This window comes from Chiloscyllium punctatum, chromosome 40 (assembly GCF_047496795.1).
Source record: "Chiloscyllium punctatum isolate Juve2018m chromosome 40, sChiPun1.3, whole genome shotgun sequence".
NCBI classification, from domain to species: domain Eukaryota; kingdom Metazoa; phylum Chordata; class Chondrichthyes; order Orectolobiformes; family Hemiscylliidae; genus Chiloscyllium; species Chiloscyllium punctatum.
This window is the reverse complement of record NC_092778.1, coordinates 22,520,744-22,809,101: the sequence shown is the minus strand read 5'-3', so window position 1 is coordinate 22,809,101 and position 288,358 is coordinate 22,520,744. Positions and strand designations below refer to the sequence as shown.

At 43.9% G+C, this 288,358-nt stretch overlaps 3 protein-coding genes and 1 long non-coding RNA gene across 8 annotated transcripts; 2 read left to right on the top strand and 2 right to left on the bottom strand.

The window, feature by feature from the left end:
* Positions 1–58,846: 58,846 nt before the first annotated feature.
* LOC140464430 (uncharacterized) lies at positions 58,847–213,418 on the bottom strand. The gene is made up of 3 exons (XR_011954925.1): positions 213,293–213,418; positions 62,351–62,434; positions 58,847–61,229 (listed from the first exon to the last, which is right to left on the bottom strand). It is a non-coding gene; the product is annotated as an uncharacterized lncRNA (long non-coding RNA).
* Positions 68,692–133,771, top strand: prr35 (proline rich 35). Of its 2 annotated transcripts, none has more exons than XM_072559472.1 (4): positions 68,692–68,874; positions 119,993–120,179; positions 123,247–125,012; positions 127,539–133,771. In XM_072559472.1, the coding sequence occupies exons 3-4, from the start codon at positions 123,385–123,387 to the stop codon at positions 128,422–128,424; spliced, it is 2,514 nt and encodes an 837-aa protein (XP_072415573.1). In that variant the 5' UTR covers positions 68,692–68,874; positions 119,993–120,179; positions 123,247–123,384; the 3' UTR covers positions 128,425–133,771. The 2 variants fall into 2 exon arrangements, with proteins under 2 accessions (XP_072415573.1, XP_072415574.1); XM_072559473.1 differs by lacking the exon at positions 68,692–68,874 and adding an exon at positions 101,316–101,426.
* Positions 186,594–187,679, bottom strand: LOC140464780 (uncharacterized). Its single transcript, XM_072560271.1, has one exon. It carries the CDS (start codon positions 187,677–187,679, stop codon positions 186,594–186,596), a length of 1,086 nt encoding a protein of 361 aa, XP_072416372.1.
* On the top strand, positions 210,726–272,641 carry pigq (phosphatidylinositol glycan anchor biosynthesis, class Q). 4 transcript variants are annotated; one of them, XM_072559477.1, is made up of 11 exons: positions 210,726–210,744; positions 218,509–219,228; positions 227,233–227,364; positions 229,798–229,918; positions 230,833–230,959; positions 231,494–231,647; positions 258,006–258,117; positions 263,845–263,925; positions 264,224–264,338; positions 265,944–266,005; positions 269,791–272,641. In XM_072559477.1, the coding sequence occupies exons 2-11, from the start codon at positions 218,540–218,542 to the stop codon at positions 269,941–269,943; spliced, it is 1,746 nt and encodes a 581-aa protein (XP_072415578.1). In that variant the 5' UTR covers positions 210,726–210,744; positions 218,509–218,539; the 3' UTR covers positions 269,944–272,641. The 4 variants fall into 4 exon arrangements, with proteins under 4 accessions (XP_072415578.1, XP_072415576.1, XP_072415575.1 ...); XM_072559475.1 differs by lacking the exon at positions 210,726–210,744 and adding an exon at positions 213,579–213,676; XM_072559474.1 differs by lacking the exon at positions 210,726–210,744 and adding an exon at positions 214,716–214,866.
* Positions 272,642–288,358: the final 15,717 nt, after the last annotated feature.

The window sequence follows — 288,358 nt, the reverse complement described above, 5'->3', positions numbered from 1 at the left end:
CACAGTCACTATCACACATTATAGAGTCATAGAGTCATACAGCACAGAAACAGACCCTTCGGTCCAACCAGTCCATGCTGACCATAATCTCAAACTAAACTAGTCCCACCTGCTGCACTTGGCCAATATCCCTCCATACATTTTTTTATTCATGAACTTATCTCAATATATTTTAAACATTGTAACTGATCCACATCCACCAGTTCCTCTGGAGGTTCATTCCATCCATGATCACCCTCTGTGTAAAAATATTGTGTCCTGTGGTCTTTTTAAAATCTTTCTACTCTCACCTTAAAAATGTGACCCCAGTTTTAAAATTCCCCCACCCTAGGGAAATGAAACCTGCCATTCACCTCGTTGAGACCCCTCACGATTTTATAAATTTCTATAAGGTCACCACTCAACCTCCTATGCTCCAGTGAAAAAAGTCCCAGCCTCTCTCCACTCCTGGCAATATCCTGGTAAATCTCTTCTGAACACCCTGCAGCTTAATAATATCCTTCCTATGACTGGGCGACCAGAACTGGGCACAGTACTCCAGAAGAGGCCTCACCAATGCCTTGTACAGTCTCAACATGACGTCACAACTCCTACACTCAAAGACCTGAGCAATGAAGGCGAGCGCGCTAAACACCTTCTTCACCACCCATTCTTACCACATTGCATGCAATTCTGGTCTCCTTCCTATCAGAAAGATGTTGTGAAACTTGAAAGGGTTCAGAAAAGATTTACAGGATGTTGCCAGGGTTGGAGGATTTGAGCTATTGGGAGAGGCTGAACAGGCTGGGGCTGTTTTCCCTGGAGCATCGGAGGCTGAGGGGTGACTTTTTAGAGGCTAACAAAATTATGAGGGGCATGGATAGGATAAATAGGCAAACTCTTTTTCCCAGCGTCGGGGAGTCCAGAACTAAAGGACATAGGTTTAGAGTGAGAGGGGAAAGATATAAAAGAGACCTAAGGGGTAACCTCTTCACACAGAGGGTGGTGCGTGTATGGAATGAGCGGCTAGAGGAAGTGGTGGAGGCTGGTACAATTACAATATTTAAGAGGCATCTGGATGGGTATTTGAATGGGAAGGATTTGGAGGGATATGGACCGTGTGCTGGCAGGTAGGACTAGATTGGGTTGGGATATCAGGTTGGCATGGACGGGTTGGACTGAAGGGTCTGTTTCCATGTTGTATATCTCTATGATTCTATGATGCATTGTTAGAATGAAAGGAGAAGAAAGATTGAAGAGCATTATCAATGAAGATACAATTGTCCCAACTTAAACCAGAACAAAGAAACAACAGCGCAGTAGATGCTTATCTTTTTGAGCCTTTGGAACTCTCTTCCTGAAAAGGTGAAGGGACCAGATTTTGTGAATATTTTAAAGGGAGAAGTAGGTAGATTATTTTTGTTTTAAAAGACAGTATTTAAAAATTTTTTGTTAACCTATTTTGTTAACCAGCTTGTTCGGGGATTTAATTACCCACCTATCTTGAAACCAGGGGCAGGGACTCTACCATTGTACCACAAGAGGGCCCCCATGCTAGGTCCTTGTTAAGCAAGCAGGTGAAAGGTCATCAGGTGTAAGCAGAAATGCAGGTTTGCGATTACAATCAGATAGTCCATAACCGTACTGAATGGCAAAAGTTTCAAAATCACCAGCACACTAGCTTCCAACTCCTGATATTATTAACTGAATTTAAACTCCAGCAGCTATCACTGTGGGATTCAAACACGTATCCTCAAACACTTATTCTAGTCTCAGGCTTACTAGCCTACTGCTATTATAACAATACCATTGTCTGTACTGCTTAGCAGCCTATCCTCTCTTGTCTTGGTACAACCCCCAGCTCTAATCAGGGATCAGGACTGCAGTACCATCTACAGAATAATCAGCCTCATTGAATTGCTGTACGAGCAGAGAAATACACCTGAATGGAAAGCTTGATCTTTTTAAAGAAGGAATCATCCTTATTTCAAAAGGCATCAGTGAGACATTTTGTTTGCTTGCAAATATATGTGTTGCACAGACTGAAATTGCATCAAAAGGTTAAAGTTTCATTCACTGGGGGCTGAGCAACTGCTGACTTGGCTTTGAAGCAAAAAGCTGAGGAAATGTGAGATTTGAACTAATGAGAAGAAAGTCTGGTAAAGCCCAATTATTTCATTTCCAAAGGAGAGTCATACAGAATCGAAATGGCAACTCTGTTTACTAGTGCACAGTACACTGGCTATGGCCAGCAGCTCAGAGTCAATCTCTGAACTGAGAAGATTCTAAATCCTTGGTTATATACTTTTTTACAGAGTCAGTCCCCTAAACTGAGGGGATTCTAAATCTCCTGGTTATATATTTTTTGTTATATATTTCCCCCCTCCCCCACACTACCACCTAGCAGCAGTAGTGCTTTCCCCAGCACCCATGTTGTGTGTGTGCAGGTGTGAGACACAGTGAAAGACACAAGGTGTACAAATCTTTATTCAATTTCTACCACCAGGAAGAGAGGAAACACCCAAGTGCTCAGTGACAAGCAGTGCCCTTCTCAGAGGGTATTGCCACGTGATCAAAACAGTGAAGGGAGGGCAGGGATAAAATCAAAATAGAGTTGGAGGGGGAAATAAAGCACTGCACTCCCTGTGGTGTCTACCTCTCCCTGAACAACTCCAGGGTGTTGGTGGACACCGTGTGCTCCCTCTCCAGGGACATCCAGGCTCTAACGTAACCTCGGAAGAGGGGCAGGCAGTCGGCCCTAACGATCCCCTCCACGGCCGGCTGCCTGGACCTATTTATGGCTAGTTTGGCCAGGCCCAAGGACAGACCCACGAGGAGTTCCCCAGACCCTACCCTCCCCCCTCCACACTGGGTGAATCCTTAGTTATATATTTTTTTCCTGGAATCAAACCCAGATCCCTGGTGTTGTGAGGCAACAGCACTAACCACTGAACCACCGTGCCACCCCATCTCCTGGCCATATTTTTTTTCTTCTTTTGTCCTTTCCTTTTGTTTTACCCCCACACTACCGCCTAACTGCAGTATATTGGTCAGCCAGGGTTTCCTGAATTGGCCAAGTACTCTCTGTTTTCATTAACTGATTTATCTTCCCTTCTTAATTGTCACTGTCTCCAGATAAATTTAGCCCATTGGTCCACTTCGTCTGATCATGGAAACGCTTTCATTTTAACATAGTTCAAGGATCACTAATGTTCACAGTGATGACCAATTAATTTGCGTGTGGCACAGTGGCTCAGTGGTTAGCACTGCTGTCTCACAGCGGCAGGGACCCACGTTCGATTCCTGCCTCAGGCAGCTAGCTGTCTGTGTGGAGTTCACACATTCTCCCCATGTCTGTGCGGGTGCGCTCTGGTTTCCTCCCACAATCCGAGATGTGCAGCTTAGGTGAATTGGCTGTGCTAAATTGCCTGTAGTTTTCAGGAATGTGTAGGTTAGGTGCATTAGTCAGGGGTAAATGTAGAGTATTAGGGTAGGGGAATGGGTTTGGGTGGAATACTCTTTGGAGGGTTGGTGTGGACGTGTTGGGCCAAATAGCCTGTTTCCACTCTGTAAGAATCCCATCATTTCTATGACAAGACAACAGTTTGGAAGGGAAAAAAAGACTATTATCATCAAAATTCAACCCTAGCATTCACTGCAAAGTGATGGTGAATGAGTTCACTCCTTCTTAATGTTATCGAACTCTCTGCAACCTCTTTGCTGAAGACAGCACAGAGGGAATCACATGTAACTCGCAATCAACTTACATTCCAAACTGCCTTACAAATTGAAAGCAACATTGCTGGAGATCTGAAACAAGTTCTGAAGAAGACTCAAACTGGACTTGGAATGTTAACTCTGTTTCTCTCCTACAGGGAATAGTGTATCCAACTTACTATTCAACACTATCCTTAGTTTAATGGTCTTGCAGAATACACTGAAGTTACAGATGCTACCAGACCTGCTGAGTTTGTCTAGCATTCTCTTTACTGAATTTGATTGTGTCTACTGGGCCTGTGTTATTTGATTTGATTTATTGCAGTCGCATGAAGCCAAGTACTGTACAATGAAAAGATCTGTTCTGTGTGCAGCACAGGCGGATCATAGCAAACAACGGCATACAAATCAAAAGGTGTTTAGGCAGAGCAAGACATACAAGGTTATGGCTGCACAGGAGGTGCACAAAAAAAGATCAACAGTATTTGAAGTTTGAAAAGTCCATTCAGCAGTCTAATAAGCAGCAGGATTGTTGCCTGTGCTCTCAGACACTGAACGGCAGTGCAGCTGGTATTCCATGGGGGTTTTACAGGTGATGGGGTTGGGAAGAGGTACAAGGTCTGTCAAAATCGCACTCAAGAACCAAACAACAAATGGCGGTTCTCTTGGCAATGGAGAAGTGGCATAAATGGACAAGCTCCTTTAAGGAAGGGAATTGCAGAGAAACAGCAGTGATAACACAATTGGAAGGATAATAATAGAGAATGGGAAAGAAGAAATCATTTGAACCCCTTCACAATGCATCAGAGTGTCTGCTATGAATATTAATGCTCAGATAGGATTCAAGGCATCTGTTTTTCTGTTTAAGCCAATGTCCATTCATGCTAACCCTATACAAAATTATTCAATTCACTTACACTGAGGGAGCAACAGCAATATGCAGATATAAAACCATTTCCAACTCCACATTGTATCGACTATAAAACCTTTGAAGTTTTGTTCAAAATTCAATGGATGTTCAACAATCTATTTTTTCTTCCATGGGAGCATATTTAAAAACAAACTATAGGGTACTGTGGGGCAAGCCATACAACATTTTGCAGCATTTATCAATATCTGGTGTTTGAAACTGGATGAATGGCTACACTTGGCTTCTTTTAGGTCTATTAACAGTTCGCAACTTGTAGCCTTGGGTTCTGCTACATCATTACCTGTTCAAATGTTCACAAAGCCCTGTGCCTAAGATCTGGCTGATTTACTGCAGACCTTAAAGCAGGCCGTCAAATCCAACTCCCAGTGTCAGGGACGCTCTTAACATACAAAGTGACAGCATAATTATACCCCCGGGGCTACAGACTTTTTCCACAAAACTGAATGCAGATGGATCAAAGCCACTACTTTATCTGATAGATGGATGCCGAGAGAACTACACAATTTTTGTAAAAATTTCAAAAGCCCTATTGAGCAAATGTTACAAGTACAGCATTTGACTTTTTCTAGGTTGAGATTCAATTTGAGGCACTGCTTAAGGTTAAAGGAGCAAAACTTGAGTCGTTTTTAGGGGTTTATTAATTATTAAACACTGTTTTTACATTTGGTCTCGCAATTGCAAAGCTTGTCTTTGTTTAGGTTTCCATGATGTAATGTTTTTCTTGTTTCTTATGTCTAAGCTCTAGACGGTATAAATTCCCTTTGACTTACCAAACTTCGAAGTCTGCTTAAATCCAGATCCATTTCACAGCTTCTTCTGTTACCTCCGTAATTGTTGACTTCTCCGATCATCTTCAGAAGACTTAGGAAGAGATGGAAGACCACACTACACATAATCAAGGTGCCTTCTCGCGATGACTTGCTGAGGATGCTGCTGACTACCTACATTTCTCAAGTGCAAGAGAATTTCACCAGGACATTTGCGGCTCTTGATTCTCACTTAATCTTTATCTTCACTAAGCCTGAAAGATGCAGCAACTTCAGATCTTCAAGCACTTCACTTTCACCTCCATGCCTTAAACCATTAAAGAATTGTAAAACCACTACAGTGTGGAAGCAGGCCGTTCAGCCCATTGAATTCATACTGACCCTCCGAAGGCCCTCCCATCCTATCCATGCATTTCCTGGGGGTAAGGCACTTAGCCTGCACACCATGAGCAATTTAGAACAGCCAACCCACCTGACGTGCACATCTTTGGGCTGTGGGAGGAAACCAGAGCACCTGGTGGACATCCACGTAGACACGGGGAGAATGTGCAAACTCCACACAGACAGTCGTCCGAGTCTGGAATCAAACCCAGGTCCCTGGTGCTGTGAAGCAGCAGTGCTGACCACTGAGCCACCATGTCACTGTCAGACCATCATATTGAACAAAGAACAAAGAAAATCACAGCACAGGAACAGGCCCTCCGGCCCTCCAAGCCTGTGCTGATTCAGATCCTCTACCTAAACGTGTTGCCTATTTTGTACGGGTCTGTATCCCTCTGCTCCCTGCCCATTCATGTATCTATCTAGATGTATCTTAAATGATCCTATCGTGCCCACCTCTACCACCTCCGCTGGCAACACATTCCAGCACCCATCACCCTCTGTGTAAATGACTCCCTTAAACTTTTCCTCTCTCACCTTGAACTCATGACCCCCAGTAATTGAGTCCCTCACTCTCGGAAAAAGCTTCTTGCCATCCATCCTGCCTATACCTCTCATAATTATGTAGACCTCACTCAGGTCCCCCCTCACATTCCATCTTTCTGATGAAAATAATCCTAAACCTACTCATCCTCTCTTCCTAGCTAGCACCCTCCATACCAGGCAACATCCTGGTGAACCTCCTCTGCACCAAAGCCTCCTCTCTCCAAAGCATCCACATCCTTTTTGTAATGTGGCAACCAGAACTGAATGCAGCATTGCACATGTGGCCAAACCAACATCTTATACAACTGTAACATGACATGCTAGCTCTTGTACTCAATGCCCTGTCCAATGAAGGAAAGCATACTGTATACTTTCTTGGCCATTCTATTGATTTGCATTGTTACCTTCAGAGTGCAATGGGCCTGAACTCTCTGTTACATCAATTTTCCCCAGGGCTTTTTCATTTACTGTATAGTTTGCTCTTGAATTGGATCTTCCAAAATGCATCACCTTGCTTTTGCCTGATTGAATTTCATCTGCCATTTCTCTGCCCAACTCTCCAACCCATCTATATTCTACTGCATTCTCTGACAGTTCCCTTCACTATCATCAATTTTAGTGTCTTCTGCAAACTTGCTAGTCAGACCACCTATACTTCCCTCCATATATTTTATGTATATTACAAACAACAGTGGTCCCAGCACGGATCCCTGTGGAAAACCACTGGTCACAGGTCTCCATTTTAAGAAACTCCCTTCCACTACTATTCTGTGTCTCCTGCTGCCCAGACAGTTCTTTATCCATCTAGCTGGTAAACCCTGGACCCAATGTGATTTCACTTTCTCCATCAGCCTAACATAGGGAACCTTAAAAAAATGTCTTACTGAAGTCCATGTATATGGCATCTACAGCCCTTCCCTCATCAATCGGCTTTGTCACTTCCTCAAAAAATTCTAATAAGTTGGTAAGACTGGATGTTCCCTGCACAAAACCAGATTGTCTATCACCGATAAGGCCATTTTCTTCCAAATGTAAATAGATCCTATTCCTCAGTATTTTCTTCAGCAGCTTCCCTATCACTGATGTCGGGTTCATCGGCCTATAATTACCTGCATTATCCTTGCTACCCTTCTTAAACAAGGGGACAATAATAGCAATTCTCCAGTTCTCCGGGACCTCACCCGTGTTCAAGAATGCTGCAAGGATGTCTATTAGGGCCCCTGTTATTTCCTCTCTCATTTCCCTTAGTAACCTGGGATGGATCCCATCTGGACCTGGGGACTTGATCACCTGAATGCCTTTTAGATTACCCAACACATCTTCCCTCCTTATGCAGACTTGACCAAGAGTAATCAAATATCTATCCATAACTTCAATATCCGTCATGTCCTGCTCTTTAGTGAATGCCGATACAAAGTACTCATTAAGAATCTCATCCATTTTCTCTGACTCCACACATAACTTTCCTCCTTTGTCCTTGAGTGGGTAAACCCTTTCCCTGGTTACCCTCTTGCTCCTTGTATATGAATTTGGGATTTTGCTTAACCCTGTTTGCTAAAGATATCTCATGACCCCTTTTAACCCCCTTAATTCCTCATTTCAGAATGATTAGATTACAGATTACTTATCAGGACCTCCAGCCCAACAAGTCCACAACAACCCACCGAAGCGCAACCCACCCAGACCCATTCTCCTACATTTACCCCTTCACCTAACACCACGGGCAATTTAGCATGGCCAATTCACCTAAGCTGCACATTTTTTTTGGACTGTGGGAGGAAACCGGAGCACCCGGAGGAAACCTACACAGACACAGGGAGAATGTGCAAACTCCACACAGACAGTTGCCTGAGGTGGGAATTGTACCCGGGTCTCTGGTGCTGTGAGGCAGCAGTGCTTACTACTGTGCCACCATGCTGCCCACTGCCACCATGCCGCCCACATTCCCAATATTCTTCCAAAGTTTCGTCTGTTTTCAGTCGCTTACACCTTATGTACGTTTCCTTTTTCCTCTTAGCTGGTGTCACGATTTCACCTGTCATCCATGATTCCCTAATCTTGCTATTTCTATCCCTCATTTTCACAGGAACAAATCTCTCCTGCACTCTAATCAATCTCTCTTTAAAAGCCTCCCACATATCAAATGTGGATTTACCTTCAAACAGCTGCTCCCAATACACATTCCCCAGCTCCTGCCGAATTTTGCTATAGTTGACCTTACTCCAATTTAGCACTCTTCCTTTAGGACCACTGTCATTTTTTTCCATGAGTATTCTAAAAAGCTCAGAATTGTGATCATTATTCCCAAAGTAACCCTGTATTAAAACTTCAACCACCTTACCAGGCTCATTCCCCAACACCAGGTCCAGTATGGCCCCTTCCCAAATTGGACTATTTACATACTACTCAAAAGATCCTCCTGTATGTTCCTTACAAATTCTGCTTCATCTAGACCTCTAACACTAAGTGAATCCCAGTCAATGCTGGGAAAATTAAAATCTCCCATCACCACCACGCTGTTGCTCCTACATTTTTCCATTGTTTGTTCACATATTTGTACCTCTATCTCACACTTGCTGTTGGGAGGCCTGTAGTACAATCCTAACACTGTTACTGCACCCTTCCTATTTCTGAGCTCTGCCCATACTGCCTCACTGCTCCGTCCTCCAGAGTGCCCTCCTTCAGCACAGCTGTGATATCCTCTCTGACCAGTAAGGCAACTCTTCCAACCCTTTTACCTCCCTTTCTATCCCGCCTAATGCATCTATAATCACGGATATTTAGTTGCCAGTCATGCCCTTCTCTCAACCAAACAATAACATCATATTCCCAGGTACTAGTCCAAGCCCTAAGTTCATCTGCCTTACCTACTAAACTTCTCGCAATAAAATAAATGCAACTCAGACCACTGGTCCCTTTGCTTTCATCACCTGCTCCCTGCCTAGTCTTCCCCTTAGGAGAAAGTGAGGACTGCAGATGCTGGAGATCAGAGCTGAAAAATGTGTTGTGCGAAAAGCGCAGCAGGTCAGGCAGCATCCAAGGAGCAGGAGAATCGACGTTTCTGGCATGAGCCCTTCTTCAGGAATGAGGAAGGTGTGCCAAGCAGGCTAAAATAAAAGGTAGGGAAGAGGGACTTGGGGGAGGGGCGTTAGGAATGCGATAGGTGGAAGGAGTTTAAGGTGAGGGTGATAGGCCAGAGAGGGGGTGGGGGCGGAGAGGTCGGGAAGAAGATTGCAGGTCAAAAAGGCGGTACTGAGTGCGAGGGTTGGGACTGAGATAAGTTGGGGGGAGGGGAAATGAGGAAGCTGGAGAAATCTGCATTCATCCCTTGTGGTTGGAGGGTCCCTAGGCGGAAGATGAGGCATTCTTCCTCTAGGCATCATGTTGCCATGGTCTGGCGATGGAGGAGGCCAAGGACCTGCACGCCCTTGGTGGAGTGGGAGGGGGAGTTGAAGTGTTGAGCCACGGGGTGGTTGGGTTGGTTGGTGCAGGTGTCCCAGAGGTGTTCTCTGAAACGTTCCGCAAGTAAGCGGCCTGTCTCCCCAAAGTAGACGAGGCCACATCAGGTGCAGCGGATGCAGTAAATGATGTGTGTGGAGGTGAATTTGTGATGGATATGGAAGGATCCCTTGGGGCCTTGGAGGGAAGTGAGGGGGGAGGTGTGGGCACAAGTTTTGCATTTCTTGCAGTTGCAGGGGAAGATGCCAGGAGTGGAGGTTGGGTTGGTGGGGGGTGTGGACCTGACGAGGGAGTCACAGAGGCCATGGTCTTATCATCATATCATCGTATCATCCTTCGTCATTTCCTCCACCTCCAAACAGACCCCACCACCAGGGATATATTTCCCTTCCCTCCTTTATCAGCGTTCCGGAAAGACCATTCCCTCCGCAACTCCCTTGTCAGGTCCACACCCCCCACCAACCCAACCTCCACTCCCGGCACCTTCCCCTGCAACACAAGAAATGCAAAACTTGCGCCCACACCTCCCCCCTTACTTCCCTCCAAGGCCCCAAGGAATCCTTCTATATCCGTCACAAATTCACCTCCACACACATCATTTTCTGCATCCACTGCACCCAATGTGGCCTCCTCTATATTGGGGAAACAGGCCGCTTACTTGCGGAACGTTTCAGAGAACACCTCTGGGACACCTGCACCAACTAACCTAACCGTCCTGTAGCTGAACACTTTAACTCTCCCTCCCACTCCGCCAAGGACATGCAGGTCCTTGGCCTCCTCCATCGCCAGACTATGGCAACATGACGCCTGGAGGAAGAGCGCCTCATCTTCCGCCTAGGAACCCTCCAACCACAAGGGATAAATGCAGATTTCTCCAGCTTCCTCATTTTCTCTCCCCCACCTTATCTCAGTCCCAACCCTCGGACTCAGCACCGCCTTCTTGACCTGCAATCTTCTTCCCGACCTCTCCGCCCTCACCCCCTCTCCGTCCTATCACCTTCACCTTAACTCCTTCCACCTATCGATTTCCCAACGCCCCTCCCCCAAGTCCCTCCTCCCTACCTTTTATTTTAGCCTGCTTGGCACACCTTCCTCATTCCTGAAGAAGGGCTCATGCCTGAAACGTCGATTCTCCTGCTCCTTGGATGCTGCCTGACCTGCTGCGCTTTTCCAGCAACACATTTTTCAGCTCTGATCTTCCCCTTAGTCACACTGACTTCATGATCTAGTTCGTTGCAGGCTTTAGTTACTGCCTCCTTCCTGTCCACTAACCTCCTCCTTTGGTTCCCATCCCCTGCCACATTAGTTTAAACTCTCCCCAACAGTATTAACAACCCCCCCCCCCCCCCCGTCCCATGACATTGGTTCGAGTCCAGCTCAGGTGTAGACCGTCCGATTTGTAATAGCCCTGCCTCCCCAGAACTAGTCCCAATGTCCCAAAACTCTGACCCCCTCCCTCCTGCACTATCTCTCAAGCCACGTATTCATCCTACCTATTCTTTTCGACTCTGACTAGAGGCACTGAATAGGCACTGGTCGCAATCCTGAGAGTACTACCTCTGAGGTCCTAGTTTTTAACCTGGCTCCTAACTCCCTAAATTCTGCTCATCCCATTTATTACCTTTATCATTGGCGCCTATATGCACCACAACAGCTGGATGTTCACCTTCCCCCTTCATAATGTTCTGCAACTGATCCGAGACATTCCTGACCCGTGCACCGGGAAGCAAAATACCATTCAGGAGTTTTGTTTTTGACCACAGAACTGCCTATCTACCCCCCTTGTAATTGAATCCCCTATGACTATAGCCCTTCCACTCTTTTTTACACCCTTCTGAACATCAGAGCCAGCCATGGTGTCCTGAACCTGGCTACTGCTGCCTTTCCTTGGTGAGCTGTCTCCCCCAACAGTACCCAAAACAGTACACCTGTTTTGGAGGGAGATGACCACAGGCAACGTCTACACTGCCTTCCTGCTCTTTCTCTGCCTTTTGTTTAACCCATTTCCTATATGAGGGAGAATGTGCAAACACCACAGAGACAGTTGCCCAAGGCTGGAATCAAACCCAAGTCCCTGGTGCTGTGAAGCAGCTATGATGCTCACTGAGCCACCGTGCCACCCAAACCTGAAAATGGGCTGAAACACAGAGGCTCTGGCAGGACCCGTGAGTGAGAAACAAAATCAGGTTGTTAAACTCACATCAGAACACATTAAATAACACTTGCAGTGAAGAAGGAACCACCGAAGTTACGAGAGTGGTGAGAGGGATTTGGTTAATGCTGTTGGCCAGACAGTACAGTGTAATACCAACAGAATGGGTTCAATTCCTACTCCAGCTGAGGTTAGTTCCCCTGAAGTCTGGTATCCCAAAGTTGATCCCGCACTGGTTATCTCTTTCCAGTGACAGAGCAGCCGTCTGGTCAGTAGGACTGTGACAACTTTACCCTTTTAGTGACAACAGGCAGCAGCTATGATTTGGCAATTATGGAAAGGATTCTGAACTGTCCATTACTTTCCTTCATGACGCCATTTTTATTGCACCTGAGAACACACTTTAGACAAATTGCCTCTAGTATTATTCTGATATTCACTCATATTTCAAAAATTTGCCATTCCTTCAGTGTCACTGGGTCGAAATCCTGGAACTTTCTCTCTGATAGCACTATGTACCTTCACCCCACAGACTGCAGTGGTTCAATAAGGCAGCTCACTACCAACTTCTCCCCAGACCTCATGAACAAATAAAAATGACCAGTCTTCACAAGCAGGTCATAAATAAAAACCCATTGAACTGTGGATGCTGTAGAAACAAAAACAGCTCAGCAGGTTTGGTAGCATCTGTGGAGAGAAATCAGAGTTAATGTTTCAGGTCATGTGACTCTTCCTCAGTTCATGACTATATTTCAAGGTTTAAAACATTTACAATATCAAACTATAAGCAACATCAACAAAATACTATTTCAATATGGTAGTCTATGGTCTAAATGACAGAAAGGCTTCCTTACTGAACTTTAAAAATGATCAAAAATCCTCTCCTTAGGGATACTTCATTCTCGCTCTCTCTCTTAGTCTTGTTCTCTCTCTTTCTTTGTCTGTGTCTCTCTTTATCTATCTATCTACCTTCCTTTGTTTCTTTCTAACTATCTATCTATCTATCTATCTATCTATCTATCTATCTATCTTCCTATCCATCTGTCTGTCTGTCTATCTATCTTTCTTCCTATCCATCTGTCTGTCTGTCTATCTATCTAATTGTCTATGTTTCTATCTATCTATGTTATAACTATTTACAAAACTTGATTTTCCTAATACTACTCTGTGAGACTTGAAGGCTTAACAAGGCTTCAAAGATGCCCTTGCCTTTGTCCACAGGGATAAACACATTACACTTCCTTCCAGCAAATCAGTCTGGGACACTGCCTTCAAGCTTGCTATCAGGCAGTCAGGATAACAAGCCCAAGTGACCCTTTCTTCTTAGCTATTACCCTACAGTAAAGAAACTGCCCCAAAACATGACAATCTTGCAATCTTCATGTTTGTAACTTCTGTCTCCAAAAGGGCAAAATTCAGCACTGAACTTATGACTTGTCAAAATAATATTCAGATGTAATGACAAATTCTACACATCTGAATGACTGACTTAGTAAACACAGTACATTTATCAATACCTTCAATTTTGGCACATCTCACTATTCCCATTCCACATCAATACTTCCATAGGTCACACACCACGACCAACAGTTAGGATTTAAAGTTCAACTTATATGAGTTTTTAATATTCTTCCCCTCTTACGAATAAGGATTTGTTTTATTGTCTTACATTATGTGTTACAGAATGTCATCCTTCTCCCTCTGTACAGTTTATACTACTTTTTGGTGTCCTTGATTTAAGAATGGCACCAAAGCTTCGGTCTTAGTAACTTTACCAGGAAGAACACAGTTGCTTGCTCACAATCCCAGTGTTCTTTGAATTGCATCATCTGTCACAATTCACTTTCTCATACAGTTTCAGTATGCCTTTTCCTTCTTCTTTAACCTCAGTTTTTTTTTAACACCGTCAGTGTGCTATTAATTTTAACACCAAATTTCCATTCTCTTCCGTGGCTGTAAGCCTTTTCTTGAATTGCCCGGATCTAAAACGCAATCTCAGCTAGTCAACAACTAAATCTCCTGTTTAAATACAGGATTGAAATTCTGCTTCACTGATTTAAGAATCTCATTATGATCAATCAGAAAATCAAAACGTACTTTTTGACCAGTTCACAAATTATTTTGAATTATATTCTCAATACCAACTTGATTGAAATATGCAAGATCCTTGGCGGTTCCTACAGAATAGTTGGTGGATTTTGGAGACAGATGTTACAAAGGAGGATGTTTCCTCTTTTGAGAGAATCTAAAATTACATGGCCATTGTTTTAAAAAATCAGGGTCTCCCACTCAAAACAGAGATAAAGAGATTTTGTTTTCTATCAGGTCCTTGGAATGCACTTCCCGAATAGTGGTGCAAGCTGAGTCCTTGAATATTTCTGAGGCTGAGGTAGATAGATTCTTGGCAAACAAGTGACTGAAAAGTTGCAGGGGTAGAAGGAATGTGGATTTAAGGTTGCAATCATCTGACTGAATTATGTCATAGACAGAAAAAGATCCCTCGGTCCAAATAGTCAACCATAATCCCAAACTAAACTCATCCCACCTGCCTGCACTTGGCCCATATCCCACCAAACCTTTCTTATTCATGAACTTATCCAAATGTCTTTTAAACTTTGTAACTGTACCTATATCCAGCACTTCCTCTGCCAGTTCATTCCACACACAAAACACACTCCGGGTAAAAAAGTTGCCCCTCACGTCCTTTTCTAAATCTTTCTCCTCTCACCTTAAAAATAACTCCCCCCTCCTAGTTTTGAACTCCGGGCTTAGGGAAAACACCATTGCCATTTACATTTTCCGTGCCCCTTGTGATTTTATAAATCTCAGTAAGGTCACACCTCAACCTCCTCCACTCTAGTGAAATAACTCCTGCCCTTTCCAGTCTATTTTTATATGTCAAACCCGCCATTGCCAGCAGCATATTGGGAAATCTTTTCTAAGCCTTCTCTCATTCAATATCCTTTCAACCAAAACTACACACTGTACTTCAGAAGTAGCCTTACCAGCGACCCATATAACTGCAACAAGACATCCCAACACCGAAGCTCAAAAGTCTGAGCAATGCCGGCAAGCATGCTGAACACCTTCCCTGTCTACCTGTGACGCAAATTTCAAAGAACTATGTACCTCTACATCTCTCTGTTCTACAACACCACCCAGGGCTCTACCATGAGTTGTATAAGCCCTGTCCATGTTGTATCACCAAAATGTAATATCTCGCATTTATTGAAGTTAAACTCTATGTGTTGCTCATCAGCGTGAACTGTCCCCCTCTCACCTTAAATGTATGCTCCCTGGTATTAGACATTTCAACTCTGGGAAAAAGATGTCAACCCTATCTATGCATCTCATAATTTTATAGACTTTGAGCAAGTCTCCTCTCAGCCTCTCCAATAGCTTATGCCCTCTAATCCAGGCAGTATCCTCGTAAACCTCTTCTGCACCCTCTCCAAAGCCCCCAAATCCTTCCTGTAATGTGGCCACCAGAATTGAAAACAGTACTCTAAGTCCAGCCCTGCCAGTCACCAAAGCTATTGTCAGGTAGGCTTCTGAACAAGTCACATGACCTCCCCATTCCTCCATTTTACAATACATGAATGACAGTTCCCAAACATAAACTTCTGTACAACCTTCAACGTGATAACAATTCAATCAATCAATATTAGCAAGCAAAGAAAGGAACAGATTAGCTTTCTAAAATCTTTCACAATGGCCAAAGTCATTTTTTTCACTTGTCCATCTAAAAATGAATTTAAGTTATATCTTGAGAAGTCCTGTTCTCAGGATGGACAGTTTTAATAAAGAGTTGACTTGGTTATCCAGAACCCAGGTTGAGAAGTGTGTTTAAAAACTGATGTGGGCCAGTGGTTGGAACCTGGAGGTTCAGGGAGGGCTGTAGAGTGAGAATATCTCAATCTGTCGGTCTTATTACCCACAGGCTGCTGAGTTGATGAGACACAGTACATCTCCCGTCCAAAGTTAAGGCTCATGCAAGGCAATGACAGAAAAAATTAGCCCCATGATCTGAAGTGAATAGTTTTCTTATACATCCCCTACAAAAACCCAACCTTTTCATCAGATGCATATCACACTGATTTTATTTTTCTTTTCATTCATTCCCAGACCATTACTTGGCCATTGACCATTACTCTGGATTAATTGGAGAAAGGGAGGACTGCAGATGCTGGAGAGTCAGAGTTGATAAAGTGTGGCACTGGAAAAGGCACAATAGGTCAGGCAGCATCTGAGGAGCAAGAGAGTCAACAGGATGCAAGTCCTCAATGCTGCCTGGCCTGATGTGCCTTTTCCAGCGCCACACTTCATCATCTCTGGATTAACTGACCAGTGGTAATACCACAAAGCCATTGCCTTCCCCTATTTCAACTGGAACTATCTGAGTTTGAGCACTGCTGACAAAGCTTCAGAAGCAAAGAATTGAATTATTGCGATGGTTTTGTCCATGAATTTCTGTCCACAGCATGAAAGGGGGCATATTCCCAGGCAACACACTCACAAATGTTCAAGACCAGGCCAACTCTCTGAGAGATCCCAGCAATGGTCTGAAAGTGGTCCAATCTTAAATCATTGGCCAAACATATTTTCTGATTTTGTTATGTATTCTCCCATTGCTTCGATGGATAAGTGATTAGTAAAGGCATAAAAAGGATTCGTTTAAAGTCTCAGTTGAGGTTGTTTCCATGTGTGGCATGCGACGAAGTCTTGACTTGCGTAACTGATTATAAGTACTACACAAGGTCAGTGCTTCAAGCATGGATTCATAGATTCAAAAATTCTGGGAGGTGTTGGCCTAGTGACATTATTGCTAGACTATTACTCAAGGAACGCTGCTAATGTTCTGGGTACCTGGGTTCAAGTGCTGCCATGGCAGATGGTGGTATTGGAATTCAATAAAGAATCTGGAATTAAGTGCCTAATGAAACCATTGTTGGTTTTTGGAAAAAATCCACCTGGTTCACTAATGACCTTTAGGGAAGGAAATCGATCACCCTTACACGGTCTGGCCTACATGGGATTCCAGACACACTGCTTTTTTTTTTATTCATTCAACAGATGAGGGCATTACTGGCCAAGCTAGCATTTATTGCACATCCCTAATTACCCAGAGGGCAATTAAAATTCAACCACTTTGCTGTGGGTTGGGGTCATATGTAGGCCATACCAGGTAAGGATAGGCAATAAATGCTGGGCTAGCCAGAGATGCCAACATCCCATGAGTAAATTTAAAAAGTACAGCGTAGAAAAGGCCCTTAAGCCTATCAAGTCTGCACTGACATAAATATCACTGAAAATACGCTAATCCAGATTTCCTGCACTTGTCCCATATCTTTGAAGTACTCCTCCAAATATTGTTTAAGAGTTGTAAGTATTCCAGCTTCCATTACCTTCCCAGGCAATTCATCCTGGATTCCCATCACCCACTGAGCGAAAAAAGTTCTTTCCCAAATCCTATCTGAATCTCCTGCCCCTTACCCTAAAACTGTGGATGGGTGTGTCGTCTTCATCCTGAAGGTCCTTAACTCAGTTCTCCTCAAGTATTACAACTGCTTGGTGACTGAGGCTTCTCCATGTCGGTTTTATCTTCCCCCATTACTTGGATTCAGCTTGCAAGCTCTGAGCTTAGCTGTCAGATTGTCTTTACATCAAGTTTTGGGATATGTTACGATTGGGGCTCTTGTGTTTGCCTGACCATCAGGGTATCCTGGAATTCTCCATGTGATCCAAACTACTGAGCCAGCCACACTGTGCTCTTGATGCCAGCAATGAAGCACTTTTCCAAAGTAACTTCATAAAACCTGAATTACACGATTGTGCTTTGCATCACATTTGAATTTCAAACAACAGGACTAAATTGCTGGTTACCTGGAGGGTTGTAAATTGATGATACACATTAGAAAAATAATTCTTCGCTAATGAACTGAGAAACTGCAATGTCACCTGCCATTACATTTTGTACATTTAGATTTTAATGCAGTAGAATTGAAATCTTCATTTGGCAAAGCTGCACATCTGCATAAAAAAGGAATGGTTTGCGATCACTTCCCAATTAGTTCTGGAAAGAATTAAGGTCACTCTAACTCCTGTCTTAATTTTTCACAGCAGTTGATGTTTTTTTAGAAGAATTCCAGTCTGAGTATTATTTGTTACTGTTAGTTATAGAGTCATACAGCACAGAAACAGATCCTTCGCTCCAACTTTCCATGCTGACCAGATAGCCTGATTTAATATAGTCCCATTTGTCAGCATTTGGCCCATATCCTTCTAAAAGCTTTCTATGCATATACCCATCCAGGTGCCTTTTGAATGTTATAATTGTACCAGCCTCCACCCACTTCCCTGGCAATTCATTCTATACAGACACCACCCTCTGTGTGAAAAAGTTGCCCCTTTGGTCCCTCTTAAATCTTTCCCCTCTCACCTTAAACTTATGCCCTCTCGTTTTGGTCTCCCCTATCCTGGGAAAAAGACATTGATTAATCACCCTATCCATGCCCCTCATGATTTTATAAACCTCTATAAGGTCACCCCTCAGCCTCTGACATTCCAGGGAAAACAGCCCTAGCCTATTCTGCCTCTCCCTATACCCTCCAACCCTGGCAACATCCTTTGTCAATACTCTTCATTTTTGTTATCACTATATATGAATTCCAGAGGTAGAAAACTAAGTGCAAAAGCATATTTACAAACCAGCAATGCATAGGGTCATACTCAACATTAAGGAAATACTGTCAGATGAAGCATCAAAAAGTTGGGCCAGCTTGTCTGAAGAACTTCTTGGTACCAATTCCTTTTGCCTGTGATTTTTCAGTCAGCTGCAACTAGTACACTGGAGTGCTTGAACACATTTTAAGTTGTGACATCACCAAAGTTAGGGAATCTACAGAAATACTAAAAACAAATGGCTGATGCCTCAATACCATTATTGTTCATTTAGATTTGAATGATCACAAGTGGTTGAGGCCCTCAAAAAAAATAAATTCTGTTCGGTTTTTATTTCTTTATTTTATGAGCAATGAGCTTTTGGTCTGTTGACTTTCAAGAGGCTTTATTAGTACGTTTTTCAGGGCCGGGCCAACTCTGTCATTATCAACTGCAGGCAACAACGCACCAGCAGCTGTAAAGGGCACTTCCAGCAAGATTGGGAGCAACACTGTGAGAATTATGACAGGAAACACAGGTCCCTGTTATTGTATAGAATCCCAACAGCATGGAAGCAGTCCACACTGACCCTCTGAAGGGCATCCCACCCAGATCCACCCCGTCTTCCACTCTGCCGAGGACATGTAGGTCCTGCGCCTCCTCCACCACCACTCTCTCACCACCTGACTCCTGGAGGAAGAACACCTCATCTTCCACCTTGGGGCCCTCCAACCCCAGGGCATCAATGTGGATTTCACCAGTTTCCTCATTTCCCCTCCCCCCACCTTACCCTAGTTCCAACCTTCCAGCTCAGCACCGCCCTCATGACCTGCCCTACCTGACAATCTTTCTTCCCACCGATCCGCTCCACACTCCCCTCCAACCTATCACCTTCACCCCCACCTCCATCCACCTATCACACTCTCAGCTACCTCTGCCCCAGCCCTTCCCTCGCCCATTTATCTCTCCACCCCCAAGGCTCCCTGCCACATTCCTGATGAAGAGCTTTTGCCTGAAACATCGATTTTCCTGCTCCTCAGATGCTGCCCGACCTGCTGTGTTTTTCCAGCAAACTCTAATCTTGACTCTAATCTCCAGCATCTGCAGTACCCACTTCTGCCTACATTTCCCATGGCTAATCAATCTTGCCTGCACATCCCTGGGCATTACGGGCAATTTAGCCTGACCAATCTACCTAACCTGCACATCTTTGGACTATGGGAGGAAACTGGAGCACCCAGGGACAATCTGCAAACTCGACACAGACAGTCACCCGAGGGTGGGATTGAACCCATTTACCTTGCGATGTGAGGCAGCAGTACCCCGCCCCCCCCATATAGTTATCGTCCACTCATTACTCATTGACATGAGTCCATAAGAGAATCTCTTGACCCTCTTTGTCTTGAGTTACCTGCTCAAATTCAGATTACATCAACAGTGTCATGCCCTTTACTGTGGCGAAGGTAAGGAGGCAGCTGCCAAAGCCACCCCAGCCAGAGCAGAGATCATACCTAATGCAATTGGCATCAATCTGGTGCCTACCAGCCACTCAACCAACTGAACCAACCAGTCCCCAAGAAATGCCAAGATGCTGTAGTAACATACACTTCTTCCAGTATGTTATAGTCAGGACTTATAGACACTGATGGCAGACACTCCAATTTACTTTCCATCGCGTGACTGACAAGAAATCTCTTTGCTGCCCTTACTGCCTGCTATTGATGTGGCAAATATTTACAAGTAGACTCTCAAGCTGCTGGGCAGGGCAATGACTACACCTTCCACGTTCACCAAGTGAGACTCAAAACCAGACCTTTTCACTCAGAGGCAGGACACAACCTTTTGCAACGCAAGTCCATCTACTCATCTGATCTATCATGACAAAAAAGGAATAAATGTTGAAAGGCTGCAGCCAAGACATGCCTTCAACCATCCCTGGAAATGCCGTGCACCAGCATGTAAGATATGTCAGACAGCCAGTGTCAAAAGGGATATGAGATCAGAGCACTACCACTCTGAACCTAAGGAAGGCCTATGTCCTACTTTAGTCTCTAAACTTTATTGCAAAAGAGAAACTAGAGGAAGACCTTGCGGAGTATCTTTCACACACCCGGGCTGTCCCACCACACACCCAGGCTGTCCCATTACACACCCGGGCTGCCCCCCACACACCCGGGCTGTCCCATCACACACCTGGGCTGTCCCATCACACACCCGGGCTGTCCCATCACACACCTGGGCTGTCCCATCACACACCCGGGCTGTCCCATCAAAAACCTGGGATTGTCCCCCCAACACACCCGGGCTGTACCCCACACAGCCGGGCTGTTCCATCATACACCCAGGCTGTCCCACCACACATCCAGCTGTCCCATCACATACCCGGGCTGTCCCCCCACACATCCAGCTGTCCCATCACATACCCGGGCTGTCCCCCCACACACCCAGGCTACCCATCACACACCCGGGCTGTCCCCTCATACACACAGGCTGTCCCATCACACGCCCAGACTGTCCCCATGCACACCCGGGCTGTCCATCACACACCCGTGCTGTCCCACCACACAACCGGGCTGTCCAGCCACACACCCGAGCTGTCCCCCACACGCGCACGCTGTACCCCGCACACTCGTGCTGTCCCCCCACACACCCGGCTGTCCCATCACACACCCAGGCTATCCGATCACAAACCCGGGCTGTCCCATCACACACCCGGGCTGTCCCACCACACACCCGGGCTGTCCCACCACACACCCGGGCTGTCCCACCACACACCCGGCTGTCCCATCACACACCCAGGCTATCCGATCACAAACCCGGGCTGTCCCATCACACACCCAGCTGTCATCCCACACACCCGGGCTGTCCCCTCACACACCCGGACTGTCCCCCTACATACTCGGGCTGTCCCAATAACACACCCGGGCTTTTCCACCCACACACCCGGGCTGTTCCACCACGTACCCGAGTTGCCCATCACATACCCGGGCTGTCCCCCCAACACACCCAGGCCATCCCATCACACACACCCACACACCCAGGCCATCCCAACACACACCCCACAAACCCAGGCTGTCCCATCACACACCCGGGCTGTCCCATCACGCACCCGGGCTGTCCCATTACACACCCGGGCTGCCCCCCACAAACCCAGGCTGTCCCATCACACACCCGGGCTGTCCCATCACGCACCCGGGCTGTCGCCCCACACACCCGGGCTGTCCCATCACACACCCAGGCTGTCCCATCACACACCCAGGATTGTCCCCCCACACACCTGGGCTGTAGCCCACACACCCGGGCTGCCCACCACACACCCGTGCTGTCCCCCCACACACCCGAGCAGTCCCCCAACGCACCCAGGCTGTCCCATCACACACCCGTGCTGTCCCCCCACACACCCGGGCAGTCCCCCAATGCACCCGGGCTGTCCCACCACACACCCGGGCTGTCTGGCCATATACCCGGGCTGTCCCACCACGCACCCGGGCTATCCAATCAGACACCCGGGCTGTCCCATCACACACCCGGGCTGTCCCCCCACACAACTGGGCTGCCCATCACATAGCCAGGCTGTTCCATTACACACCCAGGTTGTCCCATCACACACACGGGCTGTCCCCCACACACCCGGGCTGTCCCATCACACACCCGGGCTGTCCCATCACACACCCGGGCTGTCTCATCACACACCCGGGCTGTCCCATCACTCACCCGGACTGTCCCCCCACACACCCGGGCTGTCCCATCACACACCCAGGCTGTCCCATTACACACCCAGGATTGTCCCCCCACACACCCGGGCAGTCCCCCAACGCACCCAGTCTGTCCCATCACACACCCGTGCTGTCCCACCACACACCCGGGCTGTCCGGCCATATACCCGGGCTGTTCCACCACGCACCCGGGCTGTCCCACCACACACCCGGGCTGTCCGGCCATATACCCGGGCTGTTCTACCACGCACCCGGGCTGTCCCATCACACACCCGGGCTGTCCCATCACACACCCGGGCTGTCCCCCACACACACCCAGACCGTCCCATCACACACCCCCACACACCCAGGCTGTCTCATCACACACCCGGGCTGTCCCCCCACACAACTGGGTTGCCCATCACACAGCCGGGCTGTTCCATTACTCACCCAGGTTGTCCCTTCACACACCCGGGCTTTTCCACCCACACACCCGGGCTGTTCCACCACGTACCCGAGTTGCCCATCACATACCCGGGCTGTCCCCCCAACACACCCAGGCCATCCCAACACACACCCCACAAACCCAGGCTGTCCCATCACACACCCGGGCTGTCCCATCACGCACCCGGGCTGTCCCATTACACACCCGGGCTGCCCCCCACAAACCCAGGCTGTCCCATCACACACCCGGGCTGTCCCATCACGCACCCGGGCTGTCCCCCCACACAACTGGGTTGCCCATCACACAGCCGGGCTGTTCCATTACTCACCCAGGTTGTCCCTTCACACACCCGGGCTTTTCCACCCACACACCCGGGCTGTTCCACCACGTACCCGAGTTGCCCATCACATACCCGGGCTGTCCCCCCAACACACCCAGGCCATCCCAACACACACCCCACAAACCCAGGCTGTCCCATCACACACCCGGGCTGTCCCATCACGCACCCGGGCTGTCCCATTACACACCCGGGCTGCCCCCCACAAACCCAGGCTGTCCCATCACACACCCGGGCTGTCCCATCACGCACCCGGGCTGTCGCCCCACACACCCGGGCTGTCCCATCACACACCCAGGATTGTCCCCCCACACACCTGGGCTGAAGCCCACACACCCGGGCTGCCCACCACACACCCGTGCTGTCCCCCCACACACCCGAGCAGTCCCCCAACGCACCCAGGCTGTCCCATCACACACCCGTGCTGTCCCCCCACACACCCGGGCAGTCCCCCAATGCACCCGGGCTGTCCCACCACACACCCGGGCTGTCTGGCCATATACCCGGGCTGTCCCACCACGCACCCAGGCTATCCAATCAGACACCCGGGCTGTCCCATCACACACCCGGGCTGTCCCCCCACACAACTGGGCTGCCCATCACATAGCCAGGCTGTTCCATTACACACCCAGGTTGTCCCATCACACACACGGGCTGTCCCCCACACACCCGGGCTGTCCCAACACACACCCGGGCTGTCCCATCACACACCCGGGCTGTCTCATCACACACCCGGGCTGTCCCATCACTCACCCGGACTGTCCCCCCACACACACGGGCTGTCCCATCACACACCCAGGCTGTCCCATTACACACCCAGGATTGTCCCCCCACACACCCGGGCAGTCCCCCAACGCACCCAGTCTGTCCCATCACACACCCGTGCTGTCCCCCCACACACCCAGGCTGTCCCACCACACACCCGGGCTGTCCGGCCATATACCCGGGCTGTTCCACCACGCACCCGGGCTGTCCCACCACACACCCGGGCTGTCCGGCCATATACCCGGGCTGTTCCACCACGCACCCGGGCTGTCCCATCACACACCCGGGCAGTCCCCCACACACACCCAGACCGTCCCATCACACACCCCCACACACCCAGGCTGTCTCATCACACACCCGGGCTGTCCCCCCACACAACTGGGCTGCCTATCACACAGCCGGGCTGTTCCATTACTCACCCAGGTTGTCCCTTCACACACACGGGCTGTCCCCCACACACCCGGGCTGTCCCAACACACACCCGGGCTGTCTCATCATAGACCCGGGCTGTCCCATCACTCACCCTGACTGTCCCCCCACACACTCTTGTTGTCCCATCACACAGCCTGACTGTCCCCCCACACACCCTTGCTGACACATCACTCACGCGGGCTGTCGCATCACACAGCCGGGCTGTCCCACCACACACCCGGGCTGTCCGGCCATATACCCGGGCTGTCCCAACACAAACCCGGGATTGTCCCATCACACACCCGGGCTGTCGCCCCACACACCCCGGCTGTCCCATCACACACCCAGGCTGTCCCATCACACGCCCGGGCTGTCCCATCACACACCCCAGCTGTCCCATCACACACCCAGGCTGTCCCCCTCACACGCACGCTGTCCCCCGCACACCCGGGCAGTCCCACCACACACCCAGGAGTGTACCAATACACACCCGGGATTGTCCCCCCACATACCCGGGCTGTAGCCCACACACCCGGGCTGTCCCCTCACACCCGTGCTGTCCCATCACACACCCGGGCCGTCCCCCAACGCACCCAGACTGTCCCATTACACACCCGGGTTGTCCCTCCACACACCCAGGCTATCCCATCACACACCAGGACTGTCCCCCCACACACCCGGGCTGTCCCATTACACACCCCGGCTGTCCCATCACACTCCCGGGCTGTCCCACCACACACCCGGGATTGTCCCACCACTCACCCGGGCTGTCCTCCCACTCACCCAGGCTGTCCCATCACACACCTGGGCTGTCCCATCACACACCTGGGCTGTCCCATCACCCACCCGGGCTGTCCCATCACACACCCGGGATTGTCCCCCCACACACCCGGGCTGTAGCCCACACACCCGGGCTGTCCCCCAACACACCCGTACTGTTCCCCCACACACCCGGGCTGTCCCCCCCACACAACTGTGCTGCCCATCACACACACGGGCTGTCCCATCACACACCCGGGCTGTCTCATCACACACCCGGGCTGTCCCATCACTCACCCGGACTGTACCCCCACACTCCCGGGCTGTCCCATCACTCACCCGGACTGTACCCCCACACACCCAGGCTGTCCCATCACACACCCGTGCTGTCCCATCACACACCCGAGCCGTCCTCCAACGCACCCAGACTATCCCATTACACCCCCGAGTTGTCCCCCCACACACCCGGGCTGTCCCCTCACACACGCGGGCTGTCCCATCACACACCTGGGCTGTCCCCCCACACACGCGGGCTGTCCCATCACACACCTGGGCTGTCCCATCACACACCCGGGCTGTCCCCCCACACACCCGGGGCTGTCCCCCCACACACGCGGGCTGTCCCATCACACACCTGGGCTGTCCCAACACACACCCGGGCTGTCCCCCCACACACCCGTGCTGTCCCATCACACACCCGGGCCGTCCCCCAACGCACCCAGACTGTCCCATTACACACCCGGGTTGTCCCTCCACACACCCAGGCTATCCCATCACACACCAGGACTGTCCCCCCACACACCCGGGCTGTCCCATTACACACCCCGGCTGTCCCATCACACTCCCGGGCTGTCCCACCACACACCCGGGATTGTCCCACCACTCACCCGGGCTGTCCTCCCACTCACCCAGGCTGTCCCATCACACACCTGGGCTGTCCCACCACACACCTGGGCTGTCCCCTCACACACCCGGGCTGTCCCCCCACACTCCCAGGCTGTCCCCCCACACACCCGGGCTGTCCCCCCACACACCCGGGCTGTCTCATCACACACCCGGGCTGTCCCATCACACACCCAAGATTGTCCCAACACACAACCCGGGATTGTCCCATCACACACCTGGGCTGTAGCCCTCATACTCTGGCTGTCCCCCCACACACCTGGGCTGTCCCCCAACACACCCAGGCTGTCCCATCACACACCCAATTGTCCCATCACACACCCGGGCTTTCCGCCCACACACCCGGGCTGTCCCATCACACACCCAGGCTGTCCCATCACACACCCAGGCTGTCCCATCACACACCCGGACTGCCCCCCAACACATCCGGACTGTCGCCCCCACACACCCGTTCTGTCCCACCACACACCCGGCTGTCCCCCTCACACGCACGCTGTCCCCCGCACACCCGGGCTGTCCCTCCACACACCCGGGCTGTCCCCCCACACACCCGGGCTGTCCCCCCACACACCCAGGCTGTCCCATCACACAGCCGGGCTGTCTCATCACACACCCAAAATTGTCCCAACATACACCCGGGATTGTCCCCCCACACACCCGGGATGTCCCATCACACAACCGGGCTGTCCCATCACACACCCGGGCTGTCCCATCACACACCCGGGCTGTCCAATCACACACCCAAGATTGTACCAACACACACCCAGGATTGTCCCCTACACACCAGGGTTGTAGCCCACACACCCGGGCTGTCCCATCACACACCCGGGCTGTCCCCCCCACACATCCAGGCCGTCCCATCACACACCCCCACACACCCAGGCTGTCCCATCACACACCCAGGATGTCCCATCACACACCCGGGCTGTCCCATCACACACCCAGGTTGTCCCATCACGCACCCGGGCTGTCCCCCACACACCCGGGTGGGCCCATCACACACCTGGGCTGTCCCATCACACACCCGGGCTGTCCCGCCACACACCCGGGATTGTCCCAGCACGCATCCGGGCTGTCGCCCCACACACCCGGGCTGTCCCATCACACACCTGGGCTGTCCCATCACACACCCAGGACTGTCCCCCCACACACCCGGGCTGTCCCATCACACACCCTGGCGGTCGCACCACACACCCGGGCTGTCCGGCCATATACCCGGGCTGTTCCACCACGCACCCGGGCTATCCCATCAGACGCCCGGGCTGTCCCATCACACACCCGGGCTGTCCCCCCCACACACCCAGACCGTCCCATCACACAACCCAACATACACAGGCTGTCCCATCACACACCTGGGCTGTCCCCCCACACACCCGGGTTGTCCCATCACACATATGGGCTGTCCCCCCACCCACCTGGGCTGTCCCGCCACACACCCGGCTGTCCCCCCGCACACCCGGCTGTCCCCCCGCACACCCGGGCTGTCCCCCCACACACCCAGGCTGTCCCCCCACACGCCCGGGCTGTCCCATCACACACCCGGGCTGTCCCACAACACAATCGGTCTGTCCCATCACACACCCGTGCTGTCTCATCACACACCCGGGCTGTCCCATCACACACCCAAGATTGTCCCAACACACAACCCGGGATTGTCCCATCACATACCTGGGCTGTAGCCTTCACACTCTGGCTGTCCCCCCACACACCCGGGATGTCCCCCAACAAACCCGTGCTGTCCCATCACACACCTGGGCTGTCCCCCCACACACCTGGGCTGTCCCCCCACACACCTGGGCTGTCCTGCCACACACCCGGCTGTCCCCCTCACACGCACGCTGTCCCCCGCACACCCGGGCTGTCCCCCCACACACCCAGGCTGTCCCCCCACACGCCCGGGCTGTCCCATCACACACCCTGGCTGTCCCCCCACACACCCAGGCTGTCCCCCCACACGCCCGGGCTGTCCCATCACACACCCGGGCTGTCCCACAACACAATCGGGCTGTCTCATCACACACCCGGGCTGTCCCATCACACACCCAAGATTGTCCCAACACACAACCCGGGATTGTCACACCACACACCTGGCGGTCGCACCACACACCCGGGCAGTCCGGCCATATACCCGGGCTGTTCCACCACGCACCCGGGCTATCCCATCAGACACCCGGGCTGTCCCATCACACACCCGGGCTGTCCCCCACACAACTGGGCTGCCATTCACACAGCCGGGTTGTTCCATTACACACCCAGATTGTCACATAACACATACGGGCTGTCCCCCACACACCCAGGCTGTCCAATCACACACCCGGGCTGTCCCATCACTCACCCGGACTTTCCCCCCACACACCCGGGCTGTCCCATCACACACCCAGGCTGTCCCATCACACACCCAGGCTGTCCCATCACACAGCCTGACCGTCCCCCCACACACCCAGGCTGTCCCATCACACACCCAGGCTGTCCCATCACACACACGGGCTGTCCCATCACACACCCGGGCTGTCCCATCACACACGCGGGCTGTCGCATCACATAGCCGGGCTGTCACAACACACACCCGGGATTGTCCCATCACACACCCGGGCTGTCGCCCCACACACCCGGGCTGTCCCCCCACACACCCGGGCTTTCCCCCCACACAACCGGGCTGTCTGATCACACACCCGGACTGTCCCATCACACACCCGGGCTGTCCCATCTCACACCCAGGATTGCACCAATACACACCCGGGATTGCCCCCCACACACCCGGGCTGTAGCCCACACACCCGGGCTGTCCCCCTCACACCCGTGCTGTCCCATCACACACCCGGGCTGTCCCCCCGACACACCCAGGCCGTCCCATCACACACCCCCACACACCCAGGCTGTCCCATCACACCCCTTGGCTGTCCCCCCACACAACTGGGCTGCCCATCACACAGCCGGGCTGTTCCATCACACACCCAGGTTGTCCCATCACACACCCGGGCTGTCCCAGCACACACCCGGGCTGTCCCATCACACACCCAGGCTGTCCCATCACACACCCGGGCTGTCCCCCCACACACCCGGGCTGTCCCATCACACACCTGGGCTGTCCCATCACACACCCGGGCTGTCCCATCAAAAACCTGGGATTGTCCCCCCAACACACCCGGGCTGTACCCCACACAGCCGGGCTGTTCCATCATACACCCAGGCTGTCCCACCACACATCCAGCTGTCCCATCACATACCCGGGCTGTCCCCCCACACATCCAGCTGTCCCATCACATACCCGGGCTGTCCCCCCACACACCCAGGCTACCCATCACACACCCGGGCTGTCCCCTCATACACACAGGCTGTCCCATCACACGCCCAGACTGTCCCCATGCACACCCGGGCTGTCCATCACACACCCGTGCTGTCCCACCACACAACCGGGCTGTCCAGCCACACACCCGAGCTGTCCCCCACACGCGCACGCTGTACCCCGCACACTCGTGCTGTCCCCCCACACACCCGGCTGTCCCATCACACACCCAGGCTATCCGATCACAAACCCGGGCTGTCCCATCACACACCCGGGCTGTCCCACCACACACCCGGGCTGTCCCACCACACACCCGGGCTGTCCCACCACACACCCGGCTGTCCCATCACACACCCAGGCTATCCGATCACAAACCCGGGCTGTCCCATCACACACCCAGCTGTCATCCCACACACCCGGGCTGTCCCCTCACACACCCGGACTGTCCCCCTACATACTCGGGCTGTCCCAATAACACACCCGGGCTTTTCCACCCACACACCCGGGCTGTTCCACCACGTACCCGAGTTGCCCATCACATACCCGGGCTGTCCCCCCAACACACCCAGGCCATCCCATCACACACACCCACACACCCAGGCCATCCCAACACACACCCCACAAACCCAGGCTGTCCCATCACACACCCGGGCTGTCCCATCACGCACCCGGGCTGTCCCATTACACACCCGGGCTGCCCCCCACAAACCCAGGCTGTCCCATCACACACCCGGGCTGTCCCATCACGCACCCGGGCTGTCGCCCCACACACCCGGGCTGTCCCATCACACACCCAGGCTGTCCCATCACACACCCAGGATTGTCCCCCCACACACCTGGGCTGTAGCCCACACACCCGGGCTGCCCACCACACACCCGTGCTGTCCCCCCACACACCCGAGCAGTCCCCCAACGCACCCAGGCTGTCCCATCACACACCCGTGCTGTCCCCCCACACACCCGGGCAGTCCCCCAATGCACCCGGGCTGTCCCACCACACACCCGGGCTGTCTGGCCATATACCCGGGCTGTCCCACCACGCACCCGGGCTATCCAATCAGACACCCGGGCTGTCCCATCACACACCCGGGCTGTCCCCCCACACAACTGGGCTGCCCATCACATAGCCAGGCTGTTCCATTACACACCCAGGTTGTCCCATCACACACACGGGCTGTCCCCCACACACCCGGGCTGTCCCATCACACACCCGGGCTGTCCCATCACACACCCGGGCTGTCTCATCACACACCCGGGCTGTCCCATCACTCACCCGGACTGTCCCCCCACACACCCGGGCTGTCCCATCACACACCCAGGCTGTCCCATTACACACCCAGGATTGTCCCCCCACACACCCGGGCAGTCCCCCAACGCACCCAGTCTGTCCCATCACACACCCGTGCTGTCCCACCACACACCCGGGCTGTCCGGCCATATACCCGGGCTGTTCCACCACGCACCCGGGCTGTCCCACCACACACCCGGGCTGTCCGGCCATATACCCGGGCTGTTCTACCACGCACCCGGGCTGTCCCATCACACACCCGGGCTGTCCCATCACACACCCGGGCTGTCCCCCACACACACCCAGACCGTCCCATCACACACCCCCACACACCCAGGCTGTCTCATCACACACCCGGGCTGTCCCCCCACACAACTGGGTTGCCCATCACACAGCCGGGCTGTTCCATTACTCACCCAGGTTGTCCCTTCACACACCCGGGCTTTTCCACCCACACACCCGGGCTGTTCCACCACGTACCCGAGTTGCCCATCACATACCCGGGCTGTCCCCCCAACACACCCAGGCCATCCCAACACACACCCCACAAACCCAGGCTGTCCCATCACACACCCGGGCTGTCCCATCACGCACCCGGGCTGTCCCATTACACACCCGGGCTGCCCCCCACAAACCCAGGCTGTCCCATCACACACCCGGGCTGTCCCATCACGCACCCGGGCTGTCCCCCCACACAACTGGGTTGCCCATCACACAGCCGGGCTGTTCCATTACTCACCCAGGTTGTCCCTTCACACACCCGGGCTTTTCCACCCACACACCCGGGCTGTTCCACCACGTACCCGAGTTGCCCATCACATACCCGGGCTGTCCCCCCAACACACCCAGGCCATCCCAACACACACCCCACAAACCCAGGCTGTCCCATCACACACCCGGGCTGTCCCATCACGCACCCGGGCTGTCCCATTACACACCCGGGCTGCCCCCCACAAACCCAGGCTGTCCCATCACACACCCGGGCTGTCCCATCACGCACCCGGGCTGTCGCCCCACACACCCGGGCTGTCCCATCACACACCCAGGATTGTCCCCCCACACACCTGGGCTGAAGCCCACACACCCGGGCTGCCCACCACACACCCGTGCTGTCCCCCCACACACCCGAGCAGTCCCCCAACGCACCCAGGCTGTCCCATCACACACCCGTGCTGTCCCCCCACACACCCGGGCAGTCCCCCAATGCACCCGGGCTGTCCCACCACACACCCGGGCTGTCTGGCCATATACCCGGGCTGTCCCACCACGCACCCAGGCTATCCAATCAGACACCCGGGCTGTCCCATCACACACCCGGGCTGTCCCCCCACACAACTGGGCTGCCCATCACATAGCCAGGCTGTTCCATTACACACCCAGGTTGTCCCATCACACACACGGGCTGTCCCCCACACACCCGGGCTGTCCCAACACACACCCGGGCTGTCCCATCACACACCCGGGCTGTCTCATCACACACCCGGGCTGTCCCATCACTCACCCGGACTGTCCCCCCACACACACGGGCTGTCCCATCACACACCCAGGCTGTCCCATTACACACCCAGGATTGTCCCCCCACACACCCGGGCAGTCCCCCAACGCACCCAGTCTGTCCCATCACACACCCGTGCTGTCCCCCCACACACCCAGGCTGTCCCACCACACACCCGGGCTGTCCGGCCATATACCCGGGCTGTTCCACCACGCACCCGGGCTGTCCCACCACACACCCGGGCTGTCCGGCCATATACCCGGGCTGTTCCACCACGCACCCGGGCTGTCCCATCACACACCCGGGCAGTCCCCCACACACACCCAGACCGTCCCATCACACACCCCCACACACCCAGGCTGTCTCATCACACACCCGGGCTGTCCCCCCACACAACTGGGCTGCCTATCACACAGCCGGGCTGTTCCATTACTCACCCAGGTTGTCCCTTCACACACACGGGCTGTCCCCCACACACCCGGGCTGTCCCAACACACACCCGGGCTGTCTCATCATAGACCCGGGCTGTCCCATCACTCACCCTGACTGTCCCCCCACACACTCTTGTTGTCCCATCACACAGCCTGACTGTCCCCCCACACACCCTTGCTGACACATCACTCACGCGGGCTGTCGCATCACACAGCCGGGCTGTCCCACCACACACCCGGGCTGTCCGGCCATATACCCGGGCTGTCCCAACACAAACCCGGGATTGTCCCATCACACACCCGGGCTGTCGCCCCACACACCCCGGCTGTCCCATCACATACCCAGGCTGTCCCATCACACGCCCGGGCTGTCCCATCACACACCCCAGCTGTCCCATCACACACCCAGGCTGTCCCCCTCACACGCACGCTGTCCCCCGCACACCCGGGCAGTCCCACCACACACCCAGGAGTGTACCAATACACACCCGGGATTGTCCCCCCACATACCCGGGCTGTAGCCCACACACCCGGGCTGTCCCCTCACACCCGTGCTGTCCCATCACACACCCGGGCCGTCCCCCAACGCACCCAGACTGTCCCATTACACACCCGGGTTGTCCCTCCACACACCCAGGCTATCCCATCACACACCAGGACTGTCCCCCCACACACCCGGGCTGTCCCATTACACACCCCGGCTGTCCCATCACACTCCCGGGCTGTCCCACCACACACCCGGGATTGTCCCACCACTCACCCGGGCTGTCCTCCCACTCACCCAGGCTGTCCCATCACACACCTGGGCTGTCCCATCACACACCTGGGCTGTCCCATCACCCACCCGGGCTGTCCCATCACACACCCGGGATTGTCCCCCCACACACCCGGGCTGTAGCCCACACACCCGGGCTGTCCCCCAACACACCCGTACTGTTCCCCCACACACCCGGGCTGTCCCCCCCACACAACTGTGCTGCCCATCACACACACGGGCTGTCCCATCACACACCCGGGCTGTCTCATCACACACCCGGGCTGTCCCATCACTCACCCGGACTGTACCCCCACACTCCCGGGCTGTCCCATCACTCACCCGGACTGTACCCCCACACACCCAGGCTGTCCCATCACACACCCGTGCTGTCCCATCACACACCCGAGCCGTCCTCCAACGCACCCAGACTATCCCATTACACCCCCGAGTTGTCCCCCCCACACACCCGGGCTGTCCCCTCACACACGCGGGCTGTCCCATCACACACCTGGGCTGTCCCCCCACACACGCGGGCTGTCCCATCACACACCTGGGCTGTCCCATCACACACCCGGGCTGTCCCCCCACACACCCGGGGCTGTCCCCCCACACACGCGGGCTGTCCCATCACACACCTGGGCTGTCCCAACACACACCCGGGCTGTCCCCCCACACACCCGTGCTGTCCCATCACACACCCGGGCCGTCCCCCAACGCACCCAGACTGTCCCATTACACACCCGGGTTGTCCCTCCACACACCCAGGCTATCCCATCACACACCAGGACTGTCCCCCCACACACCCGGGCTGTCCCATTACACACCCCGGCTGTCCCATCACACTCCCGGGCTGTCCCACCACACACCCGGGATTGTCCCACCACTCACCCGGGCTGTCCTCCCACTCACCCAGGCTGTCCCATCACACACCTGGGCTGTCCCACCACACACCTGGGCTGTCCCCTCACACACCCGGGCTGTCCCCCCACACTCCCAGGCTGTCCCCCCACACACCCGGGCTGTCCCCCCACACACCCGGGCTGTCTCATCACACACCCGGGCTGTCCCATCACACACCCAAGATTGTCCCAACACACAACCCGGGATTGTCCCATCACACACCTGGGCTGTAGCCCTCATACTCTGGCTGTCCCCCCACACACCTGGGCTGTCCCCCAACACACCCAGGCTGTCCCATCACACACCCAATTGTCCCATCACACACCCGGGCTTTCCGCCCACACACCCGGGCTGTCCCATCACACACCCAGGCTGTCCCATCACACACCCAGGCTGTCCCATCACACACCCGGACTGCCCCCCAACACATCCGGACTGTCGCCCCCACACACCCGTTCTGTCCCACCACACACCCGGCTGTCCCCCTCACACGCACGCTGTCCCCCGCACACCCGGGCTGTCCCTCCACACACCCGGGCTGTCCCCCCACACACCCGGGCTGTCCCCCCACACACCCAGGCTGTCCCATCACACAGCCGGGCTGTCTCATCACACACCCAAAATTGTCCCAACATACACCCGGGATTGTCCCCCCACACACCCGGGATGTCCCATCACACAACCGGGCTGTCCCATCACACACCCGGGCTGTCCCATCACACACCCGGGCTGTCCAATCACACACCCAAGATTGTACCAACACACACCCAGGATTGTCCCCTACACACCAGGGTTGTAGCCCACACACCCGGGCTGTCCCATCACACACCCGGGCTGTCCCCCCCACACATCCAGGCCGTCCCATCACACACCCCCACACACCCAGGCTGTCCCATCACACACCCAGGATGTCCCATCACACACCCGGGCTGTCCCATCACACACCCAGGTTGTCCCATCACGCACCCGGGCTGTCCCCCACACACCCGGGTGGGCCCATCACACACCTGGGCTGTCCCATCACACACCCGGGCTGTCCCGCCACACACCCGGGATTGTCCCAGCACGCATCCGGGCTGTCGCCCCACACACCCGGGCTGTCCCATCACACACCTGGGCTGTCCCATCACACACCCAGGACTGTCCCCCCACACACCCGGGCTGTCCCATCACACACCCTGGCGGTCGCACCACACACCCGGGCTGTCCGGCCATATACCCGGGCTGTTCCACCACGCACCCGGGCTATCCCATCAGACGCCCGGGCTGTCCCATCACACACCCGGGCTGTCCCCCCCACACACCCAGACCGTCCCATCACACAACCCAACATACACAGGCTGTCCCATCACACACCTGGGCTGTCCCCCCACACACCCGGGTTGTCCCATCACACATATGGGCTGTCCCCCCACCCACCTGGGCTGTCCCGCCACACACCCGGCTGTCCCCCCGCACACCCGGCTGTCCCCCCGCACACCCGGGCTGTCCCCCCACACACCCAGGCTGTCCCCCCACACGCCCGGGCTGTCCCATCACACACCCGGGCTGTCCCACAACACAATCGGTCTGTCCCATCACACACCCGTGCTGTCTCATCACACACCCGGGCTGTCCCATCACACACCCAAGATTGTCCCAACACACAACCCGGGATTGTCCCATCACATACCTGGGCTGTAGCCTTCACACTCTGGCTGTCCCCCCACACACCCGGGATGTCCCCCAACAAACCCGTGCTGTCCCATCACACACCTGGGCTGTCCCCCCACACACCTGGGCTGTCCCCCCACACACCTGGGCTGTCCTGCCACACACCCGGCTGTCCCCCTCACACGCACGCTGTCCCCCGCACACCCGGGCTGTCCCCCCACACACCCAGGCTGTCCCCCCACACGCCCGGGCTGTCCCATCACACACCCTGGCTGTCCCCCCACACACCCAGGCTGTCCCCCCACACGCCCGGGCTGTCCCATCACACACCCGGGCTGTCCCACAACACAATCGGGCTGTCTCATCACACACCCGGGCTGTCCCATCACACACCCAAGATTGTCCCAACACACAACCCGGGATTGTCACACCACACACCTGGCGGTCGCACCACACACCCGGGCAGTCCGGCCATATACCCGGGCTGTTCCACCACGCACCCGGGCTATCCCATCAGACACCCGGGCTGTCCTATCACACACCCGGGCTGTCCCCCCCACACACCCAGACCGTCCCATCACACAACCCAACATACACAGGCTGTCCCATCACACACCTGGGCTGTCCCCCCACACACCCGGGTTGTCCCATCACACATATGGGCTGTCCCCCCACCCACCTGGGCTGTCCCGCCACACACCCGGCTGTCCCCCCGCACACCCGGCTGTCCCCCCGCACACCCGGGCTGTCCCCCCACACACCCAGGCTGTCCCCCCACACGCCCGGGCTGTCCCATCACACACCCGGGCTGTCCCACAACACAATCGGTCTGTCCCATCACACACCCGTGCTGTCTCATCACACACCCGGGCTGTCCCATCACACACCCAAGATTGTCCCAACACACAACCCGGGATTGTCCCATCACATACCTGGGCTGTAGCCTTCACACTCTGGCTGTCCCCCCACACACCCGGGATGTCCCCCAACAAACCCGTGCTGTCCCATCACACACCTGGGCTGTCCCCCCACACACCTGGGCTGTCCCCCCACACACCTGGGCTGTCCTGCCACACACCCGGCTGTCCCCCTCACACGCACGCTGTCCCCCGCACACCCGGGCTGTCCCCCCACACACCCAGGCTGTCCCCCCACACGCCCGGGCTGTCCCATCACACACCCTGGCTGTCCCCCCACACACCCAGGCTGTCCCCCCACACGCCCGGGCTGTCCCATCACACACCCGGGCTGTCCCACAACACAATCGGGCTGTCTCATCACACACCCGGGCTGTCCCATCACACACCCAAGATTGTCCCAACACACAACCCGGGATTGTCACACCACACACCTGGCGGTCGCACCACACACCCGGGCAGTCCGGCCATATACCCGGGCTGTTCCACCACGCACCCGGGCTATCCCATCAGACACCCGGGCTGTCCCATCACACACCCGGGCTGTCCCCCACACAACTGGGCTGCCATTCACACAGCCGGGTTGTTCCATTACACACCCAGATTGTCACATAACACATACGGGCTGTCCCCCACACACCCAGGCTGTCCAATCACACACCCGGGCTGTCCCATCACTCATCCGGACTTTCCCCCCACACACCCGGGCTGTCCCATCACACACCCAGGCTGTCCCATCACACACCCAGGCTGTCCCATCACACAGCCTGACCGTCCCCCCACACACCCAGGCTGTCCCATCACACACCCAGGCTGTCCCATCACACACACGGGCTGTCCCATCACACACCCGGGCTGTCCCATCACACACGCGGGCTGTCGCATCACATAGCCGGGCTGTCACAACACACACCCGGGATTGTCCCATCACACACCCGGGCTGTCGCCCCACACACCCGGGCTGTCCCCCCACACACCCGGGCTTTCCCCCCACACAACCGGGCTGTCTGATCACACACCCGGACTGTCCCATCACACACCCGGGCTGTCCCATCTCACACCCAGGATTGCACCAATACACACCCGGGATTGCCCCCCACACACCCGGGCTGTAGCCCACACACCCGGGCTGTCCCCCTCACACCCGTGCTGTCCCATCACACACCCGGGCTGTCCCCCCGACACACCCAGGCCGTCCCATCACACACCCCCACACACCCAGGCTGTCCCATCACACCCCTTGGCTGTCCCCCCACACAACTGGGCTGCCCATCACACAGCCGGGCTGTTCCATCACACACCCAGGTTGTCCCATCACACACCCGGGCTGTCCCAGCACACACCCGGGCTGTCCCATCACACACCCAGGCTGTCCCATCACACACCCGGGCTGTCCCCCCACACACCCGGGCTGTCCCATCACACACCCGGGCTGTCCCGCCACAGACCTGGGCTGTCCCCCTAACACACACGCTGTTCCTTGCACACCCGGGCAGTCCCACCACACTCCCGGGCTTTCCCCCCACACACCCGGGCTGTCCGATCACACACCCGGGCTGTCCCATCACACACCCGGGCTGTCCCATCACACACCTGGGCTGTCCCACCACACACCCAGGCTGCCCATCACACACCCGGGCTGTCCCCCCACACACCCAGGCTGCCCATCACACACCCGGGCTGTCCCCCCACACACCCAGGCTGCCCATCACACACCCGAGCTGTCCTCCCACATACGTGGGCTGTCCCATCACACAACCGGGCTGTCCCCACACACACACGGGATTGTCCCACCACAAACCCGGGCTGTCGCCCCACACACCTGTGCTGTCCCATCACACACCCCGGCTGTCCCATAACACACCCGGGCTGTCCCCCCACCCACCCAGGCTGTCCCATCACACACCTGGCCTGTCCCATCACACACCCTGGATTGTCCCAACACACACCCAGGATTGTCCCCCCACACACCCGTGCTGTTCCCCCACACACCCGGGCTGTCCCATCACACACTCAGGCTGTCCCCCAACGCTCCCGGGCTGTCCCATCACACACCCAGGCTGTCCCCCCACACACCCGGGCTGTCCCATCACCCACCCGGGCTGTCCCACCACGCAAACGGGCTGTCCCATCACACACCCGGGCTGTCCCATCACACACCCGGGCTGTCCCATCACACACCCAGGCTCCCACCACACAACTGGGCTGTCCCCTCACACACCTGGGATCGTCACACCACACACCTGGGATTGTCCCATCACACACCTGGGCTGTCCCATCACACACCCGGGCTGTCCCATCACACACCTGGGCTGTCCCACCACACACCCGGGATTGTCCCACCACACCCCCCGACTGTCCCCCCACACACCCAGGCTGTCCCATCACACACCTGGGATCGTCACACCACACACCTGGGATTGTCCCATCACACACCTGGGCTGTCCCATCACACACCCGGGCTGTCCCATCACACACCTGGGCTGTCCCACCACACACCCGGGATTGTCCCACCACACCCCCCGACTGTCCCCTCACACACCCAGGCTGTCCCATCACACACCTGGGCTGTCCCATCGCCCGGGCTGTTGCCTCACACATCCAGGCTGTCCCACCACACACCTGGGCTGTCCCACCACACATCCGGGCTGTCCCCCCACACACCTGGGCTGTCCCCCCCCATACCCCGGCTGTCCCCCGACACACCCGGGCTGTCCCATCACACACCCGGGCTGTCCCATCACACACCTGGGCTGTCCCACCACCCTCCCAGGCTGTCCCATCACACACCCGGGCTGTCCCATCACACACCCGGGGTCGTCACACCACACACCTAGGCTGTCCCCCCACGCTCCCAGGCAGTCCCATCACACACCCGGGCTGTCCCACCACACACCCGGGATTGTCCCACCACACACCCGGGATTGTCCCACCACACACCCGGGATTGTCCCACCACACACCGGGGCTGTCCCATCACACACCCGTGCTGTCCCACCACACACCCAGGCTTTCCCATCACACACCCAGGCTGTCCCATCACACACCCGGACTGCGCCCCCACACATCCGGACTGTCCCCCCACACACCTGGGCTGTCGCATCACACACCCGGGCTGTCCCAACACACACCTGGTCTGTCCCATCACACACCCAGTCTGTCCCACCACACACGTATGCTGTCCCACCACACACCCGGGCTGTCCCCCCACACACCCGGGCTGTCCCACCACATACCTGGGCTGTCCCACCACACATCTGGTCTGTCCCGCCATACACGTGGGCTGTCCCATCACACACCCGGGCTGTCCCATCACACACCCGGGCTGTCCCACCACACACCCAGGCTGTCCCCCCACACACCCGGCCTGTCCCACCACACAGCCAGACTGTCCCATCACACACCCGGGCTGTCCCACCACACACCTGGGCTGACCCACAACACACCCGGGCTGTCCCATCACACACCCGGGCTGTCCCATCACACAGCCGGGCTGTCCCATCACACACCCGGGCTGTCCCATCACACACCCAAGCTGTCCCACCACACACCTCAGCTGTTTTTTTCTAGTTTGGTTTAGTGGTAGCAGAGAAGCTTTTAGTAGCATGCACAGAAGCTACAGTGAAAAATAGGTTCCATGCTTCAGCAGATGATCCCTGCCTGACTTCTCTAAGAACCTGTGTTTGAATTTGTCTTTTGCCAAGGGTTTGCAGGTATTGGAACAATTCCTCAGTTAAGTTGCAGTATCGAGTTGGTTGAGTTTTCCAATTGTTAAGTTATTCTGAATTATGTTTTCTTTGGTTCTGTTTTGCTTAAAGCCGAGTGGTTTGACCAGCTGCATCACGCCTGGAATATCCACTTCACACCTGCCCTTAAAATAACAAAAAGTTAGGGTCTAGATTACTTCCTGGAAATATATTGAGGGGGTCTGGCCTGGTCCATAACAGATGTCATTCAGCCCATCGTGCCTGCACTGGTTCTATCCCCTAATGCCAATCTCTTGCCTTTTCCCCATACCTTGTACAACAGTTTTATCAAATGCCCCTCTTGAATGCCTCAACGGAAACTGCCTCCATTAAATTTCCAGTCAGTACATTCCAGACCCTAACTACATGCTGTGTGGAAATGCTTTTTTCTCCTATCTCCCTCGCTTCGTTTGCTCATCACTTTAAGGTACATTATTCAACCGAGTTACTTTGATTGAACAATCCCTTGGAATTTCTCAAGGAAATTCTGAAACGAAAGCAGAAGTGCTGGAGGATCTCAGCAGCTCTGGTGGCATCTGTATGGGGAAAGAAAAGGGTTAATGTTTTGAGCCCACTAACCCCTTGTCAGGTTTGAAAGTAACTGGGAAATGGTGGTAGTCATGCTGATGATGGGATGGGGTGGGGGGGTGGGGGGGGGGGGGGGCAAAGTTGAAAGTTAGGAGGACAAAGGTGGATGTTGAAATGGATGGCCTAAATGGAGACAAAACCCATAGACAGCTAACAAAGGGAGACAGACAGAGGGATTACTGATAGAAAGTCAGAAGAGAAGCAAATGCTAACCAGAAGTGTGAGTAGTGGAAAATGAAAGGTGTTTCTTGTGACTACTCGAAGCGGATTAGACAGCCATTCTTCCATTTCCAACCAATTGTGGAATCTTGCTGTGCCCAAACAACCCAGCATACCTGCCCACAAATGGTCAATAATTGACTCCAAAATGTCGTTCCTGTAATGTGATGTGGAATGTCTTGATGGGCTGATACCTTGTTAGACAGGAACACCCTGAGCACAACCAGAAAACCCAAGCTAGTGCAATCAAACGCATTTCACGTAATCATGCATTTTTGCAACGGTTTGAAAAATCCAGTTCCAGTGACATGAACATGGCAGCAGAGGCTGAAGAGATACAGCAGAAACTCTGTCTTGCAGCATTCTTTTGCGAGATGATGCATGGCCCAACAAGCAATAAAAATCTGTTTACCCAGCTGCCAAAGCAATTTCCTCACCAAGCACATTTGGAGCGGTTCTGCAGAAACAAAGATACAACTTCCTGAGTTATTGCACCATCCTCCGTCACATCAGCACAAGGATCCCATGAGATGCATTAACCCATCGCAATGTTTTTCTTACTTTGATCACAATCATTTGGCTGGCATTTCTTTCCTTGCCCATGCTGCTCTGTCGCTACCAATGACCAAAAGGATCAACAATCCCTCCTTCAGTCAGTACTGTTGCTTCGCCACAGAGAAAGTGCAGGAATTATAAACTCCATAGGGACCACAAAATTATTAATGGACAAAAATGAGAAATAGTGAACATTCACAGTAAGATTATTTTGTGAAGCATTAAGGCTGGCAGGGGGAATGGAGTCTGCTTCCCTGTAACATGCAGTGAGCAGGAGTAGGCCATTTAGTCCATCGATCCTGCCCCAACATTTAGTAAGTCTATGACTATTGATTGTGACATCAACTCTTTTCTTATCAGCCCATAAGACTCCTTTTCCAATCACGAATCACGTCAAAATCATCCTTAAAAATATTTAGTGACCCTTCTCCACTGCTCTCCGAGGAAGAGAATTCCAGAATAACATTCTTCTCATCTCCAGTAGTTTCAGCTTCAGCGTTTCCAAAAAGGAGGTGATTGATGCATCAGACAAACAGATGTTGTGCGTCAGAATTTTGATTCGTTTTATTATTGTCACATGTACTGAGGTACAGTGAAAAGTATTGTGTTGAGTGCTATCCAGGCAAATCATTCCATACACAAGTACGTCAGGGTAATAGAACAGAATGCAGAATGTAATATTATAGCTGCAGGGAAGGTGCAGAGAAAGATCAAGTCTAATATAAGACTATAGGGCCATAAAACCATAGGATCAGGAATTAGGCCATTTGGCCCATCTACTCTGCTCCACCATTCAATTGTGGCTGATATGTTTCTCAACCCCATTTCCCCGCTTTCTCCCTGTAACCTTTGATCACCTTGGCAATCAACAACTTATCTATCTCTGTCTTAAATACACTCAATACAGAGAAACCTCGATTATCCAAATATCAATTATCCAAATATCGGATTATCCGAAGGGGATCTCAAAGTCCCGATAGAACCATTACGTCAAAGAGCTGTTTCAACCCTGATTGCCTCTTTTGTTTACAGATACAATAATTAAAAATGAATTTGGCTCCCTGAAATGCTGCCAAGAACAGCCCTAGACAGACCAGGTATCATCTCTAAATGACTGGCCTCCTGCCCTCTCTCTCTCTCTCCTCACACACTTTTCCTGGAGTCTGACACAGGGATGTATCGTAAACCTCCCCCCCTTCCCCAGATAATCTTCCCAACATTGTCCCGTACAGGACAAAGGTGGAACCTGTCAAAAAGTTATTTGTGTAGCTGTATGTGTGCTATTTGAAGACTTACCCAACAAAGGCAGCAGCAGTCTTATTGTTGATATCCGGTCCAGCTGCCCCGGAGGTGGGGGGAGTGGGGTGGGGGTCGGATGGGGGGTGGGAATGGACGGGGATGTGGGGTTGGGGATGGGCTGGGGGGTGCAGGGCCTTGTGAGCAGTGTGCTGCTGCCAAGTCTCCTGAACGGGGAGCAGACTTCACAGAAAACTCTGAGCCCCAGAGGACATCACTTAACCGAATAATCAATTATCCGAATGAAATAGTGCCTGCCCATCTCATTCAGATAATCAAAGTTCCTCTGGATACTCAAATATATGGGAGGCCAATATGTCTGATAACAGCAGGGAAGAAGCTGTTCTTGAATCTGTTGGTTCATGTTCCTGACCAATGGAAGAGGGTGGAAGAATGTTACTGGGGTGGAAGGGATCTTTGATGATGTTGGCTGCTTTCCTGAGGCAGAGGGAAGTGTAGATTGAGTCAGTGGATAGCAGGCTGGTTTTTGTGATAGACTGGGCTGCATTCACAACTCTCTACAATTTCTTGCTGTCTTGGGCAGAGCTGTTGCCATACCAAGCTCTGATATATTCAGATAGGATGTTTTCTGCGGTGAATCTATAAACATCGGTAAGTGTCATTTGTAAACAAACTAAATTTCCTTAGCCTTCTGAGGAAGTAGAGATATTGCTGTCCTTTCTTGATTGTAACGGTGATGTGGATGGGCCAGAATGAATTGTTGGTGATACTTACTCCTCAGACCTTGAAGCTTTCGACCACCTCCACCTCAGCACTATTGCCACAGACAGGGTCATCTCCCCCACTCTGCCTCCTGAATTAATGAGCATCTCCTTCATTTTGCTGACATTGAGGGAGAGATTGTTGTCTTTACACCATGGCACTAAGCATTCAATCTCTTTCTGGTATTCTGTCTCATTGTTTGAGATCCGAACCACTGTGGTGGTGTCATCAGCAAATGTATAAATGGAGTTAGAGCTGAATTTGGCCACACAGCCGTGAGTGTATAAGGAGCATAGTAGAGAGCTGAATACACAGCCTTGCAAAACATCGGTGTTGAGGATTATTGTGGAGGAGGTGTTGTCATCTATCCTCACTGACTGCAGTCTATTGATCACAAAGTCGATGATCCAGTAGCTGAGGTGGGAGCAAAGTCTGAGGTCCCGGGACTTGGAGATGTGTTTGGTTGGCATTGTGATGTTGAAGGAGGAGCTAATGTCAATAAATAAGAGCCTGAAGTCGGTGTCCTTGTTATCCAGATGTTCTAGTGATGAGTGTAGGGCACGGAGATGGCGTTTGCCCCGGACCTATTTTGATGGTAGGTGGATTGGAGTGGATCAAGGCAATTTGGGAGGCTGGAGTTGATGTGTACAAATGTGGAAATACGAATCCAACAGACTCCATGCAAACTGCATGGGAAGTCCCCAACTCTGAGTTAGAGTCAGCGATTTTGATGATTCCTAGTCTTATGAATAACAACTTACCTGCAAGTAACATTCACGCAACACAAATGCTAGGTAATGGTTATCTACAATAAGAGACAATCTAACCGTCACCCTTTGAAAGTCAATGATGTTAGCATCACTGACTCCCTTACTCCCAACATCCTGAGGTTCCCGTTGACCAGAAGCTGAAATACAAGAGGCATGAGGCAACAAGCCATTCCTGATGAAGGGCTTTTGCCCAAAACATTGATTTTCCTGCTCTTCGGATATTGTCTGACCTGCTGTGCTCTTCCAGCACTACTCTAATCTTGACTCTAATCTCCAGCATCTGCAGTACCCACCTCAATCCTATGTGGCAACAAACACTGATCAGAGGCTAGGAATACTGCAGTGAGTAACTTACCTCCTGACTCCCTAAACCACATTCAAGGCACATATCAGGAGTGTGATGAAATGTCCCCATTTGCCTGGATGGTCCAGCTCCAACAACACTGAAGAAGCTTGACACCATCCAGGACAAAGATGCCCACTTGACTGACATCACATCCTCTCCCTCCACCAGCGACACTCACTGGGTACCACCTACAAGATGCACTGCAGAAAACCACCAAAGCTCCTGAGAAACCATGACCACTCCCATCTGGAAGTGGACAAGCGCAGTAGTTACATGGGAGCACCACTCCCTGCAGGTTTCCCTTCATGGATAATTGGGGATCACCATGTGCAAAGTCAGGACTCAGTCATGGGGTTGGTGGCCTGGGATCTCGAAAGGGAGATCGGAGATCTCACAGCCAAGTGAGCTCTTTACAGGCTGGAGCAGTATGAGCCGTTGAGACCTACGGCATTCACCAACAGAGTAGAGGTCCAATTCTTTCTTCAGAGGACTTCTGACCTTCTTACTACTAACCCCTTCTCACTGTGGATTAAGGTGCAACTGTTGTATACTTGTCAGTTTCCTGCAGGAAATATTTGATATGGTCATGTTGGATAATGAAGCACAATTGGTTAATCGATGCTTCAGCCAATTTGCACATTTGGTTTTGAACATTCCACAAACTCACCGGGGGACTCACAAGTGAACAGGGGATGCTGTACAAGGGGTCCGGGTAGTCCAATCACTTTTTTACGCAGCACGGTTAAATAACCGCCCATCCAATACAGTGTGAATTGCTGATGGGCAGAAAATGAGGACCCAGTTCCCCATTCTACCAAAGAGGTTGGCTCCATGTTCACACTTTGCAGTATATATGTAAAATGGAGAAGGCCTATTGGGTGCACCAGCACAGTATGATAAGCAATACCGTGTGAGATGGTTACACAAAGGGAAGTGGTTGTGAATAATTGGAAGGACACAGTCATTCAAAGAGCCGCAAACCTGCAGCAATTGCATATTATTTACACTCCTGAAGGAGTTGTGCATGAAAAACATAAGAGTATCAGTCATAGGACAAAAGTAGCCTATTGAGTCTGCTCCAACTACTCAGTGAGATGTGGCTAATCTGATAATCTCATCGCCATTTTCCTGTCTTTTCCCCTTAACCCTGAATTCCCTTCCTGATTAAAAATCTATCTATCTCAGTCTTGAATATACTTAAAGACCCAGCCTTGATATCCCCCAGTGATCAAGAATTCCACAGGTTCATGACCTTCTGATAGAAGAAATTCCTCTTCATCCCCGTTTTAAATGGATGACCCTTTAATCTAACATTTTGTCGTGTGAGCCTAGACTCTCCCAAAAGAGGAAGCAGCCTTTCTGCATCTTTGCCACAAGGATCTGAATTCATTGCTGACCATATACCTATGACAGAAATAACTGCAAACATCACACTGTCAAGAGAAGAGTCAACATCAAAATTATTCAACCAGGGGTTTTCTAATCTCCCAAATCTGAAGCGAACCCATTCAGGGAGAGTAGTGAATCCTCCAGAGCACATGAATTTATGAAGTCAGATACCTGTGGGGAGATGGGACCATGGTGAAGGTAAGTTATTGCCTGCCCCTACCTGCCCTTGCTGCCTTCTTGAGCTGCTGCAGTCCTCATGCTGATAGTAGACCCACAATGCCATTAGAGAGGGAATTCCAGGAATCTGGTCTAGCAACATCGGAGGAATAGCGATATATTTCCAAGTCAGGATGGTGAAGACTTTATAGAATCATCGAGTTATCAAGATGTATAGAAAGGAAACAAACACTTCAGGCCAACTGGTCCATGCCAACCAGATAACCTAAATTAATCCAGTCCCATTGCCAGCATTTGGCCCATATCCCTCTCAACCCTTCCTATTCATATACTCATCCAGCTGCCTTTTAAACGTTGTAATTGTACCAGCCTCCACCACTTCCTCTGGCAGCTAATTCCATACACACACCACCCTCTGCATGAACAAGTTGTCCCTTGGGTCCCTTTTAAACTTTTCCCTCTTACTCATTGCTATTTGTGGAGATCCACTTTGAGGGCTACATTATAAAATCCCCACAGTGTGGAAGATTTGACCCATTGAGGCCATACCAACTCCCTAAAGAGCATCCCACTCAGCCTTACTCCCCCTACCTTATCCCTGTAACTTTACACTTCCCATGGCCAGTCCTAACTATACTGCACACCCTTAAAGTAACCCACGTAGACACAGGTAGAACTGTAAACTCCACACAGCCGCGCAAGGGTGGAATCAAACCCAGGGCTGTGAGGCAGCAGTGTGAACTGCTGAGCGATCTTGCCATCCCATTGTTGGTACCTATTGATGAATACTGGGAGTTAGGGAGTTGGGAAAGAACCACTAAATAATAATAACAAAGTACTGCTGATGCTGGAGACCTGAAACAAACACAAAGAACATTTTTTTGATTAGATTAGATTACTTACAGTGTGGAAACAGGCCCTTCAGCCCAACAAATCCACACCGCCCCGCCGAAGCGTAACCCACCCATACCCCTACATCTACATCTACCACTACCTAACACTACGGGCAATTTAGCATGGCCAATTCACCTGACCTGCACATCTTTGGAAACCAGAGCACCCGGAGGAAACACACGTAGACACGGGGAGAATGTGCAAACTCCACACAGTCAGTCGCCTGAGGCGGGAATTGAACCCGGGTCTCTGGTGCTGTGAGACAGCAGTGCTAACCACAGTGCCACCGTGCCGCCCACAAACTGGAGCAACTCAGCAGATCTGGTAGCATCTGTGGAGAAAGAAACAATATTAACTTGGATAACTCTTCTTCAGACAACAAACAATGTTATGGTTTGTTTGTGACCAGACGAAACCCCCTCACAATATATCAAGGAGAGAGCCTAGACATAACTTTTATCTTATTTAACGGCAAGTGTAAGGTACTGTTCCAAATATTTGATTTTTAAAACTACTAGGCTTTAATCAAAGCATATTTTATTCTTACACCCAGTGAAAATACAAGCAACAAAAGCAGAATCGGTATAACTTTAACCCTACTGAAATACTTAGCAAAATAATATTTTATTTAACTATTACTCATCAACTGTTCTAAACAGCATCCCAAAAACACACACTTGGCAAAGGCAACTACAGCAAAATTGATTTCCTACACTTGAGATCTCCTCCAGTCCAGGGGAAGGAACACTGACAGAATGAATCTAGCAGCAGAGAGACAACTCAAGCTTTTTAAAGCAGCAACAGAGAGAGAGAGAGAGAGAGAGCTGTATCCAGCTGCTTCAACTCCAAAACCCCAAATTCAACAACTGAAAGCAAAAACTAAAACCCAGGGTCTGGGTGCGCATGCCTCGACTTACTTATGCTTCTTTTGTTTAATTAAAAAGAAACCCAGCTATTTACTCTGTTTTCCATAAAGCAGATACCTTAGCACTCGGTTTGCAACATTTTTCTTCAGGAGGAATGGGACAGAGCCAACTCCTCTTAAAGATATACATGGTTTGATGCTCAGCTCTGAAGCCCAAAGCTGACTCCTTCCTGTGCAGCCTAGAGGAAATGTTACATTGCACCAAGTGCTGATTTTTGAATGAAACATTAAACTGAGGCTTTTTCATGTGAGAAGAGAATTGGCCCCCAGTGCCTTGGCCAGTATTTGTTTTCCTTAATCCATAGCAAAATAAGTTACCTGGCCATTATTGCATTGCTATTTGCAAATTCACTGCCACGATTCCTACAAGACAACTTTGGCTACACTTGCAAAGTATTAAATTGGCTGTGAAGCTCTTTGAGATTTCTGATGTGTTGCATGTTGTGGTATCATCACTGGTGGTTTGTGGTTGGAGTAAAGTGCTGCTGCCCGTCTTCCTTTCTATTCTTTCAATAAACATTAAACAAGTTAGACATTCCCTGCTGGGACTCCGTGAGAAAAACAAAAAAAAGGCCGGCAGTCAACAGAACTATGATGGAAACCAGTCAACACCAAATTAAAATGTCACTGCAGGGACCACTGTTTCCTGAAAATACTTTTCCCTTTTACTTTTCTAAAACGAAGCATTAATTTGGGTTAAACAGTCCCCGTGACAACAACAAATATTAACAGTGAATAGAAACTTACAAAACCGGAACAGAAATCTATCAAAACAACAGTGACGATGCATTCCAACCCCTGTGGTGTCCATTGGTCTCCAAAGGCCTCTTTTGTTCCTGTGAATAGCCGAGTGTGGGCATATCCATGGGAGAGAAACAGATAGTTGTGCACTATGACTTGCTCTGTGGTGCATCGTCATGTTGATGCCTCTTTGGCCAAGTCCAGGAGCAGACCCATGAGAAGGGCCTCCAATTTTCCCAATTGCCTCCTGCCTCCTTCCAACCCCTCCACACGGGAGATCAGGAGTTTAGGATTTTTTTGTGTGAGGGTCTTGCTCAATAACAGGGGCAGAGGGTGAACTATTCGTGGATGTGAACAAGTAAAGCAATTTGTCTTAACAACACAACATTGTTCATTGTATAAAAGTCATAGCTACAATTCAGATTAGCTGGACATCATTACAAGATCTATCAGATACATGACATATCTGACTCCATTAAAGAGTTGGACTGTCCCTTCTCCATCTAAACACACGTAACATCATCAGAGTGGCTGGAACTTAGTGCAGCTTCGACATTAACTCTTTCAAACCATTATCTTACACAATATCTCTGCTCCAACCACTTTTTCCGCATAGTTAACATTTATACATTCAGGCATATAACTAAATTTACATTTGTCTCTACCCCATCTCTCCCCATGTCCCTGAATTCACAATTCAAACAGTCACAATTCTTTGAGATTTCATTCTCTTCAGAATTTAAAAAGTATTAAATCTTTTGGTTGAAAACGTTCAATGTTGATTCTGACTTTAATTGACATGTGAACGCTTTCTCCACAAATGTGTTCATTATCCCATGGAGGCATGTTCCTCCTGAACTTGGACATTAGTCCATTATCTAATTGAAGGATCTATGGTTCCACTTTTCAAGAAGGGTGGAAGAGATACACCAGGGAGTTACAGACTAATGTGTCTCACATCAGCAGTCGGGACATTGTTCCTGAAGCCGGACTTTTATAGCCTGTTTTGGCTGTAATGCCATTACATGGCCAACACTTTAAGCACTGTTTCTAGAGTGTGATTTCTGTATAATGTGGGGTTGCACAAGAACGCAACCATCACCTTATAGAAGAACTACCTGTACTGCTGAAAAAAAACATGTTTTGTGGACACATTTTATCTTGCAATCATCAAGACAATTCATGAGAAATGCCAAGACAGAGGAACCTCGATTATCTGAACAACACGGGAGGGGAGTATTTTATTCGGCTAATCAAATGTTCAGATAATCAAGTGATGGATAATACAGTTTAGCCAAGCATTGTGACCCTGCGATCTAGTTCAGATAAACTGAAATCCAGATAATAGAATGCCGGATAATCGAGAGTCCTCTGTATAATGAGAAATTAACATTCTTACTGAATGAGAGAAAAGTGCTGATGGGCTGGCAAGTAGACTTTAATTAGTAAATATCTGGAGGTGCTGGTGGTTGGACTGGTGTGTGCAAAGTTAAAAATCACACAACACCAGGTTATAGTCCAACAGGTTTATTTGGAAGCACTAGCGTTCAGAGCATTGTTCCTTCATCAGGTGGTTGTGGAGTATAAGTTTATGTGTGATTTTTAACTTTGACTGGTAAAGGCATTACCATGGAGAATGCATCAGTTAATGACGACTGACAGTTAACTGCCAAATTGTAAACAAGGCAGTTGACTTTGACTGATCAGGGCATTGCCTGAGAAATAAATCAGCAAATGGCTGTCACCTATTTTGTTAAGTTGAAATAGATACAGTGTGTGCACATGTTCTTTCTTGTCTGTAAAGAACAGGGTCATGTGCATGAAGACAGTTAAGTCACCATAGTATTGTTCCCTCATTAGAGAGAGAAAAATGACTGGGTATGATATAACCTGAGGGTCACAGCCCCTCAGGTGAGGAGCAAGGTTGAGAATGTGGTTCATCATGATGGCCTCAACTGGTAAAGGTATTAAACCTACACTGTTGGCATCGCTCTGTATTACAGACCAGTCATCCAGTCAACTGAGCTAACCAATTCTATTTGCTTCCAGTGTACATAGGCATCACACAGTGAGCACAAATGACAGTCCTAAATCAGTTGTCTGCATAATTTTTTGGTGCACTTGGGATAATCCAGCAAATGATGCCCAAACATGAAATTATCCCCAATGTGGGAAACCGCGTTGTGTGTTATTGCCTATTTTTCAGAAATGCTCAAGTCCTTTCAAAAAAATTGACGTATACAACATGGTGGATGGAAAAGGACTGTATAAATGTCTTTTGTTCAGGATGGTGTCCTCATCCTTCAAAATTGATTGCTGAAAACATATAGTTGATTTAAGGTACAACTGAAACCCCACATTCATGAAATATATATTAATAGAAGCAACCTGAAATGGGAAAGCTTAGAAGAGCTGCAGATTTTCAGTGGCATGTATACCTGCAGGTGAACCTTTGTCTCCCTATGGTGAACATTGCCCTCTCTGAGTGCTGTTATCCCTTACACTGCTAATAAACTTTAATGGCATCCCAGAATTCACTTGACATCAAAAGCCTTCCCACTCAAGGTTTGAACGGTAACCGTTTTGACATTTGACATTCTTGACGATCTTTCGATTAGCAGAAATTTTATTGCATTCTTTTTTTTAAAAAATCTCTTGGGCAGAAAGCCACAATTTTTTGTGGGTCCATTTGATCTTACATTCTGTGAACACCATTAATTATATATCACTAACTAGCCGCAGTCAACCCAGAAGAAAAGCTAAATTAGCTCAAGAGAATAAATAGAAGTAAGATTGAAAATGACGGACGTTCAATGATTTTGAAATATTTATTTGTGTGTTTAACTCATGTACTTAACCCTATGTTTGTCCGTCAAAGAAATGTGGGTTGAAAAGTGTGGCGCTGGAAAAGCACAGCAGGTCAGGCAGCACCTAAGGAGCAGGAGAATTGGCGTTTCGGGCATGAGTCCTTCATCAGGAATGTCTGTGAAAGAAATGTGGTGAGTGTCCACCACCCTAACTGGGCCAAATCTCACAATGTTTTTAGCTGAGTGCAAGTTATGTTGAGTTTCGGAAAGGTGAGGCCTAGAGTGATTTCTCTCACCAAACTCGCCCCATTAACTAACTCGCCCCCTGCAGCACGCCTCTAGCCCAATTCTATCCCCATTCTCCCATTTCATTGTATCCGTACTAACTCACCACTGCCAAGGTATCCCGCAATAGACTGATATCCGTGAAGCTGACACCATCTTTAAAAGCCAGTTGTCATCCCAGACAAGGACTGTCAGTCTGGATCTGCCCTGAACGGTTCCTAATTTGTGAATACGCATGACAATAAAGCTTAAACCTTTATCTGAATTTAATATTTGTCACACGACAGAGAAGGGGAAATTGACAGCCCACTTTATGGGCTGGGAGACAGAGGTCCTGGTGGATGGGATGGTGCAGAGACAGGGCACTCACCAACCCCTAAACAGAGAACGGTAGTCACAATTATAGATCGTGCCCAGTACAATGAAGGTATTGCCCAGCAGCACAGGAGCTATCTTCTCTCTGCTACCTCATGCTCACTCTCTCTCTGCTACTGCACCCACCTCTCATTCCCTGAAACATCGTCCCTCACGCGTTCTCACACTATCTCTGACCCCACTATCCCTGCCTGCCCTCTGCACTGCCCACTCACTCACTTGGGTCACCTTCCCCCCTGTACCAACAGTAACAGCCTTGCCGCCAACTTCCACCTCCTGTAGGGTTAGCCTCTCTCTCAATCCAGGAGAGAAAACAGCCCACAGTAGGGTAGAATTAAGATAGGGTGTGGGCTACCCAACATCCACCTCCTCACCTCATATGACAGAGGATCCTGACTCTGACTGAGGTGTCCAAGCCTCTGGACTGGTATCACAAGCTGCCCCTGACTCACCAGTGTGGACTTCCCCTGATCGAAGGTGTCATGGACCAAGCCAGACCCCCTCAAAATGTTTGAAGCAGGTAGTCCAGACTAATTTTCCTATTTTATTTGAGCAGGTGTAGAGTGGATATTCCAGGACACAGCTTGTCAAACTACTCAGTTTTAAACACTGCAGACGAACCACGAACAAAAGAAAGCAGAATTTAGAGTAACTTGACTTATTTGATAATCCAACTGACACAATATCGCAACTTAACAAAACTGTTCCAATCACCATAACATCCCATAAACACACTCCTTGGCAAAATGTAAATTCAAATGTAGGTTCTTACAGGCAGGAGAAATTTCAGACAGAAAGTTCAGGCATGACCTCTGTTGAAACATGGAAACCTTTTTCACTGTAGCTGCTTTGCTAAGCCCCCAGCAGGTTTTTATTTGTCTGCCTGCTGGGACTAAACCAAACTAGAAAAAAAACCTGAATTGGGAGAACTGGCAGCTCCCCTCCATTGTTCAAAGTCACCAAATTGGCACCTTTGCCTTTACAATCCCTTTTGGAAAAAAAAACAAGGACAACATACCTTTGTTAAAGGGGCAGCATCATCACAAAGGATACCCCCTTAACTGAGACCTGTTAACAACGATGACCAGGTTTCTGGCTAAATAGCAAGCAATATAACAGTGGGCGGCATGGTGGCACAGTGGTTAGCACTGCTGCCTCACAGCGCCAGAGACCCGGGTTCAATTCCCGCGTCAGGCGACTGACTGTGTGGAGTTTGCACGTTCTCCCCGTGTCTGTGTGGGTTTGCTCCAGTTTCCTCCCACAGTCCAAAGATGTGCAGGTCAGGTGAATTGGCCATGCTAAATTGCCCGTAGTGTTATGTAAGGGGAAAATGTAGAGGTATGGGTGGGTTGCGCTTCGGCGGGGCGGTGTGGACTTGTTGGGTCGAAGGGCCTGTTTCCACACTGTAATGTAATGTAAAAAAGCAGTGCTGTGAACCTGACAGAGGGGGCAAAGTATACAAAGTCTAGGCCATGCAAGGCAGGCAAGGATACTATGAGCATTGGGGTAGGCTCTGAGTGTGTGAGTGCTGTGACAGTGAGTAAGGATCCCAGAAATGCAGCTTGTCCAACCCATGAGCCGGAGGTGAGTCCCTGAGCACACAGTGTCCTAACTGCAGTGTTACAATGAAAGTTACCAGGGCAACATTGAAGGGCAGAAACATCCTGTAAATGGATCAGAAATGTGCTATGAGGGTTATTAGTGACTGGCACATGTCAGATACCAACATCTGTGGATGTGGGCTGTGTGAAGCCGGTGTCTATGGAGTGTAGCTTGAGATGTTGGTGCCCAGGGTCCAACATGGAGACCCTATAGAACAAGTGGCGAACTGTAGTCACCAAGTGAAGAAGTCTCAATGTCTTGTTTGACTGCAGCAGGATAGGAAGGTGCATGTAATGAGGTGGGACGTGTAGTTATAAAGATCAATAGCCAACAATAATCCCCTGAAAAAGCAACTAATCACTGCCCAGTAGTAATCTCACCTCAATACCCAGAGTATAGTTAAAAGATGCAGTTAGATGTTTCCAGTGTTGAGATTGGGCCTCACTGGATGTCGTGTACCATTCTTGGGATGGCTCATGTTCAAGCTATGATAAGGTTCGACCCAGTGATTGAATCTTGTATTTATCTTTGGCCAAGTGCAAATTGTATCAGATGTTTGGAGGGGTTTTGGCTTCAAGGCATAGTTAGACTTCACTACTATAGCTTACCAAACCTACCTCAGTAAATACCTCACCCATGGCGTTGCTCAAGTCCAATTCCCTCCCCGTCTTACCGTAAGACATCCCAAGAACAAGGAGCCACCCAGTGGACACTCGCTAGAATAGCAGCATCCCTGGTATCTGAACCATATGGAAAAGACCACTGTATACCCGAATGAGGACTGGCATTCCCAAGACAGACACAGGGTGGAGAAGGGCAAGATGGCACCACGATTCTCTGACAAGAGGCTGGTGGAGTGGGTGATGCAGAGGAGAGATGTCTTCTTCCCCCAGGGCTGTTGCATGAGGTAGCACCACCTGACCCTGGCACCCGGAAGGAGATGACCACTTGGGTGTTGATTATTCTCTATGGTCTGCCGGAAGGGCCAGCAGTGCCACAAGAAGGTCAATGTTCTTCCTGTGCCAAGCTAAGTACCTCCATCTTCTCTCTGCCACCTCACACTCTCCCTATCTCTGATACTCCACTCTACTCCTGCCAAAGCTCAGGCTCTGCCACTGTGTGCAATATCTCCCCTAATCTGCTCTCAATTCCCCCATTTCCCCCATGCCACCAACCCAGCGTGCCTTCTGTGCTGCCTACTCTTTGGGCAGCTCAGACCCAACGTGTGGGGATTGGTGGGAGTATTGAGGTCCTGGGGAGACGGGGATTGGAAGAGGGTGTGGAAGGGCAGTCAGACCCTGAGGCGATCAGATATGGAAGTCTGCCTGAGCAGTCAGACAAAAACTGGCTGCCCCTCCAACCCTTTTGTCGAGCTTTCCCTTAATTCCCATCGGCTTCAGTTCTGTCAGAGTTCCCTGATGCCATACTTGGCTCAATTCTGTTTTGATGTCAAGAGTAGTTAACATCACCTCAGTTGCAAAATGGAGAATTTCCGTCCAAGGGTTTACTAAGATTGGAAGCTGAGTGGCACAGGCCAAACTCAAACTGCACAGCTTATTGCTGATCAAATGACACACTAGCAACAGAAACAACACTCTACACAGCTTTCCTGCCAATTGACAGTTGACATAAGGGGCACTGCTGGGCACAGGGCATACCTCAAACAATTTTCCACATTGTCAGTTAGATACTAGTGTCGTAACTATTACCCGGAACAGCTTGGCTGGGGGTGCTGCTAGTTCTGGAGCGCAAGTCTTCAGTATTATTGCTGGATTGTCATCAGGGCCTATCACCTTTGCGGTGCCCAATGCCTTCAGTCATTTCCCAGGAGATATCAGAAAAATTCCCAGCGATGTCATTAGTTTGCGTTCTTAAAGTTCCTCATTTTCTTCATACATATTCCCAACTTTATAAAGTGAATCTGAGACAAGCATTGTAAAAGATACGTTAATTTCCTCAAGAATATAGCTTATAATGATGGTGTTGCCATGGAAAAGGAATTCAGAAACCTCATGGTGCACTCACCTAATTCCCAGAAATAAGATCAAAACTGACAATAAATTTTACACACACATCTTTCAGGGGTGAAACCTAAAAGTTATTTCAATATATATACAATGATTTGGAAAATAAGATACAAAGTTTCTGGCACCCAGCATTCAGAAAGATAACAGGGTACTGGATAGGGAACAAAATGAAGCGTTGAATTTGCAGCTGAGAGCGCTCAGTTTGCTAACACGGCATTGATTGGTGAGAAGTTTGCCCTGCAGTCTCGTGGAAGGCTGAGAGGTTCAGTAGGTGTTTCTTTTAGCTGTCAGCACAGGACAAGTGGACACTGATTGAAAGCGAAGCCTCAGGGAAGTTTGCAGATGAGAGGTATACTTCCCCCAACGGAGTGCTGGACGCATGGAGACCAATTCCAGCAATAGCTGAGATAAACATCTCGCTTGAAGGCGATAAGTAGACTGAGGTTTCTAGGGACACACATTCACTGAGAATGGCAGAGAATTACTGGGGCATTTGCTTTCAATTATTAATTGTACGGAGGCATGAAGTTGTTGTCAAGCCTGTCTTAGAAGCTGTACATCCAAGAGTTAATAGGGATGCTTTGGCATTTAAGGATGAGAATTTGATTGCACCATTGTACGAGGGGAATGAGGGCTCAATGTGTCACTTGCCTGCCAGTCTTAGTTTCTAAAATTTGTGCTGCCTCATGTACATAGACCCAGTGTGATCCACATTGCCGACTGGCATTAGCACAAGTTGGGGGGGAGGTTGAAAGGCTGTGATATGCAGCATTTATCTCAGCCTCCAGATCTTAAAGGCAGTCTGCCCCTCATAAAGACATGGAGAAATTAAAGCTGCCATAAAGATGTGGCTGAAGATGAACACCAGAAAGGGCTCCCCAGGTCAGTGATGCAGGAGTCTGGGCAAGGTCTCCATAGCAGGGGATCTGGAGAGATCAATGAAGGGAGTTAAGAAGCAAATGTCCAGAGTCTGGCCCTGAGGACTTGACAGCAAAGCAAGAAGGTATTTAATGACATGACGTGGACAGCGAAGGTCAGCTCCACGTGACAGCTCCTGCTCACCATTCCACCAGCCACTGATGCTCTATCCACCTTCCCCACTCCCAGTCTCAATCACTGTGTTTTCCCCGCTCCCCCCCCCCCCCCCCCCCCCCCCAGCCAGCAGCACTCACTGGCATTCAGGATTCACACCAGACATTCAGTTACACTTCTTCACCCTTCACCCGCCATCTAATGATGCCAGCCTCTCGCCCACCTCTCGCTGCCCTCCCTCCACATGATCCTAGCTATTCTGCTGTGGCATCCTTATAACTCAAGCAAAGTTGCACACACTCTGCCGTCTCCAGGGCAATGTGCTCCATAACTACAGAGACATGCAGAGAGATGCCCAGCACCTATTCCATCTGATGGAGGCAATACAACTCCATAGTGTGGTGAAATCTGCAAAGAAACCCAGCAACACTGGGACCATCCAAAATGATGGCATATTGTTGCCTTGAGCTGCTTGCTATTATCATCTTCACCCTTCACCTTGATGTCCAGAACAAAAGAGAATTTGCAGACGGTGTGGCCACGGGGCCTCATGTTTTTCATCCTGTTCCTCTCTCTCAAACCAACCTCATTCTGTTATTTCCTGCTTCCAGGTATCCAAGATGGCGCACCTGCTCAGTTACAGCAAACCCAGGAGGCAGGGAGGCACAGAGAGCCCCATGCTAATGGTAAAGAATCACCGAGGCCTACTCGGACATTCTCAGCCACAGTGTGAACAAGAAGCAAGAGGAGGCCCTTCAAGTCTGTTCTACCATGTACTGAGATCGATGACGAGGGATCAACTCCACAGTCTCACCTAGCCCCACGTATGCAATATTCTGCAGGTCAATGGATTTCGGTAATGAATTAGTCACGGTTGATGATCATTGTCAGTGCCCTCAGCTTTTACATGACAACTTTTTCAATTGAATTATCTGCTGAGGTTTGAACCCTGATGAGATTTGAACCCTTGCTTCCAAAGCTGTTTCCAAGGCCTCAAGGATTATAGTTCCCCAACTTTCCCAGAATGCTCACTACATCCAGCCCCAGGACTTGGGTTGAGGATGGTGCTGCATAGAATCTCAAAGAGTGATCGTGAGAGTGGAGAATACTCATTGTTTAATACCAGCTCTGGGACTGTCCCCTGAATTTGTCACCTCAGATACCCTAATATGGGATATTAACTCCAGATATATAGATGATTGGATATCGGGCATTTGAATGGCTATAAAGAAAGGATTGTGTGTATATTATGATTCCAGTTGATGTTATTCATGAACAGCTATAGGGGAGGTGGTATTGTCATTGGACTGCCAATCCAGATACCCAGGTAATGTTATGGGGACCTGGTTTGAATCCCACCACAGCAGATGGTGGAATTTGAATCCAATAAATATCTGGAATTAAGTCTCTACTGATGACCATGAATCCATTGTTGATTGTCAGGAAAAACCTATCTGGTTCACTAATGTCCTTTAGGGAAGGAAACTTCCATCCTTGTCTGGCCTATACATCACTTGGGTCCCAAAGCAATGTGGTTAACTTAACTGTGTTCTGGGCAATAAATGTTGGTCTTGCCAGCAATGACCACATCCCATGAACAAACTTTAAGAAGTCAGATCCCAGACTGAAGTTGAGCTTGATAGATCATATTTTGTTTATAATTTGGTTTTAATGAGATGTTCTATCATTAAAAATACAAACTCGTAATGTTGCAGATTCAGTATTAACAATAAAATATAAGTTTATTACTCAAAGAAATTATAATAAAATAAAATGTACTAACTTATTTACAAATAACATTTGTTCAAAGATTTCAAATCACATGGTAAAAACTCAACCACATTAATCCTAACAACATCCCAGTACATTACTCAAATACCAGAGAGAATTCCCTTCTCTGTACAACATAGGATTTGACTTAGGTGTGTCTTCAATTCTTGGTTGTTAGAACCTTAAAGGTTCTTCCTTAATCCATGAAATAACTGAGCTTACACCTGTTCAACTTCACATAATCCTTACTGGGTTTTAGCCAAGCTCTTCTGGTCTAGAATTTCTAAATTCCTTACTGTATTGTAACCCCTTTCTTAACAGTTCTAAACTATCTCCCTTTCTGAAGAGCTACTGTTGCACACATCCAATTTCAGCCAAATGTTCTGTAAAAACTATCCAAACTGAAACTAAAATGGCATTCCGGGCCATTGGTGTTAGTGCTAGCCCAAATAAAAACTAGAGCATAGAACATTATAGTGCACTATAGGCCCTTCGGCCCTTGATGTTACGCCGACCTGTGAAACCAAACTGAAGCCTATCTATCCTACACTATTCCATTTTCATCCATTTGTTTATCCAATGACCATTTAAATGCCCTTAAAGTTGGCGAGTTTATTATTCAAGAATCTTCTAGCTAATACTCTACGTTGATTAATTTTTTCATTTTTAAACTCTTCCAATGAAAACAAAAACACGTTATTCTCAGGATGTCATCCTGTAATACTGTGTTTCAAAAAGAAACCATATGGCTACAGAGATACTGAAAAGTTAATCATTAAACCACTTCAGATACACAGAAGCATGCATACCACCAGTTCAAAATTCAAAACTGTAAAATAATGTACAGGTAGTTCTCTATAATGCAATGGTTGCATTCTTGTGCAACCCCATATTATAGGAAGATCACGCTTTAGAAACAGTGCTTAAAATATTGGCGATGTGATCATGTTACAGCCAAGACACATTCTAAAAGTGTGTGCTTTAGAAACAGTGTCCCCAGTTCAGCAATTGCATTATAGTAATTCACATTAACAAAACATGCATTATAACAGAACAACCTGTACATTAAAATACAGAAAAATCATGCACCTTTCATCACATGTGCACCTGTTCATTACTGCTCAAGTTTGTACATGTGTCCTGCTATAGGAACTCGGGTGGAGATATCACTGAGGAAGCGGACAAGACAACGCTGATGGGCATGCACATTGAGATGCAGGATACATTTGTAGCTGTGCTGCACAACATTCTGTCACCCTCAGGGACAATGGAAGAGTTCAGCTCCAACATGGATAGCTTGGAGCCTATTCTGCCCACTATGGGAGTGGTGACCAACGTCATGGGAGCACCATTGAGTAAATCCAACACTATCTACAATAGGTGCATTGTGTCACGAGGAAAGATTTGACAGGCTTGTATCCACTGGAGTTTAGAAGTATAAGAGATGACTTGATTGAAACATATAAGCTCCTGAGAGGGCTTGACAAGTTGGATGTGAAAGATGTTTCCTCTCATTGGAAAGTCTAGATGTAAGGGCCACCATTTAAAATTTACTGTTATTTAACTTAGACAGGGATGAGGCGAAGTTTTTGTTTCTCAGAGAATCACATGGTTCTTCAAAAATGTTCTTCAAAAGGCAATGGAGGCAATGTCTTTGAACAGTTTTACAGCAGGGGTGGATCAGATCTTGGTAAGTGAGGGTGTGAAAGGTTATTTGGGGTGGTCAGGAATGCGGAAGTTACAATCAGGTAAGCCTTGATCTTGTTAAATGGCAGAGCTCCTTGACGTGTTGGTTGCTGTGCTGAAGGGTATTCTGGGAAATGTTGTCAATGCTTCAGTGCCTCCCAGGAGTGGTGAAAAATTGATGGCAATTGACACTCTTGCTCCGTTGCATGGCTCCAGGTCAGGTTGAAGGAGATGAGTTTAGTGACCACTTTCCTGTTGAAGCTGTACCATCACAAGCCCTTGTTGTGAGTGTGTACTGTGAGAAATAGTCTCCATAAACCCTTCAGCATGTTCTGTGGTGATCTTACCTCCTGCTTCCTCCTTGTAAAGTTTCCCTTACCGTCATATCCTAGTCAACTGGGATGGAATAACCAATAAAACTGAAGAGGCACACTGGTACAACTCTCAAAAGGAGTCACAGTACAGTCAGTATGTTCATTTCCAAGTACTACAGTTCATTCCTTTATAGTTTCTTTCCTCTGGATGTTGCGAACAAAGAGGCATTACAACCATAGGCCACGTAGCTGCCTTAGTTCATCCTTTATCCTCCATCGCTATAAGCAGCCTCAGGTTCAGTAAACTCCCCTCCAGCAGTCTTACTGATCTGAATTTAACACCCAGAAGACAATTAAAGCACAAGTTTAAAGTTTAAAACATAAATGCAACAGTTCAAAATGTCTCTGTGTGGGGGGGGGCAATGGGAATCGGTCAGTGCAGAGTGTTTTACAGAATGAGACAACATGGAGGTTAACTGTTGGGGTTAAGGCCAACTGGTCCTTCTTTAAGTAAAAGCTGACTAAGATGTGGAACAAACTCTAGGAATGGAATCATTTGGTTAAAAATTCTGGAAACTATTCAACACAGGATCAAAATTTGGAGTTGTACTGAATGGACAAACTAGAATGGATTAAAATCGTAGATTTAAGCATCTTGTGTTCAACTAATCCACTTGCAGAATATCCTTCTGCGTTTGTTGTTATGATCTGCTGCTGTGACAAGTCAACACATCCAATCTTTACCGTATTAAAAATCACATAACACCATGTTATAGTCCAACAGGTTTATTTGGAACTACAAGCTTTCGGAGCGCTGCTCCTTCATCAGGTACCTAGTCGGGCAGGATCATAGGACACAGAATTTATAGTAAAAGATCAAAGTGTCATATAATTGATGCAAAGTATTGAACAAATCACTTAGAATGGGGTTGCAGGTTTTGAGTGATTAATATGTAAATCAAGTCACAGTCCCAAAATAATTTAAGGATTTATTTTAAAAAAGGTGACATCTCAGCTCAGCTAATGCATTAAATGTGTGAGGTTAGAGTCTGTCTATATCCCAATCTTGAGTCAGACTGGTTCTGTTTCCAAAGTAGGAGCAGCACTCCAAATGCTTGCTCTTCCAAATAAACCTGTTGGACGATAACCTGGTTCATGTGTAATTTTTAACTGTGTCCATCTCAGTCCAACACTGGCACCTCCACATCAAATCTGCACACTGGATGTGATTGAATTTCAGCAACTTTAGGTGGTTCTTTATGTTATTGGACTAGACAATGTTCTTGAAGTGTTATAACCTTGAAGCTTGTTATTATAACAATATACAATTTATATGAACATGAGGGAGGAATGTTGTCGAAATATATTTATGACTTTGCTACACACAGTAACTAGCTCCAGGATTTATGTTTCCAAGTCAGGCCGGTGAATGGTTGGGAGGACAACTTACATGTGGTGGTGTTCCCATGTACCTGCTGCCCTTGTCCTTTTAGATGGTGGAAGTCACCAGTTTGGGAGGAGCCTTGGTGAAATTCTAGAATAAGAATTAGTTTTATTACCACATGCTCTCACAGGAGTACAGTGAAAAGTTTACAAGTCACTACATATGGTGCCATCTTAGGTACAACGTTACCTAAGTACAGAAATCCAATTCTAATTGTATTCAAAGAGGATAGACTCCATAAAAATAAAACAGCAGTCTTGTCTAGGCACCTCAGTTCTATATTAATTATTCAAAAATCTTTAGAAAATTAACAGAAACAACGTGTAACTATTTCCAGAGGCACCATTGTGACTCCTATTTGCGCCCCAAGAACACTGGAGGTAGCATCATTTTTACATAAACAGTAGCAGTAACTCATTTAAAGTGAACATGATAAGACATTCAATGTTGGTCTCTCTGCTATCGGAAAGATGTTGTGAAACTTGAAAGGGTTCAGAAAAGATTTACAAGGATGTTGCCAGGATTGGAGGGTTTGAGCTATAGGGAAAGGCTGAGTAGATTGGGGCTATATTCCCTGGAGTGTCAGAGGGTGACCTTAAAGAGGTTTATAAAATCATGAGGGGCACGGATAGGGTAAATAGACAAAGTCTTTTCCCTGGAATGGGGGAAACCAGATCTAGAGGACATAGGTTTAAGGTGAGAGGGGAAAGATTTAAAATGGACCTAAGGGGCAATTTTTTCATACAGAGGGTAGTGCATATATAGAATGAGGAGTCAGAGGAAGTGATGGAGGCTGGCACAATTACAACATTTAAAAGGCATCTGGATGGGTATACGAATAGGATGGGTTTAAAGGGATATGGGCCAAGTGTTGGCAAATGGGACTGGATTAATTTAGGATATCTGGTCAGCATGGATGAGTTGGACCGAAGGGTCTGATTCCATGCTGTACATCTCTATGACTGCATGACATCCCCAACTCCACTCCATCCACCCCTCCCCTCCATTCCAGGATTCAGTGAGCTAAGAAGTCAGAGAAAAGATTTGACTCCACAGCACAGTTAGGAGGGAAAAATTGACCGCAGCATTGAATCCAGATTAAACATTATTTAAACATTACTATCCTTTTTCTGACTGGAAAATTGTTTTACACCAAGGTACCATGGAGAGGAAAAGTCCTGCTGTGTTTTTATTTACATCAATAAGACAGTCTGGAATACCTGAATTGCTGAACACAGTACTTAGACTGGCTGGTAGATGAATAATTCAGAATAGCCTCTAACGTAATCAAAATGGAACAGGACGGGGGCTGTTTACTGAACGGCCAATGAAAAGGATTATGTGGGAGTTTCTCCACGTTCTTCTCTACACTTCAATGAACTTAGTGTTTAATTTTTGTTCAATAAAATCCATACTGCTGCAACTGGACTCCACAATTATCAACCTCATGTTGAGATCTATAGTTATATTGCATGGAGATTTCAGAAAGAGTTCTGTGCCTGGTGACTTCTCAAAGGTCAAATCTTTCTCCAAAATTTGGGAGGGCAGGTGGTGGAGAGGGGAGGGATTGCTTCCTGCAATGCGAATGAATGCATTTGGCTCAAATATAAATCTTGAATTATTTAAATTTGGGACTTCACAAAATCTACGTATTGATGATTTACAGCTAAATAAGGAAGACCACATCAAACTCATTTAAGCAAATATAATTTAACGAAATATTTCCAGTGAAAATAAAAGATAATTAACCAAATTGTGCTTGAAAATAAATCCCGTGTCAATAAGCATGCACAATTATTATTGTAAGAATGAGTTCAGGGCTTTAAGTCTGTTGTGAATATCAAGAACTTGCTGCTCAATTTGCTCTGCTCCATTGTTTGCTCATACAAGTGGCATCTCATCCTACCCATCCTGCCAGTTCACAAAACACTCTAGATTTACACATAAACTAACCGTTAAACTCACTTCAATAAGTTAAGCTTGGTAAGTAACAGCATAAATGTCTTATGAACTATGTGACTGTTGTTAATGCAGCACCAATCAATTAGTCTGTCCCAGAAACTAAACAACTTAAACTGCGATCATCTGGTAGTACAGAATTGCTGCGAAAAGACAGTATGTCAAAGATTTTGGTCTTGCCCTATGAGCACAATTCATAATGTATAAGAAGGGGTGCTGATTAGTGTGGATGCTGCAATGCGCAATCCACCACTTAAATGAGAGCAGACACACCATAATTTTTTTTCACAGCATTTCAGCTGGTAAACTGTTTAAAGGTCACAGAAACCACTTTTGACAATTATAAAGATAAGGTAAGTGGGTAAGGCAAGTGGGACAGAGAGTAGAGTGGAAGGTAAGTGGATCAGGCATCAGGGTGGCAACTGTGTAAGGGAATAGAATGGCAGGTGGGTGACGGGATAGGGTGCCTGGTAGGTGAGGGAGAACAGATGACAGTGGGTTACCAGATAGGGTACGATGGTGGGGTTGGGGATTTCAGCCAAGTGTCTATGATGGGGAGGCATCTGTCTACCTGGTAGGAAGGAGTGATCTTTGCTGAAGGAGGCGGAGGATGTCAAATTTGGTGTCTGGTTTGGGGAGGATGTCATTGAGAATGAGGAGGTAGTCAGTGTGAGTGATTATTCTTGAAAGTGAACACTGTGTTAATATCACAGTTACTATTGGTGGGGGGTGGGGGGGTGCAGTCAGTTTTAAGTTCTCCTGGAGTTTGAGTAGGATTTAATTTTTCTAACATTACCTGGCTAAATAATCAAATAAGTGAGAGGGAACAACTTCCACTCAGAATCAGGAACATTTGCAAACACCAAGTCATACCTCAGTGGAAATCTAAACTAATAAACTAATCTAAACTAATAAACTAATCTAAACTAATAAACTAATCTAAACTAATAAACTCATCTAAACTGGGTGGCACAGTGGATAGCACTGCTGCCTCACAGTGCCAGGGACCCAGATTCAATCCCAGCCTTGGGCGTCTGTGTGGAGTTTACACATTCTCCCTGTGTCGGCGTGGGTTTCCTCCGGGTGCTCTGGTTTCCTCCCACAATCCAATGATGTGTAGGTTAGGTGAATTGCCCATACTGTTAGATGCATTAGTCAGGGGTAAATTTAGAGTAGGGGAATGGGTTATTCTTCCGAGGATCAGTATGGACTTGCTGGGCCAAATGGCCTGTTTCCATACTGTAGTTAATTTAATCTAATCGGCCCTCCAAGCCTGAGCTGATCTAATTCCTAAACATCTGTATCTCTCTGCTCCCCAGCTACTCATGCATCTGTCCAGATGCACCTTGAATGAATCTACTAGCCCTGTCTCTACTACCTCTGCTGGCGAGGTGTTCCAGACACCCACCACCCTCTGTTGTAAAGTACTTGCCACGTGTATCCCCCTTAAACTTTTCACCTCTCACCTTGAAGCGTGACCACTCTTCATTGAATCCCTCACTCTGGGTAAAAGCTTATCTCTATCTACCTTGCCTATACCCTTCATGATTTTGTAGACCTAAATCAGGTTCCCCCCTCAATCTCCTTTTTTTCTAATGAAAACAATCCTAACTTACTCAATCCTAATAAACACACCTTTCAGAGTACCCCCATTCCCTGACTGTCTAGGGAGCAGATGATCTGAGTGGTCAGCATGTTTTAAATGTTTACTGATCTCGTCAGTAATGATTCCGAAGAGGCCATGCTTTTTACACAATGTGACATGGGTGGAGCTAAAATCAAATTGAGCTTGGAGTGCACCACAAAGCAGGGGAACCAGTCACTGGGTGTCAAAAAACTAAACCAGATAAAGATGAAGGGTGAATAACAGAGAATCTGATTGTAAATCCACCCTGCAAATCCAAAAAGGATGGCCAATATGAGTCCACCAGCATTGTGGTGACGCTATGTAACTTGGGAAAAAAAAACAAAAGGAGCAGGAAAGGAAAGGAGGGGATATCTCAGAGCAGATTAGCAGGTGCATATTCTGCCCCATGTGCTTTTTAAACAGGTTGCCCAATTTAAATTACCTTCCAACGTTATATTTCACCCCATACCTTCTAACCTGATACATTTTGCAATATCTCCATGTGTTTGTGTGCTCACTTGTCCACCTTTCCCTGTTACATGATATGGGGGGGGGGGGGGGGGGTAATGGTCAGATGGGGACACCAAGGGGAGGAATTGGAAGTGGGGTTTGGAATGGGATGATTTAGCCAGTGCCAATCCTCGCAACCTTCCAAAGAAGAGCCTTTCCCTCATCCATGAACAATACTTGGTAAATCAAAGACAGCAGTAGACCCATCACTAAAAATGATATCAGTGCCTCTTCTGCTGTACACATGCAATCATCTGCTTTTGCTCAGCTTTTAATGAGCTAACAAAGAGCAGCAGTTTTTAAATATCAAGCTAATGAAGGACATGTTCATTGTGAGTGTATGCTCTGAACTGTACCTGGAGCTTGTGAACCCTTTTAAACCAGCCTATACTATTTGCAAAGTGTAATGCATTATTTGGAAAGAAGGAGAATTAGATGCAGAATTGTTAGCACTTACATCATACTCTTTTGCCTGTATGACTTTCTTTGGTTCGGTTTTCGAAAGAGTAAAGCCCAGATACCTTGTTAAATGACAGCTGGTGCGACTGACAAGGAACATTTGATTTCCCTGCGTTTAATGCTTAAGGGTCCTTTTAATTCTGTTCAAGGCAGGCAGATGTGAATTTAATTTGAATATTAAAAAAACAAACTTTATTGGTGAAAACGTAAATTGCACATTCGGGTCATTCGTTGCAATGAAAGCACGATGAACTTAAATAAATAACGTATTTTCCATCTTACTTTTCCCTTGTAATTCTCTCACAGTTTCGCCTGCTGACAAATTTGGTACAGATGGTTGGAATGGTGGAGGAGGCTGTCAGGCTGATTTATAGTCATGTACATGACAAGGGGTCTGATTGTATCTGAAAGCCTTCATGAAGACCACATGGACCCTGACATTTTGTGATGAGCCCTCAAGAAGCCTTGCAGTGGACTGAGGAAAGGCTGAGCACCCTGAGCTGCCTGCAGGCCCTAGAGTGGAAACACTCAATGCTTACAAGGCCAGGCTAGATACAACGCCTGTGGACCTTAAGCACAACTGCACTCACATCTCACTGCACTGAACTTAAAGTTGGAGGCTCAACCTTCTTCCCTGGTATTCAGGTTTACCTAAACGTGACAAGCTTGCTGGAAACCTACAAGTTATCGGTGAGTCTTTCAGTGACGGTTAAATAGACAAAAATATTGATAATGCATAAGGAATTTATAATTGTAATCAGCTCAAACCTTTCAGCATGCGAGCAATGATAACATTAATTTTCAAATTGTACTTCATTGAGTCAATGCGATAAGTCACCAATAATAGTGAGAAAAACCTTTTTGCTCAGCTGTCTTTTCATAATGAATAAAAAGCAGAGATTCCTAATGATGACCTTGTAACCACATGAATAAAACACCTCAAATTACAATCCCGATACATTTTTTAAACCAGTTTGAACACAGCTTATTCAACATAGGAATTCTATAAAACAGCACACCAATAACCACACCAATAAGATTGCATCCTTTTGAGTTACTCAGGACTTGTTGTTCAAGTGAATCTTGTCTGATATATAAATAAATGTCTGCTGCCTCCACATTAGTCTGTATAAAATAAACTATGTGCTATCCTGTACTTGTCAAAAGAATATTCCATCATACATTTTCCAAATGTTCAATAAAACCTAGCACCATTTTTTCCGATATTCTGCAAGAATATCTTGCATTCCCAAAGCCTGTGATGTGTGTTGGTAAGGCTGTATAAATAAATAAATCTTGCTTTTGTTTGATGGCTCACGCATTGAAAACTTTAATGTACAAAACAACCGAATCTGTGATGGACTGTGCACACGCTGAATTTAACTGAGCAATCCTGTTTTCAAGACCTGATTTTCTACCGGGTGTGATAACTCTCCCTCATTTCAGTACTTCCTCCCAAAATAAACAAAAAGACTCAAATAGAAGGTGAGGTGGAACGGTGCCCCCCAAATCAGCCTGCATTCGTTTTGTTTCCTGAGGACTATGCATTTTCTGCCAATTGAGAGAGAGTCCACTGTCTTTAGCTCCGTTACATTGTGAAAACGAAAGAAGTTCGCATTCCCATACAAGTTTGACGTTGGCTTTCCAAACAAAATGAGGAAAGTGTGACCATGCCGTGTGCTAATAACTACATCAAACGAGTGAATGCTGTATTTGTAAAGGTTTTGTGGCTGAAAGAGAAATAGCTTCCAGGCACAAAGCACATGACTATACCATTTAGGGAAAAGGGGAAGCTCAGCTCGATCACAGCAGCCCCGGGGCCCAACTCCCAGACAATAAATACCTTACACCAAATTTAATTGTTTTCATTTTCGGATGGGGAGATCGAAGTGAAAATCCACTGAGCACATCGCACGATAGAACATAAATTGCGGAGCAAGGGAGAGAGAGAGAAAGAGAAAACAGCATTTCTGAGGTGAGTCGCTTGTTTGTTTTCCTGTGATTTAATCTTTTTTCTTTAAAAAAAAGAGCTAATTTGTGTGTGATAACCTGTAGTGTGTTAACGACGAGTAGCATTTCAATATCCAAAGCGTTTCCAAGAGGTTGACACACCTGCACTGTTTAAAAATGAACAGATGGGTTAGATCAAGAGCTAAGTTAGACTGTGTTACTGTTCTACACAGTATTAGTACTGGAATAACATGAAAATTAGTCACATTGTGTTTCAGGAAAATATATAGCCTTAAATTGATTTGAAGATGTAAAACTATGAATCTCCTCTGTTTGGTAGCCTTCCAGATAGACAATGTGGAAGAGTTCGAAATGACCATAGTCAGATGAAATAACAAGCCACAATTAGACTCTCACAGCATCCCAGTCCAAACAATTTCTTTCTTATTGTGGAATCAAGATATATATTAAATAGTGATCAATAAAAGGGTCCACACAGAAGAAATAAAGTGTTCAACTCAGAGCACGTTCAACTCTCAGTAGTTCTGTCACAGAACTGTCGCTGTGTGAACATTATTGGGAACTGTAAACTTCAGCTTCCGAACAGCAATACCTGCACATCAAATACATCCTGTTTATCAATGTTCTTTTCTGTATTAGGGTGTTACAGACAGTTACAGTCGTAGGAGTGTAATCTCTGGACAACATATGAACATCTATGAATAGAATTGCTAAAAAGTTTGATCTGGTCCAATGGAGTGAAATGTGGTGGGGGAGGGGACAGGAACCAACACCAGTTGAAAAAACAAAACGGATTAACATTCGGCCTTTAAGTATCTTTACTTCTATGTAGAAGATGAATGAATCTTTCAATGGTCGAGACAATGGGAGCAGGGAGTGGATTTCACAAGTACAAAAGGTCACCTCAAGCTCTCTTGCTGTTGTATTTCTCAATGAGTTTTGAATCTATAGTCAGAACACTATAAGATCGGTTATTATTCTGTAGATGTAAAGGCAGACTCGATAGGGTGAATTTAAATTCTGGATGTTATTCTAAAATGAGCAACATTGATGCAGTAAACTGTTATAGATCTCCCCATTCAGCTGCTGTCAAAACTAAAATCCAGAGTGACGTACAACAGACAGCTGAATCGATATCACATTGCTGTTCAATTCAAAATTACCCCATCCTGTCTCAAGCATGAGATTACAATGGTTTAGTGGAATTGCTGTATACCCAAATGGTCACCATTGGATGATTTAACTTGAAATGATATTCTATAATTGTGTGGTGTTCCTTTGGAAATCTTCACTCACTTGATACAGTGGTGTTCACAAACTGTGAGAAGCAATGGCTTCAACATTTTAAAGTTTAAAATCACACAACACCATGTTAAAGTCCAACAGGTTTATTTGGAATCACTAGCATTCAAAGCCCTGCTTCTTCATCTGGTGGTCTTCACCACCTGATGAAGGAGCCTTCAGCAGCCCCCCCCCCCCTCCCCCCCCCGCTTCAAGCTAGTGACTCCAAATAAACCTGTTGGACTATAACCTGGTGTTGTGTGATTTTTTTTTTAACTTTGTGCACCCCAGTCCAACACCAGCACTTCCACATCATCAAAATTGAAAAGCAACTCACCTAAGGGCAGAAAGTGCATGACACCCCCCGCATTATTTTGAACACTTAAAACAATAAGCTAGAGTTATCACACTCCAGAATTATAACAGCAACTTGTGGCATTAACAGGCAGCAGTGCTCCTTATAGGCTGGTCTAGCTTATGTGCACTTTATCACTAATTTGTGAACAGAAGCTGTTGGTTAACATCTGGGAGTATCTGTTCTATCAGTTAAGGGTTCTGAGAAGGTTAACCTCAGAGGTGGCATTAAGCTCCAGCCAGTCTGATGATATGAGGAGGATTTGGGTGGGGCAAAGGCATCTTCAGATCTGGCAAACTGAAGGCCAATATCCTCACATCTCCCGACAGTCTTAGTAACAATATCTAACTTACTAATGTAAGGAATGTCCCCATTGAAGTTGGGTCAGGGAGCTGGAGCTGGTCTACGCAGAGACTCATCCGAAAACCAGGAATGTCAGCAAGCAGACCCGTGTGTTTGTGTAGCCCCGTGCGCTGCTTGCAGTTTCAAGAAGAGCTTAGTAATACAGCCTTAAGTACGTCATCAGATTTCTGGTGCCTTGCTGCACGGGTCCTCAAAGTGGCCCTTGTGATGGTAGCAGAAAGTGAACCAGAGCAGGGCTCTGATGAACAGCATCAACCACTAGCACAGCTCCTGTTCATTAGTAACACTTCACCTGATCCGCTCCTCAGATCCACAGCAGAACAACAGTCCAGCTATCCTTGCCAATGCCCTTAATGTCTCCAAGAATGGATTTTCACCCTCATTCCAAATACAAACCCATTTAGCAAATAACTCAACAACATTCATATCTAATAGCTATTTGAAATCATTCGGAGTAATTCATTTGATAGCTCACTATTACCTAGTTTTCTGGGCTTATTTTCTTATCCTAGTGCTTCCATGGAGGGACATTCCAGTAGCTACAAGTTGGGAGTTAGGGAGCTGCCAAACGTTTTTTTGAAGACATTCAGATGGCCATAGTGAGTGCCGTTAAGCAGTGATAGCCCTGGCAGCAGTGTCTCAGCATGGACTGGCACTGTCTGTCCTGCCAGGCCTTACTGCCTTACCAAAAGCTCTGATGAAGACAGTGGTGAAAGAGGACAATGGATAGCTAGCCACTAGGACTGGTAGCACTCTCCTGGCATTTCACAGCATCTGCCCTCCCAACAACAGAATGCAGGCATAACATCCAGTCAATGTTGGCCTCCAAAACCATGACTGTATGGTTTTGGAGCTCCCAGTGAATTGGATTGCCCAGCAGGGAGCTGGTGTTGACTTGGGCAGTGCTGTTTTCCTACTGGAAGGGAAGTTAATTCCTGGAAGCCTTTCTTTCCCAATAAACATGGCAGCACGGTGGCTCAGTGGTTAGCACTGCTGCCTCACAATGTCGGGGACCAGGTTTGATTCCAGCCTTGGATGACTGTCTGTCTGCATGGAGTTTGCACATTCACCTGGCTCCGCATTAGTTTCCTCGGATGTTCCGGTTTCCTCCCACAGTCCAAAGATGTGCAGATTAGGTGGATTAGTCTCAGGAAACACAGGTACAGGCTAGAGGGTTGGTTCTGGGTGGGATGCTTTGAGAGGGTCAGTATGGACTATATGGGTTGAATGGCCTGCATCCACACTGTAAGAGTTCTGTAATTCTAACACCTCCCGGCTCCTGATCCATCACTTGCTGTCCTTGACACATCTGGGCCAGGATGATCCTGCACTCAGTAACTGCAAAATACCGGGCTTTGGAAATGTCTGCTTATGCAAGAGAAATCCAAACAGAATCAAAACGAAGTTAGCGACAGGTTAAGGGCCTTTACCTTCCTATGTTTGATGTTAGGTATAACTGGGTACCTTTGGAAACAATGAAATTAAGCAGGCTCAATACAGAGTATGGCTCTGAGTGCAATATCTTGATTGGTCCCTGGGGGAGTTTTCTGATTTTATGCTGAGTACAACTTTTATTTTTATTTTACACCTAGAAAACAATTGACATTTAAATTAAAACATATGCTTCATTGCTGAACTCTTGTCACCTGCCTTTTATTTAGCACCTCATATTTAAGAACGCAGTAACAAGCGGATCCATGTTAACTTTCATTAACACAACTGCACTTGTACTCACTTAAACAAAGGGAGCGGTCTTCGTGAAATGTACTGGCGACTGGAAATAAAGACTCAAAGTGCAAAACAAATTTTCAGAAGTGCATCAATTCACTATTGTCACAGGAAATCATTATGAAAATGGCGCAATGTTATTCTCTGTCTCTTGAGAGGATACTGACTTGATTTTTGGAAACAATGGTTTAAACAGGAATTGCTCATGGGATTATGCATTTGTATAATGGCTCCGTCTTCAGTAGCATATCTTCTATGTGATTATACACTGACCCGTAAACTGCATGTGGAGCAGGTCAAGTGTAGACCTTAGTTGATGTTCTTTACTGGTGAAGGACTCATTGCCACAGAAGGGGAGGATTCCATACTACCAGCAGTTAAACAAGGGAGCAGGTCAACCAGGAATTGAGCCAACTGGGAATGGAGATGACTGGGAATGTGGGGGATTGGGAATGGGGGCAACTGGGAATCAGGGTGGTTGAGAATGGGATCAACTAGGAAAAGGGTGCCCTGCAATGTGGGTGACTGTAAATGAAGTTGATGAGGATGATTGAGAATATGGACAAATGGGAAGGAGGATGACTGGGAATGGGGAAAACTGAGAATGGGATGCCTTGAAATGTGGGTGACTATAAATGGGGTTGTCTAGAAATAGAATCCACTGAGAATGAGGTTGACTGGGAATTGGGTTGGACCTTAAAAATGAGATATGACCGGGAATGGAGCAACTGGGAATAGAGATGACTGGGAATTGGGGTGGCACAGCGGCTCAGTGGTTAGCACTGCTGCCTCACAGTACCAGGGACTCGGGTTCAATTCCACCCTGAGGCAACTGTCTGTGTGGACTTTGCACATTCTTCCCGTGTCTGCATGGTTTCCTCCAGGTATTCCGATTTCCTACCACAATCCAAAGATGTGCAGGTTAGGGTTGGCCATGCTAAATTGTCCATAGTGTTCAGGGATTTGCAGATTAGGCACCTTAGTCATGGGTAAATGTAGAGTAATGGGGAAAGGGTTTGGGTGGCTTACTCTTCAGAGGATCAGTGTTGACTTGTTGGGCTAAAGGGCCTGTTTCCACACTGTAGGGATTCTATGATGCAAATATAAGGTATTATTAAGATTGGGGCAACTGGGAATGGAGATGACTGGGAGTGGGGATGACTGTAATTGGATCAAATAGGAATGGGAGTTACCCAACAGATAAGAAAGAGATGAACAATGCTGCAGATGGTGCCCAGAGAGGAGCAACAGCATTAGCTGACAAAGCATTGACCAAGAATCGTCTCTATTCTTTGGATTGGAAGTAATAATTCTGGCTCACTTGTCTCCATTTTTGGTTAAGTATATTTTAAAACCGTACCTTGCTTGTTGTAATTACTTTAAAATCCATCACTTGGACACTTGGAGGTCTGGTTTCCCTAAATGCAATGGGTGTTGGCTCCTCAAACAAACACCATTCCCTTTATTTACATTTCCAAAGGGTAAAGCACCCATTTGCTCTCTGAAGTTTCTCCTTTACCGATTGGTGTTCAGCACACTACCGGCTTACGATGACCATGTGTTTTATATCTGCCACCTCCGAGAAGAAGGTCAAAAACTGAGAGGTCAAGTCCAAAATTCTACCTCCCTGTGCTTCACCCTCATTCATAGTGAATATTCATGATTGTTTTATAGGATAAATATGTGCAGGAATTTAATGATTATTTGGTCCATAATAAAATCCACCAGTGCATTTAAAGCTGAGGATTGTACCCTTTTGGTGATTTTGATGTATCACTGACCTTACCATGCCCTTCTCAGGAGTGCAAGATTCTCCCTTTCAGATGAAGCTATGTAACCTTGATCAGTGAGCAGCCTTATCGACATTAATTGTTATTCAAACCTCAAATCTGGAGAGTGACTTACAGGTGAAGGAGTAATAAACTATAATTTGATGAGGAATAAAATGAGATTATCAGAGAAGATAATGTATCCTCAAACATGAGAAATGTTGACCTGTGAAGCTGACTAGATTGCCTTTGATCCAAAGTATATCAATTCTTGGCACAACCATTATCAGGTCAAGGACATATCAGTAGCAATCCTCTGAGAAAGGTGCTGTGATAATTCCTGAAATGAAAAACTGTTGTCATTTTATAACATACACGACCCTAAGTGGTTCATTTTTGATCTAAAGAATAGCGATGGCTGTTTGTGATGTTAGGTTTAAAGCAAATCTGTGACATCATATCATCACAATTTAAAGGGAATTGTTAAAAGGAAAAAAGCTTTCTCTGGCAGGGAAAGGATGCACATTCATAACGCTTTGAATATTTGCCAGCTAATATCACCAGTTGCCATTGTTAGGTTTAGAAAAGCTCAGGGATGCATCAAAATAGCAACTTAAAAAAAAATGAAAGATCCAAATATATTATTCTGTTAACCAAAGATGATCAGAATGTAAGATACTGACTATTATAATTGTTCCCTGCCCGGTTTAGTGGGATATATTCCAACCAGGAAATAGTTAAAGATCACACAACACCAGGTTATAGTCCAATAGGTTTAATTGGAAGTACTAGCTTTCCTTCATGAGGTAGTTGTGGATGAAGGAGCAGTGCTCCAAAAGCTAGTGCTTCTAATTAAACCTGTTGGACTATAACCTGATGTTGTGTGATTTTTAACTTTGTACATCCCAGTCCAACAACCGGCATCTCCAAATCAGGAAATAGCTAGGTAGCCAAAACTTATACTTCAAAATGGAGTCTTGATCGATGCATTTAATTTCCCGCTCAGCACCCTTTAAAGAAGGATATATCGGCTTTGGTGAGGGTATAACACAGAAGTTATAGGGGGCTAAATGGTAAAGTTGCAGGAGCCTGGTTTGTAATCCCGTGAGTTTCAAAAGCATAAAGAAGTCTTGGAAATGATAAGGGATTTTGAAATTGTTGATATGGAGACACAATTTCCTTGGGTGAGGGAATCCAGGACAAGTGCATGCTAGACCCATCAAGTGTGAAGTTAGGACCACAAGGAGGGCTGAATTTGATAAGTCTCCCCATGGAAACGTTACAGTGATTTCAAGGGACAATTAGCCCATGCCTACCAATTGCTAGGCAGACAGCAAGTTAACATTCTGCTGTCGACTCAGTGTAAACACTCCAGCGTTAAGTTAATGCTGATAACATCATTCATTGTCTCTCCTGTGATAAGCACAGACAATGGCAAAGTGATATTGCCGCTAGATTATTAATCCAGAGACCGAGGTAATGTTCTGGGTACCCAGATTCAAATCCTGCCAATGGCAGATGGAGAAATTTGAGTTCAATAAAAATCTGGAATCAAGAGCCTAATGATGACGCTGCATACATTACCAATTGTTGGAGAAAAACTATCTGGTTCACTAATGTCCCTTAGGGAAGGACACTGCCAACCTTACCTGGCATGGCCTACACGTGACTCCAAACCCACAGTGGTGGTTGAGTCTTAACTGCCCTCTGATTAATTAGGGATGGGCAATAAATGTTGGTCTAGGTAGCGATGCCCTTATCACTCGAAGGTCCAAGGTCTAGCTTGGACCTTTAAAGGGAATATAAGAACTGCAGATACTGGAAATCAGAAACAGAAATTGCTGGAAAAGTCTGGCAGCAATTTGTGGAGAAAAATTAGAGATAACATTTCGGCTTCAGTGACCCCTCTTGAGAACTCAGGGCCTTTAAAAGGAAGATGGATTATGGCTGAGGGAAGTCATTCAGGAAATCAAGCTGATGTGAGCAGCATTGAATACAGTTCCCAGGGTATTCGTATACGGTGCTGGTGATCTTGGTGGACCCCTGTATCTTCAAGTGGTTGTGCAGATCTCGGCCCAAGGACCTGGCCATGGTGCTGACAGCGCATGAGTAGTCAAGGTCACTAAATGCATCTGTCAATGTTAAGATTTCACCAAATGCACCACAGGCCTCGAAGGCTCACAAGTTCATCACATCCCTATCGTTGCAACAGTCAACCCCATGCCTGCTATTCATAATTTCCGTCGCAGCCTCACACACTTTCTGTTGGTGCATCTTTCTCATCCACATCTCATCACCAAGCCAGCTATTCGTTTACTGACTGCCTCACCCCCATACTACTTAACACTCCTTGCAGGGCAACATAGCACACAATTTAGGAGCAGCAGGATTTAAATTGTCCTGAAGCCAGTGATAGCAGGGCTGAAACCATTGAAGGGGCAAGGATAGTGCAGGTTCCAGTTTGCCAGAGGCTGAGGCGATATGTGTGTGTTCTGTGGATCTCTTCGATGGGGCTGTTGGAGAATGCTGAGGGATTTGTATCACCAAACATTTGGTGCATTGGGAAAGCTGCCTACAGTCAAAGTCAAGGAGCATCAACCTGGTACAGGACTGTGTTGATTAGATTCCCTACAATATAGAAACAGGCCATTTGGCTCAACAAAGTCCACACCGACCCTCTGAAGAGTAACCCACCCTGACCCATTCCCCTACCCTATACTTACCCCTGACTAATGCACCTAACAATGTGAGCAATTTAGTATGGCCAATTCACCTAACCGGCACACCTTTGGACTGTGGGAGGAAACCTGCGCAGACATGGGGAGAATGTGCAAACTCCACACAGACATTCATCTGAGGCAAGAATCGAACCCAGGTTCCTGGTGCTGTGAGGCAGCAGTGTTTGCCACTGAGCCACCATGCCATCCACGAAATGTCATCTCTGATTTTTCTCCACAGATGTTGCCAGACCTTTCCAGATTTCCAGTATCTGGAGTTCTTATATTCCCTTTAAGCTCCAGGCTAGACCTTTTTTAATTGGTACTAGCTGCTCTTGATTTCTGGTCCGCATGCTTTTTTGTTATTCCATTCACAGTGTACAGAGTCTGGAGCCTATCCTTTCCAGTGAGGAATAAAGGAAAAAAAATACTGTGGCTGCTGGAAATCTGAGATGAGCACAGAGAGCAGTGGAGAAACTCAGCAGGTCTGACAATATCTGGGGGGAGGGGGGGGGGGAGAGAGAGAGAGAGAGAGAGAGACAGAGTTAATATTTTGAGACTGATATGATTCTTCTTCAGAACCCTGGAAGAAGAGACATATTGGACATACCGTAAAGAGTTTCTCTCTTCAGTGTATTTGAGAAGATGTGTAGTTCAGGCTGTGAATACAGTTACTGACTTACTTGCTGAGCTGGTAGGTTTGTTCACCAATGTTTCATCACCATACTCGGTAACATCATTAGTGTGCCTCTGATGAAGCATTGGTGTTCTGTCCCACTTGCTGTTCAAGGTTCTGGGCCTGCTGGAGTGAGTAGTGTCATTTTTAGTTCTGTTGTTGGTTCTGCTTCTTAATGGTCAGTATGTGGGGTCCAACTCCACATGTTTGTTATTGGAGTTCTGGGTTGAGTGCCAGTCTTCCAGGAATTTCTGTGTATGTCTCTGTTTGGCTTGACCTAAGATGATTACATTGTCCCAGTTAAATTGGTGTCCTTCATTGCCCGTGTGTATGGGCACAAGTGATAACTGGTCATGTCTCTTGGTGGCTAGTTGGTGCTTGTGCACCTCGTGGCTAATTTACTTCCTGTTTGCCGTATATAGTGCTTTTGGCAGTCTTTATGTTGTATTTTGTAAAGAATGTTGATCCTGTCAATTGTGGATATGGGATCCTTAATACTTATTAGTAGCTGTCGTAGTGTCGTACATGGTTTGTGGGCTACCAAGGGTCGGAGTAGTCTGTTTCTGTCTTCCTAGATACTGCTAAATCTGCTGAGTTTATCCAACATTCCTGGTGCTTGTTTTCCACTATTGTGTCAAGACCAAATCCATTCACACACTTGTGCATGTAATTATCCTGGAGTGTTGCATGGCTGATGCCACTGCTGCTTGTGCGACATTGGAAACCGGAGCCCAACGTTTGCGTTCTGCCAAGGGTAGCTCAAGACCAAGGTCACGTTTCAGTCCGGTCCTCCAACAGGTCACTGAAATCACCAAGGTACTGCCACAGGAGACTGGCAACTCCCCAGGGCAAGGACCCATTCTCTCTTCTTATGAAGACAGGTACTTACCCAACCATCACTGCCCACTGTCCCAACCCCCCCCCCAACCCACCCCAGAACTACAGCAGTCAGATGCCAGCTCTTTCAAACTGCTGCTGCCATGCTGAGGTGATGCAGTCTGACACAACAAGTTGCTTGAAATCAGCCTTAAAGAGCCATCTGCAGTCTCTCCCACCCGCCACATAGAAACATAGAAGATAGGAGCAAGAGGAGGCCATTCAGCCCTTTGAGACTGCTCCGCCATTCAGCACCATCATGGCTGATCGTCCAACTCAATAGCCTAATCCTGCTTTCTCCTCCAAAACCTTTGGCCCCAGGCCACAGTCACACGGTTACACAGTACAGGGACACTCGTTGGACAGACTGGGGTCATTTTCCTCAGAGCAGAGGAGATTGAGCGGGGGAGTGATTGAGATGTATAACATCATGAGGGACATGGACAGGGTAGACAGGAAGGAACATTTCCCCTTGGTGGAGGGACCAATGACCAGGGAATGTAGCTTTAAGGTAAGGGATAGAAGGTTTAGAAGAGACGTGAGGAAAAGATTTTTCATCCAGAGGGTGGTGGGAATCTGGAATTCGCTGCCTGTAAGGATGGGAGAGGCAGAAACCCTCATAACACTGAAGAACTATTTAGATGTGGACTTGCAGTGCCAAGGCATACAAGGCTATGGGCCAAATGCTGGAAAATGAGATTAAAATAATTGGGGGTTGTTTTTGACTGGCACATTCAAGGGCCGAAGGGACTTTTTCTGTGCTGTAGACCTCTCAGACTCCATGACTAGGACAAGCTAAGAAGCACAGAACACAGGCGCTCAGGGCAATAAGCTGACCTGTGTGCTCAGTATGTAGTAATTAGTTATCAGTTTGGTTAGCGATGAGTATTTTGAGGTGACTTTTAATTTCGTATTGTGGCAGATCAGACAACAACAGAGGGAAGTTGAGGGGAAGGACAGTTGGTGAATGTGGAATTGGGATTGCAGTTACTGCTGTTACAATTGGATAGACAAACTAACAAAAAAAGAGGTCACCTAGGTTGGAAATTTGCTTTCCGAATGGCGAAATAGCACTGAGTCTAGACTGTCTCCTATTGGAGATGGTCATTACTTGGATTTTGTGAGGCACAAGTGTTAATTATCACTTGTCAACCCAAGTCTGGATACTGTCCAGATCTTGTTGCATTTGAACAATAAACAACAATGTATCATTATGGTTTTGTAGCCATGAAAGTAGTTAATATTGTTACAGACATTGAGTCATACAGCATAGAAACAGGCCCTTTGGTCCACCATGTCTATGCTGACCAACACACTCTAAACTACATTAATACTATACTCATGTTAGTTATGTTAATAAAATTCTAAACATCCATGTCAACTTCTCTTTCAATGAGTTAGATATTTTTCTTTGGGTTGAAGGGCTTAACGAATATGATGAGAGAGTGGGAACAGGTCAGGGCACTGATCAATTGTGATCATATTGAATGGTGGAGCAGTCTCAAAGGGCTGAATGGCCTACTCCTGCCCCTATTTTCTATGCTTCTATATTTCAACAAGACCCTGACTCTCTTGCGCTATGTGTTACACAAGCTAACATACATAAAACCACGAAGTGAATCAGATGGTGGGTCATGAAGCTAACACCTGGTTCACTCCTACCCTTTAGGGAAGGAAATTGGCCATCCTTACCTGGTCTGGCCTACACGTGACTCCAGACCCACAGCAATGTGGTTAACCTTAACTGCCTTCTGACACATCTAAGGGGGACACTCAGGTGAAGATAACTTAGGGCCAGGCAATGAATGCTAGCCTTGCCAACAACACTCACATCCTGTGAAAGAACAAATTTTTAAAAATTAAATTTCTGGAGAAGGGTTGACGTGAAGCTTTCCAGCTATCTCCACCTTCTGGGCTGAAAGGAAAAAGAACCTGGAGCTGAATACAAACCACAAATTGATATCTGCCACGTACCAAACTATGTCAGCCCTTTCAAAGAGAAATCAAAACAACTTGTTTTTCTTTATTCAGTCTTGGGACGTGGGTGTCGCTGACTGGCTGTTGTGGAGCTGTGTTTATTCAGTCAGGTGGGGAGTATTCCATCCACTGTATTTATATGATGAGTCCAGTTCAGTTCCTGGTCAATGGTAACCCCCATGATGTTGACAGTGTATGATTCAATGACAGTAACGCCTTTCGATGTCAAGGAGGTTAGATTGTCACTTTTTGGAGATGGTCACTGATTGGATTTTGTGTTGTACAAATGTTATTTGCCACTTGTCAGCCCAAGTCTGGATATCGTTCAGATCTTGTTGCATTTGAACACAGACTGCTTCAGTTGGGCTGTGCGTGCAGGAGTGTATATCTCAGGGAATCTCCCAGCAAATGTCAGAACTTCTGAGGAGTCGTGACTGGTATCTAGGTCAGATGAGCCAAAGGGCTGAGAAGTGGCAGGTGGTTTTTAATTCAGATAAATGCGAGGTGCTGTATTTTGGGAAAGCAAATCTTAGCAGGCCATATCCTTAATGGTAAGGTCCTAGGGAGTGTTGCTGAACAAAGAGACCTTTGTGTGCAGGTTCATAGCTCCTTGAAAATAGAGTCACAGGTCGATAGGATAATGAAGGAGGCGTTTGGTATGCTTTCTTTTATTGGTCAGAGTATTGAGTACAGGAGTTGGAAGGTCATGTTGCAGCCGTACAGGACATTGGTTAGGCCACTGTTGGAATGTTGCGTGCAATTCTGGTCTCCTTCCTATCGGAAAGATGTTGTGAAACTTGAAAGGGTTAGAAAATATTTACAAGGATGTTGCCAGAGTTGGAGGATTTGAGCTATAGGGAGAGGCTGAACAGGCTGGGGCTATTTTCCCTGGAGCGTCGGAGCTGAGGGGTGACCTTATAGAGGTTTACAAAATCATGCAGGGCATGGATAGGGTAAATAGACAAAAATCTTTTCTCTGGGGTGGGGGTGTCCAGACCAAGAGGGCATAGCTTTAGGGTGAGTGTGGAAAGATATAAAAGATAAATAAGGGGCAACAATTTCACAGAGAGGGTGGTATGTGTATGGAATGAGCTGCCAGAGGAAGTGATGGAGAGTATTTAAGAGGCATTTGGATGGGTATATGAATAGGAAGGATTTGGAGGGATATGGGCTGGGTGCTGGCAGGTGGGACTAGATTGGATTGGGATATCTAGTCGGCAACTGAACATTTTTCACTGTATCTCCCTTGATATATGTGACAATAAATAAATCGTTCATCATTCTCACCCTAAACCTATGCCCTCTTGTCTATTTACAACATCCTTGTAAATCTTTTCGGAACCCTTTCAAGTTTCACAACATCTTTCAGATTCAGATTGATCTGAAATGAATGGTGTGTAAACTTGGGAGAACAGTTAGGAGTCGATTCAAATAGTCAAGCATAGGGGCAATGTAGGTTTAATAATGGTTTCATAGATGATGCAAGAGGGAGAATGTCAGGGGATATTATGGAAGTGCAAATAGGTATCCTCACTGATGATGAGCACATATGAATGGGAGTTTGTTATTGGAGAGGACAAAGGTGACACCATCGTTTTAAACAGTCTGCCATGATGGTTGACAGATGGTTGCCATGGAGAAGAATGGGGTCAGTAACTGGGAATGGGGTTGGAGGCATGGACCCACAACGTTAGCCTCAGTCGTCCCAGTGGTTTCATTGGAGGTAATTTCTGTTCAGCTAGCACTGGATGTTGGTGGCTTTATCTTCAAAAAATTTAGCAACAGTGAAGCAGTCAGGAGCGGAAACTAATACTGTGCTTTCAGATGATGGGACGCTTGTTTTTATTAATTGTGGCACAGATTATAACAGCAGGGAAGTTATGCAGAGCTATGCAGAACATTTGTTAGGCCACAGCTGGAGTACTGCATGCAGTTCTGGTCACCAATATGTGGGAAGAATGTGATTGTATTGGAGCAGATGTAGAGGAGATCCACCAGGATGTTGGCTGGGATGGAGCATCTCCGCGATGAAGAGAGGCTGGGTAAGCTCTGGTTGTTTTCTTTGGAGCAGAGAAGCTTGAGGGGGGAGCCTGATAGAGGTGTATAAGATTATAAGTGACATGGATAGGGTGAATAGGTGTATCAATAAAAAAAGTGGGCACACTTTTAAGGTGATAGGCAAGAGGTTTAATGAGGATTTGAGGAAAATATGTTTCACCCAGACGTGATGGGAGTCTGGAATGCACTACCTGGGACATAGTTTAGATTTAGATTACTTACAGTGTGGAAACAGGCCCTTCGGCCCAACAAGTCCACACCGCCCCGCCGAAGCGCAACCCACCCATACCCCTACATTTACCCCTTACCTAACGCTACGGACAACTTAGCATGGCCAATTCACCTGACCTGCACATCTTTGGACTGTGGGAGGAAACTGGAGCACCCGGAGGAAACCCACGCAGACACGGGGAGAACGTGCAAACTCCACACAGTCAGTCGCCTGAGTCGGGAATTGAACCCAGATCTCTGGCGCTGTGAGGCAGCAGTGCTAACCACTGTGCCACCGTGGGAACCTCACAACCTTTAAAAAATACTTGCATGAGCACTTGAAATGTCATGACATTCAAGGCTGGGGGGTGAATGAGGGAAAGTGGGACTAATTTAGGTAGTAGTGTATCTTTGTTCGTACAGATTCAATGAGCCAAAGCACCCTTTCTGTAGTGTTTGATTCTGTTATTCTATGATGTTGCTGAGGGTTAGCGTTAGGAGAGGATGATGTTGAGGGTCTCTCAGGTGAGATGTAAAACCTGTGGCGAAGAGCCACAGACTGTCATGAGGCACTTGGAATAAGGGCAATAATGAACAGAGTGGCTGTGAATGCACTTTGCAATGGGTGGAGGTAAGGGAGCTGACTTTTGGGTAAGGGTTCCACATTGGTAACCAGCCACTAGGCCTTCACCAGGGAATACACTCTCCTCCAACCCATGACCCGTTGTCAACATGGGCACACAGGGAGCTTACTCTCTAGCCGTGCTGCAGTATTGGTTCCATCTCCCTGTCACTGAGACTGCTGGGAGACTCCCTGCATGCACAGCCCAACAGGAGGTGAAGATGAATGAGGTGAGGCCAAAAGGTCCCAATGTGAGCTGATGCCATGTACACATTTCACTGCTCCAAGTTCACATACACATAATGCATGGGTTTTGTTGATATCATAATAGACCCCAAACCCATCAGTGTCTCATTGCTGCCCTGGGAGTGATGGTGCAAGGCACAGAGAGAGGGCCTACCACAATGAACAGTGAAAAACAAAACTAACTACTTACTTAACTGTCAGCCATGACCCCCATGTACCATCAGTTTTAATTTCCTGCCACTGGGCTGCATTGACTCACTCCCTATCCCCATTCGACAGATGGGCTGGAGGGAGCCTGCTTTACAATGGAGGTCATTGACATTGAGGATTGGTTGGGCAAGGCCAACATCTAGGGCTGGATGAGCCCTACACGCTGAGGGTCTTCTTGCCAGATGGAAGTCATAAAGTCATAGAGTCCTACAGCGCATAGACAAGCCCTTCGGCCCAAACTGATGCATGCTAACCAAAATGTTCATCAACGCTAACTCCATTTCCTTGCACTTGGCCTATATCTTTCTAAACCTTTCCTATCCATATATTTGTCCGAATGCCTTTTAAATGTTGTTAATGTACCCGCCTCAACCAATTCCACTGGCAGCTCATTCCATATGTGCACCACCCTCTGTGAAAAAAAGTTGTCTCTCAGATTCCCTTTTATTCTTTCCCCTCTAACCTTAATCTGAAACCCTCTAGTCCTTGATTCCCCAACCCTGGGAAGAAGACTGAGTGCATTCACCCTATCCATACCTCTCATGATCTTATAAGGTTCCCCCCTCAGTCTCCTACACTCTAAAGAAAAAAAGTCCTAGCTTGTCCAACCTCTCCCTATTACTCAAACCATTGAGTCCAGGCAACATCTTTGTAAATTTCTCCTGCACTCTTTCCAGTTTAACACATCCTTCCTATAACAAGGTGACCAAAACTGAACATATTACTCCAAGCATGGCTTCACCAACATCCTGTATAACTGCAACATATTTTCCCAACTTCTATACTCCATGCCCTGACTGATGAAGGCCAATGTGCCAAAAGCCTTCTTCACTGCCCTTCTACCTGTGACTGCACTTTCAGACAACCGTGCACCTGAACTCCAAAGGCCACTACACTCCTTAAGGCCCTACCATTCACCATGAAACCCCTACTCTGATGTGACTTTACAAAATGCAAGACCTCACACATATCTATATTAAATGCCATTTGCCATTTCTAAGCCCACTTCCTGCTGCAATTTCTAAATAACCTTCCTCACTGTCCACGATAACACCTATTTTAGTGTTATCTGCAAACGTATTAATCATGCCTTGTACATTCTCATTCAAATCATTGATGTAGATAACAAACAGAAATGAACCCAGAACCAACTCCTGAGGCACTCCAGTAGTCACAGGCCTCCAGTCCAACAAACTTCATTCCACTATTACCCTCTGCTTCCTACCATCAAGCCAATTATGTATCCAGTTTGTCAGCTTATCCTGGATTCCGTGCAACGTAACTCTCCAGAGCAGGCTACAATGTGGAACCTTATCAAAGGCCTTACTGAAATCCATATAGTATACATCTACTGCCCTGCCCTCGTCAACCTTTCTGGTCACTTCATCAAAGAACTATAACAAACATGATCTCCCACTCACAAAGCCATGCTGACTACTCCTAATCAAACTCTGTCTTTCCAAATGCACGTATATCTTATCCCTCAGAATCTTCTCAAGTAACTTACCTACCACAGATGTTAGACTTACTGATTTATCGTCACCAGGTTTTTGTTTGCAGTCCTTCTTGAATAAGGGCACAACATTCGCTACCCTCTAGGCTTCTGGGATCTCACCCGGGCTAAAGATGATGCAAAAATGTCAATCATGGTCCGTGCAATTTCTTCTCCAACCCTCTGCAGTGTTCTCGGATATATCTGGTCAGGACCAGGAGATAATTCCAGCTTCATACATTCTAATACATCTAACACCTCCTCTATTGTGATATGAACAGTTCCCAAGATGTTACCACTAACTCACCCAAGTTCCCAAGTCTTCATGACTTTCTCCACAGTGACCCCTTCTTGACCTGAACTTCTTGGGGCCAGAGGGATAGGGCAGGCAATGTGGAGACTGGGGGCTTGGCCACCTCTGAAGTGTCCTGAGAAACTGCTTGGGGACCTGTGAATGGCTCCTCCTCTGGTTGGGTGCCTCCTGGCATTACCCTGTCTGTCTATAGACCAGACCAAATCCCCACAAAATATAGTCAGAAGATAGCCCAGACTTTAACTTTTTCTTATTTTTAAGCCAAGCGTGAGGCATTTCATTCCGAATGCAATTGGGTTGGTCAAACTTGAAGCAAAACACACTTTATTCACACATAATAGTTAAAATACAGCAAAAATGAAGGAAGAAATTTGAATAACAACTCTATTGGAAAGCTTAACAGAGTAATAGATTATTCAACTACTAAATAATAACTGTTCCAATACTGTAATATCCCATCAACACACCCTTGGCAAAGGCAAATTCAGTAAAATGGATTGTCACCCAGGCAATTCTCCAGTCCAGGAGGAAAAACATCAAGAGAAAACTCTGAATGTGAAAGAGAGAGAGAGAGTATCAGGGAGAGAAGTACTGCACTTTCCAAACCTAGCTTCAAGGCCCCTGAAAAACTGAAACTAAAACTCCTGGCTCTGTGGAAGCTTGACCCCACCCGTTCAGGCTGCTTCAATTGCTCCAACTTTTAAAAATAAACCCAGACCATTGATGGGTTCTAAACAGACTGCTCATCACCTCTGTCTCTCTCTCTCTCTCTCAACCCTTTGTCATAAAAAAGGACAAAATACGCCTCTTAAAACCATAGTATCATCATGGGCCAGGGTGTCTGGAACTGAGGCCAAGTCCCCCAGGCCTACTGTTCAGAGGGCCGATGGCTGAGGTGAAATAGTGCAGATATTAGCAACTTCCCAGCTATCTGTCCTCAAAGATGAAATGGGACTGATCTTTTGGCTTTCAGGGAGATATCTGCCAAGTGGCAACTTCATCTGGGAACAGCGCATGGTAAGACAGGACAGGAATTGGCCTTAATAGATGCTTTAGTGGCAGCCACAGCAATTAGTATGGCAAGTTTGGTAACATTTGGTGAGAGACTTCATTGGGTCCTGCACATTACTTTATTTTGGCTAAGATTCAACTCCTTGTTTCCTTTCACAGACTTGTGCAAACTCAATAGTAACCGAATAGGTGGGTTGAGTCAGTGGACAATAATCTAGCAGATGGAGTATAATGTGTGAAAATGCAAAGTCGTTCACTTGGGCAGGAAGAATAAAAAAAGACAGAGTATTACTTAAATGGAGAAAGACTGTAGATTTAGGGATGCGAAGGGATTTAGATGTTCTTGTTTCTAGGTCACACAAAGTTAGTGTGCAGGTACAACAAGTAACTCAGGTTGCTAATGGAATGCGAGTCTTTGTTATGAGAGGAATTAAACAGAAATGTGAGAAGCTTATGCTTCATTTATACAAGCAATTGGTGAAACCACATCTGTGTTCAGTTTTACTCTCCTCATTTCAGGAAGAATGCTGATGCATTGGAGGTAATTCAGAGAAGGTCTACGAGATTGACACCTGGAACATTGAAGTGTATTCGATTTGAGTTCGTAAAAAAATAAGTTAAATTGCACAAAATGATTGCCAATAATCAAAGTTCCCGATCTATATCAATCAAGAATATTCATGTTAACGGGGTGGCATGGTGGCTCAGTGGTTAGCCACTGCTGCCTCACAGCGCCAGAGACCTGGGTTCGATTCTGCCCTCGGATGACTGACTGTGTGAAGTTTGTATATTCTCCACATGCCTGCATGTTACCTCCCACAGTCCAAAGATGTGCAGGCTAAGTGGATTAGCCATGGGAAATGCAGGGTTACTGGGATGGGGTAGGTCTGGGTGGGAGGCTGTTCAGAGGATCAGTATGGACTCAATAGACTGAATGGTCTGCCTCCACACTGTAGGGATTCTGAGTGGGTTATCTGATGAGGAAAGGTTGGACAGAGTGGGTTTGCTGCCACTAGAGTTTAGAAGAGTGGGGGCTGCCTTGACTGAAGTGTATCAGATCCTGAATGGTTTTGACAAGGCGGATGTGAAAAGGATGTTTTCTCTTGTGACTCAGCTCAGAACCAGGGAGCATGGTTTTGAAATGAGGGTTCACCCTGTCAGGACAGAGATGAAGAGAGCTTTATCCCTCGCGGAGGTTTGTGTGACTTTGAAAGGCAGCGGAGGTGAAGATTATTGAATATTTTGAAGGTGGATGTGGATAATTTCTTATTAGGCAGGGGAATTAGAGGTTATTGGTGAGAGATGGGAACTCGCAATTCGAAATACAAGCAGATCAACCATGATCTTATTGAAAAGTAGAGCAGGCTCCAGGGGCGTCTGCCCCTAACTTGTATGTTTGTTTGCTCTGTACAACTTCCTCTGCCTGCCTGGCATTCAGCTAATATAGAAATGAATCAGCATTTTCAACCAGTGAAGCTGCCCACAATTGCAAAGTGAGCATTTCTGATGAAATAAAAGCTGCCTGGCTGTGTATTTAGCACTGTTTTCTCCTCAGACAGTTCTTTCATTCAGGTGCTGTGCTCAAGACATGATGTAAGCATACATTAATTACAAGAACATGGAAGAATTCTTTCCCAAATGATGTGTAGCAATAGTTTCTGCTCAGCTCTATTTTTAGCTGGTGATCTGCTTGTATTTCACTATCTGCTTCCATTGGAGTGCTTCAGGGCAATAATTTCTGATTTTTCACACACCACTTAACTTAAAGGGAAAGCGTCAATTACAAAACCCCTCTTAAGATTCAACTATTAAGATGTTTCTGTGCAATGTTTTAATACATTTTTGGAGGGGGAAGTTTCTGTTCATTTTCGATGATATCTTTGAAGACTTGCTGTGTATTGATAGCATCACTGGGAAAATAGTGACTCTATAAACAACGTGAGCTGCTGCTAATGCAGGATGATCATTCTTCATTGATTCTGTTTGTTAGGTGAGCTGCCTCATTAAGTCAGTTCCCAAGCGATGTCACTGCGACTTGCTCCTTAAAGAAAAATATTTTTTTTCTCTCTCTAAATAGACAAGCCCCAATGGACTTAAGTTAATTGCAACTTTTTCTTTTCACGAACTGTTTTGAAAAGGTGCTGAGATGCTTTAGCTGAGCATGTTTGCAGTATCTCCAATTAGCCCAAAACAATGACAGTGGTCTGTTATAAAAATAGAAAGCGCTGGTGGAACTCAACAAGTCTAGCAGCATCTGTGGAGAAATGGTTTGAATCTAGTATGACTCTTCTTTGTAACTCTGTTAGTCAGAATCTGTGGTATTTATCGAGTACACCTGGAATGAAATAATCAGTATTAAACATCATTAATTTTTTTTTAAGATTGGAAGACAAATGGTTAAAGTGTGGTTTAATGTCACAGCACAGTCCTTATTCCTGTGTCATTGCTTCGCAAACATTTCCCCGCTGTGACCTCCAGGTCAAGGCTTGATGATTTGTGTATCCTCTCAGTGAGATCTTTGAGGGGGTGGGGAGGAGCAGACAGTGAGAGAACAGTGCGGAGCCCTTTAAAAGAGTGGTGAGAGTGGGGGTGGGGGGAGGGGCAAAGGCCTGTAAAAGCAGCAGGGACCTGTTATAGAGGGAGCACACGATTGAAAATGATCATTGCTGCCATGGTGTCTGACCACTCCCACATTTTGTGTTGTGGCCTCACTGGGGTTCCTAACTTGCCAGTTTGGGAAGCTGTCCCCTAAGCTGCTTCTGGAAATTCAACCCACTTTAACCCACCACCCTGTTCTCTGGGCAACATCTCGGTCTCAGGCTTGCTGCAGTGCTCCAGTGAAGCTCAGTGCAAGCTGGAAGTACTGCACCTCATTTTCCACTCGGGATCTCTACAGCTTTCTGGATTCAATGTCGAGTTCAAAAGTTTTAGGGCTTGAGGCACCTTATTCTTACCCCAGCCCTCACACACCAGACTTCGTTGCCACATGGCCTGCTCTTACACACCACCCATTGTTGGCCATGAATAGTTCCTATGAGGAGCTATTCATTCTCCCAGGCTAATCGTTAACCACTCCTTTGTCCAACTGTTCTTCCCTCACTTTAGACTCTATCTCCACACATCGTTTACTGCTCACCCCCTACCCCACCCTAACCTCTGCATTAAAAAACAACTTCTTCCTGGTTACCATCAGTTCTGACAAAGGGTCTCTTGACCCAACTCTGCTTTCTCTCTGCAGATGCTGCCAGACCCGCTGAGCTTCTGCAGCAATTTCTGTTTTTGTGACTGTGGAAATAGTGGCTTTCCCATCCTCAATGGCATGCCAGTAAACCTGAATAAATCCATTTGCACATGCACATATATATTTGATAGGTTTATTATAGGGTGAATGGCAACAGAGTTTGTCTAACAAGTATTTGCATTACACCATTGCTTTACAAATTCAAAGAACTGCCAATAATATCTCATGAGGAAACCCATCCAGGGACCAGGGTTGGCTAGCCATTTTACACTACTCACATTGTAACAATTTTCCATTGTCTGCACCTCCCAAATGTTGGACTTCCTGGACAGGCAAAGGTTGCTGTTGCATTGGGAACACCATCTGCTCCAGAATTTGCAGATGACACCAAAATTGGAGGTGTAGTGGACAGCAAAGAGGGTTACCTCCGATTACAACAGGATCGTGACCAGATGGGCCAATGGGCTGAGAAGTGGCAGATGGAGTTTAATTAAGATAAATGCGAGGTGCTGCATTTTGGGAAAGCAAATCTTAGCAGGACTTATACACTTAATGGTAAGGTCCTAGGGAGTGTTGCTGAACAAAGAAACCTTGGAGTGCAGGTTCATAGCTCCTTGAAAGTGGAATCACAGGTAGATAGGATAGTGAAGAAGGCGTTTGGTATGCTTTCCTTTATTGGTCAGAGTATTGAGTACAGGAGTTGGGAGGTCATGTTGCGGCTGTACAGGACTTTGGTTAGGCCACTGTTGGAATATTGCGTGCAATTTTGGTCTCCTTCCATCGGAAAGATGTTGTGAAACTTGAAAGGGTTCAGAAAAGATTTACAAGGTTGGAGGATTTGAGCTATAGGGAGAGGCTGAATAGGCTAGGGCTGTTTTCCCTGGAGCATCGGAGGCCGAGGGGTGACCTTATAGAGGTTTACAAAATTATGAGGGGCATGGATAGGGTAAATAGGCAAAGTCTTTTCCCTGGGGTGAGGGAGTCCAGAACGAGAAGGCTTGGGTTTAGTGTGAGAGAGGAAGATATAAAAGAGACCTACGGGGCAACTTTTTCACACAGAGGGTGGTACATGTATGGATTGAGCTGGCAGAGGAAGTGGTGGAGGCTGGTACAATTGCACCACTTAAGAGGCATTTGGATGGGTATATGAATTGGAGGGATATGGGCCGGGTGCTGGTAGGTGGGACTAGATTGGGTTGGGATGTCTGGTCGGCATGGACGGGTTGGACCGAAGGGTCTGTTTCCATGCTGTACATCTCTATGACTCTATGATTCTAAGTGACACCCTGCCCCTTCCTTGTCACTGGATTAAAAATTAGGAACTCCCAGCCCTGCAGTGTGTGACCAATTTCATCCACATGGACCATGCACATCACTCTCCAGGACAATAAATGCTGGCCTGGTCAAATCCTCAATATGAATTCTAAAAACCTTCCAATCCATTTTGAAAGTTGCATAGACATTCTTTTTGAGAAGTTTCTTAATTAGTTTATGCTTGAAGTTTTGGCTATCTCCAAAGTAATAGCCTCAACAAATAAAGGGATGTACAAACCATTTCAGGTTTTGTTTTGTTTCAGCTGCTCATGCACCAGCCTCTTCTGAGCATGATCCTTATACTAGGTGTTTTGCTGTCATCCAGGTTAGAAAATATTTTGAATACAAGCAGCCCGCAGCAGGTAGTGCTGGTGCTGAGCAACGACGAACTTGCGGTCTCAAGCACTGCAAACCGTCTGGATCTTCTGGTCAGCTTGTCTGCAACTGCCAGGTTATACAGCAGAGAGACATTAATCAAAAGAGTTGGAGAGGGACCCAGTGGTTAAGGTGAGTGCCAGTAGCCAACAGCGACAGCTGTAAGTTCAGTCTCTCAGCTGCTTGAACAATGAAATAAAAATAATTGATTCCACCAAAGGATCAGGATACAAGGCTATATGTACTTTTTTGCAAATAATTTAAGCAATATTGGTTGTGCAAGTATTTTCATTTATTTTAATGACAGTTATTACTTAGTGTATTATTGAATTTTTTTTAGAAACAATGAGCATCTATTATACTTGCCAATGCAAATAATGGCAGTGTGTGGAATTTAAAGCAAGTCGATAATTCCTGACCTGTTTTCAGTTCTCCTCAATCTACTGCTAATTGTTTTTTTTATTTAACTAGTGTAATATGGCATTATGCACTGAACTTTGTTTCTTTTCAACATAATTTGTGTAGCATTGCTCCTACTGTTCAATGCTGCCAATGTTCATATAAAATGTGATATTTTTGAGACCAAAATTTAGACAAAGTTTTAAGGGCTGACTTGGCACAAGGTTGGTTCAAGGAGTTTTTATGCAAGTTTTTGTAGGTCCACGTTGCATCTTATACTTGAATTGGTAGTCTACATGAGTCCACTGATGGGCTAATCTCCTATAGCCTGTTGTTATGACATTGATAGGTTAACCCTGGTAAGGTCTGCCACAGTCAAAACGGCAGCCAGGGTGCAATCGGAAGATTGTTCAGCCTTGGTTGTGGCTCCTCCTCAGGGAGCACTGTAATTTGGGCGGTTTGTAATGTTGAAGTTGGCAGAGTACCAGTTCAACCAGCTCCCCGCAGACAACAGTTCAATGCTGGTACTTTCCTGGGTTGCATTTCCTACCTATTACCATTTTTAGCGAGGGTGCAAAGTGGAGAAGTGGGGAAGGAGAGAGAAGCAGCTGATGGGTTTTGATTCATGAAAATAACTATGGTCTACCTCGACATGAAGCATGTGAAAGCCATAAAATTTTAAGCCAAAGATCAAGAGCTCACTTTTACACAGGATCAACTTTTACATGGGTAAACACAGTATCTGTCATTTGTAGACATTGATCCAAACTTTCAAAATGAAATTTAGCCTCTCAAGATGTTGGTTTTCGTCAGTATGAAGGACATTTGATTCTGGCTTTTGGCTGAGTTTCCCATTTGGCCTTACCCTTTTAGGACTGCAAATTGAATAGATCTTGTTGTCAAGCTCTGAAAATGTCATATCTGTTCTTAACGATTACTTCAGAGGCTGGATGATTCTGGAGCTATTTAGAAACGATAATGAGGGACACCCATCACTGTTCCCAGTGACCCCAATTTTTTCTAAGGGCAAGGATACTGGCAGTGAACCCACATTCTCCACTGCCAACCTCATCAATGTCATCTGAGGGCTTGGCATCTCCTGACCCCCTGCAAGTTTTGTCAAGCTGTTCCAATTTCTCCATGACTTATGGTTCATGGCCCCTGAAAGGGGTTTCAAAAGGCCTTACCTATGCTCCATAGCCTTTCCATTCCAATCCAGTATCAACTCCTATTCCCCACCCTTTATAGACTCCCATGCCAATTCAAGTCTTTTGTGGCTTTTTACCTCATACACACTGTATACAGAACAAAACAAACAGAAAGCAAAATCCCACAACTTCTTTTGAAAAAGAATTGCTGTTCCTAAACCCAATAAAAAGTGTTAGCCAGACAAACTATTAACCTACATTAACAGAAGCTTCAAGCAGTTCAGGACCCTGACCAAACAAATGTTAAGACATTGACCAAAAGGATGACAGAAAGAATAGATTATTATAAACACTTAAAGGTACCAATCAAACAATGTTTGCTGTTTCCTTCAGCTGTAGGAACTCAAACTCTTCATTGTGATATTCATGTTTGTACAGTAGGCCAAACTCGCATAATGAGGGCACAGATAAACACTATATCAGTGCAGGGTATGAGGCAACATGTGGGGTGAGTGAAGGGCTTAACTTGGCATGGAAGTGGTATGGGTGTGTGTTGGGGGAAAGGTAATGGTGTGTGAAGGATGAGGACTTTAGGCTCTGACAACCTTCAATAAAAATTGATTATTTCCCAGAAACAAGATGGGTTTCAAACCAGCTCACCAGGGACTCAGTTTCTCCTGCAGATAATCACCCACCTCAACCCTATTCTGCTCCCTCTGCACCCTCCCAGCCCATTGTCTCTGTCGGAAAAGGAATTGTAGAGATCTGAAACGCCAGGCTTATAAGGCATCATCTAAAAGACAAAGAAACTTCTTCATAATCTCCTATCATTAGGGTATATGGCCCCGAAACAGCATCTCTTACACCAGCCATTGACATCTGCGTCAAGTGATATGCCTTTAACAACATTCACACCCCCTCCCCCTTAAATATGTAAATGTAAGGCTGTCTGTGCTGGCAAAAGGCCCAAATCAATTTCCATCGATGCGCTAGCCTTTTGGATCAGGGACACCTTAATTACACATTCTGAGTGGTGGAAACAGACTAAAACCTACTCCATCATGGATGCCCACTTATTCTCTCCTGCTAAACTCATGTGAGGATCTTAGCAGGTTATGAGCTTGCGAAAGAGGATCTGGATCTGAACCTTGGCCATTGGCATTTAGGCAACCCAAGTCACTTTTGAGTGCCGGCTAAACCCTCATCCCAGCAACTCGCACATTTTCCCAGAATTTGTTTTGCCTTATCCTGTGACTTTGCTGAACCATATGGGATTCTAAGAGGAGTGAGACAGGGGAGATGCTGAGATGATGCTTCCCCTCAAGGGAGAGTCTGGAAATAGAGAGCACAGTTTAAAAAGAAGGGATGCCCCCATTTACCATGGAGAGGAGGAAACAATGCTTCTCCCAATGGGTTATTCGAGTACAGTCTCTTCACCAGAGAGCCGTGGAGACTGGGTCATTTCATATGTTCAAGGTTGAACTTGACAGATGTTTGATTGCCATTGGAGGCATCAGCTATAGGGGACAGGGAGGAGGGTGGAGGCAAGGCCACATCAGATCAGTCAGGATCTTTATTGAATGGCAGAGCAGGGCTAAGAATGGCCCATTCCTAGTCCTAGATCATTTGATTTGATTTGAATTAATTTATTATTGTCACATGTACCTAGGTACAGTGAAGAGTTTTGTTTTGTGTGTAGTACAGGCAGATCATACCCTACAACGTGCATGAGGGTGATAGAACACAGTGAGGAATACAATGTTATGGCTGCAGAGAAGGCGCACAAAGAGCGAGATCAACTTGAGCGGTCCATTCGGAAGTCTAATAACAGCGGGGAAGAAACTGTTCTTGAATGTATTGTGTATATAAACTTTTATATCCTTCCCCGATTGGGAGAGGGTGGAAGAAAGTATAACTGGGGTGGGAGGAGTCTTTGATTATGCTACTTGCTTTCCTGAGGCAGTGGGAAGTACAGATGGCGTCAGTGGATGGGAGGCTTGTGTGATGGACTGAGCTGTGTTCACAACTCCCTGTGCTCTCTTGCGGTCTTGGGAAGAACAGTTGCCATTGCATGCTGTGATGCACCCAGATAAGATGCTTTCTGTGGTGCATCTATAAAAATGACTAAGAGTCCTTGTGGACATGACAAATTCTCTTAGCCTCCTGTGGAAGTAGAGAAACCTTGTGCTTTCTTGACCATCATGTCAACGTGGGTGGACCAGGACAGATTGTTGTACATCATCACTCCTTGGAACTTAACACTCTAGACCATGCCACGATGCCAGGCTGCTCAGTGCCTGATCAATGCATTGGGCATCAAAAGCTGTGTAGGCTGCTACAAGTCATCCTTATCCCTTGCCTCAGAATCTCTCATTCCCCACTGACCCCAGAACCACCTGTTAACTTCCTCCTTTTACCTTTGGCCTGGGATGGCTCATGTCAATCCTGGACTTCTATTGGGTGCATTACCAACAGCTGCCACTGCTGGTGGTGGCGCTGACAGCAATGAGGATCAATTGATTGGCCTGCGGCTGTCAGTGAGTGTGATTTCCACCATTGGGTTCCTGAATCCAGGAGGATAGCTGTGACTCAGAGCCTCCCCTGCGGAGTTTCCTGGGGACTTTACCACTGAATTTCCTATCAGTTCTGAAAGACTCCTGTCAGGCCAACAGAATCCAACCTGAATATCATCAATTCAGCACATATAAATACAACTGTTTTAATATTGCAAAGCGGAATTGTAACAGAACAGTGCACTGCCCTGTTTCTTTTCTTCACATATTTGTACAACCAGCCAAATAAGTTGATAGACACCACTTTGGCAAATCATTCCAGAAAGTGTCCAGAGGTGATCTCTCATCTGTAACAACAAGACTTGGAAAAATATTCTATTGTTATTGCTGCAAACCTCAAAGGACCTAATTAGAAATTTTTTCGTTTTTCCTCCCTTTTCGCTGTGTTTCTACAACTTGGAAAATATTTTGTACATTTTTATTTTATGACAGCGATTTTATTTTTTCTTTGAGGGAGGGTTTCTTACCTGTCTCCAGCTGCTGAGTCAAACCAGAGGTGCACAGCTGTACAAACATGCTGACAGGCTGGACACTTTCTCATTAACATTTCCTGACTCCCTGAAGCTCTCCCATGTTAAAGGTTTGATCCTTTCCAGGTGTGGATATTCTGTTGCACTCTATCCCTTTTGCAAAATTCATTGTTACTAATTATAGAGTCATGGAGATGTACAGCACCAAAACAGACCCTTCAGTGCAGCTTGTCCACGCTGACCAGAATTCCTAAATTAATCTAGTTCCATTTGCCAGCACTTGACCCATATCCATCTAAACCCTTCCCATTCATATACCCATCCGAAAGCCTTTTAAATGTTGGAATTGTACAATCCTCTACTACTTTCTCTAGCAGCTCATTCCATACACGCACCACCGTCTGCGTAAAGGAATTTCCCCTCAGGTCCCTTTTAAAGATTTCCCCTCTTTCCTTAAACATATGCACTCTAGTTTTGGACTCCCCTACCCTCAGAAAAAGACCTTGGCTATTCACCCTATCAGTGCCCCTCATGATTTTATAAACCTCTATAATCCTCAGCCTCCAACAGTCCAGGGAAAACAACCCCAGCCTATCCAGCCTCTCCCGATAGCTCAAAACCTCTAATCCTGGCAACATCCTTGTAAATTGATTCTGCACCCTTTCGGGTTTATATTAGCTTCTTGTTGCTGGAGGGCTGTCATATGAAGAAAGGTTGAGGGAGCAAGGGCTTTTCTCATTGAAGCAAAGAAGGATGAGAAGTGATTTGATAGAGGCATAGATACAGTGGATAGCCAGAGACTGGTTCTCAGGGCAGAAATGGCTATCGCGAGGGGACATAATTTTAAGGTGATTAGAGGAAGGTTTATGGGAGATGTCAGAGGTAGGTTCTTTACACAGAGAGTGGTGGGTATGTGGAATGCACTGTCAACAGTGGTGGTAGAGTCATTATGTGCTTCTTGGATAGGCACATGATTGATAGTAAAATGAAGGGTATGTAGGTTAGTTGGATCTTAGAGGAGGATTAAAAGGTCGGCACAACATTGAGAGCTAAAAGTTCTGTCCTGTTCAATGTTCTATGCGCCTGTTGGTGAATGACACAGGCATGACTCATCTGTGGAATTGCTTGAGGTAGGATCTTCAAGCCCTGATGTTCCATGGCTCTGGTAACCGAATTGTTTTTAGCCCTGATTCAATTCACACCAAGTGGATCAATTTGACTTAACTCACCAGTTATGATGGTGATGGGATCTGGTGCAATTACCCCCCACATTGGAATTTCTTTTATTTATTCACTCGTTGAATGTAGGTGTCATTGACAAGTTCAGTATTTGTTCCCTATCTTTAATTACCCCGACAAGGTTGTGGGGAACCACCTTTGTGAACCACTGGGGCCCATGGGGTGTGGATGAGGAGGGCGTTTCTGGATTTTGACCCATTCAAGTCTATGAGTACACTGTATAGGCTGAAAATCATTTTTCCACTTCATCTGCTTTGTTGCCTATTGGGAATTACTGTCCCTGCATCTCAGCTTTCTGCCTGATTTCAGTTCCTCTGAAGACTAATGAAGGATGGAAGACCTTGTATGTGCCCCCATACCACGGATGGAGGTGAGCCTGATGTGAGGGCAATACTTCAGACTTATGATCATAGAATCCCTATACTGTGGAAACAGGCCATTCAGCCCATTGAGTCTGCACTGACCCTCCCAAAACCCACCCCGTACCCTATCCTATCCCTATAATGCTGCTATGGCTAATCCACTTAACCTGTACATCTGTGGGCTGCAGAAGGATACCTAGGACCCCAAAAAAGCAGACACAGGGAGAATGTGTCAACTCCACACAGACAATTGCTTGAGACTGGAATTGAACCAGGGTCCTTGGTGCTGTGAGGCATGCAGTGCTAACCCCAACAGTCCTTGTGTCTCTACTGTAACTGGAACACAGCCAAGCGGGAAAGGCCCGTTTCTGTAAGGGGTGATAAACATGGGACAATACAGACAGAGCAGGATCAACTCCAAGGAATTCCCTTGCCAGAGATTTGTTCATAAGGATCACAATTACAACTGTCCTATTGTGCTATTTTATTTCCTGTTTTGAGGCAGCTGTTAGATTGAAAGCCTGTGTTACATGTGATTCTTAAAAACCCCATGAACAGGGGCAATTTTGCAGGATTTCTTTCAATTGTGCCCACTTACCAGCAAGGGATTTGGAAAGGGTGATGACTTAAAACGTATAACAGGGCTAGGGTAAATGCAGGAAAGATTCTCCCAGTGACCGGGGGAATCCAGAACCGGGATTTACATTGAAGGGTATGGTGTAGGCTGTTTATGATTGAGTTACAGTCATAGAGTCACAGAGATGTACAGCGTGGAAACAGACCCTTCGATCCAACCCGTCCATGCTGACCAGATATCCCAACCCAATCTAGTCCCACCTACCAGCACCCAGCCCATATCCCTCCAAACCCTTTCTATTCATAACCCATCCAAATGCCTTTTCGATGTTACAATTGTACCAGCCTCCACCACTTCCTCTGGCAGCTCATTCCATACACCCACTGCGTGAAAAGGTTGCCCTTTAGGTCTCTTATATTTTTCCCCTCTCACCCTAAACCCTATGCCCTCTTGTTCTGGACTCCCTTACCCCAGGGAAAAGGCTTTGTCTATTTATCCTATCCACGCCCTTCATGATTTTATAAACCTTTATAAGGTCACCCCTCAGCCTCTGACACTCCAGGGAAAACAGTCCCAGCCTATTCAACCTTTTCCTATAGCTCAACTGCCTTTAATGGGCTTTATATGTAAATGAATCAGTTGGAACATGGGTGATTTATTGGAGGTCAATAATAGATGAAAAATACCATGAGTGATTTGGTGGTCACTGAGCATCCATTGGCTGTGTGTGGTAACACTTCCCGATATGAAAAAAGTGTGGGAGCCTGTGGAATTATCAGCCACAGAAAGCAGCTGAGACCAGAATGTTGAATGCCTTCAAGAAGGAGGTAGATATAGTTCTTAGGGCTGAAGGGATCAAAGTGTATGGGGCAAAAGTGGGAACAGAGTACTGAGTTGGATGATCAGCAATGATCATGTGTGGTGGAGGAGGCTCGAAGGGCTGAATGGCCTACTCCTGCATCTATTTACTATGTTTCGATATTAAAATGAGAACGTTTTATAAATTTTCCATCGACTTGAGAATATTTTAAGATTTCAAACCAAGCAAAAATGACTGGGAGACTGGAAAGGAGCCTCATGAAATGGTATGGACCAGGTGAAAAATAAGTTGGCGATTTCTGAGTAAGCTGATTTGCCGTGTTGGTCTCAATTTATTTCACCCATGGCGATCTTACATTGGACCAAATAATTATTCATTCGATTATTTAATGCACATGACATTAGCTATAAACATGTATTACTTTAGTCATCCTAATATTCTCAAAAATTAGGATTTTAGTTTGTGCTATCCTTGAATTCAATGGATCTGTACAAATTGGACTGTTCAGGTCTTTGTTCCAGGTTTTATGTTTTGTATAAGCATGTAACATTTCTTATTTCTATAATTCATCCATTCTTAGTATTTTATCACAGCAACCTACCAGTAATGCATGAGATGAAGGTGGCACTATCATTTCTGTATGTTGTACACTTGTGGAAATATTTTCATACCTGACTTTCAGACTCAATACAGAGATCCATTCATGTTTTAAGGAAAGATCATTAGTACAATTTACTCTGCTCCTTTTGAAGCTTCAGTTCAGATTTCCATGCTTAGGTAAATTATATAAATTCCAGAAAATCCATACTTCTGTTGCAGATGTTAGGAGTGCAGTGTTATCACAACAACATTTAGAGGGTGCTATTTAGTTGTAGAGACCTTGAATATTGCTGAACAAAATCTTCCATGATATCAATGCTGTTTTACGCTTTGCTGTACTCTGGCAAAGATTACAAAATGAAAAGCTTTGAGAAAATATGTGTTTTTTTCAGCAATGCATAATAATAAAGAGAATCAAACTGATAGAAGATAACCATTGCGAAGTGTTCTGTCATTTTTCTTTCCCTCTATACTCTACTTGTTTTCAGTGAGAGATCCCAATTGCTATGCCTGCCCTTTCACTAGCAACCACATGCAAATCACATGTGTGGTTTTAAAAGTCAGAGTTTGTCTTGGTTCTGCCCCTAATAGACGTAACTTCTGTCAGCGCACGTAAATGAGATGCATTTTTCTCAGAGGTTGACTTGACTTGCAGAATTGAACCATTTAAAGATTCCTGAAGCCTGGAAACTTTTTGTTCATATGCTAAATCTGCTGGCGTTGTTTGAGAAATTATTTTCAGGTGTGGCAATTGGTATGTACTGCAAACTGCCTGCGCCTGAGTTTTTATCATCAGCTGCATATCAAGTTGTTCAATGGACAGACATATAAACACACACAGGTTTCCACACCGACACATGCACACAGAGACACATACATTCAGAGAGGCACAAACGCAGAGACTCACAGAGAGACACACACAGATGCACAGACACACAGACGTACGCTCAGAGACACATGCACAGAAACAAACATACACGCAGAGATCTACACAGAGATGCACACACACAAACACACACACACATCTATGCGCACACACACACACAGCCACACAGACATATATTCAGATGCACTCACATAAAGACAAATAAACATAAATACACACAGACACACAAATACAGATACTGAAACACAGACAGAAACAAAGACACAGATACACACAGACAGATAGAGACACACACACACACACACACCAAACACACACAAACAGAAATATATGCATACATACAGACGCACACCCACACAGCTACAGACATACAAAGACACAGAGGTATACAAAGTCACGCATACACATTGAAGGGATACTATGCAAAAGCTCAGGTTGCACTGTGGGAACATTGCATTATGTTGCATTGTTTTGTTAGTGTACAAAGGAAAATTTGAAAGCACCTATAAAAAAAATCCTTATTAGACCCTGCAATGATGCTGTTAGCCACAAGCATCACAAGCGAGGCTGAACAAGAAGTGCTTCTGAAGCTTTGCTTCATTAAGGAAGACATCTTTTGATTTGATTTGATTTACTGCTGTCACAAAGGTACAGTGAAAAGCATTGTCTTGCGTGGTTTACAGGCAGATTGTACTACACAAGTGTGTCAGGGTAACAGAACAGAGTTTAGGGTACAGTGTTACAGCTGATGAGAAGGTGCAAAGAGAGATCAACATTACCATTAAAGAGCTCCATTCAATAGTCTGACAACAGCAGGAATGAACCTGTTCTTGAATCTGTTCGTAAGTGTATACAAATTTTTATACCTTCTACCTGATGGAAGAGGGTGGGAGGGGTCTGTGATTATGTTGTTGCTTTCCTGAGGGTAGCGGGAAGTATAGATGAAGTTAAAATATGCTTCCATCTGCTCAAAGACCTGTGACCTTAATCAATTAACAGGTTTCTTTCCAGAGTAACTCTTAACTTTTATGCATAGGGACTGACTAAGCTGTGATCAGAGAGTAAGGTGGCATCAATTATAGCTGCATAAAGTCCTGCAAATGCCAGGTAACCAGCATCACGTTCACATGATCCAGGAAATGAATCCATTTGGCAATGTGGTTTAGTCAGCTGCATAAAAGATTATTTAGTTTTCACATGTCTTTAGATATTCCAGGATACAGGAGACCAGAGAAACACCCAGAATGCACTGGAGTCTCTGACTGTGATGCCACCAGGAGAAAGAACTGTTTAATTCAATGAGAATTGGACAGGTTTCAGAACAGAGCATCAAAACATTGCCCACGCAGTGAGAATTAAAATTTAGCTAATTCAATTTTCTTCGTTCATCAGATCATAGAACCCTTACAGTGTGGAAATAGGCCATTCGACCCATCGAGTCCACACCGACCTTCCAAAGAGCACCCCACCCAGACCCACTCCCTACCCTATTCTCCATAACCCTGCATTTCTCACCGCCAATCCACTTAATCTGCACATCTTTGGATTGTGGGAGAAAATCAGAGCACCTAGAGGAAACCCACAGGAGGGAGTGTGCAAACTCCACACACACAGTCGCCCATGGGTGATATCAAATCCAGGTCCCTGGCACTGTGAGGCAGCAGCGCTAACCACTGAGCCATCGTTTCACTGAGATGTGGGTATTGTGGCTAATATTTATTGCCCATCCCTAATTACCCCGAGGGGAGCAAAGGATCAACAACATTGGTGTGGGTCTGGAGTCACATAAAGACCAAACCAGTTAAAGATTGCAGATTTCCTTCCCTATTGGGCGTAAGCGAAGTGGATGGATTTTTAACAATAATGTTCTTGTTGGGCAACCATTTAGTCCAGATTCTTTTATTCAATTCCACTTCTAGTATCTGCCACAGTGGAATTTGAATCTATATCTCCATATTATCTGGACTACATGCCCAGCAACATTACCGCTGCTCCAGAAAACAGGAAGGGACTCCATCCCCCAATGTTCAAATTGTATATGACTTACTTTCACAAAACTAGCAAGTTTACTTTACTTACAGTGTGGATAGAGGCCCTTCAGCCCAACAAGACCCACCAAAGCGCGACCCATTCCCCGACACTTACCCCTTCACCTTAACACTACGGGCAATTTAACATGGCCAATTCACCTAAACTGCACATTTTTGGACTGTGGGAGGAAACCGGAGCAAACCCACGCAGACACGGGGAGAATGTGCAAACTCCACACAGTCAGTCGCCTGAGGCGGGAAATGAACCCGGGTCTCTGGCGTTGCAAAATTGCGGGGAATTGTTATAACCCATTTATGAAGAGGATCTCAAGCCTCCCAGCTTTATTCAGGGAAGCATCATTGATATTAAATGGTTTGGATGAGAATATAGGAGACGTGGATAGTACGTTTACGGATGACACCAGAAATAGGTATTGTCGTGGACAGTGAAGAGGGTTATCTCAGGTCACATCAAAACCTTGATTGGATGCGCCAGTGACCCGAGGCGTGGCAGATGGAGTTTAATTTAGACAAATGTGAGGTGTTGCATTTTGGAAAGGCAAACCAGGGCAGGATACACACAGTTAATGGTAAGACCGTGGGGAGTGTTGCCAAACAAAGAGACCCAAGGGTGCAGGTGCGTAGTCCCTTGAAAGTGGAGTACCAGATCGACAGGGTGATAAAGAAGCTTTTCAGTACACTTGCCTTCTTCTTTAGCCAGAACATTGAGTATAGGAGTTAGGTCGTCATGTTGTGACAGTACAAGACATTGGTGAGGCCATTTTTAGGATGTTGCATACAATTCTGGTCTCCCTTCTATCGGAAAGATGTTGTTTAATTGGAAAGCGTGTCGAAAAGATTTACAAGGATGTTGCTGGGACTGGAGGACTTAAGCTTTAGGGAGAGACTGAATAGGCTGGGGCTTTTTCACCCAGGAGTGTCAGAGGTTGAGGGGTGACTTTAGAAAGGTTTATAAAATCATGACGGGCAGACATAAGGTGAATAGCCAAGATCTTTTCCCCAGGATAGGGGAATTCAGAGCTGGAGAGCATAGGTTGAAGATGAGGGGAAAGATTTAAAAGGGACCTAAGGGGCATTTTTTTCCACACAGAGGGTGGTGCATGTATGGAATGTGCTGCCAGAGGAAGTGGAGGAGGCTGGAACAATTACAACATTTAAAAGGCATCTGGATGGGTACATGAATGGTGGAAAGAGTTCAGAGAATATGGGCCAAACACAGGCAAACAGAACTCCTTCAGTTTAGGATATCTGGTTGGCATGGATGACTTCAACTCAAGGGTCTGTTTCTGTGCTGTATGACCCTATGACTCTATAAGCCAATGAAATTTTTGCCTGAGTATTTGCAAAATTCAAAACTCCCTTCCTTGTTTGTGCCTTCATTGCCTCGAGGGCTTCATAATAACTCACCAGGGTATAAAATAGAAACCAAAATGAAGTCATTTTTAATGTAAAAAGGAACAATTTGATTTGAGATTATTGATGCTCTATATTCTGGCAAATGTGCTTGAAGACAGCATGCTGCCTCCAAATCCACTGTCACTTTAAGTTGCCATGTGCTAGAAAAGCCTGTAAGGACAAACGCTTCCTCCCAGATTATTTGCCCCCATGTTTCCTGGGTGTTAAGTAATATCCATCACTGAATATGAAAATTAAAAGGGCTGCATGAATTCCTGCAAGGCAGACAGAGCAATAAGTCAGCAGACAGGAATATCCACTAGCACACCTGCAGTGTCAATGTTAGAGTACATTTTTAAGGGTTTATAATATCTGTTCTTCTTTTAAAGGGGGCGAAAGGCTAACATTGCTGTTAACTTTAGTTAGGCAAAAGTGAGGACTGCAAATGCTGGAAACCAGAGTCTAGATCAGAGTGGTGCTGGAAAAGCACAGCAGGTCAGGCAGCATCCGAGGAGCAGGAAAATCAACGTTTCGGGCAAAAGCCCTTCATCAGGAATAGAGGCAGGAAGCCCGGGCTTTTGCCCGAAACGTTGATTTTCCTGCTCCTCGGATACTGCCTGACCTGCTGTGCTTTTCCAGCACCACTCTGATCTAAACACTGTTAGCTTTAGTTATTCATTCTCCGAGGCATTTACTCAAGCTGACAACTAACTCCAAGTCTCTTTATAAGAGAATGCGACATTACAATATCTAATTGTATCATTTGAAGCTGCATTTGAAGTCATGCTGTGGAATAGCTGAAGTGTCATTGAGAAAATAAAATTCAATAAAGATCATGGACTCAAAACATTGGGGCTTGTTTTAACACAAAGTACAATGCAGTAAAAGTGACCGATGGTCAGATTTTGAGGGTGTGTATCGATAGTTTGTTTGACCAATGCATCATGAAATATTAAATTTACAGAAAAATATGTATGAACACATAAAAGTGAATAACCTAAGACAGCAGAGGCCCAGGGAACACCAGGGTCTGGAGTTGGGGGGGGCGGAGGATAGAAAATACTTCTTTCTCTCATTCTCCTTTTGAGGTAAAGCTAATTGTAGAATGGTGTAAAGGTGGCGTAATGCACTGGGGGATACCTTCTTAGATCAGAACCTAGATACCCTGGATTACCTGGGTGCAATGAACATGGTAAAGAGAGACATACAGTGAAAGAACCTATTCAGTTTTACTCCCATTAAATGAATGAACATAAAATACCTTAATTGATGTAATTACCGGACAGGTCAGATCTCAGACTGAAACTTGGCTTATTACAATTTGCTATGGTTATAATAGCGGTATCTCACTGAAATAGAACATAGAACATAGAACATAGAACATAGAACATAGAACATAGAACAATACAGCACAGAACAGGCCCTTCGGCCCACGATGTTGTGCCGAACTTCTATCCTAGATTAAGCACCCATCCATGTACCTATCCAAATGCCGCTTAAAGGTCGCCAATGAATCTGACTCTACCACTCCCTCGGGCAGCGCATTCCATGCCCCCACCACTCTCTGGGTAAAGAACCCACCCCTGACATCTCCCCTATACCTTCCACCCTTCACCTTAAATTTATGTCCCCTTGTAACACTCTGTTGTACCCGGGGAAATAGAGTCATAGAGTGATAGAGTGATAGTGAAACCGATCTTTAGGGCCAACTCATCCATGCCAACCAGAGTAGGTCCAGTTTTGCAGCTTCTCTAGTACGTACATCCACATACTGAATCAGAAAATTTTCTTGTACACACTTTACAAATTCGTCTCCATTTAAAGCCTTAACATTATGGCAGTCCCAGTCTATGTTTGGAAAGTTTAAATCCCCTACCATAACCACCTTATTATTCTTACATATAAGTGTAATCTCCTTCCAAATTTGTTTCTCAATTTTCTGTTGACTTTTTTTTTGGGGGGGGGGGAGCGGGGCGGGGGTGGGGGGGAGAGGGGAGCGGATGTGGGGAGGGGGGATGGTGGTAGTTTATGATGCAACTCCAATAGGTTATCATCCCTTTCCTTTTTCTCAGTTCCATGCAAATAACTTCCCTGGATGTATTCCCTGGAATATCCTCCCTCAGTACAGCCATAATGCTATCCCTTATCAAAAACGCCCCTCCCTCTCCTCTCTTGCCCCCTTTCTATCCTTCCTGTAGCATCTATACTATGGAACATTAAGCTGCCAGTCCTGACCATCCCTGAGCCATGTTTCTGTAATTGCTATGTTATCCCAGTCCCATGTCCCTAACCTTGAGTTCATCTGTCTTCCCTGTTGGACCTCTTGCATAAAAATAAATGCAGTTTAATTGATCAATCCTACCTTATTCTCTGCTTTGTTCCTTCCTGCCCTGACTGTTTGACTCACTCCCTTTCCCAACTGTACCAGTCTCAGATTGATCTCTTTCCTCACTATCTCCCTGGGTCCCGTTCCCCCCACCTTATTAGTTTAAATCCTCCCGAGCAGCTCTAGTAAATCTCCCTGTCTGTATATTAGCTCCCTTCCAATTCAGGTGCAATCCATCCTTCTTGCACAGGTCACTTCTACCCCAAAAGAGATTCCAATGATCCAAAAATATTTGCATCATCGATAGTCACAGGTGAGGTGCCAGAAGATTGGAGGTTGGCTAACGTGGTGCCACTGTTTAAGAAGGGCGGTAAAGACAAGCCAGGGAACTATCGACCTGTGAGCCTGACCTCTGTGGTGGGCAAGTTGTTGGAGGGAATCCTGAGAGACAGGATGTACATGTATTTGGAAAGGCAAGGACTGATTAGGGATAGTCAACATGATTTTGTGCGTGGGAAATCATGTCTCACAAACTTGATTGAGTCTTTTGAAGAAGTAACAAAGAGGATTGATGAGGGCAGAGCAGTAGATGTGATCTATATGGACTTCAGTAAGGCGTTCAACAAGGTTCCCCATGGGAGACTGATTAGCAAGATTAGATCTCATGTAATACAGGGAGAACTAGCCATTTGGATACAGAACTGGCTCAAAGGTAGAAGACAGAGGTTGGTGGTGGAGGGTTGTTTTTCAGATTTGAGGCCTGTGACCGGTGGAGTGCCACAAGGATCGGTGCTGGGTCCTCTACGTTTTGTCATTTACATAAATGATTTGGATGCGAGCATAAGAGGTACAGTTAGTAAGTTTGCAGATGACATCAACATTGGAGGTGTAGTGGACAGCAAAGAGGGTTAACTCAGATTACAACAGGATCTGGACCAGATGGGCCAATGGGCTGAGAAGTGGCAGATGGAGTTTAATTCAGATAAATGTGAGGTGCTGCATTTTGGGAAAGCAAATCTTAGCAGGACTTATACACTTAATGGTAAGGTCCTAGGGAGTGTTGCTGAACAAAGAGACCTTGGAGTGCAGCTTCATAGCCCTTGAAAGTGGAGTCGCAGGTAGATAGGATAGTGACGAAGGCATTTGGTATGCTTTCCTTTATTGGTCAGAGTATTGAGTACAGGAGTTGGGAGGTCATGTTGTGGCTGTACAGGACATTGGTTAGGCCACTGTTGGAATATTGTGTGCAATTCTGGTCTCCTTCCTATTGAAAAGATGTTGTGAAACTTGAAAGGGTTCAGAAAAGATTTACAAGGATGTTGCCAGGGTTGGAGGGTTTGAGCTTTTGGGATAGGCTGAACAGGCTGGGGCTGTTTTCCCTGGAGCATCGGAGGCTGAGTGGTGACCTTAAAGAAGTCCATCACCTTCTACATTTTCCAAAACAGCATACTTTTTTGAGATGGGGATATCCACAGAAGACTTCTTTACTACCTGCCTCCCTCTCCTATCTTTCCTGAAGTTAACCCATCTACCTGACAGTATCTGTGGCTTTTCTGCCTTCCTATAACTACTATCCATCACACCCCCTAGCTCCTGTAAATTCCTCATTGCCTCTAAATGCCTCTCCAACTGATCCATGCAATATGATAGGATTCGCAACCAAAGACACTTCCTGCAGACATAATCAACAGTAATGTGTAAATTCTCCCTTAACTCCCACATCTGACAGGAAGAGCATATCACTCTACTGAAGGCCATCTTTGCATATTAACAACCTGCAGACCCAGGAAATAACACCATCTTATTTCTCTAAACAAAACACTGCTCCTGGCTAACTTAATACTTATGGCTTATATTTTTAAAGTTTAATCAAGAGACAGATGTGAATAAAACATATAATCAAGAAAGAACGCACTCTACTCACTATTGTAGATTTATAGCAAGGCTACACTTAAAAACTATGCACTTATCCCTTCCTGTGCTGTGCGCTCTCTCACACCGGGTCCTCCAAGGTCCGCTGTGAATTTTGCTGTTTATTAATTTTTCCTTGACAGACTCCGATGTCCAGATTTATACAATGCTGCAGATTTTGCATTATCAATAAAATAGAGGTGTATTAACAAAAGAAATGAAAGTAATATAGAATAAACCAAACCATCTATACATAATACAAATTCAAAGATTTTTAAACACACCTTTATAAATTGAAAATAAAAACAGCCTTTGTATTGTACTCAAAACACACCTCAGATACAATACACAAAACATCACTTGTACAGTACTCATACCAGAGTCCCTGTATCTAACACGTCAGCAGGTTTAAGACACTTGTAAATTTAATTGTAGACTAGAACTGTAGCGTCTCCCTAAGGCTTCTTCCAGCTATCACCATCCAGGAACTTCACAGGACTGCACAAAACCCAAAGTGAAACTGAAAGCAAATGTCTCACTCTCTCTTACTACTGACTGTATCTCTTAAGGTTAAAAAGAACAATTTCCTGAAATCTCTAACAAACCTCAAGGTCATATTAATTACCTTGTTGGTTTGTAAAACACTTTAAGATCAACAAAAAGGACCATTAGTGATGCACAAAATCCCACTCACCGTAAAGCCAGGTCATAAACTGTATTCAAAGAATTCACCATGGCTACAAAAATACTTACAATTTGCAATAATTACTAACATCAGACACACAGCAAAAATAGTGTATACCACAGCATGCACTTCAACTCAGCCAATTATCTGACATTCCTTGGAGCCAGATAACTCAGGAAACTTCTCCCCATTGTCTCTACTTTTCCACATTCACCTACGTCATAGTTCTGTTAACAACAGGAACTGGAGTTTCAAACTTAAACATGCTGTTTATCATTATGATAAAGTTCAACATTTTTATCAATCATTCCAATCATCAACCCTCCCCTGCTGTTGGAAACAATAAGATGAAACATAAAATGATGGTTTCATTCAATCACCTTCATCAATCACACCTTCACTGAGTAACCTTTGTTGTCTCTCAGTATAGTCACTCTCATAGCACCAGCGCCTAATTCAAGTCATCAGCTGGAGTTCCCTTTTATTGTACTCTCCAACGTAATGATGTTCCACCAAATGTCAAGACTTGTCCATAATGTTTCAGAGGGGTCCAGATCAGTTCTCCGTATAGGCTCACTGTTACTTCCTAGTACTTAGTCCCTTGCTCTCTGATGATAACGCACAAGTTCATGTTGAAGTTCACCTTTTCCAAAGTGATATTTTGATGAACAATGATTTTTACATCTTTGATTTGGAAAAAAATTGTTTTTCAGACAAATGTGCTTAAAAGATCTTGGCTCAGACAGAGATCGAGGCTATCATCAGGAGGCATAGAATACCCAAAATCGCCAGAGAGCAAAAATTTGTTCTAGGTCAAGGAAATTTTCAAATTTCAAATACTGGTTTAAAAATGTTGCCCCCAGTCATTGTCATCAATCTTCCCTCACAATATCCAGCTGAAATGAGGTTTGCTGGCCATTAAAACAGTGAGTGGAGATGTGTGTACCCTTGTGCTTATAGTCCTTGCACAGAGGTGGAGGGAATAGGAGCAAGATAGAATGGCAGTGGGGAGCTGATGAATGTAAGGTCAATTATATACCAAGGGAAATGAGCGAGGAATTCATGGAGGAGTTGGTGGTTCTCAAATTGGTGGAATGTGGAAAAAGAATGGTGATTAGTGTGTGACGTGAAAGAAAAGGAGGATGAAGTAAGTGTGTTTGGAATGAGAAAGTGGGGTACTCTTGTGATGGTATGCTGAAGAAGTAAGAATTACAGAAGCCCCACAGTGTGGAAACAGGCCATTTGGTCCAACAAGTCCACACCTAACCCTCCGAAGAGTAACCCACCCAGACCCATTCCCTTATCCTTTTACTCTACCTTTGCCCTGACAAATGCAGCCAACCTGCTGAACACTACGGGCAATTTAGTACAGCCAATTCACCTAACCTGCATACATTTGGACTGTAGGAGGAAACCCACACAGACACGGGAAGAATGTGCAAACTCTACACAGATAGCCTGAGGCTGGAATAGAACCTAGGTCCCTGCCACTGTGAGGCAGCAGTGCTAACCACTGAACCACCATGTCGCCCAGGGGAGGAGAGAGAATTCTATGGAGTGTTGGGATGTGGGTAAAAGAAGTGCCGTCAGGCATATCAACTTAATAATGACAACCTTTGGTTATGTGGAGTGTTTCTTTTTACTTTTGAAGGCAATTTTGTAAACCCATGTCACCTAAGCCAATCATCCCATCACCTTCAACTCCTTTTTTACTCATTTGCCAATTAATTCAATCACAGAGGGGTGGGGCAGAGGCATGAAGTTGGGAGGCATGATTGGACTATAGGGAAAGTCATGTGAACCACTGTGCTTTATGGACCATTTCTTGTTGGTAAAGCACTTATCCATTCCATCCAACAATTCTCGCCTCATTCAAGTTGCCGAGTGTCCCAAGGTCTGGGGAAATCTCACCTAGTGGATATTGGCCTGAAAGGTGCTTGAAATTTAAGCCTCACTAAGATATTTAAGTCTAGGAGCTGTCACATTGTTTCCACTGGCATGATGATTGGAATGATTGATAAAAATGTTGAACTTTGCACATGCTGCAAGTTTTTTGCAATCGGAAAGGTGCTGTTTGAACAGTGTGGAAGCTGCTTCACTGTGAACTTCTGAAAGGGCATTTAACAAATACTTGAAAGGGACATGGGGTTAAGACAAGGGAGTGGGACTAACTGGGTAGCGTTTTGAGATGGCTAGCACAGGGACAATGAACTGAATGACTTTCTTCTTAATGGCATGTTTCTATGCTCTTAACCTATTTCTCATGGTTCGAGAGATTCTCATGTTTGCCCACTTTAATGTTGGCAAAAAGTCTAATATAAACCCCATTTTCCCACAATTTCTGCGACTGATTCAATGACAATGGACAGCTTTGCCACATTCCATGTATGACCAGTACATTAACTCTTTGTACAGGCTCTGATCTTACATTTTAAACACTAATTATCATTTAAAAGTGAATAACCTCTGCACAACTGTCTCTTTTCTTCTCATGTACAAAGTTTCAAATCAGGTGCACAATTCATAAAAAGAGAGAGAGAATACTTTAGGTTCAGCTACAGTTCACCAAACAGTTTCAGGATCACAAATTTTCCACAAATGTACAAAGTACTGGCAGTTTCAGAAACACCGCATTGCCCCTTCATTGAACCATTAGTCAATAACATTCAATCAATCAGCCACTGCTGTGGTGAAGTGGAATGGGATAAAGATCACATCATTCTACTGTATTTGCAATCAGCCATCTGCTGTGGTATTGTATTGACTGTTAACATTAGTTTGTTATTACCCAACTCCATTGAAGCATTTTAGAGAGTGAAAATAGCAATGAAAATAGCCAGGGAGCATTCTATTTTAATGAATTTGCATAAACACTCAGGAACACCAAGTCAGTGAATGTTAACAGTTTATGGTAAGTCACAGAAATCATACAATAGAAAGCTATGGTACCAATTCTGTAAATCCTTGATCAATTTACATGTACTTGGAACAATATGAAATAAAAACAAGCTTTAATTTCATTAACTACTGTAAGTGCAGTAAATCCCAATATTTTGCCCCTTTAATGCATTACTTTCACCACAATGTGGTAATTATATGTCCAGCCCCTTTTTATGCTTTTATTCAAAATAAACAAAAGTTGAATATAATCATTAACTGCGGCTTAAAATATATTACAAGTATATATTTTAAAAATAATAGCAATCAGCTGGAAATTGGAGCCAAATGCTTTTAAGACACAAGGACTGAAAAGATAATGTTGTAGTAATGCAAAGACATGTTGCCCTGAGGCTCTCTGCTGTTGTGAGTATCTTCCTGATAATTTGTACTGAAGGGGAAGATTTTAAACAAATTAACGAGTGGAGTTATGTGATGCAGAGGTGGCTCCACCATCACCAATCAGTTTATTGCAGATATTCCAAATGCACAGATCCTTAGCGCAAAATGCTTGAAATACAATTCTCAAACAGAGACTTGACTTTTTTGTGAGGATAAATTTTCCATGAATTTTTCTTTTTAAGTTTTCAAAAAGCATACAATGTGAACCCTGTTTTCTGTTGCTTTGCAGTTATTCTGAAATCAAATATGTAGGTATATCTTGAAATTCTCTGAAGTCCAGTAGAAGGAAAGGGGTTCTCATTGCAGGATACAGAATTCTCATGAGGGCTTGAAAGGGTGGTTGGAGGAAGGATTTTTCCCCTTGCTGCTGGGATGGGTGGGGTACATGGTGTTGTACCAGGGGCATCTTCTCAGAATAAGAGTATTTAAGATGAGAAGGAGAGGAATTTCTTCATTCTGAGAGTCTTTGGCATTCTCTGCTAGAGGGCTGTGGAGGTTCAGTCTCTGACTGTATTTAAGAGAAAGATTGGTATATGGGGCGGCACAGTGGCACAGTGGTTAGCACTGCTGCCTCACAACGCCAGACACCCGGGTTCATTTCCCGCCTCAGGCGACTGTCTGTGTGGAGTTTGCACATTCTCCCCGTGTCTGCGTGGGTTTCCTCCGGGTGCTCCGGTTTCCTCCCACAGTCCAAAGATGTGCAGATCAGGTGAATTGGCCACGCTAAATTGCCCGTAGTATTAGGTGTAGGGGTATGGGTGGGTTGTGCTTCGGCGGGTCGGTGTGGACTTGTTGGGTCGAAGGGCCTGATTCCACACTGTGGGTAATCTAATCTAGAGTGCAGTCACAGCAAGGCATTTCGGGATAGGGTGGATATATGTTGTCAAGGTAGAAGATAAGCCATGATCCAGTCTAATGGTGCAGCAGGCTCATTCGGCTGAACATCGTACTCATTGTCCTGCCATCCTATGTTCCTATTTTCAATCCAAACTGAGTGTCACTCTAGGACCTCACCAAAGAGCAGACTCTGGTCAAGCAATCCCAATGAGGCTGCATGTAAAGTTAAAGGGACGTTGCTATAGAGACGGTGCCCTCTCAATTCCCTCTGCAGCTCCAGGTGAAGACTGGTGATGGTCTCTGGTCTGGAGAAGGAGTAGCCCAATGGTTTCTCAATGGAGGGGAAGGACTTAGTCTTACCCTCCTCTCCTTTGCACTTCAGTTGCACACCTGCTGAAAATCTCAGCAAACAATTTATCCACATCATCAATCTTCTAACTTCCCCTTTAAGCTGGCTTTGTTCCCCAAAAGGGACTCCAGCAGCAGTTTCATGTCAGCAGCATCTGGATCTTCCTTCAGGCTGCAACTAGACTCCTATGGCAGGCAGCCATTTTGTCACATTCCAACCCCCATGAAAAAAAAAGACCCTCAATCCACGAAACCAAACATGGCAATGGGTGAGGCAAATGATCCACCTCAACTCTGTGTGATTGAGTCAAGGAACATTCAGCCCTGTATCGTTTATTTATTACACCCAATCAAAATAAATACTAGATTGTAAACCATTTAACTGAAAATCCTTAACATTACTTTTGAATAATAGACAATAGACAATAGACAATAGGTGCAGGAGTAGGCCATTCTGCCCTTCGAGCCTGCACCACTATTTATTATGATCATGGCTGATCATCCTCAATCAGTAGCCTGTTCCTGCCTTATCTCCATAACCCTTGATTCCACTATCCTTGAGAGCTCTATCCAACTCTTTCTTAAACAAATCCAGAGACTGGGCCTCCACTGCCTTCTGGGGCAGAGCATTCCACACAGCCACCACTCTCTGGGTGAAGAAGTTTCTCCTCATCTTTGTCCTAAATGGCCTACCCCTTATTTTTGAAATGTGTCCTCTGGTTCGGGACTCACCCATCAGTGGAAACATGTTTCCTGCCTCCAGAGTGTCCAATCCTTGAATAATCTTATACGTCTCAATTAGATCCCTATACGTCTCAGTCAGATCCAAACGTGTTAAAGGTGCTTTCAAAGAGGGGACATGCTGGAGTCATGGTATTGTCATTGGCCAGTTTTTTTTACATTCATTCATGGGACATGGGTGTAGCTGGCTGGGCCAGCGTTTATTTCATGTCCCTAGTTGCCCTTGAGAAGGTGGTGGTGAGCTGCCTGATTGAACCACTGCAATGCACCTGCTGTGGGTTGACCCAGAATGCCATTAAGAAGGGAGTTTCAGGATTTTGACCTAGTGACACTGAAGGAGATGTGATAAGTTTCCAAGTCGGAATGCTGAGGGGCTTGGAGGAAAATTGCAGTTGGTAGTGTTCCCATGTATCTGCTGCCCTCGTCCTTCTTGATGGAAGTGGTTGTGGGTTTGGAAGGTGCTGTCTGAGGATATTTGGTAAATTTCTGTAGTGCACATTATAAATGGTTCACACTGCTGCTACTGACCATCGGTGGTGGAGGGAGTGGATGTTAGTGAACATGGTGCTAATCAAGTGGGTTGCTTTTCCTGGATGGTGTCAAGTTTCTTGAGTATTGCTGGAGCTGCACTGCAGCACCAAATCAACTCACCAGAACTCCTGTGATAGCACCTTCCAAATCTGTAACCTCTACCATCAAAAAGACAAGGGCAGCAACTATATGGGAACACCACCACCTGCAAGTTCCCCTCCAATTCACACACCATCTTAACTTGGAATTATATTAGTATTCCTTCGCTGTCACTCGGTCAAAATCCTGCAATTCCCTCCTTAATGGTGGGTCTACCTACAGCACATGGACTGCAGTGGTTCAAGATGGCAGCTCACCACCACCTTCCCAAGAGCAACTAGGGACAGGCAATAAATGCTGGCCCAGCCAGCAATGTCCATAAGAAAAAGATACAGACTTGAAAATTCTAGTGTAGCTTTCATGCTGGATGAGAAACTGTCGACTGGGTGGTGTCGAGCTCCTTGACTGTTTTTGCAGCTGTGCTCATCTGGGCAAGTGGGAAGTATTCCACCACACTCCTGACCTGTGTCTTGTAGATGATGGTCAGGCTTTGGGGAGTCATGAGGTGAGTTACTTGCTCCAAGATTTCTAGCCTCTGACTTGCTCTTGTAACCACTATATAAATGTGGCTGGTCCAGTTCAATGTCTGGTCAATGGTAACCTCCAGGATGTTGATAGTGGGGAGCTCAGTGATAGGAATGCCATAATAATGCCCCTTGATAGTAATATAGCGATTGACCCTAGTACTGCCTGAGACAGCCAAACAAGCCAATCAGTTTCAAGGAAAATTCGAGGTGTGCAAACAAAGCTGGCCATACCTTTGATGCTGGGATTGGTGGGTTTGAGATGTAAAAGTAGACTGGAAAGGCTAGTACTTTTTTCATTGGAGCATAGGATATTGTTGGGGGGGACGGGGGGTGTCCTTATTGATGTTTATAAAATCATGAGGAGCATTGATAAGGTGAATAACAAAGGTTTTTTTTTTCCCCAAGACTTGGAGGAGTTCAAAACCAGGGGGAGCAGATTTTTAAGGTGAGAGGAGAAAGATTTAAAAAAGACGTGAAGGGCCACCATTTTAAACAGAGAGTTTTCCATGTATAGAATGAACTGCCAGAGAAAGTGGTGGACACGGGGGCAGTTAGGTTCAAAAGACATTTGGGTAAGTTCATAAATTGGAAAGGTTTAGGGGGATATAGGTCAAGCGCAAGCAGGTGGGACTAGTTTAGTTTAGGAACATGGTGAGAACGGATGAGTTGGACTGAAGGGTCTGCTTCCATGCTGTTTGATTTTATGACGCTATAATAAAGATTACAAAGACAAGTTGTTGTGCAATACACAGAACATATCGATGAGGCTGGCACAAGAAACCTTTGAGTGGAGATATTTTATCTTCGACTGAATGTGTAAATCATTAAAGGAACTATTGGGGAAGTGGTTCTGTGTTGTCTAATTCAGTATCACCCACTTGACTCCACTGTCCAATTAAACTATCCCCCGTTTATTCTGATCCTAAAGTCAGCAGGCCTTTTAAAATACACTTGAACTGAACTCCAGTAAAGCACTGGAGTGATCTAAGTTAACCTGAAGTGTACAAAGTTACATGACTACATACATTGCCATCTTATCAGACTGTTGCACTAACAAATAAGGACTATTGGACTAAGCAGGCTTTCAAGATGTCAAACGTCTTCATGCTCCACCCATTCTCTAGAAAGTAACTTTACACATCTTCAATGTGTATGTAGATTCTTTGTTTTACACAGTACTCTCAGTAATTCAGTAGTTTTCATATTATTATTTTTAGATTGTGTATGTCACTGGCAAACCCAGCAATTAATGTGTATTCCTAATAGCCCTTAAGCTGCTGCCATTTACATGTTTTGGAACTGCTGAAGTCAGTGTGCTGTTGGTTCAGGAATACTGGGATTGTAACCTAGCAATAATGTAAACAAATGAAACAAAAGTGGTGAATATTATTGGTAAATACATACAGTACCTGAATAAGATCACAGTCAACAATCTTTTTTTCTTTTGAGACCAGAGTTCTTCAAGGATTTTAAAATGGACTCACAAATCTTCTCAAAACTCACTGGATTCACAGGGCTCATCCCCATTTGCACATGGACTGATCCATGCTGCTTTTCTCAGTACATCCACCAAAGTTTGCACATTTGTAAATGCATCTCCTCATGTGGGCGAGGTTGGAGATGGTGGGGAGGTGAGTGTCGTGTGATGAGAGAAGTGAAGGGTGGAGATCTTGCCTGTTTGAATGACTTGGCATCAGGAAGGGGAGCTCCCAGGAAGCCACCCCAAGCCATTGTACCTTCAGCTGGGCTCCCCTGCCCACTGGCCCACACCATCTCCCCTACAAACACCATGCCAGACGCCCATGCTACCCTCAGTCATCTCTGTCTGGGAATCCATTAGCAATTCCCAGTGCAGTTCCCAGTATAACAACAGAAGTGACCTCAGCTCTCAACAGTGGGCGCTGTTGATACTACAGAGTTGCCAACTTCTGATTGGCTGCTAGCTCTCGGGGGTGGAACTTCCACCCTACTGAGGTTTTAATTTTATGAGAGGCCTACTGCTGTTTTGGTAAGTGCCTGATTACCCCTGAATGGGGCTTCCACCCTCCTGTGAAAAGGCTTCCCTCCTGTTTGCCAACTGATGAGCAATATCCACACCACCACCATCACATTCTGCCCAATGATGCAATTGAACTCTTGACTACTGTAATGTACCACTTCAGCATAAACCACTGTATATTTATAATTCAGTGTTCTAGCATTGCATCTAATAAACAAGTTTGCCTTTTTAGTTATTGATTCACATAGCCAGACATGGGGTCATAAAGTTGTAGAGTTGTAATGCATGGAAACAGACCCTTCAGTCCAACTCATCCATGCCGAACAGATATCCTAAATTAATCCAGTCCCATTTGCCACATTTGGCCCATATCCCACTAAACCCTTCCTGTTCATGCACCAATCCAGATGCCTTTTAAATGTTGTAATTGCACCAGCCTCCTCCACTTCCTCTGGCAGCACATTCCATACAAACACCACCCTCTCCATGAAAAAGTCACCTCTTAGGTCCCTTTTAAAACTTTCCCCTCTTGCCTTAAACCTATGCTTTCTAGTTTTGAACTCCCTTATCCTGGGAAAAAGACCTTGGCTATTTGCCCTACCTATGCCCACTCATGATTTTATAAACCTCTATATGGTCACCCCTCAGCCTCCTGGTCAGCATCTCCCGATAGCTCAAACACTCCAACCCTGGCAACATCATGAAAAGTTTCTATTCCTTTCAAGACCTCACTGCATTAATACAATTTGTCCCTTTGCAAACACACACTCTTCATTCCTTTTTTCTGATAAATTAATTGCATTATAAATTTATAAACTTGTGTAAAGCCTCAATGACAACTTTTATCCCTACTGCACTACCTATCTGTTAATAATTTGGATATAATAATAATTAGGAAAATTCTGTAAATCCTCATCTGTAGTGGGTAAGTTACTTGAGAAAATCCTGAGAGGTAAGATATACATGCATTAGAGAGACAGGGTTTGATTAGAAGTAGTCAGCATGGCTTTGTGTGTGGGAGATCATGCCTCACAAATTTGTTAGAGTTCTTTGTTGAAGTGACCAGCAAGGTTGATGAGGGCAGGGTGGTGGATGTAGACTATTGCTTTTCAGTAATGCCTTTGATAAGGTTCCGTATGGTAGGCTGCTTTGGAAGGTTAGATCGCATGGAATCCAGGGGAAGCTGGCAAATTGGATACACAATTGGCTTGATAGTAGGAAGCAGAGGGTCATAGTGGAAGGATGCTCGTTGAACTGGAGGTCTGTGACTAGTGGTGTGTCTCAGGGGTTTGTGCTGGATACACTCCTGTTTGTTCTCTATATCAATGATTTGGATGAGAATGTCCAAGGCATGATTAGTAAGTTTGCAGATGACACTAAAATAGATGGTATTGTGGACAGTGAGGAAAGTTAGCAGAAATTGCAGCAGGACCTTGATCAGCTGGGTGTGTGGCCTAAGAAATTGCAAATGGAGTTTAATATAGCTAAGTGTGAGGTCTGGCATTTTGTAAAGTCAAATCAAGGTAGGCATTTCATGGTGAATGGCAGGGCCTTAAGGAGTGTAGTGGAACACAAGGATTTAAGTTCAGATTCACAGTTCTCTGAAAGTGGAGTCACAGGTAGACAGGGCAGTGAAGAAGACTTTTGGAACACAGGCCTTCATCAGTCGGGGCATTGAGTATAGAAGTTGGGAAGTTATGTTGCAGTTATACAGGATGTTGATGAGGCTGCACTTCGAGTATTGTGTTCAATTTTGGTCACCTTGTTGTAGGAAGGATGTTATTAAACTGGAAAAAGTGCAGGAGAAATTTTCAAGGGTATTGCCAGGACTCAAGGGTCTGAGTTATAGGGAGAGGCTGGACAAGCTCGGACCTTTTTCTTTAGAGCATAGGAGATTGAGAGGGGGTATTATGGAAGCATGCAAGATCATGAGAGGTATTGATAGGGTGAATGCACTCAGCCATTTTCCCAGAGTTGGGGAATCGAGGATCAGTTTAAGGTGAGTGCAAAAAGAATAAAAGGGAACCTTTGGGGCAACTTTTTTATACAGAGCGCAGTACGCATATGGAATGAGCTGCCCGCAGAAGTGGTTGAGGCGGGTACATTAACAATGTTTAAAAGGCATTTGGGAAAATACATGTATAGGAAAGGATTGGAAGGATATGGGCCAAGTGCAGGGTAATGGAGTTAGCATGGATGACCATGTAGTTGGCATGGACCAGTTTGGGATGAAGGGCTGGTGTCCGTGCTGTAGGACTCTATGGCTCTCCAACTCTGACTCACAGAATAATAACTTTATAGGTGAACACTAATGTTTGGCCAAAGTATTCCACTGTTTTTCATGTGCTTAATTCTGGCATTGGATTGGAGTTGTCAGCAACAGTTACCTGTTTCACAATTGTTCTTTTTCCATTTAAACCATCAGAATTAGTCAACCTGGGCAGCAATTCCTGAGCGAATTCAGGACCACGGCCAGCAACCACAAGATCAACGTCACCATGGGCGGTTTCCAAGCACTGGAGTGGAATTCAGCCTCTTCAAACTTGAACTAGTGAAATTGGTGATCACGTTCTATTTGCCGAAAGTATCTGACATCAACGATTCAACTTTAGGTAAGAATATATCGTACACAGCATCCTACTGTTGGGTAACCTGTGATTTGCTAAGACTAGAATAAAGCAGTGATTAACTGGGACCTGTCATTGTGTTAAAATAATTCATCTCAGGATTTGTTCAGTTCTAGATTAGATTACTTACAGTGTGGAAACAGGCCCTTCAGCCCAACAAGTCCACACCGACCCGCCGAAGGGCACCCACCCAGACCCATTCCCCTACACCTGACACTACAGGCAATTTAGTGTGGCCAATTCACCTAACCTGCACATTTTTGGACTGTGGGAGGAAACCGGAGCACCTGGAGGAAACCCACTCAGACATGGGGGGGGGGGGGGGGGGAGAGGAGGAAGAATGTGCAAACTCCACACAGTCAGTCGCCTGAGTCGGGAATTGAACCCAGGTCTCTGGCACTGTGAGGCAGCAGTGCTAACCACTGTGCCGCCCAATTCTCTTGATGAATTGGACGCGAAACAGAAACAGGATGGTATATCATGTACAGTCTCATGAGAGGAAATAGGTTTTTTTGGGGGTGTGATATTTAAATACAACGAACATTATTAGAATAGAAACTTCTAAAGAAAAGTCATATTCAATTCAAAATGTTAACTTTGTCTCCATGGATGCTGCGAAACCAGCTGAATTTCCCCAGCATTTTCCCTTTTTTGTTTCAGATCTACAGTCCTTTTGCATTCATTTTACTGCCACTTCTCTCTCAGATCGTCCCACTTTGAAGATATTCATTTTTGTTGCTATCTATTTCCCTTCTAGTGTTTGATAAGGTACTCACCAAAACTTGCTTTCACAGCCACATCTTCCTTCATAGTGACTGTGTCCAGCTCCAACTTAGTCCTCATTCTAACTGAAGATCCTTTCTTCATGTTTTGCATCAACCAGAAGGCACATAATGCCCCTTTGACATCAGTTCTTGTTGCATCCTGAGATCCACCCTCAGTGCCATGTGCCTCTACCTCCATCAGCAACCTCCATCTCCATCAGTATCACACTATCTCTAAGCTGTCCTAGCCCCTAGTACAATCTAATTCTTCATCTCATTCAACACGTTAAGAGGGTTCAGAAGAGATTTACCAAGAAATTGCTGGGAATGGAAGGTTTGAGTTATAGGAAGAGTCTCGATAGGCTGAGACTTTTTTCACTGGAGTATAGGAGGTTGACAGATGATCTTGTAGAGGTTTGTAAAATAATGATGAGTAGAGATAAGGTGAATGGTCGATGTCTTTTCCGGAGGGTGGGGTATTTCAAAACTAGGGGGCATAGTTTTAAGGTAAGAGGAGAAAGCTTTTGAAAAGACATCAGGGACAGTTTTTTTACAGGGAGTTGTTTGTATGTGGAATGAACGTCCAGAATAAGTGGTGGATGCAGACACAGTTACAATGCTTAAAAGACATTTAGGTAAGTTCATGAATAAGAAACGTTTGGAGGGATATTGGCTAATATTTTAGCATGGACTGGTTGGACTGAAGTGTCTGTTTCTCTGCTATATGACTCTAAGGTACCCTTCCTCTTCCTTTCAGGAGTTGTGGAGCAACATTTCTAAAGTAGAGTTATATTGGACTGGAAACATTAACTCTGCTTCTCTCTTCACAGATGCTATGAGACCCGCTGAGTTTTTCCAGCACTTTCTGTTTGTATTCTTACAGCAGGGCTGTATCACTTCTTACAGAACACAGAGTCAATTTATCATCAGTGTCTGCTCTCCAGCAGAGTACATCTGTGGGGGATACCGACAAATAACAAGACATTGCACATGTGGTGCATTTTGTATGAAAAATTAGATAGATGCTAAAAGAAATAAATTAGTTGTTACTATAATGGCTTATAAATTCCACTTTATTTGCTTTACAAAGCATTTTAGTCTAAGCACAGAGCACCAGATTTTTAACTCCTCTGAGATTGAATGAGTGTTGAACAAGTCAAAATCTCTGTTTTTAAATCTTTGTGCATTAGATTATTTTTGAAGCATCTTTTGGCACCTACCACACTAACTAATGCACACAGATTTAGCAAATCATTTAACTGAAGTTATACATGATATTACCATTAGTTAAGCTTTCCTAGAGGAAATAGTTGTGAGTCATTCAGAAAGAGAGTATTCCCAGAAACAGGTGTTATTCTTCTGCATTTTTATGCCTGGAGGCCAATGGTTCAATTCTTACTTTGTTTTGTAGTCAAGTGTAAATAACACAGTGTGGCAGGTAAGGGAGGAAAGTATGATATCTGAACAACACAATTTACAATATTGAGTCTAAAGTGGAATACAGCAGTTAAAGACCCTTGTGACTGAATGTCAAAAATCAAATCAAAATTTATACTACCCCATTTTAGCTTATTTTCTTTTTGACACATATGTTTTAACACAATTTTATACTAAGAAGACATTATAATATTTTAATGGATGGCAGTGCAGCTACAATAAATTTAATACATTAGTCTGCAATGTTGTTTAAAAAAGCTCAGTTTTTACAAAGTAACCTAAGATGAAATGTGGTTAAAATTCTATTAAGCTGGCCATTGAAGTTATTCCCCAAAAGACCAAAGTGCAGTCAGATTAAATTTGCCCTTGTCTGTTCCCACAGTCAAATTGGCATTTTAGTTTTATTATTAACATACTGTACATAGATCCCCTGGAGGCCCAGTGGAGAATGGGTACAGCACTGAGAATTAAGTTGTACAGACCAGCAGGCCCCAAATTTGATTGCTGGTCTGAGTCGTCTTTTTGATCTCAATTGGATTCAGTAACTTAGGATAAGAGTGTAAATTTAGCTAAGGTTCCTGAATGTCTAACTACAGATCTGAGAAAAGACACTTGGGTGAAGCATTTAAATGGTGTTCTTGGCATTTATACTATTAACAATACACATCTGTAAAAAAATGTGCATGTTTATTTTAACATACCTGAACAAAGCACATTTCTGATTAATGAGCATAATGATTTGCCAATGTAATTTAAGTGTTATGAACACAATTCTATTCATTATTCCTTTAAAGTGATGTTAAATTACTTGTGTTTTTTAAAGAGTGGATTCGCTGATTGTTTATTTACAGATTTTACATTCTGGAACATATTCATGAATGGGACAATAACAGAAGTATTCCATTGCCAATGAATTGTGCCTACCTAAACAGAACACTGACTGAACTGACGTATATTAATGTGATAGCATTAAGCAAGTACTGAATTTCATGAGTACAATGTCCAAAGACGAAGTGACCTGCAAGATTAGTGCAGTATACAAACACAAGGAAAGGAGGCCAAAGAAGCCTCATTATATTCCAAGACCATGGGGAAAACCTTACAATTACAAATGCTTCCAGTGTCCATTCACCTGCATGGAAAAATCACACCTTTACAACCACATGAAGTACAGCTTGTGCAAGAACTCCCTTTCATTGCTAATTGATTCTGACTGGCCTTACAAGAAGAGCAATGTTCTTAATTCTGATCTGCGCTTACTACAAAATGCTGCTGAACGCATTCGAACAGGAAAGGCTAGTGAGGCGTTCGAAAGCAGTGACCCCAATTCTGTTCCGGGAGATACTTCCAGCAAAGTTTCCGATGGGTGGAATGCCTCCAATACCAGTAGAGAATTAAGCCCAGACGTGACCATTTTGGAGGGTTCCGATAAACAGGCTCACTCTTTAAGAGACAGGGGAAAGCCAAGCTTTGCCATTGAAGCAGAGGCAACAGAGCAAGTACAGGAGTCCAGATGTTCACCTGACACTGACATGCAGCCTCCCCCAAGAAACAAAATGGCTAAACTGAGCAAAAAAGCTGAAACTGATTTCATCATAACTGATGTCTTTGCCCTGAAGGATTCAGTCACGAAGAATAAGATAATACCAGCTGCAGGACTGGAGGCCAAACTGAAGCAGTACAGGCTTCCTAAGAACTGTGTGAGCAGTGATGGTACTCTCATGGAACAGTGGAGGCTGATCACATCTGGACAGCGAAGAAATGCAGCTGATGTTTCTCCACCATGTGCCAATACTAACGTGATTCCATGCTATCCACCACCATCGTACAGGGACTATCAGGAGCCACAAGGGATAAATCTTTCAGTGCTTGGAGTTAATTACCCAATGAACCAAAACCTGTTCTCATATTTGAGTCCCGGGATCACTCCAAATGCAACAACCCCTGCCCAAGTGGCTCACCTGCCTTTCCTAGCCTCATCTCCTCAGTTAATCCATCCTCACTCTGGGCATTTACAATCAACACATCTTCCAGAAAGATCTCCAGCCCCTTCAAGATTCTTCTACCCACTTTTGTTCGAACACACATTCAGTTCATTAGGGAACAAGGTGACAACAGACAAAGAAAACCAGGAGCGAACAAATTCCACATCTCCGAGCATTCTTCCAACTCAACCACTCGATATTCCCAATAAAACCCTTTTACGTAAGGTCCCTGCTCTGAGGCCTCAAACGAGCCACTGTTCTGGTCAACTGGATGTGTTCTTAGCTGATACCAATCACAAGTCCCTTTTATCACACGGTGATCAAGGAAAATCCTCAACATCATCTATCGAAAAGACTGCAATGTCTCACAAAAATAACATCAACTTCAAGTCACCAATCAAAACATGTAAGGACTTGAGAGATGTCCAAGATGTGCTCGTTCAACCTCAGCTCCAAAAAGGGCCAAAGACATGCATGCAAATTTCTTCAGGAGTCAGAGAACCTTTAATAAACTTAGCAGAACATAAGGCACAGTCATCAGTATTTTCACTGGACCCAAAAGCCAACTCAACCAGATCAACACTACCGTTAGATCCTCTTACAGCAGAGAAGTTAAAGCAAACAAACAGTGGGTGAGTTAACAATTTACGCAAGTTTGTAAGATGTCCATCTGGTTGTCAGCTCACACTTCATAATGGTACTGCTTTACCAGATTGGAAATATGCTTCCTGATCCTTACACATGTGTGTTCTATTTGTTAAACAAACTTACTCATAAATGAATTAATTACAGACATAGGTATTGACAGTATTGATGAAGGATAGGTGTTAAATGTAGGTGCTAATAGATTGTACCCTCTCCCCTTCATCTTCCCTTCTACCCAGGGTCTTGTTTGCATGGATTTGACCTCAGTTCAGTTGATCTGCACACACTTGCCATTAATACCAAACAGTAACACCAACTCTTTTTCTATGTCACTTCTCTACTCTCCTTAGCATTCCCTTTACCTTTTGCTCTCAGCACCCTTCTGCTGTGTTCCACTGTTCCTCTTTCCTCCCTTTTCCAACAGCGTAAAAAGATCACTTTTTCAGTCCCCTTCTGTTCTGAAGAAGAGATGTATTGGAGTCAAACCTCTGCTTTTCTCTCAAGAGATATTGCCAAGCATGTTGGGTTTCTCATCACTTTTTTTCTGTTTTTCTTCAATAACTGGCACTAGTGGGTTTAGAAAAATAAAAAGAGCCAGTGCTTCATCACAACATGAGTGAAAATACAAGTGAAAATTCTAATTTCTCAGAGGACCAAAGGAATTAGGAACAATAAATCATTCAAACCCTCAAACCCATTCTGCCATTCCACAAGGTCATTAATGATTTGATTATAACCTCAACTTTACTTTCCTATGCGACCTTCCAAAACTTTGGACCCCCTTGTCTGTCAGAAATCTATCCAACTCAGTTTAGAATAAGTTCATTGACCCAACATCCATTAACTCTCTGTGGAGGCTGAACATCAAAGTCAGGAATAGAGAACAGAGATGGAAATGGAATCCATCAAATTAATGGTTGGAATGCAAGACAATGTTAATCACAGAAACTTTCTCTCAGGTGAGGGGAAAAGGAAATTGAAGGAGAGTGAGAGAGATTTATAGGACAACTGAGAAGTGAACGTGAAGGTAGGAAGGCAGAAAGTTTCAGGGAGAGAATTCTGAAGCACAGAACATTTCACTAATAAATCAAGTTGGAATGGTGAATGAAGTGCAAAGTAAATCATAGAATTTACTATGGAAAGGAAGTTTATGAATGGCAAATGATTGCCTTATTTGAAAAGCATGATCAACTTTAAATGAACCATGACTCTTACCTTGATCATTTGGATTTTGCAATAGTTAATTGCTCAAGATAACTGCTTCTGAATAAATACTTTCAAATATAACTACTTTGGTTTGGTGTTTACTTACACATTTCCTGTGTCTGGGTGGGTTTCCTCCGGGTGGTCCAGTTTCCTCCTACAGTCCAAAGAAGTGCAGGTTAGGTGAATTGGCCATGGGAAATTACCCATAGTGTTCAGGGACATGCAACCGAGGTGCATTAGTCAGGAGTAAATGTAGAATAATAGAGTAGGGGAATGGGTTTGGTTACTCTTCGGAAGGTCAGTGTGGACTTGTTGGGCTAAATGGCCTATTTCCACTCTGTAGGTATTCTGTGACATTCAAGATAGAATTGCCTCATGAATATTTCTTAGAAAACGTTCATAATTGTACATTACTAGCTCAAGAAACATGCTGTAAGACGTTTTTAAAAACTGCATTTTTAAGCTGCTGTCTAAATTCTCAACAACTTCTCAAAGTGTTCCTTGGCCAACTAATTCCTTTCAAATTATGGTCATTGTCATGACATGAGGAGGTTTTGCACCCTATTTAGAACCCAGAAGACTCCACATCCACAAAACAGAACCTTCCCAAGACCGTTATATTTTCATTTTCTTTTATGTTTACTGATTTCTTCATCACAAATTATCAATGGGACAAAAGTTCAGTTTATTTAGTGCACAGAATGATGGAGGGGATTGGCTTTCTACAGCACGACCGTAACTTCACTCATTGAAAGGCAATTAAGACAGAAATCACTGGAAATCTGGTGTCTGACGAAATTCATTTGGGAAGGTTGTAAAATTACTAACTTTCGCTCATGAGAAACTGGCAAAATATTGAAACAATCTCCTCTCCACAAATTCGGCTCTGCTACATGCTCAACTCCTACCCACTCTGATACAAGTCCATAGTTAGCAACTCAATGTAGTTACTAATATCGTATCATTTTATGTAATGAGCTGTTTAATGTGAAGTTTCAGTATTAGGTTATCTCCTTGGAGTCACTTGCCTTACTGTAGAAATTTGACTCTTCATATGAACTTTAGGAATGAAATATTTGATAGAGTTAACTGCTGTTAAAACTATAAAGGCACCTTGCATGGGGTAGAGTGCATCTTAAATGCTTCTTAATCATCTTCTGTAGTAGCTGGTTTTTCCTAATAAATGAATTAGACTCACAACGAAAATCTTGATAAATAATATAAGGTGATAGCCAAACTGAAGTTTTGACTAATCCCAACTTTACATTCTGTTTATGTAACAGGAATTTTAACATTGTTTTTAACAGTTTACAGCCTTGCGTTGAGAGTTTTTCAACTCATCAAAATGCATTTCCCCAATGGGACACAGAGACTAATGGAATGGCCAAAGAACGTCATAGAAACAGTCCAGAGTTCAGGCATCAATCCCCAGCTGAACCTTCTCCGAAAAGTAACAGCCTGTGTAAATCTAGGAGAATGTCCCACTATCTTCAGAAAGCCCAGGAGAAAGGTGACTCTGCAGTGCTGATAGATGATCTCTACAAGGTGATGCATGAATACCAAGATGTTGAAGAACAGCTTTGCTTTGTGGACAATGAAGACACACCTGGGCAGAAACAACTCAGGGGCCAGCTCACAAAGATTAGAAGGGAACTGCTGCATATCCGACAGGCACTAGAAGAGACTAACAAGCAGAGTGAAGGACCCCTGGACCTCTCTGTCAAAAAGTCCCTTGATGGCCTTGTAAAGCACAGTTCGAGCAATGATGCCTCAGAAGAAGCAGTTGAAAAATGTGTCAATCAGAAAACAAGTTTTGAGGAAGTAAGGCTAGTGGGCAATAAGTGTAAAGAAAGCAAGTTCACGGTTCAAGAAAGCTGTTTCGGAGACTCTGAAAACACCTCACTGGATTTGTGCATCAAAATACACAACTTTGAAAGACTGAAGACTTGCTCTGACGTCAACACAAGTACAATCAGTAAGGCAGACCCAACTGAACCAAACAGTCCACAGCTGCTCAGGAGTGTTTCCGCAGAGCAGACCTTTATAAACAGAACAACAAAGTGTGAAGCAGACTCCAGTGTGCCTCTTAGGTCACTATCGAGCCATAGCCAGAACGAAGGCGACAAATTGTGCACCCTCAACCCTTTAGTGGCTGAGACATTAGGATTGGTAAAGCAGAGTAGGATTATTTGAATCCAGCAATGTGAGGAAGAAAGCACTGTGAAATTTGGTGCATATGTAGACATATGAGAGCAATTATTGAGCAGCACTGGAACAGATCCTTGCAATATCTGAACTGAATTGCAAATATTGTTGAAATTGGAATTTTATCGAAAAGAACAAAATGGAATCCCCTTTGATAATCAAAGTCTTGAGCTCCTGTATACTGCATGACAGAAGATGCCCCATCAAATCCATACCCATCAATTATGAATATTCTATGTGGTAGTGTTCAGAGCTCTGTTATTGCTTACTATAGACAGGTGTACATGGTACAAATCATATCCAAGAAATTTTAACTCCAGTTTTTGTCCAAAATTATGCCCATTTAGATAAACCAATATAACAGAATAGACATTGCAATGTACCTGGTATGCTTACAGGGTCCAAAATAGACACTACACTCACGGGTGTACCAATAAAAGTGATGTAAATGTGCGTGAGATATGATAGTGATGATGCAGGCACTTGATAGGAGTCCCCACAAGTTCCCTCAAATAGAATGGACTTCATTGAAATATTGGAATCAAACTCCTGCAAATTGGTGCCTACATGCCCCATGAAATGGTACTTCCTTAATCTGTCCAGTACACCATGGTGGAATCAGCCAGAAACTAACTTGTAGAACCAATAATTAAAGGGCTCCTCATTTTCATTAAGTGTTCAGTTGTTTTAAACATTTTGGTTGCCTTTGAGACTGGGTTATGGCTGCTATAACAACTGTTTTGTAGAGGTAATGGTGCAGTGGTAGTTTCCCTGTCTTTGAACCAGGAGGCTTTGCTTCAAGCCCTCACTTGCTCCAGATGCATCTCTGGAAACATTGACCACAAAATATCTCAAGTTCAGTTGTCAAGATCTGCAGCTGAGGTTTCCAGTTCAGAGCAGAGGAATGCTGTTGGATTTTGACCTTTGACACTCTCGAAGGAGGTATTGAAAAGGCAGCAAGGACTGCTACAAGGATCTATGCAGGTTGCAAGATGAAAGCAAAGAGCAGCCTGAAGTCTTCAGGAAGCAATGATCATGTGTGGACCTCATACACAGGCAGTGGACAAGGCAGTTGTGACCTGTGTCTGCATGTTACATGAAAAAATTGTAACCCATTACCTGAATATGCACTGTATTGTCCACGTAGCTACCAGTGTTTTATACACCTGAGTCCTTCACCTCACTGCACTTTCAATGGACTGCCTCACTTGGACCTTGCTGAAAAGACACGTGAAGCTTTTCAAATTTGCAGTCCAGAGCTGAAATGCAAGATAATCAGATTTCGAAAAGGGACAATAGATTCTGCAATGTGATTTATTTGATTTATTTATTGTCACAAAGTGCAGTGAAAAGTGTCATATAATCTCGCCACCCTTCTTAAAACACAGAAAATAAACCAAAACATTGAATATAAAGGCAGAGGAATAAACAAATAAAGAACGTGTCCGACTTTACAGTCCTTTTTGTTCAGTGTTCACCATGAACCATGGCCCTGATGGCCAGGTACGAGTCCCCTTCGCCGAGCTGCCGCTGATGGGGCAATGCAAGTTGCCACTCTTCGGTGCCATCTTGCCTCCATCAACCACTTCACCACTTTATGCGAATCATAGAGTCCCTACAGTGTGGAAACAGGCCATTTTGCCCAACAAGCCCACACCAACCCTCCAAAGAGTATCCCACCCAGATCCATTCCCCTACTTCTCTACATTTACCCCTGACTGATGCACCTAACCTACACATCCCTGAACACTGTGGGCAATTTAGTGTGGGCAATTTAGCTTGGCCAATTCACCTAACCTGCATATCTTTGGACTGTGGGAGGAAACCAGAGAACCCAGAGGAAACCCACACAGACACGGGGAGAATGTGCAAACTCCACACAGACAGTCACCTGAGGTGGGAATCAAACTCAGGTCCTAACGCTGTAAGGCAACAGTGTTAACCACTGAGCCACCATGTCACCCCAGAAGATGGTGCTGAATGACTGGATTATAGTTAACCTTGAGCAAGAAGCATAAGATATCATCTCTAGTTAACTGATTAAATTCAAACCAGGCCTGAGCATTGTTGTGGAGATATGGCAGCCACTGGCTGGCTCTATTGCTCTTTCCTCTTTGCACCTTTGCAATGCATTGACCACTGACTCAATCTATTGACACAAAAGGACTGACTCTTGTGTATGAATAAATGCAGCACTTACAAATGTTTCATATTGTCTGCCTGCCTGATCATCTTATGGTTTCCATTGTACTTCACACAAAGGCATGTTATTTCTAGATAAAAGGAATTTGTGCACACACTGTATCTTTATCAGTGAGGAAGGGGCAACAGAGACAGCCAATACCTATTGCGGTCACCATGGAAATACACAGATCGATCAAAGTTGACTTTCTTGGTTTGAATGCAATTTGTTAGCTGAGAATACAGTTAACCGTTCCTGCTGTATCTCCATGTCAACTATAATCCAACCAATCAGCACCTTCTACTTGTGTGTATAATTTGTAGTTCCCTTTCTGAAATTGATTATCTTGTTTATCACTCCTATTGAGTGCAAGATAAAATGCAAGATAAGACTCCCTGTCTGTTGCCTTGTTTAGATTAATTGTCTGTATGGAATAATGATGCATTAATATATCCTGATATATGCATTGACCCTCTGAAGAGCATCCCATCCAGACCCTTTCTTCATAACTACAAATTCATCCTGGCTAATCCTAGTCTGCACATCCCTGGACACTACAGGCAATTTAGCATGACCAATCCACACATCTTTGGACTCTGGGAGGAAACCGGAGCAAACCCATGCAGATACACGAAGAAAATGCAAACTCCCCACAGACAGTCACCCAAGGCTAGAATTGAACCTTGGTTCCTGGTGTTATGAGATAGCAGTGCTAACCGCGGAGCCATCATGCCACCCCTGAATAAAAATGCAGGTAGGTGTGTAAGATGGATTAGTTCTGTACACATTGACACAGCCATCTCTGCCCACTCAGGAGCTAGTTAGCCTGGCTGGAGTACTTGCTGCCATCAGGATTGGGTCAGGTGGTGGGCCAACCTACACCTACCATTGTCCACAACTCACAGTGGGAACTGCTGTAGGCAAAGTGTAGTTCTCCTAGCAGAGGCAGAAATTGTTGATCAATTCTTACAGGAGTGCACAAAAAGAATGTGCCTTCCTGCCAATCTCCCAAGATCAGAGGAAGACCCAGTCAACAATATCGCTAGCACTGCTGGTTTGTCTATTGGATTTAACTTGATCATTTGTGCAAATTGGGCACCATTTCATGGTCACATGATCAAGCAAATGTCCAGTATGTACATGAAAGTGCATTCAGAGCAATTTCTACTCCTTCCAACTGCATGTCAGAATTATAATACCCTGGTTATGGCTTTGTCATTTTCGGTCTTCAGTAGTGAAGTATCTTCACACTGTAACGTGAGTAAGTAGATGCAGGGAAGTTGGTTTATCCTATGAGAGAGTCCAGGAAGAAAACAAAATCTCAGAATAAGGATCGCACTTTGAAGACAGAGATGAGGAGTGCACTAATTGTAACAAGGTCAGTCAGATGGACCCAATAGAATATGAGTTCCCTGATTGGGGCTGTTAACCTGGTTCAGTCAGGGAGCCCTGGCTGAGAGGGGTATTGGAGGTTCTGTTCACTCTGAGAGCTGGCTCTGAGGAAGCTGGATCAGTGTTGAGGGCTCTGCACATGTAAATAAAGGGCATTGGTACATAAATTGGTATATAATCCTGAGGAATTATATGTTTGGAATGATGGGCTTGGAATTTCCTGAGCAATATCTGGCATTTACTGAGTGGGGAAAGCTCCTGGCAATGGTTCAGGTGAGTGATGCAATTCTGAACAGAAAAGGTGACTTGGTGACGGGACACTGGCCTCTGTGGAGTTATTTCAGTGGCAACGAGCAGAAGATTAATGCTGTAACCATGCAAAAGCGTCTACTAGTGGAAGCCCAATTGGACATCAAACAGGCCCTGCATCTGGCTTTCCCAGGAAAATGCAGCAAGTGGAGCACATGAGTTACAGGGTATTCCGATGGAAGTCTGACTGAGCTTGGGGAACACCGCTTGAATAAAGACAATTGTATCGCCTCAGTCAGGCCATATCCTGAACAGAGGGATTCTAGGTCAGCCCACAGAAAAACCCCAAAATAAAGCAGGGCTTCGGCCAAACAGTTAAAATTTTCTCCAGGATCCAGGCCAGCAAGCCATTGTAGTTGCTGCCAGTATGCAAACATGAGACAGTAAAAGAGTCCCCCCAGGCCAGAATTGTGTCAGAGTACTCATAGGCCAGTATCCAGGAGAGTGCACACCCTGGAAAGTCCACCTACATCTGGTTTGGAACAGTTTAAATTGCTTTGCAACATCCAAATCAAAACCAATGAAAATAAACGCCTGGTTAAATTATCATCCAGTTCCAATAGATGTCGATGTCAGTGCAGCTGTTTCAGTGATCGCAGAACCAGTCTTTAACAAGGTTCACTGTGTACTCCAGCCCTTAAGTATGGGCAAGACCTCGGCTAGACTGACAACCCATACTGGGGACCCTTTACAGATTAAGGATACAACTTCGCTTCTGGTCCCTTATGGGAAGCAGCTGGTTCAGATCCCACGGATGGTAGTAAAAGGCTCAGGCCCCACACTGACTGGACAAAATTAGTTCACCTCGATTGGCTCAACATTTTTCAATTAGAAAATAACTGCCTGGGTGAAATCCTAATTAAATACCCGGATGTTTTTCAGGAAGGTCTACTGACTATCAAAGGAGCCAAAGCCACCTTGCACATTGACCAGGAAGCAATTCCATGATTCTACAAGGCCTGTCCCAGTGCCATTTGCCTTACGGGCAAACAGCGAGGCAGAAATCAGGAGGCTGGAAAGTGAAGGAATCGTCAAACCCCAGTCCAGTTTGTGGAATGGGCAGCACTGGTCGTATCGATTGTGAAGCCCAATGGGTGGGTTCACCTTTGTGGAGATTTTAAACAAATGTTAAACTGCTTTATGCAGCTGGATAAATACCCAATCCCTTGCAAAGAGGATTTATATACAAAGCTGGCAGGGGGCAGTCTGTCACAAAGCTGGATATGAGCCATGCATACTTGCAATTGCGACTGGATGAGGATTCCCAGACATCTGCTCCAATGAATACTCATAAGGGTTTGTACCAATATATGAGACTGCCATTTGGGGTGTCATCAGCCTGTCCACTTTCCAGCGGATGATGGAGAACATTTCACAAGGTCTAACCCATATCACCATTTATATGGATGATGTGCTAATAACAGTGAAAACAAATAAAGATCATTTAGAGAACTTGGACTTGGTGCTTAAATGTTTCTCCGGGGCAGATGTACACCTTAGGAGGGAAAAATGTGTGTTCCAGGCACTCCAAATGATCTATTTGGGCTACACGTCAGCTAAACTGGAAGATAAAGTGAGGGCAATCAAAGGTGTTTTGGCTCCCATGTCAGCAGAAGCTTAGATCTTTCCTTGGGCTCATGAACTATTGTGGAAAGTTCATACATAATCTGGCCTCCATCCTGGTACCTGTGCATCAACTATTAAACAAAAGTCAGCCTTGGAAATGGTCGCATAGCCAAGCCATAGCTTTCAGTGAAGTGAAGACACAGTTACAATCCTCTAAGGTGTTGGTACACTGTGATCCCAGGTGAGATCCGGTATTGACATGTGATGCCTCCCCTTATGGCACTGGAATAGTATTAGCTCATAGGTGGCCCAACGGAGAGGAATGTCCCATAGCAAATGCATCCAAGACTTTGGCTAACGCAGAGCGCATTTACGCCCAGATAGAGAAGAAAGGTTTAGCGGTTATATTTGGAGTCAGGAAGTTCCACCAATACCTTTACAGACAAAAATTTGTAATAATTACAGATCACAAACCCTGTTAGGTCTACTTAAAGAAGACAAGGCAGCGCTGGCCACAGCTTCAGGCTGAATTCAGCAGTGGGCTCTAATACTAAGTGTGTAATTACAGGTTGGAACACAATCCGGGAGGCCGAGTAGTAAATGCGGATGCATGGAGTCACCTCCCACTGGCAGATACACCACCAGTGGTACCGCCACTGGAAGAGGCTGTAATAGTTTTAAATTTTCTGGACAAACTTCCAGTCACAGCTGACCAGACTTTGGACGCAGAAAGATTCAGTCCTGGTAAAACTGAAACTGCTGGTGGTGACCGGGGAAGCCACAGGCCCATCACAACCAGAAGTGAAACTTTTTTGGACCTGGAGAGACCAGATCGCAGTAGAGAATGGTATATTATTATGGGAAACAAGAGCGATTGTCCCAAGCACAGGTCACTGCCAGATACTGACTGAACATCATCCAGGGGTTTCCAAAATGAAGATGTAGTTGAGAGGTTAAGTCAAGTGACCAAGATTGGAGGCAGATGTAGCTCCATTGGTGGGGCAGTACCCATAATGCCAACAAGGTCAAAAATTAACACCAGCAGCCTCCGCACATTCATGGGAATGGCCGGGTGAACCCTTGACTCGGTTACACATCGACTATGGGCTCGATGATATTACTTATTGTGGACACCCACTCAAAATGGCTGGACATGCATAGAGTTCATTTGTCAAACACAGAGATGATGATAGAAAAACCGTATGTACCTTTTGCAATGCCTGGACGCCAGGAAGTTTTGATGACTGACGACGGGCAATCGTTTAACAGCAAGGAATTTGAGTATTTCCTAAAGTTAAATGGTATTTGACATATAAGGACAAATTCATCCCATCCATCATCCAATGGTCTGGCAGAAAGAGTAGTCCAAACTTTGAAATCAGGCTTAAATAAACTACCTACAGCTTCACTAGATACAAAACTATCCCAGTTCCTATTTGATTATAGGACCATCCCTCATGCACCTACAGGGATAGCTCCAGCAGAGTTGCTAATGGGGAGAAGACTCCGCACTGGGTTAAAACTAATCTTCTCAGATCTGGGGGTTGGGGACTAGTGGTTGGGGGGCTGTAATGACATCAGGAACACTAATGCTGGACATAACAGTCCGCTGGACAAGAGAGACAGTTTGCTTCAAGGGATGAAGGTTGGTGTATGGACCACATGTACGGCCCTGCATGTGTAAGCGGCATGGTCGATGAGAGGTGAGGTCCAGTGACGTATAAATTTCAGGTAGTTGTGACAGTCCCAAACTAGCACGTGGACCATATAAAGGCTGCAAACTCACAAACGATGTGAAAGCAAAACATGCCCAGCTTCTCGACTCTCTTTCCAACTGTTCTAGACTCTGTGGGTTCTCTCTCTCCATCAAGTGTTGAAGATAGCTGGGAATCTGAGATGAGCATGCTTTTGACGCCTGAAGAAGTCAGTAAATTCAGGCACAAGAGCTGAGCTAATGGGCATCACAAACCGTTCCCATCAGAAGCAGAGTTGCAGAAACCTGACCCAGTGCTAAATTGCCCTCGGAGGAGCTACAAATAAAATGAACCCTCAGGCTCAGAGGGGGAACAATGTTGTGATTGTAATGAGGTCAGCCATGTGAACCTCATTGAATATGAGTCCCCTGACTGGGGCTGTTAACCTGATCCAATCAGGGAGCCCTGGCTGACAGATATAAACAGGAGTGGTTGCCCGGGTGTCCTTGGAGAAGGAGCACGCGGTAGAAAAAAAAGAAGAAAAAATAAATAAATAAACAGGAGTGTTAGAGGTTCAGCTCACTCTGAGAGCTGGCTCTGAGGGAGTTGGATCAGTGTCAAGGACTCTACACGCATAAATAAAGGGTGACTTGGTGATGGGATGTCGGACTCTGTGGCATAATTTCAAGGAGGAATTTCCTCTCTGAGGGTTTTGAAGTGATGGAATTCTGTACCACAGAGGGTTGTTGAGGCAAGATTGTGAAGTATATTCGATGCTGAGACAGACATTTTTAATCAGGAAGGAAATCAAGGGTTGTGAGGAAAGGGCAGGAAAGTGAAGGTGAGGATTTTCAGATCAACCATGATCTTTCTGAATGGGGGTAGGGGGCTGGAGTCTCAATGGACCAAATGACTTAATTCTGCACCTTACGCAATTGTAGACACTTTAGCAATCCCATAGTAACATTAACCATTTCTCCACCTATCGGTTGGCCTAAGATTAATTTTTCATAGAACCCCTTCAGTGCAGAAAGGATTTGGCCCACTGAGTATCACTAACCCTCTGAAAAGCATCCCACCCATCACCACCCCACCCCCATCCCATCCCCCAAGCTCATAGCCCCACAGTTTCCCATGGCCAATCCACCAAACTGACATTCCAGAAATTATGGGCAATTTAGCATGGACAATCCACTAACCTGCCCATCTTTAGACAGTGAGTGGAAGCCAGAGTACTCAGGGAAACCAATGTAGACACAGGGAGGATATGCAAATTTCCCATAGACAGTCACTCAAGGCTGGAATCAAACCGGGGTCCCTGCCACTGTGAGGCAGTAGTGTGAACCACTGAGCTGCCAGCCATTACCCCTCCAGTACCACGTAGCCCAGAACCAATGAATGGAGAAGTTTACAGTGGGCCTGTGTAATCATTTGAAGGAATCTCCCTCAACAGACCAACAGAAGCCATGGTTTGATTCCAGTAGCAGGTTCTTGATGTTTCCATTGGCTGAGAAGTGTCAGTTCTGTTATCAGCTGCCACCATCAGTGTTAGCTTTCCTGCCGCATTTTCGTTAAGTGTATTTTGCTGGCAATAAATTCACTTCTCAAGTGGGACACACAACGTCTTCTAAGCTCTAAGTAGGAACAAAGTTGATCAGTAATAATGAAGCAATTATGACAGTAGGAAGCAGACACTGACTAACCCTCAACATGTGCTATGGTGATTGGAATAATTCCAACATCTAAAATAGTCTGAGCAATATTGCAATAGTTAATTCTATATCTGTTGTATTTTTATAATATTTGTGAACTTTATCCACTGATTTGTTAATGGTGAAAAACATGGCTGTAATTGTAAGATTTCATTAGTCGAAACTCTGGGAAGCATCAAGATAGATAAGTACCCAGGGCCAGACCAGATTTACCCAAGGTTATTACGGGAAGTGGGGAATGAGATTGCTGTGCCTCTGGTGATGAAATTTGCATCCTCACCCTCCACGGGGATAGTGCCAGCAGATTGGAGGGAGGCAAATGTTATTCCTCGGTTCAAGAAAGGAAATTGGGAAATCCCTGGGAATTACAGACCAGTCAGTCTTACATCTGTGGTAAGCAAGGTACTGGAAAGGATTCGAAGAGATAGGATTTATGACTATTTGGAAAAACTTAGTTTGATTAAAGATAATTAGCATGGTTTTGTGAGGGGCAGGTCAGCCTTATTGAAGTTTTTGAGGATGTGACGAGACAAGTTGGCAAAGGGGATTTCCATGAGGCATTTGATAAGGCTCCCCACTGTATGGTCATTCAGAAAGTTAAGAAATTTGTCTGGATACAGGATTGGCTGGCCGAAAGGACACAGCAAAAGGTAGTGGATGAAAAGTATTCCGCCTGGAGGTCAGTGACCAGTGGTGTCCCGCAGGGATCTGTTCTTGGGCCTCTACTCTTTGTAGTTTTTATAAATGTCTTGGATGAGGAAGTGGAAGATGAGTTTGTAAGTTTGCCGATGATACAAAGGTCGGTGGTGGTGTAGATAGTGTCGAGGGCTGTTGCAGGCTACAACAAGACATTGACGGGATGCAGAGCTGGGCTGAGAAGTGGCAGATGGAGTTCAACCTGGATAAACGTGAAGTGATTATTCCGAGTTTGAATACCAAATACAGGGTCAAAGACTGGATTCTTGGCAGTGTGGAGGAACAGCTGGATCTTGGGGTCCACATCCATAGATCCCTCATCGTTGCCACCCAAATGGATAGGGTTGTTAAGAAAGTATATGGTGTTTTGGCTTTCATTAACATGGGGGTTGAATTTAAGAACCGCAAGATTTTGCTGCAGCTCTATAAAACCCTGGTTAGACCACATTTGGAATATTGTGTCCAGTTTTGGTCAGCTCAGTATAGGAAGGATGTAGATGCTTTGGAGAGGGTACAGAAGAGATTTACCGAGATGCTGCCAGGATTGGAGGGCTTGTCTTATGAAGAGAAGTTGAGTTAGCTAGGGCTTTTCACACTGGAGAGAAGGAGGAAGAAAGGTGACTTGATAGATATGTACAAGGTATTGAGAGGCTAGACAGAGTAGATAGCCAGAGACTTTTCCCCAGAGCAGAAATGGCTGTCACGAGGGGTCATATTTTTAAGGTGATTGGAGGAAAGTATAGGGGAGATGTCAGAGGTAGGTTCTTTACACAGAGAGTGGTGGAATGTACTGCCAGCGAAGGTAGTATAGTTAGAGATATTAGGGACATTTAAGCAACTGCTGGACAAGCACATGGACAGCAGTAAATTGAGGGGTGTGTAGGTTAGGCTGATCTTAGATTAAGATAAATGCTCGGCACAACATCGTGGGCCGAAGGGCCTGTTCTATGCTGTACTGTTCTATGTTCTATATCCTCTTTGCCCACTTGTCTAGTCTTGGAACTTAAAATATTTATTCTGTCCATAACAATTTATAATTTTGATGCTGATGCTTTATTAAAAGAACTGGGATATCATTATGAATATTCAAAACTGAGCATCTTACACGGAAGTGGTTTTTTTTTCCCAATATACAAGATATTAGTATGTATCTCACATAAAATATAACATTACAGAAACCAAAAAGGCACTTTAAGATTAAACTGTATAAAATGTTCTGGTAATAACTATTTATTTGTGTAATGTATATGAAATTTGATGATTATGGGTTAATTTTGGTGGATTAAGCATGCTGTGTATATATTCCATATAAGAATCTCAGTTCCTTTTACCTCATTGATTAATAGCAATTGCTCCACGTGTTTTTTTTAATTCATAATTACTTAACCTTGTGATTTTAACACTGGTAAATAAAGTTGGAAAATGATGGCTGAAGAGTGTTTTCATTTTTGTACTTGCATTGTTTTCTTAATACTTCTACACATTAAGAGCCAATTGCTGAACAGAACCTCACAAAAGCCCCGCCTCACTCCCCACACATGGAATTGGGGGAACAGCCTCAGGTTTCTAGCATTTCAGCCACTGAGAGTTTTGTTATGCCCCTGATGTGACTCATTAATAATTAATTCAGCTTAATTGGCTTCCTTCTGCCTCTGGGCTGGGCCAAGGAGCGAAATGTGGGCCTCTGCTACTTCTCCTGTGTCTAGGCCTATCAACCACGCCCCCCCCCCCCCGCCCCCCACCTCCAATCTGAAACCCATGGCAGCTTCCCTCGAGTGCCTTAGCAATACACTCTGGGTCCAGTATCCTTAGCGATACACAACTGGGATCAGTGCAGTACAGAAAGAGGTCATTTGGTCCATTGAGTCGGTACCAGTTCTTTCAAAGAGGAATCCAGTCAGTCCTACCACTGTGCCCCACCGCCCTCACTTCCTTTCCCTTTTCTCTTTCTGCAAACATTTATCTAATGTCCATTTGAGCAATAAATTGAATCTAAATCCACCTCAATTATAGGGAGGAAATGCAGCCCAAATCTTATCTGCATTCTGTACCAAAGTTGTGACCTTTGCTCATTTGGCCAATTAATTTAAATTATATTAAATCTGGGTCATCTGATTTTCAAATATTATAGAAATTGAAATAAGTTTCTCTCTATTCTATCTAAATCCTTCAGGATATTATATACCTCCATCAAATTCCCCCTGGCTTCTCAGCTTCTCTGTAATACCTCACCTCCAGAGCTGTTCCAATAAATCTCTTCTAGACCCTTTACAAGGGCTCCATATCCTATTGTTACTCAGAATTAGAAACCATAGTTAAGTGAGGTCAAACTGTTTTCTATAGTTTTAGCAAAGTTCTTTGCTATTGGATTCCATGATTGTTTATATAAGCCCATTGAAAGCTTGATTTTCAGATCATGGTTTTGTCAGACAATTGCGCACAACTTGGTTATTCATGTTATGAAATCATCCAATACCACATCAGCATAATTTCTTTCAGAGGGCTATTTTTATATTTAGAGACTGATTTCATTTCTCAGGGTCTCCTTTTACACTCTCACTACTCATTTTTTAAGTGAAGCCATTTTTGAGTTGTCATACAGGTTCAGGATTAAAAGAATTTATTAATGTCCTCAACCAGCAACCCTCAGTTAAGCTTAAAGTGGCAACACAAAGAAAAGCATTAATTTCCAAGATATTAGATGCTACATTATGTAATTAGCCTGAGATAACAGGTGTAAATTAGCAATAAGATTTTTTTCAAATTAACTGACACACCTACATACAAGAAGCCATCACCCTAAACACAGAGCAGTAAGGTCACAGTGAATGCATTTCCATCACATAAATACAAAACTGTCTCACATGATTGAAATAGGGTCCTTTTTACTGCATCTCAGATCTTAAACACAACTTTAAATTTCACAATTTACAGCGCTGATTACAATAGCATCCATCCCATTTATCAGATCCTGATCTTCTACAAACTGAAGGTAAGAGATTCCACATTGACCTTCTAGGAATCTATTACCTTAGTGATGTCACGCTTACCTCCTTCTCAGACAATTCAGCATTCTATTGTTAAGAGTTTTAAACCTGCTCTCCCTTCTCCAACTTCATTCTCCATTCATTCTTGTCCAGCCTCCCATCCATTTGTTAATGTTTGCCAAACTGATCATAAGTAAGGGTTCCAGTTAATTCATTCCTTGTGTGCACCAAGGTTAACTGTTTCATATCCTTGAGATCACAACATCACTGTCATTATCAATATCAGTAGTATCGCTTTCACACTGCAGGCTTACTGTCAACAGTTCTGCAATTAAACATCAGGAAGAACAAAGCCACTATCTCAGCCCACCAATATGATTCCCATTCTCTAACCTTTGATTGCTATCTGCCCCTAGCCAATATCCAGGCTGAAGGACATTATTTGCAACCTTACAATCTTATTTGATCAGGAGCAAAGCTTCAGACCCCACGTGCACTCCATTACCAAGATCAGCTCAGAAACGGGCCTTGGCAGGAGGCCACAAGCTTGGTCAGTGGTCGGTTTTACTGATGCTCTTCAAGCAGGAAAATGAGGTGAAGAGCAGAAGAGGTTTGGGGAGGAAATGTAAGGCTAAAGGTCCAGGTGACAGAAAGCACACCCTCCAATGGTGGTGTAAAGGCAATACAAGTTCTTAGCAAGGTAAATGCTGAGAGGATGTTTCCACTTTTGGCAGAGTGCAGGACACCAGGATAAGAATAAGAATAAGAAGGCATTAATTTAAGGCTATGATGAGCAGAAATTTCTTCTGTCAGAGGTTGGAACTCCTTGCCACAGAGAGCTATGGGTCAGAGATGTGGAGCTGTGTAAACTTAAGGCTGATATAGTTGGATTCTTGATCAGGAGAGAAATCAAGGTTTATGGGGAAAGGCGGGGAATGGGTGGGAAGAGTATTGGAATAGCCACGATCCTAATGAATGGTGGAGAAGGCTCGAAGGGCTGAATGACCTTTTCCTGTTTATACTCCTTATGGCACCATGGTCTCCAGTTGCATATTCTCAACTACTTACTTAGACAACTGGAAGATCAAAGGTGGCGCACTGGATCACTATCCCCTTGTTAATCAATCATGCTTTATGAAGGATATTCCTTAATTGTTTCAGCTTCACATTGGTTGAGGCACGTAATTAATCATACTTTTCAGTCAAATACTGCAACCACAACTGTTATACAGAAACACAGATATCTATTAATAACAGAGGCAAAACAAGCAGCAATCGAATGTACAAATTCTGTGTAAACATCTGCCGATATTTCAAGCGTAATGCCAGTGTTTATGGAAATTAGAGTGATTTATTTAAAAAATGAGAGTTAGCTTGGAAGTTGGTGATTTCTTTGGTTAATACAGTATAATAAATGATCAATACACATTACAATACGGCAAAATAACAGGGATTCTACTCGCCAGAAGGAGATTTCATGGTCTCCAGTTCATCAAAAATACTCCAGTCAAGACTGAGACAGAATGTTATTCAATACAAAGGTTTTACACAAACCAACATAACATCTCATCAGTACTACCAGTACAAGAGCTGAGGGGTGTCTCTACAGTCAGTACCCCATGTTCTGTTTTCTTCCTTTGAATCCTTGTGTCAATAAGACGTGAGACAGATTAACATTAATGATTATTGTATGTTCAGCCACTTGTTTCACTGAAAACAATAGGGCAGGCAGAGTGCACTGTTGGACAAGTTAAAAGAAAATTAGGGTGACAAACATAAAAGTTACTTTACACACCCTTCTGATTAAGAACAGATATTTCAGACAAATTACGTTTGTGAATATGAATTAGGATCAGGGAAACAGGAATAGCCCATTTAGGCCATCCAGCCAGTTCTATCTGAACCGGTGGGTGAGTATTTCATAAAATTACTCAGCTTTTGGGAGTTGATAGAAGCAAATCCAATCCCAAGCTCATGGTTTACAAGCTGTGATGGTTCCAGCCCTCCTATGAGATGTGGATTGTCTACAGCAGACACCTCAAGATGCTGGAGTAGTACCCCCAATGCTGCCTGTGCAAGATCCCACAAATCCAGACAGACACACCAATATCAGCATCCTTGACCAGGCCAACATCCCCAGCATCAAGCCACTGACACCCTCTTGATCGGCTGCGATGGGCTGGACATGTTGTCTGCTTGACCGACAAAAGACGCCCCAAGCAGGTGCTGTACTCCCAATTCTGAAACAGCAGACAAGCCCCAGGTGGACAGAGGAAGCACCTCAGGGATATCCTCAAGGCCTCACTGGTGAAGTGCAGCATTCCCACCAACACCTGGGAATCACTGGCCCAAGACCGTCCAAAGTGGAGGAGGAGCATTGGGAAGGAGCCAAGCTCCTCCAGACTTGACATTGAGAACAGGCGGAAGCAGCATAAGGAGCACGCCACCACACCAACGACCCACTCACTCCTTCCCATGACTACCTTCTGCCGTAACAGAGCCTGTGGTAGCCACATCAATCTGTGCAGCCACCTGCAGACTCACCCTGAGTGGATGGGAGTCATCCTCGTCTGTGACGGACCACCGATGATAATTTTTTTGATTAGATTACTTACAGTGTGGAAACAGGCCCTTCGGCCCAACAGGTCCACACTGACTGGCCGAAGCGCAACACACCCAAACCCATTCCCCTACATTTACCCCTTCACCTAATACTACAGGCAATTTAACATGGCCAATTCACCTGACCTGAACATTTTTGGACTGTGGAAGGAAACCGGAGCACCCAGAGGAAACCCACGCAGAAACTCCACACAGACAGTCGCCTGAGGCGGGAATTGAACCCGGGTCTCTGGCACTGTGAAGCAGCAGTGCTAACCACTGTGCCACTGTGCCACCGTGCCGCCCACAGTTAGATCGTGCTGACATATATCTCAACTCCATCAAGCCACCCTTACTCATTTATGTGTAACACCCTTTCCTAATACACATTTATCAATCTCAGTTTCAATAATTAATCAACAGGATGCAGATTGTTGGGGAAAGATGTTATTTCAATGGGGATGCATTTCTTAACGTTGCTGATCAATGATTGTGCTCTAAGCTGGAGGTGACGGCCTAGTGGTATTATCACTCGACTATTTACCCAGGTGCTCTGTAGCCTGGGTCCAAGCCCTGCCTCGGTAGAATGTGCAATTTGAGTTCAATAAAAATCTGGAATTGAGGATTTAACGATACCTATGAAACCATTGTTATCTGGTTCACAAATATCCTTTAGGGAAGAAAACTGCCATTCTTCCCTAGTCTGGCCTATAGGTGACCCATTGCAATGTCCAATGGACTCTCAACTGCCCTCTGGGCAATTAGGGATGGGCAATAAATGCTTACTCAGTGATGCCCACACACTGTGAATTAAGTTTAAAATAAAATCAAGATTATGAATTCCCCTGCCATAAGTAGTGCATTCTCTCTCTACCCAGTAAAACCCTTTAATCACCTAATACACGACAACTGGAACATCAAATACAAACACAGTCTACACTATCATGTAACTCCCCAATCATTCTGTCATAGCAATAAAAGTCACCAATTTGAGAGTATACGAACTAGACACTTTGGTTTATAATCACGCACAAGACCACTTATAGAAGACATTGTATTTCCAAGTCACTGCAAGCCTGGAATTGAATGTCACTGCACAAACTATTGTTGAAATATGAACCAGTTCAAACTGCGATATGTTAGTAATTGGCATCCCCATCCATCAGCCAATCTGATTCTTTTCATCAACAGTTGACTGAGTCGACTCTGCCTGTTTTCAAAAGTTTCCAGTAAATATATCGTCCAATCAGATTAAGGTTGAAGATAAAATGTTTAAGAGAATGTGCAAATTCAAAGGACTCAAACTGTTATCTCGCTACTTAGTTAAATAAATGGAAGTTAGATAGTTATCTCCATCAGCCAGTCTGAACAAAGGGTCAAATTTGGAGCAGGCTGTGGAATACAGTAATCTGACTGACCTAAAACATATCAGCAATCAGTGATTATCCGATGTTTATTAACATGTTTGTGATCAGAATTACGATAGTCACAGCTAACCGGTTGTATGTAATGCTGAATTTAAACTTTCCCAGTGCTTATGAAAGATGAATTGTTTGCTTTATTTGATTTTCAATTTATCAAAAAGGCACTGCACACGATTCCTCCTATTCAGAGCATTCTCCAAAATCCTGTGTTCTCAATGTACTGATGGAGTGACAGACATCCAGTGTACTGATGGAGTGACAAACATCGCAGTGTACTGATGAAGTGACAGACATCCAGTGCCCCCAAAGGCATGGTAGTGTTTCTGCCAACCTGGTGGAGTCTTAACTTGGCATGTGGTCTCTCAGTGGTCCAGCGTGGTCATCTCTCTGCACAACATCATGATCTTTTGGTGGTATGTGGCAGTCTCTTGGCTGGGGGTGTTGCTCTTTTGGTGGTATGTGGTTGTCTCTTGGCTGGGCTTGGGCTCAGCATGGACTTCCAGTCTTGAGATGCTTCCTCAAAATGCAGTCCCACTGTGGCTAAGCGCTTAACCAAGACTGTAATGTTTGAAATTACAGCTTTATTTCTTTATTTTTTGCGTAAAACTAAGTAGGTCTGCAATGTGTAACTTTTAATCTTATTTCACATGTTTTATGCTATACCATAGTTACTGCAATGTTAACTTTTAACTTAGTTCTTTCTTTCTACCTTGTTCTTAAAATTCTGAACCTAGGCACTTGTACCAGTGATGGCATCTTGTCTGGTGACATTATACACTTTTCACTCAACTTTTGTACTCTTGTACTTGAGTACACCTAGCAATAAAAACAAATCAAATCAAGGTTAATTTGTCGGGTCCCATCAGACTCCCCAGAGTTAGACAATTTCTGTGTTGTTGATGGTTGCTCACATCAAGATCAACACAGCTGGGGTCCCCTGAAAGCTGGTGGGGTGGGGGGAGGTGTTCTATGGTGGGGAAAGGTCAGCTGATCAGGTTTGGTTAGGAATTAGAGCCTAGATTAGAGTGGTGCTCGAAAAGCACAGCAGGTCAGGCAGCATCCAAGGAGCAGGAAAATTGACGTTTCGGACAAAAGTCCTTCCTGATGAAAGGCTTTTGCCCGAAATGTCGATTTTCCTGCTCCTCGGATGCTGCCTGACCTGCTGTGCTTTTCCAGCACCACTCTAATCTAAACTCTGGTTTCCAGCATCTGCAGTCATTGTTTTTAGCTTAGTTGGGAATTAGTCAGCAGCTATCAATGAGTGCTTAAGTAATATAAATAAGCAAAAACCTTTCTTACCTGGAATTTGCAATTCCTTACATTGATTACTCTACAAGTTCAAATGCCTTTGAGACAGTCTACAGCACAACTGCCCTGTGACATGTTGTATATCTGATTTTCGAAGGTTGACACTGGGGACCTCAGAGGCTGAACTAATAGGTCTTACAGAGGGAGCTGACATCTCCCCACTCCCCAAATTACTAGAGCCATTTCTCATAGCAGGCAGCAAGAGTTTTGATCCAGTAACCAGGACCACTTGCCTCTGGCCCCACACCTTACAGAACTTATAGCATGTGAGACCTGGTGCAAGAAAGGAGGCTTTGCAGAATCTGCATCAGCCTGAAGCCCCCCTCCAAGATACACAGCATGGTGACTTAGAACCGCATCACCATGCCTCCACCATTACTGGGTCAAAACAGGTACAAAGGAGCAAGTGTGGGCCATTCAGCCCCTCGAGCTTATTCCAACATCCAGTGAGATCATGGCTGATTTCTCGCCTAACTCCACACACGCGCTTTTGGCCCATATCCCTTATTGCCATTGTTTAGTAAAAATGTACCTGTCTCAGATTTTAAAGTCACAACTGATCCAGCAATCACTGCTGTTTATGGAGGAGAGTTCCAAATATTTGTGCTCAGAAGTGCTTCCCATATATCATTCCTGAATGGTCTGGCCCTAATTCTCAGACTATGCCCCTCGTTCTAGAATCTTCAACCTGTGGAAATAGTTTACCTTTATCTACCCTGCCTTTTCCTGTTAATACCTTGATCAGAACAACCCTTAGCTTTCTAAATTTTGGAGAAAACAGGCCTAAGTTGTATGATCACTCCTTATAACTTAACCCCTGAAGTCCAGGAATCATTCTTGTAAACCGACCTCGCAATCCTTCCAAGGCCGATATTCCCTCCCTAAAGTGTGGTTCCTGGATCTGCTCAAAGTATTCCAAGTGGGGTCTAACCAGGGTTTTGTGAAGCAGCAACATCACTTCTACATTCTTGTACTCTAGTCCTCTAGATAAAAAGGCAAGCATTCTGTTAGTTTTCTTGATAATTTTCCGCACCTGTTCATGACATTTTAAAGAGTTATGAACGCAGAAACACAAGTCCCCTTAGACATCCTGGAATACCCTTCCTAACTGGATTGCAAGTGTAATTATAGACCAAGGACTGCAGCGTTTCCAAGAAGGCAACTCACCACTGCTGTACCAGTAGGGGTCAGATTGATTCTGGATTAGTGGTGCTGGAAGAGCACAGCAGTTCAGGCAGCATCCAAGGAGCTTCGAAATCGACGTTTCAGGCAAAAGCCCTTCATCAGGAATAAAGGCAGTGAGCCTGAAGTGTGGAGAGATAAGCTAGAGGAGGGTGGGGGTGGGGAGAAAGTAGCATAGAGTACAATGGGTGAGTGGGGGAGGGGATGAAGGTGATAGGTCAGGGAGGAGAGGGTGGAGTGGATAGGTGGAAAAGGAGATAGGCAGGTAGGACAAGTCTGGACAAGTCATGGGGACAGTGCTGAGCTGGAAGTTTAGGGCTGGAAGAACTAGGGTGAGGTGGGGGAAGGGGAAATGAGGAAACTGTTGAAGTCCACATTGATGCCCTGGGATTGAAGTGTTCCGAGGCGGAAGATGAGGTGTTCTTCCTCCAGGTGTCTGGTGGTGAGATTACTCATAATCAGAGAATCAAAAAATATTCATCCATAAACCTAATATATTATTCTGCTTAGCTGAAACCACTTTAGATTTTTGTCCTTTAATATCACTGTTTAGTCTCACTCAGCAAAGAGGTGCACCATGAGAGTTTGAACACACTAATGGGTTAATGTTGACAAGTCCCTGTGTGATTTGTTTCCAAGATTGCAAGAACTTTCAAGCTTCAGGATTGATCAAACTCACGTGCTCGCAACTTGTTAAATCTTTCTCAAAATCCTGGTGATATCAATTAAAAACACAGCTGAGGGAAGTTTTACTGTGGGAAAAGAAGAAAATTAGCAGTTGTGTTTTATGCTAGATTTGTTTTAAGTTATAGTATTTTTAAAGATAAAATACAAATTTGGCTTTATATTAAAGTTCGCTTTGTAGTAAATGTATAAGTTTGTAACTGTATGCTCGTTTTGACTTATTTTTCACATTTATTCATGAGGTGTAAGCATTGCTGGCTGGGCCAGCATTTATTGTCCATCCTTAGTTGCCCCTTGAGAAGGTGGTGTGGAGCTGCATTCTTGAAGCAATTCAGTCCTTATGCTGTTGGTAGACCCACAATGTCTTTAGGGAGGGAATTCTTCTTTTATTCAATTGTCACTGGCTGGGCCAGCATTTATTACCCCGCTCCTAATTGCCTGGGAGAAGGTGGTAGGGAACTGCCTTCTTGAACCATTGCAGTACACCTCCTGTGGGTTGACCCACAATGCCTTTAGGGAGGGAATTCCAGGATTTTGACCCAGTGACATTGAAGGAACAGCAATATATTTCCAAGTTTAGATGTTGAGTAGCTTGGGGGGAAACTTTCAGGTGGTGTTGTTCCCGTTTGTCTGCTTCCCTTGTCCTTCAAGATGGATATGGTGAATGCACTCAGTCTTTTTCTCAGGGTTAGGAAATCAAGGACTAGAGGGCATCCAGTTAAGGTAAGGGGGGAAAGAATAAAAGGGAACCTGAGGGGCAACATTTTTTACATAGAGGTTGGTACGCATATGGATTAAGCTTCCAGCAGAAGTGGTTAAGGTTGGTACATTAACAGTATTTAAAAGACATTTGGACAAATGCATGAATAGGAAAGGATTAGAAGGATATGGGCCAACTGCAGGAAAACAGTTAAAGTCTCAAATGAACTAATTGATCTTGGGATATGGGTTTAAAGTCGTAACCCATGGTTTACAAAATAGGTAACTTGTCAAAGATGATTAGCAATGGTCAATTAATGCTTACTTTGTCATTTAAAGGCCTATTCTTTGCTTTATTCCTTCACAGGATGTGTGTGTCACTGGCTAGGCTGGCATTTATTGCCCATTCCTAATTAACTTGAGGGCAGTTAAGAGTCAACCACATTGCTGTGGGTCTGGAGTTACATGTATGCCAGACCAGGTAAGGATGGCAGTTTCCTTCAGTAAAACACATGAGTGAACCAGATGGATTTTCACAACAATCAACAATGATAACTGATCATCATTAAACTCTGTATTGCAGATTTTTTTGAAGAATTCAAATTTCACCATCTGCCTTGGTGGGATTTGAACCCGGTCCTCAGAACATGGGTCACTGGATTAATAGGCTAGGGATAATACCACTAAGCTATCACCTCCCCGCCTACAGATAAATGAATGAGTAATGTTTTTCAAAACCTTTGGTACTATTTGGTACAGTCCTTATTCTTCCACATGGTTCATCTCAGCTCCATCTGTGTGGTTGGTTTTAGGTGAGTGCAGTCCTCACCCTCCTGACAAAATGCAGCTTGCTTAATCAAGGGACGTTGTGACCCACCAGAGCTAAAGCTAGATTTTACACTGCTGGAAACTGTAATGGTTGTAACAAGGCCAACCAGTTGGATGTCACAGAATATGAGTTCCCTGACTGGGGCTATTAACCTGATCCGATCAGAGAGCCCTGGCTGACAGATATAAACAGGAGTGTCAGAGAGTTTGGTCTCTCTGAGAGCTGGATCTGAGGGAGCTGAGTCAGTGTCATGTACTATGCACATGTAAATAAAGGGTGATGGAATACTGGCCTTCATGGAGTTATTTCAGAGTCAATAGCATTGGCAAGCAGAGGACAAATATTATTATATAGTGAGTGTTACATATTTGAATATTCCTCCCTTTGACAATGAAGGTAGAAGTCTCAGAGTTGATCTGATTCTTTGATTTGAATTTAAACAAAAACTTGGTTCCTTGATGCATTTTTCATTGCATCGTCTCTACCAGAATCCATTTGCCAATCCATTGACATCTTCTTCTTATGCAGTTCCCTTTGAGATTTGGAATTCTTGCAATTCTGTCCTGATTTATGCAAGATAAAGAGCTGCAACAGCCTGGCTTTTTTACTCAGGTTCTGTGCTAGCATGAGATTCTATGTTAAATTGTTACTTTGTTCCAAAGAGGTTCTGAGGTCCAAAATCCTGGCTTCTCCAAACAATGACTTGCTTCGGAGTACTGGTTTGGTTCCTAATGGTCCCAGGCAACTGGTAAAATGTGACCCAGGCATTAAAATGTCTTGTCCGTCATCTCCACCCCCCCCAACCTAATATACTTTGCCCACTTTTGAATTTCTCCATTTCATAATTTATTTATAAATCTGCAATGCTGGACCTTTTCTTTACTTCTCTATTTTTCCAAGAACTGTAACTGAAAAAGCTGTACCTAGGTACCTTTGTACTTAGGATGGTGCTGTAAGCGGTGATGTGTACAGTATTCACAGTATTCATTTGAGAGCGTGTGAGAATAAAGCTAATTCTAAATTCCAATTCTAATTGTAACTGCTCCTGGTGCATGTCAAGATAAAAATCAGCACAAGTGCTCCCTAACAAAATAACCTTGCCTTCAAGCTCATCTGCACGGGAGGATTTATGAAGTCTTCTAATTACACTGAATAATTCCACACATTTCTGTAAACTTTTGGAACTTGTCAATACATCTGATTCCATCTACTGTACACCTGAATGTCAAATTGTTGGCTCTCTGAAACAACAGGTTTTGTTCAACAAATGCTCATATTGCTGGCTCAGTCACAAATAAATTGTCTGTCCATGACCCATGATGTCAACTGCTGCAGGAAACTGTCTGAAAGACTTCTCTCTGTTATATTAACAGCTCCCCTGAAATCGATAGAGCTCTTTACAAATTCCTGCCTGTCCATTTTTATTCTGATGTACATGTTGCACAGCACGTATAATTTGCCATTTGGTTGACAACATCTGTTGTACCATCAGCTATTAAACTGAGAAAAAAAACTTTGCACCTCTTTCCCTTCCTGAGTTCCCCATTCAATCTGTTATTTTAACAACTCCATTAATTAGTTTTACATAGAATTCACAGCTCAGAAACAAGGTACTTAATCATCGTTTGTTTTGATATTTGCACTCATAAGCATCTTCCAGTTCTCCTTCATATCAATCCATTGGTATTCCTTCACTGGGTGTGTTCTGTCGGTTTTGGGCTAAACTGAAGCTGTTGCTAGTGATATGTATTTAACTATAATGCCGACAGATAAATTTGTTAGCAAGGCAGCTGAATAAAATTCACACCTCAGTTAAAGGTATGTTAAAGAGAGCCACTTAGATTCATGCCTTATTGAACAAAGTTCCCTTAAAGAAAGAACTGCCTACATCTAAACAGTATGTCTTAGAGCATTTCAATAAAAATTACTTTGTCAGTCAACATCTTGCCACAAGTGTGTGGGTTTGCTTGATAAATTTCTAATTGAAAGTCAAATAGTATCGTTGATCTAAATAAAATCTGAAAGAACTGTGGATGAAAAACAAAAACAGAAGTTGCTGGAAAAGCTCAGCAGGTCCGGCAGCATCTGTGGAGAGCAATCACGAGTGACCCTTCCTCAAAACTGCAGTTTCTGTTGTTGGTATCTTTCATCTATTAGGCCAAACGATTTGCTTTGAGGATTGATTGTTGACAACTTGTATATCATCATCCTGAGTGAAATGTAAATTGCACCCAGATTAGAAGCAGTATTTGTTTTGTACAGAGCATTGTGAACGATGCCACATTGCAGTCATCTGAAAATCCCCGACTTGACAATAGTTGAGATGTTACAAGATGAGGTTTTCAAAAGCTGAGGGGCTTGTTTGGAGTTTTGTTACATGACCACAGTCTGTTGCATTACATTTTTCTCAATTCACTGCATTGAAATACCTGATTTGAGACATTATGACCAATGACATCCAAAGAGATGAAGTTTGATAGCCCTAGAATTTGAACAGGAGTAAGAATGCACAATAATCATTCACCAATTGCTTGCCAATTTCACGCTGCAAGTTTATTGGGAGGATTACTCAGTGCAGCCAGTACTGACTGTACTGTTGGGTGCTGTTGTAGTTCGGTGTCCCTACCTGTGAACCAGGAGGCCTGCTCCAGAGATGGCATTGTAACATCTTTAAACAGATCAGTGAGGAAAATATCTATAGAAATTGCTGGAAAGACTCAGCAGGTCTGGCAGCATCTATGGAGAGAAGTCAGTGTTAACACTTTGGGTTCAATGGCCCTTCTTCAGAACTGATGGTAACTGGGAAAAAGTTGGTTTCTGTGCAGAAGATAGGGTGGGAGCGGGGATAAGGAGTAAACAATCGGTGGAGATAGGGCCCAAAGAGACAGAAAACAAAGGAATGGATAATGGGAGAATGAATAGTTATGAGTGGATAATTAGTGGCTAACAATGGGTGGTGTGTATTAGCAGGCCATGTGATAACAAGGCCGAATGTGTAGGTGCGGGGAGAAGGTGGCTGAAGGAAGGGTTACTGAAATGTTAACTCTGACTTCTCTCCAATCCCCTCCTTTGTCTGGTCAACTGTTCTCTCTCTTTGGGCTCTCTCCCCACCCATCATTTACTCCTTACCCTGTTCCCCCCATCCTATTTTCTGCATAGAAACCAACTTTGTCCCAGCTACCATCAGTTCTGAGGAAGGGTCACTCGATCCAAACCGTTAACTCTGATTCCTCTCCACCGATGCTGCCAGACCTGCTGAGCTTTTCCAGTGATTTCTGTTTTTGTTTCTGATTTCCAGCATTGCAGTTCATTCGGTTTTATTTAGGAAAATATCTAATTGTTCAATAGCTGCATGCATCAATAGGGGAACAACATAAAGAGTTTCTGCTAAAGCGAACCTAAAGGGGAAGTAACTGCAGGGAGCCTTATGGATCTGAGTTTGACCTGGAAGAGAGAGGAGAATGGCTGGCCATGGGAGGAAGTGGCCTCTAAGGTCATGGGACTGTACTGCACACGAAGCCTTGCTGGAGGATATCAAAAAGAGGAGAGATAGCTTCAATCCCTTCCACACACTTGCTCAGTAGCAGTAGGAAATGGTAGTCTTTGAGGCCAATTTGTCATAAACCAGACCGGACCCCCTCAGGATATATTAAGAAGGTAGCCTAGATCCTAACCTTTTCTTATTTTAAAGATAAATGTCAGGTGCTGTGTTCCAGATTCAATTCAATTGGTCAAAGTACTCGATGTTTATCAAAACACAATTTATATAGACACCATGATTAAAATACAACAAAAGGAAGAAGAACTTGTAATAGCCTAAGTCTACTGGAAAACATAACAGAATAATAGATACAGTAATTATTACTAAGTAACTATTTTAATATAACAACATCCCATGAACACACTCTTGGCAAAAAGGCAAATTCAGAAAACAGGTTTTGTCTCATATGTAAGCCTAGGAAGAGAGCCCCCAGGTTTGGCTGCATTAACTTCCACTTCTTCAAGACCCCAACAGCAACTGCTGAAAATTCACTGAAAATCCTTGATCAGTGAGAGCTTGACCACACCCACTCAGGCTGCTTCTATTGTTTTAACTTTCAAAAACAAAGCAAAGCCTCACAAGTTGTTTATCTTCTCATAGACTGCTCGTTACCTATCCCCCAAACTCTCTCGAAAAGCAACCAAGACAAACCACACCTCTTAAAGCCAATGTCACAAATTCAAGGAGTCAAGACCCAAGGTCTAAATACAGTGTCACAAGGAGTTCAGTGAGCACACCAAGTGGTCAGTCAGCAAGTACACCTCCAATGTTATTTCCTACCCAGTGCAGCACAAATCTCAGGTGCTGCTTAATGCACTAAACCTCCATCACTCACCTCCCAATCACTTCTACCAATAGGGATTCCTATCAGATATTAATATTGTGATGAAAGTAGTGTGATTTATACACAGTAATACAGTAATTTGTTAAGAGTTTGGATTTGAAACCAGTGGCATATAAGTGCTGGTCTTCTTTGTTCAAAGGGATTTAATATTTAACTAGGTCTGAACAGGTTGATCATACCACACAAAGATCAGAGGGTGATAGAACAGAGTGAGGAACACAAAGTTACTACTGCATAAAAATCAAGATCAACATTAGATTTGAAATTTAAGAGATCCATTCAGAAGACTAATAACAGCAGGAAGAAGCTGTAATTGAACCTATTGGTATGTGTGTTCAAGTTTTTGTATCTTTTGCAAGACTGAAGTGATTGGAACCATTATACTGAACCAGTATGTGTTCCCTGGGAATGTTAAGGTAAGTGTGTATGGTGTAAACATTTAAGGTTGGTTATTAGATTGCTTTTGCCTTTCAAACATTCATATATTATTTTAGCTTTAAAACAAAATGGAGAGACTAGAAAGCTTTTGAGCAGTTTGAAGTTTGAAGTTAGACCAAAATATGGTTTCTCTTCGAATGGAGATTGTTCAAAGCAGCAAAGAAATAAATTACCTCAGTGAGTTCAGTTTGTGAAACTTCCAGACCAGGAGTGCTTGGTTAGAAACCTGTATTGTGCATTGGCTATTCAAAGCTGAGAAAGTCTAATCTCTCAGTTGTGTGCATCAAAGCAAAAGACTTCACAGCTCATGGAACTGAAAGTGAGATGAAACAGTTAAGTTAAATCTACAGATTTGTTAGGAAAGGAGATTTCTCTGGTTTTTGTCAAGTGTTATTAGTAGGAAGTAGATGAGATTATGTGTTGTCATGTATTTTGCAAGTTCACAAACTTTTGTATAATAAACTTCTGTTTTATTATTAAAACCTAATCTACAGCTTTGGACCATTATGTTTCAGAGAAAGACCACCATGTTAAGTAAAATAAACTATGGTGTGTATATATACACACATATACACAGACACACACACACACACACAAGGTTTTGCGCAACCTCTGATTAGATTTATTATTGTCAAATGCACCTAGGTACAGTGAAAAGTTTTGTTTTGCCTGCAATACAGCCCGATCATACCATACAAAGCTCATGGGGGATTGAACACAGTGAGGAATACAAGGTCATAGCTTCAAAGAAGATGCACAAAGTGTGAGATCAACATTAGATTTGAAATTTGAGCAGTCCATTCAGCAGTCTAATAACAGCAGGGAACAGGCTGCTCTTGAATCTGCTGTTAGGTGTGTGAAGCTTTTGTATCTTCTGCCTCACAAAAGAGGTTGGAAGAGATTATAGCCAGGATGGGTGGGGTCTTTGATGATGTTGGCTGCCTTTCCATTGCAGTGAGAAGTGTAACTGGAGTCAATGGATGGAAGATTGGCTTGCATGGTGGACTGGGCTGTATTCACAACTTTCTTTAGTTTTTTTTATGGTCCTGCGCAGAGCAGTTGTCGTGATGCATCTGGATCGAATGCTTTCTATGGTGCATCTGTAAAAATTGTTAAGAGTTCTTCTGGACATGGCAAATTTCCTTAGCTTCCTGGGGAAGTTTGTAAGCATTCTATAAGAGGGTTTTGTTGGACAGTGATAATGTCTCCATATCTGGGCCAGGAGGTCTGACTTAAGTCTCAAATGCCTCAAAGATGTGTTGTAGCATGTCTGAGCAGGTTGATACAAAATTAAAGGGAGAACAGACAGTACTGGAATGGGCTGTGTGACTGATTAATCATTACACTAATCAGATCTGACAGCAGCTAACCAGAGGGGGTCAGGCATGTTTGCATATACAGGGTACAGTTCTGGCCATGATTAAGGTAGCTAGTGGGAAGGTTACAGCTAGCTGAGGGGCTGAAACCATTGAAGTTGATAGCATCTGAATATCTAAGCCTGTTCCTCACATCCTACTGCCTCCATAGCCGATGATCCCCTGCGATCTTCAAGCTTGAAGCACCTTTTATTTTCCTCCACTCCCTGCACTGCAGCTTTAACCCTGTATCCTCTTCCTTGCAGATACCCAAGCTGTCCAATATGGTCAGACAGTGGAGGAAGAGCAAGACACAATGAGGATGAAGACATAGCCTCGCAAACACGGTTTCACTCTTGCAGCCACCAGCTCAGATTCTGACAACACACGTGACATAGGGATAGCACAGAGGCAGGACCTGCACATAGTGAGGCAAAGGCTGGGAAAGGCCTGCAACAAGAATGGGTGGAAACGTTGCTAAGAAGTGCCAGCTCTCCGGAGGCTGTGGTCACATACAAGTCCTGCTCCAGAAGATTTAGGTGAGTGCTAGGCCAGTAAGGCCAATAACAGATATAAGAAGGTCAGTAACAGGTATACCAATGCACAGCAATGAAGATCCATTGGAAACCCTGCCAGAAATCCTCAGTCAACGACAAAGATAACAAATATATTGAATGATAAATTCGTAAAAGGCTTTGGACAGAGCTTAGAGCCAGTCTGGAAGAGATGGTCAATTCTTGTGGAGTCAACCAAGATTTGGGGATGATCAGATCACCTGTGATCTGACTGAATGAAAAGGTAGACTCGATGGGCTGAATGGCCTGCTTTTGCTCCTACATCTTATGGTCTCACTACAATGCATCCGCAGTTAGTTGAAGTCAGCTCAGCTGCTGCAGATACCAGTGCTCAAAGAGGGCTTCAGGGTCTCACAATGATCCACGCTCTAATGAATCACAAGGATTGTTGGGACTGCTAATCCTTTCAGCGCTGCCACACTGGCTTGGTGCCCTAGCCTGTCATCCAATCAGCTTAGACTATTGCTGCCAATGCTGTGATGGTGCACTTAGCACCCAACTCTTCCAGGTCATCCTCAATTCCGTCTGCAGACTCCCTCTTTGAAAGCCAGTGGCCTTTCATCTGTTTGCGCTGCAGCCACTGATGTTACACTGTGCTGGAAGCACTCTCTCTCTCTCTCTCTCTTCAGCATGCAAGGTCTGCCAATCAAGCCTCAACATTGCAACAGTATCACATCAGGATAAGTAGAATAGTTCTGCTTCAAGGGGAACCCAACTGACATGAGAACGGAGCATCCAATGTTATTAAACAACACAGCTCTTACTATTTGAGCAAACCTGTTTAATGTAGGAAGTCAAAATGCAGGCATCAACAGATTGCAGGCACTGACATGTCCACAAGCACCAGAAGCAATGCCCTGGTGTATCAATGCCCGTGTAGTGTACCGTGGCAGCCTCAGTGGCTTGGCACAGGCATGAGAATGTTAAAGAGCAAGCAATGAACAGTAACAAAAATAGAAATTGCTGGAAAAGCTCAGCAGATTCAGCAGTATATGTGAAGAGAAATCAGAGTAAACGTTTCAGGTCGGGTGACCCTGTTTTACCAATGGGCCTCAGTCAACAGAAAGCTGGGTTAAGACAAAACAAGGACAGCTGAAGTCTACCAGAGAAGCTCATTGTCAAATAAAGCAGCCGCATTCAGGACCAGTTAAAATTATCCAAAGAAGTAAATCTGTAATTAGTCTTTGAAAAATAATTGATTAATTTATCCTGAGAGTGAAATGAATCTAAACTGTGAAGTACTGGTACAGAAACAGTTCAGTAATCTAATAAACATCATGTGCTTTTTGCCAGCAAATATTCACAGACTTTATCAGCAATCTCCTGAGAAAGTTATGTTCATGGAAAACTACAGCAAGTAGTTTCGGAAGAAAGTATGCAACCTTTCACTGTTTAACATTAAGGAAAGGAAACGCGTGCATTTATGTAGCACCTTCCATAACCTCAGGATATCCCAAAACATTCTCCAGCCAGAGTAGCATTTTTTAAAGTGCTGAAATGCAGGAAACTCAGGAAAGATATGTGCATAGTAAGATCCCACAAGCATCATCTGTTGGTCTGTTTTTGTGAATATCACCTGAGAGAGAATTCATTGCTAGGATGCCAGAAATTATTCTCCCACTCTTCCTCAAGTCTCAGTAAAATGTGCACTGGGATCCTTCATGTCCACCTAATAAATGCAGATAGGGTCTCAGTTTGAAGGTGGAAATCAAACAACGAAGCACTCACTAAGTCCAGCCTAAATGCTTGCACTCAATTTCTAGTGAGAAACTTCACCCCACAAAACATCCGACTCAGAGTGTTACTTACTGAATGACAGTTCATTACAATAAGTGTCAGACTGGCTAAAAAATACTTACCTAGTAAAAGAGGGTCAATTGTCTAAAGAGTCCGTAGTTGTGATGTATATCTTAAATCAGTAGTTTCAGGTTTTAGAGTCTTATAATTATTAAAGCAGTATTGTTTAAACGTATAAATACCCAATGGCATTAACCAGTCTGTGTCTGCAAACACTTAAGAGCAGTTCATAAAATAAAACTATCAGATTCAAAATATCAATCAACTGAAGTACAGATGAGGGATTAGATGAGAATATATCCACTACTTATTGCCATATTTCACATCTAAAGCCTTTTGAAATTCACAATCAAAATGAACATCAGGTGCACCCAGGAGTTATTCCACCTCCCGTAAACCAATCTCATCTGCCCAAGAAAAATTATAAGACGGCAGTTTTCAGACTGTGTTTCTATGAAGTTTGTTTAGCCAAGTGCTGCTTTGCACACCATGGTCAGAATTTACTGAACGCCACTATTGCCCAATGATCAGGAGCCCCCCATGCCCCTAATTGAAACGTGAATTACAAAGGCAGTGATTTAGCTCAGGCCACATACTTCAAGATGTGACAGCATTTAACAGTTGTAAGTGAATTGCAGTGTGTAATGATAGACTGGTCATTTCCAGAAGATGTCCTAGAAAGGATGTATCAGAGATACCTGGATTCAGAGCCTAGTCAGTGGTGCGAGAGCATAGAGTCATACAGCACAGAAAAAGACCCTTCAGTCGGCATGGTGGCTCAGTGGTTAGCACTGTTGCTGCACAGTGCCAGGGACCTGGGTTCGATTCCTGTCTGTGTAGGTTTCCTCTGGGTACTCCGGTTTCCTCCCACAATCCAAAGATGTGCAGGTTAGGTGAATTGGCCAAGCTAAATTGCCCATAGTGTTCAGAGATGCGCAGATTAGGTGCATTAGTCTGGGATAATGTACAATTTTAGGGGAATGGGTCTGGGTGGGTTACTCTTCAGAGGGTCGGTGTGGACTTGTTGGGTCGAAGGGCCTGTTTCCACATTGTAGGAATTCTATTCTATGACTATGTCCAACTCATGCATACTGACCAGATATCCTAAATTAATTTAGTTCCACATCCCTCTAAATCCTTCCTATTTATTTACCCATCCAGATGGCTTTTAAATGTTGGAATTGAATCAACTACCACAACTTCCCCTGGCAGCTCATTCCATACATGCACCAGCCTCTGCATGAAAAGGTTGCCCCTTGGGTCCCTTTTAAATCTTTCCTCTCTCAATCTAAACCTCTGCCCTCTAGTTCTGGACTCCCCCACTCCAAGGAAAAGGTCTTGTCTATTTACCCTATCCATGCCCCTCATGATTTTATAAACCTCTATAAGGTCACCCCTCAGCCTTTGATGCTCCAGGGAAAACAACTCCAGCCTATTCAGCCTTTCCTTATAGCTCAAACCCTCCAACCTTGGCAATATCCTTGTAAGTCTTTTCTGAACTCTTTCAAGTTTCATAACATCCTTCTGATAGGAGGGAGACCAGAATTGCACGCACTATTCCAAAAGTGGCCTAACCAATGTCATAGATGATTTCTAACTGAAATTGTTCAGGCACAGCCTGGCAAACAAATCACAGTGACAGTTTGGAATATGATGTCAGATGATAAGATGACATAAGGACATTTCAGTTCATCACTTTGCCCTAAAGAATGATCAGTATCACTGACAGTGGTCACGCTAAGTGAGTATCAATCATCAAGTCTCACGCTCAAGGAAGTGAACATGTCCTGTTCACCAGTAAAACAAGCGTGGAGGCAAATGCAAGCATCCGACCTAATCACTGACCTGAAGTACACATGACATACTTCAGCAGAGACTGGCTGGCAGACTGAGAATAAATACATCACAGAATATTTCATAGTGTGGATTTATTGGTGCTGCCTTCGGAACGAGGAATTATATCCCAGGTAGACAAATGGTAAATCTGAACAGGAACACTTTATTAATGACACTCATCCCCCCACAGCCACTGGATCCCACTAGACTGAAACCAAGATCTGCCCATCTATGTCACCTGACCAGCCCTCTTAAAGGGGCAGCAGCCCGCAACTACATTCATAGCAGAATGCAGAAGACTCTATGGAAGCAACCTCTGAGATGGAGTGACCATAGCATAGAGATTCTAAGTACTGTCAAGAAGAAATTACTTGACTCAGAAACCTGGTTGGGAAAAACGGAATGGTTCCAGATCTTGAAGTGGACAGACCTGTCATTTTTGGGCTCCTCATAGTCTTGGTAACTTAGAAAGTTTGGCTTGATATCTTTTCAATGTAACTCGTACCTGATTGCTGCCTTACAATAAACTACATTTTGCTTAAATCAAGAGTTTCTTCTCAGTAGACCACCTCGTGGTTGCTCTCTACTGTTTTAGACCAAATAGACCCTGTAAGCTCACAGTCCTAGCCAAGTAGTCCTGACCTACTGATGTCCCATTTTCCAATACCTTGCAGTTCTGAATCAGAGCTATACCAGACTCCAAACATATATTGCCAGACCACCTGAGTTTCTCCAGCATTCTCTATGCCTCTTTATGAACCTTAATGAAAGTGATACTTCAAAAAAACATAAGATTCCGTCCTACATGAGTGAACCTCAACCTCTAGTGACCTTAATCATTAGTGAAGAGAGAAGCTGACTCTTTTAATCAGGTGTCACACTCATTCACTTCAAATACACTTGTCACACAACAACTGGATAAGAATAAAGCACTTAAATTGATCATTATTAAAAATTAACTTGTGAATCCATGATCCCATAGGCCTGTGATTGAAAACAACTTTTGAACAATGAGACAAGTGGTTGAGAACAGTATCATCCAGTTTAAAACTTGCAATTACACTATATTGGTCGCTGAATTTAATCATTAATATTTATCTTACAATCTTGTGGAAAAACAAAATAAAGGCAAATTTTCACTCTTGAAATTTTATTTTCTTAAAAATTCAGACATCAAATGCAAGATGATAAATATCAGATGGACAGCTGCCTTGTGCAGACTGTTATTTCTGGTTGTACATTTGCTCGCTGAGTTGGAAGGTTTGTTCTCAGACGTTTCGTCACCATACCTAGGTAACATCATCAGTGAGTCTCCGGTGAAGTGCTGGTGTTATGTCCTGCTTTCTATTTATGTGTCTTGGCTTCTTAAGATGGGTGATATAATTTCTGGATACTAGTCCTTGTATACTAACAAACAAGGACACCACTTTGACTGGGACAACACATCCACCCTAGGACAAGCTAAACAGAGACACGGACAAGAATTCCTGGAGGCCTGGCATTCTAACCGGAACTCCATCAATAAACACATTGATTTGGAACCCCTCTACCATCCTCTGAAAAAAGGACTGGAAATGATATCACCCACCTTAAGAAACAAAAACACATAAATAGAAAGTGGGACATAACATCAGCGTTTCACCGGAGGCTCACCGATGATGTTATCTAGTATGGTGATGAAATGTCTGAAAACAAACCTTCCAGCTCAGTGAGCAAACCTACAAGCAGAACCTCAACCTAAGCTATAAATTCTTTCAAAAATCGCAATGTTATTGCTATTCAATATACTGTTAATATACCTTCTTACAGTAACATTAGGTTACCTCTCAATGTGAAGTTAGCTTCTTGACATCTAACATGTGTGGCACCAAACTTCTTAATTTGACCTTTAACTTGGAAACCCACTCATTCCAATGTTTCCAGATCCAGAGTGAGATTTAGTAATTCTGTAATAGCTGTGTGTTTGCAGTGTTTACAGTAGTTCAACATAATTTCTTTGAAAAGGGCACACTTCAATTCTCATTTTAGTCAGTCAGCGTTATCGTTTATCAGATGAGGCTTGTGAGAAAATATAATGCTAATCGTGGTGACTTTAATCTATGTACGCATTATAAGATCTCTGAAATGAAGCTTGCAGAGTGCTTTCAAGAAACTTTCTGAGAGCAGCATATTCTAGAAGCTACTAGAAAACAAATTATTATAGACCTGGTAATGTGCAACAATTAATCATTGATCTCATAGTAAAGATCGGCAATAGAGATCATATGTGAATTTCACATTCAATTTAAGAAAGAGAAAATTGGGTGTCTATGATTAGTATTTTCACTTATATAAGGGCAATTATAAATGGCTAAAGTGAGCTGGGATTCCAGGTTAAGTGATATGTCAGCAGAGGTGTACTGCAAACATTTTACAAAATATTTAATAATATTCAGCAAAGATAAACTCCAGTGACAAAGAAAGACACTAGGGCAAGCAATTTGAATCTTGATTCTGACTAATGAAGTTAAAGGCCTTATCAAATTAAAAGATAAAGTAATCAAATAAAAATAAAATACTTGCTGGAAATCTGAAATAAAAACATAAAGTGCAAGAAAAACTCAGCAGGTCTGGCAGCATCTGTGGAGAGTGAAACAGAGTGAATGTTTTGAGTCCAATTGGAAAGGTTCCAAATAAAGAGTCATACTGGACTCAAAATATTAACTTTTTCAGCATTCTTTGTATTTTAGAAAACAAAATCTGATCATACTATTTTATTAGATTAGATTCCCTACAGTGTGGAATCCCTACTTGTTCGGCCCAACAAGTCCACACCTACTGTCTGAAGAGTAACCCACCCAGACCCATTCCCCTCTGACTAATACACCTAACACTATGGGCAATTTAACATGGCCAATTCACCTGACCTGCACATCTTTGGACTGTAGGAGGAAACCAGAGCACATCCATGGGGAGAATGTGTAAACACCACACAGACAGTCGACAAAGGCTGGGATCCAACCTGGGGCCATGGTGCTGTGAGGCAGCAGTGCTAACCACTGAGCAACTTTAGATCGAGGCTGATCAGTAGATGGGAAGGAATGTATAAAAAAAACAAAAAATAATAATTAGGGAGAAATTAAAGTACGCAACTATGCTTTGCAGAAATATCAAAACATACTTTCAAGAGTTTCCGCAGGTATTGAAAAAGAAAACAAAAGTAAAGCAAAATGAATTCTGAAGTAGAGTCACATTGGATTTGCTGAGTTTCTCCAGCTCTCAGCAGCAGTCAGATTCACTATCAGGTTAGTAAACTATCTACTGCAAATATTGAGATCTGAAACAAAACCAGCAAGTGCCAGAAAATCTTTAGCAGTCTCTATGGAGTTAACATAATGACTCTTTATTGGAACACCTCTCGAGTTCTGAGGTCATCCAAGATCACTGCTAATGTTACACTTTGCCTCGGCAGAGCGTAATTTCAAACGGGCTTAGAATTTATATCCTGGTAAGATGCTCCCTCGTTACCATACCCCATCCCCTCCCGCTAAACCGGAGTCACAGAGTAGAAAACGTAGGTAAAAATGCTGCACACATTTGTATTCTTGCTTCTACATAGTTCAATACTTTTTTGTTCCTTGACCCTTTACGGCATTTGAGATTTCTTCAGATGGCCCAAGTGAGGGAAGGGGAGACAGCAGGGCCTGCATTAGTATGCTGGACATGAGGGGCAAAATGTCATCTTAGATGCCTGGCAGCCATGAACCCATGACAAGAACAAATGAGACATGAATAAATAAAATCCAGAAGTTTCCCATTAGGACGTATAGAACATGGATCCATATCTGAGCGAGTGTTCTATTTGACTGAATGTTTTGATTAACTGGGTGTCCATTCATAGTCACATACAGTCTACTCTTGAAATTTCATCATTAGCTATTACACAAAAGGACTGGGTTACAGCATTAAAGAGAACCCTCAGAAATAGCTTCAAAGACTGTAATGGGAGCCAGCTGCTTACATTTTATTTTGCTTTCCAAAACATCTGTCATGTTCTGTGCATCAAACTCTGTGCCAGGGATGAAAGTCGAAATCGATTTAGCCATTGAATGGGGGAAGGAAACGTAATTGTTGCATGAGTTCAACAGCAGAAGGCTTATTAACTGTCAGAGGTCCAGGTCTACTCACCTGCCCACAATAGAGACCAAATATCTTAACCATCAGCCCCAGGAGAATTCATTGCAACAACAGATGCGATCATCAGCCATTGTGCACACAGAAATTCAGGATGTTAGTCCACCCTGATCCATGCCTGAAACTAACACCTCAGATAGAACCTCCCTCCACCCCAAATATTGTACAGACAGCAGTCTGGGATATGAAGCCACCAGCAGTGACAGAAAAGAAATATTCCTGTAGTTAGGCCACAGAGTAAGGTACAGAAGTACAGCCATCACTCCAAATCACTAAGAAACAGGCAATGTGACACAATGGATAAATGAAACGATTAGACTTCTATTGGGATGGTAGCCTCAAATGTTAAAATGCTGCAACCATTCAGTGGATCTGACAAACTGAATGGGGATAATGCAAAATAAAACATGCAGAAAACACACACTTGGCAGCTACTCCCCTCTAGCTCCTGGCTTTAAAATCCAGTGTATGTAGAAACGTGCACCTATTTTAGTTGCACCGTGAATCATTTTGGTGCCAAACTATGCTCCAGGTACCTGGTTCGAATGTATTATGGTTGTAAGTAGGTTAGTGCAGCACCTTGTGTCAGACTACTGCACTGCAGCAACGTGTGGTCTACATTTCCTTTGTGCTAGATGCACAGATATTCTGACTTGAGTTACCCAAGGAAAGACTTAGCCTTGAATGTGTTGCCCAAAGTCCTAAATATTCAGATGCTGCTTCCAGCTCTCAGAAGTTCATTCTGTTGATTGCAAACCATGATGAAACAACACTCTGTACATTAAAAGTGACCCGTGGTTCTTCAGAAATAGGATGACACCCTCCAAAACAGAGTGTGTTGGAAGATCTGGGAGGCTCCACAAACAATGGAAATGATAATGTTAGAGAAGAGTCTAATTCTCACCCTTGGATAGAATTTTCTGTTCTAGTATTTGAGCTTAGCAGAGATCTTCCGCGATTACATGGCTATCGGTTTGTTACATATGTATACATAAGGTGCAGGAAGTTGTCATGCCTAGTCTTACCTCCTGAGGTGAGAGGTCATGCAACCACATTTAATGGGCACCCAGATTAGTCCTACATTCTCTGTAAGCTGGGAGTGTCACTTGGGCTCTTGAGTGGAAACATGGTTAAAGAGTTTGAATTCTCCAGCCTTCTCTCATCAGCTTGCCTCCGTTGGTCAGACAGACACCCACCACTGAGAAACTAGGAAAAATTATGGACTGCAGATACTGGAGAATCAGAGTCGAAAAGTGTAGCCCTGGAAAAAGCACAGCAGGTCAGGCAGCATCCGAGGATCAGGACGGGCGACGTTTTGGGCATAAGCACTTCATTAGGAATGTGGAGGGGGAAGGGAGGTTAATAGGGGGTGGGGATGGGGCTGAGGGAAAGGTAGCTGGGAAGGCGATAGTTGGATGCAGGTGAGGGGTGATGGTGCTAGGTCAATGGGGAGGATGGACCAGATAGGTGGGAAGGAAGATGGACAGGTCAAGAGGGTGGTGCCGAGTTTCAGGGTAGGATCTGGGATGAGGTTGGGGTGGGGAGATACGGAAACTGGTGAAGTCGATGTTGATGCTGTGTGGTTGGAGGAAACCGAGGCAGAAGCTGAGGCATTCTTCCTCCAGTTGTCAGGTGGCTTTAATTTGGCAGTGGAGGAGGCATCCTTGGGGGAGAGGGTGGGGGAGTTGAAATGGTTGTCCAAAGGGCTGTGGGGTTGGTTGGTGCATGTGTCCTAGAAATGTTCCTTGAACCATTCCGTGAGTTGGTGCCCAGTCTCCCGATGTCTCAAGATGCAGTATGTGTGGGAAAATGTCTGCAGGATTTGAAACAATCCTTTCGGACCTTGGACAGAGATGAACAGGGAGGTTTGGGCGGAGGTTTTACACTTCATGCGGCAGCAAGGGAAGGTGATATGAGTGGAGGGTGGTCTCCTCTACATTGGGGAGACTGAGTGCCAACCGCAAAGTGGTTCAGAGAACATCTCTGAGACACACGCACCAAACAACCCCCCTGCCCTGTGGCTGACCACTTCAACTCCCCCTCCCATACCACCAAGCAAATGCAATCCCTGGGCTTCTTCATCGCCAAACTAAAGCCAACCCCCAAGAACACCTCATCTTCCACCTCGGGACCCTACAACCACACAGCATCAACATCAACTTATCCACTTTCCAAATCTCCCCTCCCACTACCTCATCTCAGATCCAACCCTCCGACTTGGCACCGCCCTCTTGACCGGTCCCTACTGTCCATCTTCCTACTCGCCTATTCATCCACCCTCCCCACTGACTTATCACAACCACCCTTCACCTGTATCCACCTATCGCCTTCCCAGCTACCTTCCTTCCAGCCCCACCCCCACATCCTATTTATCTCTCAGCCCCCTTCCCCACCCCACATTCCTGATGAAGGGCTTATGCCCGAAACGTCGATTCTCCTGCTCTTCAGATGCTACCTGATCTGCTGTGCTTTTCCAGCACCATACTTGACAACTCCCACCTTTGAGCAGCCTCCTTCAGCCATGATGCTAACACTCCAGCCTGCCTCACTCAGTTGCCTTCCACGCCCCATGCAATGTGGACCATGGCTAACCGATGTCAATCGAGGCCTGGTATAGATGAATGCTCCCCACCAAGAGAACAGGGCAGCAACTAGTCCCTCCAACTCCAGCACATTGTCTCACCTGCTGCACCACATCATGCATGCAGTCAAAAATCAGAAGTCACAGATGACTTGCTCATGTAGACATTTATTAAGAAGAGAAATTTTGCGCTGACAACCTGGCCTTTTATTGCATATGCACAGGAGGCATACACGTGAAAATGGGCACCTTTCAGGAATTTTAACATTTCTGAAAACTTCATTTTAACTTTCATTCTATTTTGGGAAGCTAATTTTTTTTTGAGTCACTGGTACAAGGTGGTTAATCCATCTTCAGGCCTTTCAGCTTCTTCAAGCACCTTCTCCTCAGTGATGATGGAGGAGATAGAGATTAAGCAAAACCATGTGTGCTCATGATAGATGTCAGGTCTCAGGGAGGCAATGGCCTAATGGCATTATCACTGGATTATTAGTTCCAGAGATCCAGAGAAAGCTCTGGGGTCCCAGGTTTGAATCCTACCACAGCAGATGCTGGAATTTGAATTCAGTTAAAAAAATAGAATTAAGAGTCTAATGATGACCATTGATCGATTGTCAGGGGAAAACCCATCTGGTTCAACTAATGTCCTTTCAGGAAGGAAACTGCCATCCTTACCTAGTCTGGCCTACATGTGACTCCAGACCCACAGCAATGTGGTTGACTCTTAACTGCCCTCTGGGCAATTACGGATGGGCAATAGGTGTTGCCCTAGCCAGTGACGCCCTCATCCTGTGAATAAATAAAACAAAGCGGAAAAAACAATTGAAAACTTCAGAGGGAAATTGAAGAGGAAAATAAGGGTAGCAAGTCGAGAGCAGGAGATCATACTGTCAGCTAATAACAAAAGAAAGTGAGAAAAAGGTGGTAAAAGGAAGAAATTGAGCCAATTAGTGACCAAAAATCAGCACATACACAGGGAAGACAGGACATGGCCAAACAATATCAACCTGTCCTTCCCAAGGAAGAAAATGGTGCCACAATGACAGTGAATGAGGAGGTAGTTCAAATACTTGAAGAATTTAAAATTGATAAGGAGGAAGCATTGGTTTAAGTTTAAAATTGATAAGAACCAAGATTAGATATAATGCATCCAAAGATACTGAGGAACATGGGAGTAAAACTTGTAGTGCACTGGTCATAATGTTCCAATCTTGCTTAAGTATGGTGAGGTGCCAGAGCATTGGAGAACTGCACGTGCACTAGTTTTTGTTAGAAATGTTAGTAAAGATTAACCCAGTAATTACAGGTCAAACTCAGCAATGACTGTATAATCTCACTGGTCTTTTAGAGACATCAAATCAAGATGAAATTAATAGTCACTTTGGCAGATGTGGATTAATTATGGAAATTTTCATTTAATTAATTTGCTGGAGTTTAATTATGAAATAATTGTTAGGAATAATGTTGTTGATCTGGTGTGTATGGATTTCCTAGAGGCACCTGATACAGTGTTGCACAACAGACCTGTGAACAAAGTTATGATTGATGCAATAAAAGGGGCAATAGCAACATGGATTCACTCATGGCTGAGTGACAACAAACTCAGAGAGTGGCAACGAATGTTTGCTTTTCAGACAGGAGGAAGGCTTACAATGGAGCTCCCCCTCAAGGACTAATGTCTGGTACTTTGCTCCTCATAAATCCCCTAAAGTGTGGAAACAGGCCATTTGACCCAACAAGTCCACAACGGAGCACCCAGAGGAAACCCACGCAGACACGGGCAGAATGGGCAAACTCCACGCAGTCAGTTACCCAAGGCTGGAATCAAACCTGGGTGCCTACAGCTGTGAGGCAGCAGTGCTAACTGCCGAGCCATCATGTCTGCTCTTGTTTCCTAGACTTCGGTGTGCAGTACACAAAATTTCCAGATGATGTGAAGTGTAGAATTATTGTGAACTGTGAGGAGGATAAGGGTGTAGAACTTCAGAAGGATGAAGACAGGTTGTTGGAATGGGCAGAGTAGACAAAGTAATAGATGAAATTTCAGATAGGAGAAGGTGAAGTGATTCATTTTCATAGAAACCCTACAGTGTGCAGGCAGACCATTCAGCTCATCCAGTGTACACCGACCCTCCAAAGAGGATCTCACTCAGACCCACCCCGACATTTCTCATGGCTAATCCACCTAGCCTGCACATCCTTGAACACTATGGGCAATTTAGCATGGCCAATCTTCTTAACCTATATATCTTTGGTCTGTGGGAGGAAACCAGAGCACCCAGAGGAAACACAGGGAGAATGTGCAAACTCCACACAGACGAGTGGAATCAAACTCAGGTCCCTGGGTCTTTGAGGCAGCAGTGCTAACCACTGAACCATCATGTTGCCCATTTTAGTTGGACAAACCAAGATAATATAAAATAATCCTAAGGATGGAATGTTGCTTGCTTGCTTGGGGAGCCTGGATGTATTGGTGCACAAATCATTAATGGCTGCAGATTGGTTAAAAGAGTGATTAACAAAGCACGCATTTATGAATTATAGCAAGGAAGTTATATTAAACCCACATAAAGCACTGAATTTGCCTTCACTGGGACAATACATCTGATTCTTGGCACAAGCTTCAGGCAGAATATGAAGGCAGCAGAGAGTTCACAGAAACGATTCACAAGATGGGTTCCAGGGCCAAAGACTGTAGAAGGGTACTTCTCCATGGAGAAGGGAAAGTTGAGAGGATATTTGATACAAGTGATCAAAATTGTAAGAGGGCTAGACAGAATAAAAGGGAGAAACTGTCCCCTAAAGGGAAAAGGATTGAAAGCCAGAGAATACAGTTTAAAAATGATTAGTGTGGGAAATAACAGTGACTTTCGGCAAAACCATTTTTTTTACACAGCAAGTGAATACACTGGAATACACTGCAGAGAGTGTAGTCAAGATTAATCAATCATAGCTTTCCTAAGTCACAAAGACACTGGTTAGATCTTAGCTGGTATCATGTGCAGTTCTGGGCATTGCACTTTAGGAAAGATTTCTATGCATTGGAGAGGGAGCGCAAAAGAGATTTACAAGAGTGTTTCCAGGGATGTGAAACTAAAGCTTGGAGACATTGGGACTGTTCTCCAAGGAGAAGGCTGAGAGGAGATCAGATTAAAGTATTCAAAATCATGGTAGCTCTGGACAGAGATAGATTGGGAGAAAGCATTTCAACTGATGAAAAGATTGAGGATAAGAGAGCATAGATTCAAAGTAACTGGTAAGAGAAGCAAAATGTGACATGAGGAAAAACGTTTTCACACAGCAAGTGGTTAGAGACTGGAATGCACTTTGTGAGAGCTTAGTCGAGGCAGGTACAACTGAGGAATCTTGCTGCCCTCTGGAAACGAACAATATTTGGTATGATGCGGAGAAGTCAGGTGAATCCCACTAAGTGAGCGACTTATTTGGAGAGCTGGTGCAGATACAGTGGGCTGAATAGTCTCCTTCTGTACTATAACAATTCTGTGTTTCTTAGGAAAAGAGAAAAAATATTACAGGGCAACAGAACAATGTAGCAGAAGTGGTACTAGGTCAGTTGCTGGTGCGAAGAGCTAGAACTGACACAATGGGTTCAATGGCCTCCTTCTGGACTGTAACAATTCCATGATTGTAAAATCAGCAACAAGCATGTAGGCATTGGGTTGGAGATGTGCTCCCCAATTTTAGAATTTAACCCCCACACCTATCCTCATCCCAACTTGATTGCTGAGTGGAGGTTTGGGAAAGGGGCAAACACTGTGTTCAATTTATTGTTCAATTGGAAAGGATGACTGCCATGATTATGGCTTTAAGAGACATTTTTGTCTATTTTCATGAAGAAAGTTTGAGACAGAGGTGCTGAACACTCTGTTCCAAGCCAATAAACAGCTGTTGATGCCTTTTTTTTAAGTTGGTGAAATAGAAACAGCATGAATTGATAGTCAGGTTCTCACAGGACCAGGATTTTAACTTTCAATAATTGTTGGGGATTTTGCTTTTGGAAACTGGCTGTGAAAGCTGCTACATTTCTTTCTTTGTTACAACTAAACGCTGGAGTTCTCTCTGTTGCCAGAATTGCCTGTGACACAATCTGTTTCACTGAATTTGCCTTTGCCAGGGGTGTGTTTGTGGGAGGTTACTATATTGGAACAGTTGCTGTTTAGTAGTTAAAAAATCTATTATTCTGTTAAGTTTTCCAAGCAGGTTAAAGTTATACCAATTCTTCTTTCTTTTGTTTGTATTTTAACTTAAGAATAAAGTGTGCTTTGCTTAAAGCCAGGTAGTGTGACCTATCGATTTACCTCTGGAACACATAACCTTACACTTGCTTTCAAATAGGATAAAAGTGGGGGTCTAGACTATCTCCTTGGCATATTTGCAGGGGGTTTGGTGTTGTCTGTATCATGATCAACATGGCCTTGATGGAATGCATCCCAGGGTACAAAAAGAGAGGATGGGACAAATAACAAATGCACTCATGGTAACTTTCCAAATTCCGCTGGACTCTGGGTCAGTTCCAGCAGATTGGAGAACAGCAAATGTGACGCCACTGTTTACAAAAGGAAGGAGACAAAAGATGGGGAATTATAGACAGATTTGCTTAACTTCTGTAGTGGGAAAATGCTTGAGTCCATTATCAAGGAAAAAATAGTAAGGCATCTAGATAGAAATCATCCCATGGGTTCTTGAAGGGCAGGTCATGTTTAACTAAACAACTGGAATTCAATGAATACACTATGAGCACACTGGACAACAGGGACCCCGTGAATGTGATGTATCCGGATGTCCAAAAGGCATTCGACAAGGTGCTGCACAGAAGGCTGCAGCATCTTTTTGAGGTATTTTAGGTGTTGGAGGTGATTTCCTCAAATTCCAGGAGCAGCAATTACTGTTTTATATGCTCTGGCATTGTTTTGGAACTTTGGAAAAAAAAAGTCAAAACAACAGCAGTTTAAAAGGGAGAAGAGCAGACAAAGGAAACACATGGTGAGGTCAGTGCAGGGGAGAGAGAGAGAGAAAAAAGCTGCACAGTTACCGCCTTTGCTGTTTGAATTTGGGTATCGCTGGACATCGGAGTGCATCTGGGAAAATTAACAAACAGTGAAATTCACAACTAATCTTGGAGGAACTGTTGGGCAAAGTTCACAGCACAGAATCAGATAGATTAATTGTTGTTTTAAGTTTGTCCAAGAGAAAGGCTGCAGTAGTGAGTACAGTGGATTCTTTCTTGATTATATGTTTTTGGAGATAAGTCTCTTGACTAAACTTAAAATATAAGCCATAGCTATTAATTTAACCTGGGGCAGTGTTTGTAGATGAATAAGACGGTGTTATTTTCTGGGTCTGTAGATTGTGAAGGAGCAAAAATGGCCTTTGCAGTTATATGTACTTCTTGTCAGATGTGGAAGTTTAAAGAGAGTTTAAGGGTTACTGCGGATTATATCTGCCATAAATGCTGTTGGATGCAAATCTTAACAGATCAAGTGGATCGGTTGGAGAGACAAATAGAAGCGATGAGGAATTTGCAACAGCAACAGTATGTGATGGATGGCAGTTATAGGAAGGGGGGAAGTCTCAGATGCAGTCACATAGATGGGTTAACTCCAGGAAGGGTAAGAGAGGTAGGCAGTTAGAGTAGGAGTCTTTTGTGGATATACCCATCTCAAACAGGTATGCTGTTTTGGAAAATGTAGGGGGTGATGGATTCTCAGGGGAACGTAGCACAAACAGCCAAGTTTCTGGTATTGAGACTGGCTCTAATGCAACGAGGGGTATGTCGGCTTCCAAGAGATCAATTGTGTTAGGGGATTCTGTAGTCAGAGGTACAGACAGATGTTTCTGTGGCCACCAGAGAAAAAGCAGAATAGTGTGTTGTTTCCCTGGTGCCAGGAACAAGGATGTCTCAGAGATAGTGCAGAATGTTCTCACGGGGGAGAGGGGCCAGCAGGAGGTCATTGTCCACATTGGAACCAATGACATTGGAAGGAAAAAGGTTGAGACTCTGAAGGGAGATTACAGAGAGTTAGGCAGAAATTTAAAAAGGAGGTCCTCAAGGGTAGTAATATCTTGGGTAAAGGTAAAGGTTAACTGGCCAATAATATAAAGGAATAAAGCTTTTTTAAGTATGTGCAAGGCAAAAAAATGGTTAGGACTAAAATTGGGCCCTTGAAGACAGAAACAGGGGAATATATTACAGGGAACAAAGAAATGGCAGAAAAATTAAATGGGTACCCATCAGATCTGTGTTCACTGGGGAAGACACAAGCAATCTCCCTGAGGTAACAGTGGCTGAAGGACCTGAACTTAAGGGAATTTATATTTGCCAGGATTTGGTGTTGGAGAGACTGTGAGGTCTGAAGGTTAATAAGTCTCCGGGGCTTAATGGTCAACATCCCAGGGTACTGAAGGAGGTGGCTCGGAAAATCATGGATGCGTTGGTGATTATTTTCTAGAGTTCAATAGACTCAGGGTCGGTTCCTAAGGATTAGAGGGTGGCTAATGTTATACCACTTTTTATGAAAGGTGGGAGAGAGAAAGCAGGAAATTATAGACCAGTTAGTCTGACCTCAGTGGTGGGAAAGATGCTGGAGTCTATTATAAAGGATGAAATTACGGCACATCTGGATAGTAGTAACAGGATAGGACAGATTCAGCATGGATTTATGAAGGGGAAATCATGCTTGACTAATCTTCTTGAATTTTTTGAGGATGTAACTCTGAAGATGGATGAGGGAGATCCAGTAGATGTAGTGTACCTGGACTTTCAGAAAGCTTTTGAAAAAGTCCCACACAGGAGGTTAGTGAGTAAAATTAGGGTGCATGGTATTGGGGGCAAAGTACTAGATTGGATTGAAAATTGATTGGCTGATAGGAAACAAAGGGTCGTGATAAACGGCTCCATTTCGGAATGGCAGGCAGTGACCAGTGGGGTACCGCAGGAATCCGTGCTGGGACCGCAGCTTTTTACAATATATGTTAATGATATAGAAGATAGTATCAGCAATAACATTAGCAAATTTGCTGATGATACAAAGCTGGGTGGCAGGGTGAAATGTGATGAGGATGTTAGGAGATTACAGGGTGACCTGGACAAGTTAGATGAGTGGGCAGATGCATGGCAGATGCAGTTTAATGTGGATAAATGTATGGTTATCCACTTTGGTGGCAAGAACAGGAAGGCAGATTACTACCTCAATGGAATCAATTTAGGTAAAGGGGCAGTACAGAGAGATCTGGGTGTTCTTGTACACCAGTCAATGAAGGCAAGCATGCAGGTACAGCAGGTCGTGAAGAAGGCTAATAGCATGCTGGCCTTCATAACAAGAGGAATTGAGTATAGAAGCAAAGAGGTGCTTCTGCAGCTGTACAGGGCCCTGGTGAGACTAAACCTGGAGTACTGTGTGCAGTTCTGGTCTCCAAATTTGAGGAAAGACATTCTGGCTATTGAGGGAGTGCAGCGTAGGTTCATGAGGTCAATTCCTGGAATGGCGGGATTATCTTACACTGAAAGACTGAAGCAACTGGGCTTGTATACCCTTGAGTTTAGAAGACTGAGAGGGGATCTGATTGAGACATATAAGATTATTAAAGGATTGGACACTCTGGCAACAGGAAACATGTTTCCGCTAATGGGTGAGTGCCGAACCAGAGGACACAGCTTGAAAATACGGGGTAGACCATTTAGGACAGAGATGAGGAGAAACTTCTTCACCCAGAGAGTGGTGGCTGTGTGGAATGCTCTGTCCCAGAGGGCAGTGGAGGCCCAGTCTCTGGATTCATTTAAGAAAGAGTTGGATAGATCTCTCAAAGATAGTGGAATCAAGGGTTATGGAGATAAAGCAGGAAAAGGATACTGATTAGGAATGATCAGCCATGATCATATTGAATGGCGGTGCAGGCTCGAAGGGCTGAATGGCCTACTCCTGCACCTATTGTCTATTGTCTACAAGAAGACGGATTGCACCTAAATTGGAAAGGGGCTAATATACTGGCAGGAAAATTTACTAGAACTGCTTGGGAGGATTTACACTAGTAAGGTGGGGGTGGGGGGGGGGGGGGGGGAAGACTCAGGGAAATAGTGAGGAAAGAGATCAATCTGAGACGGGTACAGCTGAGAACAGAAGTGAGTCAAACAGTCAGGGCAGGCAGGGACAAGGTAGGACTAATAAATTAAACTGCATTTATTTCAATGCAAGGGGCCTAAAAGGGAAGGCAGATGAACTCAGGGCATGGTTAGGAACATGGGACTGGGATATCATAGCAATTACGGAAACATGGCTCAGGGATGGGCAGGACTGGCAGCTTAATGTTCCAGGACACAAATGCTACAGGAAGGATAGAAAGGTAGGCAAGAGAGGAGGGGGAGTGGTATTTTTGATAAGGGATAGCATTACAGCTGTGCTGAGGGAGGATATTCCCGGAATTACATCCAGGGAAGTTATTTGGGTGGAACTGAGAAATAAGAAAGGGATGATCACCTTATTGGGATTGTATTATAGACCCCCACAATAATCAGAGGGAAATTGAGAAACAAATTTGTAAGGAGATCTCAGCTATATGTAAGAATAATAGGGTAGTTATGGTAGGGGATTTTAACTTTCCAAACATCGACTGGGACTGCCACAGTGTTAAAGGTTTAGATGGAGAGGAATTTCTTAAATGTGTACAAGACAATTTTCTGATTCAGTATGTGGATGTAAAACTTGACCTACTCTTGGGAAATAAGGCAGGGCAGGTGACTGAGGTGTCAATGGGGGAGCACTTTGGGACCAGCGACCATAATTCTATTCGTTTTAAAATAGTGATGGAAAAGGATAGACCAGATCTAAAAGTTGAAGTTCTAAATTGGAGAAAGGCCAATTTTAACGGTATCAGGCAAGAACTTTCAAAAGCTGATTGGAGGCAGATGTTTGCAGGTAAAGGGACGGCTGGAAAATGGGAAGCCTTCAGAAATGAGATAACAAGAATCCAGAGAAAGTATATTCCTGTTAGGGTGAAAGAGAAGGCTGGTAGCTATAGGGAATTCTGGATGACTAAAGAAATTGAGGGTTTGGTTAAGAAAAAGAAGGAAGCATTTGTCAGGTACAGACAGGATAGATCGAGTGAATCCTTAGAAGAGTATAAAGAAAGTAGGAGTATACTTAAGAGGGAAATCAGAAGGGCAAAACGGGGACAGGAGAGAGCTTTTGCAAACAGAATTAAGGAGAATCCAAAGGGGTTTTACAAATATATTAAGGACAAAAGGGTAACTAGGGAGAGAATAGGGCCCCTCAAAGATCAGCAAGGCGGCCTTTGTGTGGAGCCACAGAAAACGGGGGAGATACTAAATGAATATTTTGCATCAGCATTTATTGTGGAAAAGGATATGGAAGATATAGACTGTAGGGAAATAGATGGTGACATCTTGCAAAATGTCCAGATTACAGAGGAGGAAGTGCTGGATGTCTCAAAACGGTTAAAGGTGGATAAATCCCCAGGATTTGATCAGGTGTACCCGAGAACTCTGTGGGAAGCTAGAGAAGTGATTGCTGGGACTCTTGCTGAGATATTTGTATCATCAATAGTCACAGATGAGGTGCCAGAAGACTGGAGGTTGGCAAATGTGGTGCCACTGTTTAAAAAGGGTGGTAAGGACAAGCCAGGGAACTACAGACCTGTGAGCCTGACCTCGGTGGTGAGCAAGTTGTTGGAGAGAATCCTGAGGGACAGGATGTTCATGTATTTGGAAAGGCAAGGACTGATTCGGGATAGTCAACATGGCTTTGTGCGTGGAAAATCATGTCTCACAAACTTGATTGAATTTTTTGAAGAAATAACAAAGAAGATTGATGTGATCTATATGGACTTCAGTAAGGCGCTCGACAAGGTTCCCCATGGGAGATTGATTAACAAGGTTAGATGTCATGGAATACAGGGAGAACTAGCCATTTGGATACAGAACTGGTTCAAAGGTAGAAGACAGAGGGTGGTGGTAGAGGGTTGTTTTTCAGACTGGAGGCCTGTGACCAGTGGAGTGCCACAAGGATTGGTGCTGGGCTCACTACTTTTTGTCATTTACATAAATGATTTGGATGCGAGCATAAGTGGTACAGTTAGCAAGTTTGCAGATGACACCAAAATTGGAGGTGTAGTGGACAGTGAAGAGGATTACCTCAGATTACAACAGGATCTGGACCAAATGGGCCAAGGGGCTGAGAAGTGGCAGATGGAGTTTAACTCAGATAAATGCGAGGTGCTGCATTTTGGGAAAGCAAATCTTAGCAGGACTTATGCACTTAATGGTAAGGTCTTAGGGAGTGTTGCTGAACAAAGAGACCTTGGAGTGCAGGTTCATAGCTCCTTGAAAGTGGAGTTGCAGGTAGATCGGATAGTGAAGAAGGCGTTTGGTATGCTTTCCTTTATTGGTCAAAGTATTGAGTACAGGAGTTCGGAGGTCATGTTGTAGCTATACAGGACATTGGTTAGGCCACCGTTGGAATATTGCGTGCAATTCTGGTCTCCTTCCTATCGGAAAGATGTTGCGAAACTTGAAAGGGTTCAGAAGAGATTTACAAGAATGTTGCCAAGGTTAGAGGATTTGAGCTACACGGAGAGGCTAAACAGGCTGGGGCTGTTTTCCCTGGAGCATCGGAGGCTGCGGGCTGGTCAGAGGTTTACAAAATTATGAGGGGCATGGTTAGGATAAATAGGCAAAGTCTTTGCCCTGGGATCAGGGAGTCCAGAACTAGAGGGCATAGATTTAGGGTGAGAGGGGAAAGATATAAAAGAGACCTAAGGGGCAACTTTTTCACGTAGAGGGTGGTACGTGTATGGAATGAGCTGCCAGATGATGTGGTGGAGGCTGGTACAATTGCAACATTTAAGAGGCATTTGGATGGATATATGAATAGGAAGGATTTGGAGGGATATGGGCCGGGTGCAGGCAGGTGGGACTAGATTGGGTTGGGATATCTGGTCAGCATGGACGGGTTGGACCGAAGGGTCTGTTTCCATGCTGTATATCTCTATGACTCTATGACTCCATAAGGTGAAGACTGGTGTTATGGGCAATGTATTAGCATGGATAGAGGGTTAGTTAACCAACAGGAAGTAAACGGTGGGGGCCAATGAGCGCTTTTCTGGTTGGCAATCAGTGACTAATGATGTGCCTCAGGGATCAGTTTTGGGACCACAATTAATTACAATTTGCACTGATGATTTGGAGTTGATGACCATGTGTAGAGTGTTGAAGTTTGCGGAAGTTTAAGATGAGTGGTAGAGCAAAGTGTTCAGAGGACTGTAAAACTTTGCAAAGGTACATAGATGGTTTAAGTGAGTGGGCAAAGATGGAGTACAATGTTGCTAAATGTGAACTCATCCATTTTGGCAGGAATAACAGTAAAAAGGACTATTACTTGAATGGTAAAAAATTGCAGCATACTGCTGTGCAGAGGGACCTGGGTGTTTTTGAGCAGGAATCACAGAAGGTTGGTCTGCTTTTGCAACAGGTAATTAGGAAGGCAAATGGAATTTTGTCCTTCATATTAAAGTGATTGAGTTTAAAAGCAGGGAGATTATGTTGCAGCTGTACAGGATGCTGGTAAGGCCACACCTGGAGTACTGTGTGCAGTTTTGTTCTCCTTACTTGAGAAACAATGTACTGGCACTGGAGGGGGTGCACAGGAGTTTCACTGGGTTAATTCCAGAGTTAAGGGAGTTGGATTATGAGGAGACTGAGTAGATTGGGATTATATTCATTGGAATTTAGAAGAATGGGGGGGATCTTATAAAAATATACAAAATTATGAAGGAAGTAGATAAGTTAGAAGCAGGGAGGATATTTCCACTGGCAGGTGAAACTAGGACAAGACAGCATAGCCACTAACTTAGGGGGAGCAGATTTAGGATTGAATTGAGAAGAAACTTCTTCACCCAGAATCCATGGAATTTCCTGCCCAGTGAAATAGTTGAGGCTTCCTCAATAAATGCTTTTAAAGCTAAGATAGATAGTTTTGAACAGTAAAGGAATTATGAGTTATAGTGAGAGGGCAGGCAAGTGGAGTTGAGGCCACGAAAAGATCAGCAATGATCTTGTTGAATGGCAGAGCAGGATTGAAGAGCCAGAGGCCTACTCCTGCTCCTTATGTTTTTACGTTCTTATTCCCATTCATGGTTTCATTACTGTAAGCTGATCGATGTTCAATCCCCGGAAATATGATCCAGATTGATCCTGCAAGTTAATGAGGCAAAAGTGAGGACTGCAGATGCTGGAGAGTGTGGTGCTGGAAACACACAGCAGGTCAGGAAGCATCCAAGGAGCGGGAGAATTGACATTCCGGGCAAAAGTCCAACAAAAACTGTCCTGCTCCTCGGATGCTGCCTGACCTGCTGTGCTTTTCTAGCACCATTCTCTCGATCCTGCAAGTTAATGGTTCTTCCTCAGAAGTGACCTGTATAATGAAAGGGGAGTGGTCAGCTCTCTAGATGAGCAGTTTAGTTCAGTCCAGAACCAGTTAGGAGTTCAACAGTGAGCTATGTGGAAACTCAGTTAGCTCTTATCCTACAAAGAGTCCTAACTTTGTTCTGATCCCCAGCTACTGGTAACAATTCACAAGGCAGATCCAAAAATGAAACCTGACTTGATAGAGCATTTGTTCAATCTTTTTTGTTAATTAACATGGTGGGTCTCACTGAAACATATTCACATGAGACTGCCGATGCTCTTTAACAATAGAACACAACTTCATTACACAAAAACCCAGGTAATTCTCTGACCTGGGTTTGAATTCTCCCACAGCAGATGGTGGAATTTGAATTCAATCAAAATCCGGAATAAGAGTCCAGTGATGAATATGAATCCATTGCTGATTGTCAGAAAAATCCATCTGGTTCACTATTGTCCTTTTGGAAAGGAAACTGTCATTCATACCTGCTCTGGTCTATATGTGACTCTATATCCACCATAATATGATTGACTTGTTGTGGTTCTGTTCGCCGAGCTGGGAATTTGTCTTGCAAACATTTCGTCCCCTGTCTAGGTGACATCCTCAGTGCTTGGGAGCCTCCTGTGAAGCGCTTCTGTGCTGTTTCCTCCAGCATTTATAGTGGCCTGTCTCTGCCGCTTCCGGTTGTCAGTTCGAGCTGTCCACTGTAGTGGCCGGTATATTGGGTCCAGGTCGATGTGTTTGTTGATAGAGTCTGTGGATGAGTGCCATGCCTCTAGGAATTCCCTGGCTGTTCTCTGTTTGGCTTGCCCTATAATGTTAGTGTTGTCCCAGTCGAATTCATGTTGCTTGTCGTCTGTGTGTGTGGCTACTAAGGATAGCTGGTCGTGTCGTTTCGTGGCTAGTTGGTGTTCATGTATACGGATCGTTAACTGTCTTCCTGTTTGTCCGATGTAGTGTTTTCTGCATGGGGTTTTGTACACTACATTAGTTTTGCTCATGTTGGGTATCGGGTCCTTTGTTCTGGTGAGTTGTTGTCTGAGCGTGGCTGTTGGTTTGTGTGCTGTTATGAGTCCTAGTGGTCGCAGTAGTCTGTCAGTTCAGAAATGCTCCTGATGTATGGTAGTGTGGCTAGTCCTTTGGGTTGCACCATTGGGTTTGTGGGCGGCACGGTGGCACAGTGGTTAGCACTGCTGCCTCACAGCGCCGGAGACTTGGGTTCAATTCCCACCTCAGGCGACTGACTGTGTGGAGTTTGCACGTTCTCCCTGTGTCTGCGTGGGTTTCCTCCGGGTGTTCCGGTTTCCTCCCACAGTCCAAAAATGTGCAGGTCAGGTGAATTGGCCAGGGTAAATTGCCCGTAGTGTTAGGTAAGGGGTAGATCTAGATCTAGATCTAGATGTAGGGGTATGGGTGGGTTACGCTTCGGCGGGGCAGTGTGGACTTGTTGGGCCGAAGGGCCTGTTTCCACACTGTAGGTAATCTAATCTAATCTAAATAAATGTCCTCATTCCGTTGTCTCTCCCTTAGGCATCTGTTGATGAAATTGCGAGGGTATCCGTTTTTGGCGAATACTTTGTATAGGTGTTCCTCTTCCTCTTTTTGTAGTTCTGGTGTGCTGCAGTGTGTTGTGGCCCTTTTGAATAGTGTCCTGATGCAACTTCGTTTGTGTGTGTTGTGGTGGTTGCTTTCATAGTTTAGGACTTGGTCTGTGTGTGTGGCTTTCCTGTAAACCTTTGTGGTGAATTCTCTGTTCGGTGTTCTCTGTACCATCACGTCTAGGAATGGGAGTTGGTTGTCCTTTTCTTCCTCTCTAGTGAATCGGATTCCTGTGAGTGTGGCGTTGATGATCTGGTGTGTGTTCTCTTATTTCTGTGTTTTTAATTATTACAAAGGTGTCATCCACGTATCTGACCCAGAGTTTGGGTTGAAGTTGTGGTAAGACTGTTTGTTCTAACCTTTGCATTACTGCTTCTGCTATGAGTCCAGAGATCGGTGAGCCCATGGGTGTTCTGTTGATTTGTTCGTATATTTGGTTATTTGGTTATTTGGAATCACAGGAATCCGATTCACTAGAGAGGAAGAAAAGGACAACCAACTCCCATTCCTAGACGTGATGGTACAGAGAACACCGAACAGAGAATTCACCACAAAGGTTTACAGGAAAGCCACACACACAGACCAAGTCCTAAACTATGAAAGCAACCACCCCAACACACACAAACGAAGTTGCATCAGGACACTATTCAAAAGGGCCACAACACACTGCAGCACACCAGAACTACAAAAAGAGGAAGAGGAACACCTATACAAAGTATTCGCCAAAAACGGATACCCTCGCAATTTCATCAACAGATGCCTAAGGGAGAGACAACGGAACAAGGACATGCCGCAACCCAAAGGACTAGCCACACTACCATACATCAGGAGCATTTCTGAACTGACAGCCAGACTACTGCGACCACTAGGACTCATAACAGCACACAAACCAACAGCCACGCTCAGACAACAACTCACCAGAACAAAGGACCCGATACCCAACATGAGCAAAACTAATGTAGTGTACAAAATCCCATGCACAAAACACTACATCGGACAAACAGGAAGACAGTTAACGATCCATATACACGAACACCAACTAGCCACGAAACAACACGACCAGCTATCCTTAGTAGCCACACACACAGACGACAAGCAACATGAATTCGACTGGGACAACACTAACATTATAGGGCAAGCCAAACAGAGAACAGCCAGGGAATTCCTAGAGGCATGGCACTCATCCACAGACTCTATCAACAAACACATCGACCTGGACCCAATATACCGGCCACTACAGTGGACAGCTCGAACTGACAACCGGAAGCGGCAGAGACAGGCCACTATAAATGCCGGAGGAAACAGCACAAAAGCGCTTCACAGGAGGCTCCCAAGCACTGAGGATGTCACCTAGACAGGGGACGAAACGTTTGCAAGACAAATTCCCAGCTTGGCGAACAGAACCACAACAACGAGCACCCGAGCTACAAATCTTCTACTAAACTTTGAATATGATTGACTCTTTGGGATGGGTAATAAATGTTGACCTAATTGCATGAATAAATGTAAAAAAAATGAAAAAGATAGATAGATAGATAGATAGATAGATAGATATCGATAGAGCATTTAGGCAGATCTTAACACAATCAAATAAACTTTCAAACTGTTTCTGAATACAATCCATTACAAAAACTCAAATCCAGAAAAATTATACTCCTGTCTCTACCCTTAGTTTCTGACTGACACTTTCCAGTTTATTTTTCTTGAACTATTGAGACTTTAACTTCCCCTTCCTTGGCTTCTCAAAGCCAGCCAATCAAACCCTTTAAACCTTCCACATAGGGTCCGTCAGTCTAACCCTAACAATATATTGGACATCCCCCAGTGACAAGGCTCCTCTCCTTCAGGACTACCTGTCTCTCTGACTGAGCAAACACGGACCATGGCACCTGACAAAATCCTGATTTCCATGTGGGAATCTTTCCACATGATTGTTGGCATCACTGGTGCTTCACACAAAGACAGCTCTTGTCTTAGCGTTAGATTTAAACAGTGAATGGGAAAGGGGAAAACCCCACTGTAATTGTCACCTGAGCATTATGGGAAGCTTTCATTGAGGCTTGATTGTTCACTCCAATATCTAGGCCAGTGTTGCAAATCAGTCTGTTATAGATAAAGCAGTTATTAATATTAAGATGTATTGTTTGATTAATTGACTAAACTGTGAAGATAATCTTTGGAGGGACAACAGAAATGAAAATGCACTTTCTTTCTTTCATCACCTTTATAAACTGCATGGGTTGTTGTTTTAAATCCACTTTGAGAAGAATTTGTACAGAACAGAGAAGCTTTGATTGCATTTTTAAATAGGTGTTTTGACAAAAATAACAAAAGAGGTCTTCTACAGCAGTTTATGATAAATTGTTTCTGTAAATTGTTTTGCAGTCGTATTGTTTGTCCCCAAAAGCATAAAATAAAATCTAAGCTTCTTCAGCATTGACGTGAAACCATAGGCTTCCCTTTATAAACAAGATGACAGATTCTTAAAGAGCCTTTGAATAAGCTGTGACACAAGCAAATCCAATAAAAGGTGAAGATCTCCCAGGAGCTAGGGATCTGCATATGCTTTTACCTGTACTCACATATTGCAGTAAAGGTCATTGCCTGCAGCAATATTCTATAACTGCTGTCTTATCTCGTCTTGTCATACACAGTCATTTCCACTGTCAGAAAAATGTGGGGGAGGGTAATTTCTATAGTTCAAACTCAAACTCAGGTCACCACTGTAACCAGACTGTATAAGTAAATAACATTGCAAAATCGCCTATAACTTGTAAAAATGAATTTGCACTTCCAGTTAATAGCTGAAATAACACCACATTTCAAGACATTTACTGTAACAAACAGGTTAGCATTGTTGACAAGACACAAATAAAAACACCATCAGGTGTACCTTACGCTTCAGAGGAGGCCCATCCTCTTCCCTGGCAGAGAAGAGCATGACTCCAAATAAAGCCAGCCCCTGATGGAGATTGTCATCCTGGTCAGTGCGGTCTCCACAATTTGGTGGCACACCCAGCAATGCCATAACAAGATTCACTGCCACCAGTTCTGCCACCTCACACTCACTCTATCTCTTTTCCTGCATATACCTCCCACCAAGGTTCACACCGTAATGCTCTAACTAAAGCATGTAACATCTTCCCTCACTTGTCCTTACACATTGAACCCCTCCTCCCAAATGGCATCTGTACCTCTTTCTCACTCATTCAGGACGCCTCAGCTCCTTGCCCCCTCCTCCTAGCCGCACTAACGGCTGTGCCAAATATATTTACCCTAATCAATTCCTTCCCTTTGTCTCATTTCATAGAAAACAACTCACAACAGGGCAGAAAGAGCCAGAAAAGGTAGTGGAGTGACCAACATCCAGCTGAAGAGGATCCTAATGCTGACCACCTAGAGGAGCTGCCTGACCAAGGTTGAGCCCCTGGACAGATATCAGACAATGTCCTTGTGTTTCTGTGCCAGGACTCCCTGACTGAAGAGCATCTCCCCTGACATGACTGAAGGCTCCTCCACTTAGACTTTGAAACATGGCCACTTGTCAGGTGCTCAATGTGTTTGCCACATAGGTTGCTGGCATACCTTTGTAGGTGGGACATTGATATAACATGATGTCACATGGCAACATGTCCACCCCCTTGACTGATCACTGCTGACTGTGTACACCTACACATTGACAGGATGAGGTTGTCACTGGATGGGCAGTACTTATTGCCTAGAGGGCAGTTAAGAGTCAACCACAATTGCTGTGAGTCACGAGTCACATGTAGATCAGACCAGGTAAAGATGGCAGTTTTATTCCAGAAAGATGAGATTAGATTACTTACAGTGTGGAAACAGGCCCTTCGGCCCAACAAGTCCTCACCGACCCTTCAAAGAGCAACCCACCCAGATCCATTCCCCTACATTTACCCCTTCACCTACATTTACCCTTTCACCTAACACTACGGGCAATTTAGCACAGCCAATTCGCCTAACCTGCACATCTTTGGACTGTGGGAGGAAACCGGAGCATCCGGAGGAAACCCACTTAGACACGGGGAGATGTGCAAACACCACACAGACAGTTCACTGATGAATCAAATGGGGTTTTCCCCCAACGATTGACCATGGATTCATAGTCATCATTAGACTCTTAATTCCAGATTTTCATTTTATTGAACTCAAATTCCAGCATCTGCCATGATGGGATTCGAACTCTGGTCCCCAGAACATTAGCTGGATCTCTGGATTAACAGTCCAGTGATAATACCACGAGGCCATCACTTCCCCTAGACAACCATGACAAGCTACTGGCTTTGTATCTGTACTAAAGAACAAGGCAAAACAGAACAACTGGGATTGAAGGGGCAAAGTGCAAAAGGCAAGAAAAGGAAAGGCAAGGATGCTGTGAGCAGTCTGTGAAAATTGAATGCATGCTAAGACACACCTTCACAAACCTTGCAAAAAATGCTAAGAGTATGGTACTCTCTAATTTTCCTATCTCTAGAACTGGACATCGATGTCATTAATAGCATGTTGATGCCAATTTCTGTGCGAAACATCAGAGTATGTACGTAGCTGCACAGACTACAGGGAATGCTGGCTAAAAGAATTAATGAGGAGCCCTGAAGTGCACCCTGATCCAGTCCATGAGGTCAGATGCTTGTCCCTTTCTGCAAAAGTTGCCAGGCATCGCCAGTACAATCAGAGTTGTCAGTGCCATTCCACGTGCAGCATGGCATTGCACAGCTGCATTGTATGTGGATCAGAGATGTGCTATAATAGTAGATTGAAGCTGGTACCTGAATGATACCATCATCCATGCCTGGAAAGTGCATCCAGTCAATGCCAGTGGAACATAGTCTGCCAAAGTTAAATGTAGGCCCATTCAGTTATCAGACCCTTCCAGTGCCTCAAATGTATGTAAATATAGTCTTGCAAAAGTAAGAAATGCCTTGGGTTTGTCTGTTTTACATAGACTCATAAAGTCACACAGCACGAAAACAGACCCTTTGGCCCAAGCAATCCTTGCCAAACATAATCCCAAACTAAAGACTACAAAATTGAACCACTCTAGAGACACTGTATGTATATAAAGATTGTTTTAATGAATAAAGTGTATTTTTGAAATAAAAAATTGTTAAACATTTTGTGTTTGCAGGATTTCCCCAACACAGAGTATCTCAATGAGTAGTCTAAATGTCTCCTAAAGATGTTTGTGACCAATGAAAGTGAGAGCCCCCTCTGTGTCCTATCTGCAGCACTACAGTTTGTCTTTCAGAAGACCATATTGAAATGTGATTCTACATTAACATACACTCACCCCCAAGAAGTGAACAAACATCTTTGATTAATTCGAGTGAGGCTTGAGAATTGGAACATGTAATATTTCGATGAACACGTCATAAGATCGGCTGAAATACAAACGGGAGTTGACTATTTGGCCCCTCGAAATTGCTTCTTCCTTCATGAAGGATTACTTGCAGAATCTCAAGCATCGTTACTCGTGCAGAAAAATAATTTATCAACAATGGATTTGTTGCTTCCTAAACTTCCTCTGATTGATTTGCCTGCATCGTTGTAAAATACCTCTTAGATTTGTATTTTCCTGAAATATTTCCTTGTTACCCTGGTATGATCAGTTCTTGGAATTGGCTCTGAAACATTTTATTACAAATTAATCTTCAGGTTTACAAATCTTGCTAGCATCATACTTTTCCTCTTGGTGTTATGTGTGTAGCCTATGGTTAGATTGCCCAATCTTCATTGAACCATGCCTTGTATTTACTCTGTACTTGAAGACTTTGATACAATTGTCTCCGGTATCCATTACAAACACGAGACCATAACTGGAGCAAGCCAAACCAGTAGGCTTCTTGAGGCCCATTGATACAATGGAAACAGGAGATCCAAACTTTGGAAACAGTATCACATTTCTCTTCTGTTCATCCACTACCATGATGTTCCCCTCCTTGTCAGCACAGAGCCCAGCAGGATTTCCAAATTGGTGGCAGTATTTGGTGCTGAGTGAGTACATTAGTTTCAGGTTGCTTCCGTACACCTTCACGTCACCACATTCTTCACTCACAACGATTCTACCATCATACATTGAAGCTATGTATCTGGGTCCTATTAGTCCTGTGATAGTCTGAATGTACTTCTGCCTGAAGGTATGATCCACAGCAAAAATATGCACGTTGCCTCCAGTATAATCGGTTACCAGGAGTTTCCCAGAACGGTCGACTCCAATTCCTTTGGGGCAATTTATTTTTCCAATTCCAATCCATTCGCCTTCTGAGAACCTGGAGTGAGGATTGAAGATCTGAACAGCTCCACCCACCATATCAGTAACAGCCACCATTCCAGTTCTAGTCAGAGTTACATCTTCTGGAAGAAAGGGCTCCTTACATCTTCCCTGCTGTTGAACACAATGCAATGACTGGACTACCTGACCAGAACGATTCAGTACGTGGACCCATGGAGAGCTGACACTGACAATGTAAGTGGTGCCATCGAGACAACAGTGGATGCCACTCAGACCATCTGAATGACTCCCCTCTGGGTTTGCAATTTTGTACATGAGCTCATTCTGACGAAAGCGAACCAGGTTTTCAATATTCTCGAGATCCTGACAAACCTGCGATGCTGTGTGTGACAGGTGATTCACATGTTGTATGGTCACCATGCCCATACCCGTGTGACAGTTTAGCAATGGGCTTGTCTGTTGCAAAGTACTCCCCGACTTAACCTGGAGCTTGTGCATTGTCTGCAATAGTTTCTCTTTGCGCTTTGAGGTTTCTAAGGAATGGTCCATTATAATTGAGTTTTTCATTCCTGAAAGTTGAAAAACCAAACTGTTTTAGAAAACTCTAGCAACTTTCCTCTACATCAAAGACATCTCGGCAATGACTGCCAAACTACTCAGACTCCTTGGCATCACGGTAGACCACAAACCCACCAACACACTAAAACAGTGGGTAATGAACTGGTAAGACCCTATATAGACAACAAGCAAAACTAATGTCATTTACAAAATACCTTGCAAGAACTGTAACAAACACTTTGTTGGACAAACAGGTAGAAAACTAGCCACCAGGATACATGGAACATCAACTAGCTACAAAAAGACATGACCCTCTCTCACTAGTATCCCTACATAAGGATGAGGAAGGACACCACTTCAACTGGGAAAACACATCCACCCTAGGACAAGCCAAACAGAGACAAGTACGAGAATTCCTCAAAACATGACATTCCAACCGGAACTCTATCAACAAACACATTGACTTGGATCCCATTTCCCACCCCTGAGAAAATGAACAGGCAATGACATCACCATAGGAAATGATGTCACCACAGGAAATGACACCACCAACCCAAGGAAACCCAACCATATAAACAGAAAGTGGGCTACACCACCAGTGCTTCATCTGGAGGCTCACTGAAGATGTTTCCGAGTATGCTGACAAAACATCTGAAAACAAACCTTCCCGTTCAATGAGCAAAGCTACATCCAGAGCTAGATCAGCGTCAAGGACTCGTCACATGTAAATAAAGGATGAATTGGTGACAGGATGTTGGCCTCTGTGGGAATGTGATGCAAGGTTCAAGTTTTTAGAACTGTAGCTATCATTGAGGTCATAGGTATGGTGCAGCAAACTAAGGATGAATTACTATTGTCACAATACTGGTTCGTTTTATGAGGTTACTAAGCTCTTGAGTTTTTTTTTCCAGAGAGAGGGTAATTGGCCAGGTTCCAACTAGGCTGGGTTTGAAGGTTTTACTGGGACTCTTTTGCTTACCCTAAAACACCAGTATAATCAAAGGGGAGTGGCCAGCTAACTGGGTGGTTGACCTTCATTTAGATTAGAGCTTTTTTTGATTCAGTTCAGAACTTTAGTGAGTTCAATGGCATCTGTGTGTGGAAAAAGCCACAGGATCCTCTCTCTCTCCTTCTGCCCTTCTAACTTTGCAAACTATAAGCTGTTTGTGTCATTTTTACTCATTGTGCTAAGGGATCTGTGTATTGGGACTATTGCAAGTATGTTCGGAACAGCGTCATTAAATCAGGTTTGGATAGGATAAGTAATCCGGTATTCTGTTTTCTGTTCTTTGTGTTTCATTCTGTAATTTTGTAAATAAATTCTTTTTGTTTAAAACTTGGCAGTTGAATCAGCTAAATCACTCCAGGAATATCCGTTGTACACTTAGCTGAAACAAATAGCAAAATTACGGTCTCGTCTAACTGCTTAAAAATGTTTTGACAGGTCTAGCCTAGTCCATAACAGACTGGAGACTCTGCGGGATTTGAACAGTGAGTGGTAGGTGTTAGTGTCTTTCACTTCAGGTGTTGATTTGGTTGGTTTAAACAGCACTTTTTCAGTCACCAGGGAGGTTCTGGAGGTATAAGAAGTGACCTTGGAGGTTTTGACAAAAGGCGAATAAGACCAAGCTGTGGGAATTAGTCGACAAGCTGAATGTAAAGTTACCTCCTAATATGACGAAAGATGAGATGATTGCAGCAGTGGCTCAGTATTTAAATTTGCTGGAAACCCCATCAGATCTGGAGAGATCGCTAAACTTCAATTGCAAATGAAGAAGCTTTAGTTAGAAGCAGGAAAGAAACAGTTTGAATTACAGTTTAAAGCAGAAGAAAAAGAAAAAGAAGAAAGGGCTTTAGCAGAAGGGAAAGAAAAATTTGAACTTCAGAAATTGATACTTAAAAAGGAAATTCAGCTTAAAAGGATGGAGATGAAGGCTGAAGATGAGCTTAGTCTGGAAGTGCAGCGAAGCAAAACGGCAAGGTTAGCAGCTGAAGTGGCTGATGATTATGAGTCGGTCCATAAACCATGGTTTGGCTTCCCGAATCAATTTCAACCCATGAGGGATAGAAGCTAGGGAAAAGAGAAATCCTCACGTGGAAATCCTCATTTGGACTATGTTTCAAATTTTAAAGAACAATGAAATAGAGCTGGAGCGTTGGCTAGTCAGCATTTAAAAGTATTGCAGCATGCAATGAAACAGGAAGTGAACAAGAAATCAAAATTTCACCATTTTGCTGTCGGGGATAAGGTATGAGTGTTACTTCCAGTAATAGGTAAACCTTTAAAAGCAAGGTTTATTGGACCTTATCAAACCAAAAGGAAATTGAGTGAGGTGAACTACTTGATAGGGACTCCAGACAGGAAGAAATCTCACAGAGTGTGTCATGTGAATATGCTCAAAGGGTATTTTGTTAGGGCAGGAAAGCAAGAGGAGAAGGCGTTAATGCTTACAGCACAGAAGGAATAACCACATTCAGAGGATTTTGAATTGGACATTCCACAAATTAAATTGGACAATGAGGAAGTTGTCAAAAATTGGAATAAGTTATTGAGTTACATTCCTGAGAAAAATCGAAATGACCTGAAAGAGTTATTGCTATCTTATGGGGAGATATGCAGAAATAAACTGGGAAGTACTAACCTAATTGTGCATAATGTAGACATAGGAGATGCTGTTCCAATTAAGCAACATCCTTATAGGCATAACCCTCTAAAGTTGGCACCGTTTCAGAAGGAGAGAGAACGCATGCTCCAAGATGGCAGAATCAAAGTGAGTTACAGTGACTGGAGCTCACCCATAGTAATATTGTCTAAACCAGGTGGTACTCAATGGTTATGTGTGGACTATCGCAAAGTCAATACAGTTACAAAGACTGATCCGGTTGGAAGACTGTGTTGAAAAGGTGGGACAAGCAACTTACATTTCTAAGTTGGACTTGCTCAGAGGCTACTGGCAGGTACCTCTGTCAGAAGCAGCAAAGGCAATTTCGGCTTTCGTAACTCCAACTGGACTGTACCGTTTAAAGTCATGCCATTTGGTATGAAAAACCCTCCGGCCACATTTCAGAGACTAACCAATAAGGTTATTGCTGGATTTCCCAAATATGTGATGTACACCTGTGCTTTTTAGTCCCTCATGGAAGGAACATTTACAACATTTAGCGAACTTGCTTGATCGACTTCAGAAGGCAGGCTTGGTGGTAAAGCTAGCTAAAAGTGAATTTGCCAAAGCCCAAGTCACCTTCCTGGGCCATGTTATTGGACATGGACAAGTGGCCCCAGGGGATGCGAAAACAAAAGTAATTGCAGAGTTTCCCATACCATTGACAAAAAGAGCAGTACTTTGGTTCCTGGGATTGAGTGGATTTTATCAAAAGTTTATGCCAAATTTTAGCTGTGTGGCTGCTCCACTCACTGAATTGCTAAAGGCAGGCAAGAGGTTTCAGTGGACAGCGGACTGTCAAAAGGCATTTGACTGCCTAAAAACTATGTTAACCACTGCCCCAGTATTAGCCACAACTGATTACACAAAGCCTTTCAAGGTGGTTATCAATACAAGTGATGTGGTGTCAGCACTGTGCTCCTGCAGAAAGACGACAAGAAAATAGAAAGACCCATTTGGGTACTTCTCCAGGAAGTTGAACGTTTGTCAGCAGAAATATTCAACAGTTGAGAAAGAGACTTTGAGCTTCGTGTTGGCACTACAATATTTCAGTGTTTATATTACCAGTAATGTATCTGAGACAATCGTATACACTGATCATAGCCCATTAAAGTTTGTGGAGAAATTTAAGGACAAAAATGCCAAACTGTTTAGATGGAACTTGTCATTACAGCCTTTCAATTTGCAAGTTGTGCATGTGGCAGGTCGAGAAAACGTGATCGCCAATGCATTGTTGAGTCTCGAATAAGAAACAGAGGCTTTCGGTGGTGGGAGAACCACAGACTGAATCCGAATGTATTTGTGCATGTTTGCATGTTTATAGTCAGTGTGTTTAAAGTACTAATGATTTTTTAGGGGTTTTTGAAAAATGAAGCCATCTTTGGATATTGATTGTTCATTGTTCTTAAGGGGGGAGGTGTCACAATATTGGTTCTTTTTATAAGGTTACTATTGCCCTTGAGCTTTTTTCCCAGAGAGGGGGTAATTGGCCAGGCTCCAACTAGGCTGGGTTTGAAAGTTTTATTGGAATTCTTTTGTTTACCTTAATAGGTAATATCTTTGGCCAAAGGCTTTCATGTCTTTTTAAAAACCGGTATAATCAAAGGGGAGTGGCCAGCTAGCTGGGTAGCTAGCCTTCATTTAGAATAGAGTTTTTTTAATTCAGTTTAAAACTTTAATTAGAGTTCAGTGGCAACTGTGTGTGGAAAAAGCCACAGGATCTTCTCTCTTTCCTTCTAACTTCGCAAACTGTATGCTGCCTGTGTCATTTTTACTCGTTGCATTAAGGGATGTGTGTATGGTGGCTCAGTGGTTAGCACTGCTGCCTCACAGCAGCAGGGTCCCAGGTTTGATTTCAGCCTCGGGCAACTGTCTGTGTGGAGTTTGCACATTCTCCCCATGTCTGTGTGGGTTTCCTCTGGTTTCCTCCCACATTTCAAAGGCGTGCAGGTTATGTGAATTGGCCACGTTAAATTGCCATTTAGCTGTTAGGTGCATTAGTCAGAGGAGGATGGGTTACTCTTCAGAGGGTCAGTGTGAACTTGTTGGACCGAAGGGCCTGTTTCCACACAGTAGGGAATCCAATCAGTATTGGGACTGTTGCAAGTTTTTTTTCATTAAGTCAGGTTTGGATCGGATAAGTTATCTGGTATTCTGTTTTCTGCTCTTTGTGCTTCAATCTGTAATTTTGTAAATAAATTCTGTTTGTTCAAAAGCGGTGGCACAGTGGCTCAGTGATTAGCACTGCTGCCTCACAGCGCCAGGGACCCAGCCTTGGGCGACTCTCTGTGTGAAGTTTGCATATTCTCCCCGTGTCTGCGTGGGTTTCCTGTGAGTGCTCCGGTTTCCTCCCACAATCCAAAGATGTGCAGGTCAGGTGAATTGGCCATGGTAAATTGCCCATAATGTTAGGTGCACTAGTCAGAGGGAGATGGGTAGGAGTGGGTTACTCTTCAGAGGGTCAGTGTGGACTGGTTGGGCCGAAGGGCCTGTTTCCACACTATAGGGAATCTAATCTAAATCTTGGCAGTTGAACCAGCTAACTCACTCCAAGAATATTGATTATACACTTTGCTGAAACAAATAGCAAAGTTATGGTCTGGGCTTCCTGACCTAGGTACTGAGGAGACAGGGGCTATTTAGAGTTTGGTAGAATGAATAGTCGTCTCATTCAAATTCTGCAGTATAAATGCAGGAAGGACATTTCCCCTGGTTGGAAGTCTGGAACCAGGGGATACTGTCTCCGAATAAGGGTCAGCCCCTTTAAGACTGAGATGAGGAGGAATTTCTTTACTCAGAGGGTGATAAATCAGTAGAATTCTCTGCCCCAAAGGGCAGTGGAAGCTCAATCATTGAATATATTCAAGACTCAATACATTTCTAGATTTTAAGGGTACCAAAGGATATGGGGATAGTGGAGGAAGATGGTGTTGAGGTGGATCATCTATGACCATGGATGAAGAAATGGAATATGGTGGACACGACTCAAGGGCACAGATGTCCTATTGCTACTCCTTTTCTTATATTTACAGTGCCCTAGTTTGTGTGTTTGATCGACTAAGGAAGAGAAACTATGGAAATGGCTTCACAGCTTTCTGGGTATTGGGCATGAAAAGTAAATACCTAAATCGGAACTGCACATTTTGTAGGTGGTCATCATATGAATTTAATATGAATGAAGTTAAGGGCCTCATCATGTGGGTTTTTTAAGTCTATGGGAGTAATGTGTGCACTTGCTGGGCAGAAATTAATCTGGCTTCAGACTGGTAGATTGGGGAAGGGGCATACAATAACAAGTGAAGATGGGGTAGAGCTCCAGTCACCTTCCTGATCTGAGGTAGGCCACCAGATATGCCATGGTGGCTTCTGAGCAGTTGCAGTCTGGAGAGCCTCCCTATGGGCAGCAAGAAGCACATCAACTGATACACCTCCAGCCAAGACCTTCACTGACCCAAGCTCCACAACAGAGCCCGTTTACAAGGGGCAGAGTCAGTTATCACTTTGCTGGTGTTGGCTGGCTGCAATACCAGTGGCGATCATTTACCTCCCAGTGGTGCTGTTGAGTCTGAAGAGCTGCTCGTTTTCTCACAAACCCTGATGCGAGGCAGTTAGTTCCTTGTGGAGGAGGCAATTGCCTCGTGGGGGGGGGGGAGGGCCAGGGGTCCCAGTTGGGACCAGTAGTGAGCTTCACTCTTAAAGACAATGTTGTTGTGCTCCTTGTAGATTTGAACAAAGGAAGGTACAGAACAACATCAGTTATTCAAGCGTCAATTATCCGAATTTTGGATTATCTGAGCAAGATCCCGGGGTCCCGTAAAAATGTTATCCGTTATCCAATTAATCAGTTAACTGAACAATCAGTTACCCAAACAAAATACCCCTTGCCAGTCTCATTCAGATAATCAAGGTTGTTCTGTATTCAGCTTTCAGAAACACCGATAGACCAAGAACACTAAAGATGTGTTGAGTTGCTCTTTCTTTTACTAGATCTGCATCCTTCCCCTTTTTATAATCACAGAAAGAACTCAATTCTCAAAATAGAAATCAATTTCCCCTTCCCATAATGTTTTATTTGATAAACAGCACATTTTATTTGATAAACAGCACAATGAACTCTTCGGCAGAGCTAAGAGACAAAACAAACAAATATTGCTCTTTGGAGAAAGTTCCAGAAAAATGCACAGAACTCAACAAAAATGGCCCCACATTGGGACACCATCCTGCTCTTCATACATCACTTTAACAGTTAGAGGTTTACAAACACAGAAGGGGGAAATAACAGTAATGATAATGCCCTTTGTAATAACTCCACAGAGGCTGGTATCCTGTCACCAAATCACCCTTTAGTCACATGTAAACAGTCCTTGACTATCGTGCTGCCTCATTCAGAGTCAGGTACCAGAGTGTCAGTATCTCTTCACGTAACCCTTTTTTTATCAGCCAGGGCTCCTTGATTGGATAGTGGAGGAAGATGGTGTTGAGGTGGATCATCTATGACCACAGTTAGGGAACTCTTATTCTATGAGGTCCAGCTGGCTGACCTCATTACAGTTAGGACACCCCTTCTCCTTTGTTAGTTTATGTGCAGTCAGATGGCCATGAAGTAAAAACTGGCAGTTGTCTAGAGGCAAGGTTCAGTGGCCATTTTCTGGGGCAAGGTTATGGCAATAAACCAAAAACCATAGAATCCCTACAGTAAAGATAGAGGCTATTCGGCCTATCAAGTCTGCACTAATTCTCTGAAGAGCATTTACCATGGCCAATCCACCTAACCGGCATATCTTTAGATTGTGGGAGAAAACCAAAACACATGGAGGAAACCCATGCAGACACAGGAAGAACACACAAACTCCACAGAGACAGTCACCCGATGTTGGGTTCAAACCCTGGTACCAAGAGGCAGTATGCTAACCCCTGAGCCAGCATGCCACCCATCTGAGTTTACTCTTTTCACTGACTCCAAATCACCTACCCAGGCCTTTCTCTCAAAGCTCTTCTACTCTTAAAGTAACAAAGAGCAATATTTGCAAATAATACTTACAATGCAATGGTCCAGTGGTGTTACCTGATGGAGGTTTCACTATACAATGGACAAGCTCCAGGTAACCACTTGATAAGGTATAACTGATTGTGTTGGACTACAAGAAAGAGCAACAGGGGGCGTTTGTTGTTAGTGACAAAACAACAGTTGCCAAAGCGCTTCCAAACTGATTTATCTCGGTGCACACACTGCATGTCATTGTTCTTGAAATCAAACATAGGAGCTAACCAGTTAAACAGTTACTTTGGTTACATAGCAGACTAACAGAGCACTGCATTTTGTTTGACAAATGGAAAAGAATTAAATTTGTTGCTCCGAGTAATCTTCTTGAAGTGTCTAAATTAAATGCCTTTATGATGATTTTTATTGTGGCATTGAAATTTGGCAGAGCCCCGCTGGTTTGAAACAAAAGCAGAAATTGCTAGAGGAACTCAGTGAGTCTGACAGCACTTGTGGAAAGAAAGCAGAGTTAATGTTTCAAGTCTTTCATTGGAACTCTGCTTTCTTCCCAGGGATGCTGTAAAGCCTGCTGAGTGTCTCCAGCAATTTATGTTTTTGTTTCAGATCTCCACCCATCCTCAGTTCTTTTTTTATGCCACTAGTTGCCAGTCCATCAGGAATCCAGTAACAATCCTAAGGAAATGGTCTCGGTGGCTTTTTCCAGCAGATTAATGCATTTCACGGACAGGCAGTGACATAGTGATACTGTCATTAGATTAGTCATAGGGCCGCTGAGTTGACAGCATGGAAACAGACTCTTTGGGCCAACCAGTCCACCCCAACCATACTCCCAAACTAAACTAGTTCCATCTACCTGCATTTGGCCCATATCCCTCCAAACATTTCTTACTCGTGTACTTATCTAAATGTCCAATAAATGTTGTGTCTGTACCACATCCATCATTTATTCTGGAAGTTCATTCCACACATGAACCACTCCCTGTGTAGAAAGGTTGTCCTTAGTGTCTTTTTCAAACCTTTCTCCTCTTACCTTAAAAATTTGCCCCAAGTTTTGAAATCCCCCACCCCGGGGAAAAGACACCTGTCCTTCACCATATCTCTCGCCCTCATGATTTTATAAACTTTTCAATTTCCTACACTCCAGTGAAAGAAGTCCCAGCCTTTCCAGCCTCTCCTTATAACTCAAACCTTCCATTCCCAGCAAAATCCTGGTAAATCTCTCTGAACCCTCCCCAGCTTAATGATATCTTTCCTATGACAGGTAACCAGAACTTGATGCTGGACTGCAGAAGAGGCCTCACCAATGTCCTGTACAACCTCAACATGATGTCCCACACTGAATGGGACATGTCCTAGAGTTTAAATCTCACCATGGTAGATGGTGAAATTTGAATTCGATTTTTTAAAAATTGTCAATTGTTGTAAAATCTCATCTGGTTCATTAATACCATTCAAGAAAGAAGATCTGCTGTCCTTACCTGGTCTGGGCCTACATGTGACTTTTGCCCCAACCCCCAACTTCATCATTGTTGCAACTTGCTGCTTCAATCTTGCTCAGCAGGCACCCTATATGAAGCTGCCCCATACATCTGGAGAACACTCCCAGAAGAACACAAGGTTGCTCTCTCATTCAAACGAGATGACCAGTGGTTGTTTAATCTGAGGGGCACCATGCCTCAGGCAAAGGGAGAGGTTGAGAAGACTGGAACTTCATGGTAATCTCAATTATTGCATGCACTGAGATACTAACCCAAAGTCCCACCTTCTCAACTTCACCTCTCGCCTGAGGTGTAGTGACCCTCAGGTTAAACTCATCACCAGTCATTTCTTATGGAAATATGGTCCTCTGGGACAAAGGTGACTTAATCTTAGATATAACTCCAAGACCACATCAATGTGGTTGATTCCTAAATGATCTCTGGGCAAATGACGTTGGACAATAAATGTTGACCTGACACCCACAATCAAGGAACAGATAAAAAAAAATTGTTGGTCAAACTGGTTTCCTGCCAGTCGAGCCCCAGCAGAATTTCAGAAACACATAACTGTAACTTTTTTAAAGTTTATGAAGCAGAAATATGCTTCATAAAATAAATAAGAAATCTTCTTCCAGAGTGTATCCTGGCGTGTCAAGCCTTTTCATGTGAGGGGCCACATGCCAATTTGGTTTCTGACTCAAGAGGCCTATAAGTGAATAAGTAAGAAACATAAGTTTGGAACAAGATGAAACAAGAATTTCAAAAAAGCCAAAGCAATAAGTTGATAGCTTTTTGTTGAAAAGAGTAATTTAATTTAAATAAATGACCATTAAACAGTTCCAAACACAAACTTTAATGAATAAACCCTTGTTTCCTTGTTATCAGAGAGAGACAAAGACAAGACCCCAAGTGCTGATCACCAGAAAAGTGATTAGGGTCTAGGGCTGAGCTAAAGAGTTGATTATAACTAACTTTGACTTTGTGGTTCATCTCTCGTAAAGTACACTGCAAGGTAGCCTAAGTGGAATTTGTACGAAAGTTATGTTTACCTTTCAGCCAAAGATCCTCCTTTCCTTCCTCTCCCAGATTTGTGGATAGGTTCTTAAGGGAGAATACAGTCAGAGAATTATATAGCAAAGAAACAAAACCTTCGGACCAACTCGTCCATGCCGACCAGGTTTCCGGAATTGAACTAGTCCCATTTGCCCACATTTGGCCCATGTCCCCCTAAACTTTTCCTATTCATGTACCTGTCCAAACACCTTTTAAATGTTGTAACTGTACCCACCTCTACCACTTCCCCTGGCAGTTCATTCTGGCACCACACTCTATGTGAAACATTTGTCCCTTAGGTCCCTTTTAAATCCCTCTCACCTTAAAGCTTTGCCCTTTAGCTTTGAACTCCCCCACCCGAGGGAAAAGGCCTTGGCTATTCATCCTATCATGGTCCTCATGATTTTACAAACCTCTATAAGGTCACCCCTCAGCCTCCTGTGTTCCAGGTTAAAAAAAAGCCCCAACCTCTCCTTATAACTCAAACCTTCCAGATATTTGTGAAAATCTTTTTTGCACCCTTTCCATATGTCCTTCCTGTAGCAAGGCGATCAGAACTGTATGCAGTACTCCAGATATGACAGAGGGGTTTGTGTGCGTGTGTGCCCAGATCCACTCAGGTCTCAATCTTCTGACTAAATATCACGTTGGGCATGAACATCAGATTTAATTCTGCTCAAATGTGGCTCACATAGTTGCTTCTCAGCTCACTCCATGTCCATGCACATGTAGAAGGCTGAATCTTATGGAGCAGGTGGGCAGGAAGATGTCATCCCCTCCCCTCTCCATTTTTAAAAGCCACTCGGACAGCACTTCACTCTCCACAAGCCAGATACATTGCTTGGTCACTAGCCACTCCTGGGAACATCTGAAATGAGTTGGAAAATAGCTTCAGTGATGCCTCACTAGAGGTTCTCTCCTTCTGGGTGAGAAAGGGTCTTAGAGGTGGCCATCCTGACAGACAAAGCCAAACCAAGCTGAGGTAGCAGCAGAGGTCAGCACTGCACAAGAGAACCTGGCTCCAGTGATATAAGAGGATAAATGATTTGCTGTAATTTGGCAGAATATGTTTGTTCTTGTTATTTATTCATGGATAATAGAGGTGAGCTAGATGATAGAGCCAATGCAAGCACTATGGGCTGAATGGCCTCCTTTGGTGCTGTAATGATTCTGTAATTCTGAGATTTTAAGTCTATCATCACATTAGGATGACAGAGTCTTAGTGAGACTATTGTCAGGAAGACCTGGTGGTTCAGAGTGGTTCAGAGTTGGGCCAAATTGAACATAAAATTAGACATCTTAGAGAAAACAATTTCCGAGATACAGAACAACTTCCAAATTTATACAAAATCAGAAGTTAAACAAGTAAATACATTTCTATACTCACTTGGGAGTTTAGCTGATAACTTTATAACTCTTCAAGGGTTAAAAGAAGAAACAGATACTTTTGAAGAGGTGTTGCATGCTTTTAATAGTTACTTCAACCTAAGAATTAATAACATTCTTGGAAGAGCAAGATTTAACAAAAGAGTTCAACACCCAGAGGAATCAATAGATCACCCAATTGATGAGGAAATGCAATTTCATGTCAGAATTCTTAAGAGACAAAAATGCTCGAGGAATTGCAGATGAATCTTTGTCAGATTTATTTGTGCAAAGAAGACCTGATTCTAGAGAAAGCCATTCAGACAGAGATTGAAGCAGACATCTGGAAGCAACATAGTTTAATTGTAAAAGGAGATCAGCAGAAACTATTCAATTATTAAAGTACAAATCCACTAAAGAAACATTGAGAAATCAGTACTGTAATTAGGACAGGGACCAGACGGATCACAGACAGTGACCAGCTGTTAAAAGTAAATGCTTTATCTGGCACATAATAGGTCATTTTGAGAAGATACAGAAATGGGACAGACCCTCCCATAGGGGAGGCAAGAGCCTAGTAGGACTACACTGGACTGTTAATCCAGACACCTTGGTAATGTTTTGGGCACCTGGGTTCAAACCCTGCCACGAAAAATGGTAGAATTTGAATTCAATAAAAATCTGGAATTAAGAATCTAATGATGACCATGAATGTTAATTGTTGTGAAAACTCAGCTGGTTCATTAATGTCCTTTAAGGAAGGGAACTGCCATCCTTACCTGGTCTGACCGACATGTGACTCCAGACCAACAGCAATGTAGTTGACTCTTAACTGCCCTCTGGGTTATTAAGGAGGGGCAATAAATGCTGGCCTGGCTAATGATGCCCTCATCCATGAATTAATTACAAAAATGTCAGAATAAACAAGAAATCAAATAGTTAACCATTATGATTTTTAACCAGTCCCTTGAATAAGGTCTCCAATTCACTACAATTCTGGATGGGATACTTCCAAATGGAGAGTAGGGATGAGCTAACTCCCCTTCTTTTCTCAATCCAGTTGGTTGCAATGAGCTTAATTTTAAAACAAACGATCCTTCTGTCATGGGTACCCTTCTCCAGCCCAAATATATAGTCATTTAAAAACAGGCAGCAAAGATTTCTTGAGTTAATGAAAGGGTGGGTTCATTCGCTATTAAAACATGAGAAAAGAGAAGAAAATGTGATACGCAGTTAGAAATTAGAAGGAAGTCCAAAAACCAAAAGTGAAAAAAAAACATTCAATGTTTGGCTTGTCCGTGATGATTAGACCGTGAAATGTTCTGGCCATGAAGGTGGATGATTCTGGTAACACTAACTTCGGCAGCTGAGGAGTATGCAGAGTAGAGATGTACAGCATGGAAACAGACCTTTTAGTCCAACTCGTCCGTGCTGACCAGATATCCTAAATTAACCTAATCCCATTTGCCAGCATTTGGCCCATATCCCTCTAAAACCTTCCTATTCATGTACCCATCCAAATGCCTTTTAAATGTTGTAATTGTACTGGACTCCACTTCCTCTGGCAACTCAGTCCATACACGCACCACCATCTGTGTGAAAAACCTGCCCCTTATGACCCTTTTATATCTTTGCCCTCTCACCTTAAACTTATGCCTTCTAGTTTTGGACTCCCCGACTCTGCAAAAATGACCTTGGCTATTCACCCCATCCATGCCCCTCATGATTTGATAAACCTTGATAAGGTCACCCCTCAGCCTCTGCCGCAGCTTTTCCCTGTAGCTCAAACCCTGGCAACATGTTGTAAATCTTTTCTGAAACTTTTCAAGTTTCACACCATCTTTCCTCTCGCGGGGAGATCAGAATTGCATACAGTATTCCAAAAAGAGTCCTAACCTGTACATGACCTGTCCTGTCCTGTCCTGTACATAACAATGACATCCCAATTCGTATAGCCAACACACTGGCCAATAAAGACAAGTGTCCCAAATACAGTCTTCACTATTCTGTCTACCTGTGATTCCACTGTCAAGGTTGTTTGGAAATATTAGATTCTGCTATTAGCTGAAAAAAGTTTGTCCAGTTCCCTTCAGCAGCAGCTTTGCTAATGATTTGTTTTCAGCAATTAGGGACAAAGTCTATTTCTTTTGATCTGCACACATAGGGGCACCTAGTGGAAGTTCTCAACTCTGACCTTTGCAAAATGGTGGAACTCAATCTCAGCAAGCACACTAGTATCATAGAATCCCAATAGCATGGAAACAGGTCATTTTGTTCATCAAGTCCACACCGACCCTCCAAAGAGCATCTCACCGAGATCTAGCCCCATCGTTATGATTGCACTTCCCTTGCCTAATCCACCTAAACTGCACATCCCTGAACACTACAGGGCAATTTAGCATGGTCAATCCACTTAACCTTCACAATTTTTGGACTATGGGAGGAAATCAGAACACCTGGATGAAACCCACACAGACACAGAGAGAATGTGCAAACTCCATACAATCACCCAAGGCTGGAATTGAACCCAGGTTCCTGGTGCTGTAAGACAGCAGCGCTAACCACTGAGCCACTGTGCCACCCTATGCATACACACTAGCGCACTGAGACCAGAGGGTCCACTTGGCATTTAACCACTTCTTGTAAATTCCTGGAAACGTATAGGAAAGGCAGGTCTTTCACACAACTCCTAACATTCCCACTTTCTGGGGCACAACCAACAGATGCACTATAGTTCAGTTATTTGAATGTCATCTCTCCTTTGAGGTGTTGTTATCAGAAGTTTCTTTCAGGTGTGATATTTCAGGGCTCCTCTCAGGATCTGATGTAATCCACAGAAGGATTTTTCCAGCCAGCTACCGAATCTACAGTTTATACCATCTTTTGACTTTATGCCCTTTCTAAAAATAGATAACACAAGTTGCACTTCAAAGTTCAATTTATCCAACAGTAATTCAGAGGTATCTGTAGTAATGATGCCACACAAAGAGCTTAATTATGTAGAATGTCTACAATGGAAGATAAACTTAAACTGTTCCTGGAGGGAATAGTTCATCCAAATATTACATTTTGGGAAATTGATATTTATGCTGATATATTGATATATTCATCTCACAAATGTCAAGTTAGTCACCTGAGCCTTTATTATGAAATAGTGAGCCAAGATAGTGTTAGAAAAGCTATCTTTTGATGAAGTGTTAAGCCAAGGGTTTATCTACTGGATTTAGTGGATATGAAAGATCTCACAACAGCATTTGCACAAGTTCTCCTATAGTTTTGGCCAACATTATATCCTTCAATCAAACCCAGACAAAGTAGATTTATTGATCATTTCTTTATTATCATCTGCAGGACCTTGTTGTGAACAAATTAACTGTCACATTTCCCATATAACAAGAATGTCACTTCAAAAATAATTTTTAATAATGGTTATTTTGAGATAGCCCAGAACATACTACATAAAACCAAGTTCTTTCATCTGATTCAAAGGTAAGCTGACAATTTTGAGTAATGATCAATGCATGCTGCAACAGAGCACATTCAAGTTAAACTATATTACAAATTAAAATATTTCTACAAAAGCAATGAGGCAGTATCATTGGCCCGTCAACCACAATATGTACAAAATAAATGGACTGCTGCAATGTGGTCAATGTTCAGTAGGTGGCAGCATTGATTTACAAACACTTCAGGACCCAATCACTTCTCATTTTCTTCAAACGATAATTCAGGTACAACACAAAAACAGGCATTTGACTCAACCAGTTCAGTCCATGACCAGCTATTCTCTACTCAACCTTGTTCCTATCTGTCCCTCATAGAATTCCATCAACATAGCCATTTTAACATTAAATGTTTATTTACCCTCCCTGTAAATTAATCTATACTCTTTCAAACACTCCCTCTAAGATCCACATCACAATCCTCTTTGGTGTAACAAGGTTTCTTCAGAATTCCCTATTTGATTTCTTGGTGACCACCTCATATTTCTTTAGTTTAGCACTTCATCATGTGGAAGCATTCTTTTCCTACTCTTTCAAAAACGTTTATAATTTTCAAGACTTTTTTACAGTCATACGACAACATTCTCTGCTCAAGAGAAAAGATTGATTTATCCTTCCCTAATGGCTATAACCATTCCTGTCTTGTATCGTCAGCATATACCTTTGCTTCTATCCCCTGAACAATCACTTTTAGTAAGGAGACCAGAACTGCACACTGTAATCCAAGTATGGCCAAGAAAGATTGGATACAAGCATAAGATGGTTCCATTTAGTTTTTCATTTCTGTCAGAAACAAAATCCCTAGGTCATATTTTGTTTTAATAACCTTAGCAAGCTGCAACTCTAGTTTTAGTGATTTGTGCATTGGCACTCCCAGAAGGCTTTGGTCCATTACTGTGTTTAGATTCTTATTTTCCAAGTAATATATCAACCTGGCAATATCATTTAGGGCAGCACATGGAAAACCAAACTGCGCTAAACCAGGTCATTCTAGTAGATAAACATAGACAAATGGACACAAGAGGATTTTATTGCTTTCCTCTCTCCTTTATGAATACTTAAACATAATGTTCAACTTGTATATATTCTTACTTTCCATTTATTCACACATCTAACTTAACTGCTGCTGTTATATTTCCAGGTGTAGACTCCTTTCTTGACTCACTTTCAGAACGTGGGGACAGATGTAGACCCACCTTGTCCTGAGACTGAGGAGATGTTTTCTCAAACAAGGAATACCAACAGTTACAATTTGAGCTATGCCTCATATTTGACTTGTGCAGCAAATGACCGCATCTTGCCAGTCTGACCTCAGGTACTTGAAGGTTCTTCAGAATTTCTGAGGAAGGTTGAAACCTGGGGCTTCACCATTTTGGTCAGTTACTAAGTTGCAATTAATGACATTTACAATCAACCAGGAAGTGTGTGGTTCAGTGTGGCTGACTCTTAACTGCCATCTGAAGTGGCCTGACGAGCGATTCCGTTCCATGGGAATTAAGCACGGACAACAAATGTCAGCCTTACTATTAAAGAATAAAGGGGAGAAAAGTAATCCAGTGAGAAGATAAGCAAACCCAAGCCACTGGGCTCCTTGGCCACATAAAACCCATGGAAAATGGAACCCCCTGAGAAATAACAAAGTTAAGAATCAAAAGCAAGCAACCATGAAGTAAATGCTTTGCTTTTAATTCAATTTTACAGAGAACGAAATAAATTACATGCATTATAAACTGAAATTTTATAAACAAACTTCGAAACATATTTTAAAAATATATGGAATAGAATTAGAATTAGGTTTATTGTCACATGTACTCAAGTTCAGAACTACAGTAGTAGTTTATAGTGTCGCCCTTTACAGCACCATCTTAGGGACAAAGTACCAAGGTACAATTCTTAGATACAAAATAGAGAAAAAAAAGTTTCATTGTATACTTACAGTGGTTCATAGTATAAATTGGAAAATAAGAAATAAAGTTAAAAGGATAAACATTACAGTCAAGTAAACAGATACTTATCACAGCGGAGAAATGTGACATTTACACATACAAAACTTGATACTTTTGGGCCAGACAGTTGTCCAAAGTAATCAAGATATTAACATTTTGTTTACAACTTAGTTAGACCTTGTTCAACTGGTATAACTTTTTAAACAAGAAAATTTACAATAGCAGTGCATGTGCTTTCCAGTTCAGTGATTTCAATGAGTTGCAGACTCTGGCAACTTCTTGTACAGAATTATGGAATAACTGATAACATCTTCCAGATTTTTGCGTTTAACTGCATTTATGCTGATTCCAGAAGATGCTGTCAGTTCCAGAGGAATATGGTGAATGTCGACAGCTTCTATCAGCACTGCCAGAGATTTATTTTATCATGTCCATCCTTCTTTCCAATTCTACTTCCTTACTTTTATTTATGTGGCATACTTTAACATTTTGTTATATGTTGCTTCATAATTTAATTCTTTGTCTTCCGAAGCACATTTTATTCTCCCATCATAACATTTCGACTATTGCTGATTCTGCTAAAACCACTTCATTTTGACCAAGAAAGTCCTTTCCCCTCATACCACTCCCTCACTATTGAAACCATTAGTCTCTCACTCTCTCTCACCCTGACTATTCCTCTATGGTAGCTATCATCTCCTTACTCAAGTAAGACTCGAGTGGTTTGGTAGACAGCTGATTTAACTAATCACTGCTAGATTTGACTGCAGCAAACAAGTCATCGAATCCCGACAGTGTGGAAACAGGCCATTTGGCCCAACCAGTCCACACCGACCCTCTGAAGAGTATCCCACTCAGACCCGCACCCCTACCCCATTACTCTACATTTCCCCTGACTACTGCCCCTAACCTACACATCCCTAAACACGAGGGGAATTTAGCATGGCCAATTCATCTAACTTGCACATCTTTGGATTGTAGGAGGAAACCTATGCAGACATGGGAAGAAATTGCCACCATGTCACCCACAATGACAGCCTGCTCTCATCCGTTAAAAATGTTCACTATCCTAGGATCCACTTCTTTGCTCAATTGCAAATTATCTTCTTCAACTCTCCTCCCCATCTCCGCCAACTTTTACCTCAATCCCTGCCCTAAATCCCCTCATACCCTTTCTGACTTGAAATGGCCTCCTGTTCTCACTATTTCCACAGAACTATTCACCACTGTAACCACACTAGGTGATGATAAACACAAGACAAGATGGAAAATTGCCATACATCGAATCATCCAGCTTCCCTTCCTAGTTCCCATGTTAGATTATACCATTAAAGGTTATCTTTCCTCAGGTACTGTTTCCCTTTTCCTTCAAATCAGCCATCATCATCCTGAAAATCAACCATTCATTCCTCTGCCCTTGCAAATTATAACACTATTTCTAAGCTGCCTTTCCTCTTCAAATTTCTTGAACATTATTGCCTCCTAAATTCATGTCCATCTCCCCCACAATTTCATGCTTAGATCTGTCCAAGAGAGCTTCCAACTCTGTCATAGTGCCAAAATGATTCTTTCAAAGTTGCAAATATTGCGTACAATTCTGGTCTCCTTCCTATCGGAAAGATGTTGTGAAACTTGAAAGGGTTCAGAAAAGATTTACAAGGATGTTGCCAGGGTTGGAGGGTTTGAGCTATAGGGAGAGGCTGAACAGGCTGGGGCTGTTTTGCCTGGAGTGTCAGAGGCTGAGGGGTGACCTTATAGAGGTTTACAAAATTATGAGGGGCATGGATTAGGTAAATAGGCAAATGGGGTCAGGGAGTCCAGAACTAGAGGGCATAGATTTAGGGTGAGAGGGGAAAGATATAAAAGCGACATAAGGGGCAACTTTTTCACACAGAGGGTGGTACATATATGGAATGAGCTGCCAGATGAAATGGTGGAGGCTGGTACAATTACAACATTTACAAGACATTTGGATGGGTATATGAATAGGAAGGGTTTGGGGGATATGGGCCAGGTACTGGCAGATGGGACTAGATTGGGTTGGGATATCTGGTCGGCATGGACAGGTTGGACCGAAGGGTCTGTTTCCATGCTGTACATCTCTATGACTCTAAGTCGCATATGACTTTCAAATATGGCTGTGACAGAGGTAATCTACACCTCCTCATCCTTCGCGACCCTGACTACAGCCTTTTACATGTTTGATCACACTGCCCGTCTACAACAACTCTCCACTGTTGTAAAGTTGGATAGTGCAGCTCTAAGCTGGTTCCATTCTCATCTGATTGCAGCCAGAGAATGATTAGTTGCTTAGGTGGTGAGCTTCCTTCTTGAGCTGCTGCAGGTATTGCAGTGTTGGGACAAGGCTGATAGGAATAAATTTCCAGGATTATGAGCTAGTAACGGTGAAGAAATAGCGATGTATTTCCAAGTCAAAATGGTGTTTTGACTTGGACGCTAAATGTCTTCAAGGCCGAGATTGATAGGTTCTTGTTGTCTAGAGGAATTAAGGGCTACGGGGAGAACGCTGGTAAGTGGAGCTGAAATGCGCATCAGCCATGATTGAATGGTGGAGTGGACTCGATGGGCCGAATGGCCTTACTTCCACTCCTATGTCTTATGGTCTTATGGTGTTTGACTAGGAGGAGAATGTGTAGCCAAGTAAGCCAAGTACTTGCTGACTTTGTCCTCACCCATTAACCACAATCACAAAAAGCTAGCATTCAAGTTCAACAGACAATAGAGAAAGCAAATGGAATGTTGGCCTTTATTTCAAAGGGAATGGAGTATAAAAATTGGGAAATCTTCCTAAAACTATACTAGTTAGAGCACACCAGGAATACACTGAACAGTTTTGGGTCCATTATGTAAGGAAAGACATTGGAAGCAGAGAAGATTCACCAGGTTGATCCTGGCTATGGATGAATTTTCTTATGAGGAGGGTGACTTTATTGAGGTTATAAAATCATGATTGACACAGATCTTTTCCTCAGGATGTGAGTGTTCAAAAGAGGTGGCATATTTTTGATGCAAGGGGAAAAAGATTTAAAAACAACATGAGGGGCAACTTTTTTACAGAGACAGTGGTTTGTGTGTGGGATGAACCACTAGAGAAAGTGGTGGTTCCAACATTTAAAAGACATTTGGACAAGGTCATGAATAGGAAAGGTTTGGAGGGATAAGGGCCGAATTCAGGCAGGTGGGACTAGTTTAGTTTGGGAACATGGTCAGCATGGACGTATTGGACCAAAGGGACTCTTATGAGAGATTGAATGGGTTGGACCTATATTCACTGGAGTTTTGAAGAATGAGAGATAGATTGGTTTTGATGCCGAAAGGTTGTTTCCCCTTGTGGGAGAATCTAGGACCAGGGAGCGTGATCTCAGAGGAAAGGGTCACCCATTAAGAACAGAGATGAGGAGATATTATTAAAGTACCTATTTGAGATGGTTCAGGAAGTCCCTGATGGACTTGACCTGTAAGCCTCTCTTGGTTTATCCCGGAGATTGTACTCTGTGGTATCTGGAATATAAAACTCTTACAGACAGTTTAGTTTAAATTATTACCTTTATTAACCAATGGCATCAATGTTACACTATAACATACAGACCTACAAGCCAGGCTTGAGCTAAGGTTCTAAAACCTTCAGCAGAGTAGCAGTGCCAGCTCTTACCCCTAAGAGCTCTCTCAGGCTACTCCCCTTATTGCTGCAAACAAGCTGTCTTCATACAGAAATTGGGATTAAAATTACAAAAACGCCACATGTCCTTAATCAGATAAGCAGCAATTAAACTGGCAAAAGTTTGCAGAGGAAGAGAAACTCATTGACAAGTCTGAGTACACTTGACTAATTAAGCTGCGTGCACATCAAAGTGGGAAACCTTGATCCAGCCTGGCCCCAAATGGCCAATTGCTTTGGCTAGATAACCTTCCCTTTTAACAGTATATCATAAACATAATGAGGGCTAGTCTAAACTATGTGGAAAGGTCATGAGGTAACCTTGCTCAGCTAAGATGCCCAGTATCATTGTCCTACAAAATGGCTTTTTCTTTTAAAATCATCTTAGATTCCCAGAATGCAAATTAAATTCATAACATTCCCAGATCTCGAGTTCCAGGGAACAACACACACATTCAATCCATGACAAGCCAGTGCACACTCAAATCAGACCATAAAGAGTTAAACTTTCCATCAGCTTCTGTCCTGTCTCTGTCTGTGTGTCTCTCTCTCTCTCTCCATCTCCCTTGAATCCTTCAGTCACTGAATGTAATTTACAGAAGGATATTTTCTCTCTCTCACTCACATCTTCCAACTTTCAACCTTCGTGTTTTCCCAGCCGGGAAGGGTAATGAGACGCTCACTTCCCAGAGCAGTCAAGATGAGGAAGCTGATCTTCATAAATTCAAATCTGCTCAGTGAGGTATGTTTCAGGATTGTTCTATTACGTGCATATTCCATTCATATTATTAAATTACAAGTTCTTTTCCTATTGAGTATGAGTTTTGTTAAGAGTCTTTGATATAAACCAAGCAAGTTAATTATCTGACATCTCACTGTGAAAGATCCGCGCCGCCAGCCTCCGGCATGAGAAGGAAGTACTGCCACACATTCCATAAGTGAACAAATATTATCACCTTATTTACACCGATCCATTGACACTAAGAACAGTTGTCCCCAATTCTTCTGAACAAGCACTTTCCCGCATTCTTTGCAGAAAATGTGTCACGTCTAAGGCTACATGCTTTCTCAACGTGCATCTGTCAAATTCTTTACCACAGAGGCCTATCAAGTCTGGCTTGTTATGTATATTCAAGGCTGAACTAGACAGATCTTTAATCAGTAAGGGAATCAAGGACTATGGGGAAACCGCAGGAAATGGAGTTGAGGATTATCAGCTCAGCCCTGATCTCATGTAAGGCAGGGCAAGCATGTTGGGCTGAATGGCCTACATTGTTCCTATATCTTATGAACGTAAGGTCTTATGCACCATCCAGCAAAGTGGAGGGTATTCCAACACACCCCTGACTTGTGCCTTGTAGACAGTGAGGAGAAAGTGAGGACTGCAGATGCTGGAGATCAGAGTTGAAAATGTGCTGCTGGAAAAGCGCAGCAGGTCAGGCAGCATCCAAGGAGCAGGAGAAGGGCTGAAGAAGGGCTCATGCCCGAAACGTCGATTCTCCTGCTCCTTGGATGCTGCTTGACGTGCTGCGCTTTTCCAGCAACACATTTTCAGCCTTGTAGACAGTGGGCAGGATTTGGGCAGTCAGGAGGTGAGTTACTTGCAGCAGAATTCCTAGACTTTGACTTACTGTCATAACCACACTATTTATTTAGTCTAATTGGTCTAATTCAGTTTCTGGTCAATGATAACCCCCGGATATTCTGTGATTCTGTGATGATATTGTCATTGAATGTCAGAGTGTGAAGATTAGATTCTCTCTTGTTAGAGATGGGCATTGGCTAGCACATATTTGGGAGTGAAGTCTTTTTTCTGACCTCCAGCCGTGAATATATTTCTATTCCTGGACCAGAAGAGTTATTCAGAATGCTGAAAATGTTAAATGATCCTCATCTAAGAGCCACAATTATTCACAATTTTCTCAAAAGTCTCATCAAAACAACTGCACGGAACTATTGCTAATCTTTCTTGACTTGCATTGACTCTTGCTAAAACAGAAGTAGATGGTGATATATGTGGATGGTACGTGAGGTAATATTATAATATTGACCTTTTAGTTGTCCGCACCAACTTATAAGTTCAACAAAAGAATCTGCAAGTGGTTTTCATCTAATTCAGAACAGGATGGAAAGCAGAATTTAAAAGCACAAGAAGCTGTAGAATTTCAGTTAATAGGTGGAGTTTTAAAAAGCGCCAAAATATAGCAATAAAACTTTGATAATTCTACTGCTGCACGTTGTATCTTTTTACTGGTTCAGGAGCAGCCTCACACCCATTTTATCTACAGCCACCACTGACTGTACAATCTTCATAGTGCAAATGTCACAGATACAGAAACACTTTCTGTCGAGCAGTTACTGTGTTCGGTAAGTCTTCTCTCATTCACTAAAGCTGATTGCACACTGGAATTTTTCATTTTGCTCTGAAGTTTTTGTGAAATGTAACACAAAATGTTTCTGTGGTATGAACACTTTCCAAAGCGAAAGGGAATCCGTGCGGATTGGGCAAGAATTGAGTTGAAATGGAATTTTTTTTTTTGAATGATGCAACAGATGATCAGAACCTGTTCATGCGTTTAAGTAAGCTTAAGGTTGTCTCTGTTCATAATTAGATATTTCTAGAACGAACAGGTGGTCCATGTAGCAGGATCTGTCCTGTATTTGTGGTTTTCTCACACCCACTTTTAAAGAACCTTTCAATGGGGAAACCAACAATGCTGTATGATGGGATAATTGGAAATTAAGATTGAAACTCATTTTAACAAACTATTGCCTTGGCCTAGAGAGGCAAGCTGCACTGAAACAGTGTTGATGCTAGGGAACAGGAAAGGACATAATTTTTCAATATACTATGAGGTAAACAGTCTTATGGACACAACCCCAATCCCCTGCCTTCTTTCAACCAGTTGGCCCTTTGCTCAAGACTCTGTCTCTGCTGCTGTCAATAACTGTCCCTAACTCCTCATATACTCACAATCTACATCAATGGCTTGGATGAAGGGCAGAACATATGGTAGCCAAATTTGTTGTTGACACAAAGATAGGTAGGAAAATAAATTGTCAAAAGGACATACAGAGTTTGTGAAGATATAATAGATAGATTGAGTGGGTGGCAAAAATTTGGTAGATGGGTATAGTATGGGAAAAGGTGAAGTTTTTCACTGTGGCAGGAAGAATATAAAAGATTAGATTTCTTACAGTGTGGAAACAGGCCATTCAGCCCAACAAGTGCACACCGACCCACAACCCACCCAGACCCATTCCCCTACACCTAACACTACAGGCAATTTAGCATGGCCAATTCACCTAACCTGCACATTTTTGGACTGTGGGAGGAAACCCACACAGATACGGGGAGAATGTGCAAACTCCACACAGACAGTCACCTGAGGTAGGAATTGAACCTGGGTCTCTGGCGCTGTGAGGCAGCAGTGCTAACCACTATGCCACCATGTATTATTTAAATGGTGAGGTATTGCAAAAGTCTGAGGTGCAGAGGGAATTGGGTGTGTAAATGACACAAAAATGTAATATGCCGGTACAAGAAGTAATTAGGGAGACAAATGGAATGTGGAATAAAAGTAGGGAAGTTTTACTAGAGCTGTCAGGGCCTGAGGGAAACAGTATCTGAAATAGTGTACACAGTTTTAATCTCATTTGTAAAAATATATTGTGTTAGTGGCATTTCAAAGAAAATTGACTTGACTAATTCCTGAATGGGGAATTATCTTATAAGGGAAGGCTGGATAGGTTGGGTGTGTAGCCATGGAGTTTAGAAAACGAGACGTAATTTTATTGAAACATTGAAAATCCTGCACGATAGTAGGAGGATGTTTCCTTTTGTGAAGAATTAGGAAGCACAGTTTAATGCAGGAATGAGGAGAAATGTCTTCTCTAAGAGTGTTGTTAGCTTGTGGAATTATCTTCCACAAAACCAGTGGAAGCTGGCTCAGTGAATTTACTCAAGGCTGAGTCAAACACATTTTTGATAGGCATGAGAGTCAAGGGCTACGGGGTGCAGACAAGAGAGTGGGAGTTGAGATTACACTTAGATCAGCTATAATCTTATTGAATCTAGTCTTGCTCTTAAGATGTGATATGTTCCCTCTACAAACTGTCCACCATGCCAAACTGCATAGCTTTGACAAAAACTTTCCTTGAGACCCAGAGCAGAGTCAGAAAAGCGCATCTTCAGTATTCCATCTCATCAACTCATGGCAGCTAAGCATTGGGAACTCATGGAAGAAACTCAAGCAGTCGCGAGATGAGAGTCTCTAGCCATCACTGCCAGAAGAACTAAAGGGAAAACATAGCATGCAGGAAGACAATGTAAAGTATGGGCAAAAAAATTTGAAAAAATGATGATCCTGCAGTACATGGGACGATCACCCTGTGCCATCACATCCTTGCTGAGATAAGGTGGAGATAAAAAAAATTGTAGATGCCAGAATCCAAGGTAGGCGACAGGAGGCTGGAAGAACACAGCAAGCCAAGCAGCATCAGGAGCTGGAGAAGTCAACATGAGATAAGGTGGACAGAAGAGTGATCTAAATAAAAGCAAATTACTGTGGATTCTGGAATCTGAAACCAAAAAAGAGAAAAATGCTGGAAAATCTCAGCAAGTCTAGCAGCATCTGTAAGGAGAGAAAAGAGCTGACGTTTAGAGTCTAACTGACCCTTTGACAAAGGGTCAGTTAGACTCTAAACTTCAGCTCTTTTCTCTCCTTACAGATGCTGCTAGACTTGCTGAGATTTTCCAGCATTTTCTCTTTATTGGGAGAAGAATGATCTAACTGTGTTTAGGTCCTGACCCGAAACGTCGACCTTCCTGCTCCTCCGATGCCGCCCGACCTGCTGTGCTTTTCCAGCTCCACATTTTATCAACTCTTGACTTCCAGCATCTGCCAGAGCTTACCACCTCCAACTGTTTGGACTTGGTGTGTCATTTACAGCTTTACGATACCGGTGCCATGGTCCCAGCTGAGGATGATAAGACATGGGGATGCGGTTGGGCCATGTGGACCCTCCAGGCTGCCCTGTGCCATCCAATAAGGTCAAGGCTGGTCCTGTTGTGGCCTGACGCCCACTTTCAGAAGTCTGTCCCACAGAGACTGGAATTGGACCCCCACTCGCTGAGGATGTAAATTCCAGGCACCAAGAAGCCTCGAGGTGGGGGGTAGGGATTCTCCCTGAAGCTCCAGGGACACACCTTTTGCTGCTGAAGTGTGTGGGCCTGGTTCCCCACCCCCTTCAATAAGAGAAACTCTCAGTGTTACTCCTGACCTGGCACACGCTGAAGGTAAGGATCCAGAATTTAAAAACCCTCCAGAGGGCCGGCCTGATTCCTTCAGGGTTTTGGGTGAAAGCCCTCGCTGTGGTTCCGACTCCCTCCCTCCTGAGGCCGGGGGGGGGGACAGCTGCAGGCCCGGGCCCCGGGCTCCGGGAATTGGCGCCACCCGGGACCGTTTCCAGGTTGTCCCGGCTTCCGGCGGGGGTGGGGGGGGGGAGCGGTTTTCTCGGTGCACCCCGCGGTGTCGGGTACCGGAGGCCGGCGGACGAGGGGGATTTGAGGCGGGGTGGAGAAGGGCCGGGCTCCAAGGGGCCTCGCCGCTAATTCAGTGTCAGAGAGCGGCCCGGGCCCGGGCCCAGGGACACCACGTCTCCATAATGGAGGAACACCTCCCCCTCTCCCACCCCCAACACTTCATTCACACCACCCCGTCCCTCTCTCTCCCCCCTCTCATTCCCCCACCATTCACCCCCCTCACACCATTCACCCCCCCCACCCAACCCCCCCCATTCACCCCCCCACCCAACCCCCCCCCCACATTCACCCCCCCCCACATTCACCCCCCCCCACATTCACCCCCCCCACATTCACACCCCCCCCACATTCACCCCCCCCACATTCACCCCCCCCCATTCACCCCCCCATTCACCCCCTCCCCATTCACCCCCCCCATTCACCCCCCCCATTCACCCCCCCCATTCACCACCCCCCCCGCCATTCACCCCCCCCATTCACCCCCCCCACCCATTCACCCCCCCCATTCACCCCCCCCATTCACCCCCCCCCCCATTCACCCCCCCCCCCATTCACCCCCCCCCCCATTCACCCCCCCCCATTCACCCCCCCCCCCATTCACCCCCACCCCCCCCATTCACCCCCCCCCCATTCACCCCCCCCCCATTCACCCCCCCCCCCATTCACCCCCCCCCCCCATTCACCCCCCCCCCCCCATTCACACCCCCCCCCATTCACCCCCCCCCCCATTCACCCCACCCCCCCCATTCACCCCCCCCCCCATTCACCCCCCCCCCCATTCACCCCCCCCCCATTCACCCCCTCTCACCACCACCCCCCAGTTTTAACCAATCCTACACACACAAATTCAGTGTCCTCTGGCTGATGGTATGTGAGGTTCGATTTCAAAACTGATGGAAAGAGAGGGGAATGTGACCGTACAGCAAAAAAGTGCCAGTATCCTTGTAAGTGAACTGGAGCTATGCTTTGTGAGGAGCTACTATATATGTGCAATGGAACATTGCAAACAGGATGTTCAGGCTGCCATTCCTGTGTTGGTTCTTCTGATCCCCTGCCCCCCTATCCTGATGAAGGGCTTATGCCCAAAATGTCAATTCTCCCGCTGCTTGGATGCTGTCCGACCTGTTGTGCTTTTCCAGCACCACACTTTTCAACTCTGACCTCCAGCATCTGCAGTCTTCACTTTCCCCTTGGCTCTCTGCCACAACAATTTACTAATCTCTTTCCTGGTCACCCTGCAAATATTTAATTTTCCCTTTTGAAAACTCGACAGCAAGACTGTGGACAGGCATTACAAAATAACCAATGCAATTCCAGAGATGGAGTGAAGGAATTTCTGCAGTATATGCACAAACTCACTGAACTTAGTGTAAGTTTGAGACAGCGGTTAACAAACCATATGGGTTACTGAACTTTAAATGATATGAGACATAGGCAAAGAAGTTATGGTGAATTTTTATTAAATTCATGTTCAGCCTCAACTGGAATTTTGTCTCTTGTATTATGCACCACACATTAGGAAAGGCTCCGGAAAAGACATACAAGAATGGCACTGTGGATTTTTATTTTTATTTGTGGAATGTGGGTATTGGCTAGGCCAGCATTTATTGTCCATCCCTAACCGCTCTTGAGAAGGTGTTGGTGAGCTGCTTCGGCTGTTTAGATATGGATTTAATGTGTGCAGTGTGCACACTCTTGTGTGCAGTTATGTTTTATTTATAAATGTTTCTGTCCATGTTATTGCATATTTTAAGTAGAGGTGAGATGGCTGAACCCTCCAACAGGTGGAGGAGTGGCTCGTTGACTGTTTATTATCAGAGTTGCCAGATTGGATAAGAGTTCAGGTGTAATTTGAATTGGAGCTATGAAAGAATTTACAAATGAACATTATATTTTTATTGGAGGAACAATATTAATTCAAGATTGGTGTGGTTTGCTTTATTATTGTCACATGTACTGGGATGCAGTGAAAAGTGTTGTACTGTGTGCTAACCAGACAAATCATACCTTACCTAAATACGTCAGAGTAGTAGAACAGAATGTAGAAGTTAGTGTTAGAGCTACAGAAAAGGTACAGTAGAACGTTGATTATCTGAATGAGACAGGCGGGGAGTATTTTGTTTGGTTAATTGATTGTTCGGATAATCGGTCTGATCGTAAACAAGCAGTAATTTGAGTGCTGGTTATCTGAACTTTTCTCGGTTATTCGGCAATGCACACCTTAATGCCATTTAACTGGTAACTGAATGCTGAGTTGCCTAATGCCGTTTTTATGGGGCCTCGAGATCTTGTTCAGATAATCCGAAATTTGGATAATTGATGTTTGGATCATCGAGATTGTACTGCATGTGAGAGGTCTGTGTCAAGGGTGTGTGGTGCTGGAAAAGCACAGCAGGTCATGCAGCATCCAAGGACCAGGAGAATCGACGTTTCGGGCAGGAGCCCTTCATCAGGAGAGGTATCCTCTTAAGTCTGATAACAGCGGGGAAGAAGCAGTTCTTATATCTGTTACATGTCTTCAAAGTTTTATATCTCCTGCCTGATGGAAAAGGGTGGAAGAGAGCATAACGGGGTGGGAGGGGTCTTTGATCATTTTGGCTGCTTTTCCAAGGCAACAGGAAATGTAGAGAGTCAATGGAAGGAAGGCTGGTTTTTGTGATAGACTGGGATGTATTCACAACTCTCTGTAAGTTCTTGAGGTCTTGGACAGAACAGTTGTCATACCAAGCTATGACACATTAGGTGGCACAGTGGCTCAGTGGTTAGCACTGCTGCCTCACAGCACCAGGGATCGGGTTTGATCCAGCCTCGGGCGACTGTGTGGAGTTTGCATATTCTCCCCGTGTCTGCATGGGTTTCCTCTGGGTGTTCCAGTTTCCTCCCTCTGTCCAAAGATGTGCAGGTTAGGTGAATTGGCCATGCTAAATTGCCCATAGTGTTCAGGGTTGTGTAGGTTAAGTGCATTAGTCAGGGATAAATGTAGAGTAACGGATAGGGGAATAGGTCTGGGTGGGTGACACTTCAGAGGGTTGGTGTGGACTTGTTAGGCCAAAGGGCCTGTTTCCACATTGTATGGGTTCTGTGATTCAAATAAGATGGTTTCTCTGGTGCATCTCTAAAAATTGGCAAAAGTCATTATGGACATGACAAATTTCCTTAGCTATCTGATGAGGCAGAGGCATGTGATAGATAAGTGGTGCAGAATGTACATGGTGCAGTTTTGACAAGTTGGAATTTGCTGCATTTGAGGAAGTCACCTTGGAAACATGGATAATGGGGAGAGGCAGGACTGTTGTTGAATTGGATGACTCATACCATGGAGAGATTGAGGGCAAATAATTCTCTCAGGGAATGCCATTGGTGACTTTAACAAAGGAAACCATAGTACTATGTCAAGATAAGAAATGGATATGAGATTGCAAAGTATCAAAAGAACAGGATGATGCCATGTATAGAAGAGATAGTTACGAGGAGGTATTGGGGGTATTTCCAATGGAACAGTAAAGGGCAAAGAAGAGATTTTAAATGTCCATTGCTTTAAATGGAAGTATAGAAATGGTTGTTTTCTCTGTCGGCAAATCGCAGTTGAGGAGTCATCAATTTAAAATAGCTAATAAGTATTAAGAGAAGTGTCGTTATGTAATACTGTTCCACAACGATCAGCTGAGGTTCACATCATATTTTTTTCAGGGAAAAGAAGACAAATATTTTGAAGCTGAGGAGAATATAGGACAATGGGAGACAACTGTGCAATGTGGTTTCTTTTGGATTTCTCCAGGAAAGAATAGATAAAGTTACAGTGGGGGGAATGGTCTCTTTCACCATGGAAACTTGTATGGTTAATTGTAGTATTTTGAAATGGTTATTTTGGGAATAGAAAGTATGGAGCTGGATTGCAATGATTCCTGCGGGCACCTTTGACTTGAGTAAGTTTGGTTGTGGAAACCTAGTCAGAATAGATGGAAAGATCAAGGACTGTACTAGTGTGAAAGCTAGGGAATGACTCTAGCCAAGGCTGAGTTGAAGTGTAGGAAGTGGTCAAAGATAATTTGTGGAGCAAGGATGTTAGTGGAATTTCGAAACAAGACTTTTGATGAATGAAGCGGCTTAATGGATAATAGCCTTTGAAGCAATAAAGCCCATTGTGGGAGAGAGAGTGCTTGAGTGAGATACTTAATTGTTCAGAAAAGAATTGTCTTCACCCCACTTCTAGAATAACCTTTGGAGCAAAATTGGCGCATTATTCAATATGGTGTTATGGGCAGAGACTTTTCAGTCAAGCCTATTCCTCATTTATGTATATAAACCCAGCCTTGAGTCAGGCCCACAGTAATGGCATGGCAAACCACTTGGCTCAAGGGCAAGAGTCAAACATATTGCTGAGGTTGATCAGTCTGTATTGATGATGCCACATCAACAAATGAAGCTGAAACGAAAATGGTCCATTTCATTTGTATTAATTGTTATCTATAGCAAAGTGTATTCAACCAAATAATTAATATCATACTCCCAAGTCTTTCGTGAAAGGTCATTGTTTCAGATACAGCAGCTTCAGCGACTATCTCAGACTTTCTTTTTTATTACAGATGCAGAGCCAGGAACCTATGAAGGTATAACATGGTTATCAAAATATTTTTTCCAAGTTGCTGTTCTGAAGCAGAAAGTGGTCTCCTAATAGGTCGTTGGATTCCAGAGCAGAATGCTGCAGTTATCCTGGCAATCTTTCACTATCCTTTCATCCCTGGCCAGGTGAAACAGTGCCTTGAGCAGATCAGAGCTCTAACTAACGTAGAAGTTTCTGTGCTCGGGTCCTGGAACGGCTATGACTCTCGGGCGAAAGAAGACCTCAGCCAGTTTCTGGAAGACCTGAGTTCCATCTTTCCCCATGATCTGTGGTTCCAGTTGACACAGGGGAAAGAAAGAAAGTCAGTTTTTGACTATCACGTGGTTCAAAAAGGCAACAAGAACAACAAGAAAAATGTTATCTTAATCTACTATGATCAACGCAAGGTTATGCTGTCAAAATTGCATCCTTTGGACATTACAATTCCCGAAGATGATGATCATGCTGGAGTGATGTCAGAAGTTTTTGCCTCAGACTTTGCCACAGTATTTGATACTGTGGCTAAATGCGAGTCATTTTTTGTGATTGATAAATATGATGAAACAGTGATTAAGTTTACTCATTGGCAGTCAGAAGGGAGAGAAGCTAGTGTCGTTGTGGAACTTGTGAAACAAGCATCAGTACCTGTGTGTGTGATATTTTCCTTCCTGCTGTCTTTTATATCCAGTGTCTGCAAAAGCAGGTAACTAATATTGGAGAAAACACCCAAATGTGTAGTTCGATGTTAAGAGAGTTTGTCAAGTAGACCTCTTAGAAGCTTATTGTTCCTTATTTAAACTCTTTCACTTAGGACTTGATTTTTCAGTGAATACCTTGCAGGACAGCTGCAGGTGAAGGGTATGCTAACACAGTCCACTTTCCATACTTCTATTTAACTTGAATTTAGGGATAAGTGATGAATGTCAGTTCCTACTTCAATATGTGAACCTGGAGTCATCAGTACATGCTGTAGACACAAAAAGGAGGAGGCAGCTACTTGGCCTTTCAACCCTGCTCTGCCATTCAGTATTATTATGGTTGACCTTCCTAGTCAGTACCTTATTCCTGCTTTCTCCCTATACCCTTTGATCCCTTTAGCACAAAGAATTGTATCTAACTACTGGAAATTTGGCCTTAATGGCTTTCTGTGGCAGAAAATTCCAGAGTTTCGCCACTCTCTGGAATGATGATGTTTCTCTTTACCTCTGGCCTAGCCTGTATCCTTGCGTTGTGGTGCGTTTACCCTATCTATTTCTGTTAGAATTCTCTAGATTTCTATGAGAGCTCCTTCATTCTTTTAAAGTCTAGTGAATACAGAATTATAGAGGCATACAGACCATTCGATCCAACCACTCCATGCTGAATGTTATCCCAAGGAAGCTACTCCCACTGCCTGCTCTTGGCCCATAATTCTAACCTGTCCCGTCTGTTCATATGTCAGTCCTGCTGTATCAGGAGTCTATCTGATAAACCTTTGTTCCACTCTCTCCATAGCCAGAGCATCCTTCCTCAGACAAGGAGACCAAAACTGCCCACATTGCTCCAGGTGTGATCTCACCAGGCTGTGCATAATTGTGATGACATCCCTGCTCCTGTATTCAAATCCTATCACTATTTGCTGCCTTTACCGTCTGTTCCACCATGAAGGTTTCAAAAAACACAAAACCTTGTAGAGCATCTGTCAATCTTTTTTTAATCTCAAATAACCTTGAATGCAAATATGGTTCTCTTACATAAAGGCAATTTTCATGTTTTCTTTTAAACTTTTTGTTTTAGAGGGTACTGCATTAAAAAAATTAGGAAATTTTAGAGGGAGAGAAATACAAGGTTCGGTGTTTGAAATATAGAATTTTACAGCGCAGAAGGAGGCCATTTGATCCATCATGTCTGTAACAGTTCCTGAAAGAGCTACCCAGTTAGTCCCAATTTCCAGGCCTTCTCCATAGCTCTTTGAAAAAAAAAGATGGCGGTTTCGCTTAGCATTCAACCTGTGCTGTCCCTAATCAATAGCTGTTATTGACAAGATTACAACAGTTTTTTCTGAAACGAGTTTAAAGATTAAAAACACAAAACGTGGGACATATTAAGTCTCCCACTCTCTGTAGCCTCTCACCTCCAGGGGTTTTAACAGGAGCTGTGCTATAAGTACAAGGGAAGTTAAACAAACAGGTTGGGCCTATGTTAGTTGAGTTGTCAATTGTCAAAAAGATACAAGATCCTGAAGAGGCTAGATAAGGGGGAATAGCTTCTCAGCATCCACCCTGTGGGGACATTCCAGAACCAGGAGGTTTGGTTTTGGAATAAAGTTCCACACCTAAATCAGAGACTAGGAGGAATTTCTTCAATAGTGGGTCTGTTAGTGGATGGTCTGTTACTTTCTCAGAGGAGTGGAGGCTTGGTCATTACTATAGTTAAGGCTGAGTTAGACAGATTTCTGATCAACCCCTTCAGAATCTCATCCTTTTCCCTTCCTATGTCGTACCAATGTGTATAATGACCTCCTTCTGGTCCCTCTCCCCTTTGAGAACATTCTGCACCCTCTCTGAGATATCCTTGATCCTGGCACCAGGGAGGTAACACACAATTCTGATTTTTCGCTGCTGGCCGCAGAAACATCTGTCTGTATGCCTGACTAGAGAGTCTCCTAACACAATCAATCGCTTGGAACCCGATGTACCCCTCATTACATTAGAGCCAGTCTTGATGCCAGTAACTTGGCTGCTCGTGCTACATTCCCCTGAAAGTCCATCACCCATCCCATTAAGAATAATAGTGTTTATGGTAGGGGATTCTAACTTTCCAAATGTAGACTGGGACTGCCGTAGTGTTAAGGGTTTAGATGGAGAGGACTTTGTTAAGAAAGTACAAGAAAATGTTCCGAGTCAGTTTGTGGATGTACCTACTAGAGAAGGTGCAAAATTTGGGAAATAAGGCAGGACAGGTGATTGAGGTGTCAATGGGGGAGTACTTTGGTCCTGCGACCATAATTGTATTAGTTTTAAAATAGTGATGGAGAAGGCTAGACCAGATCTAAAAGTTGAAGTTCTAAATTGGAGGAAGGCTAATTTTGACGATATTAGGCAAGAACTTTCGAAAGCTGATTGGAGGCAGATGTTCTCAGGTAAAGGAACGGCTGGAAAATGGGAAACCTTCAGAAATGAAATAACGAGTGTCCAGAGACAGTGTGTTCCTGTTCGGGTGAAAGGAAAGGCTGGTAGGTGTAGGGAATGCTGGATGAGTCGAGAAATTGAGGGTTTGGCTAAGAAAAAGAAGGAAGCATATGTTAGGCATCGTCAGGAGAGAGTGAGTTAATCCTTAGAGAATAAAGGCAGTAGGAGTATACTTAAGAGGGATATCAGGAGGGTAAAAAGGGGATTTGAGATAACTTTGGCAAATAATGTTAAGGAGAATCGAAAGGGTTTTTGTAAATACATTAAGGACAAAAGGGTAACTAGGGAGAGAATAGGGTCCCTCAAAGATCAGCAAGGCAGCCTTTGTGTGGAGATGGGGGAGGTACTAAATGAGTGTTTTGCATCAGTGTTTACTGTGAAGAAGGACATGGAAGATATAGAATGTGGGGAAATAGATGGTAGGATCTTGAAAAAAGTCTGTATTACAGAGGAGGAAGTGCTGGAAGTCTTGAAACACATAAAGATGGATAAATCCCCAGGACATGATCAGGGGTACCCTAGAATTCTGTGGGAAGCTCGGGAAGTGATTGCTGGGCCCTTTGCTGAGATATTTGTATCATCGCTAGTCACAGGTGAGATGCCAGAAGGCTAGAGGCTGGCTAACGTGGTTCCACTATTTAAGAAAGGTGGTAAGGACAAGCCAGGGAACTATAGACCAGTTTGCCTGACATCAGTGGTGGTCAAGTTGTTGGAGGGAATCCTGAGGGACAGGAATTACATGTATTTGGAAAGGCAGGGACTGATTAGGGACAGTCAGCATGGCTTTGTGTATGGGAAATCATGTCTCACAAACTCAACTGAGTTTTTTGAAACAGTAACAAACAGGATTGATGAGGGCAGACCAGTTGACATGATCTATATGGACGTCAGTAAGGTGTTCAACAAGGTTCCCCATAGGAGACTGGTTACGAGGTTAGATCTCATGGAATACAGGAAGAACTAACCATTTGGATACAGAACTGGTTCAAAGGTAGAAGACAGAGAGGGTTGTTTTTCAGACTGGAGGCCTGTGATCAGTGGAATGCCACAAGTATCAGTGCTGGGTCCACTACCTTTCATCATTAATATAAATGATTTGGATATGAACATAGGAGATATAGTTAGTAAGTTTGCAGGTGACACCAAAATTGGACTAGTAATGACAGCGAAAAAAGTTACCTCAGAATTCAACCGGATCTTGATCAGATGGGCCAATGGGCCGAGAAGTGGCAGATGGAGTTTAATTTAGATAAATGCGAGGTGCTGCATTTTGGGAAAGCAAATCTTAGCAGGACTTATACACTTAATAGTAAGGTCCTTGGCAGTGTTGCTGAACAAAAAGACCTTGGAGTGCAGGTTCATAGCTCCTTGAAAGTAGAGTTGCAGGTAGATAGGATAGTGAAGAACATATTTGGTATGCTTTCCTTTATTGGTCAGAGTATTGAGTACAGGAGTTGGGAGGTCGTGTTGCAGGACAGGGCATTGGTTAGGCCATTTTTGGAATATTGTATGCAATTCTGGTCTCCTTCCTATCGGAAGGTTGTGAAACCTGAAAGGGTTCAGAAAGGATTTACAAGGATGTTGCCAGGGTTGGAAGATTTGAGCTATAGGGAGAGGCTGAATAGGCTGGGGCTGTTTTCCCTGCAGTGTCGGAGGCTGAGGGGTGACCTTATAGAGGTTTATAAAATCATGAGGGGCACAGATAGGCTAAATAGACAAGGTCTTTTCCCTGGGGTGGGGGAGTCCAGAACTAGAGGCCATAGGTTTAGGGTGAGAGGGGAAGATATAAAAGGGACCTAAGGGGCAACTTTTTAACACAGAGGGTGGTATGTGTATGGAATGAACTGCTCGAGGAAGTGGTGGAGGCTGGTACAGTCACAACATTTAAAAGGCAGCTGGATGGGTATATGAATAGGAAGGGTTAGATAGATATGGGCCAAGGGCTGTCAAATGGGACTAGATTAGGTTAGGATATCTGGTTGGCATGGATGAGTTGGACATCTCTCTGACTCTCTATAACCCCAAGGAATGTATGGTTATAAGAGACAGGCATGAAAGTGGAGTTAAGGCCACATTAGATCAGCCATGATCTTACTGAATGGCAGGCAGGCTGAAAGAGTCAAATGGCCGACTGCTCCAATTTGTAATGGCCTTGTGAAGTTGCTGCTGGTGAGGACCAGCAATTTCATATTTGACCTGGCGAAATGACTGCTGCTTATCTTGTTCCACAGGAGAATTGTTGTTGTGAGCGACCTACTTTTTCAGTGTGCAGTGCCTTAAAATATTATTGTGTGGCCACACATCCCTGTTATTTGTCACATAACAAGGCCTGTACAATAACTGTTAGACTGCTGCACAGCCTAGCAGGAACATTGAACTTGGCAGAAGTACATTGTATAAAATTTACATTTATCTCTTCTGGCCAAATTGGTCACAGAGTTTTCATAAAAACGTGGAATATTTAAATCATACTTATTTTCTGAAAAAGTTGGACTTGAAACTATTCTATACATAATATGAGATCATTAGAGTAGGCCAATGAGCTTGCTTCATTGTTCACTGAAAACACGAAATACATACAGTATAAGTGAAAGTCATTCAGCCCTACATCACACCACCTCTATCCTATCTTCATAATCCTGCAATTACCAAAGCTAAGCCATCTTGCCCACACAACACATGGTCATTCCACCTAATTGCACATCTTTGGACTCTGGGAGGAAACCAGACCCCCCCCCAGAGGAAACCCACACAGACTCAGGGAGAGCTTGCAGAGAGTCACCCAAGGGTGGAATCGAACCCAGGTCCCTGGTGCTGTGAGGCAGCAGTGCTAACTGCTGAGCCACTGTGCTACCCATGTTTGATCATCTATTTCCTGCATTAACTCCATGCCCTTGGATGTTTTTAATGTTTTGAAATCTATCAACCTCAACCTTAAACATACTCAGTTATACCTTGCAGTAAAAGGTGAATACACCTAATCAAAATAGATAAATATCTCTGGTGTACGGAAGAATGGCTGCTAAAAGGAACCTTTGTCTCAAAAGTTGGGGACCCGTACATCAGCCAAGCAGATGAGATTTGAGCTTGGAGCTGTGATAAAATGTTGACATATTGACGGCAACCAAGTTTACTGAAAGTTCAATATATGATGAAACTGTACCCCCAATTTCTAATTGCGTCATTCTCCCTCTCACAACATACTGCTAATGAAGAAAGTGCACATTTCTAACCATTCAGGTGGTTGTACTGCATTATCTGGCAATGTTGACTTATTCTCTGCAGACTCCTGCAATTGAAACAGTCCGCAGAAGAGCAAATCAAAACCAGTATGGTACTTGTGTGGGTTAGAAACTGGTGTGGTGGATAGGAACTTTAACTCCTTGAACCTGTTCCATCATTCAGTGAGATCACGGCCAATCTGCAACCTAACTGTGAATGTTGGCATTTGTCCCATATGGCTGGCAAACCTTTATCAGTCTCACTTTTAAAATGAACAATTAATGTAGCATCACTTATCATTTGCAGAAGAGAATTCCAAATTTCTATGACTCTTTGTACATGAATTTGTAAGTGACCATATATTGACTGATTCGTACTGATTAATTTTGCAGAAGCAGCATCTCCCATCCATATTTTCATGAATTTGCTGCATTGAATGTGAATTTTGCCACAGAAAGCTAGGTCTAGTAATTAAATATCCTTTTAACCATGTGATCGTTACAGTCGCCTCCATGACCCAGTGTCTGAATATTGATGAAAAAAGAAATTTTATTGAAGTTTTTCATCTTGCGTTCATCAGAACAATTCACAAGGTTATCCATTTAAGGGGAAAACTAACATTTATACTGTGATATAAAGTATACTTGGTTTTCCCGTTAAGTGGGTATTCTTGCAAATTGTCTTCATAAGTGAAAGATTAAAAGCTTCAATAAAATGTGTTTTTTTCAAGCAATTCTCAAATTCTGTATTAACTAATTGACAATGTAATCATTGCTTATGATTGCCAATCAACTTTGCTCAGACTGGGAACAATTGAGAATACAGTGTCACATTCCTTTAGGATACAAACTGTTGTTGAAGATTATTACAGTTTCATATTTGTTTTTATGAAAAACATTTCCTTTCTGACTCTTGCTTTGTTTAATCTTTCTTACCTTTGCTGTTTTTCTTTCTGTACCAGCTTGGAGATGGAATTTGAATTGGAGTGAATTAGTTCATTCTCAATCCTTCATCCCTTTTATTTTTCAGCCCTTCAAATGCATTAGTTAAGAAGTGTCCAATTAAATTAGGTAACAAATGACTTTTTAGAAATATACAATGGTTTTAGTTTAAATCTATAGTTTAACCACAACACTAGTTTCCAACAATCTAGAAGCCCACACACATCTGAGGAAGAACCCAGCTTTTGTTTTGTGTATAAAGTAAACACACAACCAAATTTCAGAACCCAGCTCTTGAGTATTTTTAATCAAACAGTTCAGGCACAAAATGGCATACTCTGAAGCAGGTGGGAGTTGAAGCCAAAACCTTCTGATCTCAAGGTAGGAATACCACCACTGCGCCACAAAAGCCCCAGAATTCAACTCTTTTCAAACAGTTTTACCACCAATTGAACAAAACATTCAATTAAGAAAATTACAGACAATCCACCGGGGCAATGAAATTATAAAATCAAATAAAAGGGAAGGAAATAAAGGAGGGGTCTAAATCAATCTGTACTGGAGATGACGCTTCCACCCCCATGGTGTCCAATTATCTCTGCAAACCTCATGTACTGGTGAACACCACATGGTTCCTCTTCAAGGACACCCATGTATCCGTGGGACCATCGCAGGCAGTTGGGAGTTACCTTCCCCTCCACGATCCACTGGCAGGACCTGTTGATAGTTACTTTAAATGTGCCCACAAGAAGGTCCTCTGATCTGCCTGGCATCACCACAAAGTTATCCAATCACCCAGTTAGCAATTAACAAATTGCCAACCCAGAAGCGGCAGAACCTAATCCTTTTTTTAATCAACCTGTTCGGATATGTTATGACACACTTCTGTGGTAGTTGACACTACGGACTATTACTGGAACTTTTCTGTTTGACCCTTAAAGAGGCAAACATTTCTCACACTGATACACCCCAGTGTTCACCAAGATGCTCTGTTTCCCTTGCAGCATTGGTACTGTTCGCATTTCCAATGCTATGTGCACCTAAAAAGAAAACCAATAGATGTATATACAAGCCTAAATAGTAGGTACCCTGTTCAAGCAAAATATGGGCCGTTTATCTCTAAAACCGTGATAACACAGGAATACAATCTTTGCACTTCTTGTAGAGGTAAATAAATTATTTTGTACAATGGCTACACAGTTTAAATCACTTTTTAAAAATTAGATTCAAAACTCACAGCTGTAGTTATGAAATATTCTTCCAATTTTTGACATTTCAAGGACAGCTCAACATTTTTATGCATAATGTACCAGCCTGTGTTTACGTTTTATATATAAGAGGTTAAAGTATGTTCTTTTTGTCCTTTTGCTGTAGAGTGTTGAATATGTGGCCCCTGTGTTTTTTATGGAGTAAACTCTCAACCTGTGTGCAGCTTGCACACCGCTTGGATCACTTGCAAACTATCACAACAACTACAAAAGCACAGAATCACATGGAGTTTATGAGGTACAGTAGATTTGGTATTTTTGTCTTAATGGATAAATGTAATATCTAACCTTGACCTGAAAACAAAAAGTGACATCTGTCCACTTGCATTTATTGATGTAAAATGGCAACTATATTTCCAGTTAGGGTGGCACACTAGGACGGCAAACCAATTAAAGTCACAGTCTTTATCATTTGAAGTACATTCCTTTCTCCAACTGTGGATGATAGTTTGCAAATTTGTGTCGGTGATTTACGAACTCCAGAAGAAAGAAACCACATCAGTTTTCAATACTCTGATTAAAAAAAAGTCAATTTTAAGTTATTTGTAATTAGTTTACTAATGTTTTGTTAGGTATCTACGTGTCCTACCAACATGTTTGTGTAAAAATTAGTCTTAAGGCATTTGTTCATAGCTTGACATTTCACAGTTTATGTTCTTGCTATTGATCTTCTATGTCAAATCAAAGCAACCTGTTCCTGTTAGCCACAAAAGTCATTGACTTCAGAAATTTGAAAGTTAAAACTACCATGTTTGTTGGGGAATTATTAAATTTGCAGTGTTGTGTTTTCGGGCAGGTCTAGTACAATTATGACTACAGTCAGACCATGAGGGCAATTTGTGATAAGCAATGTAATGGATTGCACCCTGGTTACAACAGAAAACAAAGGTCATTTTAAATATGGTTACTTAGACAGGCAGAAGATCTGAAATGACGTTCTACAGAAATTGATGTTGTGATCGCACTTGTTTATTCTTTAAAAAAACATAATAAATTACATAATAATTGCCAGAAGCCAAGTATAAATCGTTAATACAGAAGAGTGTCACAGAATAAGAAGCGATTATTTAGCCAAGTTGCAGAACAGACTTGTTAGCAGGATAGGTATGAGTGAAGCGGTATATTTTGGTAGGAGAAATAAAAGGGTCATCTACTTTTTGGAAGCTGAGAGCCCAAATAGGATACAGGGGAAGTATAAGGGCACTTACAGTTTCCAATTCAATAAATGTAATGGTGCAGATTAATGAAATCCTGTAAAATGTAAACAAAGTGTAGAGATTCAGTTCTAGACGAATGGAGTTCAAAAGCAAAAAAATTACATTAAACCTTTGTCTAGAAGTTTGGTTAGACCCTATTTAAAGTGCTAGCCTCTACATTACAAAAAGCACATAGAGGCAGTAGATCTTTTTGTCAATTCATTGATAATTGTACCATCTTAGTTCTGATATGGCAAATCTTATAATATCCGAACCAAGGTGGTACAATTATCAAGAAAGATTTAATTGGCTGCAGTTCTTTTCACTTGAGATCTTCAAAATTTGCAGGTGTTCATCAGGATAAATTTGGCTCTGATAAAATATTATAAATGCTATTTTACAATCTTGAAGCAGACTTTGCACACTATTTTGTTGCTTGCATTCTCTCCTTTAGAGCTGCTAACATCTGCTGAGGTATCATTCCATATCTAACAGTTATCCCTTTACTTTCTCAAGTGATCATTCTTCAGGTGTGAATTTGGACAGTGGTAGTTCAGCTGTTGTACTGTGAGGGCACTGCAGTCAAGCATAGACCTACCTTTCATGACATCTACACACAAGCACTTTTCAACATGGGTCAATGCTCATTGCACCCAAAACAATTTGTACTTATTTCTCATCCTTAATATAATGAAGAATTACAAAGCATTTCACACTGGCATTTTAAAATAAAGTACGACAGCACACCACTCCACACCACATGAGATATTATAGGAGAAGATCCAACTTTGTGGGCAGCCTCTTAAAAGGGGAAACAATATAGGGAGACAGAAAGGTTTAGTTACATCATTCCAGAACTAAGGGCCTAGGCAATTGCAGTCCAAAGCCATCAATGCTTGAGCTTTATGAATGCTCAAGATTAGAAAAGTATAGGAGTTCAGATATCTCAAAAGGTCACAGATATTAGAGATGGGGAGGAGCAAGACAATGGAGTGAGTTGGAACAAGGATGAAAATTTTAAGTTGTGTTGTTTAACTGAGCCAGTGTTGGTCAGTGAGCCCCATGCATGCTGAGTGAATGAGATTCGGTATGAGATTTGAGACATATAGCAGACAAGATGTGCTTACGTTTACACAGGGTAAATTGTAGGAAAGGAGGACCCTCAGCAACAGAAGAACTGAAGCAGTCAATGGTGGATCGTGGGCCGCCTCTCCCAAACCACACCCATGCCCCTTATTTCTTCCCTCTGCTCTGACCTTGGAGTACTGGAACCAATTGAAGTACCTCAATTGACACCAAAGTGGAGATCAGCTAACTCAGTACAGACGCGATAATGTTACAGGAATCTTCAAGTGTGTGTCTCTCTCTGGATGCTGAGGAACAAAACATCATCGAGTACTCACCAAAATTCTCCAAATTACCTTTTGATAAGTCAGCATTTGATGTATTCCAGAAAACATTTTGTTTCCTTCCAGAAAAGCCAACCTCTTTGTTTCATTCCTAATTGATGTGGCTCTTGGATTGTTGTTGATCTCCTGGCTTTATCAGAAGAATCGTATTGGCCAGCTAGCAGATGCCCTTGTTCCAGTTGCTGATGTAAGAAATTTTAAATCTCTTAATCTTTTGAAAAAAGCATAAACTATTGCGAGAAACTTTGTCACTTTTTTGTCATTTTCTGGGTTTTAATTTATGAGCCTTTGCTGTGTGATCTTCACTGGCTCAGCAGGAAACATCCATCTTCACTCTGATCTTTGCTGGCTTAATTGAGCTCAGGTTACATGAAACGTGATTTCTGCACTATCAAAGAATATACCTAGATGAGACTGATTTATAGAATTCCTGATGAAGGGCTTTTGCCCGAAACGTTGATTTTCCTGCGCCTCGGATGCCTCCTGACCTGCTGTGCTTTTCCAGCATCACACACTTGACTCTAATTTCCTGCATCTGTAGTACTCACTTTGGCCTGGTTTATAGAATTGACCAGTTTATACTATGTGACCAGAGTAAGAGACGTTTTAGCAGCTTGGGCTGATTCTACGTATTCATAAACAGTGGACAGCAATGGGCAATGAAGAGCACTTTTAAAGAGATTGTAGACATGGACAAAGGCAGCATATGAATTTTGTGAAAAATGTTCAATATGTCATTTATCATCTCATAGTGTGTTAGACTACACTTTAAAGTTAAATTGAAGTAGTGGTTTGAAACTAAATTTCCTTGCCAATGCAGCTACAGTCACTGATCTCAAATAGTATCAATCGAATAAATAGTGCATCAAACCTCGGACTATTCACCAGTCAGTTAATATTTATTGTTATAATATCGCAAAACCTTTAGTGAAAATATTGACTATATGTGCTAAATCCTATCCAGATTGTCTGTGATCGCTTTTTAAATATGGTTTCATTAGGTTGGAGTTCCACTACATGTAATGTGAAATCTAAGTCTGGTGAGTGTTATCCTGCCGAATCTATGAAGTTATGACATTAAAGATATTTCTATGATAACAGCACGTTGCCAAGGAATTGCAGGAACTGCTAGAGTGGCTAATGGGAGCTCCTGCTGGTTTAAAGATGAACAAAGCACTTGACGAAGTGCTGGGACGTTTTTTCCTGTATCACATACACCTTTGGATAAGTAAGTAATTCTCTGCTGCAGTAGAGACATAGAGCCACACAGCACAGAAACGGACCCTTTGGTCCAACGAGTCCATGCCAACCATAATCTTAAATTAAACTAGTCCCATCTGCCTCCGCTTGGTCTATATCCCTCCAAACATTTCTTATTCATGAACTTATCCAAATGTCTTTTAAATGTTGTAACTGTACCTGCATCCACCACTTCCTCTGGAAGTTCATTCTGCATACAAACCATTCTGTGTAAAAAAAAAGTTGCGCCTCATGTCCTTTTTAAATCTTTCTCCTCTCACCTTAAACATATGCCCCCAAGTCTTGAAATCCCTGATAATAGGGAAAAGATACCTGCCATTCACCTTATCTATACTCTAATTATGATCTGTAGTACAGATACTGGTTACAGAGAAAGCTCTAATAGTGAGAGTATTGCTTCGTAATTGCCATCCAGCATTGCTTGCTTTGTGTTTGTGCAGAATCTTTGTCAAGTTTCTTGTTATTAGTGACAACATCAGTTCATTGTGTATTTATTCCATAGGTTATATCCATTTGACGTCTCCATTTATTGAGATGATCCTGTGGTACGTTGGATTAGCAGCATGTCTTGGCTTGACTGTTGCTTTGTCCGTTGTTTCAGACATCATTGCTCTGCTGACTTTTCACATCTACTGCTTTTATGTATATGGGGCCAGGTAAGATGTCAACATCAGTGAGGCGATAGCCTAGTGGTATTATTGCTGAACTGTTAATCCAGGCACTTGCATAACGTTCCGGGGAGCCAGATTCGAATCCACCTATAGTTTACTGTGGAATTTGAGTTCAATAGAAAAACATCTGGAATTAAGAGTCTAATGATGACCATGAACCCATTGTCGATTGTCAGAAAAACCCATCTGGCTGACTAATGGCCTTAAGGGAAGGAAATTGCCATCCTTACGTGGTTTGGTCTACATGTGACTCCAGACCCACAGCAGTGTGTTTGACCCTTAACTGCCCTCTGGACAATTAGGGATGGGCAATAAATGCTGGCCTAGTCAGTGACGACTCATTCCATGAGTAAATTTAAAAAACATTTCACCGGGGGCCAGCAAAACATGACTGACTAGCAACAAAATAATTGAAGGTTTAAAAAAGACAAGACATTTTGAACCAGAAAACCATTCATTATTTTGTTTTTTCCAACATAGTAGCTTGCCTTCTACAGCTCAGGTTTGACTATAAGAATCAGCAAACATAAGTCTGTGTAACACAAAATCTCCTCAAGGTCTGAACCATGCTCAGAATAGCAGTTTAACTTCTGATTCAGAAGTTGACTGATGTTTCACTCCAGGAACATTTGTTTTTTTTTATTTATTGATGTGTTGCGGACATCACTATACATATGCACTTATCACCCATCCCAATTATTCTTGAGAGGGTGATGCTACTGTCCTTGGACCCACAGTGCTGTTAGAAAAGAAATTCCAGGATTTGGACCCCAGCAACAGTAAGGGATAGTTCCCAGTCAGGATGGTGAGTGGCCTTGGGAGGAAAAACTTGCAGGAACGTGTTGCCCTTGTCTTTCTAGAGTGTAGAGATCACAGATTTGAAAGCCTTTCTCAAAGGAGTTTTGGTGAGTTTCTATAGTGCATCTTGTAAATGGTGCAGGCTGCTGCCCTTGTGTATCAGTGATGGAGGGAGTGAATGCTGAAGGTGGGATGTATGCAATACTGGTCAAGCACCTTGAGTGATGTTGGAGTTGAACTTATCCAGACAACTGGGGCGTATTCCATGACACTCCTGACTTGTGCCTTGTCAATTGTTGACAGGATGTAGCAAGTCAGGAAGTGAGTTACTCGCTGCAGAACCCCTAGCCTCTGACCTGTTCTGGTAGCTACTAAATTTATATGGCAAAAGTGAGGACTGCAGATAGAGCCATAGAGTCATAGAGATGTACAGCATGGAAACAGACCCTTCGGTCCAACCCGTCCATGCTGACCAGATATCCCAACCCAATCTAGTCCCACCTGCCAGCACCCGGCCCATATCCCTCCAATCCCTTCCTATTCATATACCCATCCAAATGCCTCTTAAATGTTGCAATTGTACCAGCCTCCACTGCATCCTCTGGCAGCTCATTCCATACACGTACTACCCTCTGCGTGAAAAAGTTGCCCCTTAGGTCTCTTATATCTTTCCCCTCTCACCCTAAACCTATGCCCTCTACCTCTGGACACCCCAACCCCCGGGAAAAAAAACCTTTGTCTATTTATCCTAGCCATGCCCCTCATAATTTTGTAAACCTCTATAAGATCACCCCTCAGCCTCCGACGCTCCAGGGAAAACAGCCCCAGCCTGTTCAGCCTCTCCCTATAGCTTAGATCCTCCAACCCTGTCAACATCCTTGTAAGTCTTTTCTGAGCCCTTTCAAGTTTCACAACATCTTTCCGATAGGAAGGAGACCAGAATTGCATGCAATATTCCAACAGTGGCCTAACCAATATCCTGTACAGCCGCAACATGACCTCCCAACTCCTGTACTCAATACTCTGACTAATAAAGGAAATCATGCCAAATGTCTTCTTCACTATCCTATCTACCTGCGACTCCACTTTCAAGGAGCTATGAAACTGCACTTCAAGGTCTCTTTGTTCAGCAACACTCCCTAGGACCTTACCATTAAGTGTATAAGTCCTGCTAAGACTTGCTTTCCCAAAATGCAGCACCTCGCATTTATCTGAACTAAACTCCATCTGCCATTTCTCAGCCCATTGGCCCATCTGGTCCAGATCCTGTTGTAATCTGAGGTAACCCACTTCACTGTCCACTACACCTCCAATTTTGGTGTCATCTGCAAACTTACTAACTGTACCTCTTATGCTCGCATCCAAATGACAAAAGTAGAGGGCCCAGCACTGATCCTTGTGGCACTCCACTAGTCACAGGCCTCCAGTCTGAAAAACAACCCTCCACCACCACCCTCTGTCTTCTACCTTTGAGCCAGTTCTGTATCCAAATGGCTAGTTCTCCTTGTATTCCATGATATCGAAGCTTGCTAATCAGTCTCCCATGGGGAACCTTGTCGAACGCCTTACTGAAGTCCATATAGATCACATCTACTGCTCTGCCCTCATCAATCTTTTTTGTTACTTCTTCAAAAAACTCAATCAGGTTTGTGAGACATGTTCCCACACACAAAGCAGTGTTGACTATCGCGAATCAGTCCTTGCCTGTCCAAATACATGCACATCCTGTCCCTCAGGATTCCCTCCAACAACTTGCCCACCACCGAGGTCAGGCTCACAAGTCTATAGTTCCTTGGCTTGTCTTTACCACCCTTCTTAAACAGTGGCACCACGTTTGCCAACCTCCAGTCTTCTGGCACCTCACCTGTGACTATCGATGATACAAATATCTCAGCAAGAGGCTCAGCAATCACTTCTCTAGCTTCCCACAGAGTTCTTGGGTACACCTGATCAGGTCCTGGGGATTTATCCCCTTTTAAACATTTCAAGACATCCAGCACTTCCTCCTCTGTAATCTGGACATTTTGCAAGATGTCACCATCTCCTTCCCTACAGTCTATATCTTCCATATCCTTTTCTACAGTAAATACTGATGCAAAATATTCATTTAGTATCTTCCCCAATTTTCTGTAGCTCCACACAAAGGCCACCTTGCTGATCTTTGAGGGGCTCTATTCTCTCCATAGTTACCCTTTTGTCCTTAATGTATTTGTAAAAACCCTTTGGATTCTCCTTAATTCCGTTTGCAAAAGCTATCTCATGTCCCCGTTTTGCCCTCCTGATTTCCCTCTTAAGTATACTCCTACTTTCTTTATACTCTTCTAAGGATTCACTCGATCTATCCTGTCTGTACCTGACAAATGCTTCCTTCTTTTTCTTAACCAAACCCTCAATTTCTTTAGTCATCCAGCATTCCCTGTAGCTACCAGCCTTCTCTTTCACCCTAACAGGAATATACTTTCTCTGGATTCTTGTTATCTCATTTCTGAAGGCTTCCCATTTTCCAGCCATCCCTTTACCTGCAAACATCCGCCTCCAATCAGCTTTCGAAAATTCTTGCCTAATACTGTCAAAATTGGCCTTTCTCCAATTTAAAACTTCAACTTTTAGATCTGGTCTATCCTTTTCCATGACTATTTTAAAACGAATAGAATTATGGTCGCTGGCCCCAAAGTGCTCCCCCACCGACACCTCAGTCACCTGCCCTGCCTTATTTCCCCAAGAGTAGGTCAAGTTTTGCACCTTCTCTAGTAGGTACATCCACATACTGAATCAGAAAATTGTCTTGTACACATTTAAGAAATTCCTCTCCATCTAAACCTTTAACACTATGGCGGTCCCAGTCGATGTTTGGAAAGTTAAAATCCCCTACCATAACTACCCTATTATTCTTACAGATAGCTGAGATCTCCTTACAAGTTTGTTTCTCAATTTCCCTCTGGCTATTTGGGGGGGGGGGGTGGTGTTTATAATACAATCCCAATAAGGTGATCATCCCTTTCTTATTTCTCAGTTCCACCCAAGTAACTTCCCTGGATGTAATTCTGGGAATATCCTCCCTCAGCACAGCTGTAATGCTATCCCTTATCAAAAATGCCACTCCCCCTCCTCTATTGCCTCCCTTTCTATCCCTCCTGTAGCATTTGTATCCTGGAACATTAAGCTGCCAGGCCTGCCCATCCCTGAGCCATGTTTCCGTAATTGCTATGATATCCCAGGGTCCCATGTTCCTAACCATGCCCTGAGTTCATCTGCCTTCCCTGTTAGGCCCCTTGCATTGAAATAAATGCAGTTTAATTTATTAGTCCTACCTTATCCCTGCCTGCCCTGACTGTTTGACTCACTTCTGCTCTCAGCTGTACCTGTCTCAGATCGATCTCTTGCCTCACTATCTCCCTGGGTCCCACCCCCACCCCACTCCCCCCCCCCCCCCCGCCCACCCCCCCCCACCTTACTAGTTTAAATCCTCCCAAGCAGTTCTAGCAAATTTCCCTGCCAGTATATTAGTCCCCTTCCAATTTAGGTTCAATCCGTCCTTCTTGTACAGGTCACTTCTACCCCAAAAGAGATTCCAATGATCCAAAAATATGAATCCTTCTCCCATACACCAGCTCCTCAGCCATGCATTCATCTGCTCTATCCTCCTATTCCTGTCCTCACTAGCTCGTAGCACTGGGAGTAATCAAGATATTGCTACCCTTGAGGACCTCCTTTTTAAATTTCTGCCTAACTCTCTGTAATCTCCCTTCAGAATCTCAACCTTTTCCCTTCCTATATCGTTGGTTCCAACGTGGGCAATGACCTCCTGCTGGCCCCTCTCCCCTGTGAGAACATTCTGCACCCTCTCTGAGACATCCTTGATTTTGGCACCAGGGAAACAACACACCATTCTTTTTCTCTGCTGGCCACAGAAACGTCTGTCTGTACCTCTGACTACAGAATCCCCTAACATAATTGATCTCTTGGAAGCCGACGTACCCCTCATTGCATTAGAGCCAGTCTCAATACCAGAAACGTGGCTGTTCATGCTACATCCCCCTGAGAATCCATCACCCTCTACATTTTCCAAAACAGCATACCTGTTTGAGATGGGTATATCCATAAAAGACTCCTGCCCTAGGTGCTGACCTCTCTCACCCTTCCTGGAGTTAACCCATCTATGTGACTGCATCTGAGACTTTCCCCCCTTCCTATAACTGCCATCCATCATATACTGTTGCTGTTGCAAATTCCTCATTGCTTCTATCTGTCTCTCCAACAGATCCACTCGATCTGATAAGATTCGCATCCAACAGCATTTATGGCAGATATAATCCGCAATAACCCGCTATATAATCCGCTATATATGAATGCACGAAGCATTAGACACAAGGTGGATGAGCTTGAGGCTCTTTTGGAAATTGGCAGATACGATATTGTGGGGATAACTGAGACGTGGCTTCATGGGGACAGGGCCTGGGAAATGAATATTCAAGGCTACACGTGCTATCGTAAGGATAGACTGACGGGCAGAGGGGGTGGGGTGGCCTTGTTGGTAAGGGAGAGTGTTCAGTCCCTTGCGCGGGCGGACCTAGAGTCAGGGGATGTAGAGTCAGTGTGGATAGAGCTTCGAAACACTAAGGGTAAAAAGACCCTCATGGGAGTCATCTACAGGCCCCCAAACAGTAGTCTGGATGTTGGAGGTAAGTTGAATCAGGAGCTGAAATTGGCTTGTCACAAAGATTTTACTACAGTTGTTATGGGGGATTTTAACATGCAGGTAGACTGGGAGAATCAGGATGGTATCGGGCCTCAAGAAAGAGACTTTGTGGAGTGCCTCAGAGATGGATTTTTAGAGCAGCTGGTGCTGGAGCCGACCAGGGATAAGGCGATTCTGGATCTGGTATTGTGTAACGAACCAGAATTGGTCAGTGACCTCGAAGTGAAGGAGCCATTGGGAAGTAGTGACCATAATACAATAAGCTTCAATCTGCAATTTGAGAGGGAGTGGGTACAATCTGAAGTGACAATATTTCAGTTGAATAAAGGGAAATATGGAGCTATGAGGGAGCAACTGGCCAAAGTTCAATGGTTCAATACCTTAACAGGGAAGACCGTGGAGGAACAATGGCGGATATTTCTGTGTATGATGCAGAAGATGCAGGATCAGTTCATTCCTAAAAGGAAGAAAGATCCCAGGAGGAGACATGGGCGGCCGTGGCTGACGAGGGAAGTAAAGAAACATATAAGGTTAAAAGAGAAAAAGTATAACTTAGCGAAGATAAGCGGGAAAACGGAGGACTGGGAAGCTTTTAAAGAACAACAGAGGATTAGTATGAAGGAAATACGCAGAGAAAAAATGAGGTACGAAGGTAAACTGGCCAAGAATATAAAGGAGGATAGTAAAAGCTTTTTTAGGTATGTCCAAGGCAAAAAAATGGTTAGGACAAAAATTGGGCCCTTAAAGACAGAAGCAGGGGAATATATTACTGGGAACGAAGAAATGGCAGAGGAATTAAATGGGTACTTCAGATCTGTGTTCACTGGGGAAGACACAAGCAATCTCCCTGAGGTAACAGTGGCTGAAGGACCTGAACTTCAGGGAATTTCTATTTGCCAGGATTTGGTGTTGGAGAGACTGTTAGGTCTGAAGGTTGATAAGTCTCCGGGACCTGATGGCCTGCATCCCAGGGTACTGAAGGAGGTGGCTCGGGAAATCGTGGATGCGCTGGTGATTATTTTCCAGAGTTCAATAGAATCGGGGTCGGTTCCTGAGGATTGGAGGGCGGCTAATGTTGTGCCACTTTTTAAGAAGGGTGGGCGGGAGAAAGCAGGAAATTATAGACCAGTTAGTCTGACCTCAGTGGTGGGAAAGATGCTGGAGACTATTATAAAGGATGAAATTACGGCACATCTGGATAATAGTAACAGGATAGGACAGAGTCAGCATGGATTTATGAAGGGGAAATCATGCTTGACTAATCTTCTTGAATTTTTTGAGGATGTAACTCGGAAGATGGACGAGGGAGATCCAGTGGATGTAGTGTACCTGGACTTTCAGAAAGCTTTTGATAAAGTCCCACACAAGAGGTTAGTGAGTAAAATTAGGGCGCACGGGATTGGGGGCAAAGTACTAGATTGGATAGAGAATTGGTTGGCTAATAGGAAACAAAGGGTAGTGATTAACGGCTCCATTTCGGAATGGCAGGCAGTGACCAGTGGGCTACCGCAGGGATCCGTGCTGGGACCGCAGCTTTTTACAATATATGTAAATGATATAGAAGATGGTATCAGCAATAACATTAGCAAATTTGCTGATGACGCAAAGCTAGGTGGTAGGGTGAAATGTGATGAGGATGTTAGGGGATTACAGGGTGATCTGGACAAGTTAGGTGAGTGGGCAGATGCATGGCAGATGCAGTTTAATGTGGATAAGTGTCTGGTTATCCACTTTGGTGGCAAGAACAGGAAGGCAGATTACTACCTCAATGGTATCAAATTAGGTAAAGGGGCTGTTCAGAGAGATCTGGGTGTTCTTGTCCACCAGTCAATGAAGGCAAGCATGCAGGTACAGCAGGTCGTGAAGAAGGCTAATAGCATGCTGGCCTTCATAACAAGAGGGATTGAGTATAGAAGCAAAGAGGTGCTTCTGCAGCTGTACAGGGCCCTGGTGAGACCACACCTGGAGTACTGTGTACAGTTCTGGTCTCCAAATTTGAGGAAAGACATTCTGGCTATTGAGGGAGTGCAGCGTAGGTTCACGAGGTCAATTCCTGGAATGGCAGGATTGCCTTACACGGAAAGACTGAAGCGACTGGACTTGTATACCCTTGAGTTTAGAAGACTGAGAGGGGATCTGATTGAAACGTATAGGATTATGAAAGGACTGGACACTCTGGCAGGAGGGAACATATTTCCGTTGATGGGGGAATGCCGAACCAGAGGACACAACTTAAAAATACGGGGTAGACCATTTAGGACAGAGATGAGGAGAAACTACTTCACCCAGAGAGTGGTGGCTGTGTGGAATGCTCTGCCCCAGAGGGCAGTGGAGGCCCAGTCTCTGGATTCATTTAAGAAAGAATTGGATAGAGCTCTTAAAGATAGTGGAGTCAAGGGGTATGGAGATAAGGCTGGAACAGGATACTGATTAGGAATGATCAGCCATGATCATATTGAATGGCGGTGCAGGCTCGAAGGGCAGAATGGCCTACTCCTGCATCTATTGTCTATTGTCTATTGTCTATAACATGCTGGAGATTAGAGTCGAGAGTGTGGTGCTGGAAAAGCACAGCAGGACAGGCAGCATCCGAGGAGCAGGAAAATTGACTATGTTTACGTGACTAATCTAATTAGTTTCTTGTCAATGATAACCTCCAGGATGTTGATAGTGGAGAATTCAGCAATAGTAATGCCATTGAATGGGACGGGATGAAACTTAAATTCTATTTTGGAGATGGTCATTGCTTGATACTTGAGTGGTGCTTGCCACTTAACAGCAAAAGCCTAGATGAATCCAGATCTCTGTGCATGTGGACATAGACTGCTTGAGGATCTGAGACATTACATATAAATTTGACATTGAACAATTATTGGTGCATATTCCTACTTCTGAACTCTTATGTTTTTGGCATCAAGTTATGTTATGGTCTGGCTTGGAACCAGCAACCTATTTTCTTCAACTTGATAATGCTTGAGATCCCATTACTTAGAGAATGAAGCCACAAGTTTCCAAAATGTTAAACAAAAGTGAACATTACTATATGGATATATTCATGCAACTTTAGCATCAGAATTAATCAGAAGTGAATGCAAACAACAGAGGAGCTGTGATCAAATGTGACCAAGATATCTCAGTTTTTCCCCAGTGACAATGTGGGTCACCAAAACTCATTAAAACTTTATTAGGTATTATGAACTCCAGTCTTTTGAAGATCATGCCTTCAAAAGCTGCCCCATCCTGTACTGCCTCAAAGCAGCTTACATTTGATCATTCACTGTCCTTTACTAGGCCAGTGCTCCCTAAGTTCTTGAAACTACACTCCAACACCTGCTTACAGGCACAATTCCAGCTTGGCTGCAGATAGCTAGTTCCGTCAAGCTGGTATTGCTGCCAGTTTCTCAGAGTTTCAGTCTTAGCTGCATGAATCAAATCTGTTTCTGTAGAAGGGTTGCTGGACTTGGAATGTTAGCTCTACTGTCTCTCCACAGATACTGCCAGACCTGCTGAACTTTTCAACCCTTTCTGCTTCAATCTCTGCTTGTGACTGTTCTTCATGCCCCCCTTTCTCAGCTGGATTTAGCTATTACTGGCCCATAAGCTATATCCAAGTTCCCACAGCTCCCTGGGATTTTCCTGAACTCTGACAATAAACTTAAGTGCACCAGTGCTTCTGTGAGCCCTAATACAGGGAGTTATTAAACAGTTCTCAGTCTTCTTTCAGAGCCCCAGTTACACAGAGTTACTGACTTTGAACAGAAGAGTGACAGCAGCATGTTTCTCCATGTGGAGCCTATTCTTTTACTCCTTATTCTCTCCAATAACTCACTGCTCAATGACCTTTGAATTATTCTGAGTGAGTGATTGATAACCTCACAAGAAACTCCACAATTTTTCCTAGGCAGATTTGACTGTTCCCCAAATGTTATAATTAATTTTATAATTTTCTTGCTAACGTCCTCCCCACAAAATGGAAGCAATGCAAATAGGTACAAAAAATTGAATTCATCATGCTTTATGATGGACGGAAGGTCACTTTCTCACAAAACCTATGTTGACCTCCAGACATCCAGTGCTGAAAGATTGCTGCACGTTTGGAGGACAGAGCTTTAAAAATTCGGGTCCTTGAGTCCTTTCTGGTGGGTGCAAAAGAACAATAGCAATATTTTGAAGAAGAGCATGGGAAATATTCCCAATCCTCTCTTCAATATTTATCCCTCAACAAACCATTCATAAACAGATTACCTAGTCATTACTTTATTGCAGTCTATAAGGGCTTGCACCTTTTGGCTGTGATTGTCATTACAACTGTTACTCTTCAAGCAAATTTATGTGCTGTCCTGGATTACAAAAAAAATGCCATGCATTTTGATATTCAAACTAATTAAGATTGCACAAAGGCCTCATAACAAGTACATTGATATAAAGGACAAGTCATATGATCTACCATGGTTTGTTTCATATACATTTTTCCCTTTAAGCAGGGGACAGTGCCAAAAAGTTTTGTTTATTCCATAAGCAATAATGACTGAATTATTAGAAATTATTCCAGTACCAGAGTTGTATCTGATGATGGGGGATGCAAGAAATCAGCAATGACTTGTTCTGACCTCCTCAAACCTCTATGACCTCGCCAATGTTCAAGCAAGTATTGTTATAGTTTGAACAACTTAAATCTCAATGTCATGCAGGAAAAAGCAGATCAGTTAACTGGGGTTCATGCCACTACAATCTCTCCAACACCTGTGCGCTATGGTTGTGGTATATACCATTTGCAGACCAACGATTCAGCAACTAACCAGGGTTCCTTCAATATCTGTGCTCTTTGCTATCAAGGAGGACAAGAAAAGCAATCTGGTGGGAACACCACCAGGTGGTGCTAAAACATTTCATTTTACTCACAGCGGTTTGTCTCGAGTGCCATTTTCCTCAAAATTGTTTTCAGTCTACTTGACTTTTAGAAACTGTGGGCTGGATCTTATGTATTTTTGGCTGTGCAAGTTGCGCTGAGTTTTTATGGAGAGGTCCTCACCACAAGACCAAATGAGATTTCAGCTGTATCTTAGGAAACTCACCTCATTAACTACCTACTCTACCCCTGTAATGCCCATCGCATCCAATTCCAGCCCTACCCTACTACATGCATTCCTGACAGATATCCACTGGAAGACCAGCCTTCCTAACATCTGCGCGATTTTTAAAAAACTGCTTTAGACCTGGATGAGTACTGGCCTTCCAAAGTTGCTGTGTTCAGCTGACAATGGAATCTGAATAAGTCAGAAAAGGGGACGATGACACCATGATTCGCTGACTGGGACCTAGAGGCCTTGAACCTTGACAGCCTGTCCCAAAGTTGCCATGTGGGTCAATGCTGTCTCAGTGGTTCAGAAGAATGGAGCAGCAGCGCCACTGGAATGTCAGTAACATTCTCTTCTCTGCCAGGGTAGGCACTGCACCTTTCTCTCTGCTATAGCACCCACCTCCCATCAAGGCTTCTGCTCTGTCAGTCTCATTATTTCCTGCAATCTTTCCCTCCCACTCTCCCCAACTTCCTACTCCACGAACCCTGAATGGTCTTTGCACCGCCATCTCACCCATTTGGAGCACCTCCCCACCTTTCAACTACATGTTTCCGCACGGGCTGCCGTATCACCTTATTTCACTGCACTCAATTCTCCCCTTTCTCTCGTTATAGGAGAAGATAGACCACATTAGGGCAGGTAGGGACCTGACATGTGAAAGGTGCCCTATGTTTGATTCCTCATCCCCTATAGGTAGAGAGTCCCGCCCTTATTGAAGATGACCGGGATAGGTCTCATCAGAATTCTTGTCCAATTCTGCCATAAATCTTGCTGTAGCCCATATTACTCAGGCCCCTATACGTTTCCGAGGAGAAAGTGAGGACTGCAGATGCTGAAGAAGGGCTTATGCCCGAAACATCGATTCTCCTGTTCCTTGGATGCTGCCTGACCTGCTGCGCTTTTCCAGCAACACATTTTCAGCCCTATACGTTTCCACCTTGTGTAATGGCTACAGTGATGTGGTGATTTTCTGCTTTTACTACTGCACTATCATGGCTGTCTATTTTAAAATAATAAAGGTTATTGGTCCCTAACCAGATTATAACATAATTTGGTTGATCTCTTGTTTTAAATCATTGAATCAGAGAATCTCTATAGTGTGGAAAGAGGCTCCCCGGTCCACTGACTCTGCACCAACCCTCCGAGCAGTATCTCACCCAGACCTCCTCACCCTATCCCCATAACCCCACATTTCCCATGGCTAACCCATCTAGCCTGCACATGTTTGGATACTATGGACAATTTAGCATGGCCAATCCACCTAACCTGCACATCTTTGGACTGTGGGAGGAAATCCACATAGACAAGGTCAAGATTGTATTGCTGGAAAAACACAGCAAGTCAGGCAGCATCCGAGAAGCAGGAGAATCGACATTTCAGGCATAAGCCCTTCATCAGGAAGGGCTGATGAAGGGCTTATGCCTGAAATATCAATTCTCCTGCTCCTCGAATGCTGCCTGACCTGTTATGCTTTTCCAGCACCACACTCTCCACTCTGATCTCCAGCATCTGCAGTCCTCACTTACTCCACGCAGACAAGGGGAGAGCATGCAAACTCTACACAATCAGCCAGAAATTGAAGCAAATCTGGGTACTGGAGCTGTGAGGCAGCAGTGCTAACTATTGAGCCACTGTGCTGCCCATTTCACCCAGGATCATAATACGTTTGACGATATGGTCCGAGATCAAAATATCAGGAAATGACTTGGATGTAACGTTAGAAGATACCATAGCCAAATTTGCAGATGACACTAACAGTTGCAATGAAGAAATAAGGCATTTTCAGATAAAATGAATAGGTTCGTTGAATGGTCCACAATTTGGTATATGAAGTTTAATGTGGATAAATGTGAAGTTATCCATTTTGATCAGAGGAAATGAAAAGTAAGTTATTATCGAAATGGAGAGATACTTCAGAGTGCTTTGCTGCAGAGAGATGTGTGTTTTTGTGTATGAATTGCAGAAAAGGAGTTTGCAGATACACCAGGTTGTAAATTCAACTTTGGTTCCCTTACTTGAGCAACGTAGTTGTATTGGAGGCAGTTAAAGGCGATTCACTAGATTAATTCCCAAAATGAGAGCTTTGTGTTATGAAGAAAGGTAGAGCAGTTTAGGCTGATACTCTCTGGAATTCAGAACAATGTGAGAAGATCTAATTCAGGTATACAAGATGCTAAAAGAGATTGGCAAAGTAGACCGAGAGAGGATGTTTCTTCATGGGGCAGTGTAGAATGAGAGGGCATAATTTAAAGTAAGGGATGGCCTTTACGATAAGAGGTGGCAGATTTAACATCGAGTTGAGACATAAATCCGTGGAATTCAGTACCTCTGAGTGTGGTGTAAGCTTGAATAAATCTAAGGAGTAGCTAGACAGATTTTCAATTAGTAATGGTTTGAAGGGTTATGGGGAGGGGCAGGAGAGTGAAGTTGAGGCCAAGATGAGATCAGTCATGATTGTATTAAATGACAGAGCAGGCTTGGGGGCTGAATGGCCTAGTCTTGTTCCTAGTTCTGATGTTCCTATGCAAGATTACTGCGTCTTTCTATTATTCTGGCAATGAAATTAATTCAAGATATTACTTCTATGAGAAATGGAATGAGCAGAGAACTTCAGTATATAGCTCCATTTATAAATTTGAAAATCGCAAGTGAATCACTTGGCACTTGATATGGTTCATTAATTTTTAAATGCTTTTTTATCAAAATAATTGAAATATAATTTTGTTCATGAAGTAGTTAATTAGTCTACACTGAAATGGCATTAAGATTCTCTGGAGTGTATTACTTTTTATGAGCTGGGAAGACCATAAGAAAAAGGGACAGGAGTAGGCCAGTCAGTCTATTTATTTTCTATGCCCTGGACAGTTATTTATGCCTCTCAAAAAAAAATCACAAACATAGATGTTTGGTCGTTATCATATTGCCTTGCTACATTACAACAGTGATGTCATTAAAACTTTATGAGGTGTTAAATCACGTATATAAATGCAAGTTTCTTTTCTTCTTTTGTATCAACCATTGGGAGAATGGTTAACAACTGCAAGTTGTTTTAAAATCTATTTCCACCAAATTTAAAATTTCTTCCCAAACATTTTTCCACTGTTTTTCAATTAAAGATTTTATAACTGTTGTGACTGCAAATTGAGAACTATAGGAGGGAAAAGGGTAGCGGCGAGGAGAAAGTTGTTAGGCTGGGAGAAGTAAAGTCAGATTTTTACAAAACTACCATTTCACTCTTGAAAGCATTGGCCAATTAAGCAATGTCATAGAATCCCTCCAGTACAGAAGCAGGCCATTTGGCCCATCGAGTCCTGCCAAAGAGCATCTCACCCACACCCACACCCACACCCACACACTCCCCTGTACACTATTCCTGTAGCCTAAATTTCTCACAGCTAATCCACCTAACTACACACCCCTGGACACTACAGGCAATTTATATTGGGCCAAATGGCCGGTCCACTTCACCTGCATATCTTTGGATTATGGGAAGAAGCTGGAGTACCCAGAGGAAACCTACACAGACTCAGGGTGAACATGCAAATTTCACACAGGCAGTCATCCAAGGGTGGGTCCCTGAGCTGTGAGGCAGCAGTGCTAACTGCTGAGCCACCGTGCTGCCCATACGTGGCTTCTGTACAAAAAATTTGCAAGTGTTTAAATGGGCCTTGCAGGAGTTACTACACTGTCACATAGCAGTTCCAAGAGCTCAAACACCAAAATTTTGGGAAGCCCTGCCCTCAAGGATGTAAATCTCCCAGTTCAACTTAATCAGGTTTACATTTGAGACTAAAAACAAGACGTCATGCCGCCAAATAAGATTTTCTAGTTCTTTTAAAAGTGTCAGTGTAATTTCTCCAGTTTCTTACTATTAAATTCCAAAATGTCTTGCCAACTTCAACTGTGCAGCATGACAGATCTTTTACAGAGACTGGCTTCCGTTACAGCTGGCTGTCCAGAAATGTATAAGGAAAATGAAATGGGTTACCTAAAGTCTAATTATTAAAACAAGCCATTTCTTCAAACTACACCCTGTCATGCAAAATAATTCTGTCTGATTGTGTTTAACAATCTGTCGCGGAAGGAAACCAGGATTCCAGTTCTGTCTAGTTTTGGATTTCACAAAAGCTAGTAACAGTAGATCTTTCAGATGACATTTTGTAATTTTATACCCTCTTAAAGTAAAATTGCATTAATTTGTCTTGTCTCATAGCTCTCTATTAGAAGCCCTTTGGCATTTACCTGATCAGTTGCTTAAAATATTCATTTCTTGTAGGCAGAGGTTTCTGGTTAATCCTTAAAATGACAGATTCTGGCTGAGGTATTGTTGTACAAATGTCAGTGTCCCCTCAGCAAAGTGGCTGTTGAATCCAGACCACAAGTGTTAATGACTCACTTTACTATACTGGATGAGCAGACGAACTTAACTCTGCCCTCCTTCATTTCTCCTAAATACCTGGCTGAGATTGGGTTGTAGTGCTATAGTTACTAACACAATAAATGCAAATCTTTTTGGTATAATTTTTTTGGAAGAAGTGGTCATTTGATGTATTCCAGATACACTGCAAGTTGTTTTAAAACATATTTCCACCACACCAGCAATCTGATATCTCAGCACAAAGCATAAATGGCCTCTCTCTCTACAATGTTATTGGAGGAAAGGAGATATGCTGTATAACTGAATATGACTAATTGTCTTTCTTAACATATTGGCACTTCAGAAACTACATTATCCTATCAAGAGTATTTTTCAGCCTTCACTCTATCTCATTTAGCTGGCTGCTAAAACATTTGTTTCAGGATAATGGCTGTTTTCCAAGCTCTGGAACAAGCTTTAATGTATCTTCTGAATCTGTTGCAATAACAATAACTAGATGAACAATAAGTTTTTTTTTTGTAATTCAAACTGCTTACAGGTAGAGTTTACATCATTAGACATTGTTAAAATAAGTGATTAGTCATGATGATGTGGTTGTATTAAGAGAATTTATTTTTCTTGCCTGTCTTTAATTATTTAGTTGAAATATCAGTGTTAAACTATTGCTGTCATGAAAGTTTGAAATCCTTTTGCAGGCTCCTTCCATCATCTTTAAAAAATTTGTAGATTCAAGACCTTGATCAGTTGGGCCGAGGAGTGACAAGTGGAGTTTAATTTAAATAAATGTGAGGTGTTGAATTTTGATTAGACAAACCAAGGGCAGGACTTAACAGTTAATGGTAAGGTGTTGATGAACAAAGTGACCAAGGGGTGCAGGCACATCATTCCTTGACAGTGGGATTGCAAGTAGACAGGGTGGTGAAGAAGGTGTTTGGTATGCTTGCCTTCATTGATCCAAACACTGAGTATGGAATTTGGGACTTCATGTTGCGGCTGTACAAGACATCAGGGAGGCCACCTTTAGAATGTTGCATACAATTCTATAGGAAAGATATTGATAAACTTGAGAGGATGCAGAAACTATTTAAAAGGATGTTGCCGCAATCGGAGGGTTTGAATTATAGGGAGAGGCTGAAGAGGTTAGGACCTTTTCCCCTGGACCATCAGAGGCTAAGGGGTGACCTTATCAAGGTTTATAAAATCATTAGCATGGGTAGGATGAATAGCCAAGGTCTTTTTCCCAGAGTGAGGGTGTCCAAATCTAGAGGGCATAGGTTTAAGGTGAGAGGGCAAAGATTTAAAAAGGATCCATGGAGTAAATTTTTTCTCATTCAGAGAGTGGTGTATGTATGGAATGAGCCACCAGAGGAAGAGGAGGAGGTGGGTACAATGATAGCATTTTACAGGCACCTGGATGGGTACGTGAATAGAAAGGTGTTTGAGAGATATGGGCCAAATGCTGGCAAATAGGAGTAGGTCAGATTGGAATGTCTGGTCAGTGCAGACAAGTTGGACCGAAGGATCTGTTTCCATGCTGAATGACTCTAAGTTTTGGCATGAGCAGTACTGTCTAAATGGTTGGAAGTGATCGCAACACCATGAATTAGGAAAATTGACCAAGATTCTTTCCCAATTGCTTTCTAGTAAATGCTATTAGAATGTCCCTTTGTGACTGGACCCAAGTTGTACTATAATTTATATTGTGCTGTCCTTACCACTTGCGTGCAAAGACCAGTAAATTAAAAAATAATATTGCTATTTTTCTGAATGCACAAAGCATTGGACTCCCCTACAATGAGAGTGAATAAATTGAACCAATATTCTATCAGATTTTAAAGAGTGAAAGGTGACATTGTTGAAACATAGATGGTTTTGAAGAGCCTTCAAGATATTGTCTCCTTTGACTGGAATCTAGAGCACAGGATCGACACAGTCACAGGACAAGCTGAGATGTAAAATATCACAAAGAAACTGTTGTGCATCTTTGGAAATTTCTACCCCACGGGAGCATGGACACTCCATGAAGGAATCACGGGATATGGGGTGGAGGAGTGGCAAGAGAGTAGAGCTGACACTGAACAGTATAGCAGGTTTGAGGAGCTGTATGGTCTAAATCCTTTCCTTCTAATATTCTTGTTTTCCCAATCCCTACCATTTCTGTCACACCACTTGTGAACAATGAGCACTAGAATGAAGTGCAGAGGCCATTAGCTGTTACATTACTGCCTTTTGTGGTACTGACAGCAGAAATGCCAGCAACTAAAAAACCTTTCTTGGACAGCACCATCCAAACCCATGACCACTTCCTTCTAAAAGGAGAAGGCAGCAGATGTATGCTAACGTAACCACTTTCAAGTTCCCCTCCAAGCCATCCTGATTTGGAATTATATCACTGTTCTTTCACTGTTGCTGGGTCAAAATCCTGGAAATGCTTCCCTTAAAGCCATTGTGGGTCAACCCACAGTGGCAGACTGCAACGGCCACCGCCACCTCTCAAGGGCAGCTAAGAAAAGGCAATATCCCATAAATGAGCAAATTTTTAGAAAGCAGCCATTTTATAAATGCTGCATGATAAAAGCACAAACTATTGGCTACGATTGGTGACTGATACCAATCTTTGTTCCCAGGTTGGGTGCACAGATACCAGTGAATTCCCAGCTCCGTGAACCTGACCTGTTTTTATAAAATATAAAGGGGCTGCCACACTCCTGATTTTTAGTCTGAGTGTGAGTTGTATTGGAAGTCTGGCCAGGTGTCCGAAAGAGCTGAGGAAGTTGCCATTTGACATAGAAGGCTGGGTGGAACACTGCCCCAGTGCTGTGTCCAAAAATTAAAATGAAGCATGAATTATTTGACCAACCCTCATTCTTCCTCACCTGTGTTCCCCATCCATGCCAGGTAGAACCCTCTACCCATCCTATCGTCCCAAGTTTGCCTTGTGGCAGTTATGCCCTTCTATCTAAACCCCTTGGACACTTACACACGTTCAGCATTTCTGAAGAAGGGCTCATGCCCGAAACATCAATTCTCCTGTTCCTTGGATGCTGCCTGATCTGCTGCGCTTTCCAGCAACACATTTTCAGTTCTGATTTCCAGCATCTATAGTCCTCACTTTCTCCTTTGATTTAACAAGGACATTTTCTTTCAATTAAATTTAATTGAATTTTTAACAAAGCAAACTAAAAACTGCAAGAACTGCGGATGTTGTTTGAAAGAAGGACCACTGAACCTGAAACATTAACTCTGATTTCTCTCCACAGATGCTATCAGACCTGCTGAGCTTTTCCATGAATTTCTGTTTTTGATTTTAACAAAACAAAATTGATTTTAAAAAGAATACTGATAACTAGATTCCTTCTTTTGCTTACCTCATCACGGGGTTGAAAACAATATTTTTGATAAGAAAGGAGATGAAGTTTTCACTCAGGTGTATAGTAGGGATCTAGTAGAGGTAGATTTCTCAAATCCTTTCAGTGGTTGAGTGTGGAACCATGGTTTACTAAAGAAGTTGAATCTCTTGTCAAAAGAAGAAGGCGGCATATGTTAAGATGAGATATGAAGGCGCAGTTAGGGCGCTTGAGAGTTAAAAGTTAGCCAGGAAAGACCCAAAGAGAGAACTCAGGAGAGCCAGGAGGGAACATGAATAGTCATTGGCAGGTAGGATCAAGGAAAACCCTGAAGCTTGGTATATCAGGAATAAAAGAATGACTAGAGTAAGATTAGGGCCAATCAAGGACAGTAGTGGGAAGTTGTGCGTGGAGTCTGAAGAGATAGGTGAAGTGCTAAATGAATGTTTTTCATCAGTATTTACACTGGAAAAGGACAATGTTGTTGAGGGGAATACTGAGATGTAGGCTACTAGACTAGATGGGATTGAGGTTCACTAGGAGGAGGTGTTAGCAATTCTGGCAAGTGTGAAAATAGATAAGTCCCCTGGGTCAGATGGGATTTATCCTAGGATTCTCTGGGAAGCCAGGGAAGAGATTGCAGAGCCTTTGGCTTTGATCTTTATGTCGTCATTGTCTACAGGAATTGTGCCAGAAGAATGGAGCATAGCAAATGTTGTCCCCTTGTTCAAGAATGGGAGTAGAGACAACCCTAGTAACAAGAGACCAGTGAGCCTTACTTCGATTGTGGGTAAAGTGTTGGAAAGGTTATAAGAGAGAGGATTTAAAATCATCTATAAAGGAATAAGTTGATTAAGGATAATCAACACGGGTTTTGTGAAGGGTTGTTCATGCCTCACAAACGTTATTAGTTCTTTGAGAAGGTGACCAAACAGGTGGATGAGGGTAAAGTGGATGATGTGGTGTATATGGATCTCAGAAAGGTGTTTGATAAGGTGCCCCATGTTAGACTATTACAGAAAATACGGAGGCATGGGATTGAGGGTGTTTTAGTGGTTTGGATCAGAAATTGGCTAGCTGAAAGAAGACAGAGGGTGGTGGTTGTTGGGAAATGTTCATCTTGGAGTTCAGCTACTCGTTGTGTACCACAAGGATCTGTTTTGGGTCCACTGCAGTTTATCATTTTTATAAATGACCTGGATGAGGGCATAGAAGGATGAGTTAGTAAATTTGCAGATGACACTAAGGTTGGTGGAGTTGTGGGCAGTGTGGAAGGATGTTGCAGGTTACAAAGGGACATAGATAAGATGCAGAGCTGGGCTGAGAAGTAGCAAATGGAGTTTAATACGGAAAAGTGTGACGTAGTTCACTTCGGAAGAAGTAACAGGAATGCAAATTACTGGGCTAATGGTAAAAGTCTTGGCAGTGTAGATGAACAGAGAGATCTTGGTGTCCATGTGCATAAAAACTGCTGAAGTTGCCACCCAGGTTGATAGGGTTGTTAAGAAGGCATATGGTGTGCTGACGTTTATTGGTAGGCAGATTGAGTTTCAGAGCCACAAGGTCATGGTGCAGCTGTACAAAATTCTGGTGTGGCCGCACTTCGAGTATTGTGTACAATTCTGGTCACTGCAATATAGTAAGGACGTAGAAGCTTTGTAAAGGGCTCAAAGGAGATTTACTAGGATGTTGCCTGGTATGGAGGGAACGTCTTATGAGGAAAGGCTGAGGGACTTGAGGCTGTTTTCATTGGAGAGGAAGTTGAGAGGTGACTTAATTGAGACAAAAAAGACAATGAGAGGGTTAGATAGGGTGGACAGTGAGAGCCTTTCTCCTCGGATGGTGATGGCTAGTACGAGGGCACATAGCTTTAAATCGAGGGGTGATAGATATAGGACAGATGTCAGAGATAGTTTCTATATTCCGAGTAATAGGGGCATGGAATGCCCTACCTGCAACAGTAGTAGACTTGCCAACTTTAAGTGCATTTAAATGGTCATTGGATAAACATATGGATGAAAATGTAATAGTATAGGATAGATAGGCTTCAGATTGGTTCCACAGGTCAATGTAACATTGAAGGGCCTGTACTGTGCTGTAATGTTCTATGTTCTATTTCAAAGGTGTCAGATGTGCACCTCAAATGTCATAACCTGCAAGGCTACAGACCAAAGGTTAGATAGAGGGAATAGCCTGGGTGACCTGATTTCGGCAGATGTATTTGTGACAGGGCAAAAGGCCTCTTTCTGTGCCATAAATGTTTTGATTCTACAATGCTTTTGATACAATAGTTTAAAATATTCTAGCCATATTGGGGTCAATTTTAAAGATGAAAAGGGGAAACGAGTGTGGCTTAAGCAAGCACCAGAGTAGGCAGTTCCTCCAGGAGTCTGGGGAAGATGAGGCTTAATTTCAATACATTTTATCTAACTCCTGGCCAGATCCACGGTCTGGCTGTAGGGTACAAGTAGGGATTCATCTACAGGAAGCTGCAAGTGGCAACAGATGAAAACTGTTCCCAGCATTCACTTGAAGAGGGCATGAGATGGGTGACAGTCTTGTCTGTTACTGGTGGAGCATGGAGGCAGTTGTGCTAGAGAATTGGCTATCTCACTGGAGTAATAGTCCAGAGTCCCAATGCTCTGGGTATAAGTTCAAATCCCACCATATCAGGCAATGGTATTTAAATTCAATTAATAAAATTTAGAATTGACAACTAGTCTCGGTGATTATGATTATGAAACTGTAGTTCACTGTCGTGAAAGCACATCCAGTTTACTAATGTCCCCTAGGGAAAGAAGACTGCCATTCTTACCCAGCCTTACTTAATGTGACTCCACACTCACAAAGGTGCAGTTGATTTTTAAAGACCTCTGAAATGACCCAGCAAACCATTCAGGTTGTTCCTGATGAAGAGTATGTGCTCCTCAGATGCTGCCTGAACTGTGCTTTTCCAGCACTACACTTTTTGAATCTGATCTCCAGCATCTGCAGTCCTCACTTTCTCCCACTCAGGTCAAGGGGCAGTTAGGAATGAGAAACAAATATTGGCTCTTCCAGTGCATTCACATCTGTTATGTAAGGACTTTGGAATTCTGGAGTAACCTTGCAATGATGTTGCAGAACTTCTCCTCACTGGACAAAAATAGTATAGTGAGGTGGGCCATGAAAAAGGGCTGGGCAGGAACGTCAGGGCTAGGCAGAAGCCTCACAATTAGCCAGATGAATGTTAGAAACACATGCAAAGAAGCATGTAGACAAGACTGACTGTCATCAGGTGGTAAAGTTTATGAATAGGTGTATCTCTGAATACAAAGTATTGTAGCATATTGACCTAATAAACAATAGACACTGTTATGAAGAAGCTCGAGCCTAAAGATGGTTTGTGACCTTGTCTTCTTCTCAATCAGCCTGTCTTGACTCCAAACCTGTGGATGTGGGAATAAAACCACATTACAAAAGAATATTCCATGGAAGAATAATTGACACAGAGCCAGATGCAAAGACAGTGCAAGGTTTCCTTATTGGGCTGAAGGCACCTATTTCTGGCCTACAAGAAAATATAAAATATCTCAAACATCATTTGGACTTGTTCTGCCCTCAGCAGCTCTGTGCAGATCTGAAGAGACTGCTTCCCTTCAAACCGTCTGATGCTGCCATCTGACAATCTGCATGTTTATTGAACTACCCTGCTTAATCCCATAGGGCCACACTTACCACCTCAAAAGAGAGTTGCACAGCACAGAAACATACCCTTTAGTCTAACCTGTCTGTGCTGATATCCTAAATTAACCTGGTCCCATTTGCTAGCATTTGGCCCATATCCCTCTAAACCCTTCCTATTCACGTACCCATCAGATACTTATTATATACCAGCCTCCAACACTTCCTCTGGCAGCTCATTCCATAAACACACCACTGTCTGCATGGAAAAGTTGCCCCTTACGTCCCTTTTAAATCTTTCCCCTCTCAACTAAAACCTGTGCCTAAACTAAAACCAAAAGTTTTGAACTCCCCTACTCTGTGAAAAAGACTGATAGGGTTAATAACAGCTAACAGAAATGGAATGGGGGTGGGGTAAATTTCTGGTTTAATTTTAATTGCCTAGTTTCCACCTGGTGGGCTTAGTTAAAATCAGGATTGGAACTTATGAATACTAAAAGTAGAAATGTTAGTGGTACTGTGAATAAGCCTTCGAGAGATTTGCATTGCTTTGATATCGTGTTCTTAAGTCATGCTGACATTATCACCAACCCAGTTCGTTCACAGTAGCAAGGATATTGCAAATGCAGCACTTGTAGTTTGTACAATGTGGCTTTTTGAATTACAGCCACAAATTAAAGAGATCAGAATCGTGCTTTATTCCATATTACTGTCTTTGTTTTCCATGTTAACATTTGTATTGAAAGCAATCATTGTCTTTCTTTAGCCTGACCTGGGAGGCCTGCTCTGGAAAGCAGAAGGCGATTGTTGTTTGTGCAGGATTCCAGTTAGTGTGCACTAATAGTGAGGGTTTTTATTTCTCAAACAAAAGTACTCTTCAGTCACAGTTTCCAGGAAGAAAACATATTCATGTAATATAAAATGGCTCTGTTTGTCAACTGTTGGAGTGTCATTAACTTGGTGCATTTTGAATATTAAAGTGATGTTTGTCGCCTTTTTATTCTGTTTTCCCATACAGTGGTTGCTTATGGAATTATAGTGGGTGTGAATATTGGAGATGTGTGAATGTTACACTGTCAAATTCAATGAATAGTTTACTAAATTTGGCTTTTTTACAAGTTTTTCGTTTCATTGTGCTTCGTGTACATTTAGCTTAAAATCTTCTAATTCATAACACAGATGATAACTGAAAATGAAAGAGCTTATATCAGCAATACAGTAAAAAAAAACCCTGGAATTTTCAATTTTTTTGGAACTATTTTGTTTTTGGACTTTTTTTTCCTAAATAGTAAAAACTCTTTAATAAGGTATCATTCATCTAACTTGACAATTGCCGTCATCTATATAGAATATAGTGTCTATAATAAAAGAAAGACTTATTTATACAGTGGTTTTCTCAATCACTGGGTGTGCTTTACAATGAATGAAATGCATGGTTTAATCACTGTTGCAATATAATGTAACTGCTGCATTATCAGCTAGGGTGAGATAGTGCTGTAGTGATAATATCACTGAATTAGTAATTCAGAGCCTAATACTCTGAGGTTGTGAGTTCAAATGCCACTGTGGCATCTGACTGAATTTAAATTTAATTAATAAATTTGGAATTGAAAACTAATCTTCTTAATGGTATCCAGAGACTATCACCCCATCTGTATTACTGATGTCATTTTTAGAAGGAAATCTGTTATGTAAAACTGGTATATCTTACACTTGATCCACAGTAAGTGGTTGATACTTAACTGCCCTCTTAAATGACCTAGCTAGCTACTCAGTTGAGAGAATTTAGGGATGAGTAGCAAAAGCCTTCTTTGCCAGTGATGTCCTCATTGCATGAAAGAATAACAAACGTGAACCTTGAATAATTAGCAATACCAGTTTTGATGAAAATTCAGATCGTGTGGGACGGTAGCACAGTGGTTAGCACTGCTGCCTCAAAGTGCCAGAGACCCAGGTTCAATTCCCGCCTCAGGCAACTGACTGTGTGGGGTTTGCACATTCTCCCCGTGTCTGCGTGGGTTTCCTCTGGGTGCTCCGGTTTCCTCCCACAGTCCAAAAATATGCAGGTTAGGTGAATTGGCCATGCTAAAATTGCCCGTAGTGTTAGGTGAAGAGGTAAATGTAGGGGAATGGGTCAGTGTGGACTTGTTGGGCCGAAGGGCCTGTTTCCACACTGTAAGTAATCGAATCTAATGGTAATCTAATCTGAAGTGTTAACTCTGCTTCTCTGCACAAATATCTTGGTTTTCTATTCTTAATAGTTGTTAAATATTAAGTGCTGATGTTTAAGGAGACTTGGATACACTTGTGCAAAAGTTAGCATGCAGGGGCTACAAGCAATTAGAACAGCAAATGGCATGTTGACCATTTGCTTAATCACTCATAATCAAACACTTCAATGTCTTTTACCCACACCTTTCCCATGACCCTGTTTGCCATTGGTAATCTGCCACTCTCTATCTTAAATATTCTCAAAGACTGAACTTCCACAGACTCCTGTGGCAGAGAATTCCGTAAGTTTACCATGCCATGAGTAAAATAACATGCATCTCATCTCAGGCCTAAGTTGCATCCATCTTATTTTTTAATAGTGCTCTCTGGTTCTAGACTCCCCAGCCAGAGAAAACATCTACCCTGTCTATCTATTTAAGTATCTTCAAAGTTGCAATGAGGTCATCTCCCATTCTTTAAAACGTTAGAGAATATAGACCCAGTTTGTCTGATGTCGTTTCATAGTATATGTCACAAGCCTTCTGAAAATGGAAGTGTATCAGCTCTCCTTTATTAGTTTTGTTAGTAACATCTTCAAAAAAATTTCCAACAAGTTTGCCAAACTCTTTCCAATTTGCAAATCAGTGTTGACAATGCTTCATCAGATCACTTTTATCCAAATGTCTAACTATCAAATTCTTTATAATAGATTCTAGCATTTTCCCTAAAACTAGTGTAAAGCTAACAAATCTGTTCTTCTGTTTTCTCCCTCACTCCCTTCTTAAAAAGCGGCTGATGTTGGTTACTTTCCAAACCATAAGAATCATTTCAGAATCTATGAAATTTTGGAAGATAATGCATGAATTACCTCTCTAGTCATCCCTTTCAACACTATCAAATGTAAAGTGTCAGGTCCTAGGGTTATTACCTTCAGCTCCATTAATTTCTCTGGTTATCACTAATACAAACTTTCCTTCAGCCACCTCATTCTTAAACTAACGGCAGTTTTGCGCAGAAAATATGTTCAAGGGAATGTAGCATCAATTCAGTAGAATGATACCTGCATTCAAAGGCTAAAATTATGAGGAATTATTTTGCAAACTGAGGTTGTATTCATTTTGATTTCGACAGCTCAAGGGTGGCTTAATTGGAGTTCTCAAAATTCTAAGGGAAACAAAAAACGTAAATGAGGACAAATTATTTCCACTGGTGAGGGAGACTCTGACAAGGAGCATGATATATTAGAATGATTAAATGTTCTATCCTTCTTCGATGTATCTTAATATGAATAAAGTCATAAAGCAAAATCCTTTGGAGATTCCAAGGTCTGAGAATAAACTTAGGAACTGAAAAAAAAATCATGAATTTTAAAAAATGCTGAACGCACTCTCAGCTGGGCAGCACCTATGGAGAGAGGAAGAGAGTTAAAGTTTCAGGTCAATGAGGTAAAAGCAATTAGGTCTGAGATGAGATGCATGTTATTTTACTCATGGCATGGTAAACTTATGGAATTCTCTGCCACAGGAGTCTGTGGAAGTTCAATCTTTGATTCTGGATTAGTGGTGCTGGAAGAGCACAGCAGTTCTGGCAGCATCCAAGGAGCTTTGAAATCGACGTTTCAGGCAAAAGCCCTTCATCAGGAAGCTTTTGCCCGAAACGTCGATTTCGAAGCTACTTGGATGCTGCCTGAACTGCTGTGCTCTTCCAGCACCACTAATCCAGATTTCAGGTTAATGTACTTTCTCCAGAACTGAGTCAATGGGAGATGAGCATTGCCTAAGAAAGAATCAATCAAGCCTTAAAGGAAAAATAATGGGAAGATAATAAAAGAGCAAATGCAAAAGACACTGAGATTAGATATTTGTTTCTTTCAAGAAAATAAATAGGCCTAACTGCAGACTGGCACAATTTGATGTAATTGCTTTGATCCTACAAATTGTTAGTCCATCAAATGCAAAGTTGAATATTTGAAGACTTTGAATAGATCATGTCATTTCTTTCTCATGTCAGTTTGACAATAAGTTCGGTGCGTAAACTATGGATGATTAGTGCAAAAATGTAAAAATTGTGCAAATGGTGAATTTGTTTTTTAAAATTACCTGCTTTCTATTTGCATAATGCTATAGCATTAAGGCATAACATTTGAATGTGTTTCCTGTTCTAAAGACTCTACTGTTTGAAGATCTATGGCTTATCATCTCTTTGGCGATTATTCAGAGGAAAGAAATGGAATGTTCTGAGGCAGCGTGTGGATTCCTGCTCATATGACTTGGATCAGGTGGTGAATTTTTCTGCTCCCTAACATTTTTGAGTTATTAGGGTACCAGAACATTAAGTTGTTTTGACTACCACCTGCAAATTTTATATATATACTGGATTATGATAGCAACGACAAACCCTTTAAATTTTCTTTGTATGCAGCTTATTTCAATGCACAGCATCTGTAAGTCTTTTTGTACACCCGTCACATCTTGGAGGATAGGATGGGATCAACTTGCACTGCATCTTCTCTACTGCTATGTGGTCACCACCCCATGCACCATTTAGAGCTTCCCAATGTTTTTCCCTCTGTGACTCCATTTCACTGCTTGAACATTGAGCTGATCCCTCAAAGAGAACTGAAAGTGCAGGAGGACAATTGTACAACTGTTATAACTTGGTCAGAGCTCCACCGCAACCATTGTTGTCTCAGAGTTCTCAAACCCAGAACTTGAACTCATGATTCCTCTTGACCTCTGTCTTGGGAACTCACCTTATTTAGGCATTTTATGGTGTATTTCATTCATGGGAAATAGGATCATAAAGCATTGACAAATTCATAGAAACATGCAAATAACACACAATGCTGGAGAAACTCAGGTAGCATTTGTGGAGATAGAAACAAAGTTAACCTTTGAGTCTGGTATGACTCCTGTTCAGAACACTTCCACATAATGATAACCCCCTCTGTGTAACTAACACCCTCTCATATTCTGAGACCAATTTACTTTAAGTTTGTATCCTCTGCTTACTGACCCATCAGCAACTAGAAACTTTTTTAACATACTTGTCAAAAATACTACGCTGAAACAAATTGCTGAAATTACGATAGATTTCTGAAGGGATTGATAAAGAATATGTAACATGAAGGATTTTTGTACATTTTGTATTTGGTGTAGGAGTTGAAAAGAGACCTAGGATTATACTGATACAAATCCTAAAAGATGGTGGGAAAGTTAAAATCATTATTAGGAAAAGCACAATGGAATCCTAAACTCTCTAAACAGAGACATAGATATAAAATCAAAAGTAAGGACATCAGTTACGTGAAGAGACAAGGGAATTTGGAATGGTTATATTAAGAAAAGAGAATTTTTTTTTTAAATTCAGTAGAGACATTTAAGATTATTATAAATTACAAAATATTACACTGTATTGACCTATTTATACAGATCTACGAGAGATTTCCTACACCTTACTGTATCCCACCCAGTCACCATATCTTTATTTCATTCATTCATGGCATGTTAGCATCACAGGGCCAGCATTTATTACTCACCCCTAAATGCCCTTTAAGTGATGGTGAGCCACTGTCTTAAAGCATTGTAGTCCACGGGGATAAGTATGCCACAGATGAAAGTGAGGAGTGCAGATGCTGGAGATCAGTGTTAAGATTAGATGATGAAGGGCTTTTGCCCGAAATGTCGATTTTCCTGCTCCTCGGATGCTGCCTGACCTGCTGTGCGTTTTCAGCACCACTCTAACCTTGACTCTGATGAGTATGCCACAGTTCTGTTTGAGAGAAATTTCTAGGATTTTGACTCAGACAGTGATAAGTGATGAAGTTCTTCAGAAACGTGTGTGGTCAGGAGAGGAACTTGCAAGTGGTGATGTTCCCATTCATCTGCTGCCCTTGTCCTTCTAGTTGGCAGAGGTTATGGGTATAGAAAGAGTCTTATTGAATTGCTGTAGGACCTCTTGTAAATTACTGCTGTTGTAATTAGTGGAGACAAATGTTTAAGGTACTGGATGGGGCTCCATGGAGTGGTTTGTTTTTTTTCTGGATGATGTTGTGTTAATTAAGGACTGTTGGGGGCTGCAATTCTCCAGTCAATTAGAGATTCCATCACACTCCGAACTTGTGTGTTGCGGATGGTGAAAATGCTTTCAGTTGGGAGGTGAGTTAGTGACTGCAGGATTCCCATCGCCTGACCAATTGGTTTTTTTAGATTACTTACTTACAGTGTGGAAACAGGCCCTTCGGCCCAACAAGTCCACACCGACCCGCCGAAGCGCACCCACCCAGACCCATTCCCCTACACTTACCCCTGCACCTAACACTATGGGCAATTTAGCATGGCCAATTCACCTAACCTGCACATTTTTGGACTGTGGGAGGAAACTGGAGCACCCGGAGGAAACCCACGCAGACACAGGGAGAATGTGCAAATTCCACACAGTCAGTCGCCTGAGGCGATAATTGAACCCGGGTATCTGGCGCTGTGAGGCAGCAGTGCTAATCACTGTGCCACCGTGCTGTTCTAGCCACACTATTTATATGGCTACTCTGACGCAGCTTCTGATCAATGGCAACTCCCCCAGCCCTAGATGTTGATTTGGGATTCATCAAAAGTAATGCCGTTGAATGTCCAGAACCCATGGTTCCACTCTGTTGTTGTCTTCTTGGAGATGGGCGAAAGTGAGGACTGCAAATGCTGGAGATTGGAGTCGAGAGTGTGGTGCTGGAAAAGCACAGCAGGTCAGGCAGCATGCGAAGAGCAGGAGAGTCAATGTTTCGGGCAAAAGCCTTTCATCAGATCTTCTTGGAGATGCCCATTATCTATTGAGCGCTTTGCAATTATCAGCGAGCACTTTTACTTCAAACTGAATGTTGGAGGAGTGATCATTAATTAATCTGTTAATAATAGTTGGACCTCAGACATTACTCTGAGGAATGCCAGAAAATCCCATGGCATGAGATAATTGGCTTCCAACAAGAACAACTATATTCTCTTCCATTAGTTATGATTCCAATCAGCAAAATATTCCTCCCTCATCTTCCCCCTCCACCCCTTTCCACTCCATTGCTCACTCCATTGATCCCAATTAACTTCAATTTTGCTAAATCAGTCAAATGCTGACTTAATGTCAAAGGCAGTCATGCTTGCTTCCCCTCTCGGATCCAACACTTTTGCCCAGGTATAGACCAAGGCTGTAATCAGGTGAAGAGCTGAATCAGTGAGCAGGTTATTGTAAAGCAAGTGTTGCTTTATGATGCTGTTGAAGACTCCCTTCCATCATTGCATATGCTTAAAAGTAGAGTGATGGGGCAGCAGTTGGCGCAGTTGGATTTGTCCTGGTTTTTACAGACAGGACATACTCAGCCAATTGTCCATTTTGTAAGCTGGATACCAATGTTGTAGCTATAGTAGAAAAACTGATTTCCTAGTCAAGCAAGTTCTGGTGCACAAGGAGCACTACAGCAAGGACATGAGAAGAACCATGACTTTTTCTGTACCAGCGTCTATCTCCTTCACTTCCTAAACTAGTTTACCCTTGCTGTTTACCTCACCTGTTATATGTGTTAACAAGGTCCACATTCTCACACTGAGTAAAGTGTTTCCTGAATTCCTTTATTGGATTCGACAGTGAATATCTTATATTTGTGCCTCTAAGGACTTGTATCCCCATAAATCTACCTTCATTAGACTGCCTTATGATCCTCCTCTCAGCTGATTTTCAGTTTGTTTCTTCAATCTTTTCCTTTTTGAAATAAGTAATGGTTTGTTCCCCAAACACTACTCTTGAAGTCTGATTTTAAAATGACTTACGAGGAATTGTGTTATAACAACATAGGATTAATCACGCATTCAAAAACCAGAGGTAAAGCTGATGGGAGATTTAACACAATACACACACTCGCACATAAGTGTACAGAGAAGAAAGGAAAGAGGGTTACAATTGCTGAAAGAGACTTGCATAAGTTTATATCATGAAGAGTCCGGTAAATCATTGGGTTCTGGCAGAAATCCTTTTCATAGGAGCTTAATAGCAGATGAATGCAGTTGAAGATGCTGCAGTGTTAGTCTCGTAAATGGGGAAATTATGATCTTCAGCAAAGCACAGGATTCTTTCTGTAAATTAGAATTTAGTCGCAGTTCAGGATCTTTCACTATGCTTTGGGGGCATGACAATTATCAAAACCCTTCTTGATTTTAAAGACCCCTATCAGGCTACACTTCAATCTTCCCTTAAACAAAGGCCCTTCCTGTTCAGTCTTTCCTGATACTTTTGATAAACTGTGCAAATGTTTTTGTGCTTTCTCCAGTGGATCTATGTTCTTTGTAATACAGAGAGCAAACTGTGGTGGTTCAGTGGTTAGCACTGCTGCCTCAAAGCGCCAGGGACCCGGGTTTGATTCCAACCTGAGCGACTCTCTGTGTGGAGTTTGCACATTCTCCCCGTGTCTGCGTGGGTTTCCTCCGGGTGCTCTGGTTTCCTCCCACAGTCACAAAGATGTGCAGGTTAGGTGGATTAGCCATGCTAAATTACCCATAGTGTCCAGGGATGTGCAGGCTAGGTGGTTTAGCCATGGGAAATGCAGGATACAGGGATTGGGGAAGGGGGCAGTGGGTGTAGGTGGGATATTGTTTGGAGGGATTGTGTGGACTTGATGGGCCAAATAGCCTGTTTCCACACTAGGGATTCTATGAATCCTCTAATTGAATAAAAATTCCATATATGTTTACCATATATACTATATATGCTTTAAATTCTGTTCTTCTGAACTAGATTTCAGTGGATAATTGTTGCTTTTTTTAAAAAAAATGTAGCAATCTATATGTTGGAACCTTTTATGCTTCCATGCCATTTATGTTCCATTTTCCTGGGGGTAGATGGCACAGGAGTGCACCATTCTGCCCCTCCATCCTCCTCCATCATTCAGCTTCTGATTATGGCTTCAACTCCACACTCCTACCTACTCCCAACAGTCTTTGACTCCCTTGCTAGTCAATTATCTACATCTGCCTTCAAAATATTTAATTGCATCCTTCTTCCATCTATTAAAATTGACCATCTCATACTTATCTATATTGAAACTTGCTTGCATGCCCATTCTGTGGCTTTGTCAACATGTTCTTGTATGTCTCAATCTTCCTTGGATATAATAATACTACTCAATGTGTAGCCATTTGTAGATTTTGATGTAATGCTTTCAACTCCCAAGGCTGCCATTGAAGGTTTTCTCAACAGTTTATCTGTTTTGTATCCATTGCATTACCTTGGTCTGGTTTTCCTCATACTTCAGATTTTTTCAAACATGACCGTCCATTTTGAAATTCATATTGACTGTTCTTTAATTTTCCTCAGTTTTCTGAATGATTCCCTGTTGCATTTTTGAATAAAGATTCCAGTATCTTCCCTGTCATCAATATTAAACTAATCTGTAGTTCAGTGGATCTGTTACATCTATCTTTTTAAATGTCCCCTTGTGCTTTTTCTTTGGTTCATTTGTTTGTATGATTTTACTGAATTATATCTCCCCTTCAGTGTATTTTAAATTCATTCACAGCTGGAAAAGTAATTTACTGCACCCTTTGGACATTTGTGAATATCTAAACACAGGACAAAGACTATCCATAATAATTAGCTGTGGGTTTTCATTGACTTTCAAATTGGCAGTAATTTTATCTTGGGTCGTACCTGCCAGAGCACTGCAGGCTTACCAGAAAGAGGCCAAGACGTTTACATGTAATTTGAATAATGTCAGATACAGGAAAATTGTAATCTGACCTCCTCATTCCATAGTTATCCCATTCAGATGATTAATTATCTGTTGTCTTTGGCAGAACGTTTGTTATAAACAGCTTAAATATAGAATCTGTAAATTACTGTAGTAGCCAGTCCTCTATATTAGTGTGTGTCAGACTTATTCCATTTGTCTAATGTTTATTTTCGAAAGCTTTTTTTTAAACTAAATGATAGCCTTTTATGTAACAGTCACATCTTCTATTTTTGCTTACAGTTGTTTATTGGAACCCTGCTGTTCACCATTCTACTCTTCCTCTTGCCAACTACAGCCCTCTATTACCTTGTGTTTACACTGGTAATGAGCTTTTGTTGCACTTCAGTGAACACGAATGAAATGTATATCGTTTGTGCGTAATATGTGATAAATCACCTTCTGTTTTTTACATAGTGGACCTGTTAAGTTGCTGTAGTTTATGTTTCAGCATATTTCTGTAGATTAAATCATGGTTAGAAATTAAATTACAGTATCTTTCTTAGACTGCATGTTACTTGAATCACATTGTAATATAAATGTGTATATTCTGTGCTGAGAAAGTTTTGTTTGAAACCTACCGACACACTCAAACTCCTTGTTTTATTCCATTCTTCAACAGTTAAGGTTGGTGGTGGTTGTCGTCCAGGGTCTCATTCACTTGCTTGTGGATTTCATTAGCTCTCTCCCATTGTACGCATTAGGACTCAGACTGTGCCGACCTTATAGGCTTGCAGGTACTGCTCCTACAGCTGAAATTGTTGGTTTTGTTCTCTAAGCAGAAAGTTATTGATAGAGCAATGCACTCGTGTTCAACATGCCCATTTATGGGCTTTTGAGTGGCAACATGAAGTATTTAGAGAGCCTTTACAGGCCAGTGTTCTCTCCAGGGGATTGGTGATTTGTGTGGGTAGAGAACGTAACAATGTGACTTGAATCCTCATGAAGCAGGCCGAATCTAAAGCAGGATATATAAATTAGAATGTTTAACTCATCTCGAGAGGGAATTAAAGATATCATTAAGAGAGTGAGGTAGAGAGGCAGGAAGGACAATTTAAAAATCAGCTTTTAAAATGTTTTTTTAGTAATGTCACAGCATTGAAAATATACATAATCCTGAGAGTACCATTATTACAAACACCCAACGCCTACAAGTTTCCCCCCAAGACACAGATCATCCTGACTTTGAACCATATCGTCATTCCTTCATTGTCCTTGGGTCAAGATCCTGTAATTCCCTCCCTAATTGCGAATGTGCCCACACCACAAGCTACAGCAACAAGGCAGCTCTTTGAATTCAATTATGGATGAGGCAACAAATGTTAACCTAACTAAAGACACCATACCCTGTAACTGAATAAAAATATAATACAGCAACTTCATGCCTTTAACTGATTCCAGTGCTGAGGTTTAGTCTGACTTGTGCGGGAGCATGACATACAGCAATTTCCACATTTAATTGCACGGACTCCAGAAGTTGATGTCCAATTTACTTGTTATCAACAGTGAGGGATGTAGCCTTACCATTGTTGGTACAAAATGTGGGCTATTGGTTCTGCATTTTAGATGTTTCTCTGAACAACCAGGTATTTCAAATCAATCATAGAATCCCCAGAGTGTGGAAGCAGACCTTCTGAAGACCATACCACCCAGACCCACTATACCTATCCTATCCCTGTAACCCTGCATTTCCCATGGCTAATCCATCTAATCTGCACTTCCCCCCATGATATTACGGGCAACTTAACATGGGCAATCCACATCCTTAGATTGTGGGAGGAAACCGGAGCACCCAGAGGAAATCCACGCAGTCACCGGTGGGTGCAATCAAACCCAGGTCCCTGGCACTGTGAGGCAGCAGTACTAACCGCTAAACCCCCATGCCACCCAAATACCTTTAAATATAAGTTCATAGGTACTTCCATCGACACAATTTTACACATCTCTACCAATTTATTGATCTTTCTGTTGAGGTGAAATTCTGTTTTTAAACTTCTATGTGTGATACTATGATTAATGTTTCACACTCCAAGATATTGTTTCTTTGAAATCCAATATTATTGCTGACAATCATTAAAATCTCCATTCGCAGCATTCAACCAAGCACATTGGACTGTTGTAAAGTGCTAAAGATTTTTTAATATATAACCAGATTGATATTTGGTAAAACCCTAAAGGATTCTTCTTTCACAGAAGATTTTTGTGATATTCATAATTTGACAAATGCATTATGCAGCAGTTAAATATTGCTATAAAATCAATGCCACATCAAAATATATTCTGCATCCTTTATTGTATGGAAGTGAAAATTTGTAATGTATCTTTTTGTCCTTTATCTGCAGCTGGTGTTAAGTTTAAAGTTTTTCAGACAGTTGCTGACAAACCTCTTCACTTGTTAATGCAGGTACAGTGATATCAATACTTTCATTGTGACTGAACTTTCTCTTCAATGACTAACTTATTTGCCTCACAAAAAAATCAAATTGCTGTAATCATTTTAGGATTGCAGTGGTTCCACATTTTGTTTCCTATCAAAAGGAAAAAGGTAGAGCAGAATTTTCCCATGGCTTCAGCCATGTAGACAACGGTCATAGAGATGTACAGCATGGAAACAGATCCTTCAGTCCAACCCGTCCATGCCGACTAGATATCCCAACCCACTCTAGTCCCACCTGCCAGCACCTGGCCCGTATCCTTCCAAACCCTTCCTATTCATATACCCATCCAGATGCCTTTTAAATGTTGCAATTATACCAGCCTCCACCACTTCCTCTGGCAGCTCATTACATACACGTTCCACCCTCAACGTGACTGTCGGTTAGCAATGTGGCTTTCTTTCCCTCTCTCCCTCTCTGTCCTGCAATGACCTCACCATGTGCTTCCTTTGTCTGTTCCTCTCCCTTTTAAAACTGCTGTTGTTTTGACTTTGAAAAAAAAAGTTCCAAAACAATGCAACTGCATATAAAACAGTAATTGCTGCTCCTGGTATTCGAGGAAATCACCTCCAACACCTAAAATACCTCAAAAAGGGAGCAGCTGTTGCAGCCAGAAATTTTTCTCCTCCTCCATCTTGGATTACCTAGTGGTGTGAAATGAGTAGAAATAAAACAAAAATGAAAATTTCTTGACATTAACAACAAAACAACTTCCTAGTTTTCCTCTTAAGGTTTCAGTGGCGAGATCAGAATCTTGCTTTAAGTAGTGCCTACCTTATTTCCATGCATTTGCATCTTATTAGTTTCCCAGCTCACTTGTTTATATGCAGCGTGTAATTCTCCCCTGCTCTCCTGAGAAACTAAAGGGCAACAGTTCCTGACTTGAACACCCAAGCAGTTACCTAATGGATGCAGCTTTCCACTTCCTCCTTTGCGTCTACATTATAATATCACATCCGCTATACTTTTCTTGAATAGTATGTAATGGAACCGATGATAGACAGTTTAAGTGAGTGGGCAAAGATCTGGCAAATGGAGGTGATAAATATGAAGTCATCCATTTCAGTAGGATTAACAGTAAAAAGGATTATTTTTTGAACGGTCAAGATTTGCAGCATTCTGCTATGCAGAGGGACCTGGGTGTCCTTGTGCATGAATTACAGAAGGTTGGGTTTGCAGGTGCAACAAGTAATTAAGAAGGCAAATGGAATTTTGTCCTTCATTGCTAAAGGAATTGAGTTTAAAAGCAGGGAGGTTATATTACAGCTTTATAGGGTGCTGGCCAGGCCACACTTGGATTACTGTGTGCAGTTTTGGTCTCCTTACTTGAGAAAGGATGTACTGGCACTGGAGGGGATGCACAGGAGGTTCACTAGGTCGATTTCAGAGTTGAGGGGGTTGGTTTATGAGGAGACACTGAGTAGACTGGGATTATATTCATTGGAATTTAGAAGAATTAGGGAGGATCTTATAGAAACATATAAAATTATGATGGGATAGATAGAAGCAGGGAGGATGTTTCCACTGGTGGGTTAAACTAGAACAAGAGGGCATAGCCTCAAATTTAGGGGGAGCAGCCTTAGGACTGAATTGAGAAGGAACTTCTTCCCCCAAAGAGTTGTGAATCTATGGAGTTCCCTGTCCAATGAAGAAGTTGAGGCTTCCTAATTGAATGTTGTTAAAGCTAACATAATTTTTCAAACAGTAAAGGAATTTAAAGGTTATGGTGAGAGAGTAGGTAAGTGAAGCTGACCCCACTAAAAGATCATCCATGATCTTATTGAATGGCAGAGCAGGCTGAAGGGGCCAGGTGGCCTACTCTTGCTCCTTGTTCTTATATTCACCAACCTGGCCTTGAATGCTTCATGGATGGTGTCCTCCTCCACCATTCATTCACCAAAGTTAGTGACAGCAAACCACCAGCCTCACCACATTTACCATCTGACGAGCTCAGGATCCACTTCAGTCCTTAAAGACTTCCCGATGGAGCTCAGACATTTTTGATTTCCGTGCTTCTGGCAGGCCAGTTTACACAGAGGCTCACAGTCATTTCATGCATTCACACAGGGTGCATTATGGTTCTTGGCGTCGTTTCTTTGACCTGACTTCAATGCTGCCAGTCCCTCTGGATTGGATAGCTTTTTCATAATTGTGACGGATAAGCTGAAGAAGAGCTATTGAATGGAGGCACAGCAGGCAATACTGAAGTTGATAGTTCATGAGCCTAGGTGAGGTTTGTGAGCAGCCACAGTGCTAGTATGAGTGTGAGATAACAGAGAGAGAGCATGGTGACATTTACTCTTACACAGCCTTTTTCCTGTGCTGTCTTACAGTCACACCCTGGAGTTAGCACTGAGCCAGGCCAATGTCTGTGTTTGGTGTTTTGGTTTCCTCTGGTGGTTCACCAGAGAGAGCATGACCCTCCTCTCAAGAACCCCATCCACAGGGGACTTCAAATTCCTATTGGATAGCAGACAGCCACCTTTCAGTTTCATTTAAGAAATTTCACTTTCTCAAGAGGACAGTGTGTGAGGTGGTTCCTGGCTTGCAGCACTGAAATGGTGTGCAGCGAGGCTTTACATATGGTGCAAGTGGCTTGCACTGCAGAAGGTCCTGGTAGCAACAGAAGTTTTGCAGCTCTTGCTTCATTATTGCACAAGGAAGCCAACAGGCTAGATACATAATTAATGAACTGAGGAGCAGAAGATATGTGAGAAAGGTCGCTGTCAGCATGAACAGAACACCGACGTAACGTCCCCAAAAATAACACCTGGCTTACTAAGGGGCAATCCAGCTTGTCATTTCATGAATTTTCTATATGCAGGAATGATCTGTTTTGTATAATATTCCGATTTGATTTCAGCAAGATCATTATTTCGAGCTCTTCCTCTAACTTACTCTCATGATTGTTGAAATGCTTTTGTCACCCGATTTGATGATTTAACACACTGCACCTGAGTCTCACCCTTCACAGACAACTCAAACAAAGCTTCATGTCAACACTAAATCCCACCTCCGCATCAACTGAAGTCCCAGGCAATTTGCTTTAGCTTCCTATTCTTCAGTGCTGCCTTTGTCCCTCTGGAGCCTAGCCGAGCGTGTCTCTGCAATTCATTTCTTCAGCTTTTCCCTGCCATTCTCCTATTTCTGGCCTATTTTCTTGTACTCCCTATCTATGTTAAGGTGCAAGGCTTCAATTGTAGTGTTTACCCCTAAGTTGTCCAACTTTTTTTACCCAAGGTAAACATGTCTGCTGCAGTCATCAACGTCAACCCTTCCCTGGAAAATGTGTGGTTAATTTTACTTTTGTAAATCGCTTTTAACAATATTATTATATTATTGTTTTTCTGTAGCTGTTTTTGTCGTGTATGTTATGAAAGCTTCCAAGATACATCATTTATTGTAGGTTAAGGTAACCTTCAGTTTCATTATCTAGGAATTTGGACATCGTGTTTAAAAAAAACTCCTTAGTTATAAGTCAGCCACATTGAATCAGTATGTTAACCCTGGGACAACAGAAAATGGAGTTTGTTTGGACATCATTCACCCACATCAGGCGGTGTCATTTATGTCTTAAGTGGATATGAAATTAATGGATTGAGTCTCTGATTTTATCTCTGAATACTCGTGTTTTGCATTCTCCAAAGTTTTAAACTGGAGGGAGAAATATTAAATGTCAGAAAGATAGATTTTACAAATTAACAAAGTGGAAAAAGCTGTTTCAGTTTAGTAATCAGTGCTGTTCTAATAACAGATTAATCCCCTGACCTATGGGATGATAATCAGATATTACAGACTGCCAACTTACAGCTGTTATCCGAAGGACTCGTGGACAACACTGTGTCAGAAACTGTTCCTTGGGGAGCTGGTTTATCCCTGGAAACACAAAACAGAGAAACAAGACTGAGAAAATACAGCCATAAAGCAGCAGTCCTCTGAATATGTCCATGTCTAATTGCCTGCATTATGTCTGCATTGCCATTTGTTTCAAAGAGGAGAGGTTACTCTTTGATTTTTTTTATTATAAAAGTTATAAATTTGAAATCACTGATTGTTGCTAGTGCCAAAATTATGCTGCAAAATTATTAGTAGATTGACATAGTTTGTTAAATATCAAAATTGAGAAAGCTTAAAATGTCATTTGGGATATGAAGGAACCGTGTCTCAAATTACAATTTCACCCTTTTACCTCTTTTGTTACAGCAAATGCATTTCCAGTCCCTGTATATTGGGTGCAATTTTCAAGTTCTGTAAGAATGCTTTTCAATTTGCTGTAAGCTTGAAGCATTATTGCACTGTTTTTAGACAGATCTCTTTTTATACTTTATACTTGCTGTTTGTGTTTTGTAACATCCTCTGCCTTAGTACCTTAGTATAATTTCTGAATAACATGCTCATTTTCAGTGAACAGCCATACCTGCATCAGTTTCATATTGAGCCAAATTGATGCACTCAAATCTAAATTGTAAGATATTATTTTTGTGTTAATTGCAGAGGAAGTTAAAAGGGAAACTCCATACATTTTTCTGATTTCTGTCAAATGTTCAGAACTCTATTGCCCTGTTTGGTGGAACAATCAAGCTAAATATTTGATATTTTATATCTCACCATTGTTGACAATATTGTTTTCCAGGGATTCACAAGATTAACCTTAGTAATTTTTTTAAACTACGATATGCAATGCCTTTAAACTATGTTTCTGTAATTTTTAAAACACGCTATTTTAGGTACATTACCATATAATTCTTTGTGTTCATTGAGTTGCCTAAGGTCAATTGGGAACCCATTTTTCTCAAAGCACTTAGAGTCATAGAGATGTACAGCATGGAAACAGACCCTTTGGTCCAACTCGTCAATGCTGACCAGGTACCCTAAATTAATTGAGTCCCATTTGCCAGCACTTGGCCCTTATCCCTCTAAACCCTTCTTATTTGTATATCCATTCAGATACCTTTTAAATATTGTAAGTATACCAGCCTCCACCACTTCTTCCAGCTTATTGCTTACATACACCATTCTCTGCAGTACTTTTAAATCTTTCCCCTCTCACCTTAAACCTATGCTAGTTTTGGACGTCTACAAAATCTGTTCATTGGCAAGTTTCTGAAGGATTCTGAACAGAGTTAGAGCACAGGAGTATCCAACAAATCATAATACTAAACATCACGTTGTCCTGATTTCCCTGAAAGCATACACTGTAACGGCGGAAGTTTGTACAACATTGTACACTGTACTGTGTCTTGGCACAAAATACCTGAGAGACCTTTCCTGGAAATCTTTCTCACTTAATATAGCTTCACCCCTCCCTTTGCAAAAGAGAGTTTCACTCGGAGTTACTGAATTTCAAAATTCTGAATGGCTGTAAACTGCTCAGAGGTTTTTGGCGGATTAGAATTATCTTCTCTGAAATTATATTTCTGATGTTTATTGGCAACATTGTTTTCTCCTCACTGAGACCAGCAGTGTTTTTTTTGTATCTGTAAATGGCATATTCATGATATTAGAATAAGTTGCATCACAAATTGAAAAACTTCTGCAGTTGCTTTTTTATGCATTCTGTTCCAAATATGGGTGAATGATGGTACAGTGGTTGCACACTTTGTAATTTTTATGCATAAATCGGGACTTGAAGAGGAAATAATGGTTTTCCACAGACCCCAATTTCTCTGGTGATGTTGTGCTAGTTTTTATGTTCGGAGATTCTCAGAGTTTTGTCATAACTCTCCAGAACAGCATAAATTCCAGGCTATATCTGTGATGGAAAATATTCCTCATTCTCCATAGAGTCACAGATGTACAGCATGGAAACAGACCCTTCCATGCAATTTGTCCATGCTGACCAGATATCCGAACCTAACTGGTTCACAGTTAGATTCTCCAGCATGTCGAGAGTAATAGGCATTTCATCCATGTTTCCAAGACATACAGCACGGAAATAGACCCTTCCGTCCAACTCATCTGTGCTGACCAGATATGCTAACCTAATCCAGCCCCATTTACCAGCACTTGACCCATATCCCTATAGACTCTTCCTATTCATATACCCATCCAGATGCCTTTTAAATGTTGTATTAGCCTCCACCACTTCCTGTGGCAGCTCATTCCATACATGCACCTCCCTCTGCGTGAAAAAGTTGCCCCTTGGGTCCCTTTTTAAATCTTTCCCCTCTCATCCAAAACCCTCCAGTTCTGGACTCCCCCAACTCTTGCAGTATTGTTGCTTTACGAATTATGCTTCTCTGGTTTTTGCAGAGGGCCAAATGTATAAAAAATGATTAATTTAGTGAATGAAATCTGATCTGATGTTATTTGTATGTTTGTTTTTCTTCAGAAATATTTGCGTTCACAATTTTATTAGTTTCAGGTGAAATCCATGAAGATGAATTGCTGTGGCACGTCAAAACTATCTAACTCATTTAAATATCGAAGCAACAGCGACGTTTAATTTGGCACCACCAAGATAACAACTTTAAAGAACATTAGTCAATTGCAGTGGGTCTGACGCTGAACCAATTTTGTGTAATATATTCATACAGACGTCAGGCCACCTTACTGGAAACGTACTGCTAGCTGAATGTTTCCCCATAAAACAGTTGTACTCAGTTTATGGCATAACGTTTTATAATTTTAATTTTGGTTACATTTCATCTAACTCTTACAGCTACTGGTGCATTTTTCAGTCTAGCCACAAGACTACCTTAATCTTTAATTGGCTTGATCTGTGGTAACCTGTTTCTTTGAAATATATTTCAAAGAAAATGCAAATTGGTTTCAATATTAATATCGATTTTATTCTTTCTCAGCACCGTTTTTACTACTTTACATTTTCACTATTTATATCCAACCTTCTTTTATTGTTGTATGTTGATATCTCATGCCAATTGCTAATTATTTAGTGTCTCTTACATCCTAACCTGCACTATAGAGGAAGAAAGTACATGGTGCAAAGATGCCCTGAATTTTGTCAGTCACCATTAGCACTGCTGTGAATGTGTTGTTGCATTACAAGACTTCCTTGTCCGACCCAAAATAAATGATCCCATGCTACATTCAGTACCCGTATGCTAGACGTCAGTGTGCAGTGCTGTGTTTAAAGTTTAAAGAAACCTGCTCTCCACATACCTTTTTAAAGAGCAAGCTGTTTAATCCAACGACTAATTTGGTTTTTGTCGGCTTATATCCCAGTTTCAGCTGAAGGGAGAATAGAATGGACCTGTACACCTCAGTCTGTTGCAGATCTGTTAAACAAAATTATGGGAGCTGGAAATCTGAAGTAAAAACCAAGTTCTGAATACTCATTTCTGGCTGCATCTATGGAAACAGAAGCAATACAAACGTGAATTCTTCGGGACTGAAGGAGAGTCCTATTAGAGTTGAAATGCGAGATGGATTTTTCGAGAAGTGGCAGTATCGTGCATGTCGCCACTCTGGGCCTTGTTTTAGAAAGCTGGGAGGACCATGTTTATGAGAGAGGATTCTGTGCAGAAATGAGGAGCTGTTCTACCTTCTAGTGGTTCTGTAGTAGTGCAGAACAGCCAGTGGAAGCCAAACCACATCCCTCTCTTTTTACAGCAGTCAGCAGTTACCTGGAGAGGTAATGGGCATTCTTGCTAGACTATTAATCCAGAGACCCAGATAATGTTCTGGGTTTGAATCCTGCCATGGCAAATGGTGAAGTTTGAATTCAATTTTTTTTTCAAAATCTAAAATTAAGAGTCTAACAATGAACATGGGACCGTAAGCGACTGTTGGGGGAAAACTTATCTAGTCCACTAATGTCCTTCAGAGAAGAAAACTGCCATTCTTATCTGGTCTGGCCTACATGTGACTTCAGACCCACAGCAATATGGTTGACTTTTAACTGCCCCCTTGATAAATAGGGTTGGACAACAAATGCTAGCTTACCCACAGACAGCTACATCCCATGAATGAATAAAGAAATGCCAAATAGATGGTGTTGCAAGGTGGAAAGGTAAGTATTACAGTATGCAGTGTTTAGGGTAAGGCTAGGTGTTTGGGAGAAATCGGGCCCAAGGCAGGAGGAAGGATTGGAGCTGGTGTGTCAAGGGTCAGAAGGGTTTGAACATAGTGATCATAGAACAGTACAGCCTGTACAGGCCCTTCGGCCCACAATGTCATGCCAAGCATCTATCTTAATCTAAAATCAACCTAACCTACACACCCCTCAATTTACTGTCATTGATGTGCTTGTCCAGCAGTCACTTAAATGTTCCTAATGTCTCTGACTTGGGTCTGGGTTTGGTTGGGTCTGTTGGCAGGTGTGGTCACGCCAGTGGAGAGGGGTCCTCACAGGTGTCAGATCTGGGAGGCATGGTGAGGGAGCGGGAGGCTCTAGGAGGGTATGGTCCGGGGCGGTATCAGGTCCCCGAGGTGAGTGATGTCAGGTCAGCATCTGGAATGTAAGTGAGCTGAGGGAGGTGTAGTTGAGTGAATGGTAAAAGTAGGGGTCTACTAAATAGTTAGTCTTAGAGACCTATAACACAGAACAAGGCTCTTCAGCTGCCTGAGCTTGCACCAGCCAAAAACAAGCAGCAAACTATTCCAAATCAGATTTTGATTAGATTAGATTCCCTACAGTATGGAAACAGGTCCACCGAAGAGTATCCCATCCCCCCACATTTACCCCTGACTAATGTACCTAACACTATGAGCAATTTAGCATGGCCAATTCACCTGACCTGCACATCTTTGGATTGTGGGAGGAAACCCACGCAGACACGGGGAGAATGTGCAACCTCCACACAGACAGTCGCCCAAGGTGGAAATTGAACCCAGATCCCTGGCGCTGTGAGGCAGCAGTGTCTTTGCCACCCCTTACAGGCAGTAAGTTCTACATTCCCACCAATCTCTAGATGAAAAAGATTTTCCTCACATTTCCTTTAAACCTCCTGCCCCGACCCTAAATCTATGTTCCCTGATCATTGATCAATCCATCAAGGGGAAACAGTTCCTTCCTGTCTAACTTACTCAGGAGTTAGATTATGTACTTAATAATCTAACTGTTCCTCAGTAACTACTTTACTTGATTGGAACCATCCAAAGTTTCTAGTTTAGTATTCAGCTTCCCACTCCCTTTGGAGTGTGCCACAATGGGGATTCCACCAGGTCGCCATACACAAATCACATGTTCACAGTGGAGAATCTAGGCTATGATCTCTTGTTTCTGTTTCTGCAGATGATGTCAGACCTACTGAGTACCCCCAGCACTTTGTTTATCTGTGACCATTGCTGTGGACCTGGAGTGTCATGGCGTTCAGCCAAGTTGAGGAGGGTACATTTCCATCTGGGTTTTTGCAATGGTCATTATACTCTTTTTTTTTAGCATTTTTATTCCAAATGTTTTAAATTGAATTCAGATTTCACCAACTTTTATGAAATTATTCCAAGTCCATTCGGGAGCAGAGCTAGAAGGTACTTCCACACACTGTTCGGAATTTTTCTCTGAAAGGAGCAACTGATGCTTAATCAATGTTAATTTTAAAGCAGATTGATAGATTTTTCTGAACCTAAAGTATCAAGGGGTTAAGGTCATAGAATCATAGAGATGTATAGCACAGAAACAGACCCTTTGGTCCAGCTCATCCATGCTGATCAGATATCCTAAATTAGTCTAGTCCCATTTACCAATATTTGGCCCGTATCCTTCTAAATCCTTCCTATTCATGGACCCATCCAGATGCCTTTTCAGTGTTGTAATTGTACCAGTCTCCACTACTTCATCTGACAGCTCATTCTATACACACATCACCCTCTGCGTGAAAAAGTTGCCTCTTAGGTCTCTTTTAAATCTTTCCCATCTCACCTTAAACCTATGCTCTCTAGATTCCCCTACTCTGGGAAAATGACATAGAACATAGAACAATACAGTGCAGTACAGGCCCTTTGGCCCTCGATGTTGCGCCGATCCAAGCCCACCTAACCTACACTAGCCCACTATCCTCCATATGCCTATCCAATGCCCATTTAATTGCCCATAAAGAGGGAGAGTCCGCCACTGCTACTGGCAGGGCATTCCATGAACTCACGACTCTCTGAGTAAAGAATCTACCCCTAACATCTGTCCTATACCTACCACCCCTTAATTTAAAGCTATGCCCCCTCGTAATAGCTGACTCCATACGTGAAAAAAGGTTCTCATGGTCAACCCTATCAAAACCCCTAATCATCTTGTACACCTCTATCAAGTCACCCCTAAACCTTCTTTTCTCCAATGAAAACAGCCCCAAGTGCCTCAGCCTTTCCTCATACAATCTTCCTACCATACCAGGCAACATCCTGGTAAACCTCCTCTGCAACTGTTCCAGTGCCTCCACATCCTTCTCATACATTATGGCGACCAAAACTGCACACAATACTCCAGATGCAGCCGCATCAGAGTCTTACGCAACTGCAACATGACCTCAGGACTCCGGAACTCAATTCCTCTACCAATAAAAGCCAGTACGCCATATGCCTTCTTCACCACACTATTTACCTGGGTGGCAACTTTCAGAGATCTGTGCACATGGACACCAAGATCCCTCTGCTCATCCACACTACCAAGTATCCGTCCATTAGCCCAGTACCCCATCTTTTTGTTACTCATACCAAAGTGAATCACCTCACGCTTACCCACATTGAACTCCATTTGCCACCTTTCTGCCCAGCTCTGCAGCTTATCTATAACCCGCTGTAACCTGCCACATCCTTCCTCACTGTCAACAACTCCACTGACTTTCGTATCATCCGCAAACTTGCTCACCCAACCTTCTAGCCCCTCCTCCAGGTGATTTATAAAAATGACAAACAGCAATGGTCCCAAAACAGATCCTTGCGGAACACTGCGAGTAACTGCACTCCAAGATGAACCTTTACCATCAACTACTACCCTCTGTCTTCTTCCAGCCAGCCAATTCCTAATCCAAACCTCCAACTCACCCTCAATGCCATATCTCCGTATTTTTTGCAGTGGCCTATCATGGGGAACCTTATCAAACGCCTTACTGAAATCCATATACACCACATCTACCACTTTACCCTCGTCCACCTCCTTAGTCACCTTCTCAAAGAATTCAGTAGGTGAGCACTTTGGGGACAGTGACCACAATTCGGTGACTTTTACTCTAGTGATGGAGAGGGATAAGTGTGCACTGCAGGGCAAGAGTTACAGCTGGGGACAGGGAAATTATGATGCAGTGAGGCACGACTTAGGATGCGTGGCTTGGAAAAGTAGGCTTCAAGGCAAGGGCGCAATTTACTCACCTTGGCTATTCACCCTACCCATGCCCCTCATGATTTTGTAAATCTCTATAAGGTTATTCTCAGCCTCTGACATTCTAGGGAAAATCACCCCAGTCTATTCACCCTCTCCCTCTCGCTCAAACCCTCCAACACTGGCAACATCCTTGTAAATGCAGGAAGGTGGAACACAGATCAGCTTGACGGTATTAAATAGTGGAACAGCCTTGAAGGATATATGGCCGCCTCCTATTCCTGTAAATTGAAAATGCATCTCCATTTGGAAATGCTGAGATGATTAACTTAAAATGCATGCTTTCAGAATCTTCCTTTTACTAATTCTAGGCAGATAAATTTAAATTCTAATGGTTCTGGAATGTATATTGGACTCTCTTATTTCTATTGTTTTGCACTGCAACTTCTGAAGAACAACAAAATGTAATCCTCATTTTTTATTGAAAAAGATTTTTACTTTTTACAAATTATAAAATTATTTTAAAAAATCTTAGGGTACAACAACAGTAACAATAAACTACCGATTACTTCACAAAACAAATCAAAACTACCAAAAGAAAAAGAACAATCTTTCCACACTACAATTCAATAAATAATTAGACATAATAACTTAAATTAAATTAGTTTGAATTGAGCTAAACTGATTTAACTTACATAACTCAACACCACACCACTGAAGCTCCCATCATCAGGAACATCAGTTAACACACCCATATTTATTCTGGTTTCTTCTTCTCAGGGTCCTCAGCTTGGCAAATCCAGTCGTCATGACTATAAAAAGGCCCTAATCAGTACGGCTGACGAATCTGCATCTATGTAATTCAAAAGGGCCACCATGTCTTATAAAAAAGTTGCCATTTTCTGGTGCACCACACTTGTAAGGAAGTCTAAGGGAACATGCTCCATCACTAACCTATGCCACCCCGTAAGGCCGGGGAGGTTTCAGAGATCCAGCTCATCAGAATATTTTTCCTAGCACAGTATGTCGGAATGTTGAAACGTTTCTTCCATGCTCATCTAGCAAAGGCCGATTCGGTAATCCCAGGAGGAGGGATACCGGATCTGTCTTCCGTCCCCAAGAACCCCTCCAACACATCTGCTATGGCGCCCCAATATCTACAAATCTTATGGCACAACCACAAGCAGTGTGTGGGCGTACCAATGTTCGTTTTGCATTTAGGGTGCTTTGGAAATGCACCTTTTTTAAATTTTGCTAGCCACTCTGGGGCCAAGTGGGCCCTGTGGAGAATCTTCAGTTGCAAGGCCTGCATTTTGTTACAAATCGAAGTCTTTTTCACATTCTCCCAGATATCCTCCCATCTTCATATTTTTAACAAATGAAAGTGCATTTATAGGAAGTGTGATGTTAGTAGATTAGTCTTGAAGCAATGCTTTGCAATCTGCAAATGGAGCAGGAAAAAGGAAGTTGAATTCCCTTCATTTCTTTACTGGGTTACAACAGTGTGACAGGCACAGCAGACATAAAATTCTTGAATTGCATTCAAGGAAACTTTTGTTGAAAATCAGCATATACCAAGCCTAAAAACACAGGATGCAATTCTAGACTCTGTCTTAACAAATGAAGCGAGGCAGGTGAATCAAGGAGCAGTGGTTGAGGAGTTTGGAGATAATGATAATAAATAATGCAGTTAGATTTTTGTGGAAAGGGACAAAGATAGAACAGGAGTAAAAATTCTCAGTTTGGGGAAGGCAAATTTTATGATAGTCCAGCAAAAGTGGGCTGGTTACAGCTACTTAAAGGAAAATCAGTGACAAATCATTTAAAAGTGAGACTACAGCTGTAGTACAGATGTTCCCTACAAAGTAAAAAACGAAGGGTCCTGCTAAATCTAGACTCCCCTGATTATTCAGAAGCATACAGGGTAAGATAAAACTGAAAAATAAAGCTGCACAAACTCAGCAAAGTAATACTTTAGAAGATTTGAGGAATATAGAAAGCATGGAGTTGAAGTAAAAAATAGGAAATTAGGAAAGCAGAGAGAAGATACATTAAAAAAAAAGGCCTGTAAAAAAATTAAGGAAAATCCAAAAATGTACCTCAGTGCATTAAAAGCAGGAGGATAATTATGGAGAGTATTAGGGCCTATCAGAGGTGTACATGGTAACTGTGAGCATGAGGATTTTGTCTCCATTGTTGCAAGGGGGTGAACTCGAGGCCGGGTGGGGGAAATGATTCAGATATTCTAGTTAAAAAGTGTGAAATGTTATACAAAATATGCATAATGAGAAGAGAAGTACTGGAGGGATTGACCTTGATAATGAATAAGCCCAGGTGAATTGTATACTGGATTAGTGGTGCTGGAAGAGCACAGCAGTTCAGGCAGCATCCAACGAGCAGCAAAATCAACGTTTCGGGCAAAAGCCCTTCATCAGGAATAAAGGCAGTGAGCCTGAAGCATGGAGAGATAAGCCAGAGGAGGGTGGGGGTGGGGAGAGAGTAGCATAGAGTACAATGGGTGAGTGGGGGAGGAGATGAAGGTGATAGGTCAAGGAGGAGAGGGTGGAGTGGATAATTGTACCCTGGGCTGTTAAAGTAAGTTTGGGAGAAAGTAGTGGATTTTCTGGGGATCATTTTCCAATCCTTTCTGGATACAGGCAACGTATCAGGATTAAGAGTCTGTATACTTTATACCATTATTCAAATGGTTACTCAATATTTATAGGCTGGTCAGTCTGACCTTGGTGGTGGGCAAATTACTGGAAGCAATAGTGAGGTATAAGATTAACTGTTAAATTGGAGAGACACAAATTAATCAGTGGTAGTGTTTTGATCAAGGAAAACCTTGTGAAACTAAATGGAATTTTTTTTAAGGAAGTAACAAGCAAGATTAATGAGGATAGTGCAATGGATGTTTTTTACATCAATTTTAATATGACAGTCGACAAGGGACATGGCCAGACTATTAAGGAAGATTAAAATATAAGGGATGCAAAGAAACTTGATAAGTTGGATTCCAAAATTGGTTCAATGTTAGGAAACAAAAGGGTAATGGACAATAATGAATGGAAGATGGTTTTCAGTCGTGTTACATGGGCGTGGTGGTGAATCCCTTGCTGTTTGTGGTATGTTTTTAATGATTTTTAGGCTTCCATTTGGGAGGCACGATTGATTTGCAGATAACACAAGAATTGACTGGATCATTGATATTGAAGAGGATGGCTTTCTTGGCAGGTTTGGTTCAGTGGCAGAAAAATAACAAATGGAGAATTTCGATCTGGAGAGTTGTGAGGTTAGACAGAGCTAAGAAATGCACAACAAACAAGAGGTTATGGAGAGGCATACAGGACATGAAATATCTTGGAGTGCATGTTCACATTTCATTGAAGGACAGACAAGGAGGCAAAGGCATATTGGATATTATCCTGGCTGAAGCGTTAAATACAAGAGCAGGGATGTCATGGTGGAAGACGGTGTTTTGGCTACAGCTAGGGTTTTGTGTACAGTTCCCGTCATCGTATTACAAGAAGAAGACGATTGCTTTAGAGAGTACAGAGGAGGTTTACAAAAATGTTGCCGGGCTTGAAAATTGCAGGTTGAAGGAAAGATTGGATAGGCTTGGGTTTTTCTGAGAGAGGAGACTGACAGAGTGACTTAAGATACAAAACAATGGGGGGTTTGGATGGGGAAGGCAAGGACGTCAGTTTCCAGGGGGCATAATTTAAGTTTGTAGAAGGATGAGAAGAGACCTGAGGAAAGGTTTTACCTGCTGCCCAGTTTGGTCGTTGAGGTGGAAATGTTTGACTCATTTAAATCCAGCTGAAGAGCTGGAACGTGCTCAGCTACAGACCAGATGCTGGAAAGCGAGGTCACAATGGGGGTTAGTTTATTGAGCTGACACAGACATGGACTGATTGGTCTCTGTTGTACTACGACTTCTCTATGGTTAAAAAAAATCTCTAATACTGTGTTAGAAAGAACAATAGGATATTGTACTTAAAATCCTGTGAGAGATCACCCTTATTATATTCAGTGGGTTTTAAAATGGATTTTGCCCACAATAATCCTGCAAAGTAGTATCACAAAATCAATTTCCACAGATACATTGTTTACTCCTGCCTGGCTTCAACCTTTTTATCTTTTAATGTGCTGGGAATGCAGCTGTAGCACTTTTTATTTAATCTCAAGATTTTTTAATAAAGCAAATTATATAAAGCTGCCATCTGAAATGCCAGACAGATTACTCATTTGATTATTTGCAGGTAAAGCTTTTGTCCTTGAAGTGTACGCTGTGCTAGAGAATGCATAATTTTAGAATATTGAACCGCATAGCTTTCCCTCTTACCTACAAAATGGTATTTGCAATAAATTTTAATTGGTATTTGCATAATATAGTCATAAGTGATAATTTGGCTTTGAAAATTCAACTGCATGATTTAGTAACAATCTGCATTAATCAAACAAAATTGTGATGATCAATTGATTATTTTTAAAACTCAACTCAGACATTTATTATTAAAATAGCGCACAACTTTTTTTTATTCACTCAGAACGTGGGTGTTGCTGGCTGGGACAGTATTTCTTACCCATCCCTAATTGCCCTTGAGAAGGTAATGGTGAGCTGCCTTCTCGGACTGCTGCAGACCTGCACAGGAGTTTGACCCACAATGCCCTTAGGGACAGAGTTCCAATGTTTGCAATATAGCTGATCTGTAGACCTAATTTTATCATTTTAGATAGGATTTTGTAGTTCAGTGGCAATGCAACTCATTTTTTGGAATGAACTGGTGATTTGTTTTAATGCTTTTTTTTGATTGCAGGGGCGGTAACTCAAAGGGTTGACTTGGGCAGCCTGCTCATTTACTTCTGGGTTGGTGCATTTTAACGCATCTTAGAGGGTACAATGGTCAGGGTTGAACCACTGGCACCAACACTGATTATATTCCAATTGCCTACAAAACTGACAAAGGGTTTTCCATTGAAACTTGCTGTGGTTTCTGTAGGGATCTTTGCACGCTGTAAGTGGGACAAATAACTGCATCTCCTCAACTTACCAGATCGAAGAATTCTCAATGTCTGATGCTGAGTCTGAATTAGAGATACAAATTAGAACGTGTAACTAAATGTCACAAAGTGAATTAAAGGACTAGAAGAGAAATGGGAAAAATGGAATATCTGGTGAAGTGGCGTAGTGGTAATGTCACTGGACTAATACTCCAGAGCCCTGGGATAATGTTCTGGGACATGGGTTTAAATCCCACCATGGCAACTAGTGAAATTTAAAACTGAAATCTTGAATAAGAAGCTAGCCCATGGTGACCACTGTCAATTATGTTGGAAACCCATCTGGTTCATTCATGTCCTTGAGGGAAGGAAATCTGCCGTCCTTGAATTGAGAGTTTTTGAGAGCTGTGTCACAAAGGCTCTGTGTCATCTGCAAACTTACTAACTCTTATGCTCACATCCAAATTATTTATATAAATGATGAAAAGTAGTGAACTCAGCTCCGATCTTTGTGGCACTCCACTGGTCACAGGCCTCCAATCTGAAAAATAACCCTCCATCACCACCCTCTGTCTTCTACCTTTGAGCCAGTTCTGTATCCAAATGGTGAGTTCTCCCTGTATTCCATGAGATCTAACCTTGCTAACCAGTCTCCCATGGGGAGTCTTGTCAAATACCTTACTAAAATCCATATAGATCACATCTACTGCTCTGCCCTCATCAATCATCTTTGTTAATTCTTCAAAAAACTCAATCAAGTTTGTGAGACATGATTTCCCATGCACAAAGCCATGTTGACTATCCCTAATCAGTCCTTGCCTTTCCAAATACATATCCCTCAGGATTCCGTCCAACAACCTCCCACCATCGATGTCAGGCTCACCACTCCATAGTTCCCTGGCTTGTCCTTACCACCTTAAATAGTGGCATCATGTCAGCCAACCTCCAATCTTCCTGCATCTCACCTGTGACTATCTATGTAACAAATATCTTAGCAAGGGGCCCAACAATCACTTCCTTAGCTTCTCGTAGAGTTCTAGGGTACACCTGATCAGGTCCTGGGGATTTATCTACCTTTTTATGTGTTTCAAGACATCCAGCACTTTCTCCTCTGTAATGTGGACATTTTTCAAGATGTCACCATCTATTTCCCTACATTCTATATCGTCCATGTCCTTTTCCACAGTAAATACTGATGCAAAATACTCATTTAGTATCTGCCCCATTTCCTGCGTCTCCACACAAAGGCCACCTTGCTGATCTTTGAGGGGCCCTATTCTCTCCCTAGTTACCCTTTTTTCCTAATGTATTTGTAAAAACCCTTTCGATTCTCTTAAACCCTATTTGCCAAAGCTATCTCATGTCCCCTTTTTGCCCTCCTGATTTCCCGCTTAAGTATACTCCTACTGCCTTTATACTCTTCCAAGGATTCACTTGATCTGTCCTGTCTATACCTGACATATGTTTCCTTCTTTTTCTTAACCAAACCCTCAATTTATTTCGTCATCCAGCATTTCCTATACCTACCTGCCTTTCCTTTCACCCTAACAGGAATATAATTCTTGTTACCTCATTTCTGAAGGTTCCCATTTTCCAGTCGTTCTTTTACCTGCGAACATCGGCCCCCAATCAACTTTTGAAGTTTCTTGCCGAATAACGTCAAAATTGGCCTTTCTCCAATTTAGAACTTCAGCTTTTAGATCCAGTCTATCTTTTTCCATCACTATAGAATTATGGTCGCTGGCCCCAAAGTGCTCCCCCACTGACACCTCAGTCACCTGCCCTGCCTTATTTCCCAAGAGTAGGTCAAGTTTTGCACCTTCTCTAGTAGGTACATCCACATACTGAATCAGAAAATTGTCTTGCACACTTAACAAATTCCTCTCCATCTAAACACTTAACACTATGGAAATCCCAGTCTATGTTTGGAAAGTTAAAATCCCTTACCATAGCCACCCTATTATAACTGAGATCTCCTTACAAATCTTTTTCTCAATTTCCCGCTATTAGGGGGTCTATAATACAATCCCAATAAGGTGATCATCCCTTTCTTATTTCTCAGTTCCACCCAAATAACTTCCCTGGATGTATTTCTGGGAATATCCTCCCTCAGCACAGCTGTAATGCTATCCCCTATCAAAAATGCCACTCCCCCTCCTCTCTTGCCTCCCTTTCTATCCCTCCTGTAGCATTTGTATCCTGGATTAAGCTGCCAGTCCTGCCCATCCCTGAGCCATGTTTCCGTAATTGCTATGATATCCCAGTCCCATATTCCTAACCATGCCCTGAGTTCATCTGCCTTCCCTGTTAGGCCCCTGCACTGAAATAAATACAGTTTCATTTATCAGCCCTATCTTATTCTTTGTTTTGTCCCTGCCTGCCCTGACTGTTTGACTCGCTTCTGTTCTCAACTGTACCAGTTTCAGATTAATCTCTTTCCTCACTATCTCCCTGAGTCTCACTCCCCACCTTACTAGTTTAAATCATCCTGAGCAGCTCTAGCAAAAGTCCCTGTCAGTATATTAGTCCCCTTTTAATTTAGGTGCAATCCATCCTTCTTGTACAGGTCACTTCTCCTGCAAAACAGCTTCCAATAATCCAAAAATGTGAATCCTTCCCCCATACACTAGCTCCTCAGCCATACATTCATCTGCTCTCTCCTCCTATTCCTGCCCTCACTCGCTTGTAGCACCGGGAATAATCCAAATGTTACTACTCTCGAGGACCTCCTTTTCAAATTCCTGCCTAACTCTCTATATGTCCCCCCTTCAGAATCTCATCCTTTTCCCTTCCTATGTCATTGGTTCCAATGTGTATAATGACCTCTTGCTGGCCCCTCTCCCCTTTGAGCACATTCTGCACCCTCTCTGAGACATCCTTGATCCTGGCACCAGGGAGGCAACACACCATTCTGCTTTTTCGCTGCTGGCCACAGAAATGTCTGTCTGTGCCTCAGACTGAGAGTCCCCTATCACAATTGATTTCTTGGATCACGACGTACCCCTCGTTGCATTAGAGCCAGTCTCAATACCAGAAACGTGGCTGTTCATGCTACATCCCCCTGAGAATCCATCACTCGCCTACATTTTCCAAAACAGCATACTTGTTTGAAATGGGGATAGCCACAGAAGACTCCTGCACTACCTGCCTACCTCTCTTACCTTTCCTGGAGTTAACCCATCTATGTGACTGTATCTGAGACTTCCCCCCTTCCTATAACTGCCATCCATCACACCCCCTTGCTCTTGTAAATTCCTCATTGCCTCTAACTGTCTCTCCAACCGATCCATTCGATCTGATAGGATTCGCAACCAACAGCATTTATTGCAGATATAATCCTCAGTAACACGTAAACTCTCCCTAACTCCCACATCTGACAAGAAGAGCTTATCATTCTACAAAGGGCCATTTTTCCTTCTTCACAATCTACAGACCCAGAGAATAGCACCATCTTAATCCTCTACAAAACACTACTCCAGGCTAACTCTCTCTCTCTCTCTCCTGCACTGACCTCACCATGTGTTGCCTTTATCCGTCCCTCTGTCTTTTAAAAGTGCCGTTGTTTTGACATTTATTTTCTCCAAAGTTCAAAAGCATATAAAACAGTAATTGCTGCTCTTGGAATTCGAAGAAATCACAGTCAACACGTGAAATACTTCAAAAAAGGAGCAGCCTGTTACAGCCAGAAATGTTTCCCATTCTCCATCTTGGATTACCCAGAATGCATTCTCTTTTTATTTAAAGCTTGACATGCATACTACATTTAATTGGTCAACTCGGTAACTGGAAAAGGTATTTTTATGTTATATTGTGACAACGAGAGCAACCATCTTGCTTGTAACAGGTGACACAGCACTATAGGTCCATATGATCTCCTTTTGCCTGGAAAACCTGTTGGCGTATGAACAGACTACACCTTTAGGCATATGCCCGGTATATGGGAGTCACAATCCTAATATTTTTGGAAGAAGATGCTGAGCAAAGACTAACGGACTATAAGGAAATTATGCATCAAGATCTAAAAACTACAGTAATACTGCAATTGGTAATAGGGTTATCAACAAATTGCACGTCAGTAAAACATTCAAATTCTAATGGTTTTCTAGCTTGACTTTTTTTTTAAAATGTGTTCATGGAATGTGAGTGTCACTGGCTAGACCAGAACTTATGGCCTATCTCAAATTGCCAAGGGTTAAGAGTCACCCATATTGTTGGCGGTCTGGTGCCACACTGAGACCAGACCAGGTAAGGATGGCAGATCTCCTTTCCTAAATTTTGTCATTTCTAGCAATGTCGACATCCCACACCACTTTTGAGATACTGCATGTAATTCTGGTCTCCCTGCTATAGGAAGGATGTTGTTAAACTTGAAAAGGTTCAGAAAAGATTTACAAGGATGTTGCAGGGTTTGATCTATAGGGAAAGGCTGGATAGGCTGGGGCTATTTTCCCTGGAGTGTCGGAGGTTGAGGAGTGACTTTATTGAGATTTATAAAATCATAAGGGGCATGGATAGGGTAAATAGACATTTTCCCCCAGGGTGGAGAAGTCCAAAACCAGAGGGTATGGGTTTAAGGTGAGAGAGAAAAGATTTAAAAGGGATTTAATGGCAACTGCTTCACACAGAGGGCAGTGCTTGTACAGAATGAGCTGGAAGTGGTGGAGGCTGGTACAATTACAACATTTAAAACACATCTGGATGGATGTATGAATAGGAAGGGTTTGGAGGGATATGGGCCAAATGCTAGCAAACAGGATTAGATTTATTTCTGAAGTCTGGTCGGCATGGACAAGTTGGACAGAGAATTTGTTTCCATGCTGTATATCTCTATGACTCTATGTCATTGCGTAATTTCCTTATTGTTCCTGAACTTTTTCTCAGCATCTCCCTCCAACATTAATCAGATCATACATGATGCACACGTCTAATGCTTAGGCATGTTTATACTCCAACAAGTCTTTGCACCACTCTGTCCAATATCAGCGCTTAAAAATGTGTTGCTGGAAAAGCGCAACAGGTCAGGCAGCATCAAAGGAGAAGGAGAATCGACGTTTCGGGCATAAGCCCTTCTTCAGGAATGAGGAGGGTGTGCCAAGCAGGTTAAGATAAATGACAGGGAGGAGGGACTTGGGGGAGGGGCATTGGGAATGCGATAGGTGGAAGGAGGTTAAGGTGAGGGTGATAGGCCGGAGAGGGGGTGGGGGCGGAGAGGTCGGGAAGAAGATTGCAGGTCAAGAAGGCGGTGCTGAGTCTGAGGGCTGGGACTGAGAAAAGGTGGGGGAAGGGGAAATGAGGAAGCTGGAGAAATCCGCATTCATCCCCTGTGGCTGGAGGGTTCCTAGACGGAAGATGAGGCGCTCTTCCTCCAGGCGTCATGTTGACATGGTCTGGTGATGGAGAAGGCCAAGGACCTGCATGTCCTTGGCGGAGTGGGAGGGGGAGTTAAAGTGTTCAGCCACGGGGCAGTTGGGTTGGTTGGTTCGGGAGTCCCAGAGGTGTTCTCTGAAACGTTCCGCATCTGCAGTCCTCACTTTCTCCTCTGTCCAATTTCAAACTATCTAACGCAATTGAATTAATAATGGGGTCAAAATTTAATGTACATTAAGCTTAATGCATTTATCCTTACACCCAAGGGGACCATTTCCTGCATGCAATAGCTTTGTCAGTAAAAGATTAGGGATGTACCAAGTTGTATTGCAGCTAAAAATTGAATGAATAAAATGCCTTCAAAATTAAGTGAGGGGGCAAGATTTAAAAGGGACCACCTTTTAAAGGGGCAACATTTTCACGCAAAGGGTGGTGCATGTATGTATGGAATGAGCTGCCAGAGGGAGTGGTGGAGGCTGGTACAATTACATTTAAAAGGCATCTGGATGGGTATCTGAATAGGAAGGATTTAGAGGGATATGGGCCAAGTGCTGGCAAATGAGACTCGGCATGGACAAGTTGGACCAAAGGATCTGTTTCCGGGTGTACATCTCTACGACTCTATGCCTCTCATTTACTCCATTTCATGTTTTCTTCAACCTATCCCGAAGTGTCGTGGTACAATATTTAAAATACATTCTGAAGATAAGTCGGATTTTAACCTTTGTTTGATCAATTC

What these genes read in the sequence shown, in the direction of transcription:
- prr35 (XM_072559472.1), top strand. Translation starts at nt 123,385, where the DNA reads ATGAGTACAATGTCCAAAGACGAAGTGACCTGCAAGATTAGTGCAGTA. An exon ending in TTAAAGCAAACAAACAGTGG is followed by an intron (nt 125,013 to 127,538) that starts GTGAGTTAACAA and finishes TGTTTTTAACAG; the next exon opens with TTTACAGCCTTGCGTTGAGA.
- LOC140464780 (XM_072560271.1), bottom strand. Translation starts at nt 187,679, where the DNA reads ATGGACCATTCCTTAGAAACCTCAAAGCGCAAAGAGAAACTATTGCAG.
- pigq (XM_072559477.1), top strand. Translation starts at nt 218,540, where the DNA reads ATGGTTATCAAAATATTTTTTCCAAGTTGCTGTTCTGAAGCAGAAAGT. An exon ending in TCCAGTGTCTGCAAAAGCAG is followed by an intron (nt 219,229 to 227,232) that starts GTAACTAATATT and finishes CTTTTGCTGTAG; the next exon opens with AGTGTTGAATATGTGGCCCC. An exon ending in GCTCATATGACTTGGATCAG is followed by an intron (nt 258,118 to 263,844) that starts GTGGTGAATTTT and finishes TTTTGCTTACAG; the next exon opens with TTGTTTATTGGAACCCTGCT.